Source organism: Oreochromis niloticus, linkage group LG3 (assembly GCF_001858045.2).
Source record: "Oreochromis niloticus isolate F11D_XX linkage group LG3, O_niloticus_UMD_NMBU, whole genome shotgun sequence".
NCBI lineage: Eukaryota > Metazoa > Chordata > Actinopteri > Cichliformes > Cichlidae > Oreochromis > Oreochromis niloticus.
In genome coordinates this window covers 30,018,818-30,294,500 of record NC_031967.2, presented here as the reverse complement: position 1 = coordinate 30,294,500, position 275,683 = coordinate 30,018,818, and the positions used below count along the sequence as shown (strand labels likewise).

The 275,683-nt window shown below is 41.9% G+C and overlaps 11 protein-coding genes, 4 long non-coding RNA genes and 1 pseudogene across 20 annotated transcripts; 4 read left to right on the top strand and 12 right to left on the bottom strand.

The window, feature by feature from the left end:
- Positions 1–17,816: 17,816 nt before the first annotated feature.
- On the bottom strand, positions 17,817–24,783 carry vbp1 (von Hippel-Lindau binding protein 1). Its single transcript, XM_003453927.5, has 6 exons — positions 24,640–24,783; positions 22,744–22,868; positions 22,423–22,489; positions 20,182–20,280; positions 19,891–20,029; positions 17,817–18,620 (listed from the first exon to the last, which is right to left on the bottom strand). The coding sequence occupies exons 1-6, from the start codon at positions 24,718–24,720 to the stop codon at positions 18,544–18,546; spliced, it is 588 nt and encodes a 195-aa protein (XP_003453975.1). The 5' UTR covers positions 24,721–24,783; the 3' UTR covers positions 17,817–18,543.
- A 129-nt stretch (positions 24,784–24,912) lies between these two features.
- LOC109197565 (putative DMBT1-like protein) lies at positions 24,913–28,975 on the bottom strand. The gene is made up of 4 exons (XM_025904835.1): positions 28,972–28,975; positions 28,404–28,712; positions 26,717–26,853; positions 24,913–26,507 (listed from the first exon to the last, which is right to left on the bottom strand). The coding sequence occupies exons 1-4, from the start codon at positions 28,973–28,975 to the stop codon at positions 26,406–26,408; spliced, it is 552 nt and encodes a 183-aa protein (XP_025760620.1). The 3' UTR covers positions 24,913–26,405.
- A 17,252-nt stretch (positions 28,976–46,227) lies between these two features.
- On the bottom strand, positions 46,228–60,761 carry LOC102081947 (dynein heavy chain 5, axonemal). 2 transcript variants are annotated; one of them, XM_025905473.1, is made up of 8 exons: positions 60,567–60,761; positions 59,714–59,933; positions 59,248–59,348; positions 57,121–57,309; positions 56,979–57,053; positions 56,777–56,866; positions 46,583–46,654; positions 46,228–46,457 (listed from the first exon to the last, which is right to left on the bottom strand). In XM_025905473.1, exons 2-8 carry the CDS (start codon positions 59,931–59,933, stop codon positions 46,296–46,298), a joined length of 909 nt encoding a protein of 302 aa, XP_025761258.1. In that variant the 5' UTR covers positions 60,567–60,761; the 3' UTR covers positions 46,228–46,295. The 2 variants fall into 2 exon arrangements, with proteins under 2 accessions (XP_025761258.1, XP_025761259.1); XM_025905474.1 differs by lacking the exons at positions 46,228–46,457; positions 46,583–46,654 and adding an exon at positions 53,125–53,421 and having other exon boundaries at positions 60,567–60,758.
- A 1,591-nt stretch (positions 60,762–62,352) lies between these two features.
- LOC112846175 (uncharacterized) lies at positions 62,353–64,140 on the bottom strand. The gene is made up of 2 exons (XR_003219028.1): positions 63,253–64,140; positions 62,353–63,150 (listed from the first exon to the last, which is right to left on the bottom strand). It is a non-coding gene; the product is annotated as an uncharacterized LOC112846175 (long non-coding RNA).
- Positions 64,141–66,458: 2,318 nt separating this feature from the next.
- Positions 66,459–162,092, bottom strand: LOC102078974 (NACHT, LRR and PYD domains-containing protein 12-like). 4 transcript variants are annotated; one of them, XM_025905471.1, is made up of 21 exons: positions 162,032–162,092; positions 161,803–161,830; positions 160,499–160,664; positions 160,190–160,324; positions 159,881–160,015; positions 158,062–158,196; positions 157,753–157,887; positions 153,111–153,245; positions 152,802–152,936; positions 150,966–151,201; positions 149,056–150,862; positions 140,152–140,325; positions 132,248–132,424; positions 129,848–130,024; positions 127,447–127,623; positions 113,089–113,268; positions 111,170–111,367; positions 103,683–103,862; positions 76,380–76,559; positions 67,275–67,448; positions 66,459–66,611 (listed from the first exon to the last, which is right to left on the bottom strand). In XM_025905471.1, exons 3-21 carry the CDS (start codon positions 160,636–160,638, stop codon positions 66,590–66,592), a joined length of 4,632 nt encoding a protein of 1,543 aa, XP_025761256.1. In that variant the 5' UTR covers positions 160,639–160,664; positions 161,803–161,830; positions 162,032–162,092; the 3' UTR covers positions 66,459–66,589. The 4 variants fall into 4 exon arrangements, with proteins under 4 accessions (XP_025761256.1, XP_025761257.1, XP_019208315.1 ...); XM_025905472.1 differs by lacking the exons at positions 127,447–127,623; positions 129,848–130,024; positions 132,248–132,424; positions 161,803–161,830 and having other exon boundaries at positions 162,007–162,088; XM_019352769.2 differs by lacking the exons at positions 66,459–66,611; positions 67,275–67,448; positions 76,380–76,559; ... (5 more) ...; positions 132,248–132,424; positions 161,803–161,830 and adding exons at positions 137,876–137,945; positions 139,941–139,961 and having other exon boundaries at positions 162,007–162,088.
- LOC112846176 (uncharacterized) lies at positions 73,875–88,146 on the top strand. Its single transcript, XR_003219029.1, has 2 exons — positions 73,875–73,976; positions 87,425–88,146. It is a non-coding gene; the product is annotated as an uncharacterized LOC112846176 (long non-coding RNA).
- Positions 162,093–164,828: 2,736 nt separating the features above from the next.
- LOC102078701 (dynein heavy chain 8, axonemal) lies at positions 164,829–171,439 on the bottom strand. The gene is made up of 5 exons (XM_025905475.1): positions 171,419–171,439; positions 166,208–166,340; positions 165,898–166,106; positions 165,601–165,822; positions 164,829–165,307 (listed from the first exon to the last, which is right to left on the bottom strand). The coding sequence occupies exons 1-5, from the start codon at positions 171,437–171,439 to the stop codon at positions 165,140–165,142; spliced, it is 753 nt and encodes a 250-aa protein (XP_025761260.1). The 3' UTR covers positions 164,829–165,139.
- A 10,859-nt stretch (positions 171,440–182,298) lies between these two features.
- LOC102079385 (deleted in malignant brain tumors 1 protein) lies at positions 182,299–186,190 on the bottom strand. The gene is made up of 6 exons (XM_019352469.2): positions 186,149–186,190; positions 185,943–186,030; positions 184,621–184,929; positions 183,062–183,376; positions 182,716–182,864; positions 182,299–182,496 (listed from the first exon to the last, which is right to left on the bottom strand). The coding sequence occupies exons 1-6, from the start codon at positions 186,188–186,190 to the stop codon at positions 182,395–182,397; spliced, it is 1,005 nt and encodes a 334-aa protein (XP_019208014.1). The 3' UTR covers positions 182,299–182,394.
- An 8,065-nt stretch (positions 186,191–194,255) lies between these two features.
- On the bottom strand, positions 194,256–200,005 carry LOC112845423 (putative DMBT1-like protein). Its single transcript, XM_025904833.1, has 3 exons — positions 199,984–200,005; positions 194,967–195,281; positions 194,256–194,593 (listed from the first exon to the last, which is right to left on the bottom strand). The coding sequence occupies exons 1-3, from the start codon at positions 200,003–200,005 to the stop codon at positions 194,256–194,258; spliced, it is 675 nt and encodes a 224-aa protein (XP_025760618.1).
- Positions 200,006–218,949: 18,944 nt separating this feature from the next.
- Positions 218,950–224,373, top strand: LOC109197561 (G2/M phase-specific E3 ubiquitin-protein ligase). Of its 2 annotated transcripts, XM_019352771.2 has the most exons (11): positions 218,950–219,231; positions 219,892–220,028; positions 220,292–220,598; positions 221,245–221,327; positions 221,481–221,533; positions 221,764–221,802; positions 222,027–222,337; positions 222,453–222,628; positions 222,904–223,073; positions 223,617–223,831; positions 223,931–224,373. In XM_019352771.2, exons 1-11 carry the CDS (start codon positions 219,045–219,047, stop codon positions 224,164–224,166), a joined length of 1,914 nt encoding a protein of 637 aa, XP_019208316.1. In that variant the 5' UTR covers positions 218,950–219,044; the 3' UTR covers positions 224,167–224,373. The 2 variants fall into 2 exon arrangements, with proteins under 2 accessions (XP_019208316.1, XP_019208317.1); XM_019352772.2 differs by lacking the exon at positions 219,892–220,028.
- Positions 224,374–224,513: 140 nt separating this feature from the next.
- LOC109197466 (uncharacterized) lies at positions 224,514–226,584 on the bottom strand. The gene is made up of 3 exons (XM_019352470.2): positions 225,733–226,584; positions 225,041–225,259; positions 224,514–224,839 (listed from the first exon to the last, which is right to left on the bottom strand). The coding sequence occupies exons 1-3, from the start codon at positions 225,990–225,992 to the stop codon at positions 224,632–224,634; spliced, it is 687 nt and encodes a 228-aa protein (XP_019208015.1). The 5' UTR covers positions 225,993–226,584; the 3' UTR covers positions 224,514–224,631.
- Positions 226,585–228,464: 1,880 nt separating this feature from the next.
- On the top strand, positions 228,465–229,697 carry LOC109197562 (uncharacterized). Its single transcript, XR_002058611.2, has 2 exons — positions 228,465–228,841; positions 229,545–229,697. It is a non-coding gene; the product is annotated as an uncharacterized LOC109197562 (long non-coding RNA).
- A 1,733-nt stretch (positions 229,698–231,430) lies between these two features.
- On the bottom strand, positions 231,431–233,216 carry LOC109197566 (uncharacterized). Its single transcript, XR_002058615.2, has 3 exons — positions 232,905–233,216; positions 232,368–232,465; positions 231,431–232,111 (listed from the first exon to the last, which is right to left on the bottom strand). It is a non-coding gene; the product is annotated as an uncharacterized LOC109197566 (long non-coding RNA).
- An 856-nt stretch (positions 233,217–234,072) lies between these two features.
- On the bottom strand, positions 234,073–240,171 carry LOC109197468 (deleted in malignant brain tumors 1 protein-like). The gene is made up of 8 exons (XM_025904832.1): positions 240,028–240,171; positions 237,169–237,189; positions 235,970–236,284; positions 235,546–235,857; positions 235,123–235,434; positions 234,698–235,009; positions 234,440–234,577; positions 234,073–234,155 (listed from the first exon to the last, which is right to left on the bottom strand). Exons 1-8 carry the CDS (start codon positions 240,083–240,085, stop codon positions 234,073–234,075), a joined length of 1,551 nt encoding a protein of 516 aa, XP_025760617.1. The 5' UTR covers positions 240,086–240,171.
- Positions 240,172–253,187: 13,016 nt separating this feature from the next.
- On the top strand, positions 253,188–257,477 carry LOC109197469 (uncharacterized protein K02A2.6-like; annotated as a pseudogene).
- Positions 257,478–260,589: 3,112 nt separating this feature from the next.
- LOC112845417 (scavenger receptor cysteine-rich domain-containing group B protein-like) lies at positions 260,590–271,563 on the bottom strand. Its single transcript, XM_025904830.1, has 5 exons — positions 271,257–271,563; positions 269,934–270,245; positions 263,015–263,212; positions 262,880–262,926; positions 260,590–260,679 (listed from the first exon to the last, which is right to left on the bottom strand). The coding sequence occupies exons 1-5, from the start codon at positions 271,561–271,563 to the stop codon at positions 260,590–260,592; spliced, it is 954 nt and encodes a 317-aa protein (XP_025760615.1).
- Positions 271,564–275,683: the final 4,120 nt, after the last annotated feature.

The window sequence follows — 275,683 nt, the reverse complement described above, 5'->3', positions numbered from 1 at the left end:
TTTTATAGCAGAGAATAGATTACACAGCATCTCTAGGTGGAGCATATGTAATAGAAAAACATCTCTAGATATGGTTATCGCATGAGTGGCCGTTATCCATAAGACAAGAGGAACTAGTATCTTTTGTCATATCAGCTTCAGGTTGGAACTGTCTCTGCCTGAGAGTGTGTGACTTTGTAACTTCCTCACGCATGCTTCTGTTCCTTAATCTGTAGGTTGCAGGCACATCATGTTCTCACAAGAAATTATACTTAAGCAAAATAAAAGTTATCAAAGTAAGTAAATGTAAAAATCTCTTAACACACTCAGACACACACACACAGAGTTGTGATGATCTATTTCATGGTGTAGTGTCTCTTTGACAGTTCAACCCGAATAGTCACTTATTAAATGGAAAACTGAGTCCCGTCTCCTTACCTGTCCACATGTGAGTCATCTTCCTCCCTCCCCACAGACAGTCAGAGGGTCAGACCTCAGATCTGTCCATGTTACTGATTGTTAACATTCTCCATCACATGCTATAACCGGCTGATTAGACTGTTCCTGATATATTTTTACATAATATATTTCTAAATTATGATCTTTTTAAACTGCGTCTTTTAACATCTCCTTCCTCGTTCTCAGCAGAATTAGTCAACCTATCATGAGCAGCCTATGGAGCTTGGAAAGAAAAGCATCTGGACTTCTTTAAGTTGCTTGAAGATGTTTCAACTCTCATCTGAGAAGCTTCTTCAGTTCTAAGGGTCAAATGGTGAAGAGTCTCAGATTTTAGCCCCGTGGGAGTTTCCCCCCCAAAGAGGGACAAAAGGACCCCCTAATGATCCTCTCCCTAATCACATGAGCCAAGGTGTGAAAATGGGTGTGGGTCACAATCAGCCAGGGTTTCGGGTGAGCTCATTGTGAAACCTGGCCCCACCCTATCATGTGATTTCCTGAGGTCAGATGGCCCAGGATGTGAGTGGGCGTTAAGGCATCTGGGAAACATCTCAGAACTGGATTATCCGGACATTAGGTCTGACGTGTCACGGTTCGTGAGGCGAGTCGTATAGAATTATTAAGGACCCAAGATGTGGCAGCTCTGGTGCAAGTGAGTTTATTAACCAAATGAAGATACAACAGAGACGGCGAGGGTGAGCATGAAACTGAGAAAACCTAAACTGGGAAAACTGGGAAAACTAACAGAAACTAACCAGAAACAGAAATGCAGGGAGGCACAGGGAAATACACAGAATGACGGAGGGGAATAACACAGACCATAACATACCGAATAACACAGACGAACCAGCAACAAGCAGGAGAACACACAGGGCTTAAATACACACAGCAGTAATCAGGGGATGGGAGACAGGAGGGAAACACACCTGGGAGAAATCACAACTGACGAGGTGGGGAAACGTAAACTAAACACACTGAGATCAGACACGGACCTTCAAAGTAAAACAGTAAACACACACATGCAAAGACACAGACTCAGAGACGCGGGCTTAACACAGAGACCTACTACACAAAGGGGATACCCAGGCAGGGATGATACCAAACAGAAGGAACACAAACTAAACCCTGAAAAACACAGTCATAATACATAAATCAAAAGTAAAAGTACAAAAACCAAAAACACTGGGTCACCGACCCAGGACCATGACATGACGTCATTAGCTGTGTCTGGGGCCAAACTCCGCTGCAGGTCCATATATCAAACGATCACTGTGGCATCACTGACAGTTGAAAAACTGTCTAAAGTAGTGATGGTAAATTTGATTCTTTTTACTGAATCGAGTTTTAATGAGTCACTCACCAAAGTGAATCGGGTTTTTTGAGTCACTGAGTCAGTTGACCAGAGAGTGCAAAAAATGTACATTTTCAGTCAAACTTAATTTGTTTCTCTTTTAATGTAAATCCTACTGCTAAGATGAGTGATTCTTAAAGAAAACAACTATTTTATATAGCAAAAAAGAGCAAAAGAATTTCTAAAGGGAACATTTCTTTTGTTTATTTTTATTTTATTAGTATTTTCCTTACATGTGTCAAATATATATTTTCTCATCTAAATGTCCACTGGCGCTGTGAGCCAGGGGGCGGTAGTGGGCGGTCATCAGCTTTATGGTCAAGACGTGAGGTCAAGATGGCGCCTGTGTTTGGCTGTGCCGCTGCCTTCATCCGAGTGTTTGTTTATTTTATATGCTATGCAAGTGTTTTTGTTACAGTTTTTTCTGGTGTCACCTCCCTTCGGATTTATGATCGTCATGCGTTACTAGCGATCAAATCTGCAATGAATAACTTTCAGAGTCAACGAAATGAGGCTGTTTTCCTACCGCCGTTAGAGCACGACGCAGCACCCGGTCTACCTCCACTCTTGCCGGTTAGCTCATTTTTGCTTCAGAGGCCTCGTCGGAGAAAGCGGGGGAAGCGAGCCGGCCTTCATGTCCTGCTCCGTCGTCTCCGGAAAGAGATGGACCTTCGGGGGCTCTATTCCTGGGTTGCTACTGGTGAGATTCGGCTGAAACTTGTCGGAACCGGATCAATCCCCACAACCCACTATGTGTACCACCCAGGCTGTCATCTGAAAGCATGGAAACCCAAGCCTCACCGCGGCAGGAACCCTGTTTTGCTGCGCCGTTTAGCGCATAGCGCAGACTCTTTCCTTGGAAACTCTACCCCTGTCCTGGTGAGTCGCAGCCTTAAATGGATGTTAATTAATGCCCGCTCAATCGCCAATAAGTCTTATATTTTAAATGACTTGTTCTGCTCTGAGAAGCTTGACTTCATGTTTATCTCTGAGACGTGGCAATGTGAGAAAGAAGTCTCACATCTTTTAGAGCTTTGTCCCGCTGACTGCTCATTTCTCTGTGCACCTCGGATATCTGGACGAGGAGGTGGAACAGCTGTAATTTTTAAAAAGACTTTTTTATGCCAGATGATTTCTTCAAGCTGCTACAACTCTTTTGAGATGCTTATGATAAAAATTGGAAGGGAACAGCCCATATACGGCATTTTAATTTATCGTCCACCTGGGTCTGCTGCGTCTTTTTTGTCAGACCTACAAGACCTTCTAACTTCCACCATTAAAATGGGCAAGGTTATCATTGTTGGAGATTTCAACATTCATGTGGATGACTCAACAAACAGTACCACTAAGGAGTTCCTGAGCATTATGGACTCTTTCAACTTTGTTCAGCATGTAGCAGGGCCTACTCATAGGGCTGGGCACACTTTGGACTTGGTCTTCACCTGTGGTGTTTCCCTTGACCACATGAACTTAAATGAAGTTGTTTTTAGCGACCATAAGTCAGTCTCTTTTACTGTATCTGTTAATTCAGAGTCCCATCCTCAAGGTTCTATTAGGCGCAGGCGCTTTATTGACGACTCTACAATTTCTGAGTTTTCCTCTCTTCATAACTTTAAAAGTTCTTCTAATGAGGTTGAGCTTTTAACTAATTCTTTTAATGAACACTGTCTTGCCATTCTAAATCAGGTTGCTCCTTTCAAAAGCAGTTATTGCTTTCTTAATTCCCGCACACCATGGTTAAATAATCAGACTCGTGGTCTTCGACGCTCCTATCGAAAAGCAGAGCGCCTGTGGAAGTCCACTGGTCTGACTGTCCATCGTGAGCACTTTAAAGAACTACTTTACCTATATAATGAGTCAGTCAAAGAGGCCAGATCCTCTTACTTCAATAATCTTATAAATCGTCATAAAAATAATTCAAGAATTCTATTTGATACCATCAACAGTATTGTTTCTCCTCCAACCCAGCATGCTCTGCTGCTTTCTGATGAAGATTGTAATACTTTCCTTAATTACTTTGTAAATAAGGTGATGGACTTGAAATCCAAAATTTCCTCAAGTGCCTCCCCTTATGAAGACACCCCTTGCTGTCTTGGATCATTTACCTCCTTTTCTCCAATCACACTAAATGACTTAATTATAGTTTTAGGTAAAATGAAATCCTCTTCATGCTCTGTGGATATATTACCTCACTCTGTCCTGTCTGGGTCTATCGCCAGCATTGGTCCCACTTTACAATCCATCATCAACAGTTCACTGAGGCAAGGCTGTGTTCCATCTTATTTTAAACATGCTGTGGTATCTCCTCTGTTAAAAAAAAACAGAACCTTGATCCTAGCTCTGCTAGTAATTACCGACCTATTTCAAAATTGCCATTTTTAAGTAAATTACTTGAAAAAATTGTTGAAAATCAGTTCAGGTCTCTATTATGTAAATTACACATCCTTGACCCTTTTCAGTCTGGCTTTCAAAAGCAGCACTCTACAGAGACCGCTCTCCTTAGAGTCTATAATGATCTATTAATGGCATCTGACGCAGGGAATTGTTCTGTGATCATCTTGCTTGATCTTAGTGCAGCCTTTGACACCATCGATCACAAAATCCTACTTAACAGGCTCAAGGTTTTGGCTGGTGTATCTGGCTCTGCCCTAGACTGGTTTTCTTCCTACTTATCAGACAGGACCTTTTCTGTTAGGACTGATAGGTTCACCTCTGACATTGCTGCCCTGACCTGTGGTGTCCCACAGGGTTCAGTTTTAGGTCCATTACTATTTTCTTTTTATATGCTTCCTTTAGCTGGTATCATTCAATCTTTTAGCGACCTGTCTTATCATTTTTATGCTGATGACATTCAGCTCCATATGTCCTTTATTAAGCCTCATCAGCTGGATAGGCTGTTCACCCTAGTCCAGTGCTTAACCTAGGTTTCTGATTGGCTTTCAAGCAACTACCTTGTTCTAAATACTAACAAAACAGAGACCATGATCATAGCTCCTCCTGAGCTACATTCTAAAATTAGTCAGGTTCTTGCCTCCTTCTGTCCATCTGTCAAGTCAAATATTTGAAATCTCGGAGTAATATTTGACTCTTCTCTGGGCCTCGACTCTCATGTAAAATCTTTGTCTCATTCCTGTTTCGATCATTTAAGAAACATATCTAAACTGCGACATATGGTTTCTTCAGCTGAACTGCAAAAACTAATTCATGCATTTGTGTCATCACGCCTAGATTATTGTAATTCCTTGTTCACTAGCTTGGATAAATCATCTCTCTCCCGCCTCCAGGCAATACAAAACGCAGCAGCCAGACTATTAACTCGTTCTACCAAACGTGTTCACATCACTCCCATCTTATATTCTTTACATTGGCTCCCAACAGAGTTTAGAATTCGCTTTAAAATTCTTGTTTTAACATATAGAGCACTAAATGGCCAGGCCCCAGATTATCTATCCAAGCTTCTTATAAAATACACTGCTGCTCGTCATCTCCGCTCACAGACTCAGAGTCTCTTAGTTGTTCCCCGCACACGACTGAAGACAAAAGGGGACAGAGCCTTTCAGTCTGTTGCACCAAGGCTGTGGAACAGTTTACCACTACAGTTACGTTTGCTTGACTCTGTGGATTGTTTTAAAAAAACAGTTAAAAACTTTTCTGTTTAAACAAGACTTTTGTTGATCTCTTCATGTTTTATATTTTTTACATTATTTACATTTGATCTTTTATATTGTGTACATTGTCTATCGATTTTATTGTTTATTTTAATATTTATGTACAGCGCTTTGTGATTGTCTATCTGCAAAAAGCGCTTAATAAATAAAGTTTACTTACTTACTTACTTAACATTGGTTGCCAACCAAGAAGAAGAAGAAGTAGCTGCGAGCCAGGAGGGAGGGGGTGAGTGAGTGAGTGATTCGTTCGCTCTATGATTCAGCACAGGAGGGAGGGGGTTAGCGAGTCATGAGTGATTCGCTAGCTCTATGATTCAGCACAGGAGGGAGGGGGTGAGCGAGTCATGAGTGATTTGCTCGCTCTATGATTCAGCACAGGAGGGAGGGGGTTAGTGAGTCCTGAGTGATTTGCTTCCCCTACGATTCAGTGCAGGAAGGGAGGGGGTGAGTAGCTCAAATGTGCTGTTAGCATGTTAGCAGAGCGATGCTACTGTGAACCGAGGAGCTATTGTCTTGATGTGAGCTTCTACTATTAACATCCAGGTATCCATGAAAAAGGAGGAATTTATGACATTTAAATGGAGTTTGAAATTAGCAGGAAGTTAGCTCGCTAGCTTCCATCTAAATACAATATAGTCTGTCCTGACTGAAGGATTTTGGAAACAAATTCAAACGTACAGCTCTGCTATCACTCCCATCATAAATGAAGACAGAAAGCTAAACAGCAGTGACACTACACAAATGATGAGCGGTAATAAAATCCAAGCACGACATCCCAGTATACTTCAGACCCAGCAACACACTCAGACAAAAACTGAACACAAACTTAACAATGTGGTGTATGCTGTACAGTGTAGTGATGAATGCCCAGACCTCTACATTGGAGAGACCAAACAGCCAGTTCACAAGCGCATGGCACAACATAGAAGAGCCACCTCCATGGGACAAGACTCAGCAGTCCATCTGCATCTAAAGGCCAAAGGTCACTCTTCGACCATATTTGAACAGAGGCGGTGGTTTACGACACCAACTGTCTGCCATCTATCTGGTCTTTAAGTGATGTCATGATGAATCCTGCTTCCAGGCCTAAAGTAGTCTGCGTTTAATATGGCTTTTGTGTTGTTAACATGTTTAATTTTTTGTATTTTCTTCTATTTAATCTCAAAAAGCTCCTAAAAACAGTCGGTGATCACTGTTGACCTCCTAGGACCATGACAGATTCATGGTGTGGCCCAGCCAATTCCAGCTGTGCTCCTCACACTGAGAGCTCACTCTGTTTAAAGTCTATTTAACTTATTACCAGATTCAAGATGGCGCCAGTGTTTTTGGGGCGTGGTCTCCTCGAGCTTTGTCTACTGTCTGCTATCCTATTTTCTCTGTGGTATCCTGATGCCTTTGCGCTTCTTACCTATGATTGTCAAACTCTTTTGAATCTCCAGCCATTAACTCATCAAACATCTGGTTTCAAGTGGTAATCAGGGAACTTTTTCTCAACTCTGACGGATATCTCTGATCATTTACGCCGCTTTCCAGCTACCCTTCCACCTAGGAAACGTCATAGGAGACGGGGTAAACGGGGTGGTATTCGTGTTCACCTCAAGGCTTACTTAAACTCACTTGATGCGACCAGCTACCACGTATTTGTCTTCTCATGCTCTCTGGGGCCGCTTCTGCTATAGATTGCCCTGGCATCGCTGGCCTGACTCCCCGGCCGAGTGCCCACCTGTTCGGAGCTGGGTGCGGCTCTCCAGAGGTGGTGTGAACTACAGCAATCTTCGCCTGCTGAGATCTGTTCCAACTAGCAACAAACCGATTATACTTCGGATGGCTCTGCTAAATGTTAGATCGCTGTCAAAAAGACTTTTATTTTAAATGACTTTTTCCTCTCATATGGGCTGGATTTTATTTATCTGATGGAAACCTGGCTTCGTCCTGAGGAATCTTCTGCTTTTTCAGAACTTCTTCCTCCAGATTGTGCCTTTGCTAGCTCCCCTAGGATCTCTGGCAGAGGTGGAGGATTGGCTTCGATTTTTAAACACAAACTTCGATGCCTGGAACTACCATCCGTCTGTTTCACCAGCTTTGAGGTGCAGCTACTGGAACTGAACTGTGCTCCCCCAATTCTTTGTGCTGTGGTGTATCGATCCCCGAAATCTGTTAAGGATTTTATTTTTCAGTTTGCTGAACTACTAGGGAGCCTGTTTTTACGCTACGACCGTGTTTTAATTGTTGGTGATTTTAATATACATGTCTGTTGTGAGGCAAGCACACTAACAAAGGATTTCCTTGCCCTTATTGACACTTTTAATCTTACGCAATGGGTAAGTGAACCAACCCACTTAAAAGGTCATTTGCTTGATCTAGTTTTTTCTTACGGTCTGGATATTCGTATAACAAATATCAAGGACTCTGGGATCTCTGATCATTCTGTGGTTATGTTTAATGTTACGCTACGACATATGGAGCTTAACTGCGAGGGTCCCTTGTGCCAGATGCGCTCGATTAATTCTGAAACCATTATTAACTTCTCTACTCTTTTCGCCAACTCTGCGCTCCCTGACTCCGTCTGTCTTGTGGATTTATCGGCTGACGAGTTTACCAACTTTTTTAATTCCACATGTTCCTCTATTCTGGACACTGTGGCTCCACCTAAGACTAAGCGTACTAAGTCGTCATGCCAACCCTGGCTGAATGAAACTACCCGTGCTCTCAGGCGCGAATGCCCGTCGTGCTGAGAGGAAGTGGAAAAAGGATAAACTCGAAGTGTCAGCAGAAATCCTATATAATTGTTTGTCAAAATATCAGAAGACTGTGAAAGCTGCTAAATCTGCCTACCTATCAGTTGTTATCTTGACTAATTGTCACAAGCCCCACGCTCTTTTTAAGATTTTTAACTCTGTGATTAATCCTCGTGCTACTGCACACAAGGAGGTTTCTCTGGCTCTATGTGAAAGTTTTTTAAGGTATTTTATTGAAAAAATCACTACTTTAAGGGCCCCGTTTTTATCGGTAGTCCCACATCAAGTTCCAGTTTCTAAATGCTCTGCTGTCTTTCAGCAGTTTGAGCCGGTGTCTCTTTCTGATGTAAAGGAAATAATTGACCACTTAATCTCCAATTTGCCACATGATATTCTTCCTGCCTGTATTTTTAAGGAAGCGTTGAATACTATTGGGCCTTGTATTTTATTAATTTTGAATGCATCATTGTCTTCGGGCTTTGTGCCGTCTGCCTTCAAGCATGCTGTTGTTCAACCCGTTATTAAGAAGACTAATCCAGACTCCAGTGTTCTTTCAAATTATAGACCGATTTCTAAGCTTCCCTTTATGTCAAAGATCCTGGAAAAAGTGGTCTGTAAACAACTTCAGACCTTCTTAGATACCAATGGTATTACTGAAAAATTCCAGTCGGGCTTCAAGCCTCGACATAGTACTGAGACAGCTTTGCTAAGAGTTTTTAATGATCTCCTTTTAACCACTGACTCAGGTTGCTCTGTGGTTCTAGTCTTACTGGATCTGACTTCTGCCTTTGACACAGTAGATCATAACATTCTATTATCAAGGTTAGATCAAGTAGTTGGCCTTAAGAGCACAGCCTTATCACGGTTTAAATCTTATCTTTTAGAGAGGTCATTCTCTATCACTATGGGGCAATACTCCTCTGCTCCTTTTCTCTGTGGTGTGCCCCAGGGGTCTGTTTTGGGCCCTATGCTATTCTCTCTATACATGTTGCCCTTGGGATCTGTTTTCCAAAGATATAATATTTCTTTCCATTGTTATGCTGATGACATTCAAATTTATTTCCCTTTGAGTTTGAATGCCACAGATCCATTGCATACATTGTTTAAGAATATGGCGGCGCGCACAGACGCAGCGGCTCACTGCTCCTCACGTTCGGTGTTTTGTTTTTTACTTTTTCTACGTGTATCTGTGTGGATGTGTGTGTTTTTTATTATTATACATCGAGTAGAGTCCACCTACAGTCCTCAGGACCTTCTGAGTTTGGGATTACGCTGTGCAAGGAGCATTACGTTGGACTACCACCACTTTCACAGCATTCCAGAGGACATAATAAGAGCTCCAGGGTCTCCGTGGTTGGTTCTTCCCAGCGGCAAGACAAAGAGGAAACGTAAACAAAGGAGGCAAAAGCGTGGCTGCAGGGCAGGCCCACTAGCACAGCTAAAGAAACAGCCATTTAAGCCACCGCTTCCGAGTATTTTCCTCTCCAACGTCAGGTCCATAACCAACAAAATCGACGAACTGAGATTACAGATTGCAGTCAGCAAGTGTGTACGGGACAGCAGCATAATATAACTCACAGAGATTTGGCTGCAGCCATTAATTCCGGACTTGGCTATTGAGCTAGCAGGCTGCACCGTCCACCGTCACGACAGGAACGGCCACTCCGGTAAGAACAAAGGAGGGGGTTTATGCATCTACACCAATGACAGCTGGTGCAAAAACACAAAGACTGTAGACAGCCATTGTTCCCCGGATTTGGAATATTTGACTGTGAAGTGCAGACCCGTCTACATACCTCGCGAGTTTACTGTTGTCATGGTAATGGCCGTGTATGTACCACCCGATGCTAATGCTAACTCGGCCATGGAGGAGCTGCACAAGACAATAAGCAATCAGCAGAACTCCCATCCAAACGCAGTGCACATTATAGCTGGGGACTTCAACCATGCTGATTTAAGGTCAGTATTCCCCAGATTTGAACAGCATATTAAATGTGCAACGAGGGGGAAAAACACACTGGATAAAGCCTACAGCAACATCCAAAAAGGCTACAGAGCAACCCCTCTACCACATCTAGGTTTGTCAGACCACATGTCCATGCTGCTGATCCCTGCATACTCTCCCGTTAGGAGAAGAGCCCCCCCCCAGTCACAAAAACTGTGAAAATCTGGCCAGAAGGTGCATCACATCAGCTGCAGGACTGTTTTGAAAACACGGACTGGAGCGTGTTCGAACATCAGGTCCTTGAAGAGCACACAACATCAGTGCTCTCATATATTAACTTCTGTGTCAACAGTGTCACTGTGGACAAACGTCTCCGGGTGTATTCCAACCAGAAACTCTGAATGACTAAAGAGGTCCAGGTCCTGCTGAAGCAACGTGATGCCGCTTTTAGATCCGGTGATGGTATGCATTACAGTGCAGCCAGATCTGAGTTGAAAAGAGGCATCAGAGAAGCCAAGGAAGCGTACAAGAGAAGGATCGAAGACCACTTCAGCAACAACAACTCACGACAGGTATGGCAGGGAGTTCAGCACTTAACCAACTACAAACCTTGCAATACCACGTTGACTGAGGGTAACGCGGCACTTGCGGAGGAGCTGAACCACTTCTTCGCACGCTTTGAGGTGAAGGGACCAGAGGCAGCAGCAGCAAAAACATCGGACAGCAGCAGCAGCCCAAGCCTCATAGTGCAGGAATATGAGGTGAGGCGCACACTGAGGGCAGTGAATCCCAGGAAGGCCACCGGACCAGATGGGATAACCACAAGGGTCCTAAAAGAGTGTGCAGACCAGCTGGCCGTGGTCTTCACTAAGATCTTCAACACTTCACTGTCCCAGTCCTGCATCCCGCCGTGCCTAAAGTCAGCCACAATTGTCCCACTGCCAAAGCGTACTAACATTAGCAGCCTCAACGACTACCGACCAGTTGCTCTAACACCTGTTATAATGAAGTGCTTCGAGAAACTGGTCCAACGCCACATCATGTCCTGCCTGCCACCCACACTCGACCCGCTCCAGTTCGCATACAGAGCTAACAGATCAACTGAAGATGCCATTGCTACAACGCTCCACACCACCATCTCTCACCTGGAAGTGCAGGGCCGTTACGCCAGGCTGCTCTTTGTTGACTTTAGCTTTAAAGTCAACAATACGATACTCCCGGACAGACTAATAGTTAAACTGCTGGAAATCGGACTTCCTTCTACCACCTGCCGCTGGATCAGAGACTTCCTCTCAGACCCTGTACAGAGAGTTAGAGTGGGGCCTCATCTTTCCTCAGCCCTCAGCCTTAACACCGGCTCTCCACAAGGCTGTGTACTGAGTCCCCTACTGTGCACTCTGTACACACATGACTGTGTTAGTACCCACCCAGACAACGCAGTCATCAAGTTTGCAGATGATACCACCGTGGTGGGGCTCATCTCAGGGGGAGATGAGACGGCGTACAGAGTTGAAGTTCAGAGGCTGTCAGATTGTTGTGTAGATAACAACCTGGACCTCAATATCACCAAGACAAAAGAACTGGTAGTTGACTTCAGAAGGAGGAAGTCTGAGCTGCAGCCTGTCAGCATCAACGGGGAGTGTGTGGAAAGGGTCCCCAGTTTCAAGTTTCTGGGTGTGCACATAGACACAGACCTCCAATGGAGCTCTAACACCTCTGCGGTTTTAAAGAAGGCCCAACAGCGTCTCCACTTTCTGAGAATCCTCAGAAAAATGGACCTGAAGAAGGAGCTGCTGACCGTCTTCTACCGCTGCTCCATTGAAAGTGTGCTGACATATTGCATCGGTGTATGGTTCTCCAGCTGCACCACAGTACACAGAAAGGCACTCCAGAGGGTCATTAATATGGCCCAAAAAATCATTGGACATCCTCTTCCCTCTCTGAAGGACCTGTACAGCACTCGCTGTCTCAAGAGGGCACACAGCATCCTACGGGACTGTACACACCCAGGACACCAGGTGTTTAAGCTGCTGCTGTCTGGCAGGAGGTTCAGGCTGCTGAGGTCCCGGACAAACAGACTCAAGGACAGCTTTTACAACAGGGCAATAGCCCTGATCAATGCAAATAGCTCACCTGACTGGCTACCTACCTGGACATTTTGGGGGGGAGGTAACTGTTAGAGTGAACTGTTAAATGTTTGTCATTTTTATTCTTACCATTTGTACTTTAACTGTGTGTTGAAAGGAATTCTTTTGTTCTCCCCTCCTCAGATTCTCGAGGTTCTGGGTGAGGGGCTATAGTGTTTTATTGCAGATACATCCTATCTGGAAGATCTGCTTCTTTTGATGTGGTAAAACTTCCTGCCCTTTGTATGGCTTCACTGTGTTATCTAGGGTGAACCATAGATTGGGTGTGGGGAGGTTGCCCTCTTTATGACCTAGGATGTTGTTCCTGCTTTATGACCCTTTTGGTCAGCAGCTCTCACACACACACACACACACACAGACACACACACACACACACGCGCGCACTTACAAAACCACAGGCAAGGTACTCTTTGTGTGTATGTATACATCATATGTTAATGACCCTATGCATATTCAAGTAACCACAATAAAAGGAGTGCTATGGGGAACCTGGCTGAGAGTCTGATGGAGGTCAAGTAGGTGGAACGACACTTGGCTCCAGGCAGGCCTCCCTCATGCATGAGTGACACAAAGAACTTTGCCTACTTCGTGTCTTGCTTGCTGTGTAATCACATTGCCTTTAACGTTCCAGCGAATAGGTTTAAGCTACAAACCTATCAGTAACAACGGTAAAAACAGTAACAATAATAATATTTATATTTATAACAAGGTGCAATAATAGTTAATGTGCAATAATAACAGTGTGCAACACAAATACACTTATTCTTCTTTTTTATTACTAAGTTATTATACTGTGTTGTGTTGTTTGTGTTGCATTGTGATGTGTCGTATCGTGTCGTGTTGTGTTATATGTAGTGCCGACGTAGGACAGTTTTCCAATTTCATTGTACTATTGTACTATGTATGACTGTGCAATGACAATAAAGAGTTATCTATCTATTATCTAACTGTCTTCATTATGTGAGAACCTGGCTATCTCAAAACTCTCTAACCTTGGATGACAGTAAAACTGAAGTTATAGTCTTTGACAGTCATATTCCATTGAACCAACTAACTGTTACCCTTGGCCCACTTGCTAGCTACCTCTCCCACATTGTAAGAGACCTTGGGGTACTCTCCTTCAAATTAGAGAAACAAGTTTCTACTGTGGTTAAATCTAGCTTCTATCAGCTACATCAAATTTCTAAAGGTAAGCCTTTCCTCTCCCCCACGGACCTTGAAAAGCTTATTCATGCATTTGTGGCAGCATGAGGTGGAAATAAAGTAAATACTCTTCAGTTTTAAAAAGACAACGCCACCCTGGGAATTTCACCCAGAGAATACTGGAAGTAACACTAAATCACCAAAAAGGCACTTAGGTTCGCTATACTCAGTACAGAGACGAGGTTCAATGATAAACAAACTGACAATTTATTAATAATTATTTAAAACACCATATAAAAGCACAATCATGAATATTCATGTACAAATATGCTTAAAAAGGTATTCAGAGCTGAGGCTTACCAGTGGAGGGGCAGGGATGCCACACACAAACTAAAAAAAGAAAACACACCAAGACACAAGTGCAGCACACAATCACACACTCACACTAATAAACTAAACAAGGCAGGTGTGTACACGCAAAGGATCCCACCACCAAGGCACCCTAGTCTCCTCCACGTCGGCGCTCCGCATCTGAATAAAAGAAACAAAGAAAACTTTAATATATCACAACAAACTAATGTGTAACGCTGGGGGATAACCCAACTGCAGGACCACACTGGTGATCTACAGCTAGAAAAAGGGCCTCCCACCAGTGGCGTAACAAAAATCCAAACTACAAATCAAAAACAGTAAAACAACATACAATCTGGATAAAGCTCTAAAATCAGGAGCAAACGGAATCGCCGTATTGCTCCAACTTGCCGTCTGCACAACTACAAGTTAACGGTCAATCAATATGCACGCCAGCTGACTCCCATAACCGGCGGGCATATGGCTGCTGTCCACGCCGACGTCCACAGTAAAAGCTGGCAGCAGCAGGAAAAGAAATCTCGCAACGGGAACAGACGGTAAAAGCACAGCAAAGCAAAGCAGCAGTACTTCAGTTCGCGTAGCTTGGCGTAAAACTAAGGCCCACACTTCCAAGTAAGCCGCGTCATAAAACGTGAGCAGAATGGCTCAGAGGAGGCTTCTACAGCTACGACCAGCCGCGATGGAGGCTTCTGAAGAGTAACCCGCAAATGATCTCTACAACACCAAAGGGAAGTCAGGTGTCCAAAAAGGAGATCACAGGTAAGCGATCCAGGGACGCTCAAATGGCCATTATTTATACTAGCGCCCCCTAATGCGCCAGGCTGAAAGTGGGTTGGACCGAGGGATAACATTCATCCTGCCACACATTCATTACCTCTAGACTGGACTATTGTAACTCCCTCTATATAGGCCTCCCTCCCTCCTCTCTTTACCGTTTGCAATTAGTACAGAACGCTGCTGCACGCCTTTTATCGGGTGCCAGAATGCATGATCATATTACTCCAGTTTTAGCTAACTTACACTGGCTTCCTGTGAAATTTCGCATTGATTTTAAAATTCTTTTACTCACTTATAAAATCTTAAATAACACTGCCCCTAGTTATTTAACAGAACTTCTTCATTTGTATAATCCTATAAAAGCACTAAGATCTTCTAACCAGATGCTCTTAATGCAACCTAAGTCTAGGTTGAAAACCAGAGGCAATCGTGCCTTTGCTATTGCAGCTCCTAGACTGTGGAACAACCTCCCTATTGCCATTCGCTCTTCTGAGACTGTTCAGTCTTTTAAATCTCGTTTAAAGACCCATCTTTTTACTCTGGCTTTCATGTAAGATAGTTTGATTATCATTTGGTTGGTTTCTATGTTTGTCTCGTCTTGTGTTGTTGTTTGGTAAATTTGTCTTATTTTTATTTCCTAATTTGTGAAGCACTTTGATCAAAACTGCTGTTTTTAAATGTGCTATATAAATAAATTTTGATTGATTATTTGCCTTTTAGTTTGCAGTGATTACTGTACAATATAAAGCGCCTTGAGGCAACTTTTGTTGTGATATGGTGCTATATAAATAAAATTGAATTGAATTGAAGCTTCATTTGTGTGCTGACAGAAGAGTAGTGATGGGATTTCCGGCTCGGATCACTAAAAAGAGCCGGCTCTTCCAGCTCCCAACCGGCTCTTCAGGTTTTTTTGTTGCTTTAATTAATTTATTATTAACAACAATATAAAATTATGCACAAAAGGAATTACTAATGTAAAAAAAACAACAACATGGTTTTATTTATATATAAATATATACAGTGGCCCCTAGAGACAAAGCACGTACAGATTCCAAAGCACATACAAACTCCAAAACACATTTCTAGCGTTAACTGAACTTCCCAAACAGAGCTACCTAGATCACTTAAATTACACAATTGAAAGCATAAGCATATATATATATATATATATATATACACATATTTTTTTTTCAAAAAATTAAAAAAAAAATGTTCATTTACCTGTTACTACCACACACCAAATCCGGTCATTGGTACTTGCTGGCTTGTGTAGCCACTAGGTAACAAAAGCTCAACACTGCGCCTACCGTCCTGGAGCACTTCTGTTGTGTTTGGTACGTGTTTCTGGGTTTTTACGTGCTTTGGAGTTTGTACGTGCTTTGTCTCTAGCGGCCACCTTAAATATACTTTTATTTATTCACTCCACATAAAATGTAATAAATAAATCATATAATACAAAAAACAACTATTTACATTTCAACTTTTAACTATTTAAATTTTCAGCTTTTTCCTTTTAAACAGATTTAAAGTGAAACAACACAAAACACTCCAAACCACAACACAATTAAATAAATTAAAATATGAAAACAAAAAGAAGATGCACATTCTCTGTCATATGGGCCTGCATGAATAAACTTTCTGAATCCTTTATCATCCCCAACTGAAAATAGTTGTGGATGATTACTATACCTTTCTAATGTGACGTTGTTGTCCCTGGCTCTCTCTCCCCCTCCTGCTCTGTTCCGGTGCTACTGCGAGTGTAACTACCGCCCCTCCCCCCTCTGCCCAGCGCAAAGCACAAGGCTCGGGTGCGGAGTGAGGCGGAAAAAAAGTGCGAGAGAGAGGGTGAGAGAAAGACCGGCACATCACTAATGACTTTGTCTGTTTCTCACATCATTGTGGGAGAGTTTTAGCCCACTCTTCTTTGCACTGCTGCTTCAGTCCATTGAGGTTTGCAGGCATTCATCTGTTTGCCGCTGTGCTTGGGGTCATTGCCCTGTTGCATCACCCAGTCAGATGGATGACCTCACATTTGACTCTTGAACACTCACATGTAGCTGTGCTTTATAGCCAAACATCTCCACCATGGGCTCATCTGTCTACCGTCCTAGAAGCTGTGCTGCTTCTTTTCAGAGAGGAGAGGATTTCTCCTGTTAACCCTTCCAAACAAGCCATTCTCTGTCAGTCTTTTTCTAATTGTGCTGTCTTGAAATTTAGAGACTGAGATGTAGGTCTGGTGTTTTCTGCAGTTTCTCTGAGCATTGCACGGATGTCCACTCCTGAATGATTGTGGCAACTCTTTAATGTTTTGCATTTGTGAATAACCTTTCTCACTGCAGAATGATGAACTTCAAACAGTTTGGAAGTGGCCTTAAAAGCTTCCCCAGACTGATGGACAGCAACATTTTTAAAGATCATTATTGATGTGTTTCATTGTCAGGAATAATGCTCCAGACCAGCAAACTGCTGAAACATCTGCTTTTATAAAGTGTATTTAATTTAGCAGCACCTCTCAACTCCTATAGAGGGAGTGAAGAGGTTGTTAAATAAATACTTTAGTATTGTTAAATACTTTAACAATACTATTTGTGATTACACCATGTAATGTGTCATCTGTTTTCATTCATCTGAGGTAAATAATTTTGGAACTTGGAAAGCCTTACCTGCCTTGTCTTGTGGATGAGGCTGAAAGAGTATGCACTGGTAAATGATATTACACAGCAGTGTAAGCTACAGACAGAAAACAAAGACTCCCTCATGTATCTCATTGCGGTTTCGTCCACCATCTACTGCTCTCAGTCCTGTACTTCGAGAAGTGTAAACAATTTATGTGAGAGCTTATTTACTCCAACTAAACTGCATGTTATCAGCTCTGATTCTTTCCCATGAAATCTTTTGTTTCAGTGCAGATGCTACATTATTTTGGGGGAGGGGCTACTAATGCTGGTATATCAATGCAGGAAGTGCACACACAGTAAAAATCCATAAAACTCAATTTTCAACTAGTTTTTGTTCGAGTGCTTTCTTACAGGTTTATCTCTATTCAACAATAGAGAAAGATCTCTACTATTTGAGCAGCTATTTGGTACCTGAAGCTTCTTTTAACAGAAGCAGCTCACTATAATAGATTCAGACACTCATTTGTTTCCCCACATCGCTTCCTGTTGGCCTCCGTACATGTTTCACTGCACTTATTTACACACTTTCTTTCTCTGCTGAAAAAATACACACAGCACCAGGTCAAGGTCTCATCTCTTTGCCCAAGTGTTCTCCTTTTACTTCATTCATCGTTTAATGAATACAGTGAGAGACAAATAAATACAGACAGAACAGTGGCAAAAAGGAGGAGGAGGAGATGGGGAGATGGGTGAGTGTGAAGCAGGACTACAGTCCAAACTACTTTTACTGTGTTGTTCGTCTCCTGTGGAGATGATGGTTTTCCTACGAGCTTTTTTCTACTCACAGCGTGTTTTTAGAAACTTAAAGTCCTGAACGTGAATGTTGCTGAATGAGGAACAGAAAAGAATAACCAAAAAACAGGAGAGTCCGGTCAGTAAGGAGGGAAAATGCAAAGAGAAGATGATGTGAGAGAGCCCTCGCTCACAATCTGCCAAAAACAATCAAATAAAATGACAGGAACATACTCAAATCTTTAAAAAGAATACAAAAATTGCCTCGTTGCTTTTGTTAGTTTTTACTTGAAAAAATACTTTAAAAAGTAACAAATCAACAGAAAACAGTACTGGTGGAAGTTGGAGGCTGGCTGTATAGAGGGCACGCTGGAAATCAACTCCAAGCTGCAGCTCGAGGAAAGTTTTCCAACACGCCCTCTACGCGCCGAGCTCCGGGGTGAACATACACGTGAGTCTGGGGGACGGGGTTTGTTTTTTTAAAGTTTTTTTTCTTTTTAGTATTGACTAAGGAGAGATATTTAGCAGAAGGTGGTGTGGACGCCGTCCCGTCGATATTAAGACTTGTCTGTTGATTTGAGGAGGCTTTCTTTGCTCCTTCTCTTCACGTCCCAGTTGTAGACTCGTGCCATATCTGGAGGGAGCAGCGAGTTAAGGAGCAACAGAGGGCTCGTCTGGATTGATGTTTTGATCTGGAGTCGTGAAACAGTTATCCAACATTACAAAACACTGTCACCCTTACCTGCTGCGTCTGGTTGACTGTAAACCGAGGAGATGAGGGGTATATCTTGCCCTCATTCGACTTCATGTAAACATATTTTAATTATTACCTCTTGGTTGGTTGCTCATTTTGAACCATATTATTTTGTAATATTCATCGCAGGCGTCCTCTATAACGGCGTTTAACTTCTTCTCTATGAACTGTGGCTGACTGCCTTGGGCAAAGTCGGACTTTGTGGGACTGGCCCAGCACCAAACAGGGTTTTTCATCACTACAAGTAGCAGTAAACAGTCATGTTGCACACTTCTGTTAGACCTCGAACAACCAGACACATTTTTTTGGTGTGACTCGCACAGCTGGAGCTTCCAGTCACACTCATGAGCAGATACTCTACCTTCAAGCGTACTGAAGGTTATAACCAGAGACCCAGCTCTCATCATCCTCTCATTAAAGTTTGATAGAGAAGTCAGTGAACCCAGTGAAGTTAAGTAAAACATGCTGGTGACCAGCAGGGACTCCCAGGGAGCGATTCATGTGGGATTACTCCCTTAAAGGAGATCATCTTGAAGGTTATTTTAAGTTTTCATTGGGCAAAGCTGCAGTTTATCATCTGTCCACTTCACGCTGTGTTTCTTATCAACCAATAAAATAATGTTTTTTTCTTTTTTAAATCATTGGTTTATGACTCAAACAAGTTACTTAATGAATTGTCTGGTCTAAAAAACACCGGAGAGCAGTGAATCATGCCTGGCAGCCTAAGCTGCTTATTAAATTATCTTTGCAGCGCTGGTGATTACTTCCTGGTTTATTTGTTTGTTATTCTCTCTCTTAAGTCTGGACATTATTTTTTAAGTGAAAGCGCAGAGAGGCAACTTACTTTCACTTTAAGGTGAATGTACCTCAAAAATCGATGTTTTTTCTTCTAAACAGTGAATCATTTATACTGATTAAGTCATTTCCAAATAACAACAGAAATCCTGTATGTGATAAGCTGCACTGAAACAACACCAGCAGTACAGTGTGAGGTCATGGCCTCCACTCACACTAATGGAAAACCAGTAGTTTGGCCACTAGATGTCGCCATTTTTCACTGAAAAAGTGAACCCTATTTGCTTCAGAGAGCTTTGTCAATGACATCACTGGTGTAACCTCCGCCTGGGCGGGCTACGCTGCGGAAGGATACTGACTTCGGTGGTGGTGAACTGGTCTCGCAAGAAGTCCAGATCCTCCTCGAGCGTCTCCAGGTTGCGAGACGCCGTAGAGAGGTTCTTCTCTAGCAGAGCCTGAGCTTCATCGATGTCGTACTCTAACATGACGTTTGCCTGTGAGGAGAAAACGTCAGGGTGGACAAAGAGGGAAACGCTGAGCTTCATATAAGTAACACTTCTATGAGCGAGGTCCACAAGACAGTCATTTTTGATTCATTATTTTTTGGCTTTATCCTTGAAATAAAATGCTCATTGAGCATACTTACCCCTAACCATAGGCAGACTTTGTCAGTGGGTGGCACTGACGCCTTGCAGTAAACATTGTCAGCCAACAGGAAGTGTGTCTCCATTGGCTCTGTGGTTTCCTGAAGGAAAGCAAACCTGGTTAAAGGTGCTTCATTATCAACTTCTCTGCCACACACTTTAACTTTGGCCGACCTTCAACCATTGCCACCGCTTTGAACACGACACTCTCACAGCTACGTTAAGTAGTCAGACAAACATGAAAAGATTTAGTTATTTATGCGTTATTTACAAATCTGAGAAGTGGCCTGATTGATAATGTGATAAAATATTAAGTTACTGGCTCATTATTTAACCAAGAGTAATAAAATATGTGCAGATTGGTCCTTTAAAAAAAATTATTATTTTTTTTTTTCAAGACGCATTTTTTTTCTTTTTTTTTTTTTTTCTTTTTTTTTTTACACTGAATTAAATAATTTTTGAACTGATGAAGTCGTGTTTTAAACAGCTAAGATTTTGGCTTTTAAATGTACATAATCGATACCATGTTGGATCATTTGTAAACAGCAGAGCTCATGTGTGATGTAAGGATGTAAAGTGCAGTATGAGTGCTTCACACTTTAGTTTAACAATAATTAAAGTGACTTAACCTTGTAATATTTCCAGCAGCTGCACAACACTGTCACACAGTAAGGTGAAAAATAGTTTCTACCTGAGACTTTTTGTCTTGGATCAAGTGTTTTCACCAGCTGCTTAAAGCTCTGCCTTTCCACAAAGTAACAACATCAGTCATTTCCATCCACTGCTTCCTCTGCCTTTCATATGGAGAGCAGTTAGCGACACTTGGTTGAGTCATTTGTTTATATTTGTTTATATATAGTATCTCCTTCTTTGTAACATGTCTGTGCTCAATAGCATAATTTTGCATGAAGTGATGAAACATGTTTGTGGTTTCCACCTTTAGCAGGGACAGTTCTCTTGCATACTCTGCACAGTATTGTGCTTTGTTTGAGGTTTCTACAATTTCGTTGTACATGTACAATGACAATAAAGGGCTATTCTATTTTATTCTATTGTTGAAGTAGTTCTTTTTTTAATTTATATATGCTGACACTCAGTTCTCACTTTCACTAGGGGACTTAAAAGCATTGCGTTGCTATAGCAATGATATCCTAGGATAATATTTTTGTATTGCATAAAAACCTATACTGTTGTTATCATGGACGATATGATGCGTCTCTGTATTTTGATGGCATTTCTTCTGTCAAGGCTTGAATTGTGTGTGCGTATTAACATACAGCCCTTAAATGGATACAGTCACATCTGCAGGACAGGAGTTTCATCTGTGTCCACACTTAGTTGTCGGGTACCTCAGGGTTCTGTGCTGGGGCCCACTATCTTCTTTCATTTCCACATCTCTATTCATTGCTTTGCAAATGACCTACAGCTATATTTGCCTATACAAAGCAGCAGCCACGCTTCTATTCAGGCACTGGTGAACTGTCTCAGAGATATACAATCATGTTTGGAGATAAACTTCATGAATCTGAACAAAAGCGAAACAGAAATCATTTTAACTGGACAGTCCAACATGTTAGATGGGTATGACAGCGCCACTGGTCTCTTAACCTCTAACTGTCATCCTATAAGGAACCTTGGTGTGATATTTGACATTTCTATTACCTCTCGTCTAGACTGTTGTAATTCTTATATGTTGGCTCTGATCAAACAAGCTGTACAAAATGCAGCAGCTCACTTTGACCGGAAAGAAACCATGCGATCGCATTACACCTGTACTGGCCGCCTTACACCGGCTTCCAGCCGACTTCAGTATTCAGTTGTTTTAAGAGGCTCAATGGATACAGAACTTTTAGCTGCCCATCATTTTTAAGACACTTTTAAAAACCTATTTGTTCTCACTTGCTTTTGGGTCTAGTTGAGCAGAGTACCCTGGCTTTTATAATGCAAACGGAGTCCAATTTACTTGTTTTATATGTTTTTGTGTATATATATTGTTGATTTTGCGACTGTTGTGTACAGTGTATATTTTGTATAACTTTTACAGCACTTTGGTCAACTGAGGTTGTTTAAAATGTGCTACAGAAATAACCTTTGACCTGACAGGCATCCCTGTAAATGAATTCAAACCAATATTTGTTTGATTCACTTAACATCAAATCAAATTACAACAGGCTCAACACACAATTACACTGGTGTCACACAATGGTAACATTTTAAAGTTGGTTCACAACAACCGTACGCACCTTCTTCTTCTGCATGTGTCGTAGGATTTCTAGCGTTTGTCTGATTTGAGGGATCTGGTTTTTCAACCTGCGAGCAAAGAGATGTGATTTGGATGTTATTATGAAACGTGTGTGTGTGTCCTTATTCGTCTAAATTCTGCTGATGCCCTTCTTTAAACAGCTCACTAAATGTCTTTAATATCTGTCCAAATCTTTGATTATCACTCAGAAATGATGTCCACCAGCTGATGGTGTCCCATATTAACACCAAACTCTAATGACCTGTCAAATCTCTGTCTAAGCCCATAACAACAAGGTTAAGTGTTCCTTCACTGGTGTCACCTGAGTTTCTTCTGAGACAGGTTGAGCTCCATGTATTTATATTTCTGGTACTGTTCGTCCAGCCTCCTCAGCACCGCGTCCGCCGTCTCATTGCCGGGCTGCTTCATAAAAGAGTCGACATCCTCCTGAAAATCCAGGCAAGAGAGAAAGAATGAACCAAGATTAACTAACAATGAACTAAACAATAACAATAAACCAGAAAGCAAACAGTTGAGCTGGTTTAGGCATCAGATTGGGATGCCTCATGAGCGAGGTGATTTGGGCACCAGGACACACTGGAGAGATTATGTACTACCTCAATCCCAAAGCAGTTGGGATGAGGGCAACAAAAGTGGTACTAAGGAAGGAAGGAAGGAGGAATGTTTTATAACTAATTAGGTTAACTGGCAACAGGTCAGTCACAAGATTGGGTATAAAAAGAGCATGTTAGAGAGGCAGATTTCCTCAGGGTTAAATACAGGCAGAGGCTCAACAGTCTACAAATTGCGGAATCATTTCAGAATAAATTTTTCTAATGGCATCTTCATGCCATGTTTTCAGTAAGTTAATGTTAAGAAACTTATGAAGTCAACTCTTCTGTAACAAAAAACATTGTACGTTATGGAATAGCTGGTGATTTGGACGTCAATGAGGACAAATAAAAGGCAACTCTAAATAAAGAACAACATTAGAACTTTGCACTCAAACTGCCTGCTGAAGATGCAGGAATTAGTTTTACACCAAATTACTTCATTACACTGTCAAGATGTTTAATAATCAGGCCCCATGTATCTTAAAGACCTCATAGTACCATGTCTTTCAAATTAATGGCCTCTTAGACTCTTACTGGTCAGAAACACTTCATTTCTTGACAAGGCTTTTATTGTGAAAGATCTGTTGGGACTTGCAACAGCTCAAACTGTTTCCACCATAAAAATCTGAAACAAACACATGATAAAATCACATTTATAATATCTGTGAATCTGATGTTCAGCTTTTGATAGCCGGTTAGAAATGTACATGTGCTCATCACAGGTGAGTGAGGGATAGAGGGAGCAGAAACGGGGAGATTACACATCCAGGAAGCAAAGCTGTGTGAGGAAGACATGGTGGCTGACAGGTGGAGATGGAGACTGTACATTAAACTGCACTGTGCTCTGACATGCACATGCATGTAGGTACATGTGTGACTGATACTTTACCAGACGACTACACCTCAACCTGTAATCGACTGACCAGGTCTGGTTGTAATTGGCCTGTATTTGCTCAGCAAAGGCCAAAGAACATACATGAGTGAGGATTTGCAGTGAAATAAGTGATGAATTACTGAAAACTAATTGCCTAAGATGCTTTTAAGTAAATGAAGATCAACATTTTCCAGTTTTGGTGGAGTTTTGAACTGCTGACCTGATGAAACAAACACACTGAGGACACGGCAGTGGGCTCTGTGATATAATGCACACTCTAAAGGAGAAAAATAACCTGCAGATCACGTGACACTTAACTTTGTGCTGTATTTGCAGCTGTCAGGAGACAGGACACCTGAGAGCAGTAGCTCATATATGTTGGGACGTATTCACTATACACGTTAAATCTAAATGTGCTCATCTTACTGCCTGATTGTGCACGGAGGAGGCTAATGTCACCAAAGCAGCCTCCAGTTAGACTGATGTGTGGCTGGATGAACTGACCTAAAGCCTAAAGAGGAAACGAGGCAGAGTGACAATAATGCAGTGATGTCCATAGATGGAAACGAGCTGCCGCCCAGCCTGCACACACAGCAGGCTTGTCTGTTAGCTTAGCTGTTAGCCAGCATGCTGCACCCGCACACCGGAAGCTACAGCTACAAGTGTGTCTTCAGCGGAGTAATAACAAGTCAAACCAGCGACACAGCGACAAATGTCCGGGTTTACCCACCACAAAAACCGCTTCTGGGATCCCGAGGTGCTTTCTCTTTGTCGCCCCTACGGCATTGCTGTTGTCTATGATCGCTGCCATCTTGGAGAGAGGATACTCCTTCCTTCCTGACGTACGAGCATGCGTACAAGCGTCTTAAGCGGGGAAACAAGACTCTGCTGCTTCTAGTGGTCACAGGCTGCAACTGGAGTAACACAAAAGGCTCAACGAGTCTTTTTTGAATCAAGAACCTTTTAATGTCACACATAATAATGAAACATTATTAATGATTTATAATAGTGTTAGTAACATGATTACAGCATTCAAGGCACATATAAATCCAGCCACCTAAACAAAACATAATTACAGTACTGTGAAAAAAGTGTAGTCATCCCTCATTCCTCTGTATATTACTTCCAAGGAACGAGACTTTTTTGTAATTTTTAAAGTGCTCTTGAGCAGTAGTTTTCCCGGCTTTCTGAGTTTTTCTCAGGAGATCAGCTGCTTTTTCATTTATTTTCAGTCCAGCCTTTCTACCTGACCATTGATAAGCCACATAACACTGCTATGAATTATTCAAGCATAAAAAGGCTCAAGGAAAGAATCAATTTGTGGCTGTACATAACATACTTTTTAAAATCTTGTCTTTAGGCACTTGAAAAATGTTAGTGATCACACAGTTTAAGAGGGATAAGATGACTTCCAAAGAGCTGTTAGCCAAAAACCTGCCACATCCCAGCATGATGTGCAGGGCGTCCTTAAAAATAGAAACTGGACAAGTGGAGGACAAAAGAACAAGTGACAGGCTTAAAAAATGAAAAGGTCAAAGGATGCCAAATTACACAAGAACTGGACTGAAAATCAGTAACAAATGTGTCGTATGGAGTGATGAATCAAAACTTGAATTCTTTTTGGTTTAAATCGTCATCAGTATGTAAGGAAACTTGGGTTTGTCATGGTTTGGGGCAACATTTCAGCCAATGTTGTTTGGGGATTTTGTCAACACTGAGGGAATTATGGACACCGAAAAGTACTGTCAGGGAATATCATCTGGAAGTCATGTTTTTAATAAATCTCCACACCTATCTGCGTTTTCTCAAGTAAAATATAAAAAGCAAACAGAAAAGTGAAGAGTAGATTAACTCGAGAGCTCACGCAATATAAATTCAATATACAGTAAAACAAAGAATTAAAATGGAAAGGATAAGAAGAACTCGATTAGCATTTATCACCAATAATTTAAGAAAAAAATCTATTAATATGCAAGCTTAAACAGAAATGGGTCCTAGTAAAACACACAGATGCATTTTATATTACAGTTTTTCAGTCAATTCAAAACATCTCAAATAAAGTGGTTTAAATTTAAATTCTAACTTTTTGAGAGACAAAGAAAAAGTCATTATGGTCAAGAAAGGTCAAGGAAGATATCTTCCCATTTGTTTTGTTTCTCATGATGCAAACCACATGGAAATATAACTTTGTTACCTTGAAAATCACATCCCTTTACCTCAATTCAAAGCAGATGCTAAATTTCATATTTGACTGTGATATATTTCTCTGCTGGCACCAACTGAACATGTCTTCTTTGTAAATTCATCACAGAATTAAGTCATCAACCCCATTAAAGTTTGCACTCATAGAGATGATGTTTGTTTAACAACTAAATGTACCACAACAGAAACAAGCAAACACACAGATACCATCTGAAAAGTGAAGATTAAATCAATCAAATCATTTTTACAGGCTGTAAGCCGCCTTCATCCAGCTATTGAAACAAACAGTGTGAACTATGGAGTACACGTCTCTTGTTTTTTGATGTCTTTCTTTTCTGGAAGTTTCCACCAGCTCACTTTTAGGTCGCCAGTCGTATCTCCCAGCTCATTTTTGACCTGCGCAACAGAAAAGAGAATTTAATGATTACACCTCAAATTATAGACTATTGTTGTTACATTTTAACATTTTACACAAGGAAATGCAAAGAAAGTGTTTTTTGGGGGGGAATATTCATCACCTAAGACTGTCTTAAAAACATCTGGTATGTTTTTCATTAAAAATTATAAGTATAGACACTTTAATAAGATTTTGTAGCACAAGTTACCAAATTCACGACGGACTCCATCACAGCCGGGTCTTTCATGTCCACGGAGGAGTCGACAGCTGCCAGATTCACTTTCACCAAGAACTTCCTCCAACTTCCTCCTGTATTACCGGATGTCACATCTCCTGAGACGACATCTGGCCTCACCCATGGGGACATCCAATCACATTGTTATCATCTAATCACCTGATGTCCACCTACACCTTATCACCCTCTCTCTGTCTGTCTGACTTTTCCCGCACACACAATTTAAAACAAAGTTTAAACTTTAAAATGACATTTTCTTCTTTTCTGTGTTATTCATAAACATTGAAAAATTCACCACATTTGAGCATTTAGTGAAAAATGGATATAATTTACTTCAAGTTTCATTCATTTTATACAATTTCTACTTCAGTTAGATTCCATCAGCATCCATTCTCACATGAGCATTAATTTGAGCGCAATTTATTTTTAATTTAAACACATGGGAACACTTTCTTTTCTTTTTCTCTTTTAAGATCTTTGTCTGTCAATAACAATTTACTCAATACAATTTATTTTATTAAATCACACATTTTGTAAGTCAGACATTCTGCGAGATCAGTGGCTCCCGTGTGTCACTCTGTCACTCCCATCCTGCAGCACCCCCACATTCACACTCACCGAGGTCAAACTCTCAGTGTGAGGCCTGTCTTTAAAATCATTATCATACTTTATATTTTCTTATTTTTTATATTGCTTAAACTTAAACATACTTGTTTTTAATATACCTGATTATATTCTGATCAGTATTGATTCAAATTATGTTTCTTTGCTCAACCATTACAAGACTTGGTACCATTACTCTCATTCAAAATCATGTATAACGATGGGCTGCCGATGCATTTCTTATCTTTTCCAAATTCCCGAGACACTAATATCCCAAGGTCAAAGCTGGATCGTGTCTACACACACAACATTCAGATATTAGAAGAGTCATTTTCACTACTAAAACTATATTTCTCATTTTAATATGCTAATCAGACCTATACTTCAACTATATCTCTGATTAAAATGAAAGATGATCTACTGTAAGAAAATAGGGAAAAGCTCTGTTTTAGCACTCTGATCTTTTTTAACACATAAGGCTGGATGTTAAGACCTTTTACCCCCTCTCAGATATCACCACGGGGGGACTTCAATCTCTTTCTCTCTCTGCCTCACCTTTTTCGACAGAGCTTGTAAGATGATAAACTCCTCTTTAATTTTAGTTAATATCTGTAAAGATTCCCATCATCTTCATCATCATCATCACCAACATCTTGGCCACTTCATGTTCTGACAGCGATCATTATAAATGTGGCTGCCTCAGCCTCAACACTGGCATCCAGTCATTTTAAAATGACAGCGTGTGCATTTTCTTGTTCTGTATATTTGGTTGCACTATTATAGTTTATTGTGATATAACTGCACCTAATTTCAGTGACTCAACTACTTTTCACAGAAGACAGATCGCCATGTTTTTGATTTGGCACAAATTAAAAGCCGGATGCTGTTCCTCATACAAGCCATTTCTCTGGACTTTGTGCGTCTTCTCGGTCTCAAATACAAACCATTTACTTTCTGTTTGTACCCGTTTGCATTTGGAGACTGTATGAGTAGTTGTAAAGATATGTTTTAAAGATATGTATTTGACATGTTGTGGATGACCAAAAATGTTTTTCACCTGAACAGATGACACCAGCGTCCTCAGAATGGTCACAGTCAATTCCTCCAAATCCACTGCTTGGACAGTCAGTTAGAAAGTTTTCATTTCCTGTGCATGACACTTCTTCAAGCCATATCTGTCCAGTTCCTGCACCAAAGTAAGCTGATTGAGGAGCCTGTAGTGCCGGTCCACAGTTTAACTCTTTGCAAACCACATCAGCATCATTTAAGTCCCAGTCTTCATCACAGACTGTTCCCCAGATGTTATTGTGGTAAATTTCAACTCTGCCAGAGCACTGTGTTGATCCAGACCCGGCCAGTCTGATGGCTGAAAACAAAACACAGAGGTCATAGCAGAATTATAAAAATGGAAAAAAGAATAAATAAAATAAAAAAAGGGTAAAAAAAAAAAAAAGAAGAAGTAAAAATGGAAATTAACTGATTTTTAAAAATACAGAAATTTTCACAAGTTGAAGATGTGTACTGTTTTAGTTGGATTTTTATATGTAATTCTAACTGCAAAATCTTGCACAACTCAAATTACACAATTTTAAAAGTGTGACATTTTTAAAAGTACAACAGTTTACCCATAATTTTGATAGCAATTTGTTTAATGTGCATATTTTATATGTACATTTAGATCTTGTATGTCGAACACATCTTTACTCTTGAAGTGATAAAACTTAAAATTCTCCAGAAAATTGTTATTGCGCACACTATAAACTGTGTCAAGTACAAATTAAGCATTCAGATGTGATTTCTTGTTAAATCATGTCTGTTTAATGAATAAAAAAACATTGAAACTTTTACACTCATCATCATATTAGTTTTTTTAAAAGTCACAAACATTGACTGTAGAAAACAATGGTCACAAACAGCTGTAACACAGCATTGCTACATTACATTAACATGATTTTCCATTCGTGGTGAAAAATATTCACCACAAGGATCTACTGCTACTATAAGACCACTGTATCAACACAGATATAGTACCACTTTTTTAAAACTACAAGGAATTTTTTGACCTCTGTAACTATGGTTGAATGATACAAATGATACATTTTAAGACTTAGATTAACAATGACAACTCTTAAACAATCAGGACACACTAATTTCCTGTTATCAACATTTAATTCTGTTAACAAACCACAACCACAAAACTACAAAAATAGAAAGTAATTGCTCTGTATCATCCTTGATGACAAAACTTAAATTTACATTTTATTAACCGAAATAAAATTTCCATAAGCCCAAAGCTGAGTAGTGCGAATAGCCAAGCACCATGCAGATCATTTGCCGTTCCCCAGAGAACAGCAGAACTGTCTGGTCTACTATTGGCTCCCCATTCTCTTCACAGATGAGAGCAGATTCCCACAATGTGTATTAATATCTGGAAGTATTCTTCTTCTCCTTCTTCTCCTTTTTATAGAATGATCTTCAGAATAATAATAAAATAATAATCAGAAGCTCAGATGATCATGTCCCAACAGGTTTATTTTGTTCATATGGAATCTCAGAAAAATTATGCATAGTTAATTGTAATAAAATATAGATTTTTTTTATTGCTGTTGTACTTTTTTAAAATGAAAACTCCTCATCTTTTGCAAAAAACAAACAAACAAAAAAAAAAACCTGTACGTAATAGAGGGAAATGGAGATCATTTTTGGATTCAGCACATTAAAAAACATAAAATGTACCAAAAATATCCCACTCAGCTTTGCAGACCTGTGTAATCCAAAGAAACTGTGTACTGAAAACCAACTATTGTATAAATAGTGCTCACAGCTAAAACAGCTAATATCATCTCAATCTAGCACGTCCAGAGGAGAGAGTTGGTTTAGTACAGTGACAATCAGCTGACACTATCTGGCAATACGTCTGGTGAATGTGGCATAGTAGCAAACCAATGCTTCTGAGCTGGAGCTTAGCATACTTGATTTACAGATGGTGTACTGCTGTGGCTGCCACTATGCCAGTGACCAACATTGAAAAATTTGCCATGATACGAAATATAAGCGCCTGTGTGCTAGGATCGTGTTTTTTTTTTTTAATAGGAAGTGAGAAATTTATTTTGCGAGTACAAGGATTTTAACATCAAATCCCACGCTGACCGAGGATGTTTCAGTCTCAAAGTTTTAAATGTTTTAATAACAATCTGTGCTCTGCACTGACTATGCTTTGACATCACCTTTAGATTATCATCTTAGTTATGCTACTAGTAATATAATCAGTCGATAGTACTTTGTGACTTTGACAGAACTTAAAAATTCAAATTTGAAAACAAAAGACAAAATTCTCACCATGAGCCTCGGGATCAGTGAAACATCTGTCATCTTTAAGCGCTAATTGATGTCAGACTGGGCCAATCATTGCGGGATATAAGGTTCGATATAAGGACAAAGATGTAGTGCTGCCGGAGCACAATCAAGCGTCGCCATTTTTTAGTATTTCAAGTGATGAAATAAAACATAGACAGATAGCATAACAAGCTGAAGTTCAGTTTTCAGTTTAACCTTATTTCATTCAAGACAGTCAATAAAGACAAAATGAGAGAAGAAAGCTCTCATCGTGAGATTTAGAGCATGATTTACAAATTTATGCACCAGCGTAAAACTTGGTTTTGGTGTCAAAGATTGTTGTTGGGTACAAGAGAGGTAACTCTGTGTGCGCACTGCTGAGAAAAGACCAGTAGACATATTTTAATAATGCACTAATCTTTGCACATCAATTTGCTAAAAACCCAAAACACAGTTCCGTTTCGTTCAAATCAGTTTCAATTAAATAAATAGCATTATTACTGAGAAGTAATTTTTCTACACCAGGGGTGTCAAACATAAGGCCTTGGGGCCAGAATCGACTCAGCAAAGACTCCAATCAGTCCCTGCCTGGATGTCTTTGGAAAATATGAAGGAGGGCATACATTTTTGACTTTTAACTGTGTTTAAAAGTTTGAAATCGCTGATCTAACCACTGAAGGTAATTACTGAGTAAAAAATTACAGAATAAAGTTTTGGAATTGCACTCACAATTTGGAGATTTCCCTGAGTGATAATTAACTACTGTCTTGATGCATGTTCTATCATCCAGCTAAGTAAATCCCAAAAAGTTGATTCTGTTCATCTGGACGTAGCGTTTTCAGTGGGAGAAATGTTTCGTACTCATCCAAGTGACTTCTTCAGTCTCAGCTGACTGCAGGTTTCCCCAATCTTATAAACAGTACACTTGCATAATGACTTAAGCTAGCACCACTGAATGAACAAATGGCTGTGAGGTCAGTTCCTTGATCATTAATATGCAAATTGTCATGACTATTGATCAACAACCACTGATAAAGTTAAACCCATCTTCACAGATAGAGCAGCCAGGGAAGCAGAAGAACAAAGGGAAGCAATGCAAGACACAAATGAGGACAGTGCTATCCATTACCTTTATAATATCCCGTTTTGTATATAAAAGTGTCTTGAGTCAACTGTTAGGATTTAGCACTACATGAATAAAATAGACTAGAATCAATTCTACTTATGAAGTATCTCAGAGGAGGAAACAAATATGGCTGAAATCAAACTCAAAACTTGAAGTTATTAAATTGTTCTTGGATACTTACCAGCCTGCTGTGAATAACCATCTGCAAAGTGGAACATAAATTAATATGTTAGACCAGTGACTGCACGTCATGATTTGCATTAGGAAGCGTGTTTCAAAGTGAATGGAAATACGTGAAAGTTCAACTTGGATCTGCTCTCTTTCAATTATGTCTCAGAACTTTAAGAATTGCGGGTGTGAACAGTTTGGGACATACCTGGTTCAGATTGTAGTGATTTGAAATTTGTCAATAAATTTTGGTTTCTCAAACAGCAAGGGGAAACTAATCTAAACAAAGGGGTTTTATGATTTACACCACCTGACTATGGTTAGGGTTATAGTGCCACATGTTAAAATATGTGGTTCTATAATGACCAGTTTCAACATTATAATAATATTATAGATGCAGTGCGCATTAGTAACCATTAGAAAACACCACAGACAACTTTACATTAATCATCCAGATAATTTCACTGGTCAACAAACCTGTTATTAACCACTTCAGTAGATAATGTTAAAGGTAAGCTAAAATGTCCCAGTTATTGTTACCCTTGATATGATATATAGTGTTATTGAATTCAGCACCTTTTCTTAAATTTTGATTATTCTTTGATCCATTTTGACTCACATTCCAATGTTGCATCAACTTACAAGCAAATTAACAAGATGACTTTTTTAGAATATCTAAAGAACACATTTTTTATCTACAATAGTCATTAAAAAGGTACAAATGAACCTGTAACTAATATTGTACCGTCTACACTTCATATAAGCCAGATAATGAGGAAAAAAAGTTAAATAAAAATCAAACTTCTTTCTCACCTTTGCATAAGAAAATGGTCATCACAGAGAAACAGCAGACAAACAGTTGGAGAGCCATTTCTAACCACACCTGTTTTAATTCGACTTATTAAATACAGATAACCATATGCTGAGCTCCACCCACGGGCTGATGTTTCCTAAATGCCCTTCCCATCACTGAAAAGTCAATTAACATAGATATGAAACAATATACCAAATCAAAGAACTGATCTGTCTTGAGAACATGGCATACTTAAATAAAAGCTGCACACAAAAAATGCATTTATAAAAGTATTGTGTCAGAGGTGAAAAACGCCAACAGACGGATGTTAGCATGAATATAAAACCCTATCTGGTCAACACAATGCACAGTTTATGACTGTTTATAGCTAGTAAAGGTATTAAATGTTTTACATTTGACATTTTTAGTCAACACTTAATTATCTTTTTAGGTATATATTTTTTACATGCCTATCAGGTAAAAAGCCTGTTTGACAGCAGAAAATTAAGTTACTCTTCTTAACTACCGATTAACTTAGCAAGTGAAACTATGTGTTCGACTGTGTATGAACTAAACAATATTTTACACTTGTGATGAACACTAAATCAGACATAAAGTTTGACATAGTGGCGTGCTGTGACTTTTACAGAAAATCAAGCATAGATACCCCCCCCCCGCCCCCAATACACACACAAATGCACACAGGCGTCCAGCTGCTTCCTGTTTAACAAGGTAATTGGATCAGAATAAAACATACCATTTGTGCTGTCTGTCTGCACTTTAGATGAACGTCTTTGCCTTTCTGCACTTCATGATCGAAAAAATGTAAACATCTAAAGAATATTTACTATTAGCTGAAAATAAACAAATAAAGCAAACAAACAGTTCCCTTTGGAAAAGAAACAATAAAACACCCATAAAACTATTTTTGGGCAATTGTGCATAAAATGTCCAAAGTAAAAATAATTATTCTGCTAATGTCCAGCATCATAGTCTCTAAATCATATTGTCTGTAGTGGCTGTCCTATGAGGTTCTCAGTTGTTCATGTGATCAGAAACACTGTCCTTCATCTTGATTTTTAAAAAGTATATGAAAAATATTAACAGCCATCAGCTGAATTAAAAGAGTTGAACAGTGTGTGACATGGTTAACTGCCAGTATCTATGGGGGAATTAAAAATATGAATGAAAAATGTAGGTGGAGTGTTGGCAGAGAACAAAACCATACACTGTCTTTCTTTCCTATCTTTATGCATTTTTAAACACATTCCATTTCCACCAATTACAAAGCTAATGTATTAAGGTGCGTGGTTAATCAAACAATCTTATTAATATGGCAAATAAATCCTTCTTTTTATTTATTATTTTGAGTTTGATTGTCATTCATTCTAGTTTGCCCTCAGTTCTTATTATAATTTGTTACTAGTTACAAGTTGAGTTTTTAGAGTTTCCTCCATCTCATCCTTCTGTCTTCCCCTCTGGTAAGTTCATTTATGTCCTGTCTGTTTCCTCTTCAGTGTGGTTGTTATTCATTCACTGATTTACATAGGTAGACATATCTTTCCTTTCTTTTGCATTTAATTTGACTTCTCCTCCTGTCCCATTGTTGTTGTCTTCCTGATTAGTGTTTTTTGTATAAATAGTGCCATCTTTCCCTCAGTCCTTGTCTCAGTATCCTGTTTATTTTCCTGTCTGTTCCTCTTTGTGTTCTCCAGGCTCTTTTGGGTTATTCCCATCTGTTCATTGATGTTATTATTTTGCTTTTTATAACTCTGCAACAGTCATAAGTCTCTAAATTTTCCACACAGTCTTCAAACCATGCACACACTGATAAATCGAGATATTCTTCAGAGGTGTATTTACAAGCACATGTCATGAACTTCATTACTTTGCACCCATTACAGCAATAAAGTATCTTATAAAGTGGCTGGTGTGTGTATGACTGAATTTCAAATGGGAGTTTTGCTGTATTCTTCTTTGGAAGTTTTAACAGCTGTTTTTTTTTTTTAGTAACAAACCCTCAATTTAAGCTAATAATGCTGGGATGAATTCTTTACTGTTTTTTCAGTTTTATTTGAGTCTTCCCTTGAAGCTGTTTGCCAGAATCTACCTCACTGGACTCTGGGGTTATTGAGTTTATTTACCTTCAGCAACCATCATCCTCCAGTGCAGAATCACATCCTCTGCAGGTTTGCATATTTTTCTCTTTTGTCTTTTATTCTGGACAGCAACATCCTGATTGAATTTCCTAATGCAAATCTCTCTGTGCCGTTCTGTGTAATGCAATTCTTGAAAATCTGCCACTTCAGTGTCAAGCTGACTTTACTTAATGGAAGTCGCCATATAATCCTTCATTTAAAAAAAACATGTTGATTTACCAGTTATGTTTTATTACATGATATTGTGACATCATTTTATGGCCATGGCAAATAGATGACTTGTTTGTATAAAAACCAATCACTTTGTCAAAAAACAAGCCATCATACAGAAATACAGAGCTGATGAAGGTGAGGGTTTTATTCTGGAAATTATAACAAAGAACATGCCCGAGACATGTGAACTCAGTTGCACTATACACTGAAGAAATTAATTTGGTCAGTCTTGAGGTGTGGGGTCTGAACTCCTTATCAACTCCTCAACAAGGGGGTGGGGGTGGGGAGAAACAAAAATAATAAACTAAACAGAGGATTGCCTGAACTGGGGAAACTAAGCAAATAAGACAAAAATCATAATACTAAAAAAACCCCTTGGAAACCTTGGAAACATGGGAGGAAACACAAAAGACCCTTGGGGGGAAAGCAGATGAGACGACAAAGGTCAGGGGAAAACTCACGCAGTATATACAGACAGGAGGTGATCAGGGGAAGTGGAAACACACGGGGAACACAGCTGATACAAATGAACATGACACCACAAGGGAAGCAAAACAAAAGACACTGAACATGGAACACGAGACTGTCAAAATAAAACAGGAAAAAGGCAGACTAAGACACTTGGACAAGGCAACAGGGAAGAGACAATGCGTGATGAATCATGGACATTACTATGGGACACATACAGAGGACATGATAGGCTGGGGAAAAAACCATGACAGATGGGGAAAACCTGGCATGAGACACAAGGGCAAACATGTAAACAAGAGGAGGAGATGAAAACAGAGGGAATGAGAGCGAGAGGGGACATGAGGGTGAGGGAGAGACATGACTGGCTGGGGAAACATGGGCAAACATGACAGATAGGGAAGGCATGGAATAAACATGAGGAGGGGAACATGCAAACTAAATGGGGAAAACCCAGACATGAGGAACATAGACACACACATAAACAGAGACACACACAGACACACACACACGCACACGCACAGACACAGACACACACGTTACTGAGTCCATTTGTTAGTCTGAGTCTAAACTCTGTGACGATCTGAACAGAAGTTTAAGAAGTGTAAGTTTCAGGTGTGCTGCGGTACCTGCTGTGCTCTCAGACACGCCTCACGCCCTGCAGCAGGTAGCTCCTGCAGGTGCTGATCATCTGGTTGGTGACCTTGAGCAGCAGTGAGCTCATCCTCTCTGAGGTGCTGTAGTACTGGGGCACCACGTGGATCATCTTGATGCCGTTCATCAGACTGGGAATGTGCTCCAGCATCCTGGTCTGTGGGGCCGGGAGAAAAGGAAGACGGAGGATGAGAGACGGTTTGTCCGGTGACTGATACGAGCTTCAGTGTGAGAAACAAAGCTGCTGACACAGCAGGAACAGACAGCAGCCTCATTACTGACATGTAGAGAACAAATAAATGCACATTCAGGCTGAGCTGGAGAATCCTGTATCCACCATGTCTGATCCAGTAACAAGAAAAAGGTTTGTCATCAGACCCGATGCAAAAGAAGAAATAATAAAAAACCATTAAAAAAGAAGCTGGTGGAGGTGAAACACCCGACTCATCAGCACAAACTGACAAATTCACCATCGGCCTCTTTCCTCATTTGCTCGCTCTCCGTCAGCACCTGCTTGATTTGATTGGTCCACAGGGTCAACACCTCCAGACGCTCCACCAGCTCACTGTTATTGGCTGAGAGCGAAACACACGAGTTCCTCTAAACACATGTGAACACGGACTCATTATTTCAAAGAAGCCATCGTCTCAGGTCAGATGCTTCCTTCAGCTTCCACAGATAAACTGGTTTGATTTACCTGAGAGTTGATTTTTAAAGCTTTTAAACGATGTTTCCTGTATTTCCAACAGTCTTATTGTTTGTGTGAGATGTGAACAGCTCGAGCTTCATACCTGCTGCTCTGTAGTCTGCAGGGCTGCTCAGCTGGCTGATGGCGTCAGGAAGCTCCACGTGCTGCAGCTGGAACTTTCTCTCCATGTTCAGTCGGGCTGAGCTCAGATTACTGACAAACTGATCCACCGAGGACAGGAAGGACCGGACATGTGGACACGAGGCGCCGTCCTGCACAGAGCCCCACGACTGGACACAGGGTCAAAGGTCAGCAATAACAACAAAGGTTAATGTGTTTCACTTTTTACCTTATTCACAGCCAAAAGCATCAGGAGGAGCACTGCACACAAATCAGACTTTTCATGGCTCATTATGTAACAGCTGCTCTACAGTCAAACCCCACAAAGAGAAACCAGCAGGTACAGATAAGCCCAAGGTGTGGCCTCCAGTAGCACTGTGAGGAACCTTGGAGTCATGTTTGACCAGGACATGTCCTTCAATGCACGTATTAAACAAATACAGTTGTGGTCAAAAGTTTACATACACTTGTAAAGAACATAATATAATGGCTCTACTGACTGTCCCATTATTTCTAAAACTCTGATTTTTCTCTGATAGAGTGATTGGAACAGATACTTCTTTGTCACAAAAAACATTCATGAAGTTTGGTTCTTTTATGACTTTATTATAGGTTAACAGAAAAAAGTGATCACATCTGCTGGGTCAAAAATATATATACAGCAGTGCTAATATTTGGTTACATGTCCATTTTCACTTCAATTAGGTGCTTTTGGTAGCCATCCACAAGCTTCTGGTTGAATCTTTGACCACTCCTCTTGACAGAATTGGTGCAGTTCAGTTAAATTTGATGGCTTTCTGACATCGACTTGTTTCTTCAGCATTGTCCACATGTTTTCAATGGGGTTTAAGTCAGGACTTTGGTAAGGCCATTCTAAAACCCTTATTCTAGCCTGATTTAGCCATTCCTTTACCACTTTTGATGTGTGTTTGAGGTCATTGTCCTATTGGAACACCCAACTGCGCCCAAGACCCAACCTTCGTGCTGATGATTTTAGGTTATGTTGAAGAATGTGAAGGTAATCCTCCTTCTTCATTATCCCATTTACTCTCTGTAAAGCACCAGTTCCATTGGCAGCAAAACAGCCCCACAGCATAATACTACCACCACCATGCTTGATGGTAGGCATGATGTTCTTGGGGTTAAAGGTCTCACCTTTTTTCCTCCAAACATATTGCTGGGCATTGTGACCAAAAAGCTCGATTTTTGTTTCGTCTGACCACAGAACTTTCCTCCAGAAGGTCTTATCTTTGTCCATGTGATCAGCAGCAAACTTCAGTCGAGCCTTAAGGTGCCGCTTTTGGAGCAAGGGCTTCCTTCTTGCATGGCAGCCTCTCAGTCCATGGAGATGCAAAACACGTTTGACTGTGGACAATGGCACCTGTGTTCCAGCAGCTTTTAATTCTTGGCAGATCTGCTTTTTGGTGATTCTTGGTTGACTCTTCACTCTCCTGACCAATTTTCTCTCAGCAGCAGGTGATAGCTTGCATTTTCTTCCTGATCGTGGCAGTGACGAAACAGTGCCATGCACTTTATACTTACAAACAATTGTTTGCACTGTTGCTCTTGGGACATGCAGCGGCTTTGAAATGGCCCCAAGTGACTTTCCTGACTTGTTCAAGTCAATAATTTGCCTTTTCCGATCCATGCTGAGCTTCTTTGATTTCCCCATTGTAGCGTTTGTGGGCGTTTGTATCCAATGAGCCCTATTTAACTGGCCTAAGAGAAGTCACCAGCTGTAGTCACTCATAATCACTCACAAGAAGTTAAGAGGCCATGCTATGAAGCTCAGTTCACTGACAACTTTCTAAGTCACCAAAATTGCTAATTCATGTTGCTGTATGTATATTTTTGACCCAGCAGATGTGATCACTTTTTTCTGTTAACCCATAATAAAGTCATAAAAGAACCAAACTTCATGAATGTTTTTTGTGACAAAGAAGTATCTGTTCCAATCACTCTATCAGAGAAAAATCAGAGTTTTAGAAATAACGGGACACTCGGTAGAGCCATTATATTATATTCTTTACAAGTGTATGTAAACTTTTGACCACAACTGTATGTAAGACTGCTTTCTTCCATTTGTGCAACATCTCTAAAGTTAGAAATATCCTGTCTCAGAGTGACGCTGAAAAACTAGAAAAGTACCCAGTTATGATCACCTCATGCCTGACAGTGTCAATGCAACCATTTTTATACTCAGCATATGTCAAATCACCCTAAATTACTGTAAACACACAGTTTGACAAATATATTAGCAGTTATCCAAGTTCTCATTGATCTCATTCAATGGTAACCTGCATCCTACAAGTGAACAGATGAATTGTTAATGGTCAAAAGAGAAATTAACATTTTCAAAAACACTCCAGCTTGGTGGTGCTCCTCCGCAAGACATGTAAATCACACGTCTCTCTGCAGAGCGGTTTAAGTTCTGCAGGGCGTCATAAATGTATCTTCCAGTTGTTTCCATCACTGTCCATAGGACCAGAGTCCAAATGTATGTAGAATAAACATTCAAACATACCAGTTGAGTTTGTTGTTTGTCAACATGGGTCTCAGTTATCTTGAAAGCTGCAGACCTCGTCAGCACTCTAGTTTTATGGCCTCTGCCAACCCCCATCACCTCACTTCAGGCCTCCTTGTCCTGTGGGGAATATTTATGACTCCTCCATTGTCCATCCTCTGCAGGAAAACCCTCTGTGGAAAGGGTGCTGGATCCAGTTATCTTACTGCTGTTATGATCCCAGCAGTCTTCAGTGTGCCATCGTATGCACAGTACAGTGACACAGCATTAGACATAGCATTAGGTGATGTTCATAGGAAACTGCTGTCATCACCACCATAGCTTCCGGTTCCTGTGCTTTTCACAGAATCATGATGCCATCCTTGGACTCCGCCTGCGCTCTCGGTGGAGCTTGGCACGCTCCCCTCATCCTTCAGGTGCCCGTCTGTCGTCCACAATCTCCTCTGTTGGCCTCTGGAAAGCCCCCTTGGCACAGCTCTCATTCCCACGCAGCTTTGTGGTCCTTGCTGTGGCTCCAAAATCTGATCTCATGATGGGCCCCAAACAGCTCGACCTTTGACCTCAACCACTGCCTGGGCTGTCAGCTATGCCTGGAATGGTTTTCGCTTCTCACTGGGCCTCTGAAGATTTCTCAGGAGATTCCTTTCAGCAATACTCTGACTGCTGCACCTGTATTTCCTTGCTAGGAGGAAAAACTTCTATTTGGAAAGCATGTAAACCATCATCAAACCACATTCTTTAGTTCAGTGAGCTTCATCTATGGACCATCAAAGTCTCATCTGAACATGGATGCACCACTTGCATAGGTTTAATACCCATCTGAACTGTTAATCACACAAATCACACAAAAATCATAAAAACATAGTTTAGAAAACATAGAAAACATAGTTTCATGGAATTCTGGACCCCTCCTCTTGACGCATGGACACTCCCATGAGTCAACTCATCAAACCTAGATTCCTGTCTGAAAGAAAAAGGTTAGCTAGATCATGTCCCAGGCAACATCAGGGCATCTCCTCTGGAGTAGCTCTGTAACCCTGCAATAAAGATGTTAGTGTGTTTCACACAGTAAATGTGCTCAACATCTGGCTCCGCCTGGAGCCTGCACACACACCATCATGGCCTGGAAAACAAGATCTGGAAGTGAAATCAAACTTCACACTTATAAACAATTGTATCATTAGAGTAATAAAGCATTCAGCATCAGCAGGACAAGTATCATGTGCAGGTTTTCTCAAATCAGTAAACTACAATTATTGGCATAATTTGCCTCAGACATGGATCATCCCATGTACTCAGTTAACATTAATGTAATCGGTGACTTAAGCAAAGTCACTCCACTTAACTATCACTAGGAGCTCAGTAGTGGCCAGCTAATGAGCCCCATATTCAACTATTCCATAAACACTGCATCTCTTATTTGCTTTCTCATGTTACTTGTCCGTCTCTGCTGGATCGTCTACATGCACTCTTAGCAAAAACAAACATTAACAACACACATGGACAATCCTGGTGGTCAGGCACAGATCGACAGGGTCCAGATGTGCCATAAAAAGACCATAAAGTTAGCCATCCATATCTGTGGAAAGAAGTGACAATAGTTTCAACACAGGGAATGTTTCACATGTTATTCACATCGTCAAAGTAATCTTTAACATTTTCCCAACAACACAGTGTAACAGCATCACCAACTCATAACCTGTAAACACAGTTTTCTTCACACATGAACCCAGAAATCCTGTAGTAGAAAACATCAACCAGCTATCCTGGTATAAATCACATGATCAAATCACGTGAAGAACTGTAATGCTGTAGAAATGTTAGCGCTGCGCAGGTGTATACACACTTTCTCACAGTTACCTCTGTGAGCAACACAAGGTAGTGAATAACACCCCTGGTAGATGCAAAGACACAGAAAGTGGCATTTAAAAGGTTAAATCAGTACAGCCAAAGCTCACGCAACCTCAAATGTTGTTGTCATCTTTCTACTCCAATAAAAAGAAACACACATAAATTCATCTGCACCTTTGTCAGGTGGGGGTTAACTTCGCACAGTCGTGTTACATCAGTAAAGTCTTGTCAGCTTTTGTCAGCTTTTTTTCCCTTTCACTCATTCATTCTTTCATTCTTTCTTTGCTGACAGTGGAACCTATCGTCGCCTTTAGCATCCACTCACAGCAAAATGACGTCATTTCAAAAAGAAAAGAATTTAGACTGGATTTTCTCGTTGAATCCTTTTGGACTGGAACTTGTTTCCTAATTGTCCCAGATAAGTGACTTTCTCCTGAGCCCATTTTAACGTGGAGAAACTCACTTGCAACAATTTTCTCGACGACGTGTCGTATAGCGCTTCTGTTGTAATCGTGCAGATCTGCTCAAACAGAGATTATCAAACAAAACTTTCAGTGCACTGTGAAAGTATCAAAATAAAAAGGCCTCATTCAGTCATGACACACGCTCCTCATCTCAGGAGGGTAAATCATACCATTAGCATGATTTATCATACCATCATACTAATTGGCAGGCTCAACTTCACAACAAAAGAAAAATCATCAGCAAGATAAACTCCAAACCATCCATCAGCCACACAACACACAACATAAGCCTCATGTCTTATTAGCTATGAATTTAATCCCTATGTCTGTGCCGTTCACTCATTTAGGCCACAGACCCATTTTATTCAGTTTTCCTTTTTCCCCGTCATCATAAAACATGTGACATGTTGTCATGCATTTCACAAAAGAAGTTTGTTCTCATGTATTCAGAGTTGTGTATCTGGGTGCAGGATTCACTCACACATTACAACAGGAAACTCAGTGTTTTAGAGTCTCCACTCTAACAAACTCCAACACATCTCATTCACTCGTGCTAGAATTCAGTCACCTTTCATTAATCTAAGAACAACCAACTAATTTGCATATCAGCTATTAACCCACTAAGATGACAGGACAACAGAAATGCATGTTCAAAATATTATCACAAAAATAGAATTTCCCTCATACGGTAAATTACTTGTGCTGCATCAATCAGGCAGAAAGCATCTCCCAATTTACTATATTAACAACTAAATTTATTGTCTGATCACTGGTTGGTCAAACCAGAATCTTTTTTTTTCACAAAAATTAAACTGTTGTCCTGCAACCTAGAGAGTTAACTCTCAGCATTGGGTAAATTCAGCATTTGATAACAAGTGTCTGTTAAATTTACACTATTTTAACACTGATGAGAGATAACAAGCTGATTTATATTGCATGTGTGTTTGTGTTATTAGGCAGGTTTAATCAATGTCTGTGGAGTTGCATCTCCAGCAGGGCATGTTCTTAAAGCTGCCTTTCCTACACACTCCTCTGCTATTAATTGATCATTTTTAATGTGCTATGAGTCCACCGGTGTTTGCATCACACTAAGTGACTTGGACAAGATGATAAACAGACTCACATGCTCAAAATGGTGTCTAATCTTCATGAGCTCTCTTGTGTTTGTGTTAGTAGGGTTAATGCATGTTCTGCTTGTGTGTGTGATTTTGTATATGTTTCTTTTTGCAGTGTTTCAGATTCCTTCACAATTTTCCAACTAAAGCAGTCAGTTTTCTGTTTCCCAGGTTTGCTAACCCAAATTTTGATTTCCCACATTAAACAACAGCACTCTCTGTGTTCTTACCTCCTCTCACCCTGTTGTCCTCTCCCACTTCAACAGTCCAACAGCCGGCAGTTCTTCTTCAGCTTTGTCCTGCGTTCCACTGTCTCTTCTTGCCATTTTACTCAGAAAGTGGCAAATGTCAACCTCCAACAGTCTCCTCAGTTCTCCTCAAACTTCTTTTCACAAGCACAGTGAAGTTGCAGCTTGTTGGAAACACAGTGTCATTCATCCAATCAGTCAGGATGATGGTTTGCTCTTCTTCTCTACTGCTGTTTGTCCACACTGCTGCTGCTTGCTGGGTCTCTTTGCTCAGGACTTTGCTGCTGTCTCTTTATCTGCCATGTTATTGCTCTTGGAACTGCATTCCTTGTCTTCAGGGAGGAGTGAGAGCTCGCTTGTGAGGATGAAGGACACATGGTGCTGTAAATAAGTCAGCCAGAAACTTGGCCTAAATGTTTCCAATGATATTAAACTATAACTTTCTTCCGACCGCTGCATGTGGAAAATTGATCCAGGTCTGCTTTTCATCTGAAAGTGACACACTGAGACATTTTCATTATTATCATTACTGCTTAACCAACACACAGAACTCTCTCTGTTTTTTGAACTCTCCTTTCTTAAAAGCAGAAAATGAGATTGTAGTTGTTCTTGGCTGATAAACACAAAACCTTTTCCCTATGATTTTTCATCTACAATGTAGATTCTGTCTCTTTTTTACTCTTTTTTCTTTACACTAGCTGGTGACCTGCAGAATCACCGCTCTCACAATTGGAGATAATTACTTTTACACAGCGCACACACATTGCGATGTCAGGCACATTCACACTCACTTTTTTTCCATCTGCATAAATAAATCATATGGCTGATGATATGTGCCATGGTGATCCATAAGTATGATCACGAGTTTATTTAATTATTTTTCAACCCAACAAAACAAATAAACACAAACATGATGCTGATGCTATGAACACTCTACACACATGAGTCAAGATACAGGAAAACTGCTGCGCATCTGAAAGAACTCACGGAAACGCTGCACACTCCAGTTATCATAGTTCTGTTTCTCTCTCTTTGATGAGTTCTCAGCCAGCTCCCGATCTGATAATGTGTAGCTTGCTCATCAGCTCAGAAGAGACAGCAACACAACGTCACACAGTGGTTGCGTGCTTTGCCCCCCACAGTGGCAAAGACTTACACTTTCATATTCAACTCAGCTTCTCCATCATGTAGTTTTCAGCTGCTTCATACAGGGTTCAGCATATTAGTTGTATTCATAGGTGTGCTCTATATCTCAACAATGGCTCATATTAGGATGACAGTTTTCAAACAGGTCAAGTGCCTCTATGCACTTCATTAGTTTAAATATTTGCCTATTTTACTTCATCTCATATGTCATTGTACAGAATTTGAGCAACCCTGAGCTTAATGCAGATTACTTTTAACACCTGGTTAAAGTAACGGTCTGGAGCACAGGCCGTTGTTGATCAGGGCAATCTAAAGAATCGTCTAAACATTTTGTGTCAGCAAAGGGTGGGGGAAAGCCATTCACCAGAGCATAGCTTAACTGCTGCTGATGTGGGCTGGCCTTCTCCACACGCTCTTCAAGGCTGCTGTGTTTTCTGAAGACTTAATCTCTTCCATTTATAAGCCTGCGATTAACCGCACGGCTCAGGTCCGCGTGAAACCCACGCGACTGTGCTCGCGTGAACCCGCGCAGCTAAGGAGCCGTCACTCTTTTTTTAAAATACTGTGCACTCCCAGGAGCGAAGTCCAGCATAAAAGTCTGTCACGCTCAGACGCACTCTTGGTTGCTTAGGAACCCATGATAACAACAACAGTCGGCGTCACAGACCACGTGTTCTACTCCGCACTCACTCACGCAAACACACTCAACACAACAACAACAACACAAAATAGGCCTATTGTCCAGCACAGTCTGGACTCCGCGGAACTTCTCAACGCCCACTGAGCGGCGGAAAATTTACTACAGAACCCCACAAAGCGGTCCGTATTTCGCCCCACTAAGACGGCGAACCCAAAAAGTTCGAACTGCGACTGCGTCTGTTCAACCCTGCGACTTAATGCTTCTGTACAACAACTTCACTGAGCGGTTTTGTACATCGCCCCACTAAGACGGCGAATTTTAGCCCCACTAAGCGGCCACGGACAACGCCCCACTGAGCGGTGAAGACGTACAGTTATAGAGATGTACTCTAAACTTACTCGGTGTTGCTTAATGTGTAATATCAGCCTCAGATCCCGCCGATCGTCATTCATCGAGGAGGAAAGACAGACAGCTAATCCACAGGAACTTCCTGGCTGATGTCAGTCTTTCAGTGTGTCTCTTCTCCCCTCGGTGAATGTCGACTCCAGGGCTCCGGCATCGAAGGACCAATTAATGATAGGTTTGTAGCTTGAACCTATTCGCTGGAACGTTGAAGACAATGTAATTACACAGCAAGCAAGACACGAGTAGGCAAGTTCTTTATGTTTCACGTGCACGGGAGAGAACTGGACAGGCGCCGTTCCTTCGCTTGACCCCAGTTGCTCTCGTCCGCTCTCCCGTAACACTGCTCTTTTATTGTGGTCACATGAATATGCATAGGTTCATTAACGTATAACCTCTTACACAGGTATACATGTGAACAAAGAATACCGTGTGTGTGTATGTGTGTGTGCGTGTGTGTGTGTGTGTGTGTGTGTGTGTGTGGAATGTGACTCCCCAAAGCTGGTGCCAGGAGTCTAGCGGTCCATCTAAACAAAAGGCTCTTACACTCAAACAGATATACGTGTGTTTGCTATACCATATATCAGCAGGAGAAGATACGACCTCTCCTAGGAGGTGTGTGATCTATGCCAGAACACTCTGAGGAGGAGTGAACGCACTCCCCTCTTCATGCTACACAGAGTTGTTACAGACCTCCTAGGATGAGACATTCTTTCAATCTACAAATGATTATAAAACTCTAAGCATAAATGGCAATAAACAATACAAATCTAACATCTTCCTTCCCACCATCAACAAAATCTTCATATATGGCGTCATGTGATCACTGGAAGCTTAAAACATCTCCCTTTTTGTGCTCAGTGAAAGCCTGAATGGATGGAGGTGTTTTACCTGTTGCGACCTGAGAGCAGGTAACATGATGTGAGTCAGCAGAGTTTCTAGACTGTTCAGGACGCCACCGCCGCCGCTGCAGTCCAACACGCCAAAGTTCACTTCCTGGAAACATCAGGTTGCACGAGAAGATCAGAATGATTGGCTGCATCCATGTCACAGTCAACCAATGAGGTCTGTGCAGTTTGTTAAATTTGCAGGTGAGGAGGTGACCCAGACCAGTTACTGACCTGCTGCACGTTGGCGGTGGTTATGGCCTTCTCAGTGGTTCTCAGGAAGAACAGACATTTCCCCAGTAAAGGCTGGAAACACAGAACGTGATGGAGGTCAGATCCTTTAACGTGACGCAGACAGAGCACTTCCTCTGCGCTGTCACCAAAGTTCACCATGCAAAGGAAAACCTTTCATGGGCTTTAAAGACGGGGTGGTTGGAGAGCTCCGCAGGCTGCTCATTACCACTGATGGGAGTAACGGCGCTACTTTTTCAGTAACGAGTAATCTAATTACTATTCCTATCGTTACAACACCGTTACCGTTACTAACAAGAAAATGTGGTCCGTTACTATGTTTCAACAAACAGACAGTTGAAGCTGTGTTCAGCTCACAGCATCTTATACCAGCTGCAGGAAGTAGCTGTAAGTAATCTGGGCGCTACAGCTTTAAGCAGCTGCGCGCTCCCGCAGAGAGACGATCACTTTTTGGCACAACAGCTGGAGCTCAGGGGGCAAAACAATCGCATGAGTGCTGCTGTTTGACTGAGGAAGAATAAAGTAGTCGTGGCCAATCACATGAGCACTTAAAGACAAAGCAACACGGTGACATATACCAGTTTATAAATTGTGTTGATAGGAAACATAAAACCAGAGTCATGATAAACAAGATATACGCCTGTTTGTTCCTCAATAGTTTCATGTTTACTGTCTAAGGACAGCAGCGAGACCTCTCTGCTTATGAGCTGCTGTCAGACCTGCAGGTATCAGGCTGGGATGTTTCCTTTATACTGGACACAAATGATGTTTTTGGAGCGGCACAAATAATTTGTGGCATCTTATTGAAGAACAGCTGATTGTTCTGTAAATAGGTTAATGGTTATTAAAAAAAGGTAAATGGCTGCAAAAAACTTTGTTATTTGCAAAACTTGTGTGTATAATTTTCAAATTTATATTTAAATTTAAAGTTATGAAAATGATTCATTAAACATGTTTGTGGTTGTTACAGTAAAAATATAACTTTCTCGATTTCTGTCTGATTTTAGATCAGTTGTGTTAATACAGTTTGTCAGAATAAAAACATAACTGTAGATTCAGACATGTGAGGTTGTGCTGAAAACAATGAGACCAAACAAGGCAAAGTTAATAGTTCTTGAAGGTAAATGTGGAGGAAACATCAACAGTGGTCACGGCTGGGGCAGCAGTCGTGTGGTGGAATGAAGGAGGACCCAAGATGCAGACGGCGGTGGAGATGCCAGTGGAGATTTATTTACAGTGAAAATAACAAAGGTGAAGAAGCGAACATAAAGCTAAACTGGGACAAACTAACAGACAAAGCAGAAAACATGAGGGCAGCAGGGAAACACAGAGAGACGTGGAGACACACAGAGTAATGCAGACGAACACAGGCAGACACACACTATAAATACACACGAGGTAATGAGGGAATGACACACAGGAGGGGAGCACAGCTGAACCACAAGACGAGACACAAACCTTCAAAGTAAAACAGGAAACAGACTGTTTCACAACACAAACTTAAGGACACGAACAGAGCACAGAGGACAGACGCAGGCAGGGCTGATAAAACACGGAAGCACTAAACATAAGAACCAAACCCTAAGAACGAACACAAAATCAGAATAAACACCAAACACAAGATGAAACCAAAAGGAAACAAAACGCCGGCTCAGCGACCCCGGACCATGACATGACCCAGGACCATGACATGACCCAGGACCATGACAAAAGGAGTTCACAATGGCTGATTATACCCTGGAGCCCAGAGGGTATTTTTGTAACACAATAGTTACTTTTCCTAGTAATTATTTACATCTAGAACCTTGTAGCTCAGTTACTTTTTTGAAGAAGTAATTAGTAACTATAATTAATGACTATTTGAAAGTAACTTGCCCAACACTGGATATGAGTGAGTTTCCCAGCTGATGCAAACTGCAAAGCTTCTCCTGTTTGACGTGGATCTATTCAGCTTTTATTTCCTGATCATTTTAAGCATCAACAAAGTTTCTAAAAACAAACAGTTTGTCATCATTCATAAACTCTGAGGTCACAGGCGTGTTTTTATTCCTGTCCCATGTTTTACAGTTTCTGCATATCAGAGCTGCCAACACGGCACCGACTCAGGCTGGAACTGACTTTAAATACTTCATCATTCATGTTCCTGTTAAAACCACATCAAGGGGAAATGTTATTAGCATGTAGCCTTTAGCTCATGTTCGGAGTGCTGCTCCTCCATGTTTGTAGTCCTTTTTTCTGTGAATAAGTGTTTGTGGAGCTTTGAGCTCCTCAGACTTCAGCCTCTCGACCTCCTGATGTTCAGCCTGCAGCTGTCAGTCATCCAGTATTTGCTCAAAGACTTTAATCACCTGGTTAACCAAACAAAGCAGCACAGTTTGATCCATGGAAACACAAACACGCTCAGGCTCATCATCTCTGAACAGGACAATGATGAATCGTAGGCTCGGGATTGTTTGGAGCTTAAAGAGAAATCAGATACATCAGAGCACAAAACCCCGAGAGGTGGATCAATGTGACGTCACACACCTGAGCTCTGAGTCCTCCAGTCTGATCCAGGCTCGTGCTTTAAGACAGTTTCTGTGTAACACTCAGCTCAGGTGTGTTCAGGACATTTGCTGAACGTAAAGATGGCGCCGGTGTGTATGGCAGGCCGTCCTCGCCCCCGCCTTGGCTTAGTACTCCTTATTGTTTTGTTTTTGGGTTTATGCTCACTAGGTGGCTGTGCACTAATAACTTATGACAGACATATGCTTTTGAATCTCAGATTCTCTTACTCCCACCGCCCGGATCCATGTTGGACCCTGGGTGACGCCACCCCTCTATGGCCAGACTCCCTCACCAGTATGTCCTGCCTACCTCTCTCCAACTTGCACAGGAAATGTTACAGGAAACGAGGTAAAAGGAGTGGTTTTCGCGTCCGCTTTAAGGCTTACCTCAAAGCCAAGCCGAGATATTCTACGCTTCATCCCCTGCTTCAGAGGTCGCCCTGATGCTAAACTGCTGAGCCATCGGTGGATCTGCCCCGCTGGTTTTCAAACCTACCCAGCCCTTCCAGTGGCTTGCCTCCCTGTTCGGTCCTGAATAACGTCCTCCGGTCGTGGCGTCCATCACAACAACCTCAGCGTCCTGCGACGTGCCACCGCTGGTGACCTAGCTCCTCGGACACGGATGGCTTTATTTAATGTCAGGTCGCTGACGAACAAGGCTTTTCTTTTAAATGACTTTTTCCTCGCCGCGGGACCGGACATTTTACTCCTGACGGAGACGTGGACTTCTCCCGGTGAGTTCATCCCCTTCTCTGAGCTTCTCCCCTCAGACTGTGTCTATTTTAGCTCGCCGAGGCTCACTGGCAGAGGTGGTGGCTTAGCTTCGGTTTTTAAAAATAAACAAAAAGTTTGGCTGCTACCCTCCCCTACCTACCCTAGCTTTGAAGCACAGCTACTGGAGATGACTGACTCTTTGGCTACTCTGTGTGTTGTGGTCTATCGTCCGCCTAAATACAACAAGACTTTCATCTCTGAATTCTCTGACTTTTTAGGATCTGTTCTTTTTAAACATGGCTGTGTTCTTATTACTGGCGATTTTAATATACATGTCTGCTGTAAGAACAACCCATTGGCTAAAGATTTTCTAACTGACTCTTTTAACCTCACTCAGTGGGTTAATGAACCAACCCATGCTAAAGGCCATACCCTTGACCTGGTCTTCTCATATGGCTTGGACATTTGCATTAGGGCTGGGTATCGTCACTGATTTCTAGAATCGATTCGTTTCCGATTCACACGGTCCCGAATCGATTCGATCCACGATTCGATTCAATTCGATTCGATTTAATTCGATTCGATTCAATTAAATTCGATTTAAATCTGGGAAATTTTGACAGTCAGAAATATTATAATTCAGATCAGTACATTTACATATTTTTGTATCAATAAAAAGGAAGCTGACACACGCAACACTTTATCAAAGGTGTGAGCGTCACAGCAGCTGCCTTTGTGTCAAAGTAGCTGAAGATAAAACACAGAAAAACATGAAGGTGGTTTTCCTGGCCTGGGATTTTATAAAAATATTCTGCAGTACATCAAAAACGAAAGAAAACCATTAATCAACATATGAACGTTACCTCTGACGTTACAGCGGTTTTATTAGAGACACGGCTAAGCGTTTTGCATTTTACATAATTTTAAAGTTTAAATTTGTTCAGTATTGAACGGCAGACATTAGGTTTTCTTTTCGGAAGTATGTAAAACGAGAAAAAAAAACCAGCGGCGACAGCGCTGTAAACAACAGTAGACTTGTGCGTAACAAGCAAGCGAATAATGCAGAAAACAGATTTTTAGATGGTAAACTGTTCTTGAAGTACAGAGAGAGAGAGAGAGAGAGAGCTGTGCATGAAGTGTGATTTTATCATGGTGGAAGCAAAACAGTAAAAGTCAGAGTGATTTCATGACGATGTTTATGTGAAGCGTAGTTTGGATCTTCTTTTGTTGCTGGTTCGGTCAATATTGTTTGGAGAGAGATCAAACTAACAGCTTTAGAATCATCGCAAAAAGGGCGTGAACACAAAGCGCGGACCCGCCGAAACATCAGAATCAGCGAGCTGTCGGCTTTCAGCCCCGACCGTGTCCGTGCAGTTGTTGTGCCAAAAAGTGATTGTCTGCCAGAAAGTGATTGCCGTCCGCGGGAGCGCGCGCAGCTGCGCTTAAAGCTGCAGCGCCCCTTGGGTGAGAAAGGCGACATCTCACTGATTCTGATCCGCGGGGCCGCGCTGTGTGTTTACGTCCTTGTGCAGAATCCGTGTACCTGCTCTCATTTACTGTCTTAGCTGTTTGGTAGTTGTTGAAATTTTGTGAGGTTTCACCTGAGATTCTGGCGTTTCGGGCAAAATAAATTTATATTAAAAAATCGATTCAGGATTTTAATGAATCGATTTCACGTTATCCAAGCCAGAATTGATTTTAATCGATGAATCATTAAAACCCACCCCTAATTTGCATCAAGGATATAAACAATGCTGGGTTCTGACCACTCCCCGGTCATCTTTGATGTTGACTTAGGTCAGGGGTCTGCAACCTTTAACACCCAAAGAGCCACTTGGACCCGGTTTCCACGCAAAAGAAAACACTGGGAGCCGCAAATACTTTTTGAAATCTAAAATGAAGATAACACTGTATATATTGTTTTTTTTACCTTTAGTTGTTCACACAAAGCATAAAGTAAGTAAGTAAAGTTTATTTATTAAGCGCTTTTCACAGACAGGCAGTCACAAAGCGCTGTACACAAATATTAAAATAAACAATACAATCAATAGACATTATACACGATGTAAAAGATCAAATGTAAAGAATGTAAAGAATATAAAATACGTAGATCAACAAAAGGCTTGTTTGAACAGAAAAGTTTTTAACTGCTTTTTAAAAGAATCCACAGCAACTAAGGTGTGTTGCTTGTAAAATCCATGAAGTGCTACAGAGAAAATTACATTTTATTTATGTAATTAACACATTTTGAACTCTTAAAGAAATATAAGAAAAGGAAAGAAACCCAGCTGAACTAAAATGATCCATGTAGCAAACAAAAACTGTTGTGAGCCGCCACCCTTATATCGCCTGTGGGCTTTTGGAGCCTTGACCTGACTTTTAAAAAAGCACTATGCTGCTAAAAAAAATAGATATTTGCAAAATTCTGCCTAAATATGTGTTTTACCTGGTTAATGTGTGTGGCGGGGCGTGGTCTGCAGTGCCGCTGCAGGGGAGTCGGACACACCTGAGCGGCACCCGCAATCACGCCTCACCGCCTTAAAGTCTGTGCTCTCTCTGCTGTTGTGTTGTCGGGCTGTGAGCTGAAAAGCTACAGCCGGCTGTATGCGTACAGCAACCGTGTGTGAAAAGTGGTCAATAAAGAGATGCTGAAAAGCATGTTCATGCAAACATCGTCGAGTCTGCCGTGATATGTTTACAATAAGACTTATGGTCCCGAACCTCTGCGCACAGCGTCTGCAAATCGGGACTTTCATCTTTACGCAGGACTGTAAGCTGTCATCTGTGAGGCGTGAGCGGTGTTCGTTTTTAACATAGTTCACGGTGGAGAACAGCTGCCGACATAATGTGGATCCAGATCCATAATTGGCCTACCTGGGGTTGAAAGTCTTGATAAATGCACGGCGTTTCGGCGGGTACACCGGCTTCCGCGAGTGTGACGCTTATTTTGAGCGATGAAAAAATAATAAGATATAATTTTATTTTTACATTTCAAAATCACAATAATCTTCCAATTTAGAACTACAAGTTAAAAAAAGAACTAAACACAAATAAAATACACTTCAGCGAAATACTTCTAATTTATTTTCCCAAACCACCCGGAGCCGCAAAATAAAGACTAAAGAGCCGCATGCGGCTCCGGAGCCGCGGGTTGCCGACCCCTGACTTAGGTAATACTGAATTGCACCTTGAGGCTGTTAAGGTTCAGAATATTAAAGGAGGAGTACCGGAGGAAGTCTAAAATAACAACTCTGGTCCAAGAGGTAAGGTCAAACGAAGATTTAATGAACACACGTGTGGGAGACAAACCACTGAACAGAATCAGCATTGATCTCGTTTAACAATACATGGAACAAAGGTTTTATACCCTTAGGGGTAATACAACGCCCCCCCTTTTTGCATTAAACAGATACCATACATGCATACGTCAATCCAAAACCACAAACATCTGCTGGCGACTTTTGATACAGTTTGAAAAGAACAGTGCCTCGTCTCACTCCCAGGTGTCTTCCTGTCAGCACCGGATGCTCGCTTATCTCTCTGGAACATCAGGCCCACGTTCTGCAATAAACGGTACTTTTGCAGGCACACTTTGCAGTCATAAGCAAAAATATGTTTAAACTCTTACCTATAAATGAACCTAACTACTGTGTATGTGTGTGTGTGTGTGTGTGTGTGTGTGGTATGTCAGCCTCAAATGAACCTTGTTTCACCTCACACCTCACCTACTAAGACTCACAACCAGACAGAGGCCACTCTCGTATGTGTCTCAATCTAAAACTGCATATGTAACATATTTGAATAAATGTTTTACTGGAACTGTCCTAAATGTCACTACTCAAAACTTAATCTTCTGCTTAGTATAAGAATATAAATGGTGATAAAAGATAAGGATAATAACGAATAACCTGGTATAAATGTGTTGTAGGCGTGCATGCAATTCCTTCCACAGCTCTTAGTCAACCTCACAGTAGATTGAGTGATCATAACGCCAACCAAAAGTTTTTGACCCTCAATTAACAGACCGAGCCACAACTCCTTTAAAAGCACGGGATGCAATGTGTTATAAAGTAAACATAAAATGATTATAGCCATTCCTTTAACAAGGGTTACAAGTTGCCAGTATGTTTGCTCTTCTTAATATAGTCTGAAGCTGTACTTGATTAATACAATATATATGCTACTGATTAAATGATAACAAAAACATCTTTCTTCACCCCACATTCCCCTCCCTTGACCTCTGGCACACCAGAGGTCACTTCACCGTGTATTGTGTCACTCCTCGCCCCACTCCGCGTACAGTTAATGCTGAAACTGTGGCAAATTTTTCTGCTCCTTTTTTGAATTCTGCATCCACTACGTTTGATTGTTTTACCTCTCATATGGTTGAGGACTTCGCCAACACCTTGTTAACCATATGCTCCTCTATCCTTGACACTGTTGCACCTATTAAAATGAAGCGCCCTAGAACTTATTCCCAATGTTGGTTAAACAACTCTACACGCGCCTTACGACGTGTGTGTCGACGTGATGAGAGGAGGTGGAGAAAAGATAAACCCCAGGTATCTTATGAAATCCTATGTACCAGCCGCTCGAAATTCCAAACTGCTGCCAAAATGGCCAAAGTGGCTTTTCTATCAAAAATTATCCTGGCTAATGGTCACAACCCCCGAACACTATTTAAAATTTTTAATTCTGTGGTCAATCCCTGCCCTGTTATGCTGCGTGCTCTCCGGCTCTTTGCGAACAATTTTTAAATCACTTCTTAGATAAAGTTTCATCTCTTAAGTCTTCACTTCCTTTAATGTCAAGCCCTGTTTTTACCCCTGGTTGTTTATCTACTTTCCATCAGTTTGAGCCCGTGTCACTTCTTACTCTTAAGCGTTTAGTTGAACAACTGAACAATACTAATCCTATACATGATACCCTCCCATCTCGCATAGTTAGGGACTGCTTCGATGTAATTGGACCCAGTATTTTATCGCTATTGAATTCTTCCTTACTCTCTGACTGCGTCCCGTCAGCTTTTTTTAAACATGCTATAGTTCAGCCTGTTCTTAACAAAAGGAACCTTGATTATAATGACTATGTGAATTACAGGCCGATCTCTAAGCTCCCGTTCCTGTCCAAAATCCTTGAGAAGATAGTTCTTCTACAACTCCAGGCGTACCTGGATGAGAACGACATTAATGATAAATTCCAGTCTGCCTTCAAACCACATCATAGCACCGAAACAGCGTTGCTTAGAGTCCTTAACGATCTTCTTCTAATTGCTGATAATGGACGCTCTGCGGTCCTAGTTTTATTGGATTTATCCTCGGCCTTCGATATGGTAGATCACAACATCTTATTAGCGAGGCTTGAGCATACTGTAGGCATTAAAGGTGTTGCCCTTGATTGGTTTAAATCATACCTCTCCAATAGGTTCTTCTCAGTCAACCTGGGCACTTGTTCTTCCTCTGCTGCACCTGTCTGCTGTGGCGTGCCTCAAGGATCTGTGTTAGGCCCTATTCGGTTCTCACTGTATATGCTCCCTCTAAGTGCAATCTTTGAGAAATACCGCACCGCTTTCCACTGCTATGCTGACGATATACAGATCTACTTTGAACTAAATGATGATCTTGCTTTGTCCTTGCACTGTTTCCAAGAGTGCATGCGCGAGGTCAAAGAATGGCTCCTAGCAAACTCTCTTATCCTAAATGATAAGAAAACTGAAATCGTGGTATTTTGCAGCAACGTTCCTCGTGGCCAACTTCGTGATGCCTTTGGTTCCCTTACCAGCTCCCTTTCTGACACTGTTAGCAATCTGGGCGTGTTGCTTGACAGCTCGTTCAAACTCGATAAACAAGTGTCTGCTGTAGTTCGATCTAGTTTCTACCAACTCCGTCTCATCTCTAAGGTTAGGCAGTATGTTCTGCATAAGGACCTGGAAAAGCTCATCCACGCCTTTGTGACCTCGAGGCTGGATTACTGCTACTCACTTTATTTTGGTCTTCATTCTGCCCTCCTTCATAGACTGCAGTCCAAAATGCTGCAGCACGCATTCTGACCAGAACTGGGAAGTTTGCCTGTATCACTCCTGTCCTAGCTGATCTGCATTGGCTACCCATAAAATACCGTATCCAATTTAAAATACTGCTGCTTACGTTTAAAATTACCAACAACACAGCACCGAGCTACCTTAAGGAACTCCTTAAATCGTATGTTCCTGCCAGAGCATTAAGATCATCTACTCAGTTACTCTTGGTGCAGCCTAGATCTCGGCTGAAGTCTAGAGGTGACCGGGCGTTTGCCCTGGCTGCACCAGAGTTGTGGAATAACCTTCCGATTGCGATCCGGGCGTCCAATTCTATCCAATCTTTTAAATCACGGTTAAAAACCTATTTGTTTAATCTCGCCTTTCCTGCTTGTTAATGCTCGCACCTGACTCTTAGACTTACTCTATTTTTTTTTAATACATATTTTTTATGACTTGTGTTTTTATTATGTTTTTATTTGATATGCATTTTATATTACCCCTGTGTATTAATGGCATTGACCTGTGAGTATATTTGATACTTTGCTAAGGCCTTATAATACTCGTGTTACTTCTCTGTCTTTTATGTTAAGCACTTTGGTATACCGCTGGTTTTTAAATGTGCTCTATAAATAAAGATTGTTGTTGTTGCTTGGAAGAAGCCGTCTGTGGATAAATCCTGCTCTCCACCTCAGCTGTCAGGTTTATCCAGAGAACGGCCGTCCTGACTTCCAGCAGCCCCACAGTCCTCGTTTCTAATGAACTGGCATTACTGAAACCAACTGTCTGCCTCGCTCTTCAATCATCTGCTCGTTGCTATTTTACCAGCAGAACCTTCCACTCATATCAGCATTTTTCTGTGATTCTCACATGAACTAAGCATAAAAAGCTGAAGCCAACCTCAGAGTTCCCCGTAGTGAGGAAGAGTTTCCTCTGAGCCACAGCTGAGTTTGATGCGTCCACAGAGGAAGACTGACGGGAGGACAGACTCTGGGAGAAAGGCAGATATTAAAAGATATGAATACAAAGTACGCTGCAACAAACAGCAGATCATGAAGAGCGGTTAGACCTTCATGTGTCATTTAAATGTGATCAAAGTTACCTGTTTGACATCCTGATAGAAGAAAATCAGCTTCTTGGATCCGTTTGCAGCAAAGAATTCATGGATCAGACTGAACTGGAAGAATCAGACATTAATGACTCAAAGGTTCAACTCTGAGGAAGGATCACGTCTCTGAACTTACTCTGTCATCAGAGACGATGGCGTCTTCCACCGCCGCCTCCTCCAGGCTGCCGGCGTCTGCCAGCCTGCTCATCAGGTATTTATGTCGGGCATCCAGAGCTGCCCGCCATTCCTCCTTCACGGCTCTCGCCTGTTTGGCTACTTCTCTCCTCGCCTCATTGGACAGCAGCATCGTCCTTTTACCAGACACCTGGAGAAACATCAGCTCAGTCTACAGACGCAGAGACCAGTGAGAGCCAAACATCTGCAGGTTTCTGAGGACCACGTTTGACCCTGACTGGAGGCATCGATTCTGAGTGTGACTGCCTAAACTGAGCTACTGTCCCCCCTCCACTGAGTCGCCACGTTCTCCTGTGATGTGTCATGGGGGGAAGTGTTCCTCACGGATGGACTCGTGAGAAGTTCAGTCAGTTTCTTCAAGCTTTAAAAAGACGCGTTTTCCGTCTCTGGATTTCAGCAGAAACAAATGTGAACACAGCACTTTTTGATTGAGTATAAAAGGATGAAAGAGTCAGTGATTAGTAACATTGTTGCTGACTGATGCTGTTGTAGAGCTGTCTGTGGATCCTCACGTTCCTGGAAGCCTTCCCTGGATTGCTCAGATATCATTAACTGGTTTGTGTCCAGTAGAATCAGGTGTTGTGGATGCAGGCAGGTGAGGCCTGTACAGTCAGCGCTGTGTGAGCGCTGTGTAACATTAGCTTAGACTTATTTCTGTTGTTATCATCCTTCAGGTTAATGTTGTTTTCATTGTGCATCACAGGAAGTGTGGGTGGCTGTTAGCCTCACAGCTCATGGAGAGTTGCTGCTGCTCTGCCTCCTTTTTGATGTTCCTGCTCTTTGTGGCTTTGTGTTACTTTGTGTCGTGTCTGAAACAAAGTGAGTCCATGTTACTAACTGTAGTCGGCTCTCTGTCTCACGCACAGCTGACTGTTGTCTGAATGAAAGTATTTTTATACTTTGTGTGATCTGTTGGGTCTTTGAGCCCTTTTTAAACAGCATGTGAGCCACATGTATGTGTGTATATGAAAGCTTGTTTGTAATGCATAAAACTGTTGCTTATTCTAGAGCTGTTGCTGTGCCTGATTGGTCTACTCGCTCTAAACTGAAGGTTGACTTGATTATTTTGGTTTTTACATGTTGTCAATAAACCAACTTCTTTATGATTTGAACGGTGTCTCTGACGTGTCACAGGCCTGTCAGCTTTCTTGGTGATTGCTACAGTTTTGAGCTTCATGCTCTGGCTGTTGTTGGCTTTTCCTCTTTCATATTAAAGCTTTTGTCCTACATTTGGCTCTAAAGTCTAATCCCAGCACTGTGTCTGGGTGTGTGATGGTTGTTTCCTGCTCTTTCTCATGAAACAGTCACAACATTCTCAGTCCAACTTTCACTCTGTGCTGCGTTTGCTGCAGCTGCAGTGAACATGGTGCCGTTTGCCTTTAAGAAAGTTGTGCACAAAGGCTTTTTCTCTAGCAGACAGCTGTGTGGCTAAAAGTCAGATCACCTCCTCCCATCATTTTTTACCACCTCAGTCACACTGGACTGAAACAAGAGTGAAACTAGGAAGAATCAGAGTTTGTCCAGTGACTCCACTGATTTTCTTCACATTCACAAACTGATTCTAAGTAGTTGCATCAGCCAGCTAATCAGCCGGACACTGAGCGTCCAACACACTCCCTGAAGGAAACGATTACATCCTCCAAACAATCACAATCTGACTCTGAATGACTGTAATTATTCTCTGATTTGTGAATAACTGGAATTTATCGATGCAGACAAGTTGCCAACCTGATGAAGTCAGTCTGAGTCGCATCTCTTTGGCTAACTTAACTCAAGTGGTTGCCGACTATTCTGGTTATGTTCCCATATAACAGCAAGGCTGCTGAGCACCTCTGTCACTCTGCACTTATGTTCCCAGTTCTCATTGGTGGAGGAATTTTCCAGGAATTCCTGGGACCAGCTTTCCATGAGAGACCCGATCAGGAGCGACTGTCCTGGACACTCCCAGTATCACAGGGACTCACAAACCCGTCGACCACAGTGAGAAGACTGATGGTCACAGGCCCACATGTAGCTTTAGATCACACGTGTGCACTTCCTGTGGTCACTGCTGTAACTCTAGACTCACCGAGGGGCCAGTGGTTGGTGAGGCGGCAGCAGTTGGAGTCATGTGACTAATGGCTCTCAGGTTCTGTCCTCCTATTCGCCGGTGTCCTTCACCTGTCACACCTGGTCCAGAAAGAGTGAGAATGTTCAGAGCTTTAATGGAAAAGAATATTCTTACATATAAAAGGCCTGTAACAAGTATTGTAGTGCTAATCAGGATGAAGTCCATCATGAAGACTTCAGAGTGGTTCAGACAGTCGCTGGTTTCATCCACAGAGCCTCCAGGCTGCATAGCAAAGGATCCTGAGGAATGACAGTGAACCCGAGTTCCCCTCATTACATTCATGTGTGTGACTGTGAGGAAAAGGTGATTGTATGAACGTGTGTGAGCGAGTGAATGAGGCTTGTATCAGAGTGGAGATAATGTCAGCGGCACAAGCTGGATGCTGCCAGGTGTCACATGTGAATCTGTGCATCAGTGTCTGCACCTTTGTGGAGGTGAAGCTCAGGAGGTTTGTTCAAAGCTCTGTCTGCTCCATCTTTCTTTCCCTCAGGCCTCTCCAGATCAGGAAGGAGGTCCTGTTCTCCTTCTCCCTCCTGGACTTCTGGATCCAGGGAAGGATCAAAGTCTCTCAGCCCAGCATCAGAGCTTCTGGCTGGGGGAGGACTGGAAGTTTCAGCTGGAGGCTGAGAGCCTGGATCTGCCATCTGAGTCACAATTCAAATATTCTCAGTAACCTCATTTTGAAAATCTGCAGCTCGTTCATTTTGACTGAATGTGGGACAGCAGCACATCTGTACTGCTTCAGCTGGACCTCTAACAGCACTTTGTAAATGTTGGACTGTTTGATCTTTCAGCTGCTTCATAAAGCTGCAGATCTTTTCATTGGTAACAGTTCTGACTGCAGCATGCACTGCTCTTAAACCTGCAGCTATAGTTGTGCATTAATAACCTTCACAGATGTCCAGGTTACCCCTGCTGTGTGCTCTGATGCACATGTGCTGAACTCCTTTATTCACACAGCCACGTGTTTCTCACCTGCTGCCAATGAAAGCTGTTAGTTTTTAAATAAGAAGAGATTTTACAAAAAGCTTTTTCTCTTTTTTAATGTTTAATAGAAACATTTCATTTCAATCATTTCCTTTTTTCTTACATTTGACTGATGGTATCATCTTTCTGTGAAACTGTGCTGCCATCATCTATCATAAGACCACAGATAAAGTGAAGATAAATCTGGTGTTAATAAAGCTCCCAAATAAAAACAAGACTCAGTAATAATAATGAGACGATGTTTCATCAGATCAGAAACCAGCAGGGTTATAATACCTGTGCTGACTCACCTGTGTGCGTCTGTCTGAGGACGAGTCTCTGATACTCTGGGACCAACCAGTGAAGTCAGACTAACAGTGAAAACAGGAAGTGAATGAAAGTTTGACTGTCTCCATGGTAACCCAGGCCGGGGGATTGTGTGTGTTTCTTAGTGACTCTGTAACCAAACACACAACAAAGCTGCCTCCTCTGTGGCTGTTCATTCATTTATACAGGGAGTGCAGAATTATTAGGCAAGTTGAGGAATAATTTTATTATTGAACAACAACCATGTTCTCAATGAACCCAAAAAACTCATTAATATCAAAGCTGAATGTTTTTGGAAGTAGTTTTTAGTTTGTTTTTAGTTTTAGCTATTTTAGGGGGATATCTGTGTGTGCAGGTGACTTTCACTGTGCATAATTATTAGGCAACTTAACAAAAAACAAATATATACCCATTTCAATTATTTATTTTTCCCAGTGAAACCAATATAACATCTCCACATTCACAAATATACATTTCTGACATTCAAAAACAAAACAAAAACAAATCAGCGACCAATATAGCCACCTTTCTTTGCAAGGACACTCAAAAGCCTGCCATCCATGGATCCTGTCAGTGTTTTGATCTGTTCACCATCAACATTGCGTGCAGCAGCAACCACAGCCTCCCAGACACTGTTCAGAGAGGTGTACTGTTTTCCCTCCTTGTAAATCTCACATTTGATGATGGACCACAGGTTCTCAATGGGGTTCAGATCAGGTGAACAAGGAGGCCATGTCATTAGTTTTTCTTCTTTTATACCCTTTCTTGCCAGCCACGCTGTGGAGTACTTGGACGCGTGTGATGGAGCATTGTCCTGCATGAAAATCATGTTTTTCTTGAAGGATGCAGACTTCTTCCTGTACCACTGCTTGAAGAAGGTGTCTTCCAGAAACTGGCAGTAGGACTGGGAGTTGAGCTTGACTCCATCCTCAACCCGAAAAGGCCCCACAAGCTCATCTTTGATGATACCAGCCCAAACCAGTACTCCACCTCCACCTTGCTGGCGTCTGAGTCGGACTGGAGCTCTCTGCCCTTTACCAATCCAGCCACGGGCCCATCCATCTGGCCCATCAAGACTCACTCTCATTTCATCAGTCCATAAAACCTTAGAAAAATCAGTCTTGAGATATTTCTTGGCCCAGTCTTGACGTTTCAGCTTGTGTGTCTTGTTCAGTGGTGGTCGTCTTTCAGCCTTTCTTACCTTGGCCATGTCTCTGAGTATTGCACACCTTGTGCTTTTGGGCACTCCAGTGATGTTGCAGCGCTGAAATATGGCCAAACTGGTGGCAAGTGGCATCTTGGCAGCTGCACGCTTGACTTTCTCAGTTCATGGGCAGTTATTTTGCGCCTTGGTTTTTCCACACGCTGCTTGCGACCCCGTTGACTATTTTGAATGAACGCTTGATTGTTCGATGATCACGCTTCAGAAGCTTTGCAATTTTAAGACTGCTGCATCCCTCTGCAAGATATCTCACTATTTTTGACTTTTCTGAGCCTGTCAAGTCCTTCTTTTGACCCATTTTGCCAAAGGAAAGGAAGTTGCCTAATAATTATGCACACCTGATATAGGGTGTTGATATCATTAGACCACACCCCTTCTCATTACAGAGATGCACATCACCTAATATGCTTAATTGGTAGTAGGCTTTCGAGCCTATACAGCTTGGAGTAAGACAACATGCATGAAGAGGATGATGTGGACAAAATACTCATTTGCCTAATAATTCTGCACTCCCTGTAGTTCCTGATCTCTGAATTCAAACTCCAGCATAAGAAAGCAGGCAGCAAAACTTTATTTAAACAGGCAGAAGCACAACGTGCTGCTCAAAGCAGAAGCACAGAGGAGAGTTTAAACCTCAGTAAATACTGATCATGTGATTCAATAGGTTATTCCAGCATTACAGGTAGAAACAGCTTCAGTTATATTGGTGGAAACTGACGCTGGTCCCAGATAACCTGAGCTGTTGCTCTTCAACCTGTAGATGTGGTTCAGCATTAATGGAGCTTCACATATTTGCTGGTTTGTGCACTAATAATTACTGAGGTCCCAGACTCTGCTTCAGTCCATCCAATGTCCTGCTCAGCATCTAATCAGAGTCCAGGTTTTAACGAGAGACACTTTCAGAACTAAAGTGCAGTTTAAAAACACGTCACATGAAGATCACAATGACTCTGTCAGTGGTCTTTGAGATTGATGGTCACAGCTCCACAGACTCTTTCCAAGTCTGTCTTCATCCAGGTTCAGCTCTGTGGAAAGGCATCGATCCTCCTCACAGAGCAGCGATCAGCAGTGAGCTGGCTTCACTTCCTCGTGTCCATCACGTCTCGTGCTTTATCTGCTGTGATCTGACTGATTCCATCTCCTGATCATTGATAACACGCTGCTGCAGGAGTTTATCCAGATGTTGGTTTAAAACAGGTTCAGACACTCTTTCAATAAACTGTGAGCGAACTGTGAGCAGCCTCTCAGCTGCTGGGACTCGGGCCTCAGCTGGGACACTCCTCATTAAGGTTTCTGTTCTTGGTGCTGAAGGAACAAAGATAACAGACATGTAACAGGACGCTGACCTGCAGATGAAAAGAGACTTAAGTATGATTTCAGTTAACTTTTATGAAATAACCAGATGTTTGCAGGGTCATTTCTGCTCTGGCATCTAGCAGCAACCTTACCTGCAGGTAAACAGATGATTTCCAGGTTTCTGTCCCCTCTTGGTCTTTGACCATCAGAGTCACAATCTCTGGATTTGACTGATTGACAGAAAGGTGCCGTTTTCATGACCAGTGGGTTATCCAGCTGTTTGATTCATGTCAGCAGCATTTAGTTTGTAACTGCTGACTCACCTCTGGCTGTATCCTGCTCTCAGGGTCACATGGACACTGTACCTGTGACCGAAGCTGCAAAGACAGTCAGCAGGGGTCTGGATGCATTCAGCACCACGTCCTTGTTGGGCCTTCAGTCACAGGACAGTTTACTATGCTGCTAACGTTAATAAGTCTGTTCACCTGTAGAGCTCATTTAAACACATCAGGTGTAGAACATCATGTGTCATGGCGTGTCCAAATTCACAGGCGGCATCCTCCTGAGGACCCGGCCTTCAAGGTCTACGTGGGCCGGGTCCTCCAAAGGTCGGGTAGGCCGGAAGTGAGCGGCTGTGACGGTCTGGCCTTCAGATTTGTGTCACCGCTGTCTCGGTGGAGTTTAATAAACTCAGCCGTCTGCTCCTTGTGTAACACTGATGAAGCGCTAATGAATTAATACAGGCTAGGTATTGAATGAAATATCAGGTTATTATTAATCAGAAGATTTAGGAATGCTACTGGAGCTGATGGGCAGTAATTAATGAATACACACAACACAAAATGCTTCTGCAGGTACCATGTATTTAACCGAAAGCAAAGAAAAACTCAACTTAAATAATCACTCCTGCTGCAGCTATTCAATTAATCGGAAAACCCAGTGGGGGTGCACAAAGATTCTTTTGGCTTATACCAAAAGTTCCCCATTGTCAAAAGAGAATATTGTATAATGTGATCAGCTATATGAAATGTATCTTTTTATTTTATCATTAAGCACATGTCTACGTGACTTTTCACCTAATAACTTTTGACATGAACTCTTCTGTGATAAACAACTTGCAGCTTCCTCTTTCTGTTTTGGAACATACAGACTTAGAAAAGGGGAACCTCAGCTCTGAGTTCTGAGAATAACTCTGTTATCTTTGTACACACACACACACACACACACACACACACACAGAAAAGTATAAATAAAAAACGCAGACAGAGATGAGGTGTAGATCCTGCGTTTCATGGCTGCCCTTGCGAGTTAAAGAAAATCTGCAGTGTTTGTGTGTTTTCTAACTCAGGTGTCTCAGCTGAACAAAGAACGGCAGGGTGATTTAAAGAAATCCCCTGTCACCCATAAACACCACATGTTAACATCAAAACACTGATCCACACTGAAGTCCATGAGGTTTATCTGAATGTGCTGAATGCCCTGAGGGGGGGTTACAATCCCTGGAACAGCCAGGTCTCTACAACCAGAAACAGCCTTTGTATGTGCAGCTTCAGAACCAGACTTGAAGTTCCAGTTAGTGTCCGATGTCCCAGAAACACTCAGGTGCTCACTGAGCAATCTCTTGAGGCCAACACTCAGAAAGTAAAGCAGTGGTTGGCTGAGCCTTTGTGGGAACATTTATCGTCTGTGCTGGAAAGGTGGAAACATCTGGGAGATGCAGCCTTAACACACTGGGTTTCACAAGTCCTTGGAGGCAGCTCACTGAACTCAGGGATGCAGACAAAATCAGCACTTGCAGGAACACAATGTGTCCTGTCACAATGAGCTTGGAAGCATAAACTGAGTTTTCCTCACTGACTGTTTTAGACAGTATTGTGGGAGCAACACAAAAAGCAGCTTCAGCTGGAAACACACAGTTTAGTGTCTTTGCTGCTCGCTTTAAGTCACAATAAACAGAAAACTCATTGTGACTCATGTCAGAATCAAATCACTCATATACAGGAAAGGAAGAGGCGGAGCTTATTTCCTGCAGGGAGAGGTTAGCAGTCTGTGTCTTTATCATGTCTGACTCCTAAAGAGCTGAAAAACACAGGCTGTTATTGGCTGGCTGACACTGGGATTAATGTCCTTGAAGCCAGCAGTCTTTAATGTCCAGCTTCAGAACGGGCAGGTGAAAAACAGCCCTTTATGTTCTCTGATTTCCAATAAACTGTCCTGATCACTGAGCAGAGAAAGTGTCTCCATCACTCACCACAGCTGGATGCTCTGAAATCCTGGAATCCAGCTGTGGAGGCGTGGACGCAGTTTAGTAATCAGGGAACGGGAGACAGGAGGGAAACACAGCTGGGACCAATGACACACACGAGACAGGAAACAGTAACACAGGACTGTCAAAGTAAAACAGGAAATATGACACAGAGTCCAAAGTAAGGAGACGTGGGACACAGTGAAGACACAGAAACCAGAACTATGATCACAAAACAAACATAAAGAGTGAATCAGCTGATTCAGTGTTTGTGACAAAAACATGGATCCTGGTTAATAAGTTGTATTTGTTGGTTTCTGTATTATTTTGTGTATCGTTCTTATGAGCTGTTGTTTTTTCACTGAAATATTATTTAATTGTTTTAAGCTTTTTGTTGACTTTGAAGTGCTTAAGTTGATATTTTTGAACATTTAATTTGTTCGATTATTGTAGAGTCGATAAAACTGTCAAACGCAGCTGCTTCCAGCACGGCCGGAGGAGAGGTGGCCGAGCAGTTGCACGACACACACAGCTCACAGGTTTGCATTTCTAGATGTTGCAGAAATTGACAGTAAAGAACTCAGAGATCCAGCGCTGTCTCCTGCCCCTGATTTCTACACCACAACACAACGACAGGCGTAACTCACACAAACGGGTAATGGAGGCTCAGATGCTTTGGACATGTTTACATATACTGGACACAGAATGATGAAGATGGAGCTGCAGGAAGGAGGAAAAGAGGAAAAGACAGAAAAGATTCACAGATGTGGAGAAAAAGGACACGACAGGTTCTGTTTGTTAGTTTTTCTTTATTTGGTAAAGATTCAGAAATAAAGAGAAGATCACATGTTTGAATATAATATTAATGTTCTGTAATTACACAAGTTGTCAAATCTTTCCAGAGTGAGACAGAGACTGTGCAGAGACTGTAGAAGGACAGAGCAGCAGCAGAGCAGTCCAGATCCACTGATGATCCTCTGTCAGATCCAGAGGGACACACAGGGATGATGCTGGACTCTACATTGTGTCTGACAGTGGAGCTGTTCTCAGAGCAGTTCACTCTGCAGCACTGACAGTCATCTGCACTTCATTCCTCTGTCAGTCACTGCTGGATGAAGCTCTCCTCTCCACCTCCCAGTAACATGGCCCAGTCAGAGCATCTCTACACACAAGCTGCTGCTGCTTCAACCTCTCTGGATCATCAGGACACAGCTGCTCCTCTCTCAGCACACACACCGTCCTGTTTACCAAAGATTACCCTTCCACCTGCAGAGAGAAGAAGGAAGAGCAGAGGAGATAAACGAGTGTTTCCAGAGACTCTTCATCAGCTGTCAGTCAGTGATGCAGCACATCCAGTATAAAGAGCAGCAGGTACTTCAGTGCTGGGACTGTACTAGGACTCATTGTTGCTTCACTTTTTCTAATCTTTGGATTTTTATTGAAGTTGATGAAGATGTTTTTCCCTCCTAGTTTGAGTTTGGACTTTCATTCATTAGAAGAACCTTGGTGTGTCCACTCTGAGCTCTGTAGGAACCCCAACAATCCAGATGGACGGTTCCAGCTGTTAACTGGAGGAATTCCATCCAAACATCTGCTCTCACTAAATTCTTCCTCACCTACAGACTGTGTTCTTCACTGCTTTAAACCTGGAAATGAATGCAGTCATTGGTCTGCGTGCTGCTTTGTTCGGAGAGCTGATTGGCTGTTGACAGTGTTTGATCACAGCGTCTCAGCCGTTACTATGGTGACCATAAAGGTGAGAAACAGGAAGTGTTTGTGTCCAATCCTGAAGCCTGTCACCATTCTCCTCTCACAGCTTCACTGAGAAGCTGCAGCTTTACAGGAAACACTGGATCTTTGTTTCATACTGACTGTGTTTAGTACAATACTGCTGACAGCACCACCCACTCACTCCATCGCTCTACTGACCTCAGAGTCTCCAGTCTGTAGTCTGGACTCTGCTGAAGATCAGACAGCTGCTTCACATCTGGATCCTTCAGGTTGTTCCAGCTCAGCTCCAGCTCTCTCAGATGGGAGGGGTTGGACTTCAGTGCTGCTGCCAGATAATCACAGCTGATCTTTGACAAACGACAGTCCTTCAATCTGTATAAAGAATGAAAGATGTAAGTTTATTAGACAAAGTGCTTGAAATCATTCAGTGTTTCATCATCTGTTCAGAGCTGAAGAAGGTTCAGAATGTAGAAGTTTAGAAAATGGAAACTCCAAACAGCTGAAGCCAACAGGAAGCAGCTTCAAACAAACACAACAAGAGAAAAAACTCTGAATGTTTCACATTAAAGTCGTACATTTCTCATAAAAACAGGACAAAGACTTGAAAAAGTCGTGTTTTTCCTTCCAGGAACCACATGGCTTCACTTTTAAAGGTGAAGTGTGAAAGAAACGGACATATTTGAAGTCCAACACCTTTTTCCAGTCACATGATTAAAGCAGACAAACTACAAGCTCATTTTCATTCCAACAAGTCATCTTCTGACCTGGACTAACAACACTGGTCTCTATGTGCAGCTGGCTGTGAGGCTCAGGGAGCGTCTACAAAGTGCAACACTGAAAGAACATCACACACTCATTTGCTTCCATCACACAAACATCTACTGTCATTATTGTCACCAAACTCTGTGGATCCTTTATTGCAAATTCAAATGGGATCAAATGGTCAGACAAAAGAGGGTTATGAGGAAATATGATGAAATGTTGTGTATTAGCAGCAAGTTATTGAATCATTTTCCTCACAAACCAAACAAAATGATTGACAAACATGTTTTTACAAACTCAGTGTTGGACTTGGATCAGCAGGATAAGCTGATGTTTAAAGGCATTTGAGTCTCGCTGTATGAGAGTCCAGTTATTCCTCAATATTTATGGATGATGTTCTTTCAGTGTTGCACTTTGTAGACGCTCCCCGAGTCTCACAGCCAGCTGCACATGGACCAGCTGACATTACCCAGCATTAGAGGCGGCTGTAAAAAATTCATGTTCCCATTTAAATGGTTTGAATTGGAAGAAAACGATGTTGATTCATTCAATCCTGAATCGATGTTTGATATAAATGTATTTTGCCAGAATCTCAGCTTAAAGCTCACAAACTATTTCAACCAGCAGCAAACAGCTAAAACAGTAAATGAGAGCAGCTAAACACACAAAGATGGAAACACAGAGCGTGGATCGTTCACTCGACGGCACGGACACGCCGTCGGGGCTGAAAGTGGACAGCTCACAGATCCTGAAGCTGCAGGTTTCATCTGTCTCCAACCAAAACTGAGTGAACCAGCAGCAAAAGAAGATCCAAACTCTGCTTCATGTTTGATAAATATGCTGATGAATTCTCTCTGACTTTGGCTGTTCCTGCCTGCACAGCTCTCTCTCTCTCAGTGTCCTCCAAGAACAGCTTCAAACATCTGTTTCTGCATCATTCACTGTTTATTAGCCACCAGTCTGCTGTTGTGTTCACTGCTGTCAGGCTCTGACAGTAAAGCCTCGTTTCTGCTGTTCAATGGAAACTTTTTAAAATGATGACAGATTACAAACTCTCAGCTGTGTCTGTAATCAAACCTCTGTAACTTTGCTTCACTTCAGCAGCATCAGCTCATGTTCACATGTTGATTCATGGTTTGCTTCAGTTTTTGATCGACTGCAGAAGATTTTGAAGGTTATCTGCTATAAAAAGCCAGAAGAGGAAAATCTGCTTCATGTGTTTCTGTTTGATCCTCAGTGACTTTGACACAAAGGCCTCTGCTGTGATGATCACACCTCTGATCAAGTCTCACAGTGTCACAACTGATAAATGATCAGAGTTAGAAGATTTCTGACTGTCTGCTGTGTGCCGTGACCTTTGACCTGCTAAAGACAGTCAGCTGTGGATTATTCATTGTTGTGTCTGATACTTAAAACTGTGAGGAAGAAGCTACACAGTTAATCAGGGTCCCCTCTCTCTGAATCAGGAAAGGTGGGCAGGCCGCGTGTGGGCCGCGGGCCATACGTTGAGTATCACTGTTTGAAATGTGAGCATTGTTCTGCTGCAGTCAATGGACTAAACCAGAGAAGATGAAAACAGACTTTACCATGAAGATCCTCAGTGTGGATCAGTATAATATCAGCCTGATGTCTGCAGTTTAGTGCCAGCACAACTTTCACATCATATTCATCTCAGCACAACTAAAACATGTGCCTGACCTCAGAGTTTCAAGTCCACATCCTGGACTCTCCAGGAAACCACACAGATGCTTCACTCCTGAATCCTGCAGCATGTAGTTGTTACTCAGGTCCAGCACTCTCAGATGGGAGGGGTTGGACTTCAGCGCTGCTGCCAGATAATCCCAGCTGATCTTTGACAAACCACAGAGACTCAATCTGTATAAAGAATGAAAGATGTAAGTTTATTAGACAAAGTGCTTGAAATCATTCAGTGTTTCATCATCTGTTCAGAGCTGAAGAAGGTTCAGAATAGAATAGAATAGAATAATCCAATAATTGTCCCACAAGGGGAAATTTGGTTGTAACAGCAGCCAGAAAGACACATATACAACAGGGAGGTGTGGAATGGAATGCGGGCCATCACTGGCCTGAGACAAAAGAGAGGTGTTGGGATGGATGGGGACGTCGAAAGCGCTAACAACCTAAATCTGCACTTCAATAGGTTTGACTGCCCTGCGTCTGCTGCGTCCAAACCCATCTTCTCCTTTCTCCTCCCCCCTCTCCTGCCCCCTCAGACTGTCTCACCCTGTCCCTCTCAGCAGATGACATCAAAAAAAGAATTGGGCAGACTCCACTCCGGCAAAGCTGCTGGCCCTGACGGTGTCAGTCCCAGGGCCCTCAGGTGCTGTGCTTCCCAGCTGTCTGGAGTTCTACAACGGATCTTCAACATGAGTCTGGAAATGCAGAGAGTCCCATCACTCTGGAAGACATCCTGCCTGGTTCCTGTCCCTAAAAAGATCAACCCGTCGACCCTCGGTGACTACAGGCCAGTGGCTCTGACCTCACATGTCATGAAGACGCTGGAGAGACTCATCCTGAAACATCTGCTCGTGGAGCCCTGGCTGGACCCCCTGCAGTTTGCTTATCAACCTCGTATCGGCATGGAGGATGCCATCATCTACCTGCTGGACCAGGCTTATTCTCATCTGGACATTGATGGGAGCACTGTGAGGGTCATGTTCTTTGACTTCTCTAGTGCTTTTAACACGATCAGACCATCACTGCTGGGGAATAAGCTCACGGAAATGCAGGTGGATGCCCCACTGGTTGGTTGGATTACGGACTAAGTCGACCACAGCATGTCCGACCAACGTTCCCTCTAATTTTTCATGTGTCTGAGCGAACGCACAAACTCCCTGAGCGTCCCTTGGACCACTGTGAGCGACATCAGACGTGTGCACTGTGGTCACGCCAGCATCAAATCCATCCAAGTTACATGTTTATTAAAATAATCAAATTACAGCATTTACATTTATGTTAGACTACTTTTAATTAACTGCTTTAGCCCACTTACAATGAAAATGTAAAAAATCTTGTTCATGACCTGTGTAGTATGTTAACACTATTGGAAGTAAAAATAACTTGAAATCCAAATTTTGAAAACACAACTTCCTTTTTTTTTTATATATTTGTAAAGCTTTGACTTGTATTATGAGTCTGAGTCTGTGGTCTGGGAGAGAGTCTGTAACTCTGTCTGCAACATACAGGATATAATGACCAATGTTGGGCAATTAATTATATAGTTACTACTTCAAAACAGTTACTGAGTTTTGCAAACAAAGTTTTTTGCAGCTGTTTACCTAAAAACAAACATTTCAAACTATTTACAGAACAACCAGCTGTTCTGCATCAAATTTGATGCCACACAAATTATTTGTGCCACTCCAAAAAATAATTTCTGTCCACTATGAGATAAAGGAGAACAACAGCCTGATACCTGCAGGCCTGACAGCAGCAGATGTATCACTGCTGTAACACCTGTAACATTCAGCAGCCGCCTCATTGTTCTGACACACACAACAAAACTATTGACTACACTACACACTAACTACACACTAACTACACAAGATTTGTGCTAAACGTCGGAAATCTCTCACATCTCAAACACCGCCGTCACTCCTAAAACTTCCCCCCATTTCTTAACAACTAAATGCACTGTTGCCATATCATTTTTTGATTGGTCGACATGGTACATTTTTCGACCAATGGGAAAGGGAGGGGAGTGTTTTGGTTTCGTCTTTGTTCACAGGCTTTCGAGCGTTTTCCTTGTAAAACATCGTTTTTACCGTTTCTTCCTGCAGTAAATATAAACAACGATAGTATTCAGGAAGAAAACCAAACATTGCAGATATTTTCCTACTGAGGCGGCTCAGGTCCTTCAATGTTGGTGGGAAAATGCTGACTATGTTGTATCACTCTTTGTTGGAGAGCGTCATGTTCTTTGCAGCTGTGTGCTGGGGAAGTGGGGTGAAGACAGCTGATGCCAACAGGCTGAACAAACTGATTAAAAAGGCTGGTTCTGTCCTGGGTGTCAGACTGGAGAACCTGGAGGTGGTGTCTGAGAGGAGAATGCTAAAAAAGCTTCTTTCTATCATGGACAACCCCTCCCACCCCATGCACGCCCCCATGATGGACCATCGGAGCAAACGCAGCAAAAGACTCATTGCCCCGAAATGCAGAACTGACCGCCACAGTAAATCCTTTGTACCGGTGGCAATAAGACTGTTTAACTCTTCCTCACTCTGTAGGTGATTTTCCTGAGACTATTACCAATGTTATTCTGTTCCCTCCCAGACCGTGCAATATTACCCAAGAGTACTTATTGAATATTGAATATTTGTTTCATCCCCCCATCATACGCTGCTACTCCCTTTATCCTATTGCACAATACTTTCTAGAATCGCCTGCACTGATAGTTCAGTTATTTATTCTCCAGGATACATTCATTTATATTACTTCGTTAGAGTTATTTGATACTATGTCTTGCACTATCCTACCTACTGCTGTATAGTACTGTATACTACTATTCTTACTATTCTTATTTATCTGTTCCTCTGTCTCTCCTGCTGCTTTGAGCATGTACATGACAAAAGAATTTCCCTCGGGATCAATAAAGTTGTTCTTATTCTTAAAAACAGTACACAGGTCACAGAACAGAAACATACACAATTTTTTCTTACATATTTACATCAAGGACAATGGTTACTATAAACAGAGTACTGTACAGTTATTAAATTAAATAAAATTAAATACAGATAAGAGGCAAACCCAGGTTGTCGTGTGAATCGGTTGATAAAATAGTGCAAGATACAGCGCAGATGTAAACATCTATGATTGTTGGGAGCAGTTCTGATTGTACAGTCTGACAGCTGCAGGGAGGAAGGACCAGCAGAAACGCTCCTTCATGCATCTAGGATGCAGCAGTCTGTCACTGAAGCAGCTCTGCAGTTCAGCAACATTTACATGCATGGAGAGTTGATGGAGAAGTCTGCAGTGTAGAGGGTGAAGGGGAACGGTGCCAGCACAGTTCCCTGTGGGGCCCCTGTACTGCAGACCAGCGTGTCAGAGACACAGCCCTGTGTCCTCACATACGGTGGGCGGCCTGTGAGGTAGTCCAGTATCCACTGGGACATGTGGTGGTCCACTCCCGATAGCTCCAGCTTGTCTCTCAGAAGTCGTGGCTGGATGGTGTTGAAAGCACTGGAGAAATCAAAGAACATGATCCTCACAGTGCTTCCAGGCTTCTCCAGGTGAGTCAGAGCTCGGTGCAGGAGGTAGATGATGGCGTCCTCCACCCCAATGCCAGGCTGGTAAGCAAACTGCAGCGGATCCAATGAAGACCTCACCAGGGGGAGCAGATGGTTTAGAACCAACCTCTCGAGGGTCTTCATCAGATGCGATGTCAGGGCTACCGGCCTGTAGCTGCTGAGGTCCTTGGAATGGGAGGTCTTTGGTACTGGTACCACACAGGAGGTCTTCCACAGCTGTGGTACTTTCCCCAGTGACAGGCTCAGGTTGAACAGATAACCTAGGATGCCACACAGTTCATCTGCACAGCATCTCAGGAGCCTGGAGCTGACGCCATCTGGACCTGCAGCCTTCCGCACCTTGATCTTGTGAAGCTCATTCCTCACTTGAAGTGCTGAGATAGAAAGAGTGGATTTTGGGGGAGGGGGTGTATGTTGGAGTCCACAGAAGCTGGGGGAGGGTGTGATGACTGGGAGCTGGGAGGTGTGAAGTCCTGAGATGAAGGACAGGTAGTCCCTGAAGATGAGGGAGATTGCAGCAGGGGAGACGATGCTGTGGGAGGGGTGGGTGGTTGATCAAACCTATTAAAATATTTATTTAGGTCATTCACCCACCCCAAGTCTCCTGCAGCCTGGGGGGTTGGTTTTTGTCCTGAGATTGTCTTCAGGCTGTTCCAAACCCCTCTGATGTTATCCTGTTGCAGCTGCTCTTCCATCTTCCTCCTGTAGTTTTCCTTTCCTTGCCTTATCTTCCATTTCAGCTTCTTCTGAACAACTCTCAGCTCCTGTTTGTCTCCAGATCTAAAGACTCTCTTCTTCTCCTTGAGGAGAGCCTTAATTTCAGGATTTATCCATGGCTTGTTGTTAGAAAAACACCGTACCTTTTTGATGGGTGTGGTGTTGTCCACACAGAAGTTCATGTTATCCGTAGTGCAGTCTGTGATGCTGTTGAGGTCATCCTCCAGGGGGCTGCAGAGGTTGTCCCACACAGTAGAACGGAAACAGTCCCTCAGGGCCTCTTCAGTCTCTGATGACCATTTCCTTACTGTGCGTTTCACTACTGGTTCTCTGTGTACTAGAGGTTTATACACAGGCTGGAGATGAACCAGATTGTGATCTGAGCCCCCCAGGGGAGGGAGAGGTGATGAGCTGTATGCCTCCTTGGTGTTGGCATACAATAAGTCCAATGTTTTATTGTCTCTGGTGTGGCAGGTAACATACTGGGTGAAGGTGGGGAGAGTGGAGGACAGGGAGATGTGATTAAAGTCCCCAGAGATCAGGAAAAGGGCCTGAGGGTGCTGTGTTTGCTTTGTTTGGAGTCTGCTGGTTACAGTGTGCAGGACCTCACAGGCTGCTGCAGCACTAGCAGAGGGCGGGACATACACAGCTATCATAATCACGTGTGTAAACTCTCGCGGTTGATAGTACGGTCTCATGCTAACCGCTAGCAGCTCGATGTCCTTACAGCATAGCGTCTCTTTGATAAATAAATGCCCAGAGTTACACCATCTATCGTTCACAAACACAGCCAGACCCCCTCCTCTCTTCTTACCACTCTCTGTTGTTCTGTCGGCCCGGATCAGATGAAAACCATCCATGTTTATGTGTGAGTCCGGAGTTAGCGCAGTTAGCCACGACTCTGTGAAGCACATCAGGCTGCACTCCCTGTAGCTCCTCTGATGTCGGGTAAGAGCTGCCAGTTCGTCTACTTTATTGGGGAGAGATCTCACATTCCCCATAATAACAGATGGAATCGCTGGCCGGTACCTCCTAACTTTACTGCGACGCCCGATCCCGGCCCGAGAACCGCGTCTCGGCCCCGAGGGCAAACAGCTGATCCCTGCTGTAAATAATGGGAGGTCGGACCTCCACGTGCTCTCCGGACACAGATGCCGTAAAAAATGTGATAAAGAACACAATTGTCCCTAAAACTCTGAGCTCCATTGTGGGGGACAGCAGTCCACAATAGAAAAACAAAAACAAGAAACAGAATGTAGAAGTTTAGAAAATGGAAACTCCAAACAGCTGAAGCCAACAGGAAGCAGCTTCAAACAAACACAACAAGAGAAAAAACTCTGAATGTTTCACATTAAATTCGTACATTTCTAACAAGAGTATTTTAAAGACAGCGTCACTGATGATCATCTTCTGCTCAGTCAAACTTTGGTTTTCCACATGTGAGTGTTAATGATGCACAAAGACTGTGAGTGCAAAGAGGGAGCGAAGAGGACGACAGAGAGATGGTACAGGAGCATCAAGAACCCGGCGAGGAAATGAGCAGAAAGATTTTGGAGCCTGTTGGATTGAAGCTTTCACAGAGACGTGTTTGACTGGACACCACCAGGACAGACTGTTAATCCCAGGATTTGGATGAGCTTTCTGTCTTTATGGTCACAAATGATGCTGTAACTCTGTGACTGTCCTGGAACTGTCAGCAGTATGGTTACGTCCTTTTGAGTTTCCACAGCTCTTATAACAGCAGTGTACATTCACCTGCAGGCACACGCTGCCTCTGCTTCAGCTCTGTTTATGAAGCACAAACTGCAGGAACCAAACTCAGACTGGCTACAAAGACATGTTTAGTGTATTGGAGTAACATGGACAAATTGAAGTCCTCCTGGCCGTCACTTCCATCATAGCTGAGGGAATAAAAGGACCTTATAGGGCCTTATGAATTAAACATGCTGAAAATTGTCAAAGAGCAAAACAGAGCCTTTCCCTATCTGCTAGTAAGTAGATCATCTTTATTCTTTATCACAGATTAATCAAACACACGAGTCTGATCAATATGTTAGCAGAGATGTAGTCTGAGTAGTGAAAATGTCTATTGTACACTTTGTGTGTGTGGACCTGATCCATCATCAACCTTTTCATTCATGTCTGATTTTGAGAAGATAAGAACTGTGTCACCAACGCATTATTGTGTGTGAATTTCTGCTTGTGTTTTCCCCAAACTGCCTTCGTGACCCCTGGACTCATTTCTTTAAATATTGCACTCAATGTGTGTGGAAAATAAACAAACTACTCTTGTGATTTCAGTCTGCGTTTGAGTCCCTCCTGTGTCCGTGACAGTATGAAACATTTCCATCTGTTAGTATCATGATTGCTAGGCAACCTGGGCAGCGTGACGGAGGCTAGACCGTCCCGTTTCAGAAGCCCACAAGCCTCGCACTTCCGGCCTTAGCGGGCTTTCGGTATGCGGCCCTTGTGGATCATTAAGGCTGCGTACTTTAAGGTTGCAGACCCTGAATTGGGATACAGAAAGTTTCAGCACAACTAAAACATGGTGACTGACCTCAGAGTTTGAAACCGACATCGTGGATTCTTCAGTAGAACACACAGTTGCTTCCCTCCTGAACCCCACAAGTTGCTGAAGTTTATGCTCAGGTCCAGTACACTGGGATATGTAGGGTTGGACTTCAGTGCTGCTGCCAGATAATCACAGCTGATCTCTGACAAATGACAGTCCTTCAATCTGTATAAAGAATGAAAGATGTAAGTTTATTAGACAAAGTGCTTGAAATCATTCAGTGTTTCATCATCTGTTCAGAGCTGAAGAAGGTTCAGAATAGAATAGAATAGAATAATCCAATAATTGTCCCACAAGGGGAAATTTGGTTGTAACAGCAGCCAGAAAGACACATATACAACAGGGAGGTGTGGAATGGAATGCGGGCCATCACTGGCCTGAGACAAAAGAGAGGTGTTGGGATGGATGGGGACGTCGAAAGCGCTAACAACCTAAATCTGCACTTCAATAGGTTTGACTGCCCTGCGTCTGCTGCGTCCAAACCCATCTTCTCCTTTCTCCTCCCCCCTCTCCTGCCCCCTCAGACTGTCTCACCCTGTCCCTCTCAGCAGATGACATCAAAAAAGAATTGGGCAGACTCCACTCCGGCAAAGCTGCTGGCCCTGACGGTGTCAGTCCCAGGGCCCTCAGGTGCTGTGCTTCCCAGCTGACTGGAGTTCTACAACGGATCTTCAACATGAGTCTGGAAATGCAGAGAGTCCCATCACTCTGGAAGACATCCTGCCTGGTTCCTGTCCCTAAAAAGATCAACCCGTCGACCCTCGGTGACTACAGGCCAGTGGCTCTGACCTCACATGTCATGAAGACGCTGGAGAGACTCATCCTGAAACATCTGCTCGTGGAGCCCTGGCTGGACCCGCTGCAGTTTGCTTATCAACCTCGTATCGGCGTGGAGGATGCCATCATCTACCTGCTGGACCAGGCTTATTCTCATCTGGACATTGATGGGAGCACAGTGTGAGGGTCATGTTCTTTGACTTCTCTAGTGCTTTTAACACGATCAGACCATCACTGCTGGGGAATAAGCTCACGGAAATGTAGGTGGATGCCCCACTGGTTGGTTGGATTACGGACTAAGTCGACCACAGCATATCCGACCAACGTTCCCTCTAATTTTTCATGTGTCTGAGCGAACGCACAAACTCCCTGAGCGTCCCTTGGACCACTGTGAGCGACATCAGACGTGTGCACTGTGGTCACGCCAGCATCAAATCCATCCAAGTTACATGTTTATTAAAATAATCAAATTACAGCATTTACATTTATGTTAGACTACTTTTAATTAACTGCTTTAGCCCACGTACAATGAAAATGTAAAAAATCTTGTTCATGACCTGTGTAGTATGTTAACACTATTGGAAGTAAAAATAACTTGAATTCCAATTTTGAAAACACAACTTCCTTTTTTTTTATATATATTTGTAAAGCTTTGACTTGTATTATGAGTCTGAGTCTGTGGTCTGGGAGAGAGTCTGTAACTCTGTCTGCAACATACAGGATATAATGACCAATGTTGGGCAATTAATTATATAGTTACTACTTCAAAACAGTTACTGAGTTTTGCAAACAACAAAGTTTTTTGCAGCTGTTTACCTAAAAACAAACATTTCAAACTATTTACAGAACAATCAGCTGTTCTGCATCAAATTTGATGCCACACAAATTATTTGTGCCACTCCAAAAAATAATTTCTGTCCACTATAAGATAAAGGAGAACAGCAGCCTGATACCTGCAGGCCTGACAGCAGCAGATGTATCACTGCTGTAACACCTGTAACATTCAGCAGCCGCCTCATTGTTCTGACACACACAACAAAACTATTGACTACACTACACACTAACTACACACTAACTACACAAGATTTGTGCTAAACGTCGGAAATCTCTCACATCTCAAACACCGCCGTCACTCCTAAAACTTCCCCCCATTTCTTAACAACTAAATGCCTTGTTGCCATATCATTTTTTGATTGGTCGACATGGTACATTTTTCGACCAATGGGAAAGGGAGGGGAGTGTTTTGGTTTCGTCTTTGTTCACAGGCTTTCGAGCGTTTTCCTTGTAAAACATCGTTTTTACCGTTTCTTCCTGCAGTAAATATAAACAACGATAGTATTCAGGAAGAAAACCAAACATTGCAGATATTTTCCTACTGAGGCGGCTCAGGTCCTTCAATGTTGGTGGGAAAATGCTGACTATGTTGTATCACTCTTTGTTGGAGAGCGTCGTGTTCTTTGCAGCTGTGTGCTGGGGAAGTGGGGTGAAGACAGCTGATGCCAACAGGCTGAACAAACTGATTAAAAAGGCTGGTTCTGTCCTGGGTGTCAGACTGGAGAACCTGGAGGAGGTGTCTGAGAGGAGAATGCTAAAAAAGCTTCTTTCTATCATGGACAACCCCTCCCACCCCATGCACGCCCCCATGATGGACCATCGGAGCAAACGCAGCAAAAGACTCATTGCCCCGAAATGCAGAACTGACCGCCACAGTAAGTCATGTTTTTCCTTCCAGGAACCACATGGCTTCACTTTTAAAGGTGAAGTGTGAAAGAAACGGACATATTTGAAGTCCAACACCTTTTTCCAGTGACATGATTAAAGCAGACAAACTACAAGCTCATTTCCATTCCAACAAGTCATCTTCTGACCTGGACTAACAACACTGGTCTCTATGTGCAGCTGGCTGTGAGACCAGTGCTCAGGGAGCGTCTACAAAGTGCAACACTGAAAGAACATCACACACTCATTTGCTTCCAGCACTTTCACACAAACATCTACTGTCATTATTGTCACCAAACTCTGTGGATCCTTTATTGCAAATTCAAATGGGATCAAATGGTCAGACAAAAGAGGGTTATGAGGAAATATGATGAAATGTTGTGTATTAGCAGCAAGTTATTGAATCATTTTCCTCACAAACCAAACAAAATGATTGACAAACATGTTTTTACAAACTCAGTGTTGGACTTGGATCAGCAGGATAAGCTGATGTTTAAAGGCATTTGAGTCTCGCTGTATGAGAGTCCAGTTATTCCTCAATATTTATGGATGATGTTCTTTCAGTGTTGCACTTTGTAGACGCTCCCCGAGTCTCACAGCCAGCTGCACATGGACCAGCTGACATTACCCAGCATTAGAGGCGGCTGTAAAAAATTCATGTTCCCATTTAAATGGTTTGAATTGGAATAAAACGATGTTGATTCATTCAATCCTGAATCGATGTTTAATATAAATGTATTTTGCCAGAATCTCAGCTTAAAGCTCACAAACTATTTCAACCAGCAGCAAACAGCTAAAACAGTAAATGAGAGCAGCTAAACACACAAAGATGGAAACACAGAGCGTGGATCGTTCACTCGACGGCACGGACACGGACACGCCGTCGGGGCTGAAAGTGGACAGCTCACAGATCCTGAAGCTGCAGGTTTCATCTGTCTCCAACCAAAACTGAGTGAACCAGCAGCAAAAGAAGATCCAAACTCTGCTTCACGTTTGATAAATATGCTGATGAATTCTCTCTGACTTTGGCTGTTCCTGCCTGCACAGCTGTCTCTCTCTCAGTGTCCTCCAAGAACAGCTTCAAACATCTGTTTCTGCATCATTCACTGTTTATTAGCCACCAGTCTGCTGTTGTGTTCACTGCTGTCGGGCTCTGACAGTAAAGCCTCGTTTCTGCTGTTCAATGGAAACTTTTTAAAATGATGACAGATTACAAACTCTCAGCTGTGTCTGTAATCAAACCTCTGTAACTTTGCTTCACTTCAGCAGCATCAGCTCATGTTCACATGTTGATTCATGGTTTGCTTCAGTTTTTGATTGACTGCAGAAGATTTTGAAGGTTATCTGCTATAAAAAGGCAGAAGAGGAAAATCTGCTTCATGTGTTTCTGTTTGATCCTCAGTGACTTTGACACAAAGGCCTCTGCTGTGATGATCACACCTCTGATCAAGTCTCACAGTGTCACAACTGATAAGATAAGATAAGATAAGATGGCCTTTATTAGTCCCACAGGTGGGAAATTTGTTTTGTTACAGCAAAAGTGCAAAGTTATGTAGCAGAAATTAGAAAACACTGGAATGCAATAAAATACAATAAAATAAAATAAAATACTATATACAATAGAATAAAATAGAATAGAATAATATATACAATAGAATAAAATAGAAATACAAATACTATATACAACTGAGTAGGAAAATACAAAAACACAACTTCGTCAGAAGAAGAATTGCACGTATAGCAGTCTTATTGCACATGTGTGGGTTTGTGTGTTTGATCAGCTGCAAAAGTCTTTGTTGTGGAGTCTGACAGCAGTGGGGAGGAAAGACCTGCGAAATCTCTCCGTCCCACACCGTGGGTGCCGCAGTCTCCCACTGAAGGAGCTGCTCAGTGCTGTCACAGTCTCATGCATGGGGTGGGAGATGTTGTCCAACAGGGATGACAGCTTAGCCACCATTCTCCTGTCACTCACCACCTCCACTGGGTCCAGAGGGCGTCCTAGAACAGAGCTGGCCCTTCGGATCAGCCTGTTCAGTCTCTTCCTGTCCCCAGCAGAGATGCTGCCCCCCCAGCAGACCACACCATAAAAGATGGCTGAGGCCACCACAGAGTCATAGAAGGTCTTCAGGAGTGGGCCCTCCACTCCAAACGACCTGAGTCTCCGCAGCAGGTACAGTCTGCTCTGCCCTTTCCTGTAGAGGGCGTCTGAGTTATGAGTCCAGTCCAGTTTGTTGTTCAGATGAACACCAAGGTACCTGTAGCTGTCCACAGCCTCAATGTCCATACCTTGGATGTTCAGTGGTTGCAGTGGAGGATGTTTGTGCCTGCGGAAGTCTACCACCAGCTCCTTGGTTTTACTGGCGTTGATCTGGAGGTAGTTCAGCTGGCACCAGTCCACAAAGTCCTGAGTCAGTCCTCTGTACTCCTTGTCGTCCCCATCAGTGATGAGGCCGACTATTGCAGAGTCATCAGAGAACTTCTGCAGGAAGCACTGGGTGGAGTTGTGGGAGAAGTCTGCAGTGTAGATGGTGAAGAGGAACGGAGCCAGAACCGTTCCCTGTGGGGTCCCCGTACTGCAGACGACCCTGTCCGACACACAGCCCTGAGTCCTCACATACTGTGGTCGGTCGGTGAGGTAGTCCAGAATCCAGGTAGTGAGGTGATGGTCCACTCCAGAGTTCTCCAGCTTGTCCTTCAGAACCGAGGGAAGAATAGTGTTGAAGGCACTGGAGAAATCAAAGAACATGATTCTCACAGTGCTCCCAGCGGTCTCCAGGTGAGCGAGGGAACGATGTAGGAGGTGAATGATGGCATCATCCGCTCCAATGCCAGGCTGGTAGGCAAACTGAAGTGGGTCCAGTGATGAGCTCACAAGGCGCCGAAGCTGAGCCAGGACCAGCCGCTCCAGGGTCTTCATCAGGTGGGATGTCAGAGCCACCGGCCTGTAGCTGTTGAGGTCCTTGGGGCGTGAAGTCTTTGGCACTGGAACAACACAGGAAGTTTTCCAGAGCTGTGGGACTCTTCCCAGCCTCAGGCTCAGGTTGAAGAGGTGCTCCATCACACCACACAGTTGGTCCGCGCAGGACCTGACGACCCTCGAGCTGATGCCATCTGGACCCGCTGCCTTCTTGGCTTTAATCCTCCTCAGTTCCCTCCGAACCTGGGTGGTTGAGAGAGACAGGCTGGAGCCTTGTGTTGAGTGTGTATTGGATGCTGTTGTTGGGGGTGGGGAGGAGTGAGCAGGGTGAATAGAGGAGGTGTGAAGTGTCTGAGGTGTCAGAGGTGGAACAGCAGCCGATGCTGGAGACTGCCTCATGGCTGAATCAAATCTGTTGAAGAAATGATTCAGTTCATTTGCCCACCTCACATCCTTCCCAGGCAGAGAGTTCTGATGTTTGTGGCCTGAGATGGTTCTGAGGCCTCTCCAGACTTCACCAACGTTATTTTGCTGAAGCTGGTTCTCCATCTTTTGCCTGTAGCTGTCCTTCCCATTCCTTATCAGTCCCCTAAGCTCTCTCTGCACCCTTTTCAACTCCTCTTTGTCTCTGGATTTGAAGGCCCTACTCTTCTGCTTGAGGACAGCTTTAATTTCTGGGGTAATCCAGGGTTTGTTGTTGGAGAAACACCGTACAGTCCTGGTAGGTACGGTGTTATCCACACAGAAATTAATATAGTCAGTAATGCATGTAGTAAATGATCAGAGTTAGAAGATTTCTGACTGTCTGCTGTGTGCCGTGACCTTTGACCTGCTAAAGACAGTCAGCTGTGGATTATTCATTGTTGTGTCTGATACTTAGAACTGTGAGGAAGAAGCTACACAGTTAATCAGGGTCCCCTCTCTCTGAATCAGGAAAGGTGGGCAGGCCGCATGTGGGCCGCGGGCCATACGTTGAGTATCACTGTTTGAAATGTGAGCATTGTTCTGCTGCAGTCAATGGACTAAACCAGAGAAGATGAAAACAGACTTTACCATGAAGATCCTCAGTGTGGATCAGTATAATATCAGCCTGATGTCTGCAGTTTAGTGTCAGCACAACTTTCACATCATATTCATCTCAGCACAAGTAAAACATGGTGACTGACCCCAGAGTTTCAAGTTTACATCCTGGACTCTCCAGGAAACCACACAGATGCTTCACTCCTGAATCCTGCAGCATGTTGTTGTTACTCAGGTCCAGCACTCTCAGATGGGAGGGGTTGGACTTCAGCGCTGCTGCCAGATAATCCCAGCTGATCTCTGACAAACCACAGAGACTCAATCTGTATAAAGAATGAAAGATGTAAGTTTATTAGACAAAGTGCTTGAAATCATTCAGTGTTTCATCATCTGTTCAGAGCTGAAGAAGGTTCAGAATAGAATAGAATAGAATAATCCAATAATTGTCCCACAAGGGGAAATTTGGTTGTAACAGCAGCCAGAAAGACACATATACAACAGGGAGGTGTGGAATGGAATGCGGGCCATCACTGGCCTGAGACAAAAGAGAGGTGTTGGGATGGATGGGGACGTCGAAAGCGCTAACAACCTAAATCTGCACTTCAATAGGTTTGACTGCCCTGCGTCTGCTGCGTCCAAACCCATCTTCTCCTTTCTCCTCCCCCCTCTCCTGCCCCCTCAGACTGTCTCACCCTGTCCCTCTCAGCAGATGACATCAAAAAAGAATTGGGCAGACTCCACTCCGGCAAAGCTGCTGGCCCTGACGGTGTCAGTCCCAGGGCCCTCAGGTGCTGTGCTTCCCAGCTGTCTGGAGTTCTACAACGGATCTTCAGCATGAGTCTGGAAATGCAGAGAGTCCCATCACTCTGGAAGACATCCTGCCTGGTTCCTGTCCCTAAAAAGATCAACCCGTCGACCCTCGGTGACTACAGGCCAGTGGCTCTGACCTCACATGTCATGAAGACGCTGGAGAGACTCATCCTGAAACATCTGCTCGTGGAGCCCTGGCTGGACCCCCTGCAGTTTGCTTATCAACCTCGTATCGGCGTGGAGGATGCCATCATCTACCTGCTGGACCAGGCTTATTCTCATCTGGACATTGATGGGAGCACTGTGAGGGTCATGTTCTTTGACTTCTCTAGTGCTTTTAACACGATCAGACCATCACTGCTGGGGAATAAGCTCACGGAAATGCAGGTGGATGCCCCACTGGTTGGTTGGATTACGGACTAAGTCGACCACAGCATGTCCGACCAACGTTCCCTCTAATTTTTCATGTGTCTGAGCGAACGCACAAACTCCCTGAGCGTCCCTTGGACCACTGTGAGCGACATCAGACGTGTGCACTGTGGTCACGCCAGCATCAAATCCATCCAAGTTACATGTTTATTAAAATAATCAAATTACAGCATTTACATTTATGTTAGACTACTTTTAATTAACTGCTTTAGCCCACTTACAATGAAAATGTAAAAAATCTTGTTCATGACCTGTGTAGTATGTTAACACTATTGGAAGTAAAAATAACTTGAAATCCAAATTTTGAAAACACAACTTCCTTTTTTTTTTATATATTTGTAAAGCTTTGACTTGTATTATGAGTCTGAGTCTGTGGTCTGGGAGAGAGTCTGTAACTCTGTCTGCAACATACAGGATATAATGACCAATGTTGGGCAATTAATTATATAGTTACTACTTCAAAACAGTTACTGAGTTTTGCAAACAAAGTTTTTTGCAGCTGTTTACCTAAAAACAAACATTTCAAACTATTTACAGAACAACCAGCTGTTCTGCATCAAATTTGATGCCACACAAATTATTTGTGCCACTCCAAAAAATAATTTCTGTCCACTATGAGATAAAGGAGAACAACAGCCTGATACCTGCAGGTCTGACAACAGGAGATGTATCACTGCTGTAACACCTGTAACATTCTGCAGCCGCCTCATTGTTCTGACACACACAACAAAACTATTGACTACACTACACACTAACTACACAAGATTTGTGCTAAACGTCGGAAATCTCTCACATCTCAAACACCGCCGTCACTCCTAAAACTTCCCCCCATTTCTTAACAACTAAATGCCCTGTTGCCATATCATTTTTTGATTGGTCGACATGGTACATTTTTCGACCAATGGGAAAGGGAGGGGAGTGTTTTGGTTTCGTCTTTGTTCACAGGCTTTCGAGCGTTTTCTTTGTAAAACATCGTTTTTATCGTTTCTTCCTGCAGTAAATATAAACAACGATAGTATTCAGGAAGAAAACCAAACATTGCAGATATTTTCCTACTGAGGCGGCTCAGGTCCTTCAATGTTGGTAGGAAAATGCTGACTATGTTGTATCACTCTTTGTTGGAGAGCGTCGTGTTCTTTGCAGCGGTGTGCTGGGGAAGTGGGGTGAAGACAGCTGATGCCAACAGGCTGAACAAACTGATTAAAAAGGCTGGTTCTGTCCTGGGTGTCAGACTGGAGAACCTGGAGGAGGTGTCTGAGAGGAGAATGCTAAAAAAAGCTTCTTTCTATCATGGACAACCCCTCCCACCCCATGCACGCCCCCATGATGGACCATCGGAGCAAATGCAGCAAAAGACTCATTGCCCCGAAATGCAGAACTGACCGCCACAGTAAATCCTTTGTACCGGTGGCAATAAGACTGTTTAACTCTTCCTCACTCTGTAGGTGATTTTCCTGAGACTATTACCAATGTTATTCTGTTCCCTCCCAGACCGTGCAATATTACCCAAGAGTACTTATTGAATATTGAATATTTGTTTCATCCCCCCATCATACGCTGCTACTCCCTTTATCCTATTGCACAATACTTTCTAGAATCGCCTGCACTGATAGTTCAGTTATTTATTCTCCAGGATACATTCATTTATATTACTTCGTTAGAGTTATTTGATACTATGTCTTGCACTATCCTACTGCTGTATAGTACTGTATACTACTATTCTTACTATTCTTATTTATCTGTTCCTCTGTCTCTCCTGCTGCTTTGAGCATGTACATGACAAAAGAATTTCCCTCAGGATCAATAAAGTTGTTCTTATTCTTAAAAACAGTACACAGGTCACAGAACAGAAACATACACAATTTTTTCTTACATATTTACATCAAGGACAATGGTTACTATAAACAGAGTACTGTACAGTTATTAAATTATTTAAAATTAAATACAGATAAGAGGCAAACCCAGGTTGTCGTGTGAATCGGTTGATAAAATAGTGCAAGATACAGCGCAGATGTAAACATCTATGATTGTTGGGAGCAGTTCTGATTGTACAGTCTGACAGCTGCAGGGAGGAAGGACCTGCAGAAACGCTCCTTCATGCATCTAGGATGCAGCAGTCTGTCACTGAAGCAGCTCTGCAGTTCAGCAACATTTACATGCATGGAGAGTTGATGGAGAAGTCTGCAGTGTAGAGGGTGAAGGGGAACGGTGCCAGCACAGTTCCCTGTGGGGCCCCGTACTGCAGACCAGCGTGTCAGAGACACAGCCCTGTGTCCTCACATACGGTGGGCGGCCTGTGAGGTAGTCCAGTATCCACTGTGAGGACATGTGGTGGTCCACTCCCGATAGCTCCAGCTTGTCTCTCAGAAGTCGTGGCTGGATGGTGTTGAAAGCACTGGAGAAATCAAAGAACATGATCCTCACAGTGCTTCCAGGCTTCTCCAGGTGAGTCAGAGCTCGGTGCAGGAGGTAGATGATGGCGTCCTCCACCTCAATGCCAGGCTGGTAAGCAAACTGCAGCGGATCCAATGAAGACCTCACCAGGGGGCGCAGATGGTTTAGAACCAACCTCTCGAGGGTCTTCATCAGATGTGATGTCAGGGCTACCGGCCTGTAGCTGCTGAGGTCCTTGGAATGGGAGGTCTTTGGTACCGGTACCACACAGGAGGTCTTCCACAGCTGTGGTACTTTCCCCAGTGACAGGCTCAGGTTGAACAGATAACCTAGGATGCCACACAGTTCATCTGCACAGCATCTCAGGAGCCTGGAGCTGACGCCATCTGGACCTGCAGCCTTCCGCACCTTGATCTTGTGAAGCTCATTCCTCACTTGAAGTGCTGAGATAGAAAGAGTGGATTTTGGGGGAGGGGGGTGTATGTTGGAGTCCACAGAAGCCGGGGGAGGGTGTGATGACTGGGAGCTGGGAGGTGTGAAGTCCTGAGATGAAGGACAGGCAGTCCCTGAAGATGAGGGAGATTGCAGCAGGGGGGACGATGCTGTGGGAGGGGTGTGTGGTTGATCAAACCTATTAAAATATTTATTTAGGTCATTCACCCACCCCAAGTCTCCTGCAGCCTGGGGGGTTGGTTTTTGTCCTGAGATTGTCTTCAGGCTGTTCCAAACCCCTCTGATGTTGTCCTGTTGCAGCTGCTCTTCCATCTTCCTCCTGTAGTTTTCCTTTCCTTGCCTTATCTTCCATTTCAGCTTCTTCTGAACAACTCTCAGCTCCTGTTTGTCTCCAGATCTAAACACTCTCTTCTTCTCCTTGAGGAGAGCCTTAATTTCAGGATTTATCCATGGCTTGTTGTTAGAAAAACACCGTACCTTTTTGATGGGTACGGTGTTGTCGACACAGAAGTTCATGTAATCCGTAATGCAGTCTGTGATGCTGTTGAGGTCATCCTCCAGGGGGCTGCAGAGGTTGTCCCACACAGTAGAACGGAAACAGTCCCTCAGGGCCTCTTCAGTCTCTGCTGACCATTTCCTTACTGTGCGTTTCACTACTGGTTCTCTGTGTACTAGAGGTTTATACACAGGCTGGAGATGAACCAGATTGTGATCTGAGCCCCCCAGGGGAGGGAGAGGTGATGAGCTGTATGCCTCCTTGGTGTTGGCATACAATAAGTCCAATGTTTTATTGTCTCTGGTGTGGCAGGTAACATACTGGGTGAAGGTGGGGAGAGTGGAGGACAGGGAGATGTGATTAAAGTCCCCAGAGATCAGGAAAAGGGCCTGAGGGTGCTGTGTTTGGAGTCTGCTGGTTACAGTGTGCAGGACCTCACAGGCTGCTGCAGCACTAGCAGAGGGCGGGACATACACAGCTATCATAATCACGTGTGTAAACTCTCGCGGTTGATAGTACGGTCTCATGCTAACCGCTAGCAGCTCGATGTCCTTACAGCATAGCGTCTCTTTGATAAATAAATGCCCAGAGTTACCCCATCTATCGTTCACAAACACAGCCAGACCCCCTCCTCTCTTCTTACCACTCTCTGTTGTTCTGTCGGCCCGGATCAGATGAAAACCATCCATGTTTATGTGTGAGTCCGGAGTTAGCGCAGTTAGCCACGACTCTGTGAAGCACATCAGGCTGCACTCCCTGTAGCTCCTCTGATGTCGGGTAAGAGCTGCCAGTTCGTCTACTTTATTGGGGAGAGATCTCACATTCCCCATAATAACAGATGGAATCGCTGGCCGGTACCTCCTAACTTTACTGCGACGCCCGATCCCGGCCCGAGAACCGCGTCTCTTCCTCCTCACCTCACAGAGGATGCTGGCTCGCTCGGCGGTAGGCAGGGCAGTGGAGGCCCCGAGGGCAAACAGCTGATCCCTGCTGTAAACAATGGGAGGTCGGACCTCCACGTGCTCTCCGGACACAGATGCCGTAAAAAATGTGATAAAGAACACCATTGTCCCTAAAACTCTGAGCTCCATTGTGGGGGACAGCAGTCCACAATAGAAAAACAAAAACAAGAAACAGAATGTAGAAGTTTAGAAAATGGAAACTCCAAACAGCTGAAGCCAACAGGAAGCAGCTTCAAACAAACACAACAAGAGAAAAAACTCTGAATGTTTCACATTAAAGTCGTACATTTCTCATAAAAACAGGACAAAGACTTGAAAAAGTCGTGTTTTTCCTTCCAGGAACCACATGGCTTCACTTTTAAAGGTGAAGTGTGAAAGAAACGGACATATTTGAAGTCCAACACCTTTTTCCAGTCACATGATTAAAGCAGACAAACTACAAGCTCATTTTCATTCCAACAAGTCATCTTCTGACCTGGACTAACAACACTGGTCTCTATGTGCAGCTGGCTGTGAGACCAGTGCTCAGGGAGCGTCTACAAAGTGCAACACTGAAGAACATCACACACTCATTTGCTTCCAGCACACAAACATCTACTGTCATTATTCATGTTCCTGCTCCTCTGGATTCACACGGAGCTTCTGGTCGTTGTTTACCCGTTGCCATTTTGAACCGTAATATCCATAACTCAGACTGAGCATGCTCAGAGCTGATTGACCTGACTCTGGTCAGTTCCTGGAATAAACCTTATTATCTAATATGAGCTGATTCTTATTATTAATCCCTTATTCTCCTCACAGAGCACTGCGCTCTCAGACTGCAGGATTACTTGTGCTTCCTGGGATATTAAAAAGTAGAAGTTTAAATGTGTTTCTAATAAAAAGCTTTGAAAATAAATGCTTGTGTGTTTAACTGTTGGGGGGAGCTCACTGTAACAGAGGAGGAAATAATCAGAGGCAATTTCAAAGTCTGGGGTATAAAACAGTTCTGTCAGCTGAACATTTTCATCTGTGTGTTCATGGTGTCACTAAATGACAACATGAAGCTGTGATTTGCCGACACTTTGAACACAGTGAGCACACACAGAGGCAGACTCTGTCTAAAGCCTCAGAACAAAAGCTGTCCACATGTTTCTGTCAGTCCAAATACTTCATGCAGTTATTGCTGTGGTCACTGCCTTCACACTGTTACAGTCAAAGCTGGAAATCATTCACTAGGAAACTTCATATTCACCAACACTCAGTGTGATGTCATCAGGGAATGTCTCCGCCTCCAGCTCACATCAAAGCATATGACTACCTGAGCAGCTAGCATTACCCAGCATGCCGTGCAGCAGTGTCAGTTTGTAAATGTGCAAGAATTCCTGCTCCAAACTGTTTCACAGGTTGCTGTGTGCCATGACCTTTGACCTGCTAAAGACAGTCAGCTGTGGATTATTCATTGTTGTGTCTGATACTTAGAACTGTGAGGAAGAAGCTACACAGTTAATCAGGGTCCCCTCTCTCTGAATCAGGAAAGGTGGGCAGGCCGCGTGTGGGCCGCGGGCCATACATTGAGTATCACTGTTTGAAATGTGAACATTGTTCTGCTGCAGTCAATGGACTAAACCAGAGAAGAAGAAAACAGACTTTACCATGAAGATCCTCAGTGTGGATCAGTATAATATCAGCCTGATGTCTGCAGTTTAGTGTCAGCACAACTTTCACATCATATTCATCTCAGCACAACTAAAACATGCTGACTGACCTCAGAGTTTCAAGTTTACATCCTGGACTCTCCAGGAAACCACACAGATGCTTCACTCCTGAACCCTGCAGGTAGTTGTTACTCAGGTCCAGCTCTCTCAGATGGGAGGGGTTGGACTTCAGTGCTGCTGCCAGATAATCACAGCTGATCTCTGACAAATGACAGTCCTTCAATCTGTATAAAGAATGAAAGATGTAAGTTTATTAGACAAAGTGCTTGAAATCATTCAGTGTTTCATCATCTGTTCAGAGCTGAAGAAGGTTCAGAATAGAATAGAATAGAATAATCCAATAATTGTCCCACAAGGGGAAATTTGGTTGTAACAGCAGCCAGAAAGACACATATACAACAGGGAGGTGTGGAATGGAATGCGGGCCATCACTGGCCTGAGACAAAAGAGAGGTGTTGGGATGGATGGGGACGTCGAAAGCGCTAACAACCTAAATCTGCACTTCAATAGGTTTGACTGCCCTGCGTCTGCTGCGTCCAAACCCATCTTCTCCTTTCTCCTCCCCCTCTCCTGCCCCTCAGACTGTCTCACCCTGTCCCTCTCAGCAGATGACATCAAAAAAGAATTGGGCAGACTCCACTCCGGCAAAGCTGCTGGCCCTGACGGTGTCAGTCCCAGGGCCCTCAGGTGCTGTGCTTCCCAGCTGACTGGAGTTCTACAATGGATCTTCAACATGAGTCTGGAAATGCAGAGAGTCCCATCACTCTGGAAGACATCCTGCCTGGTTCCTGTCCCTAAAAAGATCAACCCGTCGACCCTCGGTGACTACAGGCCAGTGGCTCTGACCTCACATGTCATGAAGACGCTGGAGAGACTCATCCTGAAACATCTGCTCGTGGAGCCCTGGCTGGACCCCCTGCAGTTTGCTTATCAACCTCGTATCGGCATGGAGGATGCCATCATCTACCTGCTGGACCAGGCTTATTCTCATCTGGACATTGATGGGAGCACAGTGTGAGGGTCATGTTCTTTGACTTCTCTAGTGCTTTTAACACGATCAGACCATCACTGCTGGGGAATAAGCTCACGGAAATGTAGGTGGATGCCCCACTGGTTGGTTGGATTACGGACTAAGTCGACCACAGCATATCCGACCAACGTTCCCTCTAATTTTTCATGTGTCTGAGCGAACGCACAAACTCCCTGAGCGTCCCTTGGACCACTGTGAGCGACATCAGACGTGTGCACTGTGGTCACGCCAGCATCAAATCCATCCAAGTTACATGTTTATTAAAATAATCAAATTACAGCATTTACATTTATGTTAGACTACTTTTAATTAACTGCTTTAGCCCACTTACAATGAAAATGTAAAAAATCTTGTTCATGACCTGTGTAGTATGTTAACACTATTGGAAGTAAAAATAACTTGAAATCCAAATTTTGAAAACACAACTTCCTTTTTTTTTATATATATTTGTAAAGCTTTGACTTGTATTATGAGTCTGAGTCTGTGGTCTGGGAGAGAGTCTGTAACTCTGTCTGCAACATACAGGATATAATGACCAATGTTGGGCAATTAATTATATAGTTACTACTTCAAAACAGTTACTGAGTTTTGCAAACAACAAAGTTTTTTGCAGCTGTTTACCTAAAAACAAACATTTCAAACTATTTACAGAACAATCAGCTGTTCTGCATCAAATTTGATGCCACACAAATTATTTGTGCCACTCCAAAAAATAATTTCTGTCCACTATAAGATAAAGGAGAACAGCAGCCTGATACCTGCAGGCCTGACAGCAGCAGATGTATCACTGCTGTAACACCTGTAACATTCAGCAGTCGCCTCATTGTTCTGACACACACAACAAAACTATTGACTACACTACACACTAACTACACACTAACTACACAAGATTTGTGCTAAACGTCGGAAATCTCTCACATCTCAAACACCGCCGTCACTCCTAAAACTTCCCCCCATTTCTTAACAACTAAATGCCCTGTTGCCATATCATTTTTTGATTGGTCGACATGGTACATTTTTCGACCAATGGGAAAGGGAGGGGAGTGTTTTGGTTTCGTCTTTGTTCACAGGCTTTCGAGCGTTTTCCTTGTAAAACATCGTTTTTACCGTTTCTTCCTGCAGTAAATATAAACAACGATAGTATTCAGGAAGAAAACCAAACATTGCAGATATTTTCCTACTGAGGCGGCTCAGGTCCTTCAATGTTGGTGGGAAAATGCTGACTATGTTGTATCACTCTTTGTTGGAGAGCGTCGTGTTCTTTGCAGCTGTGTGCTGGGGAAGTGGGGTGAAGACAGCTGATGCCAACAGGCTGAACAAACTGATTAAAAAGGCTGGTTCTGTCCTGGGTGTCAGACTGGAGAACCTGGAGGAGGTGTCTGAGAGGAGAATGCTAAAAAAGCTTCTTTCTATCATGGACAACCCCTCCCACCCCATGCACGCCCCCATGATGGACCATCGGAGCAAACGCAGCAAAAGACTCATTGCCCCGAAATGCAGAACTGACCGCCACAGTAAGTCATGTTTTTCCTTCCAGGAACCACATGGCTTCACTTTTAAAGGTGAAGTGTGAAAGAAACGGACATATTTGAAGTCCAACACCTTTTTCCAGTGACATGATTAAAGCAGACAAACTACAAGCTCATTTCCATTCCAACAAGTCATCTTCTGACCTGGACTAACAACACTGGTCTCTATGTGCAGCTGGCTGTGAGACCAGTGCTCAGGGAGCGTCTACAAAGTGCAACACTGAAAGAACATCACACACTCATTTGCTTCCAGCACTTTCACACAAACATCTACTGTCATTATTGTCACCAAACTCTGTGGATCCTTTATTGCAAATTCAAATGGGATCAAATGGTCAGACAAAAGAGGGTTATGAGGAAATATGATGAAATGTTGTGTATTAGCAGCAAGTTATTGAATCATTTTCCTCACAAACCAAACAAAATGATTGACAAACATGTTTTTACAAACTCAGTGTTGGACTTGGATCAGCAGGATAAGCTGATGTTTAAAGGCATTTGAGTCTCGCTGTATGAGAGTCCAGTTATTCCTCAATATTTATGGATGATGTTCTTTCAGTGTTGCACTTTGTAGACGCTCCCCGAGTCTCACAGCCAGCTGCACATGGACCAGCTGACATTACCCAGCATTAGAGGCGGCTGTAAAAAATTCATGTTCCCATTTAAATGGTTTGAATTGGAATAAAACGATGTTGATTCATTCAATCCTGAATCGATGTTTAATATAAATGTATTTTGCCAGAATCTCAGCTTAAAGCTCACAAACTATTTCAACCAGCAGCAAACAGCTAAAACAGTAAATGAGAGCAGCTAAACACACAAAGATGGAAACACAGAGCGTGGATCGTTCACTCGACGGCACGGACACGGACACGCCGTCGGGGCTGAAAGTGGACAGCTCACAGATCCTGAAGCTGCAGGTTTCATCTGTCTCCAACCAAAACTGAGTGAACCAGCAGCAAAGAAGATCCAAACTCTGCTTCACGTTTGATAAATATGCTGATGAATTCTCTCTGACTTTGGCTGTTCCTGCCTGCACAGCTCTCTCTCTCTCAGTGTCCTCCAAGAACAGCTTCAAACATCCGTTTCTGCATCATTCACTGTTTATTAGCCACCAGTCTGCTGTTGTGTTCAGTGCTGTCGGGCTCTGACAGTAAAGCCTCGTTTCTGCTGTTCAATGGAAACTTTTTAAAATGATGACAGATTACAAACTCTCAGCTGTGTCTGTAATCAAACCTCTGTAACTTTGCTTCACTTCAGCAGCATCAGCTCATGTTCACATGTTGATTCATGGTTTGCTTCAGTTTTTGATTGACTGCAGAAGATTTTGAAGGTTATCTGCTATAAAAAGGCAGAAGAGGAAAATCTGCTTCATGTGTTTCTGTTTGATCCTCAGTGACTTTGACACAAAGGCCTCTGCTGTGATGATCACACCTCTGATCAAGTCTCACAGTGTCACAACTGATAAATGATCAGAGTTAGAAGATTTCTGACTGTCTGCTGTGTGCCGTGACCTTTGACCTGCTAAAGACAGTCAGCTGTGGATTATTCATTGTTGTGTCTGATACTTAGAACTGTGAGGAAGAAGCTACACAGTTAATCAGGGTCCCCTCTCTCTGAATCAGGAAAGGTGGGCAGGCCGCGTGTGGGCCGCGGGCCATACGTTGAGTATCACTGTTTGAAATGTGAGCATTGTTCTGCTGCAGTCAATGGACTAAACCAGAGAAGAAGAAAACAGACTTTACCATGAAGATCCTCAGTGTGGATCAGTATAATATCAGCCTGATGTCTGCAGTTTAGTGTCAGCACAACTTTCACATCATATTCATCTCAGCACAAGTAAAACATGGTGACTGACCCCAGAGTTTCAAGTTTACATCCTGGACTCTCCAGGAAACCACACAGATGCTTCACTCCTGAATCCTGCAGCATGTAGTTGTTACTCAGGTCCAGCACTCTCAGATGGGAGGGGTTGGACTTCAGCGCTGCTGCCAGATAATCCCAGCTGATCTCTGACAAACCACAGAGACTCAATCTGTATAAAGAATGAAAGATGTAAGTTTATTAGACAAAGTGCTTGAAATCATTCAGTGTTTCATCATCTGTTCAGAGCTGAAGAAGGTTCAGAATAGAATAGAATAGAATAATCCAATAATTGTCCCACAAGGGGAAATTTGGTTGTAACAGCAGCCAGAAAGACACATATACAACAGGGAGGTGTGGAATGGAATGCGGGCCATCACTGGCCTGAGACAAAAGAGAGGTGTTGGGATGGATGGGGACGTCGAAAGCGCTAACAACCTAAATCTGCACTTCAATAGGTTTGACTGCCCTGCGTCTCCTGCGTCCAAACCCATCTTCTCCTTTCTCCTCCCCCTCTCCTGCCCCCTCAGACTGTCTCACCCTGTCCCTCTCAGCAGATGACATCAAAAAAGAATTGGGCAGACTCCACTCCGGCAAAGCTGCTGGCCCTGACGGTGTCAGTCCCAGGGCCCTCAGGTGCTGTGCTTCCCAGCTGTCTGGAGTTCTACAACGGATCTTCAGCATGAGTCTGGAAATGCAGAGAGTCCATCACTCTGGAAGACATCCTGCCTGGTTCCTGTCCCTAAAAAGATCAACCCGTCGACCCTCGGTGACTACAGGCCAGTGGCTCTGACCTCACATGTCATGAAGACGCTGGAGAGACTCATCCTGAAACATCTGCTCGTGGAGCCCTGGCTGGACCCCCTGCAGTTTGCTTATCAACCTCGTATCGGCGTGGAGGATGCCATCATCTACCTGCTGGACCAGGCTTATTCTCATCTGGACATTGATGGGAGCACTGTGAGGGTCATGTTCTTTGACTTCTCTAGTGCTTTTAACACGATCAGACCATCACTGCTGGGGAATAAGCTCACGGAAATGCAGGTGGACGCCCCACTGGTTGGTTGGATTACGGACTAAGTCGACCACAGCATGTCCGACCAACGTTCCCTCTAATATTTCATGTGTCTGAGCGAACGCACAAACTCCCTGAGCGTCCCTTGGACCACTGTGAGCGACATCAGACGTGTGCACTGTGGTCACGCCAGCATCAAATCCATCCAAGTTACATGTTTATTAAAATAATCAAATTACAGCATTTACATTTTTGTTAGACTACTTTTAATTAACTGCTTTAGCCCACTTACAATGAAAATGTAAAAAATCTTGTTCATGACCTGTGTAGTATGTTAACACTATTGGAAGTAAAAATAACTTGAAATCCAAATTTTGAAAACACAACTTCCTTTTTTTTTATATATTTGTAAAGCTTTGACTTGTATTATGAGTCTGAGTCTGTGGTCTGGGAGAGAGTCTGTAACTCTGTCTGCAACATACAGGATATAATGACCAATGTTGGGCAATTAATTATATAGTTACTACTTCAAAACAGTTACTGAGTTTTGCAAACAAAGTTTTTTGCAGCTGTTTACCTAAAAACAAACATTTCAAACTATTTACAGAACAACCAGCTGTTCTGCATCAAATTTGATGCCACACAAATTATTTGTGCCACTCCAAAAATAATTTCTGTCCACTATGAGATAAAGGAGAACAGCAGCCTGATACCTGCAGGCCTGACAGCAGCAGATGTATCACTGCTGTAACACCTGTAACATTCAGCAGCCGCCTCATTGTTCTGACACACACAACAAAACTATTGACTACACTACACACTAACTACACACTAACTACACAAGATTTGTGCTAAACGTCGGAAATCTCTCACATCTCAAACACCGCCGTCACTCCTAAAACTTCCCCCCATTTCTTAACAACTAAATGCACTGTTGCCATATCATTTTTGATTGGTCGACATGGTACATTTTCGACCAATGGGAAAGGGAGGGGAGTGTTTTGGTTTCGTCTTTGTTCACAGGCTTTCGAGCGTTTTCTTTGTAAAACATCGTTTTTACCGTTTCTTCCTGCAGTAAATATAAACAACGATAGTATTCAGGAAGAAAGCCAAACATTGCAGATATTTTCCTACTGAGGCGGCTCAGGTCCTTCAATGTTGGTAGGAAAATGCTGACTATGTTGTATCACTCTTTGTTGGAGAGCGTCGTGTTCTTTGCAGCGGTGTGCTGGGGAAGTGGGGTGAAGACAGCTGATGCCAACAGGCTGAACAAACTGATTAAAAAGGCTGGTTCTGTCCTGGGTGTCAGACTGGAGAACCTGGAGGAGGTGTCTGAGAGGAGAATGCTAAAAAAAGCTTCTTTCTATCATGGACAACCCCTCCCACCCCATGCACGCCCCCATGATGGACCATCGGAGCAAACGCAGCAAAAGACTCATTGCCCCGAAATGCAGAACTGACCGCCACAGTAAATCCTTTGTACGGGTGGCAATAAGACTGTTTAACTCTTCCTCACTCTGTAGGTGATTTTCCTGAGACTATTACCAATGTTATTCTGTTCCCTCCCAGACCGTGCAATATTACCCAAGAGTACTTATTGAATATTGAATATTTGTTTCATCCCCCATCATACGCTGCTACTCCCTTTATCCTATTGCACAATACTTTCTAGAATCGCCTGCACTGATAGTTCAGTTATTTATTCTCCAGGATACATTCATTTATATTACTTCGTTAGAGTTATTTGATACTATGTCTTGCACTATCCTACTGCTGTATAGTACTGTATACTACTATTCTTACTATTCTTATTTATCTGTTCCTCTGTCTCTCCTGCTGCTTTGAGCATGTACATGACAAAAGAATTTCCCTCAGGATCAATAAAGTTGTTCTTATTCTTAAAAACAGTACACAGGTCACAGAACAGAAACATACACAATTTTTCTTACATATTTACATCAAGGACAATGGTTACTATAAACAGAGTACTGTACAGTTATTAAATTATTTAAAATTAAATACAGATAAGAGGCAAACCCAGGTTGTCGTGTGAATCGGTTGATAAAATAGTGCAAGATACAGCGCAGATGTAAACATCTATGATTGTTGGGAGCAGTTCTGATTGTACAGTCTGACAGCTGCAGGGAGGAAGGACCTGCAGAAACGCTCCTTCATGCATCTAGGATGCAGCAGTCTGTCACTGAAGCAGCTCTGCAGTTCAGCAACATTTACATGCATGGAGAGTTGATGGAGAAGTCCGCAGTGTAGAGGGTGAAGGGGAACGGTGCCAGCACAGTTCCCTGTGGGGCCCCCGTACTGCAGACCAGCGTGTCAGAGACACAGCCCTGTGTCCTCACATACGGTGGGCGGCCTGTGAGGTAGTCCAGTATCCACTGGGACATGTGGTGGTCCACTCCCGATAGCTCCAGCTTGTCTCTCAGAAGTCGTGGCTGGATGGTGTTGAAAGCACTGGAGAAATCAAAGAACATGATCCTCACAGTGCTTCCAGGCTTCTCCAGGTGAGTCAGAGCTCGGTGCAGGAGGTAGATGATGGCGTCCTCCACCTCAATGCCAGGCTGGTAAGCAAACTGCAGCGGATCCAATGAAGACCTCACCAGGGGGAGCAGATGGTTTAGAACCAACCTCTCGAGGGTCTTCATCAGATGCGATGTCAGGGCTACCGGCCTGTAGCTGCTGAGGTCCTTGGAATGGGAGGTCTTTGGTACCGGTACCACACAGGAGGTCTTCCACAGCTGTGGTACTTTCCCCAGTGACAGGCTCAGGTTGAACAGATAACCTAGGATGCCACACAGTTCATCTGCACAGCATCTCAGGAGCCTGGAGCTGACGCCATCTGGACCTGCAGCCTTCCGCACCTTGATCTTGTGAAGCTCATTCCTCACTTGAAGTGCTGAGATAGAAAGAGTGGATTTTGGGGGAGGGGGGTGTATGTTGGAGTCCACAGAAGCCGGGGGAGGGTGTGATGACTGGGAGCTGGGAGGTGTGAAGTCCTGAGATGAAGGACAGGCAGTCCCTGAAGATGAGGGAGATTGCAGCAGGGGGGACGATGCTGTGGGAGGGGTGTGTGGTTGATCAAACCTATTAAAATATTTATTTAGGTCATTCACCCACCCAAGTCTCCTGCAGCCTGGGGGTTGGTTTTTGTCCTGAGATTGTCTTCAGGCTGTTCCAAACCCCTCTGATGTTGTCCTGTTGCAGCTGCTCTTCCATCTTCCTCCTGTAGTTTTCCTTTCTTTGCCTTATCTTCCATTTCAGCTTCTTCTGAACAACTCTCAGCTCCTGTTTGTCTCCAGATCTAAAGACTCTCTTCTTCTCCTTGAGGAGAGCCTTAATTTCAGAATCTATCCATGGCTTGTTGTTAGAAAAACACCATACCTTTTTGATGGGTATGGTGTTGTCCACACAGAAGTTCATGTAATCCGTAATGCAGAGTGTGATGCTGTTGAGGTCATCCTCCAGGGGGCTGCAGAGGTTGTCCCACACAGTAGAACGGAAACAGTCCCTCAGGGCCTCTTCAGTCTCTGATGACCATTTCCTTACTGTGCGTTTCACTACTGGTTCTCTGTGTACTAGAGGTTTATACACAGGCTGGAGATGAACCAGATTGTGATCTGAGCCCCCCAGGGGAGGGAGAGGTGATGAGCTGTATGCCTCCTTGGTGTTGGCATACAATAAGTCCAATGTTTTATTGTCTCTGGTGTGGCAGGTAACATACTGGGTGAAGGTGGGGAGAGTGGAGGACAGGGAGATGTGATTAAAATCCTCAGAGATCAGGAAAAGGGCCTGAGGGTGCTGTGTTTGGAGTCTGCTGGTTACAGTGTGCAGGACCTCACAGGCTGCTGCAGCGCTAGCAGAGGGCGGGACATACACAGCTATCATAATCACGTGTGTAAACTCTCGCGGTTGATAGTACGGTCTCATGCTAACCGCTAGCAGCTCGATGTCCTTACAGCATAGCGTCTCTTTGATAAATAAATGCCCAGAGTTACCCCATCTATCGTTCACAAACACAGCCAGACCCCCCCTCCTCTCTTCTTACCACTCTCTGTTGTTCTGTCGGCCCGGATCAGATGAAAACCATCCATGTTTATGTGTGAGTCCGGAGTTAGCGCAGTTAGCCATGACTCTGTGAAGCACATCACGCTACACTCCCTGTAGCTCCTCTGATGTCGGGTAAGAGCTGCCAGTTCGTCTACTTTATTGGGGAGAGATCTCACATTCCCCATAATAACAGATGGAATCGCTGGCCGGTACCTCCTAACTTTACTGCGACGCCCGATCCCGGCCCGAGAACCGCGTCTCTTCCTCCTCACCTCACAGAGGATGTTGGCTCGCTCGGCGGTAGGCAGGGCAGTGGAGGCCCCGAGGGCAAACAGCTGATCCCTGCTGTAAACAATGGGAGGTCGGACCTCCACGTGCTCTCCGGACACAGATGCCGTAAAAAATGTGATAAAGAACACAATTGTCCCTAAAACTCTGAGCTCCATTGTGGGGGACAGCAGTCCACAATAGAAAAACAAAAACAAGAAACAGAATGTAGAAGTTTAGAAAATGGAAACTCCAAACAGCTGAAGCCAACAGGAAGCAGCTTCAAACAAACACAACAAGAGAAAAAACTCTGAATGTTTCACATTAAAGTCGTACATTTCTCATAAAAACAGGACAAAGACTTGAAAAAGTCGTGTTTTTCCTTCCAGGAACCACATGGCTTCACTTTTAAAGGTGAAGTGTGAAAGAAACGGACATATTTGAAGTCCAACACCTTTTTCCAGTCACATGATTAAAGCAGACAAACTACAAGCTCATTTTCATTCCAACAAGTCATCTTCTGACCTGGACTAACAACACTGGTCTCTATGTGCAGCTGGCTGTGAGACCAGTGCTCAGGGAGCATCTACAAAGTGCAACACTGAAGAACATCACACACTCATTTGCTTCCATCACACAAACATCTACTGTCATTATTGTCACCAAACTCTGTGGATCCTTTATTGCAAATTCAAATGGGATCAAATGGTCAGACAAAAGAGGGTTATGAGGAAATATGATGAAATGTTGTGTATTAGCAGCAAGTTATTGAATCATTTTCCTCACAAACCAAACAAAATGATTGACAAACATGTTTTTACAAACTCAGTGTTGGACTTGGATCAGCAGGATAAGCTGATGTTTAAAGGCATTTGAGTCTCGCTGTATGAGAGTCCAGTTATTCCTCAATATTTATGGATGATGTTCTTTCAGTGTTGCACTTTGTAGACGCTCCCTGAGCCTCACAGCCAGCTGCACATGGACCAGCTGACATTACCCAGCATTAGAGGCGGCTGTAAAAAATTCATGTTCCCATTTAAATGGTTTGAATTGGAAGAAAACGATGTTGATTCATTCAATCCTGAATCGATGTTTAATATAAATGTATTTTGCCAGAATCTCAGCTTAAAGCTCACAAACTATTTCAACCAGCAGCAAACAGCTAAAACAGTAAATGAGAGCAGCTAAACACACAAAGATGGAAACACAGAGCGTGGATCGTTCACTCGACGGCACGGACACGGACACGCCGTCGGGGCTGAAAGTGGACAGCTCACAGATCCTGAAGCTGCAGGTTTCATCTGTCTCCAACCAAAACTGAGTGAACCAGCAGCAAAAGAAGATCCAAACTCTGCTTCACGTTTGATAAATATGCTGATGAATTCTCTCTGACTTTGGCTGTTCCTGCCTGCACAGCTCTCTCTCTCTCTCAGTGTCCTCCAAGAACAGCTTCAAACATCTGTTTCTGCATCATTCACTGTTCATTAGCCACCAGTCTGCTGTTGTGTTCACTGCTGTCGGCCTCTGACAGTAAAGCCTCGTTTCTGCTGTTCAATGGAAACTTTTTAAAATGCTGACAGATTACAAACTCTCAGCTGTGTCTGTAATCAAACCTCTGTAACTTTGCTTCACTTCAGCAGCATCAGCTCATGTTCACATGTTGATTCATGGTTTGCTTCAGTTTTTGATCGACTGCAGAAGATTTTGAAGGTTATCTGCTATAAAAAGCCAGAAGAGGAAAATCTGCTTCATGTGTTTCTGTTTGATCCTCAGTGACTTTGACACAAAGGCCTCTGCTGTGATGATCACACCTCTGATCAAGTCTCACAGTGTCACAACTGATAAATGATCAGAGTTAGAAGATTTCTGACTGTCTGCTGTGTGCCGTGACCTTTGACCTGCTAAAGACAGTCAGCTGTGGATTATTCATTGTTGTGTCTGATACTTAGAACTGTGAGGAAGAAGCTACACAGTTAATCAGGGTCCCCTCTCTCTGAATCAGGAAAGGTGGGCAGGCCGCGTGTGGGCCGCGGGCCATACGTTGAGTATCACTGTTTGAAATGTGAACATTGTTCTGCTGCAGTCAATGGACTAAACCAGAGAAGAAGAAAACAGACTTTACCATGAAGATCCTCAGTGTGGATCAGTATAATATCAGCCTGATGTCTGCAGTTTAGTGTCAGCACAACTTTCACATCATATTCATCTCAGCACAACTAAAACATGTGACTGACCTCAGAGTTTCAAGTTTACATCCTGGACTCTCCAGGAAACCACACAGATGCTTCACTCCTGAATCCTGCAGGTAGTTGTTGGTACTCAGGGACAGCTGTCTCAGATGGGAGGGGTTATTACTCAGGTCCAGCTCTCTCAGATGGGAGGGGTTGGACTTCAGCGCTGCTGCCAGATGATCACAGCTGATCTCTGACAAATCACAGCTCTCCAATCTGTATAAAGAATGAAAGATGCAAGTTTATTAGACAAAGTGTGAGCTTGAAATCATTCAGTGTTTCATCATCTGTTCAGAGCTGAAGAAGGTTCAGAATGTAGAAGTTTAGAAAATGGAAACTCCAAACAGCTGAAGCCAACAGGAAGCAGCTTCAAACAAACACAACAAGAGAAAAAACTCTGAATGTTTCACATTAAAGTCGTACATTTCTAACAAGAGTATTTTAAAGACAGCGTCACTGATGATCATCTTCTGCTCAGTCAAACTTTGGTTTTCCACATGTGAGTGTTAATGATGCACAAAGACTGTGAGTGCAAAGAGGGAGCGAGGAGGACGACAGAGAGATGGTACAGGAGCATCAAGAACCCGGCGAGGAAATGAGCAGAAAGATTTTGGAGCCTGTTGGATTGAAGCTTTCACAGAGACGTGTTTGACTGGACACCACCAGGACAGACTGTTAATCCCAGGATTTGGATGAGCTTTCTGCCTTTATGGTCACAAATGATGCTGTAACTCTGTGACTGTCCTGGAACTGTCAGCAGTATGGTTACGTCCTTTTGAGTTTCCACAGCTCTTATAACAGCAGTGTACATTCACCTGCAGGCACACGCTGCCTCTGCTTCAGCTCTGTTTATGAAGCACAAACTGCAGGAACCAAACTCAGACTGGCTACAAAGACATGTTTAGTGTATTGGAGTAACATGGACAAATTGAAGTCCTCCTGGCCGTCACTTCCATCATAGCTGAGGGAATAAAAGGACCTGATAGGGCCTTATGAATTAAACATGCTGAAAATTGTCAAAGAGCAAAACAGAGCCTTTCCCTATCTGCTAGTAAGTAGATCATCTTTATTCTTTATCACAGATTAATCAAACACACGAGTCTGATCAATATGTTAGCAGAGATGTAGTCTGAGTAGTGAAAATGTCTATTGTACACTTTGTGTGTGTGGACCTGATCCATCATCAACCTTTTCATTCATGTCTGATTTTGAGAAGATAAGAACTGTGTCACCAACGCATTATTGTGTGTGAATTTCTGCTTGTGTTTTCCCCAAACTGCCTTCGTGACCCCTGGACTCATTTCTTTAAATATTGCACTCAATGTGTGTGGAAAATAAACAAACTAATCTTGTGATTTCAGTCTGCGTTTGAGTCCCTCCTGTGTCCGTGACAGTATGAAACATTTCCATCTGTTAGTATCATGATTGCTAGGCAACCTGGGCAGCGTGACGGAGGCTAGACCGTCCCATTTCAGAAGCCCACAAGCCTCGCACTTCCGGCCTTAGCAGGCTTTCGGTATGCGGCCCTTGTGGATCATTAAGGCTGCGTACTTTAAGGTTGCAGACCCTGAATTGGGATACAGACAGTTTCAGCACAACTAAAACATGGTGACTGACCTCAGAGTTTGAAACCGACATCGTGGATTCTCCAGTAGAACACACAGTTGCTTCACTCCTGAATCCTGCAGGTTGCTGAAGTTTACGCTCAGGTCCAGTACACTGGGATATGTAGGGTTGGACTTCAGTGCTGCTGCCAGATAATCACAGCTGATCTCTGACAAACCACAGTCCTTCAATCTGTATAAAGAATGAAAGATGTAAGTTTATTAGACAAAGTGCTTGAAATCATTCAGTGTTTCATCATCTGTTCAGAGCTGAAGAAGGTTCAGAATAGAATAGAATAGAATAATCCAATAATTGTCCCACAAGGGGAAATTTGGTTGTAACAGCAGCCAGAAAGACACATATACAACAGGGAGGTGTGGAATGGAATGCGGGCCATCACTGGCCTGAGACAAAAGAGAGGTGTTGGGATGGATGGGGACGTCGAAAGCGCTAACAACCTAAATCTGCACTTCAATAGGTTTGACTGCCCTGCGTCTCCTGCGTCCAAACCCATCTTCTCCTTTCTCCTCCCCCCTCTCCTGCCCCCTCAGACTGTCTCACCCTGTCCCTCTCAGCAGATGACATCAAAAAAGAATTGGGCAGACTCCACTCCGGCAAAGCTGCTGGCCCTGACGGTGTCAGTCCCAGGGCCCTCAGGTGCTGTGCTTCCCAGCTGTCTGGAGTTCTACAACGGATCTTCAACATGAGTCTGGAAATGCAGAGAGTCCCATCACTCTGGAAGACATCCTGCCTGGTTCCTGTCCCTAAAAAGATCAACCCGTCGACCCTCGGTGACTACAGGCCAGTGGCTCTGACCTCACATGTCATGAAGACGCTGGAGAGACTCATCCTGAAACATCTGCTCGTGGAGCCCTGGCTGGACTCCCTGCAGTTTGCTTATCAACCTCGTATCGGTGTGGAGGATGCCATCATCTACCTGCTGGACCAGGCTTATTCTCATCTGGACATTGATGGGAGCACTGTGAGGGTCATGTTCTTTGACTTCTCTAGTGCTTTTAACACGATCAGACCATCACTGCTGGGGAATAAGCTCACGGAAATGCAGGTGGACGCCCCACTGGTTGGTTGGATTACGGACTAAGTTGACCACAGCATGTCCGACCAACGTTCCCTCTAATATTTCATGTGTCTGAGCGAACACACAAACTCCCTGAGCGTCCCTTGGACCACTGTGAGCGACATCAGACGTGTGCACTGTGGTCACGCCAGCATCAAATCCATCCAAGTTACATGTTTATTAAAATAATCAAATTACAGCATTTACATTTATGTTAGACTACTTTTAATTAACTGCTTTAGCCCACTTACAATGAAAATGTAAAAAATCTTGTTCATGACCTGTGTAGTATGTTAACACTATTGGAAGTAAAAATAACTTGAACTCCAATTTTGAAAACACAACTTCCTTTTTTTTATATATTTGTAAAGCTTTGACTTGTATTATGAGTCTGAGTCTGTGGTCTGGGAGAGAGTCTGTAACTCTGTCTGCAACATACAGGATATAATGACCAATGTTGGGCAATTAATTATATAGTTACTACTTCAAAACAGTTACTGAGTTTTGCAAACAACAAAGTTTTTTGCAGCTGTTTACCTAAAAACAAACATTTCAAACTATTTACAGAACAATCAGCTGTTCTGCATCAAATCTGATGCCACACAAATTATTTGTGCCACTCCAAAAAATAATTTCTGTCCACTATGAGATAAAGGAGAACAGCAGCCTGATACCTGCAGGCCTGACAGCAGCAGATGTATCACTGCTGTAACACCTGTAACATTCAGCAGCCGCCTCATTGTTCTGACACACACAACAAAACTATTGACTACACTACACACTAACTACACACTAACTACACAAGATTTGTGCTAAACGTCGGAAATCTCTCACATCTCAAACACCGCCGTCACTCCTAAAACTTACCCCCATTTCTTAACAACTAAATGCCCTGTTGCCATATCATTTTTTGATTGGTCGACATGGTACATTTTTCGACCAATGGGAAAGGGAGGGGAGTGTTTTGGTTTCGTCTTTGTTCACAGGCTTTCGAGCGTTTTCCTTGTAAAACATCGTTTTTACCGTTTCTTCCTGCAGTAAATATAAACAACGATAGTATTCAGGAAGAAAGCCAAACATTGCAGATATTTTCCTACTGAGGCGGCTCAGGTCCTTCAATGTTGGTGGGAAAATGCTGACTATGTTGTATCACTCTTTGTTGGAGAGCGTCGTGTTCTTTGCAGCTGTGTGCTGGGGAAGTGGGGTGAAGACAGCTGATGCCAACAGGCTGAACAAACTGATTAAAAAGGCTGGTTCTGTCCTGGGTGTCAGACTGGAGAACCTGGAGGAGGTGTCTGAGAGGAGAATGCTAAAAAAGCTTCTTTCTATCATGGACAACCCCTCCCACCCCATGCACGCCCCCATGATGGACCATCGGAGCAAACGCAGCAAAAGACTCATTGCCCCGAAATGCAGAACTGACCGCCACAGGAAATCCTTTGTACCGGTGGCAATAAGACTGTTTAACTCTTCCTCACTCTGTAGGTGATTTTCCTGAGACTATTACCTGTGTTATTCTGTTCCCTCCCAGACCGTGCAATATTACCCAAGAGTACTTATTGAATATTGAATATTTGTTTCATCCCCCCATCATACGCTGCTACTCCCTTTATCCTATTGCACAATACTTTCTAGAATCGCCTGCACTGATAGTTCAGTTATTTATTCTCCAGGATACATTCATTTATATTACTTCGTTAGAGTTATTTGATACTATGTCTTGCACTATCCTATACAGTGCTGTATAGTACTGTATACTACTATTCTTACTATTCTTATTTATCTGTTCCTCTGTCTCTCCTGCTGCTTTGAGCATGTACATGACAAAAGAATTTCCCTCGGGATCAATAAAGTTGTTCTTATTCTTAAAAACAGTACACAGGTCACAGAACAGAAACATACACAATTTTTTCTTACATATTTACATCAAGGACAATGGTTACTATAAACAGAGTACTGTAGAGTTATTAAATTATTTAAAATTAAATACAGATAAGAGGCAAACCCAGGTTGTCGTGTGAATCGGTTGATAAAATAGTGCAAGATACAGCGCAGATGTAAACATCTATGATTGTTAGGAGCAGTTCTGATTGTACAGTCTGACAGCTGCAGGGAGGAAGGACCTGCACAAACGCTCCTTCATGCATCTAGGATGCAGCAGTCTGTCACTGAAGCAGCTCTGCAGTTCAGCAACATTTACATGCATGGAGAGTTGATGGAGAAGTCTGCAGTGTAGAGGGTGAAGAGGAACGGTGCCAGCACAGTTCCCTGTGGGGCCCCCGTACTGCAGACCAGCGTGTCAGAGACACAGCCCTGTGTCCTCACATACGGTGGGCGGCCTGTGAGGTAGTCCAGTATCCACTGGGACATGTCGTGGTCCACTCCCGATAGCTCCAGCTTGTCCCTCTGAAGTCGTGGCTGGATGGTGTTGAAAGCACTGGAGAAATCAAAGAACATGATCCTCACAGTGCTTCCAGGCTTCTCCAGGTGAGTCAGAGCTCGGTGCAGGAGGTAGATGATGGCGTCCTCCACCCCAATGCCAGGCTGGTAAGCAAACTGCAGCGGATCCAATGAAGACCTCACCAGGGGGCGCAGATGGTTTAGAACCAACCTCTCGAGGGTCTTCATCAGATGCGATGTCAGGGCTACCGGCCTGTAGCTGCTGAGGTCCTTGGAATGGGAGGTCTTTGGTACCGGTACCACACAGGAGGTCTTCCACAGCTGTGGTACTTTCCCCAGTGACAGGCTCAAGTTGAACAGATATCCTAGGATGCCACACAGTTCATCTGCGCAGCATCTCAGGAGCCTGGAGCTGACGCCATCTGGACCTGCAGCCTTCTGCACCTTGATCTTGTGAAGCTCGTTCCTCACTTGAAGTGCTGAGATAGAAAGAGTGGATTTTGGGGGAGGGGGGTGTATGTTGGAGTCCACAGAAGCCGGGGGAGGGTGTGATGACTGAGAGCTGGGAGGTGTGAAGTCCTGAGATGAAGGACAGGTAGTCCCTGAAGATGAAGGAGATTGCAGCAGGGGGGACGATGCTGTGGGAGGGGTGGGTGGTTGATCAAACCTATTAAAATATTTATTTAGGTCATTCACCCACCCCAAGTCTCCTGCAGCCTGGGGGGTTGGTTTTTGTCCTGAGATTGTCTTCAGGCTGTTCCAAACCCCTCTGATGTTGTCCTGTTGCAGCTGCTCTTCCATCTTCCTCCTGTAGTTTTCCTTTCCTTGCCTTATCTTCCATTTCAGCTTCTTCTGAACAACTCTCAGCTCCTGTTTGTCTCCAGATCTAAAGACTCTCTTCTTCTCCTTGAGGAGAGCCTTAATTTCTGGATTTATCCATGGCTTGTTGTTAGAAAAACACCGTACCTTTTTGATGGGTGTGGTGTTGTCCACACAGAAATTCATGTAATCCGTAGTGCAGTCTGTGATGCTGTTGAGGTCATCCTCCAGGGGGCTGCAGAGGTTGTCCCACACAGTAGAACGGAAACAGTCCCTCAGGGCCTCTTCAGTCTCTGCTGACCATTTCCTTACTGTGCGTTTCACTACTGGTTCTCTGTGTACTAGAGGTTTATACACAGGCTGGAGATGAACCAGATTGTGATCTGAGCCCCCCAGGGGAGGGAGAGGTGATGAGCTGTATGCCTCCTTGGTGTTGGCATACAATAAGTCCAATGTTTTATTGTCTCTGGTGTGGCAGGTAACATACTGGGTGAAGGTGGGGAGAGTGGAGGACAGGGAGATGTGATTAAAGTCCCCAGAGATCAGGAAAAGGGCCTTAGGGTGCTGTGTTTGGAGTCTGCTGGTTACAGTGTGCAGGACCTCACAGGCTGCTGCAGCGTTAGCAGAGGGCGGGACATACACAGCTATCATAATCACGTGTGTAAACTCTCGCGGTTGATAGTACGGTCTCATGCTAACCGCTAGCAGCTCGATGTCCTTACAGCATAGCGTCTCTTTGATAAATAAATGCCCAGAGTTACCCCATCTATCGTTCACAAACACAGCCAGACCCCCTCCTCTCTTCTTACCACTCTCTGTTGTTCTGTCGGCCCGGATCAGATGAAAACCATCCATGTTTATGTGTGAGTCCGGAGTTAGCGCAGTTAGCCACGACTCTGTGAAGCACATCAGGCTGCACTCCCTGTAGCACCTCTGATGTCGGGTAAGAGCTGCCAGTTCGTCTACTTTATTGGGGAGAGATCTCACATTCCCCATAATAACAGATGGAATCGCAGTGGAGGCCCCAAGGGCAAACGGCTGATCCCTGCTGTAAACAATGGGAGGTCGGACCTCCACGTGCTCTCCGGACACAGATGCCGTAAAAAATGTGATAAAGAACACCATTGTCCCTAAAACTCTGAGCTCCATTGAGGGGGACAGCAGTCCACAATAGAAAAACAAAAACAAGAAACAGAATGTAGAAGTTTAGAAAATGGAAACTGCAAACAGCTGAAGCCAACAGGAAGCAGCTTCAAACAAACACAACAAGAGAAAAAACTCTGAATGTTTCACATTAAAGTCGTACATTTCTCATAAAAACAGGACAAAGACTTGAAAAAGTCGTGTTTTTCCTTCCAGGAACCACATGGCTTCACTTTTAAAGGTGAAGTGTGAAAGAAACGGACATATTTGAAGTCCAACACCTTTTTCCAGTCACATGATTAAAGCAGACAAACTACAAGCTCATTTTCATTCCAACAAGTCATCTTCTGACCTGGACTAACAACACTGGTCTCTATGTGCAGCTGGCTGTGAGACCAGTGCTCAGGGAGCATCTACAAAGTGCAACACTGAAGAACATCACACACTCATTTGCTTCCATCACACAAACATCTACTGTCATTATTGTCACCAAACTCTGTGGATCCTTTATTGCAAATTCAAATGGGATCAAATGGTCAGACAAAAGAGGGTTATGAGGAAATATGATGAAATGTTGTGTATTAGCAGCAAGTTATTGAATCATTTTCCTCACAAACCAAACAAAATGATTGACAAACATGTTTTTACAAACTCAGTGTTGGACTTGGATCAGCAGGATAAGCTGATGTTTAAAGGCATTTGAGTCTCGCTGTATGAGAGTCCAGTTATTCCTCAATATTTATGGATGATGTTCTTTCAGTGTTGCACTTTGTAGACGCTCCCTGAGCCTCACAGCCAGCTGCACATGGACCAGCTGACATTACCCAGCATTAGAGGCGGCTGTAAAAAATTCATGTTCCCATTTAAATGGTTTGAATTGGAAGAAAACGATGTTGATTCATTCAATCCTGAATCGATGTTTAATATAAATGTATTTTGCCAGAATCTCAGCTTAAAGCTCACAAACTATTTCAACCAGCAGCAAACAGCTAAAACAGTAAATGAGAGCAGCTAAACACACAAAGATGGAAACACAGAGCGTGGATCGTTCACTCGACGGCACGGACACGGACACGCCGTCGGGCCTGAAAGTGGACAGCTCACAGATCCTGAAGCTGCAGGTTTCATCTGTCTCCAACCAAAACTGAGTGAACCAGCAGCAAAAGAAGATCCAAACTCTGCTTCACGTTTGATAAATATGCTGATGAATTCTCTCTGACTTTGGCTGTTCCTGCCTGCACAGCTGTCTCTCTCTCAGTGTCCTCCAAGAACAGCTTCAAACATCTGTTTCTGCATCATTCACTGTTCATTAGCCACCAGTCTGCTGTTGTGTTCAGTGCTGTCGGCCTCTGACAGTAAAGCCTCGTTTCTGCTGTTCAATGGAAACTTTTTAAAATGCTGACAGATTACAAACTCTCAGCTGTGTCTGTAATCAAACCTCTGTAACTTTGCTTCACTTCAGCAGCATCAGCTCATGTTCACATGTTGATTCATGGTTTGCTTCAGTTTTTGATCGACTGCAGAAGATTTTGAAGGTTATCTGCTATAAAAAGCCAGAAGAGGAAAATCTGCTTCATGTGTTTCTGTTTGATCCTCAGTGACTTTGACACAAAGGCCTCTGCTGTGATGATCACACCTCTGATCAAGTCTCACAGTGTCACAACTGATAAATGATCAGAGTTAGAAGATTTCTGACTGTCTGCTGTGTGCCGTGACCTTTGACCTGCTAAAGACAGTCAGCTGTGGATTATTCATTGTTGTGTCTGATACTTAGAACTGTGAGGAAGAAGCTACACAGTTAATCAGGGTCCACTCTCTCTGAATCAGGAAAGGTGGGCAGGCCGCGTGTGGGCCGCAGGCCATACGTTGAGTATCACTGTTTGAAATGTGAACATTGTTCTGCTGCAGTCAATGGACTAAACCAGAGAAGAAGAAAACAGACTTTACCATGAAGATCCTCAGTGTGGATCAGTATAATATCAGCCTGATGTCTGCAGTTTAGTGTCAGCACAACTTTCACATCATATTCATCTCAGCACAACTAAAACATGTGACTGACCTCAGAGTTTCAAGTTTACATCCTGGACTCTCCAGGAAACCACACAGATGCTTCACTCCTGAATCCTGCAGCTTGTTCTTAGTCGACAACCAGGAGTACTTATTACTCAGGTCCAGCTCTCTCAGATGGGAGGGGTTGGACTTCAGTGCTGCTGCCAGATAATCACAGCTGATCTCTGACAAACCACAGTCCATCAATCTGTATAAAGAATGAAAGATGTAAGTTTATTAGACAAAGTGCTTGAAATCATTCAGTGTTTCATCATCTGTTCAGAGCTGAAGAAGGTTCAGAATGTAGAAGTTTAGAAAATGGAAACTCCAAACAGCTGAAGCCAACAGGAAGCAGCTTCAAACAAACACAACAAGAGAAAAAACTCTGAATGTTTCACATTAAAGTCGTACATTTCTAACAAGAGTATTTTAAAGACAGCGTCACTGATGATCATCTTCTGCTCAGTCAAACTTTGGTTTTCCACATGTGAGTGTTAATGATGCACAAAGACTGTGAGTGCAAAGAGGGAGCGAGGAGGACGACAGAGAGATGGTACAGGAGCATCAAGAACCCGGTGAGGAAATGAGCAGAAAGATTTTGGAGCCTGTTGGATTGAAGCTTTCACAGAGACGTGTTTGACTGGACACCACCAGGACAGACTGTTAATCCCAGGATTTGGATGAGCTTTCTGTCTTTATGGTCACAAATGATGCTGTAACTCTGTGACGGTCCTGGAACTGTCAGCAGTATGGTTACGTCCTTTTGAGTTTCCACAGCTCTTATAACAGCAGTGTACATTCACCTGCAGGCACACGCTGCCTCTGCTTCAGCTCTGTTTATGAAGCACAAACTGCAGGAACCAAACTCAGACTGGCTACAAAGACATGTTTAGTGTATTGGAGTAACATGGACAAATTGAAGTCCTCCTGGCCGTCACTTCCATCATAGCTGAGGGAATAAAAGGACCTGATAGGGCCTTATGAATTAAACATGCTGAAAATTGTCAAAGAGCAAAACAGAGCCTTTCCCTATCTGCTAGTAAGTAGATCACCTTTATTCTTTATCACAGATTAATCAAACACACGAGTCTGATCAATATGTTAGCAGAGATGTAGTCTGAGTAGTGAAAATGTCTATTGTACACTTTGTGTGTGTGGACCTGATCCATCATCAACCTTTTCATTCATGTCTGATTTTGAGAAGATAAGAACTGTGTCACCAACGCATTATTGTGTGTGAATTTCTGCTTGTGTTTTCCCCAAACTGCCTTCGTGACCCCTGGACTCATTTCTTTAAATATTGCACTCAATGTGTGTGGAAAATAAACAAACTAATCTCGTGATTTCAGTCTGCGTTTGAGTCCCTCCTGTGTCCGTGACAGTATGAAACATTTCCATCTGTTAGTATCATGATTGCTAGGTGTCAAAAGATTTCAGGATTTTGGCATTTTTATTATTATTTTATTTTATTACTTTATCTTTTGCTCTTTATGTTTATGTTTGCTCTTTCAGTAAGTCACACTTTGTGCAGACTCTTAAATGGGGAAGTTACACTCTGTACTCCAGTCTGCACGCAGCAGCTATTTTATCTCTTCCTGTATCACTTCCTGTATGTGCTTTAAATAAAAGACTACCTCTTTATGCTAAAAGGGAGAGTCTCTCTGAGTCTCCCCGTGTACACGGTAACCTATCTGAGCGTTTTATTCCAACCTGGGTTGCAATACAGGAAAACTCCTGACACTAGGCAACCTGGGCAGCGTGACGGAGGCTAGACCGTCCCATTTCAGAAGCCCACAAGCCTCGCACTTCCGGCCTTAGCAGGCTTTCGGTATGCGGCCCTTGTGGATCATTAAGGCTGCGTACTTTAAGGTTGCAGACCCTGAATTGGGATACAGAAAGTTTCAGCACAACTAAAACATGGTGACTGACCTCAGAGTTTGAAACCGACATCGTGGATTCTCCAGTAGAACACACAGTTGCTTCACTCCTGAATCCCACAAGTTGCTGAAGTTTACGCTCAGGTCCAGTACACTGGGATATGTAGGGTTGGACTTCAGTGCTGCTGCCAGATAATCACAGCTGATCTCTGACAAATCACAGTCCTTCAATCTGTATAAAGAATGAAAGATGTAAGTTTATTAGACAAAGTGTGAGCTTGAAATCATTCAGTGTTTCATCATCTGTTCAGAGCTGAAGAAGGTTCAGAATAGAATAGAATAGAATAATCCAATAATTGTCCCACAAGGGGAAATTTGGTTGTAACAACAGCCAGAAAGACACATATACAACAGGGAGGTGTGGAATGGAATGCGGGCCATCACTGGCCTGAGACAAAAGAGAGGTGTTGGGATGGATGGGGACGTCGAAAGCGCTAACAACCTAAATCTGCACTTCAATAGGTTTGACTGCCCTGCGTCTGCTGCGTCCAAACCCATCTTCTCCTTTCTCCTCCCCCCTCTCCTGCCCCCTCAGACTGTCTCACCCTGTCCCTCTCAGCAGATGACATCAAAAAAGAATTGGGCAGACTCCACTCCGGCAAAGCTGCTGGCCCTGACGGTGTCAGTCCCAGGGCCCTCAGGTGCTGTGCTTCCCAGCTGTCTGGAGTTCTACAACGGATCTTCAACATGAGTCTGGAAATGCAGAGAGTCCCATCACTCTGGAAGACATCCTGCCTGGTTCCTGTCCCTAAAAAGATCAACCCGTCGACCCTCGGTGACTACAGGCCAGTGGCTCTGACCTCACATGTCATGAAGACGCTGGAGAGACTCATCCTGAAACATCTGCTCGTGGAGCCCTGGCTGGACCCCCTGCAGTTTGCTTATCAACCTCGTATCGGCATGGAGGATGCCATCATCTACCTGCTGGACCAGGCTTATTCTCATCTGGACATTGATGGGAGCACAGTGTGAGGGTCATGTTCTTTGACTTCTCTAGTGCTTTTAACACGATCAGACCATCACTGCTGGGGAATAAGCTCACGGAAATGTAGGTGGATGCCCCACTGGTTGGTTGGATTACGGACTAAGTCGACCACAGCATGTCCGACCAACGTTCCCTCTAATTTTTCATGTGTCTGAGCGAACGCACAAACTCCCTGAGCGTCCCTTGGACCACTGTGAGCGACATCAGACGTGTGCACTGTGGTCACGCCAGCATCAAATCCATCCAAGTTACATGTTTATTAAAATAATCAAATTACAGCATTTACATTTATGTTAGACTACTTTTAATTAACTGCTTTAGCCCACGTACAATGAAAATGTAAAAAATCTTGTTCATGACCTGTGTAGTATGTTAACACTATTGGAAGTAAAAATAACTTGAAATCCAAATTTTGAAAACACAACTTCCTTTTTTTTTATATATATTTGTAAAGCTTTGACTTGTATTATGAGTCTGAGTCTGTGGTCTGGGAGAGAGTCTGTAACTCTGTCTGCAACATACAGGATATAATGACCAATGTTGGGCAATTAATTATATAGTTACTACTTCAAAACAGTTACTGAGTTTTGCAAACAACAAAGTTTTTTGCAGCTGTTTACCTAAAAACAAACATTTCAAACTATTTACAGAACAATCAGCTGTTCTGCATCAAATTTGATGCCACACAAATTATTTGTGCCACTCCAAAAAATAATTTCTGTCCACTATAAGATAAAGGAGAACAGCAGCCTGATACCTGCAGGCCTGACAGCAGCAGATGTATCACTGCTGTAACACCTGTAACATTCAGCAGCCGCCTCATTGTTCTGACACACACAACAAAACTATTGACTACACGACACACTAACTACACACTAACTACACAAGATTTGTGCTAAACGTCGGAAATCTCTCACATCTCAAACACCGCCGTCACTCCTAAAACTTCCCCCCATTTCTTAACAACTAAATGCCTTGTTGCCATATCATTTTTTGATTGGTCGACATGGTACATTTTTCGACCAATGGGAAAGGGAGGGGAGTGTTTTGGTTTCGTCTTTGTTCACAGGCTTTCGAGCGTTTTCCTTGTAAAACATCGTTTTTACCGTTTCTTCCTGCAGTAAATATAAACAACGATAGTATTCAGGAAGAAAACCAAACATTGCAGATATTTTCCTACTGAGGCGGCTCAGGTCCTTCAATGTTGGTGGGAAAATGCTGACTATGTTGTATCACTCTTTGTTGGAGAGCGTCGTGTTCTTTGCAGCTGTGTGCTGGGGAAGTGGGGTGAAGACAGCTGATGCCAACAGGCTGAACAAACTGATTAAAAAGGCTGGTTCTGTCCTGGGTGTCAGACTGGAGAACCTGGAGGAGGTGTCTGAGAGGAGAATGCTAAAAAAGCTTCTTTCTATCATGGACAACCCCTCCCACCCCATGCACGCCCCCATGATGGACCATCGGAGCAAACGCAGCAAAAGACTCATTGCCCCGAAATGCAGAACTGACCGCCACAGTAAGTCATGTTTTTCCTTCCAGGAACCACATGGCTTCACTTTTAAAGGTGAAGTGTGAAAGAAACGGACATATTTGAAGTCCAACACCTTTTTCCAGTGACATGATTAAAGCAGACAAACTACAAGCTCATTTCCATTCCAACAAGTCATCTTCTGACCTGGACTAACAACACTGGTCTCTATGTGCAGCTGGCTGTGAGACCAGTGCTCAGGGAGCGTCTACAAAGTGCAACACTGAAAGAACATCACACACTCATTTGCTTCCAGCACTTTCACACAAACATCTACTGTCATTATTGTCACCAAACTCTGTGGATCCTTTATTGCAAATTCAAATGGGATCAAATGGTCAGACAAAAGAGGGTTATGAGGAAATATGATGAAATGTTGTGTATTAGCAGCAAGTTATTGAATCATTTTCCTCACAAACCAAACAAAATGATTGACAAACATGTTTTTACAAACTCAGTGTTGGACTTGGATCAGCAGGATAAGCTGATGTTTAAAGGCATTTGAGTCTCGCTGTATGAGAGTCCAGTTATTCCTCAATATTTATGGATGATGTTCTTTCAGTGTTGCACTTTGTAGACGCTCCCCGAGTCTCACAGCCAGCTGCACATGGACCAGCTGACATTACCCAGCATTAGAGGCGGCTGTAAAAAATTCATGTTCCCATTTAAATGGTTTGAATTGGAATAAAACGATGTTGATTCATTCAATCCTGAATCGATGTTTAATATAAATGTATTTTGCCAGAATCTCAGCTTAAAGCTCACAAACTATTTCAACCAGCAGCAAACAGCTAAAACAGTAAATGAGAGCAGCTAAACACACAAAGATGGAAACACAGAGCGTGGATCGTTCACTCGACGGCACGGACACGGACACGCCGTCGGGGCTGAAAGTGGACAGCTCACAGATCCTGAAGCTGCAGGTTTCATCTGTCTCCAACCAAAACTGAGTGAACCAGCAGCAAAAGAAGATCCAAACTACGCTTCACGTTTGATAAATATGCTGATGAATTCTCTCTGACTTTGGCTGTTCCTGCCTGCACAGCTCTCTCTCTCTCAGTGTCCTCCAAGAACAGCTTCAAACATCTGTTTCTGCATCATTCACTGTTTATTAGCCACCAGTCTGCTGTTGTGTTCAGTGCTGTCGGGCTCTGACAGTAAAGCCTCGTTTCTGCTGTTCAATGGAAACTTTTTAAAATGATGACAGATTACAAACTCTCAGCTGTGTCTGTAATCAAACCTCTGTAACTTTGCTTCACTTCAGCAGCATCAGCTCATGTTCACATGTTGATTCATGGTTTGCTTCAGTTTTTGATCGACTGCAGAAGATTTTGAAGGTTATCTGCTATAAAAAGGCAGAAGAGGAAAATCTGCTTCATGTGTTTCTGTTTGATCCTCAGTGACTTTGACACAAAGGCCTCTGCTGTGATGATCACACCTCTGATCAAGTCTCACAGTGTCACAACTGATAAATGATCAGAGTTAGAAGATTTCTGACTGTCTGCTGTGTGCCGTGACCTTTGACCTGCTAAAGACAGTCAGCTGTGGATTATTCATTGTTGTGTCTGATACTTAGAACTGTGAGGAAGAAGCTACACAGTTAATCAGGGTCCCCTCTCTCTGAATCAGGAAAGGTGGGCAGGCCGCGTGTGGGCCGCGGGCCATACGTTGAGTATCACTGTTTGAAATGTGAGCATTGTTCTGCTGCAGTCAATGGACTAAACCAGAGAAGAAGAAAACAGACTTTACCATGAAGATCCTCAGTGTGGATCAGTATAATATCAGCCTGATGTCTGCAGTTTAGTGTCAGCACAACTTTCACATCATATTCATCTCAGCACAACTAAAACATGGTGACTGACCCCAGAGTTTCAAGTTTACATCCTGGACTCTCCAGGAAACCACACAGATGCTTCACTCCTGAATCCTGCAGCATGTAGTTGTTACTCAGGTCCAGCACTCTCAGATGGGAGGGGTTGGACTTCAGCGCTGCTGCCAGATAATCCCAGCTGATCTCTGACAAACCACAGAGACTCAATCTGTATAAAGAATGAAAGATGTAAGTTTATTAGACAAAGTGCTTGAAATCATTCAGTGTTTCATCATCTGTTCAGAGCTGAAGAAGGTTCAGAATAGAATAGAATAGAATAATCCAATAATTGTCCCACAAGGGGAAATTTGGTTGTAACAGCAGCCAGAAAGACACACATACAACAGGGAGGTGTGGAATGGAATGCGGGCCATCACTGGCCTGAGACAAAAGAGAGGTGTTGGGATGGATGGGGACGTCGAAAGCGCTAACAACCTAAATCTGCACTTCAATAGGTTTGACTGCCCTGCGTCTGCTGCGTCCAAACCCATCTTCTCGTTTCTCCTCCCCCCTCTCCTGCCCCCTCAGACTGTCTCACCCTGTCCCTCTCAGCAGATGACATCAAAAAAGAATTGGGCAGACTCCACTCCGGCAAAGCTGCTGGCCCTGACGGTGTCAGTCCCAGGGCCCTCAGGTGCTGTGCTTCCCAGCTGTCTGGAGTTCTACAACGGATCTTCAGCATGAGTCTGGAAATGCAGAGAGTCCCATCACTCTGGAAGACATCCTGCCTGGTTCCTGTCCCTAAAAAGATCAACCCGTCGACCCTCGGTGACTACAGGCCAGTGGCTCTGACCTCACATGTCATGAAGACGCTGGAGAGACTCATCCTGAAACATCTGCTCGTGGAGCCCTGGCTGGACCCCCTGCAGTTTGCTTATCAACCTCGTATCGGCGTGGAGGATGCCATCATCTACCTGCTGGACCAGGCTTATTCTCATCTGGACATTGATGGGAGCACTGTGAGGGTCATGTTCTTTGACTTCTCTAGTGCTTTTAACACGATCAGACCATCACTGCTGGGGAATAAGCTCACGGAAATGCAGGTGGATGCCCCACTGGTTGGTTGGATTACGGACTAAGTCGACCACAGCATGTCCGACCAACGTTCCCTCTAATTTTTCATGTGTCTGAGCGAACGCACAAACTCCCTGAGCGTCCCTTGGACCACTGTGAGCGACATCAGACGTGTGCACTGTGGTCACGCCAGCATCAAATCCATCCAAGTTACATGTTTATTAAAATAATCAAATTACAGCATTTACATTTATGTTAGACTACTTTTAATTAACTGCTTTAGCCCACTTACAATGAAAATGTAAAAAATCTTGTTCATGACCTGTGTAGTATGTTAACACTATTGGAAGTAAAAATAACTTGAAATCCAAATTTTGAAAACACAACTTCCTTTTTTTTTTATATATTTGTAAAGCTTTGACTTGTATTATGAGTCTGAGTCTGTGGTCTGGGAGAGAGTCTGTAACTCTGTCTGCAACATACAGGATATAATGACCAATGTTGGGCAATTAATTATATAGTTACTACTTCAAAACAGTTACTGAGTTTTGCAAACAAAGTTTTTTGCAGCTGTTTACCTAAAAACAAACATTTCAAACTATTTACAGAACAACCAGCTGTTCTGCATCAAATTTGATGCCACACAAATTATTTGTGCCACTCCAAAAAATAATTTCTGTCCACTATGAGATAAAGGAGAACAGCAGCCTGATACCTGCAGGCCTGACAGCAGCAGATGTATCACTGCTGTAACACCTGTAACATTCAGCAGCCGCCTCATTGTTCTGACACACACAACAAAACTATTGACTACACTACACACTAACTACACACTAACTACACAAGATTTGTGCTAAACGTCGGAAATCTCTCACATCTCAAACACCGCCGTCACTCCTAAAACTTCCCCCCATTTCTTAACAACTAAATGCACTGTTGCCATATCATTTTTTGATTGGTCGACATGGTACATTTTTCGACCAATGGGAAAGGGAGGGGAGTGTTTTGGTTTCGTCTTTGTTCACAGGCTTTCGAGCGTTTTCTTTGTAAAACATCGTTTTTACCGTTTCTTCCTGCAGTAAATATAAACAACGATAGTATTCAGGAAGAAAACCAAACATTGCAGATATTTTCCTACTGAGGCGGCTCAGGTCCTTCAATGTTGGTGGGAAAATGCTGACTATGTTGTATCACTCTTTGTTGGAGAGCGTCGTGTTCTTTGCAGCTGTGTGCTGGGGAAGTGGGGTGAAGACAGCTGATGCCAACAGGCTGAACAAACTGATTAAAAAGGCTGGTTCTGTCCTGGGTGTCAGACTGGAGAACCTGGAGGAGGTGTCTGAGAGGAGAATGCTAAAAAAAGCTTCTTTCTATCATGGACAACCCCTCCCACCCCATGCACGCCCCCATGATGGACCATCGGAGCAAACGCAGCAAAAGACTCATTGCCCCGAAATGCAGAACTGACCGCCACAGTAAATCCTTTGTACGGGTGGCAATAAGACTGTTTAACTCTTCCTCACTCTGTAGGTGATTTTCCTGAGACTATTACCAATGTTATTCTGTTCCCTCCCAGACCGTGCAATATTACCCAAGAGTACTTATTGAATATTGAATATTTGTTTCATCCCCCCATCATACGCTGCTACTCCCTTTATCCTATTGCACAATACTTTCTAGAATCGCCTGCACTGATAGTTCAGTTATTTATTCTCCAGGATACATTCATTTATATTACTTCGTTAGAGTTATTTGATACTATGTCTTGCACTATCCTACTGCTGTATAGTACTGTATACTACTATTCTTACTATTCTTATTTATCTGTTCCTCTGTCTCTCCTGCTGCTTTGAGCATGTACATGACAAAAGAATTTCCCTCAGGATCAATAAAGTTGTTCTTATTCTTAAAAACAGTACACAGGTCACAGAACAGAAACATACACAATTTTTTCTTACATATTTACATCAAGGACAATGGTTACTTTAAACAGAGTACTGTACAGTTATTAAATTATTTAAAATTAAATACAGATAAGAGGCAAACCCAGGTTGTCGTGTGAATCGGTTGATAAAATAGTGCAAGATACAGCGCAGATGTAAACATCTATGATTGTTGGGAGCAGTTCTGATTGTACAGTCTGACAGCTGCAGGGAGGAAGGACCTGCAGAAACGCTCCTTCATGCATCTAGGATGCAGCAGTCTGTCACTGAAGCAGCTCTGCAGTTCAGCAACATTTACATGCATGGAGAGTTGATGGAGAAGTCCGCAGTGTAGAGGGTGAAGGGGAACGGTGCCAGCACAGTTCCCTGTGGGGCCCCCGTACTGCAGACCAGCGTGTCAGAGACACAGCCCTGTGTCCTCACATACGGTGGGCGGCCTGTGAGGTAGTCCAGTATCCACTGGGACATGTGGTGGTCCACTCCCGATAGCTCCAGCTTGTCTCTCAGAAGTCGTGGCTGGATGGTGTTGAAAGCACTGGAGAAATCAAAGAACATGATCCTCACAGTGCTTCCAGGCTTCTCCAGGTGAGTCAGAGCTCGGTGCAGGAGGTAGATGATGGCGTCCTCCACCTCAATGCCAGGCTGGTAAGCAAACTGCAGCGGATCCAATGAAGACCTCACCAGGGGGAGCAGATGGTTTAGAACCAACCTCTCGAGGGTCTTCATCAGATGCGATGTCAGGGCTACCGGCCTGTAGCTGCTGAGGTCCTTGGAATGGGAGGTCTTTGGTACCGGTACCACACAGGAGGTCTTCCACAGTTGTGGTACTTTCCCCAGTGACAGGCTCAGGTTGAACAGATAACCTAGGATGCCACACAGTTCATCTGCACAGCATCTCAGGAGCCTGGAGCTGACGCCATCTGGACCTGCAGCCTTCCGCACCTTGATCTTGTGAAGCTCATTCCTCACTTGAAGTGCTGAGATAGAAAGAGTGGATTTTGGGGAGGGGGGTGTATGTTGGAGTCCACAGAAGCCGGGGGAGGGTGTGATGACTGGGAGCTGGGAGGTGTGAAGTCCTGAGATGAAGGACAGGCAGTCCCTGAAGATGAGGGAGATTGCAGCAGGGGGACGATGCTGTGGGAGGGGTGTGTGGTTGATCAAACCTATTAAAATATTTATTTAGGTCATTCACCCACCCCAAGTCTCCTGCAGCCTGGGGGGTTGGTTTTTGTCCTGAGATTGTCTTCAGGCTGTTCCAAACCCCTCTGATGTTGTCCTGTTGCAGCTGCTCTTCCATCTTCCTCCTGTAGTTTTCCTTTCTTTGCCTTATCTTCCATTTCAGCTTCTTCTGAACAACTCTCAGCTCCTGTTTGTCTCCAGATCTAAAGACTCTCTTCTTCTCCTTGAGGAGAGCCTTAATTTCAGAATCTATCCATGGCTTGTTGTTAGAAAAACACCATACCTTTTTGATGGGTATGGTGTTGTCCACACAGAAGTTCATGTAATCCGTAATGCAGAGTGTGATGCTGTTGAGGTCATCCTCCAGGGGGCTGCAGAGGTTGTCCCACACAGTAGAACGGAAACAGTCCCTCAGGGCCTCTTCAGTCTCTGATGACCATTTCCTTACTGTGCGTTTCACTACTGGTTCTCTGTGTACTAGAGGTTTATACACAGGCTGGAGATGAACCAGATTGTGATCTGAGCCCCCCAGGGGAGGGAGAGGTGATGAGCTGTATGCCTCCTTGGTGTTGGCATACAATAAGTCCAATGTTTTATTGTCTCTGGTGTGGCAGGTAACATACTGGGTGAAGGTGGGGAGAGTGGAGGACAGGGAGATGTGATTAAAATCCCCAGAGATCAGGAAAAGGGCCTGAGGGTGCTGTGTTTGGAGTCTGCTGGTTACAGTGTGCAGGACCTCACAGGCTGCTGCAGCGCTAGCAGAGGGCGGGACATACACAGCTATCATAATCACGTGTGTAAACTCTCGCGGTTGATAGTACGGTCTCATGCTAACCGCTAGCAGCTCGATGTCCTTACAGCATAGCGTCTCTTTGATAAATAAATGCCCAGAGTTACCCCATCTATCGTTCACAAACACAGCCAGACCCCCCCTCCTCTCTTCTTACCACTCTCTGTTGTTCTGTCGGCCCGGATCAGATGAAAACCATCCATGTTTATGTGTGAGTCCGGAGTTAGCGCAGTTAGCCATGACTCTGTGAAGCACATCACGCTACACTCCCTGTAGCTCCTCTGATGTCGGGTAAGAGCTGCCAGTTCGTCTACTTTATTGGGGAGAGATCTCACATTCCCCATAATAACAGATGGAATCGCTGGCCGGTACCTCCTAACTTTACTGCGACGCCCGATCCCGGCCCGAGAACCGCGTCTCTTCCTCCTCACCTCACAGAGGATGTTGGCTCGCTCGGCGGTAGGCAGGGCAGTGGAGGCCCCGAGGGCAAACAGCTGATCCCTGCTGTAAACAATGGGAGGTCGGACCTCCACGTGCTCTCCGGACACAGATGCCGTAAAAAATGTGATAAAGAACACAATTGTCCCTAAAACTCTGAGCTCCATTGTGGGGGACAGCAGTCCACAATAGAAAAACAAAAACAAGAAACAGAATGTAGAAGTTTAGAAAATGGAAACTGCAAACAGCTGAAGCCAACAGGAAGCAGCTTCAAACAAACACAACAAGAGAAAAAACTCTGAATGTTTCACATTAAAGTCGTACATTTCTCATAAAAACAGGACAAAGACTTGAAAAAGTCGTGTTTTTCCTTCCAGGAACCACATGGCTTCACTTTTAAAGGTGAAGTGTGAAAGAAACGGACATATTTGAAGTCCAACACCTTTTTCCAGTCACATGATTAAAGCAGACAAACTACAAGCTCATTTTCATTCCAACAAGTCATCTTCTGACCTGGACTAACAACACTGGTCTCTATGTGCAGCTGGCTGTGAGACCAGTGCTCAGGGAGCATCTACAAAGTGCAACACTGAAGAACATCACACACTCATTTGCTTCCATCACACAAACATCTACTGTCATTATTGTCACCAAACTCTGTGGATCCTTTATTGCAAATTCAAATGGGATCAAATGGTCAGACAAAAGAGGGTTATGAGGAAATATGATGAAATGTTGTGTATTAGCAGCAAGTTATTGAATCATTTTCCTCACAAACCAAACAAAATGATTGACAAACATGTTTTTACAAACTCAGTGTTGGACTTGGATCAGCAGGATAAGCTGATGTTTAAAGGCATTTGTGTCTCGCTGTATGAGAGTCCAGTTATTCCTCAATATTTATGGATGATGTTCTTTCAGTGTTGCACTTTGTAGACGCTCCCTGAGCCTCACAGCCAGCTGCACATGGACCAGCTGACATTACCCAGCATTAGAGGCGGCTGTAAAAAATTCATGTTCCCATTTAAATGGTTTGAATTGGAAGAAAACGATGTTGATTCATTCAATCCTGAATCGATGTTTAATATAAATGTATTTTGCCAGAATCTCAGCTTAAAGCTCACAAACTATTTCAACCAGCAGCAAACAGCTAAAACAGTAAATGAGAGCAGCTAAACACACAAAGATGGAAACACAGAGCGTGGATCGTTCACTCGACGGCACGGACACGGACACGCCATCGGGCCTGAAAGTGGACAGCTCACAGATCCTGAAGCTGCAGGTTTCATCTGTCTCCAACCAAAACTGAGTGAACCAGCAGCAAAAGAAGATCCAAACTCTGCTTCACGTTTGATAAATATGCTGATGAATTCTCTCTGACTTTGGCTGTTCCTGCCTGCACAGCTCTCTCTCTCTCAGTGTCCTCCAAGAACAGCTTCAAACATCTGTTTCTGCATCATTCACTGTTTATTAGCCACCAGTCTGCTGTTGTGTTCAGTGCTGTCGGCCTCTGACAGTAAAGCCTCGTTTCTGCTGTTCAATGGAAACTTTTTAAAATGCTGACAGATTACAAACTCTCAGCTGTGTCTGTAATCAAACCTCTGTAACTTTGCTTCACTTCAGCAGCATCAGCTCATGTTCACATGTTGATTCATGGTTTGCTTCAGTTTTTGATTGACTGCAGAAGATTTTGAAGGTTATCTGCTATAAAAAGGCAGAAGAGGAAAATCTGCTTCATGTGTTTCTGTTTGATCCTCAGTGACTTTGACACAAAGGCCTCTGCTGTGATGATCACACCTCTGATCAAGTGTCACAACTGATAAATGATCAGAGTTAGAAGATTTCTGACTGTCTGCTGTGTGCCGTGACCTTTGACCTGCTAAAGACAGTCAGCTGTGGATTATTCATTGTTGTGTCTGATACTTAGAACTGTGAGGAAGAAGCTACACAGTTAATCAGGGTCCCCTCTCTCTGAATCAGGAAAGGTGGGCAGGCCACGTGTGGGCCGCAGGCCATACGTTGAGTATCACTGTTTGAAATGTGAGCATTGTTCTGCTGCAGTCAATGGACTAAACCAGAGAAGAAGAAAACAGACTTTACCATGAAGATCCTCAGTGTGGATCAGTATAATATCAGCCTGATGTCTGCAGTTTAGTGTCAGCACAACTTTCACATCATATTCATCTCAGCACAAGTAAAACATGCTGACTGACCCCAGAGTTTCAAGTTTACATCCTGGACTCTCCAGGAAACCACACAGATGCTTCACTCCTGAATCCTGCAGCATGTAGTTGTTACTCAGGTCCAGCACTCTCAGATGGGAGGGGTTGGACTTCAGCGCTGCTGCCAGATAATCACAGCTGATCTCTGACAAACCACAGCGACTCAATCTGTATAAAGAATGAAAGATGTAAGTTTATTAGACAAAGTGCTTGAAATCATTCAGTGTTTCATCATCTGTTCAGAGCTGAAGAAGGTTCAGAATATAGAAGTTTAGAAAATGGAAACTCCAAACAGCTGAAGCCAACAGGAAGCAGCTTCAAACAAACACAACAAGAGAAAAAACTCTGAATGTTTCACATTAAAGTCGTACATTCCTAACAAGAGTATTTCAAAGACAGCGTCACTGATGATCATCTTCTGCTCAGTCAAACTTTGGTTTTCCACATGTGAGTGTTAATGATGCACAAAGACTGTGAGTGCAAAGAGGGAGCGAGGAGGACGACAGAGAGATGGTACAGGAGCATCAAGAACCCGGCGAGGAAATGAGCAGAAAGATTTTGGAGCCTGTTGGATTGAAGCTTTCACAGAGACGTGTTTGACTGGACACCACCAGGACAGACTGTTAATCCCAGGATCTGGATGAGCTTTCTGCCTTTATGGTCACAAATGATGCTGTAACTCTGTGACTGTCCTGGAACTGTCAGCAGTATGGTTACGTCCTTTTGAGTTTCCACAGCTCTTATAACAGCAGTGTACATTCACCTGCAGGCACACGCTGCCTCTGCTTCAGCTCTGTTTATGATGCACAAACTGCAGGAACCAAACTCAGACTGGCTCATTTCAATCATGTCTGCTTACAAAGACACTTTGAAACTCTTAGCAGTATGTTTCCTGTCCTACTAGGAGGGATCAAACTCTGGACCTTTGTTGTGGATCAGTGAAGGATGCTTAGAAAACCCTCCTGCTGCCTGAGCTTGAACATCATCAGCACTTTAACACTGAGCAGAGGGACGTGGAAAAGGCCTTCTGTCTTTATCTGACTGAACTGTTTCATTATGTGGGCTGAAGAAAATACAGTTGTAGACTATATTTATATGAAACATGTATATTTAATGCATATTACAGGATGTAACAGCTGCACATGTGTCAACAATAACAGCTTTGATTTTGCCCCCTAAGAACATTTCTGTAGATCCGCCCCTGCAGTAAACGTGTGTGAGAGCAGCCACGGCCCGCTCCTCCATGGTTTCATTCACACTCATCTCATACTGAACACACACACTTTGTAGGAATCATCAGTACTTTGACTGTTTCTCAGGTTAGCTTCAGGTTAGCCATTTAGCATTTCTCCAGTTTGAGTCACAGAGCGTCACATGACGTGACAGAAGCTGATTGGTCAGCTGCAGTGATGGTGGTGGAGCAGCATTAATGATGATGCTGTAGAACAACAGGAAGACGGGGATATCAGACTGTTAGTGGGTTTAGTCATTCCTGCTGCACTGTTTGTCCTTCTTATTGAAGTGACCTGCTGAGAGCTCACACTGTTCTCTGTAGAAATGATGTCGGTCTGACTCGTCACATGTTTGGAGGCGTGTTTGATGTTTGCTCTTCTGGAAACTCTCAGTATCAAATATGGAAGATGCAAAGGAGACACGCTTCAGTCTGTATGGACCCGTTTCTGTAGCTGCCACCATCATTCTACATGTTTGTACATCAGCCTATCAAATCCTGTCTGCTGTCTTCATTTATTACTCTTCACCTGCTTCTTCACTGTCACTGTGTGGGCGGAGCTGCCTGAGCCCCGCCCACACAGACACAGCTCCTCTCTGGAGCTAAACTTCTGCTTCATCTCCGCCTCTTTTCTTCATCCTCCACCTCTCTTTTCTCTTCTTCAGTGTTCTGCAGCCACGGAGCCTCACAGCCGTTAGCACACCCATACCTGAGCAGCTAGCATTACCCAGCATGCCGTGCAGCAGTGTCAGTTTGTAAATGTGCAATAATTCCTGCTCCAAACTGTTTCACAGACTGCTGTGTGTCATGACCTTTGACCTGCTAAAGACAGTCAGCTGTGGATTATTCATTGTTGTGTCTGATACTTAGAACTGTGAGGAAGAAGCTACACAGTTAATCAGGGTCCCCTCTCTCTGAATCAGGAAAGGTGGGCAGGCCGCGTGTGGGCCGCAGGCCATACGTTGAGTATCACTGTTTGAAATGTGAGCATTGTTCTGCTGCAGTCAATGGACTAAACCAGAGAAGATGAAAACAGACTTTACCATGAAGATCCTCAGTGTGGATCAGTATAATATCAGCCTGATGTCTGCAGTTTAGTGTCAGCACAACTTTCACATCATATTCATCTCAGCACAACTAAAACATGCTGACTGACCTCAGAGTTTCAAGTCCACATCCTGGACTCTCCAGGAAACCACACAGATGCTTCACTCCTGAATCCGGCAGCTTGTTGTTGTTACTCAGGTCCAGCACTCTCAGATGGGAGGGGTTGGACTTCAGCGCTGCTGCCAGATAATCACAGCTGATCTCTGACAAACCACAGCGACTCAATCTGTATAAAGAATGAAAGATGTAAGTTTATTAGACAAAGTGCTTGAAATCATTCAGTGTTTCATCATCTGTTCAGAGCTGAAGAAGGTTCAGAATGTAGAAGTTTAGAAAATGGAAACTCCAAACAGCTGAAGCCAACAGGAAGCAGCTTCAAACAAACACAACAAGAGAAAAAACTCTGAATGTTTCACATTAAAGTCGTACATTCCTAACAAGAGTATTTCAAAGACAGCGTCACTGATGATCATCTTCTGCTCAGTCAAACTTTGGTTTTCCACATGTGAGTGTTAATGATGCACAAAGACTGTGAGTGCAAAGAGGGAGCGAGGAGGACGACAGAGAGATGGTACAGGAGCATCAAGAACCCGGCGAGGAAATGAGCAGAAAGATTTTGGAGCCTGTTGGATTGAAGCTTTCACAGAGACGTGTTTGACTGGACACCACCAGGACAGACTGTTAATCCCAGGATTTGGATGAGCTTTCTGTCTTTATGGTCACAAATGATGCTGTAACTCTGTGACTGTCCTGGAACTGTCAGCAGTATGGTTACGTCCTTTTGACCCGAGTTTCCACAGCTCTTATAACAGCAGTGTACATTCACCTGCAGGCACACGCTGCCTCTGCTTCAGCTCTGTTTATGATGCACAAACTGCAGGAACCAAACTCAGACTGGCTCATTTCAATCATGTCTGCTTACAAAGACACTTTGAAACTCTTAGCAGTATGTTTCCTGTCCTACTAGGAGGGATCAAACTCTGGACCTTTGTTGTGGATCAGTGAAGGATGCTTAGAAAACCCTCCTGCTGCCTGAGCTTGAACATCATCAGCACTTTAACACTGAGCAGAGGGACGTGGAAAAGGCCTTCTGTCTTTATCTGACTGAACTGTTTCATTATGTGGGCTGAAGAAAATACAGTTGTAGACTATATTTATATGAAACATGTATATTTAATGCATATTACAGGATGTAACAGCTGCACATGTGTCAACAATAACAGCTTTGATTTTGCCCCCTAAGAACATTTCTGTAGATCCGCCCCTGCAGTAAACGTGTGTGAGAGCAGCCACGGCCCGCTCCTCCATGGTTTCATTCACACTCATCTCATACTGAACACACACACTTTGTAGGAATCATCAGTACTTTGACTGTTTCTCAGGTTAGCTTCAGGTTAGCCATTTAGCATTTCTCCAGTTTGAGTCACAGAGCGTCACATGACGTGACAGAAGCTGATTGGTCAGCTGCAGTGATGGTGGTGGAGCAGCATTAATGATGATGCTGTAGAACAACAGGAAGACGGGGATATCAGACTGTTAGTGGGTTTAGTCATTCCTGCTGCACTGTTTGTCCTTCTTATTGAAGTGACCTGCTGAGAGCTCACACTGTTCTCTGTAGAAATGATGTCGGTCTGACTCGTCACATGTTTGGAGGCGTGTTTGATGTTTGCTCTTCTGGAAACTCTCAGTATCAAATATGGAAGATGCAAAGGAGACACGCTTCAGTCTGTATGGACCCGTTTCTGTAGCTGCCACCATCATTCTACATGTTTGTACATCAGCCTATCAAATCCTGTCTGCTGTCTTCATTTATTACTCTTCACCTGCTTCTTCACTGTCACTGTGTGGGCGGAGCTGCCTGAGCCCCGCCCACACAGACACAGCTCCTCTCTGGAGCTAAACTTCTGCTTCATCTCCGCCTCTTTTCTTCATCCTCCACCTCTCTTTTCTCTTCTTCAGTGTTCTGCAGCCACGGAGCCTCACAGCCGTTAGCACACCCATACCTGAGCAGCTAGCATTACCCAGCATGCCGTGCAGCAGTGTCAGTTTGTAAATGTGCAATAATTCCTGCTCCAAACTGTTTCACAGACTGCTGTGTGTCATGACCTTTGACCTGCTAAAGACAGTCAGCTGTGGATTATTCATTGTTGTGTCTGATACTTAGAACTGTGAGGAAGAAGCTACACAGTTAATCAGGGTCCCCTCTCTCTGAATCAGGAAAGGTGGGCAGGCCGCGTGTGGGCCGCAGGCCATACGTTGAGTATCACTGTTTGAAATGTGAGCATTGTTCTGCTGCAGTCAATGGACTAAACCAGAGAAGATGAAAACAGACTTTACCATGAAGATCCTCAGTGTGGATCAGTATAATATCAGCCTGATGTCTGCAGTTTAGTGTCAGCACAACTTTCACATCATATTCATCTCAGCACAACTAAAACATGCTGACTGACCTCAGAGTTTCAAGTCCACATCCTGGACTCTCCAGGAAACCACACAGATGCTTCACTCCTGAATCCGGCAGCTTGTTGTTGTTACTCAGGTCCAGCACTCTCAGATGGGAGGGGTTGGACTTCAGCGCTGCTGCCAGATAATCACAGCTGATCTCTGACAAACCACAGCGACTCAATCTGTATAAAGAATGAAAGATGTAAGTTTATTAGACAAAGTGCTTGAAATCATTCAGTGTTTCATCATCTGTTCAGAGCTGAAGAAGGTTCAGAATGTAGAAGTTTAGAAAATGGAAACTCCAAACAGCTGAAGCCAACAGGAAGCAGCTTCAAACAAACACAACAAGAGAAAAAACTCTGAATGTTTCACATTAAAGTCGTACATTCCTAACAAGAGTATTTCAAAGACAGCGTCACTGATGATCATCTTCTGCTCAGTCAAACTTTGGTTTTCCACATGTGAGTGTTAATGATGCACAAAGACTGTGAGTGCAAAGAGGGAGTGAGGAGGACGACAGAGAGATGGTACAGGAGCATCAAGAACCCGGCGAGGAAATGAGCAGAAAGATTTTGGAGCCTGTTGGATTGAAGCTTTCACAGAGACGTGTTTGACTGGACACCACCAGGACAGACTGTTAATCCCAGGATTTGGATGAGCTTTCTGTCTTTATGGTCACAAATGATGCTGTAACTCTGTGACTGTCCTGGAACTGTCAGCAGTATGGTTACGTCCTTTTGACCCGAGTTTCCACAGCTCTTATAACAGCAGTGTACATTCACCTGCAGGCACACGCTGCCTCTGCTTCAGCTCTGTTTATGATGCACAAACTGCAGGAACCAAACTCAGACTGGCTCATTTCAATCATGTCTGCTTACAAAGACACTTTGAAACTCTTAGCAGTATGTTTCCTGTCCTACTAGGAGGGATCAAACTCTGGACCTTTGTTGTGGATCAGTGAAGGATGCTTAGAAAACCCTCCTGCTGCCTGAGCTTGAACATCATCAGCACTTTAACACTGAGCAGAGGGACGTGGAAAAGGCCTTCTGTCTTTATCTGACTGAACTGTTTCATTATGTGGGCTGAAGAAAATACAGTTGTAGACTATATTTATATGAAACATGTATATTTAATGCATATTACAGGATGTAACAGCTGCACATGTGTCAACAATAACAGCTTTGATTTTGCCCCCTAAGAACATTTCTGTAGATCCGCCCCTGCAGTAAACGTGTGTGAGAGCAGCCACGGCCCGCTCCTCCATGGTTTCATTCACACTCATCTCATACTGAACACACACACTTTGTAGGAATCATCAGTACTTTGACTGTTTCTCAGGTTAGCTTCAGGTTAGCCATTTAGCATTTCTCCAGTTTGAGTCACAGAGCGTCACATGACGTGACAGAAGCTGATTGGTCAGCTGCAGTGATGGTGGTGGAGCAGCATTAATGATGATGCTGTAGAACAACAGGAAGACGGGGATATCAGACTGTTAGTGGGTTTAGTCATTCCTGCTGCACTGTTTGTCCTTCTTATTGAAGTGACCTGCTGAGAGCTCACACTGTTCTCTGTAGAAATGATGTCGGTCTGACTCGTCACATGTTTGGAGGCGTGTTTGATGTTTGCTCTTCTGGAAACTCTCAGTATCAAATATGGAAGATGCAAAGGAGACACGCTTCAGTCTGTATGGACCCGTTTCTGTAGCTGCCACCATCATTCTACATGTTTGTACATCAGCCTATCAAATCCTGTCTGCTGTCTTCATTTATTACTCTTCACCTGCTTCTTCACTGTCACTGTGTGGGCGGAGCTGCCTGAGCCCCGCCACACAGACACAGCTCCTCTCTGGAGCTAAACTTCTGCTTCATCTCCGCCTCTTTTCTTCATCCTCCACCTCTCTTTTCTCTTCTTCAGTGTTCTGCAGCCACGGAGCCTCACAGCCGTTAGCACACCCATACCTGAGCAGCTAGCATTACCCAGCATGCCGTGCAGCAGTGTCAGTTTGTAAATGTGCAATAATTCCTGCTCCAAACTGTTTCACAGACTGCTGTGTGTCATGACCTTTGACCTGCTAAAGACAGTCAGCTGTGGATTATTCATTGTTGTGTCTGATACTTAGAACTGTGAGGAAGAAGCTACACAGTTAATCAGGGTCCCCTCTCTCTGAATCAGGAAAGGTGGGCAGGCCGCGTGTGGGCCGCAGGCCATACGTTGAGTATCACTGTTTGAAATGTGAGCATTGTTCTGCTGCAGTCAATGGACTAAACCAGAGAAGATGAAAACAGACTTTACCATGAAGATCCTCAGTGTGGATCAGTATAATATCAGCCTGATGTCTGCAGTTTAGTGTCAGCACAACTTTCACATCATATTCATCTCAGCACAACTAAAACATGCTGACTGACCTCAGAGTTTCAAGTCCACATCCTGGACTCTCCAGGAAACCACACAGATGCTTCACTCCTGAATCCGGCAGCTTGTTGTTGTTACTCAGGTCCAGCACTCTCAGATGGGAGGGGTTGGACTTCAGCGCTGCTGCCAGATAATCACAGCTGATCTCTGACAAACCACAGCGACTCAATCTGTATAAAGAATGAAAGATGTAAGTTTATTAGACAAAGTGCTTGAAATCATTCAGTGTTTCATCATCTGTTCAGAGCTGAAGAAGGTTCAGAATGTAGAAGTTTAGAAAATGGAAACTCCAAACAGCTGAAGCCAACAGGAAGCAGCTTCAAACAAACACAACAAGAGAAAAAACTCTGAATGTTTCACATTAAAGTCGTACATTTCTCATAAAAACAGGACAAAGACTTGAAAAAGTCGTGTTTTTCCTTCCAGGAACCACATGGCTTCACTTTTAAAGGTGAAGTGTGAAAGAAACGGACATATTTGAAGTCCAACACCTTTTTCCAGTCACATTATTAAAGCAGACAAACTACAAGCTCATTTTCATTCCAACAAGTCATCTTCTGACCTGGACTAACAACACTGGTCTCTATGTGCAGCTGGCTGTGAGACCAGTGCTCAGGGAGCGTCTACAAAGTGCAACACTGAAGAACATCACACACTCATTTGCTTCCATCACACAAACATCTACTGTCATTATTCATGTTCCTGCTCCTCTAGGTTCACACGGAGCTTCTGCTCTATAATTACTCGTTGCCATGGTGATTCGTACTATGCGGCTCCATAACTCAGACTGAGCATGCTCAGAGCAGATTGGCCCAACTGTGATCAGCTGATCTGGAACAGGAAACTGTGCTATATGTACATTATTACATCTACACCTGAATCTCAACACTCACAACACTCCAGCTTCAACACACTTCAGCTGTGCAACACAAATATATCAACTGTGTTTAATATTTTGGCACATAGATCATTTATGTGCTTCAGCTCTTCTTACAATTTACCACCAACACGTTTCAAAAGAAGCAGCTTTTACTTTGAAGGCCAGCTGTCTCTGTTTCCTGTTTTCATTGTTGATAATGGAACAAGTCGATGCTTCAGTGCATTGAATTGTGTTACACAAAAATAAGCAAAGTGTTCAGGTTGTTCAGGCAGAATCGAGCGTTGAAGAATGAATTCACACGTCAATAAACATTTTCATCAGCACAAGCAGGACAATGAGAGCAGGAAATACCCCCAAACTGCCATTTCTCATTCTACAACTTCAACAACTGCACATGAATTATACTTCATACACAGACCCACAGTCTCTGATTGCGCTGAAATCTCACTGACAGCCAATAGAAATAAAGAAAAGTCCAGACTGACAGTCTCTGTGGGGTTAGGCAGTGAACTGCTCACGCTGCGTTCAAGTGCATCACAAACTATTGAAATTGGATCCAACTTTGTGAAGCAGATTTCTTCTCAGCTGCTGTTTTGAATAGAATAGAATAGAATAGAATTCAACTTTATTGAAACATTTGAACATTTCCTCATGAACTGTATTGAACTCTGTAAATGAACTGAGAACTATTTCTACATTTGAAACTATGGATCCATTCACTTCTGTATGTTAGTGTATAAATGAATGTTAGACTGGGCTCCATGGAAACACTTGGACTCAGCTGCCTTCTTTCTGTAGGCAGTCCAACAGAGTCCTTTCTCTTCTCCAGCTTCTGTTTGAAATCCTCTCACAGAGCCTGAATCCTGCTTTGTTGTCATGTTTGGGCCTGTGTTCGGCTGCTCTGCTCTGCCTCATTCACATCCTGTTGTAGTTATTACGTAATTTATCATAACATAATTGTTGATGTAGGTTAGAAATAAGTCTTATATTAATTTGAATTGAATTCGTTGCGCTATGCTGCTTTGTTCACTGTGGCTTTGCGGGCTAATGTTTGTTGTGTTTTGTAGGACAACCAGCCTACAAAATGCAGGAATGTGATCCAGACTGTGCGCCCTCTGTCAGCCTGGGTCACACCGAGTTTAAAGCTGCTACCACAGCCAGATTTGATCGGTTAAGAGTGAGAGCGAGTTCAAAACAGCCATGAAACGTCTCGCATATATGTGCCCAAGGGTTGTGTTTAAGCAATCAAGTGATGAATAACTGTTCTCCAGTCTGTTGTTTTGCAATGCTTTTTTTGCATTGTAGATTTGTTTTTCACCGAAGCAGCTAATAAAGCATAATGGAATACAATTTTGCCTCTTTCTTGTAAGATTCTTTAATAGAATGAAACAATAATGCCAGTTATAAATAAAGACACTAAATTGAATGAATTACGAAACACTTATTTTATTTCTATTAGATCTAAAAATGTTGTGTAATACTACAACCTGAAACAACAAATAGACGTGTTGGCCTGTACAGGAGACACAGAAAAAAATGTAACAACAGCTGTGAAATGGAATAGTCCAAATCACCAGTAAACTGGACCTGGGCTTGTTGCAGGGATCTGAAGTTAATAAACATTTTGTGAGTGTATGCACTCACACTTAATATTTATAATAATAAATATGTGCGTGATGAAAGTTGGGCAGCACGCTAACGTCCTTACTCCGCTCTGTATGCTCATACGGGTCTGACCCTTTCACTCCTTTGATTTTTTGATTACCGGTGCTGGAAATACTAGCGCTTGATGCAGTGTTTTGATTTTGTTGCCACAGGTACCCACAAAGCAATGCGCAAAAGTCATGAGGTCTGTCAATCTCTATTCACCACTCATCCAACGTGTGAAACCTGCTGTGAGGACAATTAAAGTGTGGCCAGAGGAGACAGACACAGTGCTCCAGGACAGATTTAAAAACACAGACTGGAATATGTTCACCCACACAGACTTGGACCAGTACGCCTCATCTGTACTGGATTACATCTCCAAAACTACAGACAGTATCACCACCCAGAAACGGATCACCATGTACCCCAACCAGAAGCCTTGGTTGGGGTACATGGTACACAGAGGGGCACACAGGGGGTAATCAGAACAGACGAGACAAGGAAGCGTAAACTGAACACATTCACATAAGACGCGGACCTTCAAGGTAAAGCAGGAAGTAAGACACAGAGACGCGAACTTGACACGGTGGAGACAGCAACTAAGAAACACAGAGACGTAAACCATAAGGCAGAGGGCTCTAAGAACCGAAAGCCACAGAGGGAAACTCAAACATGCAGACACAGACTTACACAGAACAGAGGGGACACAGAGAAACATGAAGGACAAGGGATCAAAAGTAGAAACCATAGAGTAACTCACACAAGTACAATAATACAAAACTCACAAAGGATTAACACGCTGGGTCAGGAGACCCAGTACCCTGACATTGGATGAACCGGGATGTTCGTCTTCTCCTGAAGGCCCGCAACACCACCTTTAGGTCAGGAGATGCACACACCTACAGTACAGCCAGGGCTAATCTAAAGAGGAGCATCTAAAAAGCCAAACACCACTACAAAAAGAAGGTAGAAGAACACTTCTCCAACTCCAACCCCATACACATGTGGCAAGGACTCCAGACCATTACAGACTACAGGACCACCAAACCCTCCCCCACATCCTCTGATGTCTCCTTCCTCAACGAGCTCAACAACTTTTATGCTCGTTTTGAGCGAGGGAACCCCACAACCACAACCAAAACAGACGTGACACCGGACCACCAACCTCTGACTCTCTCCCCCACCGATGTAGGAGCGGTGCTGAGCAGGATTAATGTCCACAAGGCTGCAGGTCCTGATGGCATCCCCGGGCGTGTTCTCAGAGCGTGTTCTGGGGAGCTTGCAGGAGTGCTCACAGACATATTCAACCTGTCCTTGGCCCACGCTGTGGTACCGGCCTGCTTCAAATCCACCTCCATCGTCCCGATACCCAAAAACTCCGACCCATCTAGCCTCAATGACTACCGCCCAGTAGCACTCACCCCCATCATCACAAAGTGCTTAGAGCAGCTGGTCCTAGCACACTTCAAATCCTGTCTCCCAAATCCTGTCTCCCCCCCACCCTGGACCCCCACCAATTTGCATACCGCCAGAACAGGAGCACAGAGGATGCAGTCTCCATCGCACTGCACTCTGTCCTCTCACACCTGGACAACAACAACACCTACGCCAGAATGCTGTTTATAGACTTCAGTTCAGCATTCAATACAATCCACCCCTCACAACTCATCAGGAAACTGACAGACCTGGGCATCAGTTCCTTCATCTGCAAATGGTTACTGGACTTCCTGACCAACCGCCCCCAACATGTCCGGCTGGATAACCGCTGCTCATCTACAATCACAATGAACACCGGTGTACCACAAGGCTGTGTGATGAGCCCTTTCCTCTACTCCCTCTTCACCCACGACTGCAGACCTGCTGATGGTTCCAACACCATCATTAAGTTTGCAGATGACACCACGGTGATTGGCCTCATCAGTGACAACGATGGAGGAGCTCATCGTGGACTACAGGAGGAATGCTGACCCACATCCACCCATCCACATTAAGGGGACGGCTGTGGAGCGTGTGAGCAGCTTCAAGTTCCTGGGAGTCCACATCTCCGAGGATCTCATCTGGACGACCAACTGCTCCAAGCTGGTCAAGAAGGCTCACCAGCGCCTCTTCTTCTTGAGGACTCTGAGGAAGAACCACCTGTCCTCAGACATCCTGGTGAACTTCTACCGCTGCACCATCGAGAGCATCCTGACCAACTGTATAACAGTCTGGTACGGGAACTGCTCTGCCTCGGACCGGAAGGCGTTGCAGAGGGTCGTGAAAACTGCCCAGCGCATCGCCAGAGCACCACTTCCTGCCATAAAGGACATCTACAGGAAGCGGTGTCTGAAAAGGGCTGGGAAAATCATCAAAGACCCCAGTCACCCATCACATAGACTCTTCACCCTCCTGCCCTCTGAGAGGCGCTACAGGAGCCTCCGGACTAAGACCACCAGGTACCGGAACAGCTTCTTCCCCACAGCTGTCAGACTCCTGAACTCTGCCTCCTGACATCTGACCCACGTTAAACTCATGGACTGAACATACACACACCCACAACCACCTACACACACACACACAATGGACAACTGTACCCTCAAACACACAATAATAACATGGACTGAACCACCACTCACAACCACTAGCACTTTATATAGCCTCTGTAGAAATTATCCACATACTTCAATCATTCTGTACAATACAATAATTTTAATTCTACACTGTTTATAACTTGCACAGTTCATATTCCTGTATAGCTTTTTTAAATTTCATATTTCTGTATTGTTTTCATATTTATATCCTGTTCATAGCCTGTACATACTTATAGCATATTCATAACATACCTTTATACTGTGTACATTATAACATACCCATAATAGACCCATATTTTGTACCCTCATACCTATAAAAGACCCATTTCTGTAATATATTTATATATCTATATTATTGCTAATATATATTTTGTCATATATCGATATCATGGCTAAAGCACTTCTGGATGGATACAAACTGCATCTTGTTGCCTTGTACTTGTGACATGTGCAATGACAATAAAGTTGAATTCTATTCTCTACAGCCTCATCTTCACTGACTGATGGAGCACAACATGAACCTGCGGAGGCTGAAAAACTGTCCTGTCAAACATCTCGCCGTCACCACTCCACTTCTGTCAGCCTTTAAATGAACTGTGGAGATCCAGAAATTCTTTTATTGCTGCCATATAACCTGCATCATTATAATTGCATTAATAACATTCTTTACAGCATTATTCCATTAATAATATTTCTTTCAGTATTGATATTGCATTAAAGTTGTTTATTGAGGATGTGTAGTTGAGGATCCTTCCATTATGTTAACTTTTATTACAGGTACAGCCAGAAGTATTGTTAGGTTTAGGCTACGTCCACACGTACCCGGGTATTTTTGAAAACGCAGATTTTTCTATGCGTTTGCACCTTTCGTCCACACGTAAACGGCGTTTTCGGTCACTGAAAACGAAGATTTCTAAAAACGCCTGCCAGGGTGGAGATTTTCGAAAACTCCGTTTTTGCATTTACGTGTGGACAAGAAAAACGGAGAAAACGCAGCGTCAAAGGTGTGCGCCTTTTCTGACGTCACACTGTGCGCCACGTTATTGTTTCGGTGAAATGAATTTCTAAAATACTGTTACTGTTACTGGTACTCTCTGCAGTGTTTAAATGCTTACATATACACACATAGTTACTGTCCCTCCACACATACGACTCGGTTCTGCTTCTATGCCCCATCTTTGTTTACTATTTCCCACCGAGGCTTCTAGACTTCTGATTGGCCAACATTTCTACACGGTTAGGAATATATCGCCACCTGTTGCTTTGGCATGTTCCTAGCAGTGTTTTCCTTCATGTCTGCGTTTACGTGTGGACGGAATTATTTATTAAAACGAAAACGGAAAATCTCCGTTTTCAAAAATACCCGTGTATGTGTGGATGTAGCCTTATATAGTGGATTGTCATTTATGCTTAGAAGTACGTATATAATCATTTGTAGATTGAAAGAATGTCTCATCCTAGGAGGTCTGTAACAACTCTGTGTAGCATGAAGAGGGGGGTGCGTTCACTCCTCTCCAGAGTGTTCTGGCATAGATCACATGCCTCTTGGGATCATGAGCAAGGCTGTATCTTCTCTGTTGATATATGGTATAGCAAACACGCGTATATCTGTTTGAGTGTAAGAGCCTTTGTTTATATGAACTGCTAGACTCCTGGCACCAGCTTTGGGAAGTCTTCACGGGGTCACATCATGACCCCCCCCCCCCTCCACACACACACACACACACACACACACACACACACACACACTTACACAACGCACAGGCAAGGTACTCTTTGTGCGTATGTATACGTCATATGTTAATGACCCTATGCATATTGATGTAACCACAATAAAAGGAGTGCTATGGGGAACCTGGCTGAGAGTCCGACGGAGGCCAAGTGGGCGGAACGACATCTGGCTCCGGTCCGGTCTCCCTCATGGATGAGTAACACAATGAACTTTGCCTACTTGGTGTTCAATGCTTTTGTGTAGTTAAATTGTCTCGTTCCAGCGGTGGGCCTGTGCTAGACAGACCCAACATTAATTTTATACACATTGCATTTGTGCTTATTTAGAGTTGATGTTCCGTCCATTAAAGGTCTTAAGCTTCACTGGCGTGACTGTCCAGGTGATACATGATGAGAACATAGAAGGTTGACTGCATGCACACTTACAATACATATAATCTAGGGATGTGTTAGGCCTGAGGCCTTAACTCATTTGGTGTCTCACTGCATTTTACTCTACTTGGCAACAGATGACCAGTGTCAATAAATAGCCCCAGAGACCCTGAGGGCTTAAAGTTATTGCCTTGTATGGAAGGTGTTATAGAAAAGAGAAGTTCTATGTTTGTTTATAGCCATTAAAGATGTACAAGATGTACCATTGACTGTAACTCACGTCTTTAACCTATTTTAATCTGTAATTGACGCCATGGGGGGGCGTGTACCCCACTGCTTAAAAGTGCTCTTTACATGTTTTTTTGTCAGAAGAAGTCATATGCTGATGTCTCTTCTCCTGTGTAATAAACTCATCGTTTGATTGCACTTTCCTGGGGCCTCCGTGGTTTGTTTCACTGCTCTACATTGATCGATTTCGCAACAGAACCCTGCTCAAGTCTGTCACTTCTATTTGCAGCCAAAAGGAAAAACTGTTGCTCAGTCATTTGGAAAGACACAACATTTCTGAAAGCACTCAAACTTCTTCACATTTGTCTTCAGACACATCCTGAACATTTAGGAACTAAAGAAAGTTTCAAACATCAATCAAAGATCTGAAATACAGAAAAACAACAACAGCCGCAGTCAGTGAACTCACCTCAGAGTCTCCAGTCGACAGTATGGACTCTCCAGTCCAGCACACAGAAGCTTCACTGCTGGATTCTGCAGGCTGTTCTCACTCATGTCCAGCTCCGTCAGATGGGAGGGGTTGGACTTCAGAGCTGAGGCCACAACTTCATAGTGAGTCTCTGAGAATCCACACTGAGTCAGTCTGCAGTGTTGGGGAGTAACGGAATACATATACCGGCGTTACGTATTTAAAATACAAATTATGAGTAACAGTTTAAAATGTGGTATTCAGACATATAGAGTGTGTTCCTAAACATCATCGTCATCATCAGCAGTAAGTGCTTGAGATCTCACTTTTAAAATCAGTTTCTTTAAACGATAAATCTCTTGGTCTGTCAACACATCATCAAGAAAATTCCCTGATTTTTTTGTCAAGACTCGAGACGACTCAACAAAAAGCTTAAGGTCTGGAAAACAATCCTCCACTTTCACCATCCTGAGGCCTTTGGTTTTCTGCAAGAATTTCCTGATCTCAGCAGGAGAGTACAGATTCTGGTGTTCCTGGCTTAGGGACAAATCACTTTCAGACTCCATACTGCTCTCTCCTGTTCTATTTCCTCTCTTAGCTTTTGATGTTTTTGTACTACAGTGGGCAGGTTCAGAGCTCTTCCTCTTTTGAGACAACTTCAGCAAATCCTCATCAAGCATGTTGTCATCCTCACAAAGATCCTCACACACAGACTCAAGAGCCGTGTCAGCTGTCTGACTGGTGTCAGAAAAACCTGCAGACTGGTCATTAGTGAGATCCATTTCTACACCATCAACACTTTTCAAAAATTTCATCAGTTTCATCAGACCCGTTACTGCTCGGAAAAAGCCGGTTTTCCACAGGCGCCTCGGCAGCGGGGTCCGCCTCAGCTACGGCGGAGCCACCCGCGGTCTCAGCGGAGCCGCCCACGGTCTCAGCGGGTTTCGCATGAGCGATCGCGGTGTCCCTACCAGGAGCCCTGGCTGGGACCTGCTCTCCAACAGCATCATCCGCTGGCTGTGTGTTTCTTAGCCTCTCCGGACAGGAGCGAATTAAATGCCCTTCTCCACCACAACCAAAACATTTCATGCTCTCAGATGAAGCAAACACCATGTAGGTGAAACCCTCTATTTTGAAACTGAAAGACAGGTTCAGCTGGCCAGCAGGGTCTTTGAGGATCATAAAAACCTGCCTTCTGTGACACACAACATGTTTGAGGAGCACAGATTCGCACCCCAAAGAGACCATCTTTATGGGCGAAACTAGTTGGCCATACTGTGACAGCTCCTTGGCTAAAGTTTCATTTTTAATAAAAGGAGGCGCATTTGAGATGGTAACCTTTTTAGCAGGGCTAAGCAACGGGAGAACGGGCGTAAAGGTGTCATGAATGACGACGCCGCTTTCCACCAACTCATTAACTTTAGGTACCTTATCAAGAAAAATAACAATCGCACCGTTCATACGGGAGGCAGATTTCACGCTGTCACAGCCCACCACCTCTCCTACAGCCAAAACAGCTTCCTCCACCGAACAATTCACAGTCGGTATAAGTTTGACAGCATGACGGCGTGTCAGCTTCTCAAACTCTGCACCACCCTCAACAGCGGGCATTGTGCCAAGCCAAGCCGGTAGCAAAAGCTACCAAACCAGCCGGCAACAAACAAAACACACCAACAACCGTGTGTCGAGAAAATAAACACACCTGACAGTGAAAATAGAAAAGAGGAACTCGAAAACAGAAATCCACTCACTCCGACACTCCCGTCCCCAGCTCCATGCACTCCGCCATTCACTCAGAGAGAGAGAGAGAGAGAGAGAGAGAGAGAGAGAGAGAGAGAGAGAGAGCTGTGCATCGTGGTGGAAGCAAAACAGTAAAAGTCAGAGTGAATTCATGACGATGTTTATGTGAAGCGTAGTTTGGAGAGATAAAACTAACAGCTTTAGAATCAGCGCAAAAAGGGCGTGAACACAAAGCGCGGACCCGCCGACAGATCAGAATCAGCGAGCTGTCGGCTTTCAGCCCGACCGTGAGAAAGGCAACATCTCACTGATTCTGATCGGCGCTGTGTGTTTACGTCTTTGTGCAGAATCCGTGTTCCTGCTCTCATTTACTGTCTTAGCTGTTTGGTGGTTGTTGAAATTTTGTGAGATTTAACCAGAGATTCTGGCATTTCGGGCAAAAAAAATTATATTAAAAAATCGATTCAGGATTTTAATGAATCGATTTTACGTTATCCAAGCCAGAATCGATTTATCGATTATAAAAACCCACCCCTATAGTGAACCACAGGCCTCAGTGTGAGCTTGAAGACATTTATAATGTTTAAGTAGTTTAATGTGTCGGTGCTGACGATAAACACATTTTGAATGAAACTTTGGTAGCACAGAAACAAGTGGCTAGTCTTTGTGACCATATGGATCGGTCATATTACCATTATTTCACCCAAAGGCACCAAGTTAATACTTTCAACAGCTGCAGCAATACACACAAATATAAACAGTACTTGGTGACAACTTTGCTTTTAGCCTTTAACCCTCTGGGCTCCAGGGTGTAATAGGCTGCTTATGACTACTTTTCATTTGGCCGCTATATTTCACCTAGGGCTGGGCGATATATCGAGTTTTTTAAAAATATCGACATATTTTTATATGAGATATAAGATGTGACAATATCGTTGATATCGATATAGTCTATGTTACGTTATAACTATACTTGTGGAGCCGCAAGTTTGCCTCTCTTTCATCCACTTTTGTCTCTACGCAAAGTTACTCCGCCTCGCCTCTCTATTTCACTGAAAACAACTCCCCCTCCTCCCCCATCGCTTCACCTGCAGCCAACGACAAGATGGACACGGCAAATCTCTGTTAACGAGTTACCGCGCATCGCCCCGTGCGTGGGACTGGACGGCGTCAACGTGTTAGCAAGCTAACCGCGCTAACGAGCTAACCACGCTAACGCCATGCAGCCCACATGGGCTGCACGGCCTAAAATCCTTTCATTTTCTCAAAAGTTGACTGCGCGCCTTATGTATGAATTCTGGTTGTGCTTACTGACCGCGAACCGATTTTATGTGATACACGGCGCTCAGAAACCTTTCAAAAAATGTTTTAGTTCGACTTTGCTAAGCTACGGAGCTACACCGCTTGATGGATTGTTGGAGCATTATGGCTACCGAGGAGCCTCGCAGAGTAATACGTACTGTGCTTCAACGTAATATTACCGTACTCTGTGTGTGTATAAGGACCATAAATGGCACCTGTTCAGAGACATGGTTACGAAGCGGATTTCAAACTCCAGGCTGTCAGTCACGCAGTAGAAGTTGGGAACAGAGCAGCTGTGAAATCTGTCTTTGTTATTATGCTCAGCGTCTTTTAGTTTACATTTTGACTGCACAATTGTGAGCTCTTTGTTATGCACAAAACGACATTGTTTTATTTTATTTATGGAGCATTATTATTTAATAAATGCTGATAATTTATTTTTGAGTAAATTTTTCATGTACATCTGCGCTATATTTTAATAAAAGTGCCTGTGTGACATCTGGGACATCTGGGACACAGCTTTGACTAAGAACTCTTTTTGTTCTTACTTTATGGCTTTATCGAGATATATATTGTATATCGCCATCCAGCTAAAAAATATCGAGATATGAATTTTGGGCCATATCGCCCAGCCCTAATTTCACCTTTAAAAACTGTTTATCTTGCCAATTGGTTATTTACTCATTTTGACATAATGTGTCAGCACAATTTATCTAAATTCAGACTAAATTTAAAATACAAGTAGAAAGTGATATTTTTGACTGTAAAAACCACAAGCATGTTTAAGGAATCATTTTCATAACTTGAAATGCAAATAGAAATTGGACATTTTTAAAAAAAATATGAACAAGTTTTACAAACAACAAAGTTATATGATACTATTTACCTAAAAATGCAGCCAAGGCTCAGACGTTTTTTTATAACCATTTCAAACTATTTACAGAACAATCAGGTGCTCTGCATCAAATAAGAAGGCCCACAAATTATTTATGCAACCCAAAAAGTAGTTTGTGTCCACTATAACACAGATGAGAACAGCTCAGGGATAAACCTGCAGGTCTGACAGCAGGTATGTTACTCAGCGTTTACACTGCAATCTGCCTTTGGTGGCTTTTTAGCACCAACTGTGACGTTCACTAGTAGAACTGACACACAAAACAAAACAACAACTACAGTACACACTAACTACACAAGACAACAAACTAACTTGAGACTCCAAACATGGTATACGTCACAAATCTCTCACATATCAAAACACTCTCTCTCTCTCTCGCCGGTCACTCCTAGAACTTCCCAAACAACCAAATGGTAAATGGCCTGTATTTATATAGTGCTTTACTAGTCCCTAAGGACCCCAAAGCGCTTTACACATCCAGTCACACACTGCTGATGGCAGCTACATTGTAGCCACAGCCACCCTGGGGCGCACTGACAGAGGTGAGGCTGCCGGACACTGGCGCCACCGGGCCCTCTGACCACCACCAGTAGGCAACGGGTGAAGTGTCTTGCCCAAGGACACAACGACCAAGGCTGTAAAAGCCGGGGCTCAAACCGGCAACCTTCCGATTACAAGGTTAACTCCCAACTCTTGAGCCACGAATGCCACATGTTGCCATATCATTTTTTGATTGGTCGACATGGTAAATTTTTCCACCAATAGGGAAGGGGTGTTTTTTTTTTGTTTTTTTTTTCTTTTTCTTTTTTCACTCATAAGCAAAGCGTGTTTGCTAGCGCTCTCCTTAGGAAACACCGTTTTTACCGTTTCTTTCCGGAGTAAACGCCACCGTTTTATTCAGAAAACAAACATCGGTTTTACGTGACCTATCAACACAATTTAAAAGCTGGTATATAGTTTGAAGTCCGCACGTTCGACCCAAGTTGAAATGGAGACTGAGTCCGTCGACCCCAGAGGGTTAATCAGAAAGCCTTAAGTTAGCTAGTTATGTATCGGGCTAATGTTTAAAGCTTTCACTTGAGTAAATTAACTCATATCACTGCTAAGTAATGTTAGCTAAGTTCACAGCATATTCCGTAATAGCGCTGCCATACTGCATCACACTCAGTACATTTCAATCATTTCTCCAGTAACGTACGTACTGGAAAATTATTTACTATTGCCGTTTCTCAATATGCGTACTTGTGCGTAGTTGCGTTCTCGTGTACTCGTGATACGTCATCAGTCGGAGACCAAGTACTGTTCCAATTCGAAGTACGCATCAAACCGAGTCCCGGATGTGTTCTCGCTCCGCCCGTTTTATCGAGCATGCATCGGTGGTGACTTGTGTGGACTTGGTACAGCTAAATATCCCAGAATGCATTTCGTCCGAAACTCAGACAAAGGCCGTTTCTCAATTCTCTTACCAACAAAAAGGCTCTCAAAACAATATATATCTGTGAATTTTTGCGTGTATTCTTGTAACTTTTTACCCCTGGCTTTGTGTGTTCATGTTTTGTTGTTTTGTATACTTCATCTGTTCGTATGTTGTATACTCATTGTTTGTTAAATAAAGTAAAAAAAAAAAAAAAAAGTTTCTCAATTCTCAAGTACGTGAGTACGTACTCGCGTTCTCGGCAAGTCCGTACTCCTGTGCGTTCTCGGCCAGTACGTACTCGCCAAGAACGCGAGTACGTACTCACGTACTTGAGAATTGAGAAATGGCATAGGACTCACCTATCATGCGACTGGAGAACGCAAACTCCGCCATTGTCGTTTTCCACCAAACACTCATTAAAACTGTCACTACCCGATCTGTACCGGAAACCCAATCAGTACCCCGCATGCGCGAAAGGTGTCTACTTCCGGTCGAAGCGTTTTACGATAGTTACGGGTCAGAGTATCTGTTAAGATGTTAAGAATAATAAGTATCTCTTAAAATGTTCCCGATAACGAAACATTTAATATAATGTAGACAAAAACAAAAAAATAAAAAGATAATTACGGATCAGGACTCCCCGATCCTTAATGCGCATGTGCAAAGTCGGACCGCACAAATCGGGTCTACCCGATCCGTACCGCGCATGTGCAGGGGTTTTCATCTTCTTCTGTTTGTTTAATGGCAGTTTACTTCCCAGTGTTCGAGGATACCGCCACCTGCTGACCGAGCGAATGAACCGTATTTTAAACTGAAGCAGCGTCATTACAAATGCATGTTTAATTTGATTTAGTGATAGTCGAGTGTGTTTATGCTTGTCTGTGCGAAGAGGATTGTTGGAATAGTGATGATGATGTCCGCTATCACTGTCAGTTGTCAGTAAACACTTTATCTGACTAATGAATCTTTACGTGACACATTACTAAGTCAGTATTATTAAGTCTGTAATTCGGCACCATTCTTCTTATTTTACGGCGCTGTTGTTCAATCGGGGGAAGCTCTCTGTTGAGGAGAAAAGCATGAATTTGTTTGTATACGGATTATCCATTGTTTACATGTCCCGGGCAGTCGAAAAGGAGGCAGAGCTGTTGAGAAATGCTAGGAGCTAACTGGGCGCTAACCGTATCATTCAAATATATTGAATGTCGCAATGTTGGCAAAGAGAGGAAGTGACGTAAGATTTGCGCATGCGGGGTACCGTTTGGGTTTCCGGTACGGATCGGGTAGCGACAAAAACAGCAACCCACAGGTATGTTAGCGCACTCATCCCCGACTGTCCGAGGGAGGGGCGGGGTCACATACTGAAACAGACAGAGGTGCAAGGCAGCCCAGGCGGGAAATTTTGCTTTTACATTTTGCGACTCATTTTATTTCTCTGTCTGATAAGAAAACTATTCAATCAGATAGTTGTTTGTGGTGAATCAAATACAGTTACACTTTCAAGCACTTTTAAGCACCACATCTGAAATTCAAGCACTTTCCAAACCTTGAAAGGACAACATTAAAATTCAAGTATTTTCAAGGATTTCAAGCACCCGTACGAACCCTGCTGTATGCAAAAAATACCCTGCACCCAAAATATTTCATAGTTCAGTTACACTGATCAATCTAATAAACTTAAACCTGCACCATCCTCCCAATTCTGGTATTCTAAAGAGTACTTAGCGGAAATATTAAACAACCTAACTAATAACCAGCCAAAAAATAGGGAACCACCACCCACCCTCCTCCCTGTTTGCTACATAGAAAAGGTTCCTGGTGTTATTTGTCTCTCAGAAACAGTTCATAACTTCAACTCATTCATGTCACCTAAAAGGTAAACCTGTTTCTCCATCACCAGTTCAGCTCTGATGATTCAGTAAGGACATCTCCTGGTTTCATCTTCATGTTTCCCTCTCACCACATATCCAAACCGACATCATGACCAGCAGCTTTACAGCTGTGGCTCCAACAAACATCAGCTGATACTAGAAATTAATATTAAATAAATTCTAACAACAGCTGATCAAGCTTAAACGTGCTGCTGTTGATTAACGCAACATCTGGCGGTTTCCCCCTTTCTGGTGCAAAGTGAGCGATAAACAAACAAGAGAGAAAAACCGATCAGCTGATCATTGATCAGTTTCATGATTGAAGTAGCAACAGGAGAGGGAGGCGGAGAGAATGAGAGGAGAAGAGGCAGCTGTGCAGCAAAGACACAGAATAACTCCAGCTTTGTGTCTTTGTTTCACTCTCGCTGAAGTCCGGGACAAATCGATTCTTTTTCGCCTAAATATAAAACTCCGATGGCCAGTCCAGCTGTGGCTCCATAAATCGGTTGTTAAGCTTAATGTGGAAAAGCTATATAAACATTCAGAGTTGAACTTACACACTTGCTTTACTTCTAGTTTTCTCCGAGATGAAATGCTGCAGTTTGGAAGCACGTAGAAAGGCTCCAAATGCTCAACCAGACCGGCGACAGGTCTCGCACACAACAGCCGCTCTATCACGTGACGAATACTGATCTACTGTGCTAAGGTCATGAGCTGGGTTATGCCATGTAGCAAGTTTTGTGAGGTGATTTTGTGATACTTCAGATCAGATTAATTTTTTTTTATTTGTCTCCGATATCCGATCCAGTAATTTAGGTCACTATCGGATCTCTCCGTCTCTAGTTTTTACCGGGGTAAATTGCCATGGTAACATATGCTGTGAACTTATGCCAGAGCAGTTTAAGATCCAGATTAGAGAGCAACAGGTATGACATCACTGCCTCTTGGCCAGTAAGATGCCACCATTCCTGGAGGATCAGTCCGAGCTCTGTGCGCCAGCAGTAGGTACACAGCATGAGCTCAGTTAAATTAACAAAAACAACACAGATGTTTCACGCTGCAACACTGCCCCCTGGTGACGGGACACAACTACAAGAAGCAGATTTTGGTCTCCAAGGTGCTGAACAAAAACACACACCTGGCATATTTCTCTATAAATGATTCAAAATGAAGATTTTCAATAAACAACGACGGTAAAACCATCGCGTGTCCGCTTGTTTATTTTCCACATAAACCTTTCACAATAAAGCTCAAGATCCTGTTGAGACTTTTCAAAATAAACGGAATCACGTGAAAGAGTCTGCAGAGTGTTTACGGATGACAAGCAAAAAGAGCCGTCAGGTGCTAGAAAATAAGCCTTAGACTCAAACATTAGAACAGGCTTTTCCCCGCAGCACGCCGTGTAATAAATGCTCACAAAGAAATATTGGCTGTTACAACTTACGTCTAAAACAAGGTTAAAACACTCGACTCCAGCTACACGACGCCCAGCTGGAAACACTTCACGCAAGTCGAGCTGCCCGAGATTCACAGAATTTACAGAAAATGTAAATTTTTTGTGATTTATATCGTTGTTGGGACGATAGATCTCTTATATCAGGATATGAGATTTTGGTCATATCGTACAGCCCTACTGATCTACCCTAATCAATGATGTTAATGATCACATCTGGACTCACCGAGCCTTTCTGCAGTTCCTCACAGCTGGAATCAGTCTGTGTCGTCCCTGCTCTGATGTGTTGTACTTCTGCAGGTCCAACTCATCCAGAACCTCCTCTGACATCTGCAGCATGAAGGCCAGAGCTGAGCAGTGGATCTCAGAGAGTTTCTTCTCTGATCTGTTCTCAGATTTCAGGAACTCTTGGATCTCCTGATGTACTGAGAGGTCATTCATCTCCATCAGACAGTGGAAGATGTTGATGCTTCTGTCAGGAGAGATTTTATCACTGTTCATCTCCTTCAGGCTCTTGATGACTCTCTGGATGGTTTCTGGAATATTCTCTGTCTGACCCAGCAGACCTCCTAAGAGTCTCTGGTTGGACTCCAGACAGAGGCCATGAAGGAAGCGAACAAACAGGTCCAGACGACCATTTTTACTCTGGAGGGATTTAGACATGACTCTCATCAGTAAATCATCCGAAAATGAAATGTAATAGTAAGGATCATCTGGATTATTTTCCAAGAAGTCCTTCAGCACCTCTGTCTTCCTGTTGGTGTGACAGTGGAACATGTAGACTGCAGCCAGAAACTCCTGAATGCTCAGATGAACAAAGCAGTAGACTGGTTTGTGGAAGATCACACACTCTCTTTTGAAGATCTCTGTACAAACTCCTGAGTACACCGAGGCCTCTGTGACATCCAGACCACACTGCTCCAGGTCTTCTTGGTAGAACATGATGTTTCCTTTCTCCAGATGTTCAAACGCCAGCCTCCCCAGCTTCAGAAGAACTTCCCTGTCAGCCTCCGTCAGCTCCTGTGGACTCGTCTCATGTCCCTCATGGTACTTGTTCTTCTTCCTCTTTGTCTGAACCAGCAGGAAGTGTGAGTACATGTCAGTCAGGGTCTTGGGCAGCTCTCCTCTCTGCTCTGTAGTCAACATGTGCTCCAGAACTGTAGCAGTGATCCAGCAGAAGACTGGGATTCTACACATGATGTGAAGGCTCCTGGATGTCTTCATGTGGGAGATGATTCTGCTGGACAGCTCTTCATCACTGAATCTCCTCCTGAAGTACTCCTCCTTCTGGCTGTCAGTGAAGCCTCGTATTTCTGTTAGCCTGTCAACACATGTAGGAGGGATCTGATTGGCTGCTGCAGGTCGGGAAGTTATCCAGACGAGAGCCGAGGGAAGCAGATTCCCCTGGATGAGGTTTGTCAGCAGCTGGCTGACTGATGACTTCTGTGTGACATCAGACAGCAGCTTCCTGTTGGTGAAATCCAATGAAAGTCTGCTTTCATCCAGGCCGTCAAAGATGAACAAAAGCTGAGAGACAGCCAGCTTCTCTGCTGTGACCTTCTGTAATGTTGGATGGAAAACATGGAGCAGCTCCAGGAGACTGTACTGCTCATCTCTGATCAGGTTCAGCTCCCTGAATGAAAGCAGAACCACCACACTGACATGTTGGTTCTCCAAGCCCTCTGCCCAGTCCAGAGTGAACTTCTGCACTGAGAAGGTTTTTCCAATACCAGCCACGCCGTTGGTCAGAACCACTCTGATGGGTCTCTGTTGGTCAGGTAAGGCTTTAAAGATGTCCTGGCACCTGATTGGAGCGTCATGGAGGGCGTCCATCTTGGAAGCTGTCTCCAGCTGCCTCACCTCATGTTGGGTATGAACCTCTTCACTCTGTCCCTCTGTGATGTAGAGCTCAGTGTAGATCCTGTTGAGGAGGGTTCTACTTCCTGTTTCATCACTTCCTTCAGTCACACTTTCACATCTCCTCCTCAGACTGATCTTATGTTCATCTAAAACCTCCTGCAGACCAACATCTGCTGAAAGAAAGAAAAACAGAAAGAAAACTCTTCAGTGTCTGAACAACACAAGAAGTCCAGTTTTCAGAAATGAGTCCATCAGCAGACAGATGTTCAGTCTTACTTTGTACACAGCTGCTCTGACTGGCTGTCTGCAGTCCAGCTCTGCTTCTGTATCTTTCTCCACACTGGGGACAGGACGAGTCTCCTGATGAAGCAGACTGGTCCCAGTATGAGGAGATGCACTGTCTGCAGAACCAGTGTCCACAGCTGGTAGAGACTGGATCCTTCAGGACGTCCTGACACAAAGCACAGCAGGACAGCTGCTCCTCCTCACAAACACCACTCCTCTTCCTCCCTCTGTGAACACATTTCTTTATCACTAAAATCATTGACTGTCAGTGACAAACATCCAGATTTGATGACACTGTGCAGAAGCTCTGATGGTCACAGAGAAAAGTCAAAGTGGAGAAACTTGTGTTTGAGTTCAGAATCCAAGTTTCCTTTGCTGTTCCTGTCTTATTAAACACAGAGTGATCAGCCTACAAACTCCACAGTAAAAGCCTTCATCACAGAGCTGATTATGTCCTTCACTGGATGTACTGGAAGTTTGGGATCCATCACTTTGAACTGACCTTTGACCTCCTCTAAAAACTGGTGGAGCAGCGGTGTCACATTCAGAGCTTTCAGCTTTATTTTGAAAGAGTTCAGTCAGCAGGAAGTGAACTTCTGGGTTCAGATTTTCTTTCTCTTATTTTACAGAAGTGAAGAAGAAGAACTAAAAGCTTTGAAATGATCTGAGTGATATTTTTGAACATTGCCACCAAATTGAGTTCAGCCTCCAGCAGGAACTTTGTTTCATGATGCCTCCCTGATGATGTGATGTTTGATTACAAACCTGTTTATGTGTCAGACATTCATCACATGAACACAGGCAGAAAAAAGCAGCCAATGAAGCAAATGACAGAAACGTGTTCATTCACTGCCATAATCCATGTTTTCTATGTACAGATGTTTGTAAAGAACACGTGTGCAGTGCTTTGTTCTGAGTATCTGCTGTCAGCACACAGAGCAGCAATAACTACAACCACACGTTTCTGTAGATGCTGAACATCAGCCTGGAGGAATCTGACCTCAGGTCTGCACACAGAGGAGCTTCACCTCTGGGATGATGCTGCTTCAGCTCCTTCTACAATCAGGCAGAAGGTTCTGCACCATCAGGACACAAACAGAGAGGAGCTTCTATCCTCAGACCATCCAAGTCCTAAATCAGAACGTGCTCCCCTCATAGCAGCACCATCAGGGTTTAAACAGGACCTTACATCATGTTCTTGTCTCACTGTCAGATTTCAGATCATATCTGATTCATTATGACGTCACACGCTGCTACACTGATCCTGCTGCTTCATTACTGCTGATATTACTCTGCTCACTCTGCTCAGTTACTCTGTTTACATCACTTTGCTCATTTGCACTGCTCTGTCAGTACATGCTGTGCTAATGTGGCACAAAGCAGGTTAACATTACATCTGCACAATGTTTCATTATTGCATTTGATGATTGTTTCTAATGTTTTGTCCAGTCACAGGAGCAGCTCAGCACATTTCACTGTGTTGGACGTGTTTGACGATGCCTGTGACAAATAAACAGCCTCGGACTCTTCAATCTTCTTCTTTCTTTGGAGATCAGCTCAGTGGCCTGTTGAGACCATCTTTCTGTTTCTGATGACTCAGTTCAGATTATTATCCTGATACTTTCTTTTAAAATGTGATGGAATCATTTATCTGATGTTCTGACACAAATACACCAAAACAGTCCCAAACAGCAGAAACCACCACGTTACACACAGTGGAATAAAATACAGGCAACTAAAAATAAAAACACTTTTAAAATATAAACTAAAATTACAAAGTGGTCACAGAATTTCAAACACCCATAAATGAGTCAGCAGATCTCTTACATGGTCAGCTGAGCTCCATGACTGAAGAACTTTGTTGCTGCAGGTTCATGACTGAAGTCTGGAGGTTCTATGTCTTTGGACCAGTCACTCCTCACAGACACACAGCTGGATGCTGGAGACTGTGACCTCTGACCTCTGCAAACACAAACACATCACATTCATATCACATGAATTACTGATTAATCTCTATTTAAAATCTATGAAGCAGCTGCAAACACACAAACTGGATGATGTGATGGTTTCTGTCAGTAGTAGTTGTCTCAGATTAGAGTACAGACGGCTGCAGAGAAGAAATCATTAGAATCTTACATGGTCAGCTGAGCTCCATGATTGAAGAACTTTGTTGCTGCAGGTTCATGACTGAAGTCTGGAGGGTCTATGTCTTTGGACCGGTCACTCCTCACAGACACACAGCTGGATGCTGGAGACTGTGACCTCTGACCTCTGCAAATACAACCACATTGCATCCATTTCACATCGATTAGTAAACCACAAAAAGCAAGGAACACAGTATGAAGGCAAACTTCTGGCTTCAATAACATTCAATAGGTCAGGTAGAAACTGTTCTCAGATTTGATTCATGTTTTTCTAAAAAAATATACCATGAGGTCAGGGGTCAGCGACCTTTAGGACCAAAGAGCCATTTGGACCCAGTTTCCAGGCAAAAGAAAACTCTGGGAGCCGCAAATACTTTTTAACATCTAAATGAAGATAACACTGTTATTGTTTTTTACCTTTATGCTTTGCGTGAACAACTAAGGTGTGTTGCTTATGAAATCCATGAAGTGCTACAGAGAAAATTACATGTTATTCATGTAATGAACACATTTTGAACTCTTAAAGAAATATAAGCAAAGACGCTGAACTAAAATGATCCAGCAAACAAAGCTGTGAGCCGCCCTCATATCTCCTTTGGGCTTTTGGAGCCTTGAACTGACTTTTAAAAGAAAATTGGAAAAAGCTGCTGAAAATGAAAAATAGATGTTTGCAAAATTCTGCCTAAATATGTATTTACCAGGTTAATGTGTGGGGGGGGCGTGGTCTGCAGCTGCAGGGGAGGCGGACACACCTGAGCGGCACCTGCAATCACGCCTCGCCGCCTTAACGTCTGTGCTGTTCTTGGTGTGTGTTGGGCTGTGAGCTGCAAAGCTACAGCCGGCTGTGTGCGTCAGCAACCGTGTGTGAGAAGCGTGTTCATGCAAACATGGTCGCGTCTGCCTGACACGTTCACAATGGGACTCCTGAACCTCTGCGCACAGCGTCTGCAGATCCAGGCTGTACGAGGTCACTTTCATCTCTACAGGATGTCAGCTGTCGTCTGTGAGGCGTGAGCGTGTTTGTTTGTAACATCGTTCACGGAGGAGCTACTGACATCATGTGGATCCAAGATCCATAACTGGCCTACCTGGGGCTGAAAGTCTCGATAAATGCACGGTGTTTCTGCGGGAACACTGCCTTCCACGACTGTGACGCTTATTTGAGCGATGAAAAAATAATAGAATAGAATTTTATTTTTATATTTCAATATCACAATAATCTTCAAATTTAGAAGTTAAAAAGAACTAACATAAATAAAACACACTTCAGCTAAATACTGATTTATTTTCCCAAACCACGCGGAGCCGCAGGCTGCCGACCCCTGCATTAGTGTTAGTCGGTGTTGCAACTGAACTGAAAACAAAAGATTTTGGTCCAAAGAAACAGAGTCACTATTAATACAACCCCCCAAAAAGAGCCATGTAGACCCCGGGCTCTGTGGGTCTGGTGCTCGGAGCTGGTTCCTGTGATGCCATGATTACTGCCTCTGTGCTGTCTTTCAGTCCAGCTTTGCTCAGCCACTGGTAGGACTTCTGGATGTCAGCCACTTCCTCTCCTGCTGCTGGTGCAAACTGTGTTGTTCTGACTTTCATTGGACGTCTTTGTCCAAAGCGACAGATGAAGGGCAAAGTAGATGCATTTGCATCAGCAGGAAAATACGCCCCAAACTAGCATCCTCATTATACAACTTTAACAACTGCCACTAAATTATACTTCATACACAGACCAGTGTGAGGTCAAGTTATGATGTCACTGGCAGAACACATTTAGGCAGTGTTTGTGAATGACAGATGGTGTAACCCTGGGCACATCACTGTAAAAGAACAACTCTGCAGCAGAGACATTGAGCTGTTAGCCGTTAGCATGCGTCCGTACTACCTGCCCCGGGAATTCTCGCATGTTATCGCGATAACAGCGTATGTCCCCCCCTCGGCCAACGCGGATGCAGCCTGTGACTCTCTCCACTCTGTGGTCAGCAGACTGCAAACACAATCTCCGAGAGCCCTTCTCATAATATCAGGGGACTTCAATCATGCCTCACTGGACTCCACACTGCCCACCTTCACCCAGTATGTGACCTGCCCAACCAGAGACAATAAAACACTGGACTTACTGTATGCCAATGCTGAAGAGGCATACAGTTCATCACCTCTCCCTCCCCTAGGCAGATCTGATCACAACCTGGTGCACCTTGTCCCTGTGTATGAGCCCTTAGTGCGCAGGGAGCCACCAGCCACCCGCACAGTGCAGAGATGGTCGGAGGAGAGCGAGGAGGCTCTTAAGGATTGTTTTGAGTCGACTGTGTGGGAGGTGATCTGTGACGACCACGGAGAGGACATCGACAGCCTTACTACATGCATTACTGACTATATTAATTTCTGTGTGGATAACACCGTACCTACCAGGACTGTACGGTGTTTCTCCAACAACAAACCCTGGATTACTTCAGAAATTAAAGCTGTCCTCAAGCAGAAGAGGAGGGCCTTCAAATCCAGAGACAAAGAGGAGTTGAAAAGGGTGCAGAGAGAGCTTAGGGGACTGATAAGGAATGGGAAGGACAGCTACAGGCAGAAGATGGAGAACCAGCTTCAGCAAAACAATGTTGGTGAAGTCTGGAGAGGCCTCAGAACCATCTCAGGCCACAAACATCAGAACTCTCTGCCTGGGAGGGATGTGAGGTGGGCAAATGAACTGAATCATTTCTTCAACAGATTTGATTCAGCCATGAGGCAGTCTCCAACATCGGCTGCAGACTCACCCACCCCCACTGCTGCTGTTCCACCTCTGACACCTCAGACACTTCACACCTCCTCTATTCACCCTGCTCACTCCTCCCCACCCCCAACAACAGCATCCAATACACACTCAACACAAGGCTCCAGCCTGTCTCTCTCAACCACCCAGGTTCGGAGGGAACTGAGGAGGATTAAAGCCAAGAAGGCAGCGGGTCCAGATGGCATCAGCTCGAGGGTCGTCAGGTCCTGCGCGGACCAACTGTGTGGTGTGATGGAGCACCTCTTCAACCTGAGCCTGAGGCTGGGAAGAGTCCCACAGCTCTGGAAAACTTCCTGTGTTGTTCCAGTGCCAAAGACTTCACGCCCCAAGGACCTCAACAGCTACAGGCCGGTGGCTCTGACATCCCACCTGATGAAGACCCTGGAGCGGCTGGTCCTGGCTCAGCTTCGGCGCCTTGTGAGCTCATCACTGGACCCACTTCAGTTTGCCTACCAGCCTGGCATTGGAGCGGATGATGCCATCATTCACCTCCTACATCGTTCCCTCGCTCACCTGGAGACCGCTGGGAGCACTGTGAGAATCATGTTCTTTGATTTCTCCAGTGCCTTCAACACCATTCTTCCCTCGGTTCTGAAGGACAAGCTGGAGAACTCTGGAGTGGACCATCACCTCACTACCTGGATTTTGGACTACCTCACCGACCGACCACAGTATGTGAGGACTCAGGGCTGTGTGTCGGACAGGGTCGTCTGCAGTACGGGGGCCCCACAGGGAACGGTTCTGGCTCCGTTCCTCTTCACCATCTACACTGCAGACTTCTCCCACAACTCCACCCAGTGCTTCCTGCAGAAGTTCTCTGATGACTCTGCAATAGTCGGCCTCATCACTGATGGGGACGACAAGGAGTACAGAGGACTGACTCAGGACTTTGTGGACTGGTGCCAGCTGAACTACCTCCAGATCAACGCCAGTAAAACCAAGGAGCTGGTGGTAGACTTCCGCAGGCACAAGCATCCTCCACTGCAACCACTGAACATCCAAGGTATGGACATCAAGGCTGTGGACAGCTACAGGTACCTTGGTGTTCATCTGAACAACAAACTGGACTGGACTCATAACTCAGACGCCCTCTACAGGAAAGGGCAGAGCAGGCTGTACCTGCTGCGGAGACTCAGGTCGTTTGGAGTGGAGGGCCCACTCCTGAAGACCTTCTATGACTCTGTGGTGGCCTCAGCCATCTTTTATGGTGTGGTCTGCTGGGGGGGCAGCATCTCTGCTGGGGACAGGAAGAGACTGAACAGGCTGATCCGAAGGGCCAGCTCTGTTCTAGGATGCCCTCTGGACCCAGTGGAGGTGGTGAGTGACAGGAGAATGGTGGCTAAGCTGTCATCCCTGTTGGACAACATCTCCCACCCCATGCATGAGACTGTGACAGCACTGAGCAGCTCCTTCAGTGGGAGACTGCGGCACCCACGGTGTGGGACGGAGAGATTTCGCAGGTCTTTCCTCCCCACTGCTGTCAGACTCTACAATAAAGACTTTTGCAGCTGATCAAACACACAAACCCACACATGTGCAATAAGACTGCTATACGTGCAATTCTTCTTCTGACGAAGTTGTGTTTTTGTATTTTCCTACTCAGTTGTATATAGTATTTGTATTTCTATTTTATTCTATTGTATATATTATTCTATTCTATTTTATTCTATTGTATATAGTATTTTATTTTATTTTATTGTATTTTATTGCATTCCAGTGTTTTCTAATTTCTGCTACATAACTTTGCACTTTTGCTGTAACAAAACAAATTTCCCACCTGTGGGACTAATAAAGGCCATCTTATCTTATCTTATCTTATATAAACAACCTTTGACCTCTGAGTCAGCAGATCTCTTACATGGTCAGCTGAGCTCCATGACTGAAGAACTTTGTTGCTGCAGGTTCATGACTGAAGTCTGGAGGTTCTATGTCTTTGGACCAGTCACTCCTCACAGACACACAGCTGGATGCTGGAGACTGTGACCTCTGACCTCTGCAAACACAAACACATCACATTCATATCACATGAATTACTGATTAATCTCTGTTTAAAATCTATGAAGCAGCTGCAAACACACAAACTGGATGATGTGATGGTTTCTGTCAGTAGTAGTTGTCTCAGATTAGAGTACAGACGGCTGCAGAGAAGAAATCATTAGAATCTTACATGGTCAGCTGAGCTCCATGATTGAAGAACTTTGTTGCTGCAGGTTCATGACTGAAGTCTGGAGGGTCTATGTCTTTGGACCGGTCACTCCTCACAGACACACAGCTGGATGCTGGAGACTGTGACCTCTGACCTCTGCAAATACAACCACATTGCATCCATTTCACATCGATTAGTAAACCACAAAAAGCAAGGAACACAGTATGAAGGCAAACTTCTGGCTTCAATAACATTCAATAGGTCAGGTAGAAACTGTTCTCAGATTTGATTCATGTTTTTCTAAAAAAATATACCATGAGGTCAGGGGTCAGCGACCTTTAGGACCAAAGAGCCATTTGGACCCAGTTTCCAGGCAAAAGAAAACTCTGGGAGCCGCAAATACTTTTTAACATCTAAATGAAGATAACACTGTTATTGTTTTTTACCTTTATGCTTTGCGTGAACAACTAAGGTGTGTTGCTTATGAAATCCATGAAGTGCTACAGAGAAAATTACATGTTATTCATGTAATGAACACATTTTGAACTCTTAAAGAAATATAAGCAAAGACGCTGAACTAAAATGATCCAGCAAACAAAGCTGTGAGCCGCCCTCATATCTCCTTTGGGCTTTTGGAGCCTTGAACTGACTTTTAAAAGAAAATTGGAAAAAGCTGCTGAAAATGAAAAATAGATGTTTGCAAAATTCTGCCTAAATATGTATTTACCAGGTTAATGTGTGGGGGGGGCGTGGTCTGCAGCTGCAGGGGAGGCGGACACACCTGAGCGGCACCTGCAATCACGCCTCGCCGCCTTAACGTCTGTGCTGTTCTTGGTGTGTGTTGGGCTGTGAGCTGCAAAGCTACAGCCGGCTGTGTGCGTCAGCAACCGTGTGTGAGAAGCGTGTTCATGCAAACATGGTCGCGTCTGCCTGACACGTTCACAATGGGACTCCTGAACCTCTGCGCACAGCGTCTGCAGATCCAGGCTGTACGAGGTCACTTTCATCTCTACAGGATGTCAGCTGTCGTCTGTGAGGCGTGAGCGTGTTTGTTTGTAACATCGTTCACGGAGGAGCTACTGACATCATGTGGATCCAAGATCCATAACTGGCCTACCTGGGGCTGAAAGTCTCGATAAATGCACGGTGTTTCTGCGGGAACACTGCCTTCCACGACTGTGACGCTTATTTGAGCGATGAAAAAAATAATAGAATAGAATTTTATTTTTATATTTCAATATCACAATAATCTTCAAATTTAGAAGTTAAAAAGAACTAACATAAATAAAACACACTTCAGCTAAATACTGATTTATTTTCCCAAACCACGCGGAGCCGCAGGCTGCCGACCCCTGCATTAGTGTTAGTCGGTGTTGCAACTGAACTGAAAACAAAAGATTTTGGTCCAAAGAAACAGAGTCACTATTAATACAACCCCCCAAAAAGAGCCATGTAGACCCCGGGCTCTGTGGGTCTGGTGCTCGGAGCTGGTTCCTGTGATGCCATGATTACTGCCTCTGTGCTGTCTTTCAGTCCAGCTTTGCTCAGCCACTGGTAGGACTTCTGGATGTCAGCCACTTCCTCTCCTGCTGCTGGTGCAAACTGTGTTGTTCTGACTTTCATTGGACGTCTTTGTCCAAAGCGACAGATGAAGGGCAAAGTAGATGCATTTGCATCAGCAGGAAAATACGCCCCAAACTAGCATCCTCATTATACAACTTTAACAACTGCCACTAAATTATACTTCATACACAGACCAGTGTGAGGTCAAGTTATGATGTCACTGGCAGAACACATTTATATAAACAACCTTTGACCTCTGAGTCAGCAGATCTCTTACATGGTCAGCTGAGCTCCATGACTGAAGAACTTTGTTGCTGCAGGTTCATGACTGAAGTCTGGAGGTTCTATGTCTTTGGACCTGTCACTCCTCACAGACACACAGCTGGATGCTGGAGACTGTGACCTCTGACCTCTGCAAACACAAACACATCACATTCATATCACATGAATTACTGATTAATCTCTGTTTAAAATCTATGAAGCAGCTGCAAACACACAAACTGGATGATGTGATGGTTTCTGTCAGTAGTAGTTGTCTCAGATTAGAGTACAGACGGCTGCAGAGAAGAAATCATTAGAATCTTACATGGTCAGCTGAGCTCCATGATTGAAGAACTTTGTTGCTGCAGGTTCATGACTGAAGTCTGGAGGGTCTATGTCTTTGGACCGGTCACTCCTCACAGACACACAGCTGGATGCTGGAGACTGTGACCTCTGACCTCTGCAAACACAAACACATCACATTCATATCACATGAATTACTGATTAATCTCTGTTTAAAATCTATGAAGCAGCTGCAAACACACAAACTGGATGATGTGATGGTTTCTGTCAGTAGTAGTTGTCTCAGATTAGAGTACAGACGGCTGCAGAGAAGAAATCATTAGAATCTTACATGGTCAGCTGAGCTCCATGATTGAAGAACTTTGTTGCTGCAGGTCCATGACTGTAAGGTGGAGGTGTTTGTGTAACCCCGTCACTCCTCACAGACACACAGCTGGATGCTGCAGATGCTGCTCCGTCCTCTTCCTCCATCTTCTTGATGTCAGGGTGGAGTTAGTCTGAGAGGTGAACACACACACTCAGAGGTGCTGTTGTACTGGAAGCATCACACTGACAGGTTTCTAATGTTGGAGCTTTGGCCCTAAAGTCCAAACCAGTTATTTTAGAGGCTCAAAGTCTTTAAAAAACACCAAAACCATCACATTATTTAATAAGTACATGATCAGGTGGATGAAGGAACTCCGTGTGTTTGGGATCATCATCATGGTGAGGAGCCCACATGTTACGGCTCCTTTGGAGAGAAGCTGAGGATCACTGCAGGAAGTGAGCTCATGAAACCAAAGTGCTGTTTGTGAGCAGGATGACTCTGTTATTGGACCTGCTCTGTGTTCTACATATGATCAATACTTCAAATACCTGTAAACATGTCATCTTATATTTGTTGCACTTGGTCACATCGGTCTTTAAAAATAGATTTTAATTTCACTGAGAGTTCTTTTCTACCTTTATTGATTTATTTTGGAATAAATTAAATATAAAGGAGCCAAAAACTGCCTGCAGCTTCTGCTCTGTGACAGGAAACTACTGTCAGGCTCAAAATGACTTCAGATTATTCATCACAGAGTTTATAGATCACAGGACACGTTACAGTTTTACTGTCGATGTTTTAGCTTAAAAGAATGACGTGAAAAGGTCTTACTGTGAATCCGCGCGCTCATTGGCCAATAACTTGAGACTGACAGGTTGTTATCCAATCAGCGTGCGGCCTCACACGGACATAAAACTCTTAAAGTTTGTTTCTGAAGGATTTTCAGATCAGACCTGATGTTTCTGCTACAGCCTGTTTACCGATATAATCAATATCAGATATCAGAGCAACAGAAACGTCGGTGATCAGGACGCCGGGACTGAGAACAGGAAGTGGCTCAAACAGTTTAAAGTCAGCCTGAATTGAGTTTCTGTCGCCATTTTAGTTTTTAAAAATGTCGTGATAAGGGCGGGTCTTACTGCGAATCTGCGCGCTCATTGGCTAATAACTTGAGATTGACAAGTCGTTGTCCAATGAGCGCGCGGCCTCTTCCGACATAATGTAGTTTCCTTTGAAAAACCAAAGTCTGATTATTTTTGCCTCCACGGACGGAGCCTGTTGTTCCCGCCACAGAGACACAGTAATGTCAGAGCGGTGTTAACACTCACCTGCCTCAGCACAGCTCTCACTCTCCTCCTGCTCTCTCACACTAAACGGAGGCTCAGCTAAACTGCGCACTTCGCTTCACTTCCTCTCTACTTACAGGAAACCAGCGCTCAGAGGACCGACCGGCCTCACGTTTCACCCACAGACACGAACAGCGTGGAATTATTTTATGTCATAAGAAGAAACATATTCATGTTAACACTCACCTGCCTCAACTCCACCTTCCTCCTCCTGCTGCTCTGAACGGAGGATCAACACTTTCACTTTCACTGCTCCGCCCTAAACACAGAGGATGTTGGGACTTGTAGTTTTTACCTTGTGTAATATTTATGGCTGTGACACTAAACCACAGCATGAAGACTTCCTGCAAACATGTCACAGGCGATAAAAGTTTCACATTAAAGCTGAAGGTATTTTTCTGTCTCATGTTCAATAAACAGTGAGCTGGAAAACTGAAGAACAGATTTCAGACGTTCCCTGCAGAGTTTCTGCTGCTCGGTCGTCTGCATGTTGCTGAGACTGAGCTGATGATGAAGCTGTGATGGGTTTATGGCACGTTTGGTTCTGGAGAAGAGTTTTACTGTCGGTGCAGGTGAAATGATCAGAGGTTACAGCCTCTGGTTAAAGTGGAGGCAGCGATCAGGACGGCTGAGCAGCAGAGGTCTCGAGGGTCCTAAAGTGTAAAAGCATCAGTGTTAGTAACACAAAGATCCCACACAATGGGTTCATCCACACAACACTAACATCTAAATCCATGGCAGGAACTCTTCCAGTGTCCTGAAAAATCTGCAATGCTGAGATTAAAATCTGTCTGCTCATCTTAATGCAATATTTACTAAAGTCTGGTAGAAGTTTTACTGATGTCCAGTCACTTAGAAGACGTGTGGATAGGTGGTGGGTTGTAGAGCAGACTGAAAGCTTTAAGTTCATCCTCTGATTAAAAACTCAGACCCACAGATACAGGAAGTATAACCCTGGTGTAAGACAGGAAACAGCAACACGGCAGCCATCTTTTTCCTCCCATGATGACCAGTCTCCCAGCAGCAGCTGGGGTTTGTTAGATCCTGTTCGTTCCAGAGGAAACAGGCTAAAAGAGTCGATCGGGGGGATCATGGTTTTATTATGTACTCGTTATGATGAAGCTCTGGTTGTGTGTTAGAGACAGAACCTGCAGATTCCTCCGCTCTGCCTCCTCCTCTGCAGGAATCAGCCTCTTGGCTGGTTTTATTCACCAATGTGAATAAAATCATCAAACTAATCCAAGTTCATTGTGAAATGCCTGAAAATGGAGGAATAAATCTGTCAGTTACCGTATAAAGTTTGAGTTTGTCAGTGTTTTACATGGAGACGGTTGTCAGATGTTGAATGTTTAGCGTGAATGTTCCACATCTGGAGAAACCTTCAAGATTAAAGCCAGTGAAAAGTGAAGAGTTTCTGCAGCAGCCGCAGTTCCTGCAAATCTGTTCTTTCAAAATAAAGTGAAAAGTCTAAAATTATATTCACGACAGGTTCAAAGGTGGTCACATGGTTTTGGTGGAATCCCTACATGGGCGCGTCTGAGTGATTTTGATTCAGATTCGTGCAGCGTGGAGCAGTAAACACTTGTTTTTGTTCATCTGGACTCATGAAAGATTCCAGTTAGCACATTTCCAGCCAATGAAATGTAACTACAGATGAAGACAAACACATTTAAACTGCCTGACTCTCGAGTGTGGCTGCATGCTCCCATTTTCACTCTGTTTTAGTTTTCAGTTTAGAGGAACGCTGCAAACTCACAAAAACTTCTTTCTTGTGAGGTTTTGTTGGCAGACTGATAAAAGCAGCAGCAGCTGGTGTTTGATGAGGCAGACGTGTGTTTCCTGTTCTGTAATAATCAGTTTGTTACCATCACATAATGAACTCGTGACCAATGAGGCCGTCCTTGTGCGGTTCTCTGGCACCAGCGCTGATTCTGACTGTGACCTTCACCTCTGCAGGGTCGCCTCTGCTCATGGCTGAGCTCGTGTTTGTCAGGCTGACAAAATAAAAGCTTCTTCATTTCTCAGGCTGAAGAGGAGTCTGCTCTTCTTCACCAACAGGAAGTGAAACATTTCTCACTGATTCTGAAATCTTCACTTGTCTCACAAATTCACAGTAACACACACACGGTTGTGTTTTCATATCCTTGTGGGGACATCATGCTTTCCTCAGCCTTTCACTCTAACCAATAAGACTGAATGCCTAACCCTGACCTGACTGTCCCGGACACTAAAACCACATCCTGAGTCTCAAAAATGTCTTCAAACTTGTGGGGACGGGCATTTTGGTCCCCACAAAGACATGTAAACACGCACACAGGTATTAATGACCTCACAGGTTCATGTTTGGGGTTTTTAGCATATTTGTGTGTCGGTCAGATTTAATTCACTCTTGTTTTGAGGTTTTGTGCCTTTTTGTTTCATTCTTTGTGCGTTTATTTTCTCTTTAAGCCTTTCAGGACTCATGCTGTTGGCTTTTTCCTGCTGTGTTATTGGCATTTTTAATTTCTAAACTTCTTCTAAAAGAAGGACGATGGAACATTGATGTGAAAATAAACATGATCATTTAATGTTTTTGTCAATCATTAAATCCTGGTCTTTTATTTTGGTGCTGCATTGTTCACAGAAACACATATTTTCCTCTTTCTTCCTGTTTGTGTGTTTTGCCTGTTTAGCGCTGCTGAGCAGGAAAACCCAGACGAACAAAAACCTCTTTTAAGTAAATGTTTGAGTCACTTTGGGTCTGAACTGTAAAAAACTGCAGACTGAAACAGATTTGAAGGCATCACAGGAACAGCCTCACATTCAAAACATGAAAGAGAGGACTTTTATTTTGAAACACTCAGGAAATGACAGAGGGAAAGTTTTATAATTAAAACAAATTATTATTTTATGCATTCTAAGTTCATACAGCCACCGAAACTGTGATGATCCTCACATCAGCTTTACTGTGTGAGGTCACATAGAAAATCATTATTGTTACTATTATTATGATTATTATGATGATTATGATTATTATTATTATTATGATTATTATTATGATTATTAGAGACTTGCAGAGAGGTGGAAACATTTTGATTTTCATAAATTTAACAGACTAAAAACCTACAAACATGTTTGGTGCTGAAGAAAAATGGAAACTATCAGAACATCAGAATAAAAAAGCTCAAACTGAAACCTGTGGGGAGGTCTGAGTGAGACACAGCAGAGCCCCACGGTGAGTGTCTGTCTGTGTCTGTGGAACAACAACGTTTGGATCACTTGCAGTCGTAGAGCAGCGCGGCGCCTCGCAGCGTCCAGCGCTCGGGCGGCTGCACGCTCCTCAGCTGCAGGGAGAAGATGAAGTTCGGGTCGGTGCGTAGAGGCTTCTTGTAGACGGGACACGAGTACAGGCTGACCGCCCCCCGCCGCCAGGGGGACGCTTACTGTCGGCCATGTTGGCTGAGCTGACGGCGAAGACGTGGACCACAGGGAGGGGGGTGAAGAGGACCTGAGGGGCGGAGACAAACTTATTATTACTGAGCAAAAACAAAAATACTTTGATTTCATTTAGTTCCTAAATTTTAGTTTAGATTTAGTTTCTAAATCAATTATTAATTCATAATTTTTCATTAGATTAATCTTTTAAAAAATCTTAAAATGTTTTTGTGTTAATTTACAAAACAAATACAGAAACAGTAAAACGTTGGACTTTTGTTTGAACACTGAAGTTTTTTTAAAGCTTCAGTTTATTATTTTAATCTAAGTAAAAAAAAAATTTTTTTTTAAAAAAGACAAACTAACTTTGGGCGGAGCCTCAGCGAGTTTGGCGCCACGTCTGTCCCATCCCGCTCCATCCAGAAAGAGGCCATAGATAAAGACTCCACCCACATCTTCAGGGGGCGGAGCTGAGACATCCTCCCTCATCATCTTGGTGACATCGTTGCTAAGGGTGACCGTGTCCAAGGCCCAGCCCCTGGACAGGTTGGAGCGTGTCGTCTCCTGGCGCATGGCGGTCAGGAAACCCTGAAGACACAAAAAACATTCGGAAAGAAAACTGAAGAATTCCAAAACTCCAGATTTCCGGAACAATGAACCAACCTGCGGGTTGAAGAAGCCGGTGAGCCAGAACTGGTTGGGCCGCCCGGCACTGATCCACGCGCTGAGCTGCTGGTTCCTCTCCAGCAGCTCGCTGAACCAGAAGCCGAGCGTGGCCGATGGCCAGCTGAGCCTCAGCCACAGGCGCAGGATCCGAGCATCGAACATGCTGTTGAGGGCGTCGCGCAGGTCTTCAGACATGATGATGGTCCCTGCAACTGCGGAAACGCGAGTCAGATCGAGCGTCAGTGAACGTGTGTGTGTGTGTGTGTGTGTGTGTGTGTGTGTGTGTGTGTGTGTGTGTGTAACTGACCATCGATGGCCAGTCTGAGGTCAGTGAGTGTGCTCCGTACGCTGCTGATGACACACTGCATTCGGTCCAACTCCTGTCGGAGGAAGATGTTCATTGGCTGAAGAGGACCCATCTTCTGGAGTTGACCTTTGACCTATGAAACACACAGAGACGTCATGTTTCTCCAGAGGACTCATGAACGTGTTTGTTGGTTCAGAGATGCTCTGCCAGATTCTGCTGATGATTTAAGTCCCAGCCATCAACACAGCCAGAGTTGATAGATTTCAACTCTTCCAGAGCATCGAGTCAATCCAGATCCAACTAATCTGATCAGACCTGTCAGGAAAAATAATGAAGAATATTCTGAGATTGTTAATGTAAGGAAGAATAATATTAACAAAGTATTTCAGGCACAACATCCAAGAACAAAGTGATCTTCAGTCTCTTGAGTATCTGAAAGTTATCTCACCTGAACAAATGACACCAGCAGTCTGATAATATCCACAGCTGTATGTTCCAAATCCAAGATGTTGACACTAAGTTAGAGAACTTTCATTTCCTGAACAGGTCACATTATCAAGCCAAATCTGTCCACCTACTGCCCCAAAGTAAGCTGAATGAGGAGCCTGTAGTGCCGTCCCACAGTTTAACTGTCTGCAAACCACCTCTGCATCATTTAAGTCCCAGCCATCATCACAGACTGTTCCCCAGGTGTTGCCGTAATAGATTTCAACTCTTCCAGAGCACTGAGTTGATCCAGACCCAAATAATCGGACTGGATCTGTCAGGCATTAGAAGTTATTTAGATTTCAATTCCTCTTTGCACTTGAAAACCCCCCAAACACTTTTATAAATTTATAAAGCACTTTTAAAAACAACAGCAGGGCTGAACAAATGCTGTGAAAACATTTAATGTATGACACACAAGACCAGGCTGACCAGCAATGACATGAGTATCTAAAAAGTTTGTCACCTGAAGAGATCACACCAGCATCCTGACCATGTCCACAGTTGTTTGTTCCAAATCCACTGTGTTTACACTTAATTAAAGAACCTTCATTTCCTGAACAGGCCACATTATCAAGCCAAATCTGCCCAGTTCCTGCACCAAAGTAAGCTGATCGAGGAGCCTCTAGTGCCGTCCCACAGTTTAACTGTCTGCATGTTATTGTAATAGATTTCTACTCTGCCAGAGCGTCGAGTCGATCCAGACCCAGCTAATCTGGTGGCTGAAAACAAAACACAGAGAAGCTACGTTATGCATACAACACACAGGATTTGTAATCTTCATCAGTAGTTGCCCACATATAGCAGAATTATAAAAAGTTATTTTTCACTGTAACAACCACAAACATGTTCATTGAATCATATTTCATAACCTTAAATGCAAATATAAATTGCGAATTTTTAAATCATATGCACAAGTTTTGTAAACAAGTTATTTGCAGCCATTTACCTTTTACTCTTTTTTTTATAACCATTTCAAACTATTTACAGAACAATCAGCTGTTCTGCATTCAATATGATGCCACACAAATTATTTGTGCCACTCCACAAAAAAAAATAAAATAATTTCTGTCCACTATAAAGGAGAACGTCACAGCCTGATACCTGCAGGTCTGACAGCAGCAGGTGTATCACTGCTGTTTCTACCTGGAGACAGCAGTCGCCTCATTGTTCTGACACACAACACAAAACTATCCACAACACTACACACTAACTACACAAGACAACACATGAACTACACACCCCAAACACGCTAAACGTCACAAATCTCTCACATCTCAAAACTCACTCTCTCTCTTTTTCTGCTCTCTCTCTCTCTCTCTCGCCGTCAGTCCTAAAACTTCCCCCTCTTCCTAAACAACCAAATGTCATGTTGCTATATCATTTTTGATTGGTCGACATGGTACATTTTTCCACCAACATGAACGGGGTGTTTTTTGTTTAGTTTTTCTATTTTTTGGTCATAAGCAGAGAGTGCTTGCTAGCACTGTCCTTAAACAGTAAACATGACGAAACTAAACACGCGCATATATTGTTTATCATGACTCTGGTTTTACGAGGCCCATCAACACAATTTACCACGACTACTTTATTCTTCCTCAGTCAAACAGCAGCACTCATGCGATTGTTTTGCCCCCCCCCAGCTCCAGGTGTTGTGCCAAAAAGTGATCGTCGGGCAGAAAGTGATTGCCGTCCGCGGGAGCGCGCAGCTGCTTAAAGTTGTAGTGCCCAGATTACTTACAGCTACTTCCGTGCAACTGATATAAGATGCAGTAAGCTGAACACAGCTTCAACCGTCTGTTTGTTGAAAAATAGTAATGCGACCGCACCGCATTTTCTTCTTAGTAACGGTAACGGCGTTGCAACGATAGAAATAGTAATTAGTTAGATTACTCGTTACTGAAAAAAGTAACGTTACTTGTAACGCTGTTATTCCCATCACTGCAGATTATTAATACTTGTTGCTAATCCAATTCCAGCAAAGATCCTGTAAAATGTAAATGAAAATGCAATTTAACAATGCCTATATTCTTAGGTCCTTAAGGCAGTGCTTCATTAGAAGCAGGGATCATTCGTTCATGGAAAACACTTCACGATGTCGGAAATATTTGAACTCTGACATCTTTCTCTGTGAACAGGGTTTTCCATCCACAAATGTGAGTTAAAGCTGCATGAATCAGAGACGAATCCACACTTCAATTCAATTTAATGCAATGTTAGGGCCAAATCACACCACTCATGCCCTTTTTATATTGTAGGATAAAGACCTGACAATAATACAGAGACAACCCCAACAATCAGACAACCCTTTATAAGCAAGCAATTGGTGACAGTGTGAAAGAAAAACTCCTTTTTAAAAGGAAATAAACCTCTGGCAGAACCAAGCTCAGGCAGGGTGACTGGTTGGGGTGAGGGGGGACTCATTTATGCATGAGTACTGTCTTTTCCAGGGAACAAAGTGGACCCAGGACTAATGAGCAGCTAGAATCTGATATCATACAAGAATGGGAAAACATTCCTCTCACAAACATCCACCAACTGCTCTCTTCAGTTTCCAGACATGTAGTGACTACTGTTAAAAGTAGAGGTAATACTACAGAGTGGTAAAAATGGCCCTGTCCCAAATTCTTGGAGACATGTTACTGCCATCAAATTCAAAATGAGCATATGTTTTTCTTAAAATGGTACGTTTTCTACATTCTATTGGAAATACAATTTGGATGTATTCGATTTACAAATCATTTATTTCTTTTATCATAAAATTAAAAAGTAATTTTATTGATATTTTTTATTTAAAAGTAACATTTTAAAAATAGCCTTAAAAACTAAGTCGGAAAGAAAAAGAGTTTAATTCTGACTCACAAAGCCTTTCAGCTTCTAAATCTGAATTACGACAGATGATTCAAAGTGGACTTAAAACACTACATGTATAGAGGCTAATTTACGCCACTGAGCCCTGCCCCCCAAAACTGACATGGGTGTAGTTTGGTCTGTGAACCTGCATTTAAGATGTAACTGTTTTTTTTTTTTGTCAGAAAACCAAGGATGTAGTGTCTACTTTCACTCTCTTATTTTCCTGCACCTGCTCTTCTTCCACGGCACCTGTCTGCTGTGGCGTGCCTCAAGGATCTGTGCTGGGCCCTATTCTTTTCTCACTGTATAGCTCAATAGGCACAATCTTTGAGAAATACAATATCGCTTTTCACTGTTACGCTGACATACAGATCTACTTTGAACTTGCTGATGATCCTCCTCTGTCTCTGCACTGCTTTCAAAAGTGCATTTGTGAGGTTAAAGAATGGCTCTTAGGAAACTCTCTTATCTTAAATGATAAGAAAACTGAAATTGTGGTATTTGATAGCAATATTCCTCATGGACAACTTCGTGATGCCTTTGGTTCCCTTGCCAGCTCCCTCTCTGACACTGTTAGCAATTTGGGCATGTTGCTGGATAGCTCTTTTAAATTTGATAAACAAGTGTCTGCTGTAGTTAGATCTACTTTCTACCAACTGTGTCTCATTTCTAAGGCTAGGCATTATGTTCTGCATAAGGACCTGGAAAAGCTTGCTCACGTCTTTGTGACCTCTAGGCTGGATTACTGCAACTCCCTTTATTTCTGTCTTCATTCTGCCCTTCTTCACAGACTGCAAACTGTTCAAAATGATGTGCCATGCCTTCTGACCGGAACTGGGAGGTTTGCCTCTATTACCCCTGGTTTAGCTGACCTGAACTGGCTACCCATTAAATACTGCATCCAATTTAAAATACTGCTGCTTACTTTTAAAATGATCAACGACACAGCCCCGAGCTACCTTATCAAACTCCTTAGATCGTACATTCCCGCTCCAGCACTCCGATCATCTACTCAGTTACTCCTGGTGCAGCCAAGATCTCGGCTGAAGTCTAGAGGCGACTGTGCGTTTGCCTTGGCTGCACCAGATTTATGGAATAACCTTCCTATTGCTATCCACGCGTCTGATTCTGTCCAATCATTTAAATCACGGTTAAAAACCTATTTATTTAACCTTGCCTTTCCTCCTCGTTAATGCCTGTATCTGATCCCTACACTATTTTACCTGTTATACATATCTTTTATGGCTTTTAAAATGTTTTACTTGATATGCATTTTATGCTATTCCTGTGTATTAGTGACACTGACCTGTTAGCATACTTGGTACTTTGTTATGGTCCTATAATATTTAATAATTTTAATATTTATAATATTTATGTCTTATTTTCTGTCTTTTACGTGAAGCACTTTGGTATACCGTTGGTTTTTAAATGTGCTCTATAAATAAAGTTGTATTGCATTGTATTAATTGCATGTTTAAATGCAAATCTGGAGAGAACTAAGAAAACGTAACCTGTGTGTGTGTGTGTGTGTGTGTGTGTGTGTGTGTGTGTGTGTGTGTGTGAGAGAGAGAGAGAGAGAAACATAAAAGGAGGAGAGAAAAGTGTTCTTCTTTTCCAAGTAGTACAGAAATTTAAATAAGCAATGCGAGGCACAAATGAGGGCAGTGCTATCTAGTACCTTTAAAATAGCTTTTTTTTATATATAGCTTGTATATAAAGGGTCTTGAGCCAACTGTTGTTGGGATTTAGCGCTATATGACTAAAATAGAATTGAGTTGAACAGAATCTACTTATTGTGTAGCTCAGAGGAAACAAACAGGGTTGAAATCAAACTTGAAACTTGAAGTTGTTAAATTGTTCTTGGATACTTACCAGCCTGCTGTGAATGACCATCTGCAAAGTGGAACATAAATTAATATGTTAAACCAGTGACTGGTTTGCACCAGGAAGCGTGTTTCAAAGAAAACAGAAATATGTGAAAGTTCAACTTGGATCTGCTCTCTCATTGTTTATGTCTGGGAACTTTCACAATTGCTGATGTGAACATTTTGGGAAAAGTTCAGATTACAGTGATGTGGAATTTGTCAACAAATTTTGGTTTCTCACTAACCAAACAGCACGGGGAAACAAATCTAAACATTTAGTGAAAAGGAGTTTCATGATTTACACCACCTGACATGTAGTAGCTAAAACATGTGGTGCTATAATGACCAGTTTCAACATTATAACAATATTATAGATGCAGTGAACATTAGTAACCATTTAGAAAGTTTTATAAACACCAAGGACAACTTTACAATACAGGTTTGTTCACTGGTCAACAAACCTGTTATTAACCAGTTTAGTAGATATTGTTAAAGGTAAATTAAAACGTCCTCGTTATTGTTACTCTTGATTAATATAGTGTTATTGAATTCAGCACTGCCAGTCACAAGGTCATTACTTTCTATTTGTCAGCATAAAAACACTATCACTTGTTTTGTTTTTTTTAAAGTAATATTTATTCCTTTTTTACCTTGGCTTTTAAATCAGAATTAGTTTATACTACTTTTATTTGTCTTATTTCTTACTTACCTTACTTATCTTACTTATCTTAAAAGTACAGCACCTTGGTCAATAGTTGTTTTTTTAAATGTGCTACATAAATAAATTTGACTTTGACTACATAAAAGGTCATTTAAAAGAAAATTAATGCATTGTAATAATAATGTATTCTTTGACCTGGTGGATTTAAAAAAACGTTCCTTCTTTGATCCATTTTGACTCACATTCCCATGTTGTGTCAATCTACAAACAGGTTAACAAGTTGGCTCATTTAGAGTATCTAAAGAACACATTTTTATCTGCAATATTCTTTAATTAAATTAAAATAATTAAATAAAAATCAAACTTCTTTCTCACCTTTGCATAAAAGAATAGTTATCACAGAGAAACAGGAGACAAACAGTTGGAGAGCCATTTCTAGCCACACCTGTTTTAATTTGACTTATTAAATACAGATAACCATATGCTGAGCTCCACCCACAGGCTGATGTGTCTTAAATGGCCTTCCCATCACTGAACAATGAATGAACATAGATATGAAACAATATACCAAATCAAAGAACGTACCGGTCTTTGAGGACACTGACTTTTTAAATAAAAGCTGTCCATCAGGTAAAAAGCATCATTACTCTTATTGATTATTGATTAATTTAATGACCCAAAAAGGGAAACTATGTGATTGGCTGTGTGTGGACATTGACAGTGGACATTGGAAATTGACACAGTGGCGTGCGGTGAATTTTCCCAGTACACAAGCAAACACAGCTGAAAATAAATGGTGGAAGCATTTTCAAACCATTCCCTTAAGAAAAGAAACAATAAAACACTACGAAAACACAGCACGCATAAAACTATTATTGGACAAATGTGCATAAAATATTAACAGCAAACATCAGCTGAATTAAAAGAGTTGAACATTGTGTAACATGGTTAACTGTCAGTATCTACGGGGGATTCAAATATAAATGAAAAATGTAGGTGAAGTGTTGGCAGAGCACAATAACATACACCGTGCAATGTGTCTCCCTGCAGCTATGTAAATATGTAAATATGCTAACAGTAAAGGGCAAATCACATTTTAAAACACATTCCATTTCCACCTATTACAAGGTTAATGTATAAGGGTTCATGGTTAATCACACAGTCATATCATGTGGTAAGTAAAATAATTAAAATTTACTGGCTCATTTGGAAATCAGGCCAACCCTCTCATGACTGCTGGGTGGTCCGAGCTGCATAGTGTAATGGAAAGACTACACACCTTTGTCGCAAGTTCGATTCCCACCCGGTATCCAATAAGGGTCCTGGCTAGACCCCCCCATGCTAAAAGCCAAGCCCTGGAATGGCGTGGCTACGTCTGCAGCTTGGACACAAGCATTTCACTACATGTTGTACACTGTATGATTGAGTATGTGACAATAAAGTTTGGTTGTTGCTGTTGAGTTTGAATTCTTGTTTATCATTAGTCACTCCCTTTGTTTAATCTACAGATTAGATTGTGATTTATTCTGTAGCATCAATTCTTATTATAATTTGTTACTAGTTACCAGTTGTGTTTATAGAGTTTAATTAGTTTTATCAGTGCCCCCCCCCCCCCCTTTCTCTTTGTGTTTTCCTGGCTCTTTTGGGTTATTTCCATCTGTTCATAGACTTTGTTATTTTGCTTTGTGTAACTTGGCAACAGTCAAAAGCCTCTAAATATTCCACACAGTCTTTAAACCCTGCATATAGCGACAAATCGAGACATTCTTCAGAGGTGTATTTATATATCATGTACCTCATTATTTTGCATCACTACTAGCAATAAAGTACCTTATAAAGTGGTGTGTGTATAACTAAATATCAAATATGAGTTTTGCTGAATGCTTGTCTGGAAGTTTTTAACAGCTGATTTTTAGTAACCCCCCCCCCCAAGTTAAGCTAACAATGCTTAGAATTAATTCTTTACTGCGTTCCAGTTTATTTCACTCTGCCTCTGAACTGTCTTGCAAGTACACACCTCACTGGACTCATAACTGAGCATCGAGTCGTGTTAAACAAACACATCTCCTTGTTCTTAAAGAGTGCTTACCTTTAGCGACCATCATCCTTCGGTGCTGAGTCACGTCCTCTAACAGTTTGCATATTTTTCTCCTTTGTCTTTTACTCTCAACAGCAACATCCTGATTAAATTTCCCAATGCAAATCTCTCTGTGCCGTTCTGTGCAATGTAATTCTTAAGATTCTGCTACTTCTCAGTGTCAAGCTGACCTTACTGAATGGAAGACTTCATATTGTCTTACTCCGTCTCCATATAATCCTCCACATGTAAAACATGTTGCTGTACCATTTTTGTTTTATGACACAATATTCTCACATATATAACTTGTTTATATAAATACCAGTAACAAAAACATACAGACTGCTGTCATACAGAAATACAGAGCTGTGTTTCATGATGAAGGTGAATGTTTTACTCTGGAAATTATAACAAAGGAGATGAAAGAAGACGCCGGAGACGTGTGAACTTGTTGTATTATGCAGTGAAGATGAGTCGGTGTCACGATGAGACTGGGCCATGTGAGACCACCATCATGTTCGACAGAGGGGAGCCAGGGGAAGGCAGCTGCATTCATAGAGAAGTTTCGACATGACTTGGAAGCTCACGGAGTGTGTACTTCAGAAAGGTCAGAGACATAAATATGAAATTAACCCATTTAAAATCCTGTCTCTTTTTCCCCATAGGACAAAAAATGCCCCCTTCCCTGCAACTGCTATGAAAGTACTATGTAGTAGTACTTTTGGTTTTTTTTGCCAAGAATCAAGTATTTATTCTCAGTGTCTCAGTGATCTCTTATTCCTGCTGGTCACCTATTCCACAACTTAGACACTTCCATTACTCACACTCTCATGACACATACACAGTGTTGGGCAAGTTACTTTCAAATAGTAATTCAATTATAGTTACTAGTTACTTCTTCAAAAAAGTAACTGAGTTAGTAACTGAGTTACAATATTCTAAAAGTAATTAATTACTTGGAAAAGTAACTATTGCGTTACTTAAAAAAAAAAACAAAGAACGTTTAACCCTCTGGCGTCCAGGGTATAATTGGCCATTTTTTTACTACTCTTGATTTTCTCTCCACATTTTACCTTTAAAAACTATTTACTTTGCCTTGTTTGGTATCATTCTTTTTAGCGCAACCTCGCGTGCCTGAATTTACAGTTATGTTCTCATTTTGTCATACTGTATAACCAGAATTGATCTAAAATCAGACAAAAAACATAAAATCAGAGTAGAAAAAGTTATATTTTTACTGTAACAACCATAAACATGTTTAATGAATCATATTTTATAACTTCAAATGCAAATATTAATTGTCAATTTTAAAATCCTATGCACAAGTTTTGCAAACAACAAAGTTATTTGCATCCATTTACCTTTTACCCTTTTTTTAAATAACCATTTCAAACTATTTACAGAACAATCAGCTGTTCTTCAATAAGATGCCACACAAATTATTTGTGCCACTCCAAAAAAATCATTTCTGTCCACTATAAAGGAGAACATCACAGCCTGATACCTGCAGGTCTGACAGCAGCAGGTGTATCACCTCTGTTTCTACCTGGAGACAGCAGTCGCCTCATTGTTCTGACACACAACACAAAACTATCCACAACACTACACACTAACTACACAAGACAACACATTAACTACACACTCCAAACACGCTAAACGTCACAAATCTCACATCTCAAAACTCGCTCTCTCTCTCTCTCTCTCTCTTTTCCTGCTCTCTCTCCCTCTCTCTTTCTCTCTCCCTCTTTCTCTCTCTCCCTCTCTCTTTCTCTCGCCGTCACTCCTAAAACTTCCCCTGTTTTGTTTTGTTTTTTTGCTCATAAGCAGAGAGTGCTTGCTAGCGCTAACGTGGCGAAACTATTGAGGAAAAAACGCCGCGTATATATCGTTTATCATGACTCTGGTTTTACGTGGCCTATCGACACAATTTATAAACTAGCACCTTGTTGCTTTGTCTTTAAGTGGTCATGTGATTGGCTTACCACGACTACTTTATTCTTCCTCAGTCAAACAGCAGCACTCATGCGATTGTTTTGCCTCCTTAGCTCCAGGTGTTGTGCTAGACAGTGATCGTGATTACCGTCCGTGCGGGAGCGCGCAGCTGCTTAAAGCTGTAGCGCCCAGATTACTTACAGCTACTTCCTGGAGCTGATATAAGATGCGGTGAACTGAACACGGCTTCAACTGTTTGTTGAAAAATAGTAACGGACCGCGTTACCTTGTTAGTAACTGTAACGGCGTTGTAACGATAGGAATAGTAATTAGTTAGATTACTCGTTACTGAAAAAAGTAACGCCGTTAGTAACGCCGTTACTTGTAACGCCGTTATTCCCATCACTGCACATACATATAGGGATTTGGGGAAAGGGGACACTAAACGGTGTCCAGAGGACAGTCTGTTTATTCAGCCTCACCTCTGGTGCTGGTGCCCACCTCTTAATTTTAAATTTTAAATTCATGTAGACACTAAGGGTTCTCGGGAGGGGCCGTGCTGACGCCTGCTGTTATCTGGGCTATTGGCATCATGCCCCTCCCATGTTTTAAATGCACTTTAGAACAGCATGCAGCAACACCACATATGAGTGGGTGGAGTGAGGTATGGGGTCTTCATGCCCCCATTCTCTGTTCGCCATATGGGGCGGGGAGCCGGGAGGAGGAGCTGGTCGTCCCTACAGCAGCAGGGAAGCCCAACCTGCTGCTGCAGGACTGCCTGGTCTGCTTATCTCCAGTGAAGAGGACCATCTCCTGGCTCTGGGGGCGGATTGCCCCTCTGGGGGTGCTGGTGCCTGGACCTGGGAATTTAAAGTATGTATGGGGGAGTGTCAGTGTGTCTACTGCGTTCATTTCTGTCTCCATGTTGGGCGAGTGCTGAGTATTTGTATATGTGTGCATGAGGGTGGGAATGCATGTTTATGTCTGTGTGTGCCTGTTTGTCTATGTCTTATATGTGTCAGGTTAGGTCTTAGACTCCAGCTCTCTCAGAACATCTCGCAACATCCCAGGCCGCTACACCTGACTCCCTGCTGGTGTGACTGGTGCCCCCACCCGCTGGTGCATTGGTGATTCTTGGTTTGTGGGGCTGGGTGCTCAGGTGTGTACTGGCTCACTGCCGGTGGCTGCTTAGCGGGACCTGGGCCCCCTGGGTCTTTCGGCTTCATGTCCTGGGGGCCGAGCTGTGGTTCGCCACACCCACTATTAGACACTTACATGGAGAAACCTTATGAACAAACGCGTGCTCACACACACAGGTGTACAAACAGGTACACACAAACACACACTATCACTATCACTCACTATCTTGTATTATTAGTACCGTGTGCTGTTCAGTAACGTTTATTATTTATTATTTACTGTTGTTAATTCATATTTTGGTCATTGCCTTGGTTTCTCTGCTGCGTTTTTTTTTTCAGCAGTTGTTGAAGCTGATTCTCAGTTTTTCTTCTCTCTCACACCATTATCCCACATCAATGGCAAAACACACTTGTTTTAGCATCATGGCACCCTTGTAGAAAACATTAAAACAGTGTTACATTTTGCTTCATGCTCTGAACGGTAGCACCACCTGGTGGACAAATATAAAAACTAAAAATTTAAGGTGAGTAGTCAAAAATAAAAGCGTGCATCAGTTGATGTTAAATGTGGGATCAAAAATGACATTTTAAGGATTTTCAATTGGACCTTTGTTGACCTTTTGGCCATTTTAGGATAAAATGTGGCAGCTTTTCTGTAGCTTAGCCATTTGAAGCTAATTTCTGAATTTGAGTCAAAAATTCTAAAAATTTTTTTTAAAAAATTATATCCTCTGGCAAATATGAGCTATATTCATTCAGCACAGCCAAAATGCCATGAACATAAAAAATGGCATGACATGGAAATTTGTGCCACTCCAGAAGAGTGCCCTGCTGACCACCAAGCAGTCATAATCCCTACATTTAAAGTCCCTACTCTCACCTCCACATTCCTATCTTTCCTTTCAACATACCTTACCTCACTCTCTTTATCTTTGGCCAACAGTAGAGGGTTTTCATCAGCACCCTTGTGGCCAACTGGAGGTGGTCTCTGTCAACCCAGCTCTTAACTGATCCTGTGTGAAAATGTCCTTGATTATGAGCCGCATATTTAATTTGTCCAAGATTTTACAGTGAATGCTGTTCTTAAAACTTCTCTGCCTTGAGGCCAGTGGCCATGGCGGGGTTTTCTGTGTGAAAAACAGTGATGACTTAGATTATACTTTTTGGTTTTGCAGAGGCTATTCTTTATGAACAGAACTACTGGAGCGCAAAGCGTGAGATTTAATGTTTGTGTGTTATAATCTTACTGTGAACAGCTCAGTATTTTTGTATGATGGGATCAAATAAAAAAAGATGCATTAACTAATGGAGCTAGCTTGTTGATTGGTATAGCATCACATCTTTCTCAACATCAGTGACATTAAAGCTAGTGTGAAGTGCTGGATATGCAAATGCAATCTAAGCCTTATCTAAGATCTGTGGTCAGCAAGTCTGACCACAGATCTATCAAAATGGATACTGAGGTGAACAATTTAAGAGCAGCTTAGTGCTGCTGAATCTTTGATTTTATTTATGTTTTGCTGCGTTTTACTTTTATCTATTTTAAAGAGTGAGTGTATTATTTTATTTTATATGCTTAAAACTAATAAAACAAGTTTTTAAAAGAGACTTTTTCATTTGATTCAATTTTATATGATGGATTATGCAGAAAAAATAGAATTAGGCTGAAAAGGCTGTTGCTTTATTACGTATTCAGGTTGCGTATCATGGTTTAAAAACGTAATAAAGTAACTGATTACGTTTGTAAATAAGTAATCATTAAAGTAACGGGATTACTTTCTTGGAGAAGTAATCGGTAATTTGTAACTAATTTATTAACAAATTTCCCACATAATAATGATTTAAGTGCTTCTAAGAAGCATTTTGCATTACCCAGGAACATTTATCTACCTAAAAATGAGATTCAATATTTAATTCTGGAGTTATTAAAAAAGTTAGGTAGTTAGTGTTCAAGGAAATGGTTCTACTGGATTTTCCTTGAATATTCTGGAATAAATAAGTATAGTTTGAATTCCCATGATGAACATACTTTGCACATTTTCCCATCCATAATAAACAAATTATTCTTATCTGGGGGTAGAAAGACATCATTGCTCTGAGCTCCTGGTATACCATTCACAAAGCTGATTTCTTTCTTCTGCAGAAATGGATTTTATAAATCTCCCAGCAGGAGTAGATGTAAACAACGTTGTCGATATCATGCGAAATAACTCAGGATGCATTAACACTTTTGATGAAAAAAGCTTTTCTGCAATTCTTAACAACTGTTTTGACGTTGATACTGACAGCTTTTTCAAGAGCTGTTTCAAGTTCAAATGACACTCCATTACCTGAAATCCATTTCTCACTTTCACCATGCACACACGCCCCCTGCTGCTTCTGCTTGTTGGTGCAAGAGAGAGGAAATGTTAGCTTGCTTTGACACTTGTAGGAGAGGACGGAGTGAAGCACTTCCCTGGGAAGATATCAGGTCGAGCCAAAAGGTGGACCCGAGGAGCAGAATCATAAATCTGTGTTTGACTTAAGGCAAGCTTTATTTACAGACACAGTGCTATATAACCACACAGGAATGGCCAAGGTTTCACCATGATAACCGAAACAGAGGAAAACAATAATTTATAACTCAGAGCAGCAAGTTAGAGGAGTTCACAATAAGACTGTTACGCTTACCTGTTACACTGTTACACAGAGAGGGCGGGGGAAGGCAAGTGAGGGAGGCAGGCTGGCTGCACTGGACTATGGTAAAGACCAGGCAGGCAGAGTAATCCAGGAGCCATGAGTCTAAGACAGACACAGTGAGTATCAGACAAAGGGCGACCAAGTGTTACCACAGAGATAGTAGCACAATCTGGTGGAGAACTCTCTTATGCCTCTTATGAAAGATTTAAGGTGAAATCATTTTCCAACTAGTCAAAATGGTTGTAAATGATCTGCAGCTGGCTGATTGGATAATATTTTGAAGCTGAATTATTGGGTACAGACTGGTGAAATCAGAAGTTTTTTCACCATCATAAATATTTTCATTGCATTTGTGGGTCCACCAAAGAGCGTTTCTAGGGTTGTGTTTGGGCTTTTTGTGAGCCTGCAGGCCTTCACTGAGGAATCTGTCATTTTTACTCATGTCCACTCACATTCCCACTTCACAAACTTTTCATAATATTGTGGCGTGTTGGGGGAGCAGCTAGTTCTCTCCCATCATGCCTTGGGACATGTGCTGCTGTTTAGATGTTCTTCTTTTATTGTTTATGATTACATTACTTTTAACTGTTTTCTTAACTATTGTGTTTAAAGTCACAAAGTCACTGACAGTTATTGTTTTATAGAAAGAATGCAGTACCATAAGTGAGTTCTGTTATGCTGCTATTGACGCTCGAAGCACAGTGTATCACAAGCAAGTGTTTAATAAAAACCTCCACCTATCCTACCAGCTTGGGGTCAATCAGCAAGCTCAATCTCTGTGTGGTGCTTCCTTGTTAAGATTCCTGTGCTTTCCACAATATGATGTTGGACAGTAAACAGTGGTCCCTCATTTATCGCGGGAGTTACGTTCCAAAACTAACCCGCAATAGGTGAAATCTGCGAAGAAGCAAACTTTATTTTTCTTTTTACAATTATTAAAGATGTTTTAAGGCTGTAAAGCTCCTCACTACACACTTTATACACTTTTCTCAGACAGGCACGAACATTTTCACACTTTTCTCTCTTGTTTAAATGCTCTCAAAGTTCAAACCTTCGTAGAAAAATAGTTCAGTATTATAGAATGAAACGGGTGCTTTTGACGGTGCAAAACGTTTCGTCGACATTGTTGTGTTTGTTGGGGAGAAAACTTACAAACATACAGTACAGCACTTCAGAGTCACGCTGCTTGCGATCGAAGATTTATGTAAAGTTGACAAGCTGAACACATTCTGTACTGTACAGGAGACACGGCACGAGGTTGATTGACAATGGTCTACAACCAATCAGGACGCAGAACACAATGCGCTGTTAAAAAAAAAAAAAAAAAAAGCATGCAAAATGCAAAATGCAAAAAAAGCGATGCTGCAAAAGGTGAACCACAAAACAGCTCGCACAAAACAACACTTTGCTTACTGGGCTCAGTTCACTTTCAGGATGACAGCGAAGGTCAAGGTGGAAGAAGAAGAAGCACAGCTTTCCAAAGTGTTTCCACACAAGTGATGAAGTTTAAAAATGTTTTAAAAAAGGTGCACTGAGTACTGAATATCATTTCCCCTGAGACACTCACTGATAGATAGAATTTTTTTCAAACATGCAAATATAACTGAAATAACAAGAGAAAAGAAGAAAAAACAAACAAACAAAACAAAACTGTGTCTCAAGCCAAAAAATTTTTAATCAAATGTGAAAAAAAGATTAACAGACTACAAGAAAAGAACAAAAGCGATGGAGGACAATTAAGAAGAAGAAGCTTAAGAAATTACGAGAAGTTTGGATGATGATATTAAAGGTGGTGATACCAGATACTGACTTTCAGGGTTGTTAGAATTTCACAGACTCTGTTTTTGCTGTAAATACTGCATTCATTTCCCATTTTACAAGAATATAAGGAAAGGTGGTCCAAGATTTTTGGTTAGTACTGAACATCTAAAGGAACTCATATGAAAAAAAAAATGCACACAGAAATGGGAAAAGTAGGGTAGCACAAAAGCGTAATGATGATGTAATTTAATTGCAATATATAACAAAGCCAAAGATTAAAAAGGAAAGGCCAGCTAAAATGTAACATGCTTTTTTTCCACTAATAAAGAGAAAAATATTCGAAGCTTTAATTAATATCCAGGTTTGAACTGAAATGGGTCCTAGTAAAACACACAGACGCATTTTATTTGATAGTTTTTCAGTCAATTCTCAAATAAAGTGGTTTGACTTTCAATTCTGACTTTGTGAGAGACAAAGAAAAAATGTTTAAGGACAAGAAAGCTCAAGGAAGATATATTTCCATATGTTTTGTTTTTCATGATGCAAACCACATGGAAATATAACTTCCTTACCTTGAATATTAATTTCCTTTACCTCAATTCAAAGCAGATGTTACCACAACAGAAAACAAGCAAACACACAGATATCATGTGAAAAGTAAAGATTAAATGAATCACATCACTTTTACAGGCTGTAAGCCGCCTTTATCCAGCTATTGAAACAAACAGTGTGAACTATGGAGTACACGTCTCTTGTTTTTTGATGTCTTTCTTTTCTGGAAGTTTCCACCAGCTCACTTTTAGGTCGCCACTCGTACCTACCAGCTCATTTTTGACCTGCGCAACAGAAAAGAGAATTTAATGATTACACCACAAATCATAGACTGTTATTGTTACATTTTAAATGATATTTGACACGAAAGAGACACAAAAACCACTAATAAAGCTGGTTTTCTGGGATTGTTCATTACCCAAGACTGTTTTAAAAACATCTGAAGGGTTTTTTCATTAAAAATAAGTATAGACACTTTACTAAGATTTCTTAACATAAGTTACCGAATTAATGACAGACTCCATCACAGCCGGGTCTTTCATGTCCACGGAGGAGTCGACAGCAGCCAGATTCACTTTCACCAAGAACTTCCTCCAACTTGCTACTTTCTCACTGGGCGTCACACCTTGTGAGATGACATCTGCCCACGGAGCTGGTAAGATTATAAATTCCTTCTTAATTTCAGTTGTGCGCTCTCTCAGTCTCAGACAGATAACACTTAACCTTCTGTTTGTACCTGTTTAACTCATGCATCCTTTGCATTTGAAGACTGTAAGAGTAGTTGTAAATATATGCTTCATTTACAGTGTTTGACATCTTGTGGATGACCAAAAAATATATATATCTCACCTGAACAGATGACACTAGCGTCTTTAGAATGGTCACAATCATGTACTCCAAATCCACTGCGTTGACAATCACTGAGAAAGCTTTCATTTCCTGAACAGGTCACTTCATCAAGCCATATCTGTCCAGTTCCTTCACCAAAGTAAGCGTTCTGAGGAGCTTCTAGTGCCGTCCAACAGTTTAACTGTCTGCAAACCACCTGGGCATTATTTAAGTCCCAGCCATCACCACAGACTGTTCCCCAGCTGTTATTGTAATAAACTTCAACTCTGCCAGAGCACGTTGTCAATCCAGAGCCAGCTAATCTGATGGGCAAACCTGAAAACAAAGGTTTAGTGCACAAATGGCAATATTTGATAGGAATTTGAAGTACTATTGTAGAACTTGGGTAGACAATTACAAAAATCTACTGTTGATTTTTGATCACAGTAAGTTTAAGATTCATTTTTATGCGTAAATTTACATTAAAAAAAACCATGTATATTAGGTAGACATTTGCAGTTAAAATGTTGTTTGTTATATAAAATTAATGGATTTACTTTTTCAAAAACCTCCAAAAAATCCTAATGTACCATTCTGTTAATGATAGATGGTTTAAAATACAAACTGATTGGTCAGATATTATTTTACATGAAATCCGGAGTAATTAATGCACATAAAACCTGAAAGAGTGCCCTTATTAAGATAATAGGTTTAATTTTTTTTAAAATGTCATTAAATGTCATTACTACATCTCACTTTAAAAGAATTTTTTAATAGTAGCATTTCAACATTTAAAAATATAAATGATCTACTGGCAGCGTGAGACCATTCCATCATCATAAAAACTGTTACTTATTTTAAACTACAGGGAAATGTTAGTCCTCTTACACTGTGGTTCAGTAACAAAAGTATACAATGATGAAACTGAGTTTTTCTTAAATAATTAGGACACACTTACTTCTTGATGTCAACATTTAATTCGGTTAACGAACAGACCACAACAGAAAACAACGGCCCCATTATCAACATTTTTGATGACAAAACTCAAAATTATGTGAGGTTTCCAACAATTTGTTATACAAATGAAAGTGAAGTGGGAGGATGGCAACCTGCCATTTCTCTGTGCTGAACACAACCAGGCCCTCTCCTACCTTCACTCACGCACCTTATAGAACAGTTTAGAAGAAGTGGCGAAAATGTGGAGCAGAAAGCTAACATAGAAAAGAAAAATAAAACTCAAAACAGATACAAAGTAACTAACATGTTAGCTGTCAGGGGTGCTGCTGCTGCACCGTCAACAGCAGCAAACAGTCACAGGAGGCTGCTGTTAGCAACAGCTGTGGAGTAGTGCAGGAGGAGGGACAGCAGTCCAAACAAGAGAGTAAAGAAGAGACAGAGGAAGGTGTGTGCGTGTGGTTTTATTTGTTTATGACTGACCATAATGGGATGCCTGGACCAAGAATACCAGGATCAATTTTTTTCCCCAGTCCAGCCCTGATATAAACACTGTAGTTGTGAAACAAATAAAAGTTTTGTTCACAGTATCTGACATCTTCTCGATGACCCAAAATATTTCTCACCTGAACAGATGACACCAGCATCCTGATCGTGTCCACAGTTGTTTGTTCCCCATCCACTGTGTTGACACTCAGTTAGAGAGCTTTCATTTCCTGAACAGGTCACATTATCAAGCCAAGTGTGTCCAGTTCCTGCACCAAAGTAAGCAAACTGAGTAGCTTCTAGTGGCGGTCCACAGTTTAACTCTCTGCAAACCACCGCAGTATCATTTAAGTCCCAGCCATCACCGCAGACTGTTCCCCAGCTGTTATTGTGATAAACTTCTACTCTGCCAGAGCATCGAGTCGATCCAGACCCGGCTAATCTGGTGGCTGCAAACAAAACACAGAGAAGCTACGTTGTGCAAACAACACCCAGGAATTGTAATCTTCATCACTAGTTGCCCACATATAGCAGAATTATAACAAGTTACAATGTAAAACAAATCTGAAAATTTTAAGGTAAAATAATAACAACAAAACAGGAAAAATTATGAAAATGAACTAATTTGTAAAAAATATAGACATTTTCAAAAATGAAAATACTTTATGCAGCCTTAAATTTGCACAACATGTTGGGCATGTTTTATATTAAATATAAATTTACATGTAAAAAAAATCTGAACTTTCCACAATGACATCAGTGTAGTGCTGCGATACAATTGATCAGACTTGAACTGCAGAGTTTTGTCACTTGGGTTTAATTATGTAATAGTATGTGAAGAACCTCGTAAGTTTAATTAATATTTAATGTCAAATAATATACCAACCATAAGTGAAACTAGTCACTAGATTTAATTTCAACAGTCTACTGTAGATTTTTGATCACATAATGATCACACAAGTGTTAATAGGCATTTTTTGTGTGTAGATTTACATACTACTTGCTGTTAAAATGTCATCCTCACATATCAAACTACTTGATTTACCTTTTCAAAAATCTCCAGACAAGCCTTATTGAATGTTCCATACTGTTAATGATAAATGATATAAAGTAAAAACTGATTGATCAGATGTGAAATCCTGTATGTTTAATTACTATGAACTGTGAAACATATGCACTTATTAAGATATTAGGTTGGTGTCTTTTAAAATGTCTTAATATTGCTGTAATACAGCATTACTACATTACAATTTACAGTATTTTCATGTAAAAACATTACCAAATATTATTTAAGGCCACACGAAAAATAAACCAAAGTTAGAGAAAACTACAGTGAACACAGCAAGTCCTCGTGGTGCTGGAAACACCTTGGGAAGGCTGGTCACTTGTGGACAGAGAAACTGTTTCAGTCCAGGTACAGCTGACAGCAGGTGCAGCTCAGTAAGTGTTTCATTCTCTTTACAGTGAAGCAGAATGACATGGAAAGGAGGCAGAAGACCATTGCTTTGGTCACTATTGATGAGACAGTTCAGGTTGGACAGATAGTTGAACTAAGATGAAACTTAAACACAAACTATTTACCTTCTGTTTGTACCTGTTTAACTAGTTCACCCTGCTCATTTGAAGACTGTATGTGTAGTTTTTACAATGACTAAAAATATATCTCACCTGAACAGATGACACCAGCGTCCTCAGAATGGTTACATCCATGTACTCCAAATCCACTCTTTGAACACTGAGCTAGAGAACTTTCATTTCCTGAACAGGTCACATTATCAAGCCAAATCTGTCCAGTTCCTGCACCAAAGTAAGCCATCCGAGGGGCGTCTAGTGCTGGTCCACAGTTTAACTGTCTGCAAACCACCGCTGCATCATTCAAGTCCCAGCCGACATCACAGACTGTTCCCCAGCTGTTATTGTGATAGATTTCAACTCTTCCAGAGCATCGAGTCAATCCAGATCCGGCCAATCTGATGTCTGAAAAACAAAACACAGAGACCACAGATTGTTGAGAGAACATACAGGACTTGTAATGTTGATCACTAGTTAAACACATAAAGCAGAATTATAGAAAGGAAAAGGAAACAGTAGATTTCTAAAACAAATCTGAAGCATTAGAAATATCCTACTAGCTGGGAAAAAAAGGTAAAATAAACAAAAGTACCTAAATTGTAAAAAATAACCATAGAAATTAAAAACTAAAATACTATTCTTTGTTTCCTTAAATTGACATGACATCTTAGGGATTTGGGGGATATTTCATGTTAAATAAAAGAAATACCATAGAATATTAAAATGTCATTAGAAGCTTTAATTTTTTACCCATGTAAAATCTCTCTGTGTATGTCTATGTGTTTACTATGGGTACTTGTTTTTACTGTTTTGCAATTTTGAAAATCTTGTACATTTAATCAATATTTAAGACAAATGAGAGAAACAAAAGTCAAAATACAATTGGAACCGAGTTTTTAAATTGCAACAGTCTACTGATAATTTTGATCTTTTTGTAATGTGCATATTTCATGTGTACATTTACATAAGTCTTTTATATTAATAGATCTTGACATTTCAAATCAGTGCTTCCCAACCCTCGGGCCATGGACCGGCACCAGTCCATGAGTCATTTGGTACCGGGCCGAGAGAGTTGAGGCTCGGGTGTGAAACTCATGGTTTTTATTGGTTTTTAGCATTCACTCGGCATTATAAAAACGACATTATAATGATATTATATGAGCGTTTATATTATATTATAAATGTTTATATTATAAATATCAACACTCATTGAGATATTTGCTTTTTAAAAAAATCCCTCACAAACAGAAAGAATTACTACATTATATTTACAACCACAGACCACAGATTGTTGAGAGAACACACTGTATGCTCGCGCGCGCGCGTGTATATATGGTAAATGGTAAATGGCCTGTATTTTGTATAGCGCTTTACTAGTCCCGCCTAGGGACCCCAAAGCGCTTTACACATCCAGTCATCCACCCATTCACACACATATTCACACACTGGTGGAGGCAAGCTACAGTTGTAGCCACAGCTGCCCTGGGGCAGGCTGACAGAAGCGAGGCTGCCATATCGCGCCATCGGCCCTTCTGGCCAACACCAGTAGGCGGTAGGTGAAGTGTCTTGCCCAAGGACACAACAACCGAGACTGATATGATTATATATATATAATTATTAATATTAGGTCATATTAAATTTGATATATATGATTTAATTGAACTTAACTGAAAGCAGTGTGTATATGTTTGTACACGAGACACAAAAGGAGGACAGACAAGTCTCCTCCTTAGTAGTACAGACATTACAAAAGCAAAATAAGAAACAAATGTGTAGCATCCTCATTTGTTTATTGCACAAACAAATGAGGCTAGTACTGACTATTATCTCTATTTATGTGGTCGCTCAGAGGAAACAACAAGGTTGAAATCAAACTTGAACTTGTTAAATTATTCTTGGATACTCACCAGGCTGCTGTGAATGACCATCTGTAAAGTGGAACATAAAATGAATATGTTAAACCAGAGACCGCACGTCATGATTTGCATTAGGAAGCGTTTTTCAAAGAGAACGGAAATATGTTTCTTGGATCTAGTCTCTCATCAATTATGTCTTGAAACATTAGTAACCATTTAGAAAGTTTTATAAACACCTGGGACAACTTTACAATAATCATCCAGATAATTTCACTGGTCAACAAACCTGTTATTAACCAGTTTAGTAGATATTGTTAACATTAAACCAAAACTTGCCCGTTATTGTTACTCTTCATTAATATAGTGTTATTGAATTCAGCACTGCCAGTCAACAGGTACTTACTTTCTATTGACTTTCTATTTGTCAGTATAAAAACACTATTACTTGTTTTTAATATTTTGTTCTATTTAAAAATTGATATCAAATACAGCAATGTGAATCTTGACAAGCAATCTGGTAGCTATTTAACTGATTTGCTTTTTATTACATTAAAATTCAAAAGTAATTCTGTCTTCATCTAGTATGTATTTAATTCTTTGACCTGATCAGGTGGATTTAAACAAAAAGTTCCTTCTTTGATCCATTTTGACTCACATTCCCATGTTGCATCAACCTACAAGCAGGTTAACAAGTTTGTTTGTATCTAAAGAACACATTTTTGTCTGCAATAGTCTTCAAAGAGGTGCAGTTGAACTTGTAATAAGCTGCATAATGAGACAAATATTAAATACAAATCAAACGTCTTTCTCACCTTTGCATAAAAGAATAGTTATCACAGAGAAACAGGAGACAAACAGTTGGAGAGCCATTTCTAACCACACCTGTTTTAATTTGACGTATTTAATACACATAGCCATATGCTGAGCTCCACCCACAGGCTGATGTGTCTTAAATGGCCTTCCCACCACTGAACAGTGAATTAACATAGAAAGCAATGCACCTGTGTTTGACATTTATTATTATTTTTTTTTAAATAGCGGCACACAGCGAATAAAAAATTGTACCAGAGGTGAAAAAAATTGAATGCAAATTTTTAACAGACCAAATTTGAATAAAAAACCTAACTCAACACCATGCAGAATTTATTGTTATTTATGACGTGTATATAAAGGTATTTAAACATTTATTTGTGATATTTTCAGTTCAGATTTTTAGGTATAAAGTCAATTGGTGCCACCAGTAGAAGATTAAACTACCGTTATCAGTGACACAAAACACTGCTGATCCAGAATAGCAAAATATTAGTTTACTGCTCAGTAATTAAAAGATATTCAGTAGTTATACATCCCCCCCAAAAAGGAATTAAATGACAAGTAATAATAAATTTTTCAGTACTAAAACACTCTGTTCAGACTATATAGCTGCACTTGGAGGGGGAAAGCAGCGTCTTACGTACATCCAGACTGCGCCTCTATGCATGTTTGTAATGTTTGGTACCTGCATTTGGTGTCACTGTTTTATTAGTAATGATTCTTCATGGGTCTTCCGGAGACATTGGGAGCCTCGTCCATGGAACTGAAAAACTTTCTGGTGCTGCTGGGCTGTGTTATGCGATGCCTCAGGCCTCGCCCGTAGAGCTCTGACATAATGTCCTTGTACTGCACCTGCTGACTGAGGACCTTGGGACTGTCGTTCTCCACAATTTGGATAGGCCTGCCTCGGTAGTCGAATTTCCCTCTCCTCCTAGCTTGTCGGATGATAAGGTCCTTGGTCTGGTATTGGTACAGACATATGATCACCAGGCGAGGTAGGCGCCCCACGGGCGGCTTGGCTGCGAGGGAGCGGTGTGCTCTATCGCGCTCGGGAGGTGGGGAGCCCATTTTCAGTGTCTTCAGGTAGTTCGATGACGTGGATGTTCTGACGCCTACTACGGCTCTCCTGGTCTTTGACTTTGGTCTTTAGCTGGTTATTATCTTCGCGAAAAGTGGCACACGTGCTTTCAAGGTCAGCGACTCGTTGGCTTTGGTCTTCAGTTGCAAGCTCCAAGGACGAAACTCTCTCGGCCTGTTCCTCTCTAGGGCTTGTCGCACTTGCTCCAGTCTTGAATTGAGGGCGTTAAATGAGGATTTAAATTCAGACGCTAACTCATCTCGGTGCTGCTGGAGCAGCGTGGTGATAGCCTCCAGTGTTAAGCTAGTGTCCTCCTTTATGTTCGCTTTTATGCTTTTAGAAGCCATTAAAAAGCGTCAAAACTGTTCAAAACACTAGGAAGATAGTTGCGAGGGTAAGCAACTTAAAAGTGGCAATTGGAGGGGTGAAACTGGTCAAAACGGTGTTAAATTCACCGGAGCAGTTCGTTCCTGCATCTCCTCGGGTTGCATGCTGACTGAACGTTCAATAGTGTCATTTTTTTTTTAACCAAAATGGGCATCAGCAATATAGTTTAAACTTAACTTCTAAATTTGGGAGAGACAAAGAAAAAATCTGTGGGGACAAGAAAGGTTGGGTATGGTATATTTCCATATGGTTTGTCTTCCATTATGCAAACCACATGGAAATATAATTTCCTTCCTTTAAGGTCACTTTCCTTTATCTCAATTCAAAGCAGATGCTAAGTTTCAGATTTGAAAGTAATATTTTTCTGCTGGCACCAACAGAACTCGTCTTCTTTGGAAATTCTTCACAGAAATAAGTCATCAAACGCATTAAAGTAAAGTTTGCACTCATAGAGATTATGTGTCATGTACTGTGTGCGGGAGGCAGGAATGGTGGACCCAAAGTGCAGACTCCAGGAGGCGAAAAAGTGCACTCAAACAGCTTTATTGCTGGATACCAAAGTAATTAAACTGAAAACATAAATAAATTATGCAGGCAGGCTGACAGACAGAACACACAGTGTAGAATGAGGGATGATGCGACGACGAGCAGAGGAAGATGCAGACACTACATACAAAAGGTGAACAGGACTAAGAGGAAACAGCTGGGAGATATGCCTGACACTGATTACACAGACGAGACGGGGGAGCGGGCAAAACTGAATACACTGACATAAGACACAGACTTTCAAAGTAAAACAGGAAACTCAACACAAATGCAGAGACACAGGCTTTACACTGAGACCTGACTGACCTGGAACAGAGGGAGTACAGAACCAAAACCTAACAACTAGCAAATCTTAACAGAATACATAACCAAAATCAAAAAGAACATAAGATATTATTAATAAACACAAAACACTGAATGATCAGACTCAGGACCATGACATTATGTTTGTTTTACAACTAAATGTACCACAACAGAAAACAAGCAAACACACAGATATCATGTGAAAAGTAAAGATTAAATCAATCACATCACTTTTACAGGCTGTAAGCCGCCTTCATCCAGCTATTGAAACAAACAGTGTGAACTATGGAGTACACGTCTCTTGTTTGTTGATGTCTTTCTTTTCTGGAAGTTTCCACCAGCTCACTTTTAGGTCGCCAGCCGTACCTACCAGCTCATTTTTGACCTGCGCAACAGAAAAGAGAATTTAATGATTACACCGCAAATTATAGACTGTTATTGTTACATTTTAAATGATATTTGACATGAAAGGGACTCAAGACAATGCTAATAAAGCAGTTTTTCTGGGATTGTTCATTACCCAAGACTTTTTTTTTTAAAACATCTTGAAGGTTTTGTCATTAAAATATAAGTATAGCTGTTTCACTAAGACAAATTACCAAATTCATGACAGACTCCATCACAGCCGGGTTTTTCATGTCCACGGAGGAGTCGACAGCAGCCAGATTCACTTTCACCAAGAACTTCCTCCATAGAGCTGGTAAGATTATTAATTTTTTTTAAATTTTAGTTAATATCTGTAAAGATTCCCATCACCATCATCATTATCAACACCAACATCATGATCAGTTTGAGTTCAAACAGCAGTGATTATAAATGTGGCTGGCTCAAGCTCAAAACTGGCATGCAGTCATTTTAAAATTACAGACTTTTCATTTTCTTGTTGTATATCTTTGGTCAAACAACTACAGTACACTATAATATAACTGCAGGTACTTTTGGCTACTCAAAGAGTGGCCACAGAGGATCAATCTGCATTTCATTTGGTGCAGATTTTATGCCGGTCAGAATGCAACCCTCTCATTTCTCTGGACTGCCATAGGAGTATATTAGCTTTTGATAAGCTCAAACACAAAGCATTCACCTTCTGTTCATATTTGTTTTAATTCGTTTGCCCTGTTTTCAGTAGTTGTACAAAGAAGTTTTATTTGCTGTATTTGACATCTTGTGGATGACCAAAAATATATCTTACCTGAACAGATGACACCAGCGTCCTGAGAATGTTTACAGTTGTGTGATCCAAATCCACTGAACTGACACCCAGTTAGAAAGTTTTCATTTCCTGAACAGGTCACTTCATCAAGCCAAATCTGTCCAGTTCCTGCACTGAAGTGAGCTGATTTAAGAGCCTGTAGTGCCGGTCCACAGTTTAACTGTCTGCAAACCACCTGAGCATCATTTAAGTCCCAGCGATCATCACAGACTGTTCCCCAGATGTTATTGTGATAAACTTCAACTCTGCCAGAGCATCGAGTTGATTCAGGCCCAGCTAATCTGATGGGCGAACCTGAAAATGCAGAAAAGGACTTAAGGAAAAAAAAATATTGTAATGGCAGTTAATAGTTAAAATGGAGAAGTTTTCCATAATTAAAAGTTTGTTTTATATTTAGATTAAATCTTTTTGTTTAAAGTTATTGTATTTCATATTAAATAAAATATTTTAAGAAAGCCTATTAAATTTAACGTTAAGCTGCTCAAACGCTGTTAATCTTTGATCTCTTTATTGGCATGATATTGCTGTAAAACAGCATCACTCTACTGCCACTATAAGACGTTTCACTTTGTATACATATGAGGCTTCATATAAATTGTCACTTATTTGAAACTACAGAGAAATATTTGTTATCTTACGTTGTGGTTGAATAACAAATTATAAAATGATGAGACTGAGTTTTGCAATCACAATTCTAACACACTTACTTCCTGTTGTCAACATTTAATTCTGTTAACAGAAAGCAATGACCCATTGTCAACATTCTTGATAACAAAACTTGAAATTTGTGTTGAAGTCCTGGGTTTTATGTTTGTATTCTTGTTTATGTCTCATTTTATCTTCAGTGATATATATATATATATAACTTCCCCGCTCGCCCCTGCGGGCGGTCTATCCTTCAAGCTCGGGTCCTCTACCAGAGGCCTGGGAACTTGAGGGTCCTGCGCAGTATCTTAGCTGTTCCCAGGACTGCGCTCTTCTGGACAGAGATCTCCGATGTTGTTCCTGGGATCTCCGCACCTAGTGCTCCAATTACCACTGGGACCAGCGTTACCTTCACTCTCCACATTTTCTCCACTTCTTCTCTGAGCCCTTGGTATTTCTCGAGCTTCTCGTGTTCCTTCTTCCTGGTGTTGCTGTCATTGGGAACCGCTACGTCTATCACTACGGCCGTCTTCTTCTGTTTGTCCACCACCACTATGTCCGGTTGGTTAGCCACCACCATTTTGTCTGTCTGTATCTGGAAGTCCCACAAGATCTTAACTCGGTCATTCTCCATCACCCTTGGGGGCGTCTCCCATTTTGACCTCGGGACTTCCAGGTTATACTCGGCACAGATGTTCCTGTACACTATGCCGGCCACTTGGTTATGGCGTTCCATGTATGCCTTGCCTGCTAGCATCCTACACCCTGCTGTTATGTGCTGGATTGTCTCAGGGGCATCTTTACACAGCCTGCACCTGGGGTCTTGCCTGGTGTGATAGCCCTGAGCTGCCTGAAGGTATCTGTAACTCTATCGTTGTTGCCATTAGCCTCTGGTCAAAGATCTTGTGGTGCCTTTTCACCTCCATTGCTGGCTACATGTTGACTTGCTGAGGTGCTTCATCTCCATCGCTTGCTTGTTGGTCGGTCCTCTAAACTGTTGCCATGGGCCATCTGTCCAGTCCCTAGGACCGTTCCGTGGCCTTAATCCATCCTAAGGTTTGACTCTCCTATGTTGTTGTTCTTGTTTTTTGGACTTGTTTCAATCCCTGTTTTTCATTTGGGTTTTAGGTCCCTCCATCCCGATCTCCTCCACACAACCTGAGGCTGGATTTGCGTGCCCTCCCAGTGTTTTAACTCATTTGCCTTTGAAGACTATGAAGACTATACAAATAATTGTAAAAACAAGAAATTATATTTACAATATTTGGCATCCTGTGGATATATCTCACCTAAACAGATGACACCAGTGTTGTGATAGTGCCTATAGTTGTTTGAACAGTATTACTTAGAATAGGGTTAGGGTTAGTATCTAAATGTTTTCTCACCTGAACAAATGACACCAGCATCCTGACCATGTACACAGTTGTGTGAGCCAAATGCTCTGTGCTGACACTCAGTTAGAGAACTTTCATTTCCTGAACAGGTCACATCATCAAGCCAAATCTGTCCAGTTCCTGCACCAAAGTAAGCTGATGGAAGAGCCTGTAGTGCCGACCCACAGTTTAACTCTCTGCAAACCACCTCAGCATCATTTAAGTCCCAGCCATCATCACAGACTGTTCCCCAGCTGTTATTGTGATAAATTTCAACTCTTCCAGAGCATCGAGTTGATCCAGACCCACCTAATCGGATGGGCACACCTGAAAAAAAAAAACCCACAGAAAAGATATGAACATAAAGGACTTATAATGTTCATCTATAGTTGTATGTAAATATAAAGTACAAACTGACTGATCAGATGTGATTTTGCATAAAATTATGTGTATTTACTAGATATAAACCTTGAAAAATTTACACATATTGTGTGTCCTCCTGGTCTCAGGTCTGTTTTAACTCAATTGCCTTTTATATATTTTCAGTATTTGGCATGCCTTGGATGAGAAAAATATATCTTAACAGAACAGATGGCGCCAGCATTATTATTGTGCCCACAGTTATGTGTGACACAACTCATGTATGACACACAAGAGCATAATGACCTAAAATATATTCCGTCTCTAAATGTTTTCTCACCTGAACAAATGACACCAGCATCCTCACCATGTACACAGTTGTGTGATCCAAATGCTCTGTGCTGACACTCAGTTAGAGAACTTTCACTTCCTGAACAGACCACGTCATCAAGCCAAATCTGTCCAGTTCCTGCACCAAAGTAAGCCATCTGAAGAGCCTGTAGTGCTGACCCACAGTTTAACTGTCTGCAAACCACCTGAGCATCATTTAAGCCCCAGCCATCATCACAGACTGTTCCCCAGATGTTATTATAATAAACTTCAACTCTTCCAGAGCATCGAGTTGATCCAGACCCAGCCAATAAAATGGGCACACCTGCAAACAAAACAAAGCAAAGATATGTTGCGGATATAAGATTCAGGAGTTTTAATATTGTAAATTGTAACTGTAAATTTTAAAGTGGTAGGATGGCTCCGTTAACAGCGAAGTTTAAAAAAAGAAAAGGTAGACTGATGGAAATTAAACTCATTCCAAAGTCCATATGAAAGAAACTGCTTAAATTTCCTAGTATTAGTTAGCTTTCGCCAATTCTACACACCTATTTATTTTGGAATATAATGCATTTTTCACACAACAGGTGAGGACTGTCAGTCCATGACAGCATTATAAAATAAAATAAAACCTATTTGAATTCCACTTAGGTCTCATGACAAAGATACTTTTCAGTTGGCTACACTTTATTCGGTAACTGATATCCAAAGGATGATTAGTTAAGTTATATTTACCAATACCTTAATAATTTAAATAAAAAATTTTCATTTATAGATGAGATTTTAAATTTACATCCATCTAAAAAGTTAATGGCTATTTAATTTATATTTGTATTTGACATAAAGGTGCCAATCAATGTAAAAAAAACCCCCAAACAAACAAAAAACAAAAAAAAATTCTAATAATATTATCATTAAAAATATTAAAATGTAACAAATGGCTTGCACATATCCCAATCTTGCATATTTTTTTTAAGGTCTATTCATCTAAGCAGAACATCGGTCCATGTCTGCACAGAGTTATAATTCTAGGGCTGGCAGTGTTTGCAACTTTAAAGTGATGGGGCCCAAACTGATATTTCTTTTTCACGGTTTCCAAATCCATGGTGTTACTGTTGCAAGGAAGTGTACACTACTGATCAAAGGTTTTAGAAAAAGGTTTTTTTAACACAATAATTCTTCAATTTTTTATTGATATTCAAGCAGTCTTGTCCAATGAATAGCCTGAAATGGTACAAAAGTAAGTAGTGAACTGCCAGAAGTTTAAAAAAAGGTAAAGTTACCCAAAACTGAAAAAAATATGTACATTTCAGAGTGCTACAAGAAGGCCTTTAAGAAACAAAAACTGGGTTAACAACTTAAAGCTGTTCTAAAGCAATGGAGCTTATCAAGCCTTGAAAGTTCATGCTATCAATTCATGCTGGTCTCCAACATTTTCTTGATTACGTTCAACCTCCTCTGTCTGTAGGGAGGTTGTAAAAGTAGTGTTGGAACACACTGTGGTGCCATAACCTTGTGTGGATTATTTGAACAGTATTGTGTGGCAGAAGGTAGTGTGTTGCTATAAAAACAGTGAGAAAAAAGGCAATTAACAATAGAACAGAGTCTATCATAAGCCTTAAAATTAAAGGTTTAGGTCTTTCGTACAGAGAAATTGCAAAGTAAATCATGGTGTCAGTGAGTTGTCGTGGCAGATATCTTTTTTATGCATTGATCCCTTTAGTAATTTTAATATTACTTTCTCACTTAGTTATATGCATTTAGAATAACACCACAAATGTGTTATGCTCTATCACACATATATGCACACACACAGTGGAGCCATTGAAAGTTAACAGATAGTGAGACTCCTTTTGCTTATCAGGGATGTAAATTTCTTGGTGACGCTAAGCAGAAAACAAAGTCATAATTCTCTCTGTGAGGGAGAAGGTTTTATGATGGAGCTGAAGGTATAGCTTCCTGTGAGATGGGCCAACATGTAAGAGTTGTGGAATGTCTTTGTCTGTGTGTGTATATAAGATGTGAGAGCTGAGTGTTTGGCTGGGATATTTCTCTCCACATTGCAATGTGTTAATTAAACCCACTTAAAAAAATGCTCACTGGGTGTGTTGCAGGTTATTGTTAAAACTTCCATAACAGAGTACAGTCTCCTTCACCATCAAAAGGAACTCAGAAACTGTGGTAAACTTTCCAGGAAGAGGTACAGCAGACCCAAAACTCAAACAGAATCAGAAGGCAAGTTTCTGAGAATCAACAGCATGCCCAATAGGCAGCTCACAAGACCACCTCTTCAAGCGCAGCTCAATAGTGATTGTAGTAAGCAAGTCTTAGTTTCAACTGTGAAGAGAATACTTTGCGTTACAGGTTCGACAGGTCAAGTTGCACCAAGAAAGCCATTGCTAAGATGCTAGAATAAGGAAAAAAGGCCTGGTCTTGGATTACTGTCTAGATAAAGGTGTTATGGACCAATGAATCCAAATCCGAAATCTTCAGTTTAGGATTTTTGTACACCATCAAGTAGGTGAAAGGGTTGTTCCCCAGTGTGTGACATCAAATGTAAAACAAGGAGAAGGAAATGTGATGGTCTGGGGCTGGGGCTGTTTCGATCGATCCCAGGTAGGGATGGGTTTTGATAAGATTTTCACAATTCTGATTCCATTTTCGATTCTGTTTAATGATTCGATTCTTTATCGATTCTCTTATCGATTCTTTTTAAAAAAGGACAACACTAAGGTCGATTAGCTTAGAACTTTGTTTTATATCTTCTCTTTGAACAAGATAGAAATTTAGGAGTAACATGGCCTTACAAACCCAACAGTGAGATCTTAAGAGAACCACAGCCTACGGCTCTTCAATGGGGTGTAACAGGGTCCCCAGGAAAAAAATTGTTGTTAGATTTGTATTGTTTATTGTCATTTATGCTTAGAAATATTTACTCATATATGCTTAGAAGTATATAATCATTTGTAGATTGAAAAGAATGTCTCATCCTAGGAGGTCTGTAACAACTCTGTGTAGCATGAAGAGGGGAGTGCGTTCACTCCTCCTCAGAGTGTTCTGGCATAGATCACACACCTCCTAGGAGAGGTCGTATCTTCTCTTGCTGATATATGGTATAGCAAACACACGTATATCTGTTTGAGTGTAAGAGCCTTTTGTTTAGATGGACCGCTAGACTCCTGGCACCAGCTTTGGGGAGTCTTCACAGGGTCACATCTCGACCCCACACACACACACACACACACACGCTTGCACAACGCACAGGCAAGGTACTCTTCGTGTGTATGTATATGTCATATGTTAATGAACCTATGCATATTCATGTAACCTCAATAAAAGAGCAGTGTTATGGGGGAGCGGACGAGAGCAACTGGGGTCAAGCGAAGGAACGGCGTTTGTCTCTCCCGTGCACATAAAGAACTTTGCCTACTCGTGTCTTGCTTTGCTGTGTAATTACATTGTCTTCAACGTTCCAGCGAATAGGGTTAAGCTACAAACCTATCAATTGTAAATGTAAAATAATAAAATAAATATTCTTCTGTAGCAATAACAAAGTATAACATAAATTATTCTGTAGCAATTACACAAGAATATCCAGTAATGTCCTTGCCTACAATTAAACACATTCACTTACCGAAAATCGGGGGCATCTGCTGTGGCAAATGGGTGCAAGCCTTTGACCACAGACTTAGTCACTGCTCGGTGACATTCGTCTATCCTGGCCTGAAAGGAGACGCTACCGGTAGACTGCAGCGAGAACCTCCAGCATCTGAGCCAGCCAGACTCTGTCTCTCTCATCATGGTCACCTAAATGCAGCGCACAGTAATGGTAGGTTTTGTAATAAGGCAGATCGCGCTAACATAATATGCACTGTTAGTTGATTATTTACCTGCCGCATTAACGGGAGAGGACGTGCAAACGTTACTGCTGCTGCTGGGTTGAGATTCACGAGTCCGGAGCGGAATTAAAAACACGACATTCATTTAAGGTTATCGCGTGTTTTGTGAGCAACTGCTTTTGCATATTCGTAGTGTTTCCTCCCTTAAATGAAATATCTACTTTGCAAGTATTGCAAGTTGCCCTGTTGTCATCCGTTCTCGTAAAGTATAACCAAACTTTTGAGTGTTTGGGCCGCTTAGGCGCCCTGCCACGTAAATGACGCTCCGCAACGTGGTGACGTCATTCAGGGCGACTGGAATCGATAAGGGAATCGTTTGCAAAAACGGCAAACAAGTCCAAGGAATTGAAACAGTGGGAACCAGTTCTCAAGAAGAACCGGGTTTCGATACCCATCCCTAATCCCAGGTTAGTGATAGGCACCCTCACTATCACTAACCTGTTCAATATGGCGGCGCGCACAGACGCAGCGGCTCACTGCTCTTCACGTTTGGTGTTTTCTTTTTTACTTTTTCTACGTGTATCTGTGTGGATGTGTGTGTTTTTTATTATTATACATCGAGTAGAGTCCACTTACAGTCGTCAGGACCTTCTGAGTTTGGGATTACGCTGTGCAAGGAGCATTACGTCGGACTACCACCACTTTCACAGCATTCCAGAGGACATAATAAGAGCTCCGGGGTCTCCGTGGTTGGTTCTTCCCAGCGGCAAGACAAAGAGGAAACTTAAACAAAGGAGGTAAAAGCGTGGCTGCAGGGCGGGCCCACTAGCACAGCTAAAGAAACAGCCATTTAAGCCACCGCTTCCGAGTATTTTCCTCTCCAACATCAGGTCCATAACCAACAAAATCGACGAACTGAGATTACAGATTGCAGTCAACAAGTGTGTACGGGACAGCAGCATAATATAACTCACAGAGACTTGGCTGCAGCCATCAATTCCGGACTCGGCTATCGAGCTAGCAGGCTGCATGGTCCACCGTCACAACAGGAACGGCCACTCCGGTAAGAACAAAGGAGGGGCTTTATGCGTCTTTATGACAGCTGGTGCAAAAACACAAAGACTGTAGACAGCCATTGTTCCCCGGATTTGGAATATTTGAATGTGAAGCGCAGACCCATCTACATACCTCGCGAGTTTACTGTTGTCATGGTAACGGCCGTGTATGACCACCCGATGCTAATGCTAACTCGGCCATGGAGGAGCTGCACAAGACAGTAAGCAATCAGCAGAACTCCCATCCAAACTCAGTGCACATTATAGCTGGGGACTTCAACCATGCTGATTTAAGGTCAGTATTCCCCAGATTTGAACAGCATATTAAATGTGCAACGAGGGGGAAAAACACACTGGATAAAGCCTACAGCAACATCCAAAAAGGCTACAGAGCAACCCCTCTACCACATCTAGGTTTGTCAGACCACATGTCCATGCTGCTGATCCCTGCATACTCTCCCGTTAGGAGAAGAGCCCCCCCCAGTCACAAAAACTGTGAAAATCTGGCCAGAAGTTGCATCACATCAGCTGCAGGACTGTTTTGAAAACACGGACTGGAGCGTGTTCGAACATCAGGACCTTGAAGAGCACACAACATCAGTGCTCTCATATATTAACTTCTGTGTCAACAGTGTCACTGTGGACAAACGTCTCCGGGTGTATTCCAACCAGAAACCCTGGATGACTAAAGAGGTCCAGGTCCTGCTGAAGCAACGTGACGCCGCTTTTAGATCCGGTGATGGTATACAGTACAGTGCAGCCAGATCTGAGTTGAAAAGAGGCATCAGAGAGGCCAAGGCAGCGTACAAGAGAAGGACCGAAGACCACTTCAGCAACAACAACTCACGACAGGTATGGCAGAGAGTTCAGCACTTAACCAACTACAAACCTTGCAATACCACGTTGACTGAGGGTAACGCGGCGCTTGCGGAGGAGCTTAACCACTTCTTCGCACGCTTTGAGGTGAAGGGACCAGAGGCAGCAGCAGCAAAAACATCGGACAGCAGCAGCAGCCCAAGCCTCATAGTGTAGGAATATGAGGTGAGGCACACACTGAGGGCAGTGAACCCCAGGAAGGCCGCCGGACCAGATGGGATAACCGCAAGGGTCCTAAAAGAGTGTGCAGACCAGCTGGCTGGGGTCTTCACTAAGATCTTCCACACTTCACTGTCCCAGTCCTGCATCCCGCCATGCCTAAAGTCAGCCACAATTATCCCACTGCCAAAGCGTACTAACATTAGCAGCCTCAACGACTACTGACCAGTTGCTCTATAATGAAGTGCTTCGAGAAACTGGTCCGACGCCACATCATGTCCTGCCTGCCACCCACACTCGACCCGCTCCAGTTCGCATACAGAGCTAACAGATCAACTGAAGATGCCATTGCTAGAACACTCCACACCACCATCTCTCAGCTGGAAGTGCAGGGCCGTTACGCCAGGCTGCTCTTTGTTGACTTTAGCTCTGCTTTCAATATGATACTCCCGGACAGACTAATAGTTAAACTGCTGGAAATCGGACTTCCTTCTACCACCTGACGCTGGATCAGAGACTTCCTCTCAGACCCTGTACAGAGAGTTAGAGTGGGGCCTCATCTTTCCTCAGCCCTCAGCCTTAACACTGGCTCTCCATAAGGTTGTGTACTGAGTCCCCTACTGCGCACTCTGTACACACATGACTGCGTTAGTACCCACCCAGACAACGCAGTCATCAAGTTTGCAGATGATACCACCGTGGTGGGGTTCATCTCTGGGGGAGATGAGACTGCGTACAGAGTTGAAGTTCAGAGGCTGTCAGATTGGTGTGTAGATAACAACCTGGACCTCAATACCACCAAGACAAAAGAACTGGTAGTTGACTTCAGAAGGAGGAAGTCTGAGCTGCAGCCTGTTAGCATCAATGGGGAGTGCGTGGAAAGGGTCTCCAGTTTCAAGTTTCTGGGTGTGCACATAGACACAGACCTCCAATGGAGCTCTAACACCTCTGCGGTTTTAAAGAAGGCCCAACAGCGTCTCCACTTTCTGAGAATCCTCAGAAAAATGGACCTGAAGAAGGAGCAGCTGACCGTCTTCTACCGCTGCTCCATTGAAAGTGTGCTGATGTGTGTGTGGTTCTCCAGCTGCACCACAGCACACAGAAAGGCACTCCAGAGGGTCATTAATATGGCCCAAAAAATCATTGGACATCCTCTTCCCTCTCTGAAGGACGCTGTCTCAAGAGGGCACGCAGCATCCCACAGGACGGTACACACCCAGGACACCAGGTGTTTAAGCTGCTGCTGTCTGGCAGGAGGTTCAGGCTGCTGAGGTCCCGGACAAACAGACTCAAGGACAGCTTTTACAACAGGGCAATAACCCTAATCAATGCAAATAGCTGACCTGATTGGCTACCTCCCTGGACTTTTTGGGGGGGAGGTACCAACGGTAAAAACAATAACAATAATAATATTTATATTTATAACAAGGTGCAATAATAATTAATGTGCAATAATAACAGTGTGCAATACAAATACACTTCTTCTTCTTTTTTTATTACTAAGTTAATATACTGTATTGTGTTGTTTGTGTCGTGTTGTGTTATATGTAGTGCCGACGTAGGACAGTTTTCCAATTTCATTGTACTATTGTACTATGTATGACTGTGCAATGACAATAAAGAGTTATCTTATCTCAACCAAACTGGCTAGCATTCTGCAGAGCCATGCAGCATCCTCTGGTATGTGCCTAGCTGTTTAGGGGCTCATCCTACAGAAAGATAATGACCCAAAATATAAGTTAAAGCTATGCCAGAACTACCTCAGGAAAAAAGAACAAGTTGATGAGCTTCAAAACATGGAGTGGCCAGCACAGTCTCCAGACTTAAACCCCACTGAGCTCATTTGGGATGAACTGGACAGAAGAGTGAAAACAAAGCACCCTACAGGTGCCACACATTATTGGGAACATCTGCAACAGATATGGGAAGAACTTTCTGAAGAATATTTGGTTTCAATTGTAGAAAGAATGCCACGGGTGTGTTCAGCTGTTATATTTGCCAAAGATGGGTACTTTGATGAGTCAGTAGAATACATTTTGATTTATAAATGGATTGCTTTTATGACTTCAGTGGTTTATTAATTGTATTCTTTCACTAGCTGGGCCCATGTCCTCATTTTAGGTTTGACAGTGTTTTAGTAGGTAAAAGTGAATGCTTTTACATGAATTGAGCTGTGGTTTGGGGAAGGCCTCGAAGGGGACTGGCGATGGCGCCCGGGCCTGGCAGATCCCCAAAGAAGGCATCCCCTGAAAACGTTAATAACTGTGCGTTACGAGTGTCGATGACCTCAGCGAGAATCGTTCGATTTTCAATTCAACTTATTTATATGGCACTGAACCACGGTGACAGATGCCTCTGATGATGTCTAGTGGAAAAACCCAACAATTGGATGACCCCTATGAGCAAGCACTTTGGGGACAGTGGGAAGGAAAAATTCCCTTTTAACAGGAAGAAACCTCCGGCAGAACCAGGCTCAGGGAGGGGCAGCCATCTGCCGTGACCGGTTGGGGTGAGAGAAGGAGAACAGGACAGAGGCAAGCATAGGGAGAGCGAACCCCGAGTGGCCTCGCCACCCAGAGAAGAGGAAAATGACTGGTGGCAGGCTAGCGAAGCTGAACAGCTCTCGATAAGGTAGTCAAGGATTCCATGGAGTGGAGTGGATCAGCTTGGACAATTAGGAAGGAATGGCAGGAGAGGAGGTCAAAGGAAATTGAGAACAACGGAAATCTTAATAGGTGAATGAGGGGAACTCTCGATCAGGTAGCGACATGGCTCGACTTTGAACTGAAGCACTGACAGACAAGTATGATGGATTTTGAGATTTGAGGTGAGGCTTGGAGGTTCGTAAGGCTTGCATGAGCTTGTCTTTGAGTAGAAGATACAGAGGGGGTGCTTAGCTGGTTAATTACTTCAGATAAGGTAGTGATAACTACTGTGCTTATTTCTGAAATGAACAGAAGTGACAGTAGCAGCTTGGGAAGGGCTGATGAATTGAAAGACTGATTAGAGGAAAGTCGTCTCTATAATAATAACCCCCAAAATCGTCAGAGAGCAGAGGGCGAGTCCACTGAACTTTGTGGGAGATGATGAGCTGTTTCCAGAAAATTCAGATACATAATCTCCAATTCATTTCAGAAGACAATGCCACATTGAACTGCTTGAATTTCAATAAAAATGTGGAAGAACTGGGTTGTTCTAAAACTTTTCACCATTAGTGTATGTCCTCTGTAACTGTGGTTGAATGATACAAATTACACAATGATTTTACAGTGACAACTCTTAAACAGTTAGGATGTACTTACCTCCTGTTCTCAGTATTTAATTATGTCAACAGATACAGTGGCTTGCAAAAGTATTCGGCCCCCTTGAACTTTTCCACATTTTGTCACATTACAGCCACAAACATGAATCAATTTTATTGGAATTCCAGGTGAAAGACCAACACAAAGTGGTGTACACGTGAGAAGTGGAATGAAAATCATACATGATTCCAAACATTTTTTACAAATAAATAACTGCAAAGTGGGGTGTGCGTAATTATTCAGCCCCCTGAGTCAATACTTTGTAGAACCACCTTTTGCTGCAATTACAGCTGCCAGTCTTTTAGGGTATGTCTCTACCAGCTTTGCACACCTAGGGACTGAAATTCTTGCCCATTCTTTGCAAAACAGCTCCAGCTCAGTCAGATTAGATGGACAGCGTTTGTGAACAGCAGCTTTCAGATCTTGCCACAGATTCTCGATTGGATTTAGATCTGGACTTTGACTGGGCCATTCTAACACATGGATATGTTTTGTTTTAAACCATTCCATTGTTGCCCTGGCTTTATGTTTAGGGTCGTTGTCCTGCTGGAAGGTGAACCTCCGCCCCAGTCTCAAGTCTTTTGCAGACTCCAAGAGGTTTTCTTCCAAGATTGTCCTGTATTTGGCTCCATCCATCTTCCCATCAACTCTGACCAGTTTCCCTGCCCCTGCTGAAGAGAAGCACCCCCAGAGCATGATGCTGCCACCACCATATTTGACAGTGGGGATGGTGTGTTCAGAGTGATGTGCAGTGTTAGTTTCCCGCCACACATAGCGTTTTGCATTTTGGCCAAAAAGTTCCATTTTGGTCTCATCTGACCAGAGCACCTTCTTCCACATGTTTGCTGTGTCCCCCACGTGGCTTGTGGCAAACTGCAAACAGGACTTCTTATGGTTTTCTGTTAACAATGGCTTTCTTCTTGCCACTCTTCCATAAAGGCCAACTTTGCACAGTGCACGACTAATAGTTGTCCTATGGACAGATTCCCCCACCTGAGCTGTAGATCTCTGCAGCTCGTCCAGAGTCACCATGGGCCTCTTGGCTGCATTTCTGATCAGCGCTCTCCTTGTTCGGCCTGTGAGTTTAGGTGGACGGCCTTGTCTTGGTAGGTTTACAGTTGTGCCATACTCCTTCCATTTCTGAATGATCGCTTGAACAGTGCTCCGTGGGATGTTCAAGGCTTGGGAAATCTTTTTGTAGCCTAAGCCTGCTTTAAATTTCTCAATAACTTTATCCCTGACCTGTCTGGTGTGTTTTTTGGACTTCATGGTGTTGTTGCTCCCAAATTTGTACTGACATTAGATTACACACAGGTGCACTCCATTTAGTCATTAGCACTCATCAGGCAATGTCTATGGGCAACTGACTGCACTCAGACCAAACGGGGGCTGAATAATTACGCACACCCCACTTTGCAGTTATTTATTTGTAAACAATGTTTGGAATCATGTATGATTTTCGTTCCACTTCTCACGTGTACATCACTTTGTATTGGTCTTTCACGTGGAATTCCAATAAAATTGATTCATGTTTGTGGCTGTAATGTGACAAAATGTGGGAAAGTTCAAGGGGGCAAATTCAAAACAGAACAAAAATCTGAAAAAGGAAAATCTAACTGTTAAGCTAAGGATACTCAAAAAAAACCTCAGCATGACACTAAATAAGGTGACTCTCCTTCATGGTGACACATCAAGACGACTGGCCACTTGTGGGCAGTTTGTCTGCCCACAAGTGGTACAGCTGACATACACACAACTGGTATCTGTTATAGTAAAAGTTCCTGTTCTCTATATGGCAAGCTCTATGGCTACACTGTAGGTTTTAAAAATCTTTTGACTGTGCTGGTGCTCTTTACTTGTTATGGTTAATTAGTCCAGTTGGTTAACTTTAGATTGTTACTGACAATGATAAACAATCTCCTCCTTCTTAGAAAAGGGGGACACAATCTCCAAAGTGTCCTCCTTTTCCAAGTAGTACAGGTGTTAAAGATAGCAAAGGAGGGAATAAAGAAGTTTAATCCCCAGTTGTATTTTGCTCAAACCAATGAGATTAGTACTGTCTCTCCATTTTGTTTTTTAGCTCAGCAGAGAAAACAGATAAGGTTGAAGCTAACCTTGAAACTTGAACTTGTTGTAGGATATTATAAATACAAATATCCTTACCAGACATCTGTGCATGGCCATCTGAAAAGTGAAAGAGAAAATAATTATAAAAATGTGAAACCAGCGTACTGCATATCATGATTTACATTTTGAAGCATTAGTCAGACAGAAAGTCAACTTGGATCTACACTAGAATTCTGAAAGTTCCTCGAACTTTCAGAATTGTTTACATTTTGGGAATGGGGCAGTTCAGATTATAATGATTGGTCAAAAATGTACTTTCATAAGTGCTATATATAAAGTATATATGAACTTTGCTTGCTCACTACCCAAACATCAAGTGAAAACAAAAGTAAACATTTAGTGAAGATATGTCTGTGAAGGTTCTCAGTCATCCAGGTCATCGTAGTCAAAGGAGTTTGCAAAGAAAAGCGTCTGGACTTCTTTGAGTTGCTTGAAGACGTTTCACCTCTCATCCGAGAAGCTTCTTCAGTTCTAAGGTCAAATGGCCGAGAGTCCCAGATTTAAACCCAGTGGGAGTGTCCCCCCAAGGAGGGACAAAGGACCCCCTGGTGATCCTCTAATCACATGCGCCAAGGTGTGAAAGTGGGTGTGGGACCTAATCAGCCAGGGTTTCGGGTGAGCTCATTGTGAAACCTGGCCCCACCCTATCATGTGATTTCCTGAGGTCAGATGGCCCAGGGTGTGAGTGGGCATTAAGGCGTCTGGGGAGGGAACTCAAAACTGGATTATAGATGGCAGACAGTTGGTGTCGTAAACCACCGCCTCTGTTCAAAGATGGTCGCTCACAGTGGACATAGATGGCCTCTTTCACTCCTCTTTCAAACCATCTGTCCTCTCTGTCCAATATGTGAACATTGGCATCCTCGAAAGAGTGACCTTTATCCTTTAGATGCAGATGGACTGCTGAGTCTTGTCCCGTGGAGGTGGCTCTTCTATGTTGTGCCATGCGCTTGTGAAGTGGCTGTTTGGTCTCTCCAATGTAGAGGTCCGGGCATTCCTCGCTGCACTGTACAGCATACACCACGTTGTTCAGTCTGTGTTTTGGAGTTTTGTCTTTCGGGTGAACCAGTTTGTGTCTGAGTGTGTTGCTGGGTCTGAAGTACACTGGGATGTCATGCTTGGAGAAAACTCTCCTGAGTTTCTCTGATACACCAGCTACATAGGGGATGACAACGTTGTTGCGTCTGTCTTTCTTATCCTCCCTCGCTGGTGTCTGATCTTCTTTTCTGTGCCTTTTTGCTGACTTTATGAACGCCCAGTTAGGATAACCACATGTTTTCAGTGCTTCCTTTACATGTGTGTGTTCCTTCTTTTTCCCTTCAGGCTTAGAGGGAACAAGTTCTGACATTTAGTGAAGACTTTTGTTTTACACACATCTGCCTGTGCATACTCTGTATGAAAATGCGGGGTTACAATGATCAGTTTCAACTTCATTCTTCAGGTATTATAAAAATGTTATAGCTACACAGCACATTGTAAGTTTTATAAAGACCAATGGCAATTTGAGAGTTAAAAACCCTACTATTAACTAGTAAGTAAACATTGTTAACACTAAACTAAAACCTGTTTGAAATTTAATGATCAAGTTGTACTTGATCAGTAGTAGTTAACATCATGTCACTGAACTCAGCACTGCAGTGAGCGCATAGTTACTCTTTACTAAATTTCTATTTGTCCATACAAAAAATATAACAAATAACCCAATTAACTTGAAATGTGATCACAGCACACCCAGTGACTTTACTGATTTCCTTTTGACTACATTATAAAGTGAAACATACTCCTGCTTTCACCTCTTGGTATTTGCTCCTTTACCATTTCTTGACTCTCTTTCTCATTTTGGATCCATCTACAAGCAGGCTACCAAGTGGGCTGCTTTACAGTATAGTAGAGTATTTTTTTTTTCATTACAACAGCTCTTAAAGATGTACAGTTGAACCTTTAATTAACATTGTACTCTGTCCAGTCTTCATACAAACTAGGTAATGAGAAAAAAAAAATCAAATTTCTTTCTCACCATTGCATAAGAGAATGATCATCACAGAGAAACAGCAGACAAACTGCTGGAGAGCCATTGCTAACCACACCTGTCTGAATTTGACTTTCTGACTTTTAAATTTAGTATGCTTAGCCCCTCCCACAGGGCATTTACTGTCGGACACAGGCTGTCCTAAATGGCCTTCCCATCACTAAGCAAAGAATTAACATAGATACAAAACAAGGTAACAAATCAAAGGACTTGATACTTGAATTTAGGGGACATTGCATATTTATACAAAAAACTGCATGCAGTTTGCATGCAAAGAATGCATTAAAAAAACGGTTATAGATGGAAGAAAACTAAAAACGTATACAGACCACGTTTCTGAAACAAAATCTTCCATGGTTGCTTTCTTCATCTAACAGTGGGATGCTGGTCTGAATAAAAAATTATTGCTTATTGCTGTGACATATTAACATGTATTTAACGGTATTTGGTGGTTTCTGTGGTGGGTGTGGCCCATGGCTCAGCTGCAGGGGGAGGGTATTGCAGTGGCTTCGGGTGTCAGCAGAGGCTGGTTGGGCGGCTGATAACAATTGAATCCTGGTATCTGGCAGAGGAGGCAAAAAAACAAAAGCAATGAAAAAGAAGAGCACTGAATTGCAGATTGAGTCCTGTGTGTCGTGCTGGGTGTCTTTGTAACCCTGAGTGTTACAGTACAATTTTGACATTTTCTGTTAATACTTGAATGTTTCGGGTTGTTTTTTTTTTAGTTAAATAACCATCAGGTAAAAAGTCCATTGGTGCAACCAGTAGAAAATTATATCACTGTAATGGATGACACAAAATGCTGCTGATTCAGAGGCTTACAAAATGCTCAACAATAAAAAAAATTTAAAAGGTCAGTGTAGTTGGATATAGTAAGATTCAAAGGACTTCAGTATTGAGGAAAAGTGCTACATTGGATATAAATTGTGTGGAGGGTATTACTATACACTTCAAACTTTTCCTGCTAAACTTTGTGTCGGGGTGTGGTCTGCAGCTCGGCTGCAGGGGAAGGGTGGTGCAATGGGTTTAGGGGGTGAGTGCCAGTGGAGGATGGCCGGCACAGCTGGTATTCATCATTCCTACCATGTCTCCCCTATGTTCGGTTAGGTTCTGCTTGTCAGTGTGGTTGCTATTCATTTGCTGTTTTACATTGGTAGTCACTTCTCTGATGTGTTTTGTCTTTAATTTTATTGTCCCATTGTGACTGTCTTGAGCTGCATCTTGCTGCCCTCCTGTGTCCAACTCCCTGATTACCCTTTTTTGTATAAATAATGCCGCTTTTACCTTAGTCCTGGTCTTAGTATCATGTTCACCTTTCTGTGTGTTCCTCTTTGGACTTTAAGTCAGGGCCACTCAGGCGGTCTGGATTCAAGCACAGTTGAGAACTCCAGGTTGACTGGTTGGAAGAGGCAAAACAGCAAAAAGTGGCCTCTAGCTTCATGTTGTCTTGCTGAGCTTGCCCATTGGTCTGGGGCAAGCTCAGACTTGAGTTGAAATGTCTTAATAAATACAAAGACGCAGTTTCTTATACAGCGGTGGAGACATGACAAAATTGAATACAAATATTTTTACAGATATTTGTTTGTTTTTTAGGAGGTTTTACATGACTCTATACACCTCTGACCATGACTCAAATATAGAAGATATCCACAAATTTCCTAGTGCTTTAGCTCTACCTCATTTAACAGAAGCTCAAGTTAGGTTGTTGTAATAAGGCACCTGCTACAGATGGCTTCCCTGCTTATACAAAGACTTCTGGCGAACCCTGTCCACACCATTTATAAGAATGATTGAAGAATTTATGATTACCTCTAGAATTTCTCCACCATGAATACTGCAGTGATTGCCCACTTTCTCTGGTAAATACAGACATTAAAATGATAAGCAAGGTCCTTGCATCCCACTTAGAAAAAGTAATTCCAGCACTTTTTCATCCTGACTAGATGGGTTTTATTGAAGGCAGACATTCAGCTATTAATACTCGTAGACTAATTAGCTTAATGCAGCTTTCACACTATCAAAAAAGTAACAGTCTAATTGTATCACTTGATGCAGAAAAAGCATTTGACAAAGTCAGCTGGAAATTCCTCTTTGCAATATTTTAAGAAATTTGGATTTGGAGAATAATTTTTCAACTGGAAAAGAGCATTTTACATGGTAAATGGTAAATGGCCTAGTCATTCACCCATTCACGCACACATTCACACACTGGTGATGGCAAGCTATGTTGTAGCCACAGCCACCCTGGGGCGCACTGACAGAGGCAAGGCTGCCGGACACTGGCGCCACCGGGCCCTCTGACCACCACCAGTAGGCAACGGGTGAAGTGTCTTGCCCAAGGACACAACGACCGAGACTGTCCGAGCCGGGGCTCGAACCGGCAACCTTCCGATTACAAGGCGAACTCCCAACTCTTGAGCCACGATCGCCCCCCACATATCATCAATGGCACCAGGCAAGGATGTTCGCTCTCTCCATCGCTATTTCCTTTACTCATAGAACCACTAGCTGTAATTATAAGACAAAACAGCAATATTAAAGGTATTTCAACATCTAATAAATAACAATAAATAATAAATAATCTAATAACAAAATTCTTCTTTATACAGATGATGTGTTATTGCTGCTTCAGGACCCCCACTCTTCTTTGCAACAATCATTCAAGATTATGGATTTGTTTTTTGAAGTCGCCAGCTACACTGTAAAATGGTCAGAATCCTCTATTTTTATCAATCTGTGTGAATGAGGAGCATGTAGCACATTTTGTTTCACCCCATAATCTTCAAACAGGCAGTATTAAATATTTAGGTATTAATGTTTCCTCAAAGCTGACAGAGTTGTTCAGTTTTTCACCCCTTTGCTTAAATTGATTCAAGAGGATTTAGGAAGGATAGTGACAAAAATCAGTGATCAATTATCTATTATCTAATGACCCCCATATCAGTCAAACATTTAAAAAACATCTGCTTTGGATATGCTGTTTTCACAGCCTCCCCTATCACTAACTTACTAGCCTCACATTCTCTTCAAACTCCTATTTGAAATAATCTAGACATCACAAACAATTTAAAAAAAACCCCCATTAAACTTCACCTCTCGGAAAATCAAATGAATAACACTCTTTATCATGTTATCCAGAATAAAACTTATCAATCTTTATAATTTTTGTCATTGACAATTTGTAGTTTCTTGAGTACTTTCAACCCCTACTAACTTAACTCTCCCTAACCCAGTACAGAAACTGCTGAGTGTCGCCAGTTGAAAATCCTATGTGAAATTTACTTATCTCTGTGCAATTCTGATACACCAATATATGTACCCGTATGAAAATAGGAACGTGACCTCTCAAATACTGAGTTCTGGAATGAGATGTGTATTTGAACTTGCAGCAAATACAGTATAAAGTTAAGAAATGTACATAAAAATTACAGTTAATAACTGTAAAATGGCAACGGTAAATTACCATTAAATCAAAAAGAGTAAGTGATTGTAATATGTACATTACATTTCTGTAAATTGAAAAACGGTGATTTGCTTTTATCTTTACACTGCTAATATGTTGAAAATATATTAATGTACTGTAATATGGCACACTGTCTTTGAAAACAACAGGAAAAATCTGTAACATTATTTACAATTAATCACCCTACAATTTACATAATAACTCTGTATGAATGACAATCTTTCCTGCTTTTTTTACTTGAATTTATGATTTACAACTGTATGTTAATTACCTAAAACATACCGTACTTTTAATTTTAACAAAATGTCAAAACATTGTTAGAATTATTGTGAAAATCACGGTGATTTTTTTTAATATTAACAAGCTCAGGCTGTTTGATAAAACAGAATATGTTAACAGTACATACAAACAATTACTAATAATAAAAAGATATGTATATTTCTTTAAGCTCTAGAGTCTCACCAAGTATAACACAGCTATTTACAATGAAAAAAAATATTTTGTGGCATAGGGAGGTTTAAATCATGGATTTACCACTGTTCAGTCCGTGTTCAATCTGTTTGAGTGTGATACCACCTGCTGAAATTAAAATTAATTGATCAAAATGAAATACAAAAAAATAATGAAATAATGTTAATAAATTGGTGTAGTTTGCAAGGTCAAGAGCAGTCAACGAATGTATTATAAAAGCTGTAACAATCAGTTTCCTTTAAGTCCATGCACGTTTTGGAGACAATGCATCGCGTGTCTAAACCGTCACATATATATATATATAACTTAGATAGGAGGGTACTATGTTGTCAGAAATAGCTGTCTGACTGTGAGGTACTGCAACAGCAGAGGGCACCAATACTCCTTGGAAGCGTGTAGTCCGCCAAACCAATGAAGAAGAAGATAGCGCCACTTCTAACGGTCCAGACTGACTCGCTCAGCAAGGGAGTGCCCCCAGCACCCTGCGCCGAACCAACAACCTTCTATTTCAGTGTAAGTATATCATCAGACTTGAAACGTATATCAGCTGTAACCATAGTTCGCTTGGTCGGTTTTCTTGTTGCATTGAAAGCGTTCTGTCGCAGGCTTTGCCTTCAGTCCTGTTTAGTTTTCTGGAAAGTTCATGCTAATGCAGCAGGTTGAAGATTTTAGCTAGCTTTACTTTGAAACAAACACCTGTTTAATTTAACAGGAGCAGCTAAAGACAATGTTCCTTTTTGATTTATTTAGGGCTATGTATTTCATTGACTATGTGCACGTTAGCATATACTACTTCTGGTGCGGAAACTCCTGTGGGGAGCTTTGTTTCCGGTGTCCTATTTGCGCCTTGTTTAAGGTCCAAAACAAGTTAAGCAAATGAATGAATCAAGCGGCGATTTACATTTCTATAGATGTCTTGGGCATTTACCCAATATATCTGTAAATGATGTTCATCGACTTGTCGATATTTTTCCCCTGCACCTCAGGGCAAAAGAGAAAAGGGATTCAAATGTTATATTTCTCAGCTGTCCCTCGTTTATCGCGGGTGTTATGTTCTAAAAATAACCAGCGATCGGTGAAATCAAGTAGCCAGTTTTATTTTTTGACGCGTGGACATCGTGGACATACAGTACTGCACTTCAGAGTCACACTGCTAGCGATCGATGCAGCGATTCTGTACTGTACAGGAGAGACGTCACGGAGGAGATCATCTGCAGCGATCAGGATGCAGGACACAATGTGATGTAAAAAAAAAAAAAAGCATGCAAACTTGCACTAAAAATCTGCGAAACAGCGAGGTGAAAGGTGAACTGCGTTATAGCGAGGGACCACTGTAATTTTGAAGGTAAGTCACAACACACCCTTCATAAATACTAATGTAGAGAAACCCTTACCAGCAATCGTTCATTTTTTTGTGTGGCTTTTTTTCATGGTTTGTTAACATGCTGTGTAGGTGTGTACTTGACTAGCTGATATCGACATAATGGGGAAACATCTGGTTTGACCAGGGCTCGCAAAATTTCAAAATCTCTGGCAGCCCTTCGGGCAGGCACTCTTCGGTTTTTGGTAGCCCAAAATAAATTTAAGTAGCCCGAATAAAAAAGAGAGCAATTAATTTTTTAATGTTTTGTTTCCTTTACAATATTATACATTAAAGTATAATATTGTAACGGAAACAAAAATTAATCAGAAAATTGTTAAAATACAAATCACAACTGTATAAAAATTACAATCATCAACTCGAATACTTGTTTCTAATTGAACAGAAATTTCTATGAACTTGTAAGAACTGTGTAGAACATGAATCAGTCTGTGTCAGATCCTGAATCTGAAATTTCCACTGAAGTCAAGGGTAAGAGGCAAGTGGAACCAAGATCGAGGCCATTTGCTTTTTGAAGTTTGCAAAGACTGCTAAATTTTGACAATGGTAGTTCACTCTTTGCAACATAGTACGCTTTTGAAAGATTTTTCAGGACTTCTTCTTGTGCTTGGTTTATTTTTAGTATGTTTTTTTGCAATTGCTGTTTGTTCTGGGAAAGATATTGCAGACTGAGCAATAATGCATTTCTTGCATTTCTCATGGGTTCTGATGGGGTCTTTCTTAAAATTACTGGTCCCAGTAACAAAGGCGCTTGGCGACTCAGATATCGAGGGAAACTCACGACACACCTGGCAGAACATCATGTTATTTATCTCGTCATATTCCAGCCACATAAATTCTTTTGTCCATGAAACCAAAAAAGCTGAGCTTTCTTTTTGCCTCAGTGTGATTTGTCATAACTTTTCCGTTTTGTGGTAGGCTTTTCATTGGGTGCCCCTTCTTCACCCTGACCTGTCTTATTTGGCTCAGCAGAACTAAAATACCGGCGTAAATCCTGCTGCTTTTACACACGTACTTACATAACGGTCGGCGATTCTCTGCGCAATCAACCTCTCACATGTTTAAGCTTGCTGTGGGAGATTTCACTTGTCACGTTTGAATAGTAAGCTAATGAGTGATAAGACGATGTCAGAGGAATTGGTGCGCAATTAATCGTCACTCACCAATCAGTGCTGCCGCTCTCTATACACCGTTCGCGCGATCGCAAAGTGAAAGTGAAAGCAAAAAACAAGCGCAAATTCAAATGCGATTTCAATATGTCACATATTGACAGAGGCTCATCGATGCCAATGACATATTACTCAGCTACATTTGCGAAAGAAAATGCAAAAGCATTGACACATAGTTTTCCTTCCTATGATAGCCCGACGGGCAGGGCTGAGATAGATTTTGGTAGCCCGACTGGAAAAATCGCTAGCCCCGGGACGTCGGGCTAGCGATTTTGCGAGCCCTGGGTTTGACTATTGTTCACCTGTAGTTTGAATGCTGAACATTTGCCTGTTTAAATGTCTTCTGCTGCAGTAATGCAGTTCTGCTTGTGTTGTGTAATGTAAACAACTGATCGATCTAAACTCTTTAAACGTCAAAATTGATCATTAGATTTTTTATGACACAACAGTGGTGAGTGTTCCCACCTTCTCCTCTTTGTAACTTAACGTGATCTTTCCATTTTCGAGTTTTGGACATGATTTTGGAGTATATCTTCGCAGTAGCGATTGACCGCAAAGTAAAGCTACCGGAAATGTACAACCCCACATCCGGCCTCAAACCAGGAAGTTAGCATTTTCTCGTGCACAGGGTCAATTGCAACCTGCTTCTGCCATCCTGACTGTTGTAGAGGAAATTAAAAAAAAAAATATGAGTTGGGTCAGTCATATACTCTGAATAAGTTCACTACACTTCTTAAAACTGAAACAACATTATCTGATGAGGGTATTTCCAAGCTTTGTGAGGCGGTCAAGGGATCCAGATATGTGTAACAGGTGAGCAATCAGCTGAGTCTTCATCAGATGTACTGTGTGACATTAGTGATGGTAAGATATTCAAAAGTAGTCCTTTTTTTTTTTTTTTTTTTACCAAAATCCATTATGTTTCAAACTACTGCTATACCAAGATGCCTTTGAAGTTGTTAATCCTTTAGGTTATGGAAATAAATAGATAAAACTGTAGTTAAAGGAACCATGTTTTGCATGCTGGAGATAATTTGGGCTCACATTGCACTGGTGGCTTCTGCTTTAGTCGTACACAACATTTCTGTAGATACTGTACTTTTTAATTTGTATATGCTCCCTCTTGGCGGCGTCATCAGGAGGCATGGAGTGAACTTCCACAGTTACGCTGATGATACTCAGCTGTATATCTCCGTGTCTCCTGACGACACCAGACCAATGGATGCCCTTTTTAACTGTATTCTAGATATAAAATCTTGGATGGCAGAAAACTTTTTACAGCTTAACCAGGACAAAACTGAAGTTTTAATCATCGGTCCTGAGGCTCAGAGAGAGAAACTCTTGTCTAAATTACAGGCATTTTCACTATGCCCTTCACTACAAGTGAAAAACCTGGGTGTTATTCTTGACTCTGAGCTTGGTTTTATCCCACATATTAAACACGTAACCAAAATTGGATTTTATCGTCTAAAAAATATAGCCAGAGTCCGCTCTATTCTCTCTCGGGCCAACACGGAGATGCTGATGCATGCTTTTATTACCAGTCGCATTGATTACTGTAATGCCCTGCTCTCTGGTCTCCCCAAAAAGAATATTTCACCTTTGCAACTTTTGCAAAACTCTGCAGCTCGTGTGCTGACGAAGACCAGAGGGCGGGCCCACATTACACCGGTTTTACAATCGCTGCATTGGCTCCCCGTGTGTTTCAGGATCGATTTTAAAGTTCTTTTATTGGTTTTTAAATGTCTTAATGGTCTTGGGGCTTCTTATCTCTCAGATCTGCTTTTACCATATGAACCCTCGCGGACCCTGAGGTCCTCTGGTACTGGCCTTTTGATTGTCCCTAAAGTCAGGACACATACTCACGGAGAGGCAGCTTTTCAGTGGTATGGTCCTCGTCTGTGGAACAGCCTGCCGGAGGAGCTCAGGGCCGCAGAGAACGTTCATGTTTTTAAGAACAGGCTCAAGACCCACCTTTTTAATTTAGCTTTTAACTAACGTTTATTTATTTTATGCTTATTTATTCTATCCTGTTATTCTATTTATATTAATTTAGTTTTATCTAATATTTATTGATTGTATTCTTATTCATTTTTTATGTTCTTACTCTGTTTATACTTATATTTATATTGTATCCCACTCTTATTTATTTTATCTTTTTATCCTGTTTATATTCTTATTAGGTCATATCTCCAGTGTTTCCTCGGAGGGGGCTCTCTGCACCTGGGCTGTGATCGACCGTGGCTGCTGGGGCCCTGTGGATCCTCTCAGCCTGGCTGGGGGGCTTCTTTGCCTCCCTCCTGCTGTGTGCCCAGCCTGGAGGCTGCGGTCTGTGACCGGCTCCCGGTGCAGACAGCTCCCTGTGATAGTGTTTCCTCACTTGGCTAATGCGTACCCAGCCCAATTTTACTCTTTAAGTGTGTGTGTGTGTGTGTGGGGGGGGGGGGCTGCTTTTAACCATGTAAAGCACTTTGTGCTACAGTTTTTTTTGTATGAAAAGTGCTTTATAAATAAAGATTGATTGATTGATGTACCCAGGTTTGCGTCACGCTGGCCCGCTGCGAGTGGGAGCACTGGAGAGTTAGAGGCTGCAAAAGTTTCCGTGGCTATCCACCCGTGACGTGAGGTAAATGTTCCAGAAAATTGTAACAAACTGCAAATACTGCCGCAGGTATTCTGGGAATCCATCCTACCTGACAAACCATCCTACCCGTTGTTTCTGCGCATGTGCACAACACGAAATTAAGTGGCGAACGGTCCTACCTTTGTGAATATTAGCTAGCAAAATACTCTGACGGGTAAAATTAAGTGGCAAATCATCCTACCTTTGTTAATAAGAGCTAGAAAAATACTCTGATGGGTAAAACGAAGTGCCAAACAATGCTACCTTTTTGAATGTTACCTACAAGCATACTTTAACAGGTAAATGGGCGGATATAGAGAAATTTTCTTAGGGTGGCATGAGGGTGGCAAAGAAATCAAATGGGGTGGCAAAATCAAAGCCTTTTTTTTCAAACACATATGCAGGTGGTTACATATGGTTAAAATAATTCAAATGCAGTACGTATGCACGTTTTTCATATAAATATAGTCTATAACTTAATTATTATCTGTAGCCCACATAATTACACACTTTAGTTACCGTACATAAAACATGTGAGTTATGATGTTATGTACTGTATAGCCTGTATAATAAATAAATATGTAGCCCAATAAGTATAAAATCCAGAAAGCTACACAACATGGGGCGGTTCATTTACAAAAACAAGTCTAACTTAAGTTTCACACTGTTTTTTGTTAGAAAACAATCACATTGTTACAGCTTAAATTACACAAAATGTCAGAAATCTGCACTGTCATGAACAAAAATTTTAACCTAATTTTTCATGATTTGTTGGATTAACTACGGTGGCCCTGAAGTGCAAACCACAAAAACAAATCACAAAACGCACAACAAATTGAAAAGCGCAACAACAAATTGAAAAGCGCAAAAACAAATTCACTAAACGCAAAAACAAATTGAAAAGCGCAAAAACAAATTCACTAAACGCAAAAACAAATTGAAAAGCGCAAAAACAAATCACAAAACGCACAACAAATTGAAAAGCGCAACAACAAATTGAAAAGCGCAAAAACAAATTGAAAAGCGCAAAAACAAATTCACTAAACGCAAAAACAAATTGAAAAGCGCAAAAACAAATTCACTAAACGCAAAAACAAATTGAAAAGCGCAAAAACAAATTCACTAAACGCAAAAACAAATTGAAAAGCACAAAAACAAATTCACTAAACGCAAAAACAAATTGAAAAACGCAAAACAAATTGAAAAGCGCAAAACAAATTGAAAAGCGCAAAAACAAATTGAAAAGCGCAAAAACAAATTGAAAAGCGCAACAACAAATTCACTAAACGCAAAAACAAATTGAAAAGTGCAAAAACAAATTGAAAAGCGCAACAACAAATTCACTAAACGCAAAAACAAATTGAAAAGCGCAAAACAAATTGAAAAGCGCAAAAACAAATTCACTAAACGCAACAACAAATTGAAAAGCGCAAAAACAAAAGAAGAATCACAAAAACAAATTGAGAAGCACAAAATAAAATTAAGATGCACGAAAACAAAAGAAGAATCACAAAAACAAATTGAGAAGCACAATTACATTAAGAAAACCGGAAAGGGTAGGTACCAGTCGGCAACAGGAGACATCACTGATTGGATGTCCGCGCTGTTCGTCTTTGGAACCGGAAGTTACTCTGCCTGTAGCGCATTTCGTTTGAAAAACGGCGGAATGTTTTGTCCTAGCTATGGGAAAAAGCTGGTTGAGGAGTCACCAAACTTTTGCAGCGGCTGTGGCGAGAGGCTTTATCACGCATCTTGCATCGGAGACACTTCACTCCCATTGAGTAAGTTAATAAGCATAATAAAATGTTTGTTATTTATTGATTTATTAGCCTAGCGTTAGCTGTTTCCAGACCATAGCAGACCAGAGGGCTGTTCCACTAAGCGAGCTCAGAAAATCGAGGCTCATTTGAAAATGCACGCAGCTGTCAAAATGACTGCTCAAGACCTTTCTAGTAGTGAAGGTTTGAGGGCAGTTCTAGTGTTAACAAACCTCGCAGCTAGGGTGCCACGGACCAGACTTGTCCACAAGCATATTGCATAATGAATGAGCAGAAAGACTGCAGGTTAGCCTGGTTCCTGGAACCGAATTTGGGGCAATCGAGCCTGGATTTTCAGAGTGAGCCTGGCTTTTGGGATTAGCTTGCTTCGTGGAACAGTCCTCTGAGCATTTCCACAACTGAAACGATAATAAATTAGTTCATTTATTATGTTTGGTTAACTTTAGGAACTAACACTATTATGTGTCTATACATTAAAACTTAGTGGTGTAGAATTGTATTGGTCAATAGTATCAGTTACATTGTCATTCCTTGGTAGAAATTTTCTAGTGAGATTATTCAGTGTTGTCCTTATTTGCGTGTTGTGTGGACAATGGAATGTCACATGAATGAATGTCTTTAATGTGTGACATTGTAGTACATTTTTCCTTTGTTTCCCTTTAGCATCACAGACTACCTCAAACTGCCCGACTCCAACCTTCAGCACCTTCTTAGAATACAGAAAAAAGAAAAATGAAGAGAGGCAAAAGTTTTCTGAAGGGAGGAAGGGCTTAAAGAAAAAGGAAAAAAGAAAGGTTCAGGTAGTTTGGCTAGCTCTGTCTGAAAACAAGTTGAGGTTAATTTTCTAATGACATTCTTTTGTTATTCCTTAGGGGAGTTGTGTAAAAAATGTTCAGTGTAGTAAAGCTATCCAGAATAAGAACAATTGTTTATGAGTAATTGTACATTTAGGTTGTCAGGAAGATCCCTCTTTTGCAGTTAATAAATATTCAAGTTTGAATAGATCTGCTTAGAGTCATATTAGTATCTACTTGGCCCATTGTTCATGTCTTTTTCCTTACAGATAAATGTCGGCTTGATGACCATTAAAAAGGGTGGTTTGAAGCCATACCGTGGAAAAACTATTTTCCTAACAACAGACCCTGACGCTACTGCCACAAGTCTGCTCAATCAAGCTGTTAAAAAAATGAAGGACTTTAACAAAGATCTAAAAGATGGACCTTTCCTTCTTCTGTATCCGGATGGCACTGAGGTCATTACTGTCCCTGGAACACAAAGACCATTTACACTTGAGGCTTATAAGGCTGAAGTTGGCAAGCCTTATCAAAGAATCACTGTTTTCATCTGCTTGAAGAGTGACTTTGAAGATGGTAAGCTGCTAATGTTTGTTTGGATTTTGACACACATTCCCTTAGTTTCAACAAATGCTAATTTTGAAATTGTGAAATGATAACATTACGCATAAAGCACCCAAGTCAATAGCATACCTACATTAAAATGGTGAATGGCCTGTATTTGATATAGCACCTTCTAGGGTTCTACAACCCCCCCAAGACACTTCACAACAAAACCAGTCATTCACCCACACACATTCACACACTGCTGGTGATTAGCTACAATGTGGACACAACTGTCCTGGGACTCACTGATTGAAGCAAGGCTGCTGTACACAGATGCCACCTATCCCTCCCACTACCACCACCTGGCATGGAGGGTGAAGTGTCTTGCCCAAGGACACAACAAATGTGACAGACTGAGCAGGGCTCAAACCTTCAACCTTTTGATTACAGGGCGGGCTTTTAACTCCTCTGCCACCATTGCTCCCTAAATTAGCTTGTATATGTTATGTTTCTTCCTGGAAACATGAAATTCAGCCATTTTTGGATCTACTGAGTCATGAGTTTTAAATGCTAACTTTATGCCTTTCGTATTAATCTATTATTGATGATCAAATAAAGTTTCATACATTAGTATGAATTTAGTTAGCTTAGCTTAATTTGTTTTCATGTTTTGTAGTTGGAGAAAACTCAGACTTGTCTGACTCTGACCCAGAGATTGTTATTAAAAGGCCCTCTGAGTTTGATCTTGCTGATACACTGGTAAGTACAATTTAAAATTTTTTATAGAGTTTTCTTGTTGTTTAGCCACCACCATTTGCCTCAGTTCAGTAAAACAGTTAATAGTTATATGTGAAATACATTTTGTGTGTGTGTGTGCGTGCTCGCGTGCGTGTGTTTGTTTGTTTGTTTCAGCCATGGGAACTTCAACATGAAAGCAGTCCTTTACAGAAAGCGGCAGAATATGAGTAAGTGATATTTGAAGAACATGTAATCTTTTACTGTTTTTTGCCTACACTTTGTATTAATGAGATATACACTTTTGTCATTCATTCTGTATATGGTTTTTGGAACATGGACTACATAATACTTGTATTGCTTGTTTGTTAGTTAATCAAGATGCTTAAATATTTTCAAAGTGTCAATTAATATTTTCACAGTACACAACAAAAATGCTTTTCTTTGTTCTCTAAGGAAGGGTGCTGGGGATCTTGTGCTTGCTAATGAAGTACAACAGGTAAAAAACTATTTTATTAGTAAAACAGTGCAGCAGACAATCTCCACCGCCTTTACTTTGCAATTAGATAACGATTCACTGTTTGCTGAGCCCCCAGAAGAACCTGTGTTAGTAATTTAAACATTTGAATCCAATTAACCGCCATCTTGTTCTGTACAAGACATCATGCAATCATGAGAGAAGTATATATACCTTTAAAAAAAAAAAGTTTCCCTTTTTTTTAGAGACACCAATTTGCAGGCACATGGAATTATTGCAAATTTGGCACTGGAACTTGACCACAAGAAGTTCAGCAGGTTCAATATATCAAGGTCAGCTGTATGGGATGGAGCTGTTAGAGGATTTCGACGCAGCACATACTCTGACAACTACGACATGTTCATCAAGTTTAATGATGATGCTGGCAGCTTTGAAGAAGGTTTGGATACAGGTGGCCCGAGGCGTGAATTCCTCACACTTCTTATGGGCAGTCTGCGAAATCGCCCCATCTTTGATGGACCTCCAGAGAGCCGTTATCTTGTATATAATTCAAGAGGTAGATGTTTTCTCCGTAATTATTACAATGGAAATTTTAATAAAAATTGGCGTATTTTTTTCATTAGCATATTTAATAGCAATTAACCATGATAATTATGTGCCCTGTATAACAGCTGCCAGGCAAGATGAGTACTTTTTAGCAGGAAAGATGATCGCTGTATCCATTGTGCATGGGGGACCAGCACCACATTTCCTCTCCAAGAACCTGGTCAACCACATCACAGGGAATCAGAGTTTCAGCGCCACTGTAGATGTGCAAGATGAGGAGATCACAAAAATTTTACATCAGGTAGAAAATTACCTAGGCTCAGGGAATGGGTTTACTTAGAAGACACTTGGGGCCAGTTTAAAAGATTTAATCGGGATAAAAGTTATCCGGGTTGGATCATATCTTGAAAGTAGATTCTGTAATCTGAAAGGACGGATTTCCAACTCCCAACAACACAAGTGAAATAACAAATTGATTATTTTTTTAATCCAATGTTTGAATGAATCGTAAAAGTAGTGAAAATTATATTTTTGTTTTTCTTACAGTAAACCTTTTTTTTTTTTTTTTTTTTATAGGTTCTGAAAGCTGAATCAGAGGAGTCTTTGCATAATCTTATTTTGCAAAACAGCACAATCTTCCAAACTGCTGGATGCCTCAGAAACGTCAAGCCTTTTGAGAAACAAGCATTTGTGGAGGAGTACCTCAGATGGTACATCCTTGAAAGAAACCAAAGTGTCATTCAACGGTAAACTCATTACTCCTTTTAAATTCAGGATGGCCAGTTGCTCATCACAGCAGCCACTGACATTTTCAGACCTTCAGATGTATATGAAAAAACTGATTCAGTAGCATCCGTGTGATCTGATGAACAACTAGTTAATTCCTGAGCCACTGTCGCACGCTATTAACCTTTTGACACTAGAACTCTAATTTAGTATACATTTATTGTTCACAATGACCCATAATAATCATAGTCATGCAACATGATTAATTTTTCAGTTATTTATAAAAAGAGGTGATCCCTTGTTTGACACACTTGTTTATTCCAGTGTGAAAGCACTATTTTTTTTTTAAATGCTAAAATCCCAATGAGCTCTTCTTTTTTTGCTGTCACAGTTAATTTCTGAGCGCTATGAATTGTTTTTGTGTATGAGTGATTCTATGCATTTGAAATCTGTCCAAATTTATAATGAAAGATCTAGTAGGTAAAGACATTTAAACACAATTTAGAAGACTGCAATAGTTATAGCTATAAACCAATTATTAGTTATTTGTCTATCCTTTGCAGATTTAAAGATGGACTGGAAAGTCTGAATTTTTTAAGTGCACTGCAACAAAATTCCAGTGTGCTGGCCCCACTCCTATGCTTCTCTGCCAAGGCCCTGACTGCTTCAGAACTGGAGAGCATGTTCAGACCAGATCTCAGCCCAGCAGGAAGCAACAAGCGGCATAAGGAGGTCCTAACACTTGGCTTTTGGGCAGATTATCTCCTTGATTGTGAAGGTTTGAATGACCATTTTTATTTGTTTATAGTTTTATGAAAGGAGAGGTGAGGAAATAAATTTTCTGTAATGTACTACAGTGTTTACTTTCTTCTTTCAGAGAAGGCAACAGCAGTGTGTCTGGAAGATTTGATGATGTTTGCCACAGGGCTGACGGCAGTTCCACCGGCAGGAATGACACCACCACCACGCATCCAGTTTTTAAGTGTTTCGCCTTTTCCAGTTGCAAACACCTGTGCAAATACTCTGAAGCTACCCATCTGTGACTCATACAGCATCTTTAAGGCCAACATGGACTTTGGAATTCAAAATGCTCCAGGATTTGGATGTTCTTAAATCAGCAAGGTCATCAAGTTACAGTTACTGAGTTACCCTGTTAGGTTCAGCTGCCGTTGGCATACTACTTAACACATTTATGTGACAAGCAACTTCCATATTGTTAAACATTTAGTTGTTTTTTCTGAATATTGTGTATGTTGGAAAAGTGACAGAAATGCTGGACACTATTTGTAAATGGTTTTATTAAAGAAAATTTTAAATGTTTCCTTGTGGTTAAATGTTAATATTTAAATCCATGCCAGTTGCTGTATATTATGAACAATATTATATTCAATTTAGCAAGAGGGAAAGGAAACACTACTAACATTAAAAAATGAAGGAAAAACAGAAGGGCTGGAGCACTCAAGTCCAAAGGTTTTATTAGGTGCAAAAAAAGGAAAGAAACTAACGTTTCGACACCGTGTGTGTCTTTGTCAGAGTAACTCTGACAAATGTCATTACAAACTGAAGTTCAGTTGGTATCTAAAACCCAGCTATGTCCTTCAGGGCCAAATACAGTTCTGTGGTCGATTCCCAGTCTTGTGGCTGCTGCAGTGTGTTTTGTTGTACAGCCTGTTGTAAATATTCCCCAATGTTTGGATCACCACACAATCCAACCAGTAGCCCCTCCTCGGGAAACACATCCAGTTCCCTCTCCTCAACAGCAAATCCACAGTCTCTTGAACCATATCTGCAAAATGAAAATAGAACAGTGAAGGATTTTTTGCTGACAATATGGAACTATATAAATCAACGCATGCGGTGACATGTTATAAACTGCTCTATCATACTTATGTGTAAAATTATGAATATATATTAACCAACTTAAGCAATAACAACACCTTGCATTTAGTTTGATGCAAAAGGTTAATTTTGTTAAGAACTCAAATACCTGTGAGGCAAGAGATAGAGTTTGTTTGGAATCCCCCCTGGACACGATGCAAGTCTGCTTGGCCGGATCCTGTGTTTGTTCCAGAGGTCTTTGCATTCATCCAGGTCTTTCTGTAGAACCCCTGTGAAGCAGAATCTCAGCAAGCATTGGCGTTCGTGGCTTCCATTGAAGTTTCCAGAGTCTCTTAGGTCTCCAAAAAAGTCCATCCAAAACTGAGACCTGGGTATATAATTAATATTTAAGAATCAATTTAGCTTTGTTCTTGGTCATTTTATAGGGTTTGTTACATTTTGGTCCCATTTAAAACATGCCACAAATGGATGTCAAACAAAGTAATGCATATTAGTTTTCCATAAATATTGTAGCGACCCTGCAGTAATGTTCTTGTTAAAAATGCTGTATTCTTTTCACTCTGTTCTGTGTGTTGATTGTGAGGAGTGGAGAGTTTGGTCTGAGTTTTTCATTTTGTATTGGCGTCGTTAAATCTAGGCAAGCATGCTCATTTCGGCACAACAGCTGACAATGACCATTTTGAGTTCCTGCAATAAAGTGACGGCTGTTAACGTCTATCTCATCCAACTTTTCAACACGTCCAGCAGGACGCTACTCTATTTTCTTAAATGCATGTAAAAAAACAACAATCTGATCAGCTTTCACTGTAGCTTACACCTACCAGACACAAATGTACCCACCTTCCTCTTCTGAAATAAGACCACCATGACTCGATGCGCTGATTCCCAGTAGATGATCCGTAACTGTGGCTTGACGATCCAGCATAATAGTCCGTGTGCGCGTGACGGAGGGTACACTGTATTGCTGCCATAGTCCCATTCTCAGTCCCGAAGTCTGTTCGTAATCTCATTGGTATCACACCGAGACTCTTTACACAGTTTATATAATTGTGCGCTATAACAGCCGGGTTGTTGTTTGTTGCTCCACACACAAGCCACATCAGTCTTCTTGAAAAGCCATCTATACATCCTGACAGGGTTTCAGTTTATCATAGCCATCTACATGCCATTATGTAATTGGACCCCATGGAGTGATACGTGCGTCTTGTGAACCTCCTTCGAGTTCTCAAAGCGATTCCTTGAGGATTTAGTTGTCTCAACAGCCTCATAACTACATCACGCTTGACACGCAGCTTGTGTTTTTGTTTGAGAACTTGCCACATGGTCCGATATCCAAACAATTGTCCTGGTCCTCGAAGCTCGGACAAAATGGCACGCCTCACCTCAGGAAGTGGAGAATAGTTGCCTCGTCTGTACAGTCCAGATTCTTTTAAATGTGTTTTCAGTGTACGCATACTAATTGAAATGTCATGATTACACTTGAGCATATCCAGTATCACCTCGTATGTATGTCCTGAATCAAAAATATTCTCGAATAGTGACAGCTATGTTTGGGTCACCGCTAATGTTCATGTTTGAAAATAATGCGCTACAGGCAGAGTAACTTCCGGTTCCAAAGATGAACAGCGCGGACATCCAATCAGTGATGTCTCCTGTTGCCGACTGGTACCTACCCTTTCCGGTTGTCTTAATGTAATTGTGCTTCTCAATTTGTTTTTGTGATTCTTCTTTTGTTTTTGCGCTTTTCAATTTGTTGTTGCGCTTTTCAATTTGTTGTTGCGTTTAGTGAATTTGTTTTTGCGCTTTTCAATTTGTTTTGCGCTTTTCAATTTGTTTTTGCGTTTAGTGAATTTGTTGTTGCGCTTTTCAATTTGTTTTTGCGCTTTTCAATTTGTTTTTGCGCTTTTCAATTTGTTTTGCGCTTTTCAATTTGTTTTTGCGTTTAGTGAATTTGTTGTTGCGCTTTTCAATTTGTTTTTGCGTTTAGTGAATTTGTTGTTGCGCTTTTCAATTTGTTTTTGCGCTTTTCAATTTGTTTTTGCGTTTAGTGAATTTGTTGTTGCGCTTTTCAATTTGTTGTTGCGCTTTTCAATTTGTTTTGCGTTTTTCAATTTGTTTTTGCGTTTAGTGAATTTGTTTTTGCGCTTTTCAATTTGTTGTTGCGCTTTTCAATTTGTTTTTGCGTTTTGTGATTTGTTTTTGTGGTTTGCACTTCAGGGCCACCGTAATTAACCCACTGAGGTCTGAAATACAACCGGCCATTTTTGACTTTACGTTTACGTTTGTATTTCACCCTCAAATTGTTTCATTTTCATTTCATTTTTCCCCCTTGCCTTGTTTGGTATCATTCCTTTCAGCTCAACTGAATTTAGTTGTTTTTTTCACTGACATACTGCATTAGTATTACTGATCTGAAATCACACAAAGAACTTAAAATCCTAGTAGTATTTTTTTACTGCTTCCTAGAAGCAGCTTAAAACACAGAGGAGACCGGGCCTTGAGATTGCTGTGCCTAAACTTTGAAACAGTCTACTTCTTCAAATTAGGGTCTCTCTAACACTTGACATGTTTAAATCCCGTATGAAAACACATCTTTACTCCCTAGCTTTTAATGGTGAAGAGTTTTACTTTTTACTTTATACAGCACTTTGGTCAATCTGTGTCATTTTTATATGTGCTTAGAAATAAATTGATTGTGATATCTCTACAGTTACAGTCACTGAATTTGTAACGTTTTTTTCAAATTATTATGTTATTATTAAATCACTAGCTTTTGCTCTTACCATGTCATCCAAAGTTAATCTATACATAATAGCTTATTTAACAGTTATTTAATTTAGTTTGGTTAGTTATATTGCTCGGCTGGCTTGGGAATGCCTTGGTATTCCCCCAGAGAAGCTTGAAGGGGTGGCTAGGGAAAGGAAGGTCTGGGCTTCTCTGCTCAGGCTGCTGCCCTGACGACCTGACCCCAGATAGATAGATGGATGGATGGATGTTAGCTTAGTTATTTACTATTGTTACTATCTTGGAGTAACTGTAACCACATAACTTCCTCAGGGATTTTCTTACTGTAAAAAAAACCCACAGACATGTTGAGTAAATTTTTATAACTTGAAATGCAAATATAAATTGTACATTTTGTAAACATATACAACTATTTATCTAAAAATGCAGCCAATACACCTGCCGTTTTTTTCATTTTGTACAACCATTTAAAAATATTACTAAAACCAAAATGAGAGAACAATCAGGTGTCGCAATAAGATGCCCCACAAATGATGTGTGCCAGTGAAAAAAAAGTTTGTCCACCAAAAGAGAGAGGAGAACAGCACAGGGATAAACCTGCAGGCCTGACAGCAGGAGGTGTATCACTGTCATATGCAAACACTATGCAATATATTCAGTTTTAGCATTTATATTCACTGTTGACTGTAACTACGCTCAAACTGTTAATGCTATCTTATTTTAATAAACAACACTGTCATATGCAAAACTGGGGTGGCACTTGGGGTGGCAAGGGATCATTTTAGGGTGGCACTTGCCACCCCATGCTACCCTTCTAGATCCCAGCGCCGTAGCTCCGCAAACGCACATAACGCACACTGCGTAGGGCACCAAATGGCCGGTAGGGCACCAAAAAAATCAGGGTCGTAAAAAAAAAAAAAGTAAACCATATTAATACTATAAATATCATATGCATTAATATGGTTAAACAATACAAAAGCAACATAAAACAATTTTCCCGAGAAAAGGGGTGAATCTGCTTTGTGCCCTGTCTCCAGTCTCCTCCTGGTGCCCCCCCCCCACTCCCAGTGGTCTGTTCTATAATGCCTCAATTCGGTATTGGTAAACACCTGTTTGAACATGGCCTCGAAACGGCAACAGGAGTCGGGAGCGGAGAAAAGAAAGAAGAAGAGGAAGCGTGATGAAACTCAGGCGTCGCTTGCCGGTAAGGCAATGTTTAAATAATAACAATAAAAAAAGTTCATTATTGTAGCCCTTGCTTGCACGCTCATGTCCGTCAACTCTGTGATAGCTCCTGTTAGCAGTGTTCATACTGTGTTAACAAATGTTGCAAATGATTGATGTTGGGTAGTTTGTTTACGTTGTGGATATGAATATAGAATGGACTACTAAAAGCAACTCATCATGGTCACTCAATTGACGGTTTTCAGATAACGTTAGCAATCGTGAGACTAGCATTTCCCTCCTCAGGTTGCTAGCTGGCTAACGTCATGCATGCTACTGATTAACCTTAACTTTGGGATAGGTCAGTGATGCAGTCAAGTATTATTATCAGATTAGACAAGATTACTTTGTATGTTGCTGCATTTCAGGATATCTATAAAGACGCATATCTTATTTATGCGGCATAAATAAGATATAGGTTTCATATTACAGTGTAATATGAAACCTATATCTTCCAGTAATATAGATTTCCTACTTGCGCATTTATATCAAATTATGTACAGCATGTTTATATTGCCATTTGCCATTATGAAAATCTATACATGTAAAATATAGTTAGTAATTTTTAAATGTACCAGTGACTTACTTAATTTATTAGTCTTATAATGCAATTTTTCGTAGGCCTACTGTAGATTCAAAATTGTATTTCTGTAAAATCCCTGAATATTTTCTCTTGTATGCAGGGTCAATGCTTAAATATGTTCAAGGAGGATCTCAAGGACAGGATGAACCATCCAGTAGTAGTGCCATCCCTGGACATCAACCACCAGCCATTGTAGACCCTGCAACAATCCCTAGCCAAGAAGAACAAGAACCATCAACCACCAGTTCAGGTACAGTTCCATACACAAGTACCACTGAGAGTCCTGTCACTGAGAGACTATCAGAAAGTGACACTGTGGAGACATGTGTGCCCCCTTCAACCGATCCTGCTCTTTGGCCAGCTCACATTGTAGATGCTGATCGTGTTGAAATTGTGCGGAGAGGTCCTTTTAATGTCAGCTCTGATTTTAATTTTCCAAAGGGGCCTGAGTATTTATTTGTAACAGTATTTTTAACCTCCTTTAACCTTATTTATTTGTTTAACTGTCATGTTTGTTGTTATTTAATTAAACAAATTCCACTGAGAAATTCAAAAGTATTAATGTTTTTTTTTTTTTTTTTTAAGTGGCGGGGGGGGGCACCATAAAGCATTTGTGCTTAGGGCACCCAAATGGCTAGCAACGGCCCTGCTAGATCCGCCCCTGCAGGTAAAATGAAGTGACAAACCGTCCAGGCTTTATGAATATGAGCTACAAGCATACTCTGATGGGGAAAGTTAAGTGGCAAACTGTCATACTTAGTTAAATTCGTGCTGGAATTACTCTGTGACAGCAGAAATGTGCATAAACTACTTACGGTAGGACGTTTTGCCAGAGTGGTTTGTTAGAACAGGTGTTGTCATAGACTGTAATTAATAATAATAATTATAATGGATTGCATTTATATAGCGCTTATATATACTAGTAAGCTAAGCTTATTGTGTGATGATTTCGTGTTCGTGATGATTTTTGTAGATTTCTGAAGTTGCGGCAAGTGTATTTTTAATGTTCACATGCCGTGGGCAGGACTGAAGAGCGGGTTGGCAAGGGAGATCGCTTGCTGTATGATTGCTGCGTGTCTATTTGTCCTAGCACAGCAGCTGTGCAGTAAACCAAAGTCACTACTATTGTCTATAGTGACTGAGTTTACTGTGTACTTTGATATTTACTGTTGTCTCAGGCCCTGAAAGACAGTTTTAGCCCGAACTAGTGGAATAGTTAAACTCAAAACTATAAAAATAAAACTGTGCTTTTCTGCATACAGTCCGAGAATTTAAAAAAAAACACACATAAAGAGCATTTTCTGTGTCCAGTCTCATTCCCCATGACCAGGCCACAGTAAGAAAAAAAGAATCAACATCAGATACAAATTGAAGAGTGCATTAAATTAGCTTCCTGCAGGTGGCAATAGATACCAAAATTTGCTGGTAGCACTTTAGTCATATTCATGGCACATTGTGGCATTTGAGTTTTGCTCAAGCAAAGCATAGGATAAATTAAAAATCATTTTTCATTCTTTACTGTTCTTTGGTGTTACTGTATCCAAGTTCCTCTGTGGAGGTCTGGGTAAATACTATAGCTCCTGACAGCCACTGTATTTATTGCAAAAAAGAACCATGAGAAATATTCACAATATCAGATTTTATGCACTAATGCACATATTCTTACAGCACTAGTTGTGTGTGTTGACTTGTATATAGTTATATAAATGTTAAATGTGACACTGAGAAACATGATTTGTAAATAATTAAAGGGGCAGAACAATTGTAAACTTCATCCTACTGCTTTTTAAGAATGTTTAAAGATATTTGTGGCAACTGTATTTGTTTAACTTTGTTTTCTGTTTACACTGTATTTTGTTAAGACATTTGTATTTACAAGCTCAAAATAAAATAGTCAGTCAATCAATTAATCAATCTTTAATATTACATAAAATGCAGTACAATACATAATTTATAAGTATTCACAATAATTAATAATTGATCGTTATAGAATCCAACAGTAAGTAAAATAAGGGCAAAAAACAAAGCAGAACTACGCACTCTCATAAATAACAAACAAAAAGGGAAGAGAAATGATTATATCACTTAAACACATTTTTGAAGAAGCCAAAGGCCTCCTGCTATGTGTGTCCTATTTAAGTATTGGTTTTATAAAAATGTCAAAAGCTTTCTTCCTTAAAAAAGACAAAATAATTTGATGCTTCTTGAATTAATATACAGGTTTATATTGAAATGGGTCCTACCAGAATAATCATGCTGCTGTGTCTAATATGAAGACTTCAGTTATAAAGTCAAGTAAAATCTAAATTTGATGGTTACATTTCTAAACAGAACTCATCACTGTTGAAAATTCATCACAGAAAATAGTTGTTAAACCCATTAAAGTTAGCACTCTTTAACAGGTTACATTTGGCTAACAACTAAATGCAGCACAACACAAAACAAGCAGAAAAAGATTTACTTTATCCAAATACAGAACTAATCAATAACATGCTTTTTAAAGGTTTTATATAACATTAGGTCTCTTTTATACAGTTTTTATACGTTGGAAACAAACAGACTGAATTACGGAGGACACTTCTCTTGCTTTTTGAGCTTTTTCTTTTCTGGAAGCTTCTGCCAGCTCACTTTTACATCATCAGATGTACCTCCCAACTTCTCTTCAACCTGTGTAACAGAAAAGAGGATTTAATTGTTGCACTGTATTTTATATGACAGATTCTCTGGGTAAAGATTATAAAGTTGTCTCAGTGTAAAAATAAGCTGTGTGTTTAAAAATTTCATTGTTTAGAGAAATAAGCATGTCTGTCTGGGAATTAGGTAAGTAAATTACCTTACTTGAACAGTACAGAGAAATCTCCATCAACAAATACAAACATCATGAAGATGAAACTTTACTTTGCATTTAAGAATTCTACATTACCCATTTCAAGATTTTGTCCCTCACAACGGGGTCTGTCATGTCCACTTGGGAGCTGACATCAGTCAGATTCAGTTTCACCGAGAACTTTTTCCGTGAAGCTGGTGAGATCATAAATTCCTCTTTGATTTTAGTTCATATCTATACAGTTTATATAATTACAGTCACAACCAACATTCTCAATATTTCTAAGAGACGTGTTTGTTTATGTGGGTGTCTCAGGTTCAAAACTGGTTTGCACTGATTTTTAAGTCAAACTGGCAGCATGTTCTTGTTCTGTACAACTTACTGAACAACTACATTACAGTGTAACTGATTGTAATGATGACCCGATGGGATGTGAAAGGAAGTGAGCTGAGAGGTGATTGGACATAACTGTAGTAAAGTCTGCGTCAAAGCTGATTGTATTATTTCTCTTTCTCTGTGGATAGAGGTGCATTATAGACAAAATGATTTTCCCACTGAGATATATGATGAAGCAATGAAATAGTTATAATTACCATTTTTAACATTCTGTGGATGATCCAAAATTTTGCTCACCTGAACAGATGACAGTAGCGTTCTGACCACGTTCACATTTTTTTATTCCAAATCCACTGTGTTTACAGTCAGTTAGAAAACTTTCATTTCCTGAACAGGTCACATTATCAAGCCAAATCTGTCCAGTTCCTGGACCAAACTGAGCCGATTGAGAAGCCTTTAGTGCCGACCCACAGTTTAACTGTCTGCAAACCACCTCAGCATCATTTAAGTCCCAGCCATCAACACAGACTGTTCCCCAGCTGTTATTGTAATAAACTTCAACTCTTCCAGAACATCGAGTCGATCCAGATCCAGTCAATCTGATCAGATCTGACATGAAGAATATTTTTACTTTCCTGACCTGACAAAATAGAAATCCTGTATGGCACAGACTGACCTATGCTGTCTTCACTATTTAACATATTTTCTTACCTTGACATATGACACCAGCGTCGTGACCATAATAATATTTATTATAATAATATTTATTATAATAATATTTTTTATAATAATAATCATACGGGTAGTAGTTTCCCCATCCACTGTGAAGACACTGAGTTAAAGAAGTTTCATTTCCTGAACAGACAATATTGTCAAGCCAAATCTGTCCAGTTCCTGCACCAAAGTAAGATGATCGAGGAGCTCCTATTGCTGTCCCACAGTTTAACTCTCTGCAAACTACCGCAGCATCATTTAAGTCCCAGCCATTATCACAGACTCTTCCCCAGATGTTATTGTGATAAATTTCAACTCTTCCAGAACATCGAGTTGATCCAGTTCCAGTCAATCTGATCAGACCTATGAGACATAAGACATTATCAATATATGAATTTGTTCCTGATATATAGATTTTGATTTTTCTTAATTGCATGAGACACAAGGACAGATTACATTTCAATGTCTTTATTATCTGATTTTTTTCTCACCTGAACAGATCACACCAGCATCCTGACCATGTCCACATCTGTTTGAGCCAAACCCACTGTGCTGACAGTCAGTTAGAGAATTTTCATTTCCTGAACATGTCACATTATCAAACCAAATCTGTCCAGTTCCTGCACCAAAATGAGCTGACCGAGGAGCCTTTAGTGCCGGTCCACAATACAACTGTCTGCAAACCACCTCAGCATCATTTAAGTCCCAGCCATCAACACAGACTGTTCCCCAGCTGTTATTGTGAAATATTTCAACTCTTCCAGAACATCGAGTCGATCCAGCTCCAGTCAATCTGATCAGATCTGACATGAAGAATATTTTTACTTTCCTGACCTGACAAAAAAGAAATCCTGTATGGCACAGACTGACCTATGCTGTCTTCACTATTTAACATATTTTCTTACCTCGACATATGACACCAGCGTCGTGACCATAATAATAATTATTATAATAATATTTTTTATAATAATAATTATACGGGTAGTAGTTTCCCCATCCACTGTGAAGACACTGAGTTAAAGAAGTTTCATTTCCTGAACAGACAATATTGTCAAGCCAAATCTGTACACTTCCTGCACCAAAGTAAGATGATCGAGGAGCTTCTATTGCTGTCCCACAGTTTAACTCTCTGCAAACTACCTCAGCATCATTTAAGTCCCAGCCATTATCATAGACTCTTCCCCAGATGTTATTGTAAAAAATTTCAACTCTTCCAGAACATCGAGTTGATCCAGATCCAGCTAATCTGATCAGATCTATCAAGCAAAAGAAACATACAACATTTTAATATTTTGTCTGCATTACAAACAGATTTAATGTATGATGCACAGTAGCAGACTGACCTTATGTCTATTCATTATGTAATTTTTTTTTACCTGAACAGATGACACCAGCATCCTGATGATGGGTGCAGTTGTGTGATCCAAATCCAAGATGTTGGCACTCAGTTAGAGAACTTTCTCTAACTGAACAGGTCACATCACTGAGCCAAATCTGTCCAGTTCCTTCACCAAAGTGAGCTGATTGAGGAGCCTGTAGTGCCGTCCCACAATTTATCTGTCTGCAAACCACCTCAGCATCATTTAAGTCCCAGCCATCACCACACACTGTTCCCCAGCTGTTATTGTGATAAACTTCAACTCTGCCAGAACATCGAGTTGATCCAGCTCCAGTTAATCTGATTGGACCTATCAGGAAAAATAAATGATTACTATTTTAGTCTGTTCCTTAAAAAAATCATGTATATCACATTAGAACAGACTTATCTCCAATGTCTTCAATACTGAAAAAGATTTGTTACCTGAACAAATGACACCAGCATCCTGGCCATGTCCACAGCTGTTTGATCCAAATCCACTGTGTTGACATTCAGTTAAAGATTCTTCATTTCCTGAACAGGTCACATTATCAAGCCAAATCTGTCCAGTTCCTGCACCAAAGTGAGCTGATTGAGGAGCCTGTAGTGCCGTCCCACAGTTTAACTGTCTGCAAACCACCTGAGCATCGTTTAAGTCCCAGCCATCATCACAGACTGTTCCCCAGATGTTATTGTGATAAAATTCAACTCTTCCAGAACATCGAGTCGATCCAGAGCCAGCTAATCTAATCAAATCTATCAGGGAGAAGAAATGATTTCTATTTTAACATGTTTCTTAAAAAATTATGTATTTCACATTAAAACAGACTGATCTGCAATGTTTTTAGCACTGAATTTTTTTCTTACCTGAACAAATGACACCAGCATCCTGACCATGTTGACAGTTGTGCACTCCAAATCCAAGATGCTGACACTCAGTTAGAGAATTTTCACTTCCTGAACAGGCCACATTATCAAGCCAAATCTGTCCAGTTCCTGCACCAAAAGGAGCTGATCGCAGAGCCTTTAGTGCCGACCCACAGTTTATCTGTTTGCAAACCACTTCAGCATCATTTAAGTCCCAGCCATCACCACAGACTGTTCCCCAGATGTTATTGTAATAAATTTCAAGTCTTCCAGAGCATCGAGTTGATCCAGACCCAGCTAATCGGATCAGATCTATGATGCAGAGATGAAATGTGTTTTAATTTTTTTATTTCTGTAAATCATGGATTATACACAAAATCAGATATGGTGGCAATGTCTTCAGGAGTAAAAAAAAATGTCTCACCTGAACAGATGACACCAGCATCCTGACCATGTCCACAGCTGTTTATTCCCCATCCACTGTGCTGACAGTCAGTTAGAGAACTTTCATTTCCTAAACAGGTCACATTATCAAGCCAAATCTGTCCAGTTCCTGCACCAAAGCGTGCTGATTGAGGAGCCTCCATTGTCGTTCCACAGTTTAACTGTCTGCAAACCACCTCAGCATCATTTAAGTCCCAGCCATCATCACAGACTGTTCCCCAGCTGTTATTGTAATAAATTTCAACTCTGCCAGAGCATCGAGTTGATCCAGACCCAGCTAATCTGATGGACACACCTGAAAACAAAATACAGAGTATACACATTGTGAATAAAACATCCAGTATTTTTAATGCTTCCATCACCCATCTTAATTATGCTGTTAAATCATGTAGTAAAAATCATCTTTGAGGTCAAAAATTCTTACAAAGTGTTTAACATGGTAATCTGTAATCCTGTAAGTTCCTACAATATAGTAGCTGCTTTGGCTGCTTTGCAGGTTTACAAATCCCAGTCAGTGATCTGCAAGTTAGTCTATACTGAGCAATCTTCTGCCAAGCCTTGTGAAAATGTTTCTTAATAGTAATTCTATGGTAGGATATTGTTGTAATATACAGTTTTGTTGTTGATGATGATAGAGTAGAAAGTGGTCCATGGTACTTCTTTTGTTAGCTTGTAGAGCTGGGCGATATAAGATTTTTTCATATCATGATATGTTTTTTTCATTTCAGGCGATAACGATATATATCACGATATAAGCCAAATAACTATATTTGTAAGATTTGTTTTTTCTTCGGTAACCTTCGCTCACGCTCTCGGTTGATTTTTCTCTAGTCGGCAAACTCATTTCCTTCATTACCTGGGCAGCCCGGCTGCAAAAACAAATACACATGTGCGCCTTGGCGCTTGTACTGTACGTAACAAGTCACGTGACGTGACGCTGCGGCTGTGATTGGTTCAGCTCTGCGCTACTTAATTTGGATTGGCTGTTCTTTTTTTCTTTTTTTAAGAGGACAAGAGAGATGAGGCCTATCGCAATAGTTTAATTTTTCCATCGAGAAAAAGTTATTTCGCAATACATATCGTTATCGTTTTATCGCCCAGCTCTATTAGCTTGTCAGGTAACATACACATGTCAGTCATTTGAACTTGAACTTTGCAAAGTTGTTCTTGGATTCTTACCGGATATCTGTGAATGTGCACCTGAAAAGTGGATCACAAAAATAAACAGGTTAAAACAGTGTGTTGCACATTATGATTCACATTTCTCAACATGTGGCAGAGAGAAAGGAAATATGTGAAAGTTCAACCAGGGCCTAGTCCCACCCACCCATCCATCTATTCATCTTTTTCCGCTTATCCGGGGCCGGGTTGCGGGGGCAGCAGCCTCAGCAGAGAAGCCCAGACCTCCCTCTCCCCAGCCACCTCCTCCAGCTTGTCCGGGGGAACACCAAGGCATTCCCAGGCCAACCGAGAGATATAATCTCTCCAGCGTGTCCTGGGTCTGCCCCGGGGCCTCCTCCCGCTGGGACATGCCCAGGACACCTCACCCAGGAGGCGCCCAGGAGGCATCTTTGCCAGATGCCCAAATCACCTTAACTGTCTCCTTTCGATGGCTCCCTCCTGGATGGCCAAACCTCACCCTATCTCTAAGGGAGAGGCCAGCCACCCTTCAGAGGAAGCCCATTTCTGCTGCTTGTATCCGCGATCTCGTTCTTTCGGTCACTACCCACAGCTCGTGACCATAGGTGAGGGTAGGGACGTAGATCTACTGGTAAATTGAGAGCTTCGCTTTTACACTCAGCTCTCTCTTCACCACAAAAGACTGGTACAGCGTCCACATCACTGCAGCCGCAGCACCAATCCGTCTGTCGATCTCCGGCTACCTTCTCCTGTCACTCGTGAACAAGACCCCGAGATACTTAAACTGCTCCACTTTGGGCAGGAACTCATCCCTGACTCGGAGTCGGTACTCCACCCTTTTCTGGCTGAGAACCATGGCCTCAGATTTGGAGGTGCTGATTCTCATTCCCACCGCTTCACACTCGGCTACGAACCATTCTAATGCATGCTGGAGGCCATCACCCGATGAAGCCAACAGAACCACATCATCCGCAGAAAGCAGAGATGAGATTCTGAGACCACCCACGTATAAGATTATTTCTTTGAACTTAAAGAATGGCTGAACAAACATTTTGGACAAACCCAGTCCAGGTTGTAGTGACGCTATGTCAAAAATCTGAATGTAAAAAATTATAAATCATTTTTACTGGCTTGCTTATCAAATAGCAAGTTAAAAAAAACTGAACATTAGCAAATAACAGTATACTAATCAGTTTCAAGTAATATAGTGTTGATCACAACAATCTACTCACTGATTCTCTTTTGATTACATTATAAAATCAAATGTAATGCTATCTTCACCTAGCATGTAGCTCTAGTCAGGAGAATTTTCCATTATGGCTCTACTTTAATTCATTTTAACTCTCCCATCTTGAAGTAATCTAGAGGCAGAATGCCAACGGGGTTATTTCCAGAAGTGGGAGGCAACAAAGTACAAATACTTCATTAATGTACTTAAGTAGAATTTTCAGACATTTGTAATTTACTTTAGCATTCATTTTTCTGACCACTTTTTTACTTTTACTCTCTTTATTTTAAAACAAATATATGTACTGTACTTTCTCCTCCTTACATTTTCAAAACTGTATCATTTGTAGCGCACATACTCGACGATTAAAGTGGGCTGGAAGGAGTGCAGGTGTCCATAAGTTGTAGTCAGCAACTAGCTAGTACAGAAGAGGAATGAGCATAAAGGGACTAACACTTCTACACGACATAAAGTTTCTACAACATTTCTATCAGCTTAACAAACATCAGCAATCACAGTTTGCCTCGCAGTGTGTTGCCACCTTAGGTCCAGCTGCTGTATTTCACAGGGAGAGAAAAGAAAGAGCTAACTTCACTCAGAGATGGAGAAAGATGCAAGAACACAGGACAGGAGAGGAAGAAGAGAGGTTAGATTTAAAGGGAAGGACTTCTCAGTGATACTTATATATATATATATAAAGTCATAATTTTAAATCAAATATTGGATCTGTATATGATGTGTTTGATGAATTACATATTTTCATTTTGTGAAACATCCTGCAAAACAACCTAAATATACTCATTTTCTGTTATTCAAATGTTGTATGAAAATTCTGGGTATTTCTTTCCAGGATAAACAGGTTAGTTTGCATTAATGTGGCGACCTCCCAGTAAAGCTCTGTGTTGGACTGTGGCTTTAGTCATCAGTGTTGGATTACATCAAGTGTAGCAGAGAAGACTTTACATTTAAGTTGATGACACATATTCATTCACTGAATTCAATCATTATACTAACTTTATATAGTCTAGTTTAAAGACAACATACAGTGCACTGCTAGTGTAGGAAATGGAAATCAGCCAGGATCACTGTGAAACTGCCACATTTTGTTGAATTCAGTTCTGTAAATCAGCAGAGCAGCAGTTGAGCTGATCACAGCTTGTGTGATAAGAAAAGCCTAGTGGAGCTCTAGCAATGATTGGTAGTTATTAGTATTTTTCCCCTAACGAATCTTAGTGTTCCCCCACCTGCTGAATCCCTCTTAAACCCCTGTTTTACACTTTTTCCGGGTGTGGAGGCAAACTCACCCTCTAAGATGTATTATTTATTTTTTTAAATAATCTTTCACTGCTTGTGTCCTAAAAAACAGATTCGAGCTGAGTGCATTCATTAGAATTCAAATTTAGATTTGAATAATATTCGTATTTTTGTATTATATTAAAATATCAGAAGGTTCAGTTACCTGTGCCTGAAAGTGGTTAGTATAATTGTCCTTCAATGAGCTACTTTTTTACTTTCTTACTCTGAGTACATTTTTTAACACAAGTATACTTCTACTTAACCTCCGGTTATTTCACAGTATCCAGATAGATTTTTAAAAATAATTTACAGTAGTTGTAAAGAGCTAGGTAACAAGAAAATGTGTACTCCAAATAAAAATCAGACTTTCTCACCTTTATATAAGAGAATGGTCATCACAGAGACACAGTAGACAAACTGTTGGACAGCCATGCTTAGCTACACCTGTTTTAATTTGACTTCAGATATTAAATACTGAAAACTTGCTCCACCCCACCCACAGGCTCATGTGTCCTAATTTGGCTTTCCTCTCACTGACCACAGAACTAACATGAGCAACAAAAAGAGGACAGCAAAATTTTCCTGTATAAACACACAGTTTAATATAAAATATATAGCATATACACACAAATACAAAATAACAGGACAGGATATATATAACTTTGCACTTTTGCTGTAACGAAACAAATTTCCCACCTGTGGGACTAATAAAGGTCATCTTATCTTATCTATATTCCTGAGACAGAATTTTCCACAAACACTTTCTTCAGCCGGTAATCAGATGTTGGTGTGGATTTAATTAAATAAGAAGGAAAATAATGAGAACATTTTTATTCATTAATGAAAATGTTCTGTTTTATAAATATGGGGCAGTCTGCACAGTGGCTGCCAGAACATTTTCTGTAATTTTGTGTACTTATCATGTAGAAAAGCTGAGATGTGTTGTTGAAATTCCATTTTAGATATAAGATATTTCAGGGATTGATGGGTAGTTAAATGTTTTTTACACTCATGTGGTCCACTTAAAATTAAAGCCTCTTAATTTCTTGTTAGAGGTCATGATTGAGTATATCTAGTAGTTTCTCTTTGCGGCATAAAAAAGATTGCTTGACAACGCTCGCTGGATAAAGTACTCAGAACAGTGGAACTCAGTGAAGATCTAAGAAGGAGAATTCAGGATTTACAGATTGGAAATGTCTGTTGTAGCCAATTCCAAACTATTGCAAATTCCAAGACCATCAGCTCAACCAAGTAGTACTGGATATACAGTGGCAAATGCTGTCCATCTAATCTGACTGAGCTGGAGCTGTTTTGCAAAGAAGAATTGGCAAGAATTTCAGTCTCTAGATGTGCAAAGCTGGTAGAGACATACCCTAAAAGACTGGCAGCTGTAATCGCAGCAAAAGGTGGTTCTACAAAGTATTGACTCAGGGGGCTGAATAATTACGCACACCCCACTTTTCAGTTATTTATTTGTAAAAAATGTTTGGAATCATGTATGATTTTTGGTCCACTTCTCACGTGTACACCACTTTGTATTGGTCTTTCACGTGGAATTCCAATAACATTGATTCATGTTTGTGGCTGTAATGTGACAAAATGTGGAAAAGTTCAAGGGGGCCGAATACTTTTGCAAGCCACTGTATAATGAAGAAGGACTACTTCCAATTCTTCAACTTCACTTCAAACCAACAGCTAGACGGTTGAAAATTGTACGGAATTGGGTGTTCTAGCAGGACAATGATCCCAGAATCAGAAACATTAAGTTTCTGGAAAAGACCTTCCCAACATCTCAAGCTTAACCACATTGAAAATGTGTGGACTGCACAATTTAAAGGAACTTTTAAAAGAAGCAGAATTTCTACCAAGAAGAGCAGTCAAATATTCAGCCAGAATTATGGCAAAAGATGGTTGATGGATAGCAAAAAAACTCTGGTTGAGCTAGCCAGCAAAATATTTCTTGGGGTGTCTGTACGTATTTGCATGTATATATCTGAGGCTGCATGTATACTTTTGACCCTGTGTGTGTTAGAGCCAATCCAAAATAAATTCAGTCATGTAAATCCAAAATAAAGATGTATGCCATCATTGCACCCTGAAAGAAGAAAAGTTCAAAGAAATATATTAAAAGCCACAAATTACCATGTCATTCATGTCCATGACCAGTGCATGGAGAGTTCTAACCACAACTATAGTCAAAACTAGAGTTTTTGCTCTAAAAGAGTAGTACTTAGTGGCTCATTTAAAAGTCAAAATGGAACAGGATCCACTATCACCTACAGAGTCAACTCTCACTGATCACTGAGTTGTCAAAGTAAGTTTCTGATTTAATTGTTTTTTAAATCTAGACTGTTGTTGTAGCCATTAAAACACACTGAAAAATAGAGACTGGCCATCTCTTGGATTTGTCTAAGCATCTTGGGTGTATTTAATACAATGGCCTGATGTGGGACACACCGGTATATTTATGGAACGGGCCCATTTATTTGGCTGAAAAAAAACATGAACACAAAACAAGGTAAGGCGAATAGGAGCGAGAACTAAACTAAAACCTAAACTGAGAAAACCAAACCACAGAAACAAAAACGCTAGCAGTGATAAACTGAGATGAAATCAACAATTAATAATAACACAAAACACAAAACACTGGGTCTCAGACCCAGCACCTGACAAGGTTTATTTAACTCAGTTGTTTAAGTTGCTGCAAAAGCAAAACGTCTGTGTTCAACCAATGTGCACTACTGAATTAAGTAAATCCAACATCCAACATATTTTCGGTGCAGAATTGGGGAAGAACTTTTATTTATTTTCATTGCTATCAAGGATAAAAAATAATTCATCAGAGAGGGAGTCATGTGAAATCAGACAGGAGGAAATCCCCCTTCTTTCCTGGAAGAATTGCTTCCTCTGTACAACTAATGAATTTAAATCCATCACAGACTCATTCACGAGACAAACAAAAAAACCTCTGTTTGCACCTCATGTCATGAAGTCACATATGAGTGTGGAAAGTTTGTTGATTGATATCTAGCAGAAGGCACATAATAATAATGCGGAAGTAGCAAGGGCTTACCAGACAGTTTGAGAAACTTTCAGAGGTGTCGAGTTTCATGTAGATGAATTTGCATGTTTTTTCCTGGCAGGAAAACAAAACAAATGAAAGACTATCACCTCTTTTTAAAATCTATGTAAACATTAAAAAAAGAGAGAGAAAAATACAGTTTGAAAATAAATGTGAGCGGTATCTGTATCCTAGAAGAAATGAAAAACTGCATAAGTAAAAAAAAAAAAAGTAAAATAATTACCGTAGTACTTATTTATCATCATCATCATCATCATTTATTTATATAGCACTTTAAAAACACACCTGGTAGACCAAAGTGCTGTACAATACTAATATGCACATAGTAATAAAAATAAAATAAAATAAAATAAAATAAAATAAAATAAAATCAGTTACCCACAGAGTTAAAAGCCAAGGAATAAAAATAGGTTTTTAGTAAAGACTTAAAAACTGGCACTGATGTAGCCTGTCTAATATGGAGAGGAAGGTTATTCCAAAGCATCGGCGCTGCAACAGAGAAAGCTCGGTCTCCTCTAAGTTTCAGCCGTGACTTTGGGACAGAAAGCAGCAACTGCTCAGCTGACCGAAGGGAACGAGTGGGGATGTGGGGCTTCAACAAGTCAGACAAATAAACAGGTGCCAGACCATTTAGAGATTTAAAAACCAATAAAAGGACTTTAAAACGGATCCTAAATTCAATTGGAAGCCAGTGTAGAGAGGCCAATATCGGAGTGATGTGATCAAATTTTTTTCTGCCAGTTAAAAATCATGCCGCAGCATTTTGCACTAATTGCAAGTGTGACAGAGTGCCCTGCCCAACCCCTATTAAAAGAGAATTACAATAATCTAAACGTGAGGTAATAAAGGCATGAATAACACTTTCCAAGTCACGCTTGGAAAGAAAGGGCTTAACCTTTGATTAACGTCTGAGGTGATAAAATGCTGATTTTACCACCCCGTTTACATGGTCATTAAAGGTAAGTGCAGAATCAATTTTAACTCCAAGATTTGTGATCGAACTCTTTAGTTGGGAAGTTAAAGCTGCAAGATCAACATCCGGAGTATGAGAAGAACGATTTGGGCCAAATATAATTGCTTCAGTCTTCCGATCATTAAAATTTAAAAAGTTTTTTGCCATCCATGCTTTGACATCAGTAAGGCAGTCAAGCAGCGGTCGAGTTGGGAGACTATCAGAAAGACTAAAAGGTAAGTAAAGCTGGCAGTCATAGATGGAAAGGCACTCCATGTTTCCGGAAAATCGTGCCAAGAGGCAAAAGGTACAGTGAAAACAATAACGGCCCAAGAATAGATCCCTGTGGCACACCCCAAAGCAGAGGGGCCACAGAGGATGAAGCCAACCCCAACTTAACACAAAAGGTCCTATTTAAGAGATAGGACTTTAACCACAAAAGTGCCAAACCAGAAATTCTCACACAGTGCTGCAAGCGGGAGATCAACAAATCGTGATCCACTGTGTCAAATGCAGCTTTAACACCTTTTTACTTGCTTGCGCGCTAGCTCAAAGTGCTTCCTACCACAAGTCTCATTCACTAAATCACACTCACATTCATGTATCACTTTTATCTATACATAAGTATGTTTGCAAATATTTACAACTTAAAGTTCAGTATCCTGCCAAGGATACTTTAACAAGTTTAGGGATTTCACCCACTGCCATTCCAACTGGTAAACAACACACTCTCCCACGCACAGCTGGACTGGCCTTGGCCGATGGTGATTTTTTGTTTTTATGGGCTGATGGGTTTTTTTTGTTGTTGTTGTTGTTTTTTGTGTCTTTGTTTTTTGTAACAGTACAAACAATGTAAGGTGTTGGATTGGCCAATTGGTCATGATCGACTGTGGGCTGGACCTGTTACAATACATCTGTATTGAGGTGAAAAGGAACAGGATTTGTCCCGTACTTCAGCTAGAATGGAAAAAGACACAACGCTGGAGTTATTCTGTCTTTACGCTGTCAGCTGCTTCTTCTTCTCTCACCCCCCCCGGATCGGCTTTCTGTTACAAGTCCCGTCTCTCTCGTTTCTTTATCGCTCACTTTGCACCAGAAAGAAGAAACCAGCGGATATCGCGTCAAACAACAGCAGGGCATTTAAGCTTAATAAGCTGTTGTTACAATGTATTTAATATTAATTTCTAGTATCAGCTGATGTTTGCTGGAGCCACAGCCGTAAAAGCTGCTGGTCATGATATCGGTTTGGATATCTGGTGAGAGGGAAACATGAAGATGAAACCAGGAGATGTCCTTTTTGAATCATTACAGAAATAGCACCAGGATCCTTTTCTAAGTAGCTGACAGCTGGTAACTGTGCAGGGGCGGGTCTAGCAAAGTTATGCCAGGGGGCCAGGTAGGGCATTAACAGGGAAAGGGGGACACAAAGATATACTTTTCTTTCTTATTCTCATTTAAAATGTCTAGCTTTTAATAAATAATTATCTGAATCTTACAACCAAAGTTTTTATCTGATGTAAAATGCATAGAAATCGTACATATACCAACAAGACAGTGTACATCACTGTCAGCGTTTGTTTTCATTGAAAGGCTTTATGGCTTTTCCTATAATGGTGGGCCGGTCTCTAGTCAAAATACCCGTGCCGATTTTTTGTCCCAGTCCAGCCCTGCTCCTACGTTGGCCACAGTGAAGATTCTTATTTCATTTTTATTTTTATGAACATTCACGTTCAGTCTGGGCCTCAAATCCTCAAACATTCAAACTTTTCCCTGTTAAACAATCAATGTTGTCATCTCTTTTTTCTCCTTGTCATGCTTTGGCCATCACAATTAGTAGATCACAGTAAGCCAGGTTGGAGACCTATTTTGGACAGATGCCTTGTAGTCCCTAGATCTCTAAATTTCCCAAACCAGAGCCTTGTCACCTAATGCAGGCAATGCTATACTCAGGAAAGAATCACAGAAAGGTGATTTAACTGACTTTTAATGTTTCATAATTGTTTGTGTGTGGAGTTCTGACCTATGCATTTGACAAGTTGTTATAACTAAACAGTTAAATGACTTTGAGGAAAACACCATAACTGTTTTCACATATAACTTAATGACAAAAGTGAGTTTTGCTGTTCTGTTTTAAATTACAAATGAATGTTTCTCTATGAGCTTTCATAGGTTGGTTTTTAAAAGTTAACTTCAAGTTGACTTAAAAATTCTGTACTGTACTTCCAATTGTTTGTTTAACTCTTTCCTTCAATGTTATAGCAGAACCCAACCCTGCTGGACCGGGTAAGTAAGCAAGAAGCTGACAGCTAAGGACAAGATGCAGAGATGACACAAACTAGAAATACTGATAAACTCAGAGACATCTGAAAAAACTAAACTCGAGGCTAAACCACACAAATGCAAAGGAAAGAAACCACAACAAAACGCTGGGTTACAAACTCGGGGCCATGATAGAAGCCAAGTGTTAAATAGATAGATTTCATAGTCCTTGAAGAGTCTGTATGTTCAGCATACATCAGCCTCCAGTGCTGGACCATATCTGCTACAGTTTGCATATTTTCCTCCCTCTTCTTAAGTTTACAACAGCAACATCCCGATTGACCTGTCAAATGCAAATGTTGTACTGTCGAACAAGAAATCATGTGTGATTTTCCACCGAGAACTCTAATGAACCTATTGCAAATTTGCATCTTTAAAGGTTCTGGGACACTATGACCACAAACTTGACCAAACAGTGAAAAAAAAGCAACACAGGCACGTGTACCACTCACCATTCTACAAAAGTTTCCTCGCAGTTCACAGGATGTCAATGGAAAAATTATTGATATGTTACATGTCAATTTATGGAAATTCGGTGTGCTTAACACAGAAGATAAAGACATAAAAAGCTGTGTAGGTATAGAATGCCTTAGGACATTGCCTACTGGTGGTGGTCAGAGGGCCCGGTGGCGCCAGTGTCCGGCAGCCTCGCCTCTGTCAGTGCGCCCCAGGGTGGCTGTGGCTACAATGTAGCTTGCCATCACCAGTGTGTGAATGTGTGTGTGAATGGGTGAATGACTGAATGTGTAAAGCGCCATAGGGACTAAGTAAAAGCGCTATACAAATACAGGCCATTTACCATTTAGGACAGTGAAAACACCAAAATATAATAAAACAAAGCAAAACAAAATAAAATGAGAAAAAACACCTACTGAGTTTAGACAAATGCAAGTGCAAATAAACTTGTTTTGAGTCTGTTTTAAAATGTATGCGCAGATGTAATCAATTTCAAGAAACTTCCAAAGACCAGAACCACTGTTACTGCAAGCACCATCAGCACACCCGGTTATAAAAAACTGTAACCAATGATCTGAAAGGTCTGAGATGTAAACGGTGACCAAGTAAGATATGTACTGTGCCTTAAGTACTTGGGTAATGTGATGACATTTCTGCGTACTTGTAATGAGTCTGCTGCATTTTGAATAAACTGAAGTTTTCCTACTGAGGATTTTGGATTATCTGACATGCAAAGAATTACTATAATATAACATTGTATGAATGCATGGACCAATTTCTCAGTCAGTTTGAAATTGAAGTTTCCAACCTTAGATATTTTTATATTTTTTTAAGTTATGGAAAGCAGTTCTAAAAACCTTATTGATGTGCTTATCAAAACTGAGATCACTGTCCAGAGTGATACCAAGGTTCCTGACTTGCTCGCAGTGTTTCAGAGAAATAAACAAATTTTCTCTCCCTGACTTTTTGAACCAACAACAAATATTTTTGTCTCGTCTCTATTTAGTTCTAAAAAGTTTGCAGACAATTAACTGCTAATGTCATTAGTTTAATTAGCTCATTTCCATTCTCGTTTCTTGTTGGATCAGCAGAGGAAAGTGATGAGTACAACTGTGTATCATCTGCATAAGAATGGTAGGCTATGTTATGATTCTTATGATTAGTGATATGATATTATGATTAGTACTAAGTGACAGCATGTAAAGTTTAAAGAGTGATAGACCAAAAACAGACCCTTTTATTTTTGCAGATCTAAAGATAGTAACTGAAACATAAAAATTTCTGCTCTTTAGATAAGATGAGAGCCAATCATGAAGAGGACAGCTTAGCGAGTTATCCGTTTCTGCTTGTCAGACTATCCCAGCTACTGTAGGACAAGAGGCAGGGTACACCCTGGACAGGTCGCGGGCAGGGGCGATTTTAGCCCATCCCCCAAGATTTCTTACTTTTTTTGACAATATGTGCTGTTTGTGGGACACACTACTAAAAATATAAAAAGCATACAGTACGTAATTGAGATGGAACATTTTAACAACAAAAGTATAGATAACCCCTCCCCCCTTTGTTCCAGCTCGGCTCTCCCCTACTCTGGCTCTACCTCCGTTGCTGCCAGAGAGATGGTGGCTGAGACGCAGCGGAGCGGAGGCGGAAGCGCCTGCCTTAAAACAGGACATATTAGCTGCATTTAACCTTCAGTTACTCTTTATATAGTTAGGTAGGAGTCAGGCCATGTTTCTTTTTAGCTGAAAAACATTACACCCAGGTAACCTGCAGTGTTGAAAACGTGTTTCCCGACTATGTTTGCTACCCTACAATCCATCCTGCTCTGTAGTAAAATCAGCGATATTTGACCGTCCTGTTGCTCCCATTTAAATGTATACAGCCTATTTAAAATCTAAAACTTAACATTGTCCGTAGCCTGCTGTTTTTACCACTGTCCTGTTTGAAATGTAATGAGAGAAACTGGTTATTTTGTCATATGTGCATGTGCCGATATTAAACCCAAGGTACTATATGGGCTCAAATTGTGGTCATAAATATTTTGTACTTGTAAATCAGGATTTGTATGTGTAAAAAGAATTTGTGTGTGGACTTACCCAATACCTCTGAAACTCTGCACTCAAGTTTCAAGTTACAAGTACGAATTTTGACCCTATTTTTCTTCCTTTCATCTGATTGGCCAATGTCGGCTCAATCACAAATTTAACTATCCAATCAGAGAACAGATGGGTTTGACTATTGGAGGGGTGCTTTATGGAGCTTCAGGTCCTTGAAGGGAATAAATGCCCTTTTATACGCCAGCCCAGCGTTTTCCTTCATCACCACAAAGGAATAACAGTCCGTGGTGGTCGGAGTTTTGTGATTTTTGTGTCACAGGTTTACATGCTTAATACAGGGACCTCCAGAGACTTTTCAACAGTGCACAATACCCCCTCGGGGGAGGGGGGTATTGTGGAAATGACAGTCTTATAGTGGGGATAGTTACAAAGCTTTCTTCGTTATGAATTAGCATACATGTTTTTATTGAACATTTGAAGAACCAGCAAAAAAAACAGAAACTCTTGTAGAGAACATAAAGTCAGAGATAGAAACGACAAGGAGCAGGTGCATCTAGTACAGGTAGCGTTGCTGCAAAAACCCACAGAGCTCAGCAGCTAGTGCAACAAATTCTGGATCCTTGGCTTTTAGTTAGCATTAGCAGCACATGCTGCGTCCTTTGTGAAAGGACCTTTATGCTGCGCAGTGTGACTCACAGCAATGGTCCCGGGTCAGCCCTGACTTTGTGTTAAACTAATCCTAAAGTAATAATGGTATTTCTAACCACTGATATACCACAACTTTATCCTTTCAACAGCTGCTGAAAGTTAGGGGACATAGCTTCTATCGGATATTTATATAGAGATCCTCCACCTTCAAACTGTATTACCCTTCAAGGACCTGCAGTTCAAAAAAGCGCCCCTCCGACAGCCAAACCCATCTGTTCTCTGATTGGATAGTTAAATTTGTGATTGACATGACATTGGCCAATCAGATGAAAGGAAGAAAAATAGGGTCAAAATTCGTATTTGTAACTTGAAACTTGAGTTTCATATGTATGTTTTGGCTAAGTCCACACACAAATCTTTTTTTACACACACACAAATTCTTTTTACACATACAAATCTTTTTTACACACACACAAATTATTTTTGCACATACAAATCCTGATTTACAAGTACAGAATATTTATGACCACAATTTGAGCCCATAGTACTAACTAGCTAACTGACTGGATGCCCATTAACCTTATGGCTCCTGTTGTGTGTGTGTCTGTGTGTACAGAGAGACAGCCAGGCTCATAATGGATATGAGGAAGTTTTTTCAAAAAAAGGAGCCACATTCAGGTAAAAGTGTAAGATCAAATGATCCCTCAATAAAGGATAATGTTGGATCAGTGTTTCAGTATTTATATATTTTATTAGATGTACATGTGGTTTGGTTATTTGCCTTGTGGTTGAAAATACACTGAGAGAGGACTTTTTTATTAGTGGTCTTAATAGTATTTTTTTTTTTTAATCTAATTGAATACAATCTATTTGTGTGTGATTGTCAGTCCAAAGAGGGAGAGAGGAAAGAGGGGAACATGAGGAGAAAGTACAAGATCAGGAAGAACCAGGTAAGAAAACAGACAGGGAATACTAACAGGCAAAACAGAAACTGTTAAACTGGCAAAGAAAAAAACCCAACTAATTTTACTCGTACAATCTGGAAATTGTGTTCTCCCTGTATTAAAGCTGCTATACAGAATCTGCAAAACAAACTGGGTTGTCAACCCTGGCACTGCATTACCATATTGAGCTTCAGTCAGAGGAAGTCACGGTTGCCAACAACTTTTTGAAGCTCAAGAGTGAGGCTGGTGCCATTCCAGATATGTTAACACTGTACAATCTTCTGGATAATCGGATCTTCCCCACACTGAAAACTGTTATTCAGGTTGCCCTAACAAACCCAGTTTGCAGCTGTAGCTGTGAAAGGTCTTTTAGTGTCTTGAGTCAGCTCCATACCTGCTGAGAAGGACCATGGGTCAAAGCAGACTCCAGCACCTGGCTGTGATGTCAGTTGAGAAAGAGATGCTTGAGAGACTTGACCACCAAAATGTGATAGACAGATTTGCCAACCTCAAGGTGAGGTGACATAGGATAAAAGAAAAGAAAAAATCTGCAGGGCCATAGTAGCATCTGCCTTAAAGATCTTTTCATACATTGTATATATTGTACCAGAGGCCAAGGTGTCTCCATTTTTCAAATTTTTTAATAATATTTTGTACATTTCAAGGACTCTTCTATTTTTGGAGTGTATTTTTTTTATGTATCTGCATTATATTATACATACACTTTAAAAGTGAATCTCTGTCCAAAAAATGCACTCAGTTTACTTTTTACTCACTATGAGCATCATTCATTATTCTCCCGCAGTAATTAAGGTTAGGATATGTATTTTTTGTTTTACATTCCAATACATTCTTCTTTGGCAGTAGTCGACTTTAGCAGAATTTAAATAACCTTTGTCAGATTTGATGGTTTTGTTACAGACTTTTCAAAAAAGTGTTTTGCTTTTCTTTCACAAATGTGGGGATTAAATTGTGTTAAAATGTACAAAACAGTGATGTCATGTTTTGTGACGAGGACCCAGGCACAGCAGAGACTTGATGAATTTAAGAATCTTATGATTTAATAAAGAAATTTGCAGACTTGCACAGAGAGGGTAAAATTATGATGACTGATAATGGAGATGAAGACAACAGATGATGAGGACAGGGAGGAACAGGGGTTTAAATGCACCAAGGAGACAGTCAGAGGGAGCTCGGGACAACTGGAGACATTTAAGGATGCAGGGACTAACAGAGACAGGGAAGAAGTCTCATCGTGACGAGTAAAGTTTACCTTGCCTGGATGGGCAGCTCTCTGGGTGCTCAGCACCCCCAAAGCTCTGATCCTAGAATCGCCCCTGTTCGCGGGTCTGTCCCAATTCTAACACAGAGATACAGACAACTCACATTCACAATTATGGACAATTTAGAATGACCAATTAACCTAACCTATCACTAGCTGCACATCTTTGGATTGTAGGAGGAAGCCGGTAGCGATGTGTCGGTCGCGAACGAAACGGCTCTTAGAGCCAACTCTTTGAAGTGAACGACGCGAGCCGGCTCCTTATTGGGAGCTGTGGGTTTTTTTTCTTTCTCTCACCCTCTCTCTCGCACTTTTTTTCCGCTTCACTCCGCACGCAAGCCTTGTGCTTTGCGCTGGGCAGAGGGGGGAGGGGCGGTAGTTACACTCTCAGTAGCACAGGAACAGAGTCGGAGGGAGAGAGAGAGAAAGAGAGCCAGGGACAACAACGTCACATTAGAAAGGTATAGTAATCATCCACAACTATTTTCAGTTGCGGATGATAAAGGATTCAGAAAGTTTATTCATGCAGGCCCATATGACAGAGAATGTGCATCTTCTTTTTGTTTTCATATTTGAATTTATATTTAATTGTGTTGTGGTTTGCAGTGTTTTGTGTTGTTTCACTTTAAATTGGTTTAAAAGGAAAAAGATGAAAATTTAAATAGTTAAAAGTTGAAATGTAAAAAGTTGGTTTTTATATTATATGATATATTTATTACATTTTTTGTGGCGTGAATAAATAAAAGTATATTTACGGTGGCCCCTAGAGACAAAGCACGTACAAACTCCAAAACACGTACAAAACACAACAGAAGTGCTCCAGGATGTTAGGCGCAGTGTTGAGCTTTTGTTACCTAGTGGCTACACAAGCCAGGAAGTACCAACAACCGGATTTGGTGTGTGGTAGTAACAGGTAAATTAATTTTTTTTTTAAATAACTTGAATATATATGAGCGCTTGTGTATAAATACACAAACAATACACATATGCTTTCAATTGTGTAATTTAAGTGATCTAGGTAGCTCTGTTTGGGAAGTTCAGTTAACGCTAGAAATGTGCTTTGGAGTTTGTACGTGCTTTGTCTCTAGGGGCCACCGTATATATTTATATATAAACATGTATAAATAAAACCACTGTTTTTTTTACATTAGTAATTCCTTTTGTGCATAATTTTATATATTCATATTTTATATTGTTGTTAATAATAAATTAATTAAAGCAACAAAACAACATGAAGAGCCGGTTGGGAGCCGAAAGAGCCGGCTCTTTTAAGAGAACCAGCTAAAAAGAGCCGGAAATCCCATCACTAGAAGCCGGCATACCCAGAGCGAAGCCATGCAAATATAGGGAGAACATACACACTCCACACAGAAAGACCCCGGTAACAGCGCTGTGCTACTATAGTTATTTTATTTTTTTATTTTTTTTATTAGGTCTGGAAGTGGCCTTACACTTCAAAGAGAAAACGGAACAAATTTCTCTGAGTAATACAACAGAGGAACTTCCCTGTCATCAAATCAACTACATAATCACTCTTTTGTTTCTAATGCAGCTGCTTTTTCATAAAGAAGTGTATCACCAGGTGGAGCCAAAGTGGAGCTACAACGATGAAAGGTGTGCTGTCCCCAGAAAATGAGTGAGCATGCTTAGTCTTTGTGCTTTTTATACTGAAGCAACTAAATATAGTCAAGTTTGGCTGCAGTGTAACATGTTTGAAAGTTTCATGTGACAATATCATCAAACAGGTCACTGTGGGATTACTTGTATAAATAAAGGTTATGTTATAGACAGTGTTGTTGTTAATGTATGTTTGGGGGCGTTGCACCCCGGAACCTTCAGAGGATTTTCAGGGTTCTCCCTGCCGGAATGTTATGTGTGGGACAGTTTCCTGTATGTGTCACGACTAGCTGTGATTGTTTAACAAAGTGGTCAGTAAACGTCCTGAAACTGGCACTTGAGTTTCCGAGCATTTTTATCCTGAGGTTATAACACCTTTTTGGCGACGAGGATAAAAGCCGAACGCGGACAGTTTTGAGTTTTTGCTACGGATTTTGCCGTCGGACTACCACTTCGCATCTATGGCTACGATCGGATCGCTCACGGAGTTTGCCGAGGGAGATGGCGACTGGATTGAATATGTCGAGAGGCTGGAACACTTTTTCTTGGCAAACGACATTTCGGACGAAGGAAAAAAAAGGTCAGTTCTTCTCAGTGCGTGCGGAGCGAGGACCTACAAGTTGATACGCAACCTGACGACGCCTAGGAAACCCGGGGACTTTAGTTTCAAAGAACTGGTGACGTTGGTGCAAAATCATCACTGCCCGAAACCCTCCGTGATTGTTCAGCGGTTCAAATTCCACACTCATTCACGCAAGCCGGGAGTTTCGGTGGCTGCGTATGTGACGGAGCTGAGACAGCTGTCGGAGCACTGTGAGTTTGGAGGCGTGCTGGATGACATGCTCCGCGACAGGTTGGTGTGTGGTATAAATGATGATGGCATGCAGCGTCGGTTGTTAGGGGAGCCCACACTGGACTTTAAGAAAGCTTTGGAAATTGCTCAGGCAATAGAAACGGCAGCTAATAACACTAAAGACATTCGGAAAGCTAACACCAATATGCACTCAACTGAGATGCATCATGTATCTCAGAGTGTGAGGGGCAAACCGAGGGAGCTTTTGGAGTGTTACAGGTGTGGGGGAGCACACTTTGCCAAGGACTGTGTTTTCAAAGACAGTACCTGCCATAACTGCAAGAAAAAGGGGCACTTAGCCAAGAAATGCAGGGGCACTAAGGAGAAATCAAAGAAGGAATGGAAGACAAAACACAAACTAAACACACATCACCTGCAGAGCATGGCGCCTGAGGAGGATGAGCGTGTTTTCAACATGTTTAATCTAGTTGGCTTTAATAAGTGCCATGCGGAGCCCATCTATGCCACTATCCAGGTAAATGGGAAGGAGCTACAAATGGAGGTGGATACAGGGGCCTCAGCTTCCGTGATCAGCCAAGCCACCTACCACAGCTTGTGGCACTCGGGCGGGGCACCAGCTCTCCAAGCGACTGAGATAAGCCTGAGACAGTACACGGGTGAATGCATTCCCCTGCTTGGTGCCATAGAGGTGCATGCAGCCTATCAGGGTCAAGAAGCTGCAGCAACACTACTAGTGGTGAAAGGGGAAGGGCCTAGTCTGCTGGGTCGTGACCTTCTGCAGAAAATCCGCCTGAACTGGAGGGAAATCAGGTATGTAACTGTAATAGCAGAATTACTTGGAAAGTATGCTGATGTGTTCAAGAATGAATTGGGCACTCTCCGGGGCACCACTGTGAAGCTGTGTGTGGATCCTTTTGCCCGGCCACGCTTTTTCAAACCACGCACTGTACCATACGCCATGAAGGCCAAGGTGGAAGCAGAGTTGGAGAGACTACAACAGATAGGGGTCATTGAGCCAATAGAGTTCTCGGACTGGGCAGCCCCGATTGTACCAGTGTTGAAGGAGGACGGAGGGGTGCGTATATGCGGTGATTACAAACTGACAGTAAACCAAGCCTCTCAGCTCGACGCCTACCCTCTGCCTCGAGTGGATGACCTGTTTGCCACACTGGCAGGTGGTCAGACATTCACAAAGTTGGATATGAGTCATGCTTACCAGCAGTTGCTGCTGGATGAGGAATCAAAAAAATATGTGACAATAAACACACACAAGGGGCTGTTCAAGTACAACCGCCTGGTGTTTGGCGTTGCATCCAGTCCGGCTATCTTTCAGCGCACCATGGACAATCTTCTGCAAAACATTCCTGGTGTTGCTGTTTACTTGGATGACATTTTAGTTACAGGTAAAACAGAAGAGGAGCATCTGCGTAACCTTGAGCAGGTGTTGAAGAAGCTCTCAGAAGCTGGGTTGCGGTTGAAGCGCAGTAAGTGTGTTTTCCAAGCCCCTAGTGTGACATACCTGGGTCATCGCATCTCTGCTCAGGGCCTGTCCCCGCTGGAAGAGAAAGTGAGGGCAGTAAAGGAAGCCCCGAGTCCAAAGAATGTAACTGAACTAAGATCATTCTTGGGCTTAGTGAACTATTATGGGAAGTTTTTGCCTGACCTCTCCAGCATGCTTGCTCCCCTGTATGGGCTACTGCACAAAGACAGTCAGTGGAGGTGGTCCCAAGCACAGGAGAAGGCCTTCAGACAGGTGAAAGAACTGTTACAATCGGCACCGCTCCTGGTGCATTTTGATCCGGAGAAGGAGGTGGTCCTGTCCTGTGATGCCTCCCCGTATGGCATAGGAGCTGTTCTTTCACATCGCATGGAAGAAGGGGAAGAGAAACCGGTCGGATATGCGTCACGCACGCTCACAGCAGCAGAAAAGGGCTATTCACAGCTTGAGAAGGAAGGCTTAGCAATAGTTTTTGCTGTGAAACGCTTTCATCAGTACCTGTATGGCCGCCCATTTACTGTTGTTACAGACCATAAGCCCCTCCTGAGTCTTTTTAGTGAAACAAAAGGCATCCCACCCATGGCTTCAGCCCGGGTTCAGCGCTGGGCATTAACACTGTCGGCATACCAGTATCGCATTGTTTATAAGGCGGGACCTGAAAATGCGAATGCAGATGCTTTTAGCCGCCTCCCCCTCTCAGAGGTCCCCGACCAGTCGAACATGCCCCCAGAAACTGTGTTTTGCTGGACAGGCTGGCGAACACTCCGGTCTGTGCTAAAAACATCAAAGCATGGACTGAACGGGATCCAGAGTTATCTCAGGTTAAACAGTGGCTATTACAGGGCTGGCCAGCAACAGTGGAGCAGGATCAGCTCAAACCGTATGCCAAGCGTCAGCAGGAGCTCAGTGTTCAAGATGGCTGCATCCTGTGGGGTTCCAGAGTCATTGTTCCGCCTCCAGGTCGGTCACAGATTATTGAAGTGTTGCATGAGGCTCATCCAGGGATTTCTCGAATGAAAAGTCTGGCAAGGTCATTCGTGTGGTGGCCGGGAATGGACAGTGCTTTGGAAGACAAGGTAAAAGCCTGTTCTCAATGTCAGTCAAACCAAAAATGCCACCACCTGCCCCACTCCACCCATGGGAGTGGCCTGGCCGTCCATGGTCCAGGCTTCATCTAGATTTTGCCGGCCCCTTTTTGGGCCACATGTTCCTGGTGTTGGTGGATGCGCATTCAAAATGGCTGGATGCCCACATAACGCCAACCATCACAGCCCCAGTCGTCACAGACACACTCCGGAGAATCTTTGCAACACATGGATTACCTGAGGCAGTGGTCACGGACAATGGGCCCACGTTCACAAGTGGGTTTCCAAGAATTTATGGAGAGAAATGGGATCCGACATATCCGCACCGCCCCTACCACCCTGCCTCCAATGGCTTAGCGGAGCGCGCCGTGGAGACACTGAAAGACGGTCTGAAAAAAATGCCAGGTCTTTCAATAGAAAAGAGGCTCTGCCGTTTCCTGTTTCAGTATCGCATCACGCCTCATACAACCACAGGCTTGTCCCCAGCGGAGTTGCTGATGGGGAGGAAGCCCAGATCTCATCTGGATCTTCTTCGCCCAGATGTGGGAGCCAGGGTCACCCAGTCACAAAGTGGGCAGAAGGTGAGACATGATCTACATGCCAGAGGCTGTGTTTTCAAGCAGGGAGACTGTGTGTATATCAAAAACTTTACGGGTGGCTCACAGTGGCTGCCTGGCGTCATTCACCACAGTTCGGGTCCAGTATCTTTTGTGGTGGAGTTATTGGATGGCAGACGAGTTCGCAGACACAAGGATCATGTGAGAGCCCGCACGGACGGAGCTCAGAAGAGGGCTCAGAGTGGTTCGCATGCACATGGTGCACATGGTGGAAACAGGGCTGTGGACATCGTGGGGCCTCAGAGTGGTTCACCCGGAGGGGAAGTCATGTCAGCAGCCCCTGAGATCGGGATTGGTTCTTCAGTATCACCAGAAGGGCTGGTGGAGCAATCTAAGTCACCTGAGCCGAACCCGGCCACAGGAGCTCAGCAGGCTCCTAGCCTGGAGAACCCAGCAGCAGGACTGAGAAGGTCAAAGAGACAGCACAAGCCCCCTGATAGACTGACTTGTTAAAATAATGGGGTGTTGTATTCTCCCTCTCTTTTCGTACTTATGCATAATTGCTATGTTGTGGGTTTTTGCTTAAGGGGAGGGAAGTGTTATAGACAGTGTTGTTGTTAATGTATGTTTGGGGGCGTTGCACCCCGGAACCTTCAGAGGGTTTTCAGGGTTCTCCCTGCCGGAATGTTATGTGTGGGACAGTTTCCTGTATGTGTCACGACTAGCTGTGATTGTTTAACAAAGTGGTCAGTAAACGTCCTGAAACTGGCACTTGAGTTTCCGAGCATTTTTATCCTGAGGTTATAACAGGTTAAATAAAAAAACAAAGTGTTTCTAGTAATCTCACTGGGATGATGTGCTTGACCCGTGTGCTGTCTGTTAGTTACGTCTGTGTCTTTATGATTTAATTAAAAAATTAGCTTTAAGACAAAGCAAAATCAAAACTGTGAGTTCAAATCTGAATCTAAAAATTTAGTTTGCAATTTCAAAAAATCCATAGTAGCAGCTCCAGGTTCCTCATTTTGACATAAAATAAATCTCCATGGATCATGATTTTATTTGTATTTAGTTTTTGCTTTTAAAGTTTTCTATGGACCCCCGCTTTCTTTTGATAAACTGTGGATGTTGCCAAGCTGTTACTTTCATAGTTTGGATCTGGTCTTACATCATCAAGTCCCACCAACAACATTCAGACAGACAGCAGTCTCAGTGGTCCTGAGAGTTATAAAATGTGGAGGTGCTGCGTCCTTTCATGGTCTGCTTCTTCTGTGTGTGGTGTGTATTTGCATGTGTGTGCCAGCATGCAAGTTTCTCTGTCTTTTTCTGCTATTGTCACACAAACTTTCAACATTGTTACTTTTCAATAGGATTCAGTAGAAACCCAGTTTGCTGGCTGTGTAACTGAATGAAAATGCAGCCTATTTCCCGTGGAGGGCATTGGGTGAAGGTGTTGGGATCCTGCATTAAAAAAAGATAGTTGGTAACAGGCTTCTGGCTGTCTTGCCGGAGAGTTCATTAGGTTGGCTGTTGTGAAGGGGTTTCTCTTCAACATGGAAATGATTCTGTGATCATCCACCACTGTTGTCTTCTGTGGACGTCCAGGTCTTTTCGTGTTGCTGAGTTCACCAGTGCTTTCTTTCTTTCTCAGGATGCACCAAACTGTAGATTTTGCCGTTCCTAATAAAGTAGCAAGTTCTCAGATGGGATTTTTCTGTTGTTGCAGCTTGAAGCTTAAACTTTAAGCGCACATTCAGGCCTGTGAGATTGATTCAGTTACTAAGCCATGGCTCTGTGCTACATGCACACATTTCTGCAACTCTGCCATTCAAAGACACTTTGTATATAGTTTTTTTTAATGTAACATTCAATAAAATTTGCATTTCAAATTTAGTCTTTTTCAAAGAAGAAGTTTTTATTCAGTGTTTTCATTTTAAAAAAGCCTTATTTTTATGCATTTACTACTAATAGGGAGAACACATGAGCTTTAAGGCCTGGACAAGTTTGAAACCTTTTGCCCTCCAAAATGGAAAAGGCTGAAAATAAAAATGGATATCACTTTATCCATATCCTAATTATATAAATCCTGCACTCAGCTTTGCAGTCTCCAGTATCACTGACATGCTCATTTTACATTTTCTGTTGTTTCTTCGGTTTTTCCCAACATGCTTACATTTAAATGCGACTGTACATCTCTCTGGCTGTATGTTTCACACCCCCGGTGCAGGGGGTCTGGTGAATTCTAGTGTTTGCAGTATTTTAGAGATTATTTGTTTGTTTTACAGTTTTTGCAGCAAAAAACTGAACCCCCAAACAAAACAAAACAAACAAACAAAAACAAAACAATAACAGTCAAAAACACAGCTATAATCTGACAGAGAAATAACAAATCAATTGCATCATTTTTATAGGCTTCAAGGCGTAAACTATGGATTGCAGGTCTCTTGCTTTTTTGCCTTTCTCTTTTCTGGAGCTATCCACCAACTCACTTTTAGGTCATCCAATGTACCTCGCAGCTTATTTTTAACCTGTGCAAAAGAAAAAAGAATTCAGTGGTTACTCTGCAAATTTTAGGCTTTTGTAAAAATTTTACATGAAGCATGTAACAGCAGCCTGGCGCGAAAGGAGTGGCTAGCAGGTCCAGCGAGCATGTGGTGTGGAGGTTAGCCAGATAACTCGAAGCCAGTCAGTTAAAAAGAACAACAGACCTTACAAGCCAGGTCTCCACAGCTCTACTCCATCCGTTCATACATGTGCGGGGATGGGTAGGCGCCGGTGCCAGCCCGTTACAATGGTGAAGTCTCTCTCGGAACAGACACATGAGCAGCACATAAAGGCTGCCACTATACTCACACACCCACTAGGAGACTCCCCCAACTACCTCAATATAGGGCACCCCTGCACTAGTGGTGCTACAACATGTTAAAGCTGTCTCCACATAAAATGTAAGCTCTGTGTTCAACATGTTCACTGTTTAGAGAGTGTCAAATATGTCTTTTTGGGAAACTATAGTAAGGCACAGAGGTGACGTTCATTATCAAAGATAAAATATCTGGAAGGTGTTCTCAATAAACTTCACTCTGCATTTTACAACTCTATGGAAGTTACCTGTTTCAAAATGGATTCCCTCACAGCTGGGTCTGTCATTTCCACAGAGAAGCCGATATCAGTCAGATTTACTTTAATCAAAAACTTCCTCCGTGGACCTGGTGACATCATAAAGTCCACGTTAATTTTGATTAACATCTATAGAGCCACTACCATCATCACTCTCACCATGATAGACAGATGGATAGTAGGGATTAGTCAATAGTAGTCAGTTAATCGTTGCTATTGTCGCTAGTCAGTATTAGACATACTAGTTATTTAATCTAACTGGTTAACATTTTAATTGATACCCAGTGACAGCAAGTATATGTGCCCTACTGTTATGCAGTCATCTGCCACCAGATGGAGCATCATTGGTGAGAAACCATTAAGAAACAATAAATCCATTAAATCCATAAATCCATTTGGCCTGATCGTTTTCTTAACACTATTATTGCTAGCTCATTTAAAGACGAAAAAAATAGAAATGAGCTCTTTCCAAAAGGTAGATGAGCTTTCCATTAGCGATAGGGTCAGGAGTTCAGTCATTTGGGAGGAGCTCCTCCAAATCAAAATGAGCCAGCTGAGGCGGGGCCAGCTGTCTTAATGGGGGAAGGCCCAGGTTGTAGACCTGGGATCTGGGATGCGCAATAGGTGACACAGAATGTGATTCATGGTTAAAATGATTTTGTTCAATGAGTTTTTGAGATTAAACAGCTCTCAAATTTAACGTGATATCTGAATGTTTTTTAGTTTTAGAAAAGTCAGTTTTCATCGTTTAGTTGACTAGGAAACTAGTTACCATGAACATCCCTAATAGTTAGATACTTTATTGATCCAAAAGGGAAGTTGTTGTGTTATAGCAGCATGATAAAGAGTAAAAATAGTAGTGTGTAATAAAAAAAAACTAATAAATAAAACATTTACGATAAGAATGTCAGGGGCGCCTTATACTATGAAATAGTGTAGAATTGTATGTATGTATACAAAACACTGATAAAAGCAAAGAAAAGTTAAAAATAAGCCTGATGTTGTGTAAGAGAGAAGTGCAAATTGTATTAATAATTAATATGTACACAGCTGCATGAAGGTATCCTATACCTATTCTTATGTCATCCATAAAATCTCCCTTTTTTAATATAAGAAACACACACTCACTAACTATTTCATAATGTCTACTTTCCGAGCACTGGGTTGGAACCCCCTTTTGCCTTAAGGACTGGCTTAATTCTTTGTGGCACACACTTTGAACTTCAGCAGGTTGTCTGCATGCCTAAATGCATAGAGTTGTTACCATATAACTGGCTTATTAGATATATGTGTCAATAAAAAGATGTACCTAAAAAAAAGTTGTCATTTATTGTGTTATTAAATAGTTTATGTCCTTTCCCTAATAGGTCCAGTAAGATTAGCTGGCTCTGAAATTTATCACAATGACAGGTGTGTTCAGCTTTCATGGAATGAAGAGTTATTATACAGTTTTATAGAGACAGAGGACATGAAGAATATTTTAATGTTAGTTGTATTAAAAACAATTCAAGAATAAAAAAATGAAAACAGACTGACGTGCAATGTCTTCATTATTCAAATGTGTCTCACCTGAACAGATGACACTTGCGTCTTGTTGATGTCCACAGTTATGTGTTCCAAAGTGGTTGTATTTACACTCAATTAGAGAACTTTCATTTCCTGAACAGGCAACATTATCAAGCCAAATCTGTCCAGTTCCTGCACCATAGTGAGCTGATTGAGGAGCTTCTAGTGCCGTCCCACAGTTTAACTCTCTGCAAATCACCGCAGCATCATTTAAGTCCCAGCCATCATCACAGACTGTTCCCCAGATGTTATTGTGATAAATTTCAACTCTTCCAGAGCATCGAGTCGATCCAGATCCAACTAATCTGACCAGTCCTATCAAGCAAAGAAATAAACAATACTTAAATACAACACTCAAGAAAATTAAAAGAACACTTTGAAAAAAACATCAGATCTCACATGTGTCATTTGTCATATGTGCTCAGGATGGATCTGCTTATATCTGTGAAAAGTACAGAGTGAAAGTGATGGATTTGCCAATTCCAATACTCTAGGACAAATGCTTGTGAGGCTCCATGGTGCTGAACAGTGAGCACAGGGCTCACTAGAGGACTTTGAGTCCTCAGTACACCCTTATGAAGTCTGTTTCTGATTGTTTTGTCTGCTAGAGGCCATGTTCTAGGTCATTTTGAGGATCACCCTGTTCCTCCTTGCATAAAGGATACCAGTCCTGCTGATGGGTTAAGGGCCTCCTACAGCCCTGTTTAGCTCTCCCACAGTAACTCCCTTTCTGTTGGAATCTCCTCCATGATCTTGAGGCTTTGCTGGAAGACACAGCAAATCTTCTGGCAATGGCACATATTGATGTGCCATCCTGGACTACCTGTGTAGCATCTGCAGGGTCCAGGTATTGCCTCATGCTTCCATTTAGAGACACTACGCTAGCAAAACTAGTAAAGAAACAGCCAGAATAGATAAGGAAGGGAAAATGTCAGTGGTGTACACCTGTAAAACCATTCATGCTTTGGGTGTTGGCCAATTTCTGCCCCTTTATTGAATCTGTTGTTATTTTCACTAACACCAAAGCTACTGAAACTGATTGGTAACCCCCTCTGCTACTTAACCAACCAGGTTAATATCACAGAGGTTTAACTGACTTGATGCAATATACTGAACAACATGTGTTCCTTTTTCTAAACAGTATGTGTCTCTGGTATTAAAAACAAAAGATTTCATGTATGACTCACAAGAACAGATTCAGCTTCAGTGCCTTGAAGATCTAAAGGTTTCCTCACCTGAACATACAACACCAGCATCTTGACCATGTCCACAGCTGTGTGCTCTAAATCCAATATGTTCACACTCATTTAGAGATTCTTCATTTCTTGAACAGGTCACATTATCAAGCCAAATTGGTCCAGTTCCTTTACCAAAGTAAGATGATCGAGGAGCCTGTAGTGCCGTCCCACAGTTTAACTGTCTGCAAACCACCTCAGCATCATTTAAGTCCCAGCCATCATCACAGACTGTTCCCCAGCTGTTATTGTGATAAACTTCAACTCTGCCAGCACATCGAGTCGATCCAGAGCCAACTAATCTTACTGGACCTATAAAGGAAAGAACATAAACTACATATTAATACCCTCACTGACCACTTTTTTCGGTACCAATTACATGGTAACAACCCTACTCATTTAGGCATGTAGACAACATAGATAGATAGATAGATAGATAGATAGATAGATAGATAGATAGATAGATAGATAGATTTTTATTTCGAACATGCATATATAACTGAAATAACAAGAGAAAAAAAACTAAACAAAAACAAAACTTAAAAAACATCAAGTTTCATGGTTCTATGCAAGGGCGTAGATTTGGCATGGACAGAAGGGACATGTCCCCACCAATATCCAGCGGTTATTGAATTGTCCCCACCAATAATTTGATTTCTTCGAGTAAAGAAAAACAAACCCGACAGAAAGAAAAAAACGATCTGTCAACGTCTCATTCACCCAGCGGTGCAGAAAGAGTTAAATTACGTTCTCTACTGGAGTCCTATGTCATGTGACAAATATGGCCAATGTGATTGGCTGTGCTTTTCAGGGAGCTCTGTTTAGTTTTAGCAGCAGCAAGCCTGCGCTGCGAGGACCTGCAAGGAGTAGAGGAGGATGGCAGCAAAAAGGAAGAACCTGGATATAAGAAAGTATTTTTCAAAGAAACCTGTAAGTCACTTGAAGCCAAGTAAACTCATAAAATGTGTCCGTCATAATAACGTCACAGGCTATGCTTTCTAATTTTGATTGAAACTGTCAGAGAAAACGGCAGCCTCGAGTAAGCCAAGATTTTAGTTTACAGCGGCTGTTAAAATTATATGTCTAACGTTAAAATGTTGGTGACACAATAATTTCATCCTAATGGTACTGACATATTCATAGGGTTCATTTTTGAGACAATATATCATGAGGTAGTCATGATTTTGCAAATATTCCACCTTGTAGTGCAGTTTGCACAAATTGTTTTAAAAATGCACTCACCCTACAAACATTACTGATGAGTCAAGATCTGCACAAATTGACAGAAACACTGAAGCAGCTACACATTTTATTCTTATTGTCATGTATGTCCTATTTGTCAGGTGACAGAAGAACCAACACAAAGCTCAGAGAGTAATGTTGATACAAGATCACAGGTGAAATTGGATGATGACTTGTTGGTTCATGACTGTATTTGAAGCACATGTGTGACTGCATGTATTTGAAATGTCTCACTGTTATTTATCAGGTGACAGAGGCAGCTCTGCCATGTTGTAGCTCAGACAGAGGTGAAGAGGCGAGGTCACAGGTGACTGACTGATGATTTGGTGCTATAGATTAACTAGTATTTATTATCATGACAATTGTTAGGCTGCTGATGTAAACTGATTCATTAGTGTATATTTGACAAAGAATCTGAATTGACGTCTCACTTTTTATATGGCACGAATCAATGTGTTATTTTATCAGGTGGCAATATGTCCTAGTGCAGTCAGAGGGGAAGAGCCAGGGCCAAAGGGGAGCCACATCAAGCACATAATAATAATTTTAATCTGAGGATAAAACACATGTACAGTGGCTAAAAGAAGCTTCAGTGCTCTCAGAACACTAAAAACATGGCTAAGGTCAACAACGACTCACATGAGATTAAACAATGCTGTTGTATGTCCACCAGGAGAGACTGGACAGTATGGATGTAAAACCAATATGCCAGCAGTTTATCTCAGTTAACGAGAGGAGAAGGCATGTGTTTGGCTCCTTCACATAGAGGACATTGAGTTGTTGTGTAGGGCACCAGTAGTCCATGTCTGTTGCTGTAACAGTAGTTCATGTTTAGAATAAACAATCCCAGCTCACTGAGTTGATCGGGGCAATAGTGTGCATAAAATGTTGCAGAATTTTGCTGAGAGATCTTTTACTTTGTTTTAATCTTAGATGAGTAGTTTTATGGACAAAAACCACCAGGTCATTCAGTGTTCCCTTAGTGCTAATGTATAAGAGATGTTGGTGTTGTCACGGCGAGTGAGATGAGCCATGTGGAGATAATGAAGTAGGATCCAAATGCAGGCACTTTGTAAAGGTGAGAAGGTGGTTTATTGAAATACATGGCACAGGGAAAAAATGGCAAACGGAGACAACCTAAACTATACTGGAAACAACTAAACTACGGAGCAGGAACCAGAACATGAACATGAAAGACGGCGAGCAGAGACAGATGACGGTAGACAGCAGGGATAACACACAGAAGGAGCAGGGTGGATACACAGCTGGGAGTAATTAACGAGACGAGACAAGGGAGGTAAAACTGAACACACTCACATGAGACGCAGACCTTCACAATAAAACAGGAAACCATCACACAAAGACACAGACTCGACACTGAGGGACAGACAGAAAAAGGACAGATGGACCTCAAACTATTCACGAGACAACAACTCCTAAAACGTGGATAAACAGAAACATGAAACTCTAATAATCATCATCACCACCACCACCACCACAAGCACTACAAGAGAATAAGAAAACAATCCAAAATGCAAAAACACACCAAAACATAACAACTCAAAATACTGGGTCAAACTGACCCAGAACCGTGACAGGTGTACTATAACTGAAGTAATGTTGTTAAGTCCTTAAAGTCATATTCTTTTATTGTCATGGCTGTATTTGAAGCTATTTTTATTTTTGTATGATACCTGATTTATATGGAATATGGCTGAAAGTAAACTAAAGCCTAAAATACTTAAGTAATTTAACATTATATAATTCACATATAAAACTATGAATTGTAATTTTAAATGGTTTACAAGCATGTAGAATAGCATATGTAGGGTAGTATATTTCTCCTTTTTTTTAAAATAAAGAAGCAAAGACAAAAAGGGGGGGGGGGGGAAAGAAACGGGGCAGGGTTCGGTGGTTGAATCATCCGTCCCCACCAATGCCAAAACCAAATCTATGCCCTTGTATCTATGCATCTATGTCTACAGAATCTGTTTTCTCGAAAAGTTGTAGGATGAAGTTAACACTTTTCCCATTCCTACCCCCTTATTTCAAATTGCATTACTTATAAATCCATATTCAGAATTCAGCATTATTTGATCCATACATATTTAACTTTATACAAGTCTGCACTCATATACAACACATAAACATACACACATAAAACAATTTCACTTAAACCAAAGCAACACCAAACTACATTTTTACATAAACTAGCCACCCTGTGGTTAACACCCGCTTAATATCTGAGCTTATTTTATATCTATGTGACAAACACCTTAATGAGCCCAATAAGCTTGGGTTACTCTGACTATGATCTATAAAAATGAGGACAATGCTTCAATAGATCACAATGAGACAACTTAGCGATTGAAAGGAAGATTTCCTATATTCATGAAATTTATTATCTTTAAACAATCACGTGAATTTTTCTATTGATGTACGTTTCTTGATTTCATCTGGACACGTGTTCCACACACTAACTCGTGTGACTTCAATGCTGTGATATTTTACGTTTGTCCTTACTACTGGCTTGCTGAACATAAGGATTCCTCTCAGGTCATGAGTATTTAGTGTTATTTGGACGAAGTTCTGAATGTTGTGGGGCAAAGATTTATTTGCTATTTTGTACATTGCTTGCACAGTTCTGAGGTTAACCAAATCCTTAAATTTGAGAATATTTAATTTGATAAAAAGTGGATTTGATGGTTCTCTTGAAGTAGTTGTATTTACTATCCTTATTGCTCTTTTTTGCAGAATGTATACTGGAAGGGTGTGTGTTTTATACGTGTTTCCCCACATCTTCCACACAATATGTCATGTACAGCAATATGATAAAACAATACATAACATATAGTGATGTTTGATTTATGAGATCCTTAACCTTGTAGACAATTAACTGAGACTTTGATATTTTGCCTTTGATATAAGTAATGTGGGGAATCCAGGATAGTTTGTGATGTATTATCACACCAAGGAATTTGATTTCAGATACTCTGTCTAACTCAATGTTATTTATTGTCAGTTTATCATTGGTAGAATATATGCGATTTACAAATATTATGAATTTTGTTTTACTCAGGTTCAATGTTAATTTATTATGATCAAACCAGGTGTTCAGATTATTTAATTCATTTTCTAGTTCATTCTAGAGATGGACCGATCCGATATTAGGTATCAGTATCGGTCCGATACTGACCTAAATTACTGGATCGGATATCGGAGAGAAATAAAAAATGTAATCCGATCCGAAGTATCACAAAATCACCTCACAAAACGCGTTACTTGGCGTAACCCAGCTCGGCACATCGGAGCAGTATGTGTCACGTGATAGAGCGGCTGTTGTCTGCGAGACCTTTCGGCGGTCTGTTGGAGCATTTGGAGCCTCGCTACATGCTTCCTAACCGCGGCATTTCATCTCAGCGAAAACTATCCCAGAGAAGTAAAGCAAGTGTGTAAGTTCATCCCTGAATGTTTGCAATGTATTTCCACGTTAAGCTTAACAAATGGTATATTGAGCCACAGCTGGACTGGCTGCTGGTCATGATATCCATTTGGATATGTGGTGAGAGGGAAACATGAAGATGAAACCAGGAGATGTCCTTACTGAATCATCAGAGCTGAACAGGTGATGGAGAAACAGGTTTACCTTTTAGGTGACATGAATGAGTTGAAGGGAAGTTATGAACTGTTTCTGAGAGACAAATAACACCAGGATCCTTTTTTACGTAGGTGACGGCTGGTAACTGTGCAGGGGCGGGTCTAGCAAAGTTTTGTCGGGGGCCAGGTTGGGCATTAACAGGGTAAGGGGGGCACAAAGAAATAGTTTATCTTGTTATGTCATTTAAAAACTTTGAATAAATAATTATCTGAATCTTACAACAAAAGTGGTCATCTGATTAACCCTTTAAAACCGGTCGGAGCGAGCACGCTCCGTTTTGCGTAACTATTTTTAAATCCCCGTAGAACTGGAGCCACATAAGCTAGTGCAATAATGGTTTTTTTGCATATGAAACCGGACAAGTTGTACTTAAATCTTATGCCATCAGCTTGTCCTAGGTCATGGTTTCCTTCCACATATAGCTTTGCAAAAATTGCATAAAAAGCGCTTGCAGGAACAAAAACATAATATTCCAGAAACAGGCTCTTCCAATCCGATCAGCTGTTCGTAACACTTCCTACATTGAAATAGACATCAGTGCGAACTATCGCATGTCCGCCATTACCTCCCCGAAACCGGAAGTGGCATCATTTTCGTGGAAAATGTAGTTTTTTACTTGTAGGCTTTATAAACCTTTACTGGTGTTTTTAAAAGTCATGTTTGACTTTATGCTTTTCTGAATAGTTTCTGGGATGCTTAGAACTCAAATTGCACTGCTTTAAATGATTTATTTTTATGCACATGCTGTTTTCTCTGCAAATTTGCATTATAGGATTGATTTTCGTTTTTTCTGCAGTATATAAAAATTGGTGTATCTCAAAAATAAATCTATGAAGACACTCAAAATAAATTTCCTGTTGTTGTAAACTATTTTTTGCAACTTTCTTGTATTTAAAGTTTTTAGGGATAAACCTCTTAAATTTCTCTAAGTAGAAATATATGTAAAAGAAACAAAAATGATTTTATATTTCTTTGTAGTTTATTGCACTTTTTGCAATTTATGTAGTTACTATGGACTTAATGCATACATATTATTAAAATTTGGGCTATAACAGTTGTATTGATGTATAGCAACTTGAAATGCTCCCAAAAATGGCTCCACAGCATGTAAAAATATAAAGTAAGCTCTGGCGTTCTTGCTTCTTAGGTCTTAAAGGATTAAATGTATAGAAATCCATTATTGTATATAGTAACTAATAAGTCTAATATACACCCTAGTAAGCTATAGTACTTTTTCCTTTGGGAAGGTACCATCTGTGCAGTCTGCAAATCTGTTGAAGAATGATGTTTAATCTATTTAAATATTGTAGAAAAATAATTGATTTCTGTGCATTTGTTTTGCACTTGCATTAAATTAAAGTTGATTACATGGATTAAGGGTGGGGGGTGGTTCCCTAATATTTTTGCTGGGAGTTGGCAACCCTATTAGTTAGGTTGCTTAATACTTCCACTAAGTACTCTTTAAAATACCAGATTAGGGAGAATGGTGTAGGTTTAAATTTATTAGATTGATCAGTGTTGCTGAACTATAAAATGTTTTGGGTGGAGTGGATTTTTTGCATACAGGTATAACAGAATAGCTTCAGTCTCTTGGTTTTTTAAAACTTGAGTATGAACTTATACAAAATGCAGCAAGATATTTATAAAAAAAAAACTCTTTTATTGATTACAAAATACACTATATCCGATTCATATCGGTATCGGCAGATATCCAAATTTATGATATCGGAATCGGTATCGGACATTAAAAAGTGGTATCGTGCCATCTCTAGTTCATTCAGAAGTTGTTCCAAGTTACTTCAACAGCACAGTAAGTTTGTATCGTCTGCAAATAATATTATTTTCAAAAACTTTGAAATTACACATATCTCATTAATGTACAATATGAAAAGCAGTGGCCCCAAAATTGATCCTTGGGGAACCCCACACAAAACGGGTTTCAAGAATAGACGACCTGCTGAAGTTCAAAGTGTGTGCCACAAAGAATTAAAGCAGTTCTGAAGGCAAAGGGGGGTTCCAACTCAGTACTTACAGGAAATAGACATTGTGAAATAGTTATTCTGTGTTTCTTACATTACAAAAAGGAGATTTTATGGATGACAAAAGAACAGACTTAGCTGTAATTTCCAAAGGTACCTACTAAAAGTTCCTCACCTGAACAGATGACACCTGCGTCCTGTTCATGTCCACAGTTATGTGTTCCAAATTGGTTGTATTTACACTCAATTAGAGAACTTTCATTTCCTGAACAGGCAACATTATCAAGCCAAATCTGTCCAGTTCCTGCACCAAAGTGAGCTGTTTGAGGAGCCTCTAATGCCGTCCCACAGTTTAACTCTCTGCAAACCACTTCAGCATCATTTAAGTCCCAGCCATCATCACAGACTGTTCCCCAGATGTTATTGTGATAAATTTCAACTCTTCCAGAGCATCGAGTCGATCCAGAGCCAGTCAATCTGATCAGATCTATGAGGCAAAAGGCATGAACAATATTGCAGTATGTTCCTCATATTGAAAATAGATGTGACGTATGAAACACAAACAGACTGACATGTAATGTCATCAGGACATAGATCAGGGGTGGCCAACCAGTCAGAGACCAAGATCCACTTTTTTTTATTGTATTACCGCAAAGAGCCACATCATACACATGGGCACACATGAACATCACCCATCCCTTCCTCCCTCTCTCTCCCTCTCTCTCTCTCACACACACAAACACACACAAAATACACACACCTCTGCTCAGCCAGATTTATTGTAAAAGTCACACACCAACATGATAATGACACAAATGGACTCCTACAGTACTTAAACCACAGGCCAGTCATTTTCAACAATGAACATTCACTGTCTCACACACACAAACTCTCAGTTCAACCAAGTCTACAAACAAAAATATAATAATCTACAACAGCATTTTTCTTTTACTATGCATGTTGTTTAGTGGGACTTCTGGCATTCCTTGCCTTGAACAATCCTCTTCAAATCTGGCTTTTATTCTGTTGCTGCCACTTGAAGCAATTCTTTCACATGGGTGTCAGTCAGAACAGATCGATGCTTTGATTTCACGTTTTAGGGTAGAAAACACAGACTCGCAGACGTATGTTGACCAAAACATTGACAGTATCTTAAGCGCAGCCCGTTTGACATTGGGGTATTTTTCCATTGGCACACTTTTCCAGAACTCAATGGTCCCTTCCCTTAAAGAAGGTTTCAATTGGTCCTCCTCACAAAGATCGATCATCTCCAACACAGCCGCAGCTTCATCTGTGACTAGCGGGACTTTCAAACAGTCCATTAAATGGATCAACGAGGAATGTAATCTGTGGCCTTTTCAATTGTAGATCACGGAACCGGGTCACAAAGCTTTCGTGCAAGTTTTCAACCAGCGTTGCATATCTGGCTCTTTGCTTACTCAGGGCGGCGCTGGCGACTTGCCCGCTGGCTTTTAGCAGAGCTTTAGCAGGCTTTTACCCTGCAGGTTCAGGTTCAGTCTTTCCAAGTGACACAGCATGTTGACCAAAAAGGCCAAATCCATAATCCACTTGAGGTCCGAGAGCTTGGGATAGTCCTTGTCTTTCTCTTCCATAAACAGTTTCACGGCATTCAAAAGCTCAAAGAAGCGAGAGAGTACCTGGCCTTTTGACAGCCACCTCACAGTGCAGTGCAGCGGCAGGTCACCTGGAAGCTCTCGGTCCAGCTCAGCGATGAGATTCTTGAATTGCCTGTGGTTGAGCGCATGTGTGCGGATATAGTTGACGATTTCCATCACAGGCTTCATGACGTTATCTAAATTCAATGATTTAGACACGAGTTGCTCCATGTGGATGATGCAGTGGAATTTCCAAAAGTCAGGAAATGTTTGGTCAGCTTTGCACAGCCCCACAGTTCACAGATCCCATCATGGCTGGTGCTCCATCCGTGGTTATTGCAGTTAGTTTCGTTAATTCAATTCAATTTCAATTCAATTTTGTTTACATAGCGCCAAATCACAACAAAAGTCGCCTCAAGGCAATTTATATTGTACAATAGATCGCACAATAATAAATACAGAGAAAACCCCAACAATCATATCATATGACCCCCTATGAGCAAGCACTTTGGCGACAGTGGGAAGGAAAAACTCCCTTTTAACAGGAAGAAACCTCCGGCAGAACCAGGCTCAGGGAGGGGCGGCCATCTGCTGCAACTGGTTGGGGTGAAGAAGGAAAACAGGATGAAAGACATGCTGTGGAAGAGAGACAGAAATTAATAACAGATATGATTCGATGCAGAGAGGTCTATTAACACATAGTGAGTGGCTGGAAAGGAAAAACTCAATGCATCATGGGAATCCCCGGCAGCCTACGTCTATTGCAGCATAACTAAGGGAGGATTCAGGGTCACCTGGTCCAGCCCTAACTATATGCTTTAGCAAAAAGGAAAGTTTTAAGCCTAATCTTGAAAGTAGAGATAGTGTCTGTCTCCCGAATCCAAACTGGAAGCTGGTTCCACAGAAGAGCGGCCTGAAAACTGAAGGCTCTCCCTCCCATTCTACTTTTAAATACTCTAGGAACAACAAGTAGGCCTGCAGTGCGAGAGCGAAGTGCTCTAATAGGGTGATATGGTACTACAAGGTCATTAAGATAAGATGGGGCCTGATTATTTAAGACCTTGTATGTGAGGAGCAGGATTTTGAATTCAATTCTGGATTTAACAGGAAGCCAATGAAGGGAAGCCAAAACAGGAGAAATATGCTCTCTCTTCCTAGTCCCTGTCAGTACTCTTGCTGCAGCATTTTGGATTAACTGAAGACTTTTCAGGGAGTTTTTAGGACATCCTGATAATAAAGAATTACAGTAGTCCAGCCTGGAAGTAATGAAGGCATGAACTAGTTTTTCAGCATCACTCTGAGACAGGATATTTCTAATTTTAGAGATGTTGCGCAAATGGAAGAAAGCAGTCTTACATATTTGTTTAATATGTGCATTAAAGGACATGTCCTGGTCAAAAATGACTCCAAGGTTCCTCACAGTGTTACTGGAGGCCAAGGTAATGCCATCCAGAGTAAGAATCTGGTTAGATACCATATTTCTAAGATTTTCAGGGCCGAGTACAATAACCTCAGTTTTATCTGAATTAAGAAGCAGAAAGTTAGCGGCCATCCAGGTCTTTATGTCTTTAAGACATTCCTGCAGTTTAACTAATTGGTGTGTGTTACCTGGCTTCATGGATAGATAGAGCTGCGTGTCATCTGCATAGCAGTGAAAATTTATGCTATGTCTTCTAATGATGCTGCCTAGGGGAAGCATGTATAATGTAAATAGAATTGGTCCTAGCACTGAACCCTGTGGAACACCATAATTGACCTTAGTGTGTGAAGAGGACTCTCCATTTACTTGAACAAATTGGAGTCTATTAGATAGATATGATACAAACCACTGCAGCGCAGTACCTGTAATACCTACAGCATGTTCTAATCGCTCTAATAGGATATTATGATCAACAGTATCAAACGCAGCACTGAGGTCTAGCAGGACAAGCACAGAGATGAGTCCACTGTCAGAGGCCATAAGAAGATCATTTGTAACCTTCACTAAAGCTGTTTCTGTGCTGTGATGAGCTCTGAAACCTGACTGAAACTCTTCAAATAAGCCATTCCTCTGCAGATGATCTGTTAGCTGTTTGACAACTACTCTTTCAAGGATTTTTGATATAAAAGGAAGGTTGGAGATTGGCCTATAATTAGCTAAGACAGCTGGGTCTAGAGATGGCTTTTTGAGTAAAGGTTTAACTACAGCCACCTTGAAGGCCTGTGGTACATAGCTGATTATTAGAGATAGGTTGATCATATTTAAGATCGAAGAATTAATTAATGGCAGGACTTCTTTGAGCAGTTTTGTAGGAATGGGGTCTAAAAGACACGTTGAAGGTTTGGAGGAAGTAATTATTGAAGTTAACTCAGAAAGATCAATTGGAGAAAAAGAGTCTAACTTAACATCAATGGTACTAAAAGTAGCTGTAGACGATATTACATCTGTGGGATGATTATTGGTAATTTTTTCTCTAATGATAAAAATTTTATTTGTGAAGAAGTTCATGAAGTCATTACTAGTTAACGTTAAAGGGATGGTTGGCTCAAAAGAGCTCTGACTTTTTGTCAGCCTGGCTACAGTGCTGAAGAGAAACCTGGGGTTGTTCTTATTTTCTTCAATCAGTGACGAATAGTAAGATGTTCTGGCTTTGCGGAGGGCTTTCTTATAAAGCAGCAAACTATTTCTCCAGGCTAAATGATGATCCTCTAAATTTGTGACACGCCATTTCCTCTCCAGCTTATGAGTTATCTGCTTTAGGCTACGTGTTTGAGAATTATACCACGGAGTCAGGTACTTCGGATTTGAGGCCTTAGTTTTCACAGGAGCTACAGTATCCAGAGTCGTACGTAGTGAGGAGGTAAAATTATTAACAAGATAATCGACCTCTGTTGGAGTAGCGTTCAGATAGCTGCTCTGCTCTATGTTGGTACAGGGCATTGAAGATGATAACAGTGGGTGGATTATATTCTTAAACTTAGTTACAGCACTTTCAGAAAGACATCTACTTTGATAAAGTCTACTCTCCACTGCTGTGTAATCAATTATTGTAAATGTAAATGTTATCAGGAAATGATCAGACAGCAGAGGGTTTTCAGGAAACACTGTTACATGTTCAGTTTCTATGCCATATGTTAAAACAAGATCTAGAGTGTGATTAAAGTGGTGGGTGGGTTCTTTTACATTTTGAGAGAAGCCAATTGAGTCTAATAACAGATTAAATGCGATGTTGAGGCTGTCATTTTTAGCATCTACATGGATGTTAAAATCACCCACAATAATTATTTTATCTGAGCTGAGCACTAAATCAGATAAAAAGTCTGAGAAATCAGAGAGAAACTCTGTGTAAGGCCCAGGTGGACGATAGATGATAACAAGTAAGACTGGTTTCTGAGTTTTACAGCTGGGGTGGACAAAGCTAAGCATCAGGCTTTCAAATGAATTAAAAGTCTGTCTTGGTCTTTCGTTAATTAATAGACTGGTGTGAAAAATTGCTGCCACACCGCCCCCTCGGCCTGTGCTTCGAGATTTCTGGTAGTTAGAATGACTCGGGGGTGTTGATTCATTTAAACTAACATAATCATCCTGCTGCAACCAGGTTTCTGTAAGGCAGAGTAAATCGATTTGTTGATCAATTATTAAGTCATGTACTAACAGAGACTTGGAGGAGAGAGACCTAATATTTAATAATCCACATTTCACTGTTTTACTCTTTGGTTCAGATGTGGATACTGTATTGTTCTTTCTTTGTGATTTTCTATGTTGAAGTTGTTTGTTGCTGGTTTTTGGTTTGTTTTTTGTCATTTTGGGAGCTGACACAGTCTCTATGGAGATGGGTTTTTGGGGGGGTAGCAGGAGGAGAGAAGCTGCAGAGAGGCGTGTAAGACTGCAACTCTGCTTCCTGGTCCCAACTCTGGATAGTCATATTTTGGGGAGTTTAATAAATTGGTCCATATTTCTAGAAATGAGAGCTGCTCCATCCAAAGTGGGATGGATGCCGTCTCTCCTAACAAGACCAGGTTTCCTCCAGAAGGTTTGCCAATTATCTATGAAGCCCACATCGTTTCTGGGACACCACTCAGACAGCCAGCAATTTAAGGAGAACATGCGGCTAAACATGTCACTCCTGGTCTGATTGGGGAGAGGACCAGAGAAAACTACAGAGTCCGACATTGTTTTGGCAAAGTTACACACCGATTCAATATTGATTTTAGTGACCTCCGATTGGCGTAACCGGGTGTCATTACTGCCGACGTGAATTATGATCTTACTGAATTTATGTTTACCCTTAGCCAGCAGTTTTAAATTTCCTTCAATGTCGCCTGCTCT

What these genes read in the sequence shown, in the direction of transcription:
- LOC102078701 (XM_025905475.1), bottom strand. Translation starts at nt 171,439, where the DNA reads ATGGTCATTCACAGCAGGCTG. An exon ending in CCTCAGACTGGCCATCGATG is followed by an intron (nt 166,107 to 166,207) that starts GTCAGTTACACA and finishes CCGCAGTTGCAG; the next exon opens with GGACCATCATCATGTCTGAA. An exon ending in TCGCTGAGGCTCCGCCCAAA is followed by an intron (nt 165,308 to 165,600) that starts GTTAGTTTGTCT and finishes TCCGCCCCTCAG; the next exon opens with GTCCTCTTCACCCCCCTCCC.
- LOC109197466 (XM_019352470.2), bottom strand. Translation starts at nt 225,992, where the DNA reads ATGTGGCTTGTGTGTGGAGCAACAAACAACAACCCGGCTGTTATAGCG. An exon ending in TCTTATTTCAGAAGAGGAAG is followed by an intron (nt 225,260 to 225,732) that starts GTGGGTACATTT and finishes TTATATACCCAG; the next exon opens with GTCTCAGTTTTGGATGGACT. An exon ending in CTCTATCTCTTGCCTCACAG is followed by an intron (nt 224,840 to 225,040) that starts GTATTTGAGTTC and finishes TTCATTTTGCAG; the next exon opens with ATATGGTTCAAGAGACTGTG.
- LOC109197561 (XM_019352771.2), top strand. Translation starts at nt 219,045, where the DNA reads ATGTCCGCGCTGTTCGTCTTTGGAACCGGAAGTTACTCTGCCTGTAGC. An exon ending in TCACAAAAATTTTACATCAG is followed by an intron (nt 222,629 to 222,903) that starts GTAGAAAATTAC and finishes TTTTTTTTATAG; the next exon opens with GTTCTGAAAGCTGAATCAGA. An exon ending in AACCAAAGTGTCATTCAACG is followed by an intron (nt 223,074 to 223,616) that starts GTAAACTCATTA and finishes TATCCTTTGCAG; the next exon opens with ATTTAAAGATGGACTGGAAA.
- LOC112845423 (XM_025904833.1), bottom strand. Translation starts at nt 200,005, where the DNA reads ATGACAACAGTAAACTCGCGAG. An exon ending in GACAACAGTAAACTCGCGAG is followed by an intron (nt 195,282 to 199,983) that starts GTATGTAGATGG and finishes TTTTGTTTGCAG; the next exon opens with GTGTGCCCATTTTATTGGCT. An exon ending in TGCTGGTGTCATTTGTTCAG is followed by an intron (nt 194,594 to 194,966) that starts GTGAGAAAACAT and finishes TTTTTTTTTCAG; the next exon opens with GTGTGCCCATCCGATTAGGT.
- LOC112845417 (XM_025904830.1), bottom strand. Translation starts at nt 271,563, where the DNA reads ATGAAGCCTGTGATGGAAATCGTCAACTATATCCGCACACATGCGCTC. An exon ending in CGCAGGTGTCATCTGTTCAG is followed by an intron (nt 263,213 to 269,933) that starts GTGAGGAACTTT and finishes ATTAATATGTAG; the next exon opens with TTTATGTTCTTTCCTTTATA. An exon ending in TGCTGGTGTTGTATGTTCAG is followed by an intron (nt 260,680 to 262,879) that starts GTGAGGAAACCT and finishes CCCAGATCCCAG; the next exon opens with GTCTACAACCTGGGCCTTCC.
- LOC109197468 (XM_025904832.1), bottom strand. Translation starts at nt 240,085, where the DNA reads ATGGCTGTCCAACAGTTTGTCTACTGTGTCTCTGTGATGACCATTCTC. An exon ending in GACCATTCTCTTATATAAAG is followed by an intron (nt 237,190 to 240,027) that starts GTGAGAAAGTCT and finishes TCCACTTTTCAG; the next exon opens with GTGCACATTCACAGATATCC. An exon ending in AGTTTGCAGAGAGTTAAACT is followed by an intron (nt 234,156 to 234,439) that starts GTGGGACAGCAA and finishes CTTTTTTGTCAG; the next exon opens with GTCAGGAAAGTAAAAATATT.
- LOC102081947 (XM_025905473.1), bottom strand. Translation starts at nt 59,933, where the DNA reads ATGGCAGATCCAGGCTCTCAGCCTCCAGCTGAAACTTCCAGTCCTCCC. An exon ending in CCATCGTCTCTGATGACAGA is followed by an intron (nt 57,054 to 57,120) that starts GTAAGTTCAGAG and finishes TGATTCTTCCAG; the next exon opens with TTCAGTCTGATCCATGAATT. An exon ending in CCACCGCCAACGTGCAGCAG is followed by an intron (nt 46,458 to 46,582) that starts GTCAGTAACTGG and finishes TGATGTTTCCAG; the next exon opens with GAAGTGAACTTTGGCGTGTT.
- LOC102079385 (XM_019352469.2), bottom strand. Translation starts at nt 186,190, where the DNA reads ATGGATGTAACCATTCTGAGGACGCTGGTGTCATCTGTTCAG. An exon ending in CCATGTCATTCTGCTTCACT is followed by an intron (nt 184,930 to 185,942) that starts GTAAAGAGAATG and finishes TTTTGTTTGCAG; the next exon opens with CCACCAGATTAGCCGGGTCT. An exon ending in TGCTGGTGTCATCTGTTCAG is followed by an intron (nt 183,377 to 184,620) that starts GTGAGAAATATT and finishes CTTTGTTTTCAG; the next exon opens with GTTTGCCCATCAGATTAGCT.
- LOC102078974 (XM_025905471.1), bottom strand. Translation starts at nt 160,638, where the DNA reads ATGGAGGAAGAGGACGGAGCAGCATCTGCAGCATCCAGCTGTGTGTCT. An exon ending in TGTGGACTTGAAACTCTGAG is followed by an intron (nt 113,269 to 127,446) that starts GTCAGTCAGCAT and finishes TTCTTTATACAG; the next exon opens with ATTGAAGGACTGTGATTTGT. An exon ending in TGTCGGTTTCAAACTCTGAG is followed by an intron (nt 67,449 to 76,379) that starts GTCAGTCACCAT and finishes TTCTTTATACAG; the next exon opens with ATTGAAGGACTGTCGTTTGT.
- vbp1 (XM_003453927.5), bottom strand. Translation starts at nt 24,720, where the DNA reads ATGGCAGCGATCATAGACAACAGCAATGCCGTAGGGGCGACAAAGAGA. An exon ending in TCCCAGAAGCGGTTTTTGTG is followed by an intron (nt 22,869 to 24,639) that starts GTGGGTAAACCC and finishes CTGGATTTTCAG; the next exon opens with GAGGATGTCGACTCTTTTAT. An exon ending in AAGTCTGCCTATGGTTAGGG is followed by an intron (nt 20,030 to 20,181) that starts GTAAGTATGCTC and finishes TTCTCCTCACAG; the next exon opens with GCAAACGTCATGTTAGAGTA.
- LOC109197565 (XM_025904835.1), bottom strand. An exon ending in CGCTGGTGTCATCTGTTCAG is followed by an intron (nt 26,854 to 28,403) that starts GTGAAAAACATT and finishes GGGTGAGGCCAG; the next exon opens with ATGTCGTCTCAGGAGATGTG. An exon ending in TGGAGTCCGTCGTGAATTTG is followed by an intron (nt 26,508 to 26,716) that starts GTAACTTGTGCT and finishes TCTGTTGCGCAG; the next exon opens with GTCAAAAATGAGCTGGGAGA.